At 39.9% G+C, this 252,837-nt stretch overlaps 3 protein-coding genes, 1 long non-coding RNA gene and 2 pseudogenes across 7 annotated transcripts; 2 read left to right on the forward strand and 4 right to left on the reverse strand.

Annotated features, from left to right (window-relative positions):
• Window positions 1-53,944: 53,944 nt before the first annotated feature.
• LOC306654667 lies at window positions 53,945-57,852 on the forward strand. The gene is made up of 3 exons (XR_013762022.1): window positions 53,945-54,507; window positions 56,712-56,747; window positions 57,399-57,852. It is a non-coding gene; the product is annotated as an uncharacterized lncRNA (long non-coding RNA).
• A 9-nt stretch (window positions 57,853-57,861) lies between these two features.
• On the reverse strand, window positions 57,862-94,844 carry FSD2 (fibronectin type III and SPRY domain containing 2). The gene is made up of 13 exons (XM_079128469.1): window positions 94,661-94,844; window positions 84,379-85,091; window positions 84,139-84,234; window positions 80,893-81,123; window positions 79,539-79,561; window positions 77,671-77,792; window positions 71,198-71,353; window positions 69,697-69,831; window positions 69,054-69,204; window positions 66,472-66,605; window positions 63,749-63,881; window positions 62,018-62,194; window positions 57,862-59,359 (listed from the first exon to the last, which is right to left on the reverse strand). The coding sequence occupies exons 2-13, from the start codon at window positions 85,015-85,017 to the stop codon at window positions 59,107-59,109; spliced, it is 2,250 nt and encodes a 749-aa protein (XP_078984595.1). The 5' UTR covers window positions 85,018-85,091; window positions 94,661-94,844; the 3' UTR covers window positions 57,862-59,106.
• Window positions 94,845-99,260: 4,416 nt separating this feature from the next.
• On the forward strand, window positions 99,261-127,736 carry WHAMM (WASP homolog associated with actin, golgi membranes and microtubules). The gene is made up of 10 exons (XM_079128468.1): window positions 99,261-100,401; window positions 103,613-103,786; window positions 112,195-112,345; window positions 113,473-113,642; window positions 115,188-115,353; window positions 117,208-117,395; window positions 119,536-119,622; window positions 119,871-119,966; window positions 122,413-122,893; window positions 125,259-127,736. The coding sequence occupies exons 1-10, from the start codon at window positions 99,817-99,819 to the stop codon at window positions 125,549-125,551; spliced, it is 2,391 nt and encodes a 796-aa protein (XP_078984594.1). The 5' UTR covers window positions 99,261-99,816; the 3' UTR covers window positions 125,552-127,736.
• LOC306654665 (COMM domain-containing protein 6-like) lies at window positions 103,831-107,150 on the reverse strand (annotated as a pseudogene). The gene has a single exon. The product of its transcript is annotated as a COMM domain-containing protein 6-like (transcript).
• Window positions 127,737-133,972: 6,236 nt separating the features above from the next.
• On the reverse strand, window positions 133,973-221,373 carry HOMER2 (homer scaffold protein 2). Of its 2 annotated transcripts, none has more exons than XM_079128472.1 (9): window positions 221,182-221,373; window positions 169,722-169,878; window positions 159,328-159,459; window positions 152,256-152,348; window positions 148,612-148,751; window positions 145,280-145,436; window positions 142,842-142,952; window positions 142,074-142,154; window positions 133,973-140,834 (listed from the first exon to the last, which is right to left on the reverse strand). In XM_079128472.1, exons 1-9 carry the CDS (start codon window positions 221,268-221,270, stop codon window positions 140,646-140,648), a joined length of 1,149 nt encoding a protein of 382 aa, XP_078984598.1. In that variant the 5' UTR covers window positions 221,271-221,373; the 3' UTR covers window positions 133,973-140,645. The 2 variants fall into 2 exon arrangements, with proteins under 2 accessions (XP_078984598.1, XP_078984597.1); XM_079128471.1 differs by having other exon boundaries at window positions 148,612-148,718; window positions 221,182-221,372.
• On the reverse strand, window positions 173,361-180,679 carry LOC306653573 (hydroxysteroid dehydrogenase-like protein 2; annotated as a pseudogene). Its single transcript has one exon. The product of its transcript is annotated as a hydroxysteroid dehydrogenase-like protein 2 (transcript).
• Window positions 221,374-252,837: the final 31,464 nt, after the last annotated feature.

Raw genomic sequence — 252,837 nt, forward strand, 5'->3', positions numbered from 1 at the left:
TCATATTGGCATTCTCTGCCTATTATTCTGTTTAGTCCTTAGTTAATGTCATAATTGATATGGTTATATTTAGGTCTACCATTATTTATTTGTTTTCTATCTTTTCCTTCTGATTTTTGTTTCTTTGTTCTCCCATTCTTATCTTTTTATGACTTATTTGGAGATTTTAAAGAATTCCATTTTAATTATCTATTGAAAAATACCTGTTTTATACCTGTTTTCTCTGAGGATTACAATATAACTGCTTAACTTTTCACAGCCTACCTGAGATGATATTGTACAATTTCATGTCAAATGTAGCCTCATGACAATATAGGTTGATTTACCACTATCTCCTGACCATCTTTTATACTATGTTTGTCATATGGATTTTAATTACATACATTTTACACTTCACAAGAGTTATTTTTGCTTTAAACTGTTTTAAAGAAAGCGAGAAGAAAAAAGCCATTGATATTTATTCAGATATTTACCATTTCTGATCTTCCTCATTCCTTTTTGAAGGTCTGATTTTTCTCTGATCTTATTTCCTTTCAGACCAAAGAATTTTCTTCAGCATTTCTTGTGGTTTGGATCTGCTGCGGCTGAATTCTTTTAGTTTTATTTGAAAACACCTTTATTTTATCTTCATTCATCCTGTTGGACACAATGTTCTGTATTAATATTCTTTTTCTTATGTCTCTTCAAAGCTTTTTCTCTATTAATGTCTGAGCTTCATGGTTCCAGGTAAGAAATCAACAACTCAAATTGTTGTTCTCCACATTATAATGTGTCATCTCTGGCTGCTTTAAAACCTCAGAGTGGTTTTCTTCATATTTATCATATGGTTCCCTGGAATTTTTTAATCTATAAAATTTTGTGTTTCACCAATTTTTTGCCATTATTCCTTTGCATTTTTTCCTGCTCTACTTTCTCTTCTTCTAGAACTCCAGTTAATACTGTCACCTTAATACTGTTTGATAAATTTTTTTCACAGACAGTTATGTCTTAATACTTATTTGATGGGGCTGGGGTTGTGGCTTAGTGGCAGAACACTTGCCTAGCATGTGCAAGGCACTGGGTTCGATTCTCAGCACCACATAAAAATAAAGAAAATAAAGGTCCATTGCCAACAACAACAACAAAAAAATACTTATTTGATTTCATTGAACTTTTATTATGACACCCCAAATTTACTATTAAGCTCACTCTTTTTGGGGGGGTATGGAGGATTGAACTCCGGAGCACTAGACTACAGAGTCACATCCCCAGCCCTATTTTTTATTTTATTTAGAGACAGGGTTTCACTGAGTTGCTTAGCACCTCATTTTTGCTGAAGCTGGCTCTGAAATCTAGATCCTCCTGCCTCAGCCTCCCGAGCTGCTGGGATTATAGGTGTGTGCCACCACATCCGGCTTCAACATTTGGTCCATGCAGTCTCTATGCTGCATGTCTTGCTAATTTCTCACCCTAACAAACTCTTGCTTGTAAAAAATAAAAAAATTAAATATCTGGAATGGTTAAAAAAATGTTTAAAGCTTCTCTAAAAACTATGAACTTTCTCCACTGGTATCTTAAAACAAGAAGTCTGTGGCTTTCTGGATTAAGTGTTTGCCACCCTATTAGCCACTGTGCAGACTGGGGAGTCCCTAGGAAAGCTTTGGAAATACGATTTCATTCAGTGCAGTTCTGTTCTTTCAAGGGCTAACTCTCCAGGTTCTGCTGGCTCTGGATTACTCTCCAATTCCTCCAAATCATTTTTTAAAATTTTATGTTTTAAGTTGATGTTCAGTAAAATTATTTTTGTTATACCTTTCTGTGAATTTTATACATGTATAGATTCATCATAATCAAGATATTGAATAGTTCCACCATATTAAAAAACTAATCTTTTTTAATGTCTTAGAATGGTCTGATCCATTTGTCACAAATAACAAATTAACATTAATATAGTATTAATTAACTAAGGTCCGTACTTCATTCAGTTTCCCTTAGTTTAGGTTAAAATTCATTTTTTGATGTTGTTATTGTTGTTTTCTTTTGGTGCTGGGGATTGAACCCAGGACCTCTTGCACATTAAGCACATATTCCATCATGTCCCCTAAATACCTTTTTTTGTTCCAAGATTCCATCCCTCATACCATATTATATTTAGTCATCATTTCTCCTTAGGTTCCTCTTGTCACCCTGATTTTAATTTGTTGAACATATTTTCATGTGCTTATTTTCTATCTGTATAATCTCTTTGATGAAACACTTATTCAAGTCTTTTGCCTGCTTTTCTATTTGAGATCTAATTCACACACCATCAACTCTATCATCTAAAAATGTATAATTCAGTGATTTTTTTTGTCATGTTTACAAGCTGGTGCAACTGTCACAACCATCTAATTCTAGAATATTCTCACACAACCAACCCCATAAAATATCTCATTTCACTCCCCATTCTCTCCTCCCCAATCTGTTTTTGTCTCTATAACTATAGGTCTTCTGGTTATTTTATTACCTTTTAGGCTCTGTTCTTTTACCTCGCATATTTTCAGATTCATCCATGTTGTAGCATTTATCAGGATTTCATTCCTTTTTTTTTTTTTTTTTTTGTACTGAGGATTGAATCCAGGGGTACTTAACCACTGAGCCATATCCCCAGCCCTTTTTTATATTTTATTTAGAGATAGGGTATCTTCCAGTTGCTTAGGGCCTCACTAAGTAGATGAGGCTGGCTTTGAACACACGGTCCTCCTGCCTCAGTCTCCCGAGCTGCTGGGATTACAGGCATGCACCACCATGCCTGGCTTCCATTCCTTTTTATGACTGAATAATATTTCATTGTATGGAGATACTTCATTTTGTTTACCCAATTATCAATTGATAGACATTTGGGTTGTTTCCAAAATTTGAATATTATAAATAATACTGCTATGACCATTCACGTGTATTTGAACATGTATTTTCAATTCTTTTGAATATATACTTAGGAGTAAAATTTCTGGGTCATATGACAAGTCTATGTTTAATTTTTTGAGGACATACCCAACTGCTTTCCAAAGCATCTACACTGTTTTATGTTTCCATTAGCAGTGTTTCAGTTTTGCCATATTTTCACCATCACTTTAAAAAAATATAGCCATCCTAGCAAGTATGAAGTGATATTACACTGTGGTTTTGATCTGTATTTTCCAGATGACTGCTGATGCTGTGCATCTTTTCATGTGCTCATTGACCTTTTATGTATCTTCTTTGGAGATCTTACTATTTTTAATTGGGTTGCTTTTTATTGTTAACTTGTAAGAGTTCTTTATATGTTCAGGATACTAAACATTTACCATATGTATGGTTTGCAATATTTTCTCCCATTCTGTGGGTTGTCTTTTCACTCTCTTTGTATGGCATCCATTGATAAACAAGTTTTTTAGTTGGAAGTACTCCAGTTTGTGTGTGTGTGTGTGTGGGAGGAGTTTGCTTATGCTTTTCGTGCCATATCTAAAGAACTATTGCCTAATTCAAGGTCACACTTTTTTTATGTGTGTGGTGCTGAAGGTGGAACCCAAGGCCTCTCACATGCTAGGCAAGTGCTCTACCGCTGAACTACATTTCCAGCCCTCAAGGTCACAAAAATTTATACCTGTTTTTTCCTAAGAGTTTTCTAGTTTAGGCCTTTGATCCATTTTGAGTTAATTTTTGTATATGCTGTGAGGTAAGGGTCATTCTTTTTTTTTTTTTTCTTTTTTTGGCAGTGCTGGGGATTGAACCCAGGGCCTCATGCTTGCAAGGCAAGCACTCTACCAAATGAGCTATCTCCCCAGCCCCGCAACTTCATTCTTTTGCATGTGGTTATTAAGGTTTTGCAGCACCATTTGTAGAAATAGTCTTTTCTTCGCTGAGTGATCTTGGGACTCTTGTTAAGAATCAATTTGTTTGGGTTTTTGGTTGTTGTTGTTTTGTTTTGTTGTGGTCCTAGGGATTAAACCTACAGCCCAGCACATGCCAAGCAAGCTCACTAACACTGAGCTACATCCCCATCCCTAAGAATCAATTGACCATAGATACATGGGCTTGTTTTGCATTTTCAATTCTATTCTATTGACCTATATGTGTACACTTATGCTAGTACCACACTATCTTGATTATTATAGATTTGTAATAAGCTTAAATTTTGGCAATATGAATTCTCCAATATTGTTCTTCTTTTTCAAGATTGTTTTGTCCATCTAGAATCACTTGCAATTCTAATGATACTAGAATTTTTTAGGATAAGCTTTTCTGTTTCTGGAAAAGGCAGTTGGAATTTTCATTGGGGTTGTATTGAACCACACATCAATGTAGGGAGTTTTGGCATCTTACTGTTGTCTTCCAGTCCAAGAAATAGGGGACATCTTCACATTATTTAGGTCTTCTTTAATTTCTTTCAAAAATATTTTGTAGTGTTCAGTGTACAAGTCATATAGTTCTCTGTATGGCTCACATGTGCATGTGTGCACGTGATGTGTGTGAGGGACTGAATCAGAGCCTCATCAATGCTAGGCAAGCCCTCTACCACTGAGCCAGACCTTTAGCCTTAAGTATTCTGGGAGATTCTGGGAGATTCCATTGTAAATGGAATTGTTTAATTTTCAAATTGTTCATTAGTAGCATATTTTCGTGTGCTGATCTTATGTTCACCAACACTGCTATACTTGTGTACCAGTTCTATTAGCTTTTGTGTGAATGTGAATCCCTAAGGTTATTTACATATAAGATCATGCATCTTCAAACAGAAACAATTTTACATCCTTTCCAATATGGATGCTGTTTATTTTTCTTGCCTAATGCCCTTATTAGAGACTTTGATTCATGTTGAATCGGGGTAACAAGGGCAGACATCCTTGCAGTATGATGTTATATGCGAAGCTTTTAGTCTTTCATCAAGTATGATGTTAGCTCTGGGTTATGTGTATTAGTATTTTCATAACTTAATGATGTTAGCTCTGTATAGCTGATCAGAGCTCTGTTGGAGCCTGAGGCAAAAGAAAAAAAGTGTGCCCTGGTTTTAATAAAAACAAACCCATCATAAATTTTACATAACATAGAATTTATCATTTTAATAATTTCTAAGTATATAGTTCAATGGCCTTAAGTAAATTTACATTGTTGTGCAACTATCACCATATATCTTCAGAATTTTTCCATCATCCCAAATGGAAACAACTAGTACTGTCACATCACTCCAATCTGTCAAAGTCCTTAACTCATTGTATGAGGCCATTGTAGTGACATAATAGAAAAGCATAGTACATGGAGACAAAACTATCTTCTGAAATATTAGCAAAATGAATCTAGAAATGTATAAAAAATCATGACCAAGTTGAAAGTCAATGTTATAATGTTTTATCTCATATGCAGAAGCTAGAGAGAAATGAGGAATTTAAAAAGGGGGATCTCTAATAGAGGGAAAAGAGGCGTGGGAGAGGTGGTGGGGAAGGAAAAAATAACAGAATGAATCAAACACCATTTCCCTATGTAAATGTATGATTACACAAATGGTACACCTCTACTTCATGTACAACCAGAGAAACATTGTACTCCATTGTTTACAATAAAAAAGAACCAAAAACTAAACTAAAATAAAATAAAATAAAAAGGGAGATCTCATGAAAATAGAAGGCAAAACAGTATAGTAGAGGAAGGGGATTGAGTGAAAGAAGAGGGATGAAAAAGGGGAGGAACTAAGGAATTAAATTGATCAAAGTATGTTTTGTGCATGCAAGAATACATAGCAATGAATTTCAGTTTTATGTATAACCATAATGCACCAATTAAAAAAACAATTAATAAATGGAAGGAATACCAGTAGAGTAGAAGAAGGAGAGCAAAGGAATGAGGAGCAGAGGGAAAGGGAAAGTCCTGGGGATTGAAATGGAGCAAATTTTTAAATGCATCTTTGAATATGTCAAAATTAAGTATATATTATTTATTACTATAGTAGACTAGTAAAGCATAACACTTATTTTTGGAAAAAATAAATGATACTTGATATTCAGAATTATAATTGTAGATACAAATCCCATATAAACTTGATGTTCCATTTTACAGATGGAGTCTGAGAAATGGACTATGTTACTAGTTCCAGTCAAATAACCCAGGACTGCTTGATTTCAAAACCTCTGTTCTTTAATAACTATCTGGTCATAGTAGGTTCAACCCATAGTGACATAGGAGACATATAGGACACATAGACCAAATCAGTAAAGCTTCTGTTCTCTCCTCCAGGGATTTTTGCCTGGAAAAAAAAGGAGGGAGTTAATTGACAGGCCAGGATGGATAAGGCAAATTAAGTATTTGTCTTGGCCACAAATTTAAGGAGTGCCAAAAATTCCAATAGTCAAGATAAATAATACTTTCATGTACATTTAAAATATCAAAATTAATGCAAAACAACCCATGATGAACAAAATAGTATAATTTAAAATAAAGACCAGTGCTGTAGCTGGGTACGGTGGCACACACCTGTAATCCCAGCAGCTCAGGAGGCTGAGGCAGGAGGATCTCAAGTTCAAAACCAGCCTCAGCAACTTAGCAAGACCCTGTCTCTACATAAAATATAAAAAGGGCTGGGGATGTGGCTCAGTGGTTGAGTGACCCTGGGTTCAATCCCCAGTACCAAAAAAGACAAAGCCCAGTGTAATACAGAACCATATTGGAGCCTGAGGCAAAAGAACAAAAAGCATGCCCCTGAACCCATCATATACATTCTTTCTGTACTGGGGATTGAACCCAGGGATACTCTACCACTGAGCTACATCCCCAACCCTTCTTACTTTATTTTGAGATAGGATTTCACTAAATCATTGAGACTGGCCTCCAACTTGTGATCCTCCTGCCTTAGCCTCCCAAGTGGCTGTGATTATAGGTATGTGCCATCATGCCAACTGGAAGTAAACTCATTAGTATTTTCAAGATGTATTTTACTTCTCTCATTTTCAATAGAGAAAATTGTTGGGCTGGTGAGGTAGCTCAGTTGGTAGAGTGCTTGCCTTGCAAGCACAAGGCCCTAAAAAAAAAAAAAAAAAGGAAAATTGTCATGTTTGATGATTTTTCTTGATTATGTGAAGCTCTTAAATAATTTTTATTTAAAACTAATAAATTCTGTTTTACTATAAGTAAAATAGGTAAACCTGAACATTCTGAGTTCTAATACACTTACTTTTTAGTTGTTCAATATTTTTTAAGCTACTTTAATGTTCTGAAGAAAAATTAATCATTATAAAAATACATTAAGACATGCATTGGGTGCACATTTTTTCTTTGCCTCAGGTTATGCTATGTGGAGGCCCAGAACTATTGATTCAGCTGTGCTAAGCTATTATACATTTTTTTTTATAAATTTCTTATATGAGTTTGGACATGATCTGGAAAGATACCTATTAAATACATGTTTTCACATTTTATAGATGAAGAAATTATCAGGAAATGTTATCTAACTGCCCAAGGTCTCTAACTCAGCTGGGTAGTAGAAACCAAGACTTGAATTGAGATAATATAACCCTAGAATTTGATTTTTTTTATTTGTTTATTTATTTATTTAATTTATTGGTACTGGGGATTGAACTCAGAGGGACTCAACCACTGAGCCACATCTCCAACCCTATTTTGTATTTTATTTAGAGAGAGGGTCTCAGTTAGTGACTTAGTGCCTCACTTATGCTGAGGCTGGACTTGAACTCAAGATCCTCCTGCCTCAGCCTTCTAGGCGTGCGCTACTGTACCCAGCTAGATCTTGTATTATTGGCCTCCCTTTTTTTTTTTTTTTTTTTTTTTTTTACTGGTAACACACTTGATTATTTAATGAGGTCTTATTCTTTTACATGGTTTTGTCTATAATGACTGCATCCATTATATGTTAATATTTGATTTTTATAAAGCAATTTATAAAGTTGAAATCTAAGGGAAGGGACTTTACATACCATGGAAAGTTTGATCACACTGTCATCCCCTAATAAGCCAGTGAAGGTTTCTAAGCCTAGAAAATTTGTAGTTAGATACATATTTTAAGGAATAATGAGTGGTCAGTGTAAAAGATAATGGAAACCAGGTAGGCAGGGAGTTTTGTTGTTGTTTTAGGGAGGCCAAATAAGGGCAAATGAATAAGTTAGCAATAAATGTGTTAACTAAGGCAGTGGTAGGAAGAATAAAAGGGAACATAAAAGAGATTGAGGTGATTGATGCTTGAGAATCCTTTTGATTGGGTTATCCCCAGGTATTTCAGTCTCTCTTCCTAACTGAAATAGGTTAAGACTAAGGTTTTTTCCACCCTGGTCCTTGATTCATGTCCACTGGTAAATAATACCACTTTATCCTCTCTCAGAGTGCTATAATACTGATTTATTTGAGATATTCTGTGAGTAGAACTGGATGGGTAACAATAGGAACTACAGTCTGTTTTGTTGTTAGGGTTAGGGTTAGGTTTAGGGTTAGGGATAAGGTGGGTGGTAAGAATGGAGAAAGGAAGGACTGTGTAGAGGGAAAAGAGGGGATGGAGGGGTTGGGGGGAAGGGAAAAATAACAGAATGAATCAAACAATATTGCCCTATGTAAATTTATGATTTTCAATTAAAATAAAAAAAAAATAAAAAGAAAAAAGTTAGGTAAAACACTGAAGAAAAATTAAGGAAAAAACCCGCCTCCTACCACTATTTTTTTTTTTTCCAGGTTCATGAAACAAAAACAAGGACTGAAACTCTTTGTTAGTCCTGAAAATGTCCAATGGGTTACTAAAAGCAGGATAAAAAAATTCAGTATCTCTGCCTCCATTTTATATGTGTCTCTTTTGCTGTGAGTTACCTTGGATTCCAGGAAAAGGACTGATGAATAAACATCTTGTAATGACTTGAAACTACTCCCCAAGCAACAGCAACTTTCTCACCTTAATAAGGCCCTGCCTAACCAATCCTAATGATCAACCAGACCACAGTTTGACCAAGACTGCTTGTCTATGCATATTTCTGGTTCCCTTGTCTATATAATCTGGAAACTCTTATCAATACCCCTGAAGGCAGAACTAAGGATGTAGGTCTCCCTCTTTTCCCTACGTAACTGCACTCCTTTCCTGCTTTTTCATCCTTAATTTTCTGTTTGGTTTTTGGGGTGAGTAGCTGTATCTGATTTGTTAGGTGCTCTAGAGTCAGGCTTCTGGCCTAGGAGGCTAAAGTCACAGAAATAACTTTTCAATAACTTTTGTTCCATCATGGAAGTGATACCATAGGATGCAATGATCTATATTCCAAACAGAAATTGAGAAAAATGTCATCTTAACGTTTTCATAAGTGTCATAAGAATAGACTAACTCTTAGTAAGAAATCATAGGTTTTTCTGTTTGAGAAAAAACATATACCATCCTGGCATTGTAATTGCTGGTGTTTTTCATTTCTTTAGGTAGATTCAGAGACCCTATTGTTATTTTCCTTCCTGAGTGGTATCCTTTAGTAGTTTTTGTAAGGTGTGTAATGTATGAAGCTGCTCCCCCACCCATCAGGTACAGCCATTTTGCCCACCTCCCAACCACTTGTCAATCTTTGAACATCCTAGCTAGCTATTGGTTCATCAGTCAGCTTGCAAGTATCCTTCTCCCATATTGGTCCCCTGTTAGCCCTGTGGAATTCAACTGTTTTACTGTAGCTTCCCCACCATCTTTTTCCATTCTTCTGTCTGTCCTACACACTTTTCTCTATCCTCCTGGCTTTCCACTCCCTCTAGCAGGCGCCCTTTCTCTTTCCTTTCTCTTTTCCTCTCATTTTCTCTCTTACCCTGCAGGGAGACACTGTTTGCTTAATAAATTCCCTTATGTGATTTCCCGTGTCCGGCGTGGTTCCGTGGAAATTTCTTACAGGGTGGGTGGGTGAGTCTGCTGGTGATATTCTTTTAGTTTAGTTTAGTTTTTTTGGTGCTGGGAATTGAACACAGGACCTCATACATGCTAGCTAGGCAAGTACTACCACTGAGCAATATCCCCAGCCCTTCTTTTAGCTTTTTTATGTCTTTAAAAAGTCTTCATTTCACCTTCATTTTGAAAGAAATTATAAATTGGTATAGAATTCTAATTTGCAAGGTTCCCCTCAACCCTTTATCTCCCCACCTTCAAAGGTATTTCTCCACAGTCTTTTCTCTTGGGTTATTTCCATTGAACTATCTATTGTCAACGGTATCTTCATTCCCTGTATGTAATGTTTTCTTTTCCCTCTGGTTGCTTTTATATTTTTTCTCTTTCACTGGTTTAGAGAAATTTGATTATGACATGCCTTTGTCTAGTTTTCTTTATGCTTGTTGTTCGTGGTGCTCACTGAGCTTCTTCCATCTGTGGCTTTACAGCACTTATCCATTGCGGAAAATTTTGGGTCACTATTTCTTTTTCTTTTTCTTTTTTTTTCTTTTTAGATGTTGATAGACCTTTATTTTATTCATTTATTTATATGTGGTACTGAGAATCAAACCCAGTGCCTCACACATGCTAGGCAAGTGTTCTACCACTGAGCCACAACCCCAGCCCCTGGTCACTATTTTAAAAATTTTTTTTTCTGTCCTCCCCTTTCTCATGTCCTTCAGGAATTCCAATCATATTAGGCCATTTGGAGTTGTCTATAGCTCACTGGTCCTCTGTTCATTTTCCAAAATTATTTACTCCCACTCCATGCCTCAAGTTGGATAATTTCAATTACTATGCTTCAAATTCACTAATCTTCAGTAATGTCTAATCTGTCATTAATCCAAGTTTAAACTTACACTTAGTATTTTTCATATCAAAAAGTTCAACTGGATATTTTTGTTTTCCATTTCCCTACTTAATTTTTTTTTTTTTTTTTTTTTTTTTGTGGTGCTGGGGATTGAACCCAGGGCCTTGTGTTTGCAAGGCAAGCACTCTACCAACTGAGCTATCTCCCCAGCCTCCTACTTAATTTTTTGAACATACAAAATACAGTAACAGTAACTTCTAATCTTTTCAACTAATTCTAATATCTTTGTTAGTTCTGGGTTGGTCTTATTTATTATTTACCACATTACGGATTATATTTTCCTACATGAATTCAATTGAATTATCATTCACTTCATTTTGGCTTGTAGTTTCTTTGCATGCCCGGTAATTTCAATTGGATGATAAACATTGTGATTTCATATTTTTAATTGCTGGTTATTTTTCATTGTTACAGAGCTTTTGGAGCTTTGAATATGAAGTTAAATTACTTGGAAACTTTTTAAAAAATACATTTTTTTTAAAAATTTTTAGTTGTCAATGGATCTTTTTTTTTAAATAACATTATTTTATTTGTTTATATGTAGTACTGAGTATCAAACACAGGGCCTCACACATGCCAGTCAAGCGCTCTACTACTGAGCCACAACTCCAGTCCTGGAAACAGTTTAAACATTTTAGATCTTGCTTTTAAAATGTGTTATGTGGAACTAGAATTATGTGTTTTGTCTAGGAATGATTATTCCTCACCACCAAAGCCAGATTTATTTATTTTTTTTAGCAATCTCCCTGATATCCAATGAATTATGAATTCTTCTTGCTGGGAAATAGGCACTATTCTTGGCCCTCTGTGAGCACTGGTACTGTTTGTTCTAATCCTTTCAGGTGGTTCTTTTCATGGTATATGGTAATTTGTCTTGTACACAAGCACTGATCAGTACTCTGCTGAATTCTTACGATGAAACCTTGGCAGATCTCTGTTTCTCTCCTGTCTGGTATATGGTCCTGAAAACTCTTAACTGCCTTGATTATCCTGGACTCTCAACTTCATCTCTTCAATTCAATGAGCTTATTCTGCTCTGCCTGTGTTCTCCCACTTTTAACTGTTGTTTGGAAACTTTCAAGACAGTAAACTGGGGCAATCATAGGGCTCATCCCATATCTTCATCTTTCAGAGATTACTGTCCTTCGTTGTCTGATGTCATTACCTTGAAATCTGTTGTTTATATATCTTGTTCTTTTTATTGTTGTTGTTTCAGGCAGCAGGGTAAATCCAGTTCCTGTTACTCCATATTGGCTGGAAGTGAAAGTTCACATTTATTATAATTCTTCACTCAACAATATGTTCTATGTTCCTGGTATTTGACTATGAAGATCGAGGTAGCTTTTGTTTCAGGATATATAATATAACAAATAGCCCATAAGGAAACTTACAAATATCTGTATAAATGCTACTAGAGATTACATAAAGGTATTAGTTTACCCCAAGTAGGTGTCAAAGGGGAGATATTTATATGGGAATCTGAATAATGAGCAAGAGACCTTGAGGGCAGGATCTTGACTAAGAGTGAACTCTGACCCATGACACCCAGTACACTTTAGCCTCATCAGTGATAGGGAGCTGGGCAAAAGCAGATTTAAAAGTGTGAACACTAGAACATACTTCTGTATAAAAGCATGACTTAAGATTCAAATCAACCTGTCTACTTCCTACAACATCCAGAATTCTTTCTACAAAATCATTCTCCTGCATTTAGAAATATGAGAGGTTCCAACTGTCAACAGTTTTAAAGCCTAAAATGACCTTATCATGCATCATGTTGAAATTTCTCCATCTTTCTGTTGCTGGTTCCTGCTCCTTCCCTCATATGTCATGATTCACTAGCATCATAATGTACTCACTGTTCTTCACTCAACCTATGTTTTTTCTGACTTTTGATTTTTGTTCCTTTTCAGTGTCTAGTCTTCATTCATCTTTCAAAGTTCAGAGTCAAATATGTAGTTTTCAATAGTCTTTTCATCTCTTACCACTTTGAGCATATCTCAGTTGGAACATGTTCACAGGACATTGTAATCATTCCCAGCTGTAACAGAGATGAGCTCATTGATCTTTATATCCTGGATTTTTAATGCAAAGGAAATTTTGATAAGTGTTTGGTAAATGAATGAATGAAATGTAAGTGGGCTAAAATAATAGGATTAATTCCATCTACAATAAGTATGCTTTCAGAGGAAACATTTTCAATGGAAAAAGGCTAATGATTTTAAAAAATGTTTTACAAACAGCTCAGCATTTAGGAAGAGGAATTGTTGAATTTTCTTACAAGCTCTCTTAAAGGAAGTGATGAGAAAACATCAATTTGTTTCTTTTTTGATGGTATATAAAATAATGGTGCTTTTTACAGTTGATAGTATCTTGGATCTAATGAAATATATTACTTGCTTTTTCTTACTACCTTGGAGGAGATTTAATATATCTATTGGTTGTATGTGTTGCAATCTCCTAGTATGTGGCTTACTTTCATTTTCTTTAGGGTGCTATTTGGTGATTTTATAAACCACCAATTAATAATACAAATTTACCAATCTTTTCTGTATAACTTGGCATTTTGTATTTCATTTGAAAATCTCCCTAAGATTTTCTCTTGCATTTTTCTTATTAAAATTTTAGACTAGTTTTAGTTGCATATAGAATAGGATGTGATGAGATAGGAACCTAATTTCATTTCCTCCTGATATTTGATAATCATTTATCACAGGTCCATTTAATAACTTCTCTTTTCCCCACTGATCTTCAATGTCCCCCCTGTCATACTAGGTGTTCTTATGTGTGGGTGTTTCTGGGACCTCCTTTTCTGTTGGTCATTTTGCCTGATATTACACCAGTACCACATTATTTTAATTACTATAGCTTTATAATAAGGCCAGGTAGCTGGCAGGATAATTCCTCCAACTTTATTCTTGAATATTGTCTTGGCTATTCTTGGTGCTTTGCTCTTCTATATACATTTTAACTATTAAGTTCCACAAAACTTGTAAATATCTATTTTTTTCTTATGTAGGAAATTGAACTCTGTGCCTCACACATGCTAGGCAAGTGCTCTACCATTCAATTATACCCCAGTCCTAATTTTTATTGTAATCAAATGGTATGAATCTACATCATGCACAACCATAGAAATGAAAAGTTGTACCCCATTTTTGTACAATGAATCAAAATGCAGTCTGTAAAAATAAAAAAAGAAATATTTAATTCTATGAAAAATGAAGTTAACTCACTGATAGTGCCTATTCTTTCTGCCCTAATATGTTACAGTTACATTGTTTTAATTTCTCTTACAGTTCCTTAGGTATTGATCTGTTTACTCTGGGTAGGTCTACTGTGTTCAATATGAGGAAATTATCCCCCAACTTTCTGCATCTCTTTTATTCATTCAATCTGCCACATTTTAAACTTAATTCTCAGTTTAGTATTTTTTTTCTTTTTCTTTCTTTTTTTATCTGAGACATTCATCTAATGACTTTACTGGCTAAAATGAGCAATTTAGACTACTCATTCCCTGTACAATTTGCCCACTTACATTAATTACATTAACTTTTCAGCATTGTGGAGACTCTCTTGTTGAGGTTTGACCTCTGCCCATACAACTTCTTATAATAACTCTCTAATATGAATTCACTGGTGTTTTCCAAGGTCAAAACTCTGTCTGAAGACTTCCCCATGCTAATTATACTTCAAGGGCTTTTCTGCAGTATAAATTTTCCAATGTTGAAGAAGGCTGGTGATTTCATGAAAAGTATTTCAACATTCATGTTTATAAAATCTCTCCCCTCCTGACTTTGGGTGAAGGTATTCTTACATTCTTTCTCCAGGGTTCTGTAAGGTTTCCTTGCTAAGCAAAGTCCTCCTCATAGTTAACACATTGATGCATGTTGATTCTTTTTAAAAATTTTTTTTTTAATTTTTACAGACTGCATTTTGATTCATTGTACACAAATGGGTTACAACTTTTCATTTCTCGGTTGTACATATCTCATTCTGTGATGTCATATAAGGCCACTATAGCTAAGAGCTTTCCTACATTCTTTATTCTTAGTTTTGCTGGGTATAGGATTCTTGGTTGGCAACCATGTTCTTTCAGAGCTTGAAATATGTTGTTCCAGGCCCTTCTAGCTTTTAGAGTCTGGGTTGAGAAGACTGCTGCTATCCGTATTGGTTTCCCCCTATATGTAATCTGATGCTTTTCTCTCACGGCCTTCAAAATCCTATCTTTATTTTGAATGTTAGGCATTTTCATTATAATGTGACTTGGTGTGGATCTGTTGTGATTTTGTGCATTTGGTGTTCTATAAGCCTCTTGTATTTGATTTTCCATTTCATTCTTAAGGTTTGGGAAATTTTCTGATATTATTTCATTGAATAGGTTGTTCATTCCTTTGGTTTGTATCTCTGTGCCTTCCTCAATCCCAATAATCCTTAAATTTGGTCTTTTTTATGATGTCCCATAGTTCTTGGAGATTCTGTTCATGATTTCTTACCATCTTCTCTGTTTGTTCAACTTTGTTTTCAAGATTAAATATTTTGTCTTCATTGTCTGAGGTTCTGTCTTCCAGGTGGTCTAGTCTTTTGGTGATGCTTTCCATTGAGTTTTTTATTTGGTTTATTGTTTCCTTCATTTCAAGGATTTCTGGTTTTTTTTTTTTTTTTTTTTTTTTTGAGAATCTCTATCTGTTGAAATGATCTTTTGCTTCCTGAAGGTGCTCTTTCAGCTTATTGGTATTATCATTAATTGCCTGCATTTGCTCTCTTATCTCATCCTTTGCTTCATGAATCATCTTAATCATGTATAATCTGAAGTCTTTTTCTGACATTTCTTCTAACATACTGTCATTGGAGTCTATTACTATAGAATCTAGATTTGTTTGGATCATTTTCTTCCCTTGTTTTTTTCATGTTGTTCATGTATCTTCCCCTCTAGCAATGCAGATCTGAGGTATTGTAGATTTCCCCCTATAGGCTTATAGTGGCCCTATAGGTTTCCAAAACCCTTTCTTTCAGGGGAGATCAATATTAGCAGTTCCCAATTCAGACACTATGCAATCCTAGACCAAATAGCCCCTATGAGGACAATAACAAAATTAACAGAATGAGTTCAAATATTATCTTCAGTAAAACAAACAGATTTTCAATAAGGTCTGCAGTTTCAAATGGAGGACAAAGAGGATGAAGAGGGATGTAGAATGTGGCTGTTAATGGGATAAGAAAAGAATATACAGAAGTTCTAGATAATAGAAAGGGTGAGAATGTAATCAAAAGAAATTGGATGTTAGCATGCAAAAAAGGGAGAAAGACACTCTGAGGGAACAGGTAAATAAAAGGAAAAGAGAGCAAGAAAAGTAAAGAAATAAAAACTTAAAAGTTTTCAATAAGGAGAAAAAAGAAAATCTACAGTATAACAGTCATATAGTAATGAAACCTCCTAGTTTTCAGTAGCCTGATGCATGAGAGGTACCTGACAATGAACTTCAAGTCTCCAGCAGGCATCTCAGGATGGGATTTGATCCACCTAAAGATCAGAGCTATGGCTTCCAGGATTATCCAAGATGGCTGCTCTGGCTTCCAAATGTGTTGGCAAATGGAGAGCTGCAGCTCAGGGTGTGGATGTGGTCAGCTGGAGGTCCTGGAGGCGGGATGCGGTTGGTCAGGTAGGGGTCCTGGAGGTCGGGTGTGTTTGGTGTGGTTGCGGGATCCTGGAGGCCAGGTGCAATAGTCGGTCTGGGGTCCCCGTGATAGGGCGTAGTGGGTTGGTCTGGGGGTCCTGGCAGCAGGGAGCAGTCAGTTGATGTGAGGGCCGCAGAGGCAGGGAGTGATCAGTTGGGCTGAGGGGATCCTGGAGATGGGGTTCAGTCAGTCTGCCCAGGGATACTATGGGGCCTGACTCTTGTTTCAAAATGGCGGCAGCCACGTGTAATCAAACCTGCAGGTACTGTAACAGTGAACTTCCAGGCAACAGCAGGCAGCTGGTGCTCCACTGGCAGTTGGTGATCAGTTTGCTGACTGTTGTCCGACAATAGGGAGGTGAACCTCGTGTGTTGGGTGATGGTTAGGTGTAAGGCAGGCAATGGACAGGTGAGAGGCAGGCAAATGGCGGATGATAGGTGCCTGACAGTGAGCAATCTGCCTTCTTTATTCTTATAAACATTTTTCCTTGTTGTAGATCTCTTGTTGGGAAAGGAAGAACTCACTAAAAAAAAGCCTTTCAAAACTTACTGATCTCAAAGATGTTCTCTTCACTGTGGACTCTCTGGTGCTATGTAATGACTCACCAGTAACTAAAGCTTTTTCTACTTATTGCAAAGATGTTATGGTTCTATAGAAACTCTTCCTACATAATTCAGCATCTCTAGAACATTTTGGGGGTGAACCAAGTCCTTATTTTCATTCTCATTACACCATCTGTGACTTGTCCTTCATTCAAAACATCTCTTCAATTTTCCCAGCACAACTGATGCCTCTTCTCTATATTCTGGATATTACCCCACCAAGGACCCTAGGCAGAGGTCAGGACTGGTTTCAGTACCTGCTCATGAGTATGTATTTCTGTTCTCAGCAACTGTGGACAAAGTTCCCTACATTTTCTGATTGCCCTGTGAGGTTGAGGTATTTTTATTCTGTAACAACTTAAATTTTGAAGAAAGATCTGTGACTTTTTGCCAGCCTGATTCTTGGTCCCAGGTATAACCCTTGTACTCTACCATAAGTCACTATTAGAGACCTTTCTCACCAGAGGATTACCATTCTGGAATGAGAAAACTCAGGAGAAAATTCACTCCAGTTGGGGGTTCACACTGATTTTTCAGAAGTATTTCCTACTCTTTTCTGAGACCACCACTGCCACCAATGGTTAGTTACAAAAGTCAGAGAGGCCCACATTTCTAAGTCATACTCCTGCCACCAACTGCAGTATTTGGGTTTCTCTAGGACTCTGGAGGTTTTCTCTTCTATGGTCATTGCAAAGCCTTACCCTTACCTGTAAGTTTAGTCATTTTAATTGTTTCCTGCATACATAGGTTGATTCTAAAAAGTTCAAAACTGGTATCTAGTGTGTATGAGGTTATATTTCTATAAATATAATTTATTATAGAATCAAAGAATTAGTTTGAACTCATAGAATAGGAAATGTAATCTTGTATTACTAAAACTACACCAATTCAATGGTCAAGGTCAAATCAAATCTTCTCTTATACTCAAGCAGCTCTAACAATCATGCTGCATTTTAGTTTTTGTATTTCAACTATTGTGCTCTTACAAAATTTTGCTTTCCTCAGTGTTTCTACTAACCTTTGTCATTTGACAAAATGAAGCACACACCACTATATACTTTGTGATGATCACCCAACTTCTTAATTTTAGCTTGTTAACTAGAATCTACTTTTTGTTTCAAGGCATTCTTCTAACCCTCTGGCATCCTCTTGAATGTGGATTCATTATTTTTTCAGTCTTGCTGCATTGCTTTTCCTAGGATGGGTCCTTTTACCTAGCTCACATTTCATTTTTTTCACAGTACATTCTTAAGTATTTTTTTTTTTTTTTTTAGAAAAAATGCAGTAAAATAAACATGAATTTTTGCATGTATGAAATATCTATTTTACTCTTCTATTTCTGTATTGGGTGCCAAATTCTAGACTCAAAAAATTTATAGGGGAGTTTCAAGATGGCGGCCTAGAGGGTGGCTGCATTTCATGTTGCTCAAGGACTCAGGATTCAAAAGAGGAGACATTGAGACACTTGGGACCAACTCAAAGCAGCCGGGTGACTCTCACCCGTTGGGAAGGCGTCCCGGATGGGACGGTAGTCCCGGAACGCAGGAAACTTTGTGAAGTAGAGCTGCCGGCGAGACACCCCTCCCCCCACTGGAGCAGTGAACTCGGACAACTGGGAGCGCCGTAAAGGAGGCCGCTCGGCACAGCGCTGGGACTCAGAGCAACACTGGGGCTCCGGCGGCTGCCCAGGGGAGGAGTGGCGAGGAGAGCTGTGTGGACTCAGAACACCGGGGCCTGCCCTGAGGAGGAGGAGGAGGAGCGTGGCCGCTTGGATTCGGAGTGACTGCACCAGAGCTACAGGCGGTTGCCAGAGGAGAAGCTCCGTGGCGAGCTGTTTGGACCCAGAACGACTGCTTCTGAACACTGGGGCCTGCCCAGAGGAGTAGGAGGAGGAAGAGGAGCGCGGCCGCTTGGATTCAGAGTGACTACACCAGAGCTACAGGCGGTTGCCAGAGGAGGGGCTGCGTGGTGAGCTGTTTGGACTCAGACCACTTCTGAACACCAGGGCCTGCCCGGAGGAGTAGGAGGAGGAGGAGGAGGAGCGCGGCGGGTCGTTTGGACTCGCAGTGACTGCATTAGCGTTCCAGGCAGCTGCTCAGAGGAGAAGGCGAGTGGTGAGTTGTTTGGACTTAAAGTGACAGCTCCTGAACACAGGGGGGCTGCCTGGAGGACAAGCATGGTGGGTCGCTTGTTCTTGAGTGGCCACACCAGAGCTCCGGGAGGTTGCCCAGAGGACCCGTGCAGCGGGTCACGTGGATTCAGAGCCACTCAGAGCGACCGCTCCTGAACACCCGGGGGGTTATCTGGAGAAGGAGGAGGTACGGGGAGGGTCACTTCGACTCAGAGTGATTGATTGTCCAGGGCTACGGGTGGTTGGTGGGAGGTGGAGGCACGCAGTGAGTTTCTTGGACTCCTAGTGACCACACCGGAATACTGGGCGGCTGTCTGGAGGAAGAGGCGTGTGGCGGGTCTCTGGGACTCAGAGCGATTGTACGGGGCCCCAGGTGGCTGCTCAGAGGAGGGGCCGCATAGCCAGGCGATTAGGTGCAGAGCAGGGTCCCAGGATCTAGGAGGCTTCTGGGTGGAAGAGCCGCACAGAGACAGGCTTAGGGTGGAGCGAAGGTTCCAGGCCTGCGGGCAGATTCTCTGAGGAGGGGCAGCCTAAGGAGATTCACCTGCGAAGGGTGAGGCTCCCAGGCTCAGGAGGTAGGGCCGGGCCCCTGGGAACTTTGCAGAGGAAGGCAGCCCAGCCCAGGCAGTAGCTGTAAATTGAGGGGAACCTCTAGGAGGGAACTGACCAGCGACACCTCCCCACCGGGTGAGTCTTCCCTGCCGGGTGAGGTTTCCCCACAAGGACGGTAAAACCAGAGACTCAGGCCCAAACAGGCCTTGCCTCAGCCCGCAGCCTAGGTCCCCTTTGGATGACCATTGGTCAACAAGTGGAGGCACCTCTGCCCACTAGCAGGGATTATACTCCGCCTGAAGGCCACCACTCCTAGAGAGCTTCCTTGTGGAGCACCACACTATCAACTTCCTCTAAGACTTCAGCCTACTGAAGGCTAAGGGGGGATATATATAGAAATCTTGTAAGTCAATAGAGGAAATCTGCAATATCTCAGCGGTCCACTGATACCTGAACAATATGAGAAAACAAGGAAAGAAAATGCTGCAAACAAATCTAGATGTTACATCAATAAAACCCAATGACAGCATGGCAGAAGAAATGACAGAAAAGGAGTTCAGAATGTACATAATTAAAATGATCAGAGAAGCAAATGATGAGATGAAAGAGCAAATGCATGCACTCAATGATGAGATGAAAGAGCAAATGCAAGCATTGAATGATCGCACCAATCGACAGTTTAAAGAGCAAATACAGGAAGCAAAAGATCATTTCAATAAAGAGTTAGAGATATTGAAAAAAAACCAAACAGAAATCCTTGACATGAAGGAAACAATAAACCAAATTAAGAACTCCATAGAAAGCATATCCAATAGGATAGAACACCTGGAAGACAGAACCTCAGACATTGAAGACAAAATATTTAACCTTGAAAACAAAGTTGAACAAACAGAGAAGATGGTAAGAAATCATGAACAGAATCTACAAGAACTATGGGATATCATGAAAAGGCCAAATTTAAGAATTATTGGGATTGAGGAAGGCCTAGAGAAACAAGCCAAAGGAATGAACAATTTATTCAATGAAATAATATCAGAAAATTTCCCAAATCTGAAGAATGAAATGGAAAATCAAGTTCAAGAGGCTTTTAGGACTCCAAATATACAAAATTACAACAGACCCACACCAAGGCACATTATAATGAAAATACCTAACATACAAAATAAGGACAGAATTTTAAAGGCTGTGAGAGAAAAGAACCAAATTACATTCAGGGGGAAACCAATACGGATATCAGCAGATTTTTCAATCCAGACCCTAAAAGCTAGAAGGGCCTGGAACAACATTTTTCAAGCCCTGAAAGAAAATGGATGCCAACCAAGAATCTTATACCCAGCAAAACTTACCTTCAAATTTGACGATGAAATAAAATGCTTCCATGATAAACAAAAGCTAAAAGAATTTACAAAAACATTCTCAGCAAAATATTGGTACCAAAATAGAAAGGTAGATCAATGGTACAGAATAGAGGACACGGACACAAACCCAAATAAATACAATTTTCTCATACTAGACAAAGGGGCCAAAAATATGCAATGGAGAAAAGATAGCCTCTTCAACAAATGGTGCTGGGAGAATTGGAAATCCATATGCAACAGAATGAAACTAAACCCATATCTCTCACCATGCACGAAACTAAACTCAAAATGGATTAAAGACCTCGGAATCAGACCAGAGACCCTGCAGATTATAGAAGAAAAAGTAGGTCCAAATCTTCACCTTGTTGGTCTAGGATCAGACTTCCTTAACAGGACTCCCATAGCACAAGAAAAAAAAGCTAGAATCAACCACTGGGATAGATTCAAACTAAAAAGCTTTCTCTCAGCAAAGGAATCTATCAGCAATGCGAAGAAAGAGCCTACAGAGTGGGAGAATATCTTTGCCAATCATACTTCAGATAGAGCACTAATCTCCAGAATCTATAATGAACTCAAAAAACTCTACTCCAAGAATTCAAATAATCCAGTCGACAAATGGGCTAAGGAAATGAATAGACACTTCACAGAAGAAGATCTACAAGCAATCAACAAACATATGGAAAAATGTTTAACATCTCTAGTAATAAGAGAAATGCAAATCAAAACCACCCTAAGATTCCATCTCACCCCAATTAGAATGGCAATTATCAAGAATACGAGCAACAACAGGTGTTGGCGAGGATGTGGGGAGAAAGGTACACTCATACATTGCTGGTGGGGCTGCAAATTAGTGCAGCCACTCTGGAAAGCAGTGTGGAGATTCCTTAGAAAACTTGGAATGGACCCTCCATTTGACCCAGCTATCCCACTCCTTGGCCTATACCCATAGGACTTAAAATCAGCATACTACAGAGATACAGCCACATCAATGTTCATAGCTGCTCAATTCACAATAGCCAGACTGTGGAACCAACCTAGATGCCCTTCAATTGATGAGTGGATAAAGAAACTGTGGTATATATATACAATGGAATATTACTCAGCCATAAAGAATGATAAAATTATGGCATTTGCAGGCAAATGGATGAAATTGGAGAATATCATGCTAAGTGAGATAAGCCAATCTCAAAAAGCCAAAGGACGAATGATATCGCTAATAAGTGGAGGATGACACATAATGGGGGGGAGGGAAGGGTTAGTGTTAGGGTTAGAGTTAGGGTTAGGGAGGGGGGAAAGTATGGAGGAAGGAAGTACTGTATAGAGGGTAAAGAGGGGTGGGAGGGGTGGGGGGAAGGGAAAAAAACCAGAATGAATCAAACAACATTACTCTATGTAAATTTATGATTACACAAATGGTATGCCTTTACGCCATGTACAAACAGAGAAACAACATGTAACCCATTTATTTACAAAAAAAAAAAAAGAAAAAAAACTTTATACTCACCTTTGAAGATACTGTTTCAATGTCTTCTCATATACATTTTGGCTAATAATAAAACAGATACCAGCCAGGTGTGGTGTCCCATGCCTGTAATCCCAGCAACTCAGGAGGATCATGAGTTCAAATCCAACTTCAGCAATTTAGTGAATCCCTAAGCAGCTTAGTGAGACCCTGTCTCAAAAATAAAACATTAAAAAAAGGTCTGGGGATGTGGCTCAGTGATTAAGTGTCCCTGGCTTCAATCCCCAGTACACACAGAGAAAAAGATGCCAATCCAATTCTCATACCTTCTTAGGTAACCTCTGTTTTTCTTCCTTGAAAATTTTTTGGGTTCTTCCTTTATCTTTAACCTTCCAAAATCTTGCAAGGATGTGCACAGATATGTGTGTGTGGTTAAATTTAGTATGATTGTGTATGTATGATATGTCAAAATATATTCTAGTGTTATGTATAACTAAAAAGAACAAATAACATTTTTTAAAAATTATGATTGGGAGATTCAAGATGGTGGAATAGAGACGGTTGCTTATTTGGCTGTTCCATAACAAGGTAGGTGAACAACGACAACAAAAAATTAGGTGGGGGACTTACCTCGAATTTAATACTGGACATTCAAAACAGATCCAGGACTCAGGAGGTTGGATATAATAAGGAAGAAATCCCCAGTGCCACGCCACTGCTGTGGCCAGATACACCGGCCAGAGCAGTCCCTCCAAGAGCAAAGTGGAGTGATAAGGGAATTAAAGGAACCTGCATTTTTAGGAGGCCTGAGGTGTTTCTGGGTATGGAGAGTTTAGAGATCAAAGACACTACTGGACTAAACTGAAAGGAGTGCTGCACAATATCCTTGTGTGGGAAAGAAGCCACCATCTCTCCAGGCTTCATGCAGAGGACAGAGAAAGGAAACATTTTGCAACTACAGTGCAGAGTGGGAGGTGGGGCAGCAGTTAGGGGAGCTGATTCCTGGCAAACCTATGTTGGCCTGAAATACAGGCTTGGTAAACCCAGCTGCATGTCACAGAGTGTACCTAAGTGACCAAGAGAAAATCAACTGTGGAGACATGTTTACACAGGGGACAATTGATCATGCAAACCCACCTGGCTCTCCACCTCCCCCTTCAACCAAACTGCTTGCAGGACTGGCTGGGAGAGATGTGCCTGGCCAGGAATTTGAAAGGGTCAGAATGGGAAGAGATTGAATTTGGAGACTGAACTCAAGACCAGGAAACATGGGATCTGCAAGTGACATAGTGGACAAGGAATTGGCTCCTGAACCACACAAGTGGAACCCAGGAGAGATCTCTGTGGTGCAGTCTTCCAGTGTGAATTGGCAATTGCTGGGCCCTGGAGATGTGCTGATTTGAAGTCTCCAGACCAGTTGGCATTCTGTGAAGAACCTGGAGCTCACCTAAGCCTAAATGATGCCTCCAGGAGTTCCACCTATGGGATTACCTCTCTCACCCTAGCAACCCCACTGCTGAGAAGGGAAGCTGAGAATATTTTGAACTCCAATAGACACAATTCTTTAACTTTTAATCAAGATCTTTTTTTTTCCTCCTTTTTTCTTTTCTCTGTTTAATTGTGACCTTAATGGTTCATGGACATTTATATATATTCATATTTTTTTCTCATTTCTAGCTTTTTTTTTTTTTTTTTTTTTTTTTTTTTTTTGCGGTACTGGGGATTGAACTCAGGGCCTTGTGCTTGCAAGGCAAGCACTCCACCAGCTGAGCTATCTTCCCAGCTCCTTTTCTACCATTTTTGAAGTCAGTTATTTTTCATGGATCAGTATTTTGAGGACTATGATATTTGATTAGTATATTTCAGTTTTGTTTTGTATTCTTTTGTTTTTTGAAATTTTTACCTTATATATTTTTTTCTAACTTATCTGTTTCCCTTGATTTTTTTTCACTTTTCTTCTGCTAACAGCCAATTTCTATTGTTCTCTCTTTCACTCTTCAATTTTTTACTTCTATCTTCTCTCCTTCTCCTGCATAATCACATCCTACATCACTTCAGTTCTCTCCCAGTCCACCACTTGAATTATAAACTCTTTTGCAAATTTACTGTTTTTACTGTGGGCAATAACTGATCATATCATTTGTATGTTGTGGCAATTAGCATGGTAGATGTCACAGCAGGAACTATTTGGCTTAATGCTGTATGCCATTTACATTGGTTGTTGTTATTATTTGTCTCCTCCTAAATGTTGAGACCAGCAATCTTCAGAGACACTACAAGTCCACAGGGTAGAAACTCTACTACCTCAGATCCATACTGCTAGATGGGTAGACACACAAACAACATGAAAAAGCAAGGGAACAAATCTCCCCAAACAAACCAAGATACTTCAATAACAGAATCCAATGACACTATAGTGGAAGAAATGTCAGAGAAGAAATTTAGATTGTACATAGTCAAACTGATCTGTGAGGTAAAGGACAATGTAAGGAATGAAATGAGAAAGAAAATACAGGAAGTGAAGGATCAATAAAGAGGGATTCTGAAAATAAAAACAAACATAAATCCTCAAAATGAAGGAATCAAAACACCAAATAAAAATTCAATGGAAAGCATCATCAACAGACTAGACCACTTGGAAGACAGAGTTTCAGGCAACAAAGACAAAATATATAATCTTGAAAATAAAGTTGACCATGTAGAAAAGATATTAAGAGATTATGAACAAAAATTCCAAGAAATAGGGAATAACCTGAAGAGACCCAATTTAAGATTTATTGGTATAGATGAAAGCTTGGAATGTTCAATCTTTTAATGAAATAATATCAGAAAACTTCCCAAACCTAAGGAATGAAATGGAAAATCAAATATAGGAGGCTTACAGGACCCTAAACATACAAAATTACAAGAGGCCTACACCAAGGCACATTATTATGAAAATGCCTAACATACTTAATAAGGATAGAATTTTAAATGCTTCCAGAGAAAAACAACATGTGACATTTAGAGGGAAACCAATCTCAGTATCCCCCATGTATATCTCAGTATTATCCCATGTATATGTATGGTTACATGAATGATGTAAATCTTCATTGTGTACAACCATAGAAATGAAGAGTTATATCCATTTGTGTATAATGAATCAAAATGCAGTCTGTAAAAATTTTTAAAAATTTAAAAATAAATTAATTAAATTTAAAAAAACAAATTTCTGTAAACAAAAGTATAAATAGAGTGGTGACTGCAATACAATATTGGGTCAAGGAAGGTTTAAAAAATATAATAGCAGTTATTACAAACTACCCATAAACTGATGGAAATCATCTAGTAGAGAGGGGAAGCCAGATCTTTGCCTTCAGGGATCACAGTGCCTGAGTTTAGATGTGTTCACTCATGGGTACAATTGGAAAGGAATGAAATAGGGGGAGGCAATTAGTTTACTGTGAGAGTTCATCGAAGGCAATGACCCCTCATGTAGGGGAAGAAAAGGATGTCCAGTCAGTTTACCAGGAGTATCTGTGCTAGTATGATGCTGAAGGATACTCACATGCAGCTGTTTGAGTCACAGGGAATCCCAGTTAGTTAGCAGTTCTTTCTGTGTGACCTGCATGTGTAACTTGAGACTCTTCTTGACTGCCCCTTTTCCTCTTAGAAAATGCATCTGAATTGAGGATGAATATTATGGTGAATGGACTGTGCCAGTTCTTGTGTCCATTGCTACTCAACCTGAGGTCAGACTGGTTTGAAGGCAAGAAGATACCCTTCGTGCCTATCCAGCAGTTCCCTACAGAAGACTGGAGCACCCAGTTGGCCACTTAAGATTGGTCTATAACTCCTACTGCTTAGGCCACTGAGGGAGTTTCAGAGCTTGATTCCTGTTTGACATTTCATGATGTATAGCACCTCTGTTTGCTTGATTCTGTGTTCAACCTTCAGTAGCTACTTCAAAATTCTTGGTGCCAATATAATATTCTGGTCTCTTAGTCCTTTCAATATCTAGTATCCACATATTAAAAATATAAGATGTAAAAATATGTACTCTTTATCTTTTTCCTTGCTGCCTAGGCATTGTACAGTACTTCTCCCTTACCTGCAGTTTTGTGGTCTAGTTTCAGTTATCTATAGTTAGCAGCAATCTGAAAATATTGCATGGAAAATTCCAGAAGTGAACAACTCATAAGTTTTAAATTACATGCTTTCTGCACAACATGAGGAAATAGTACACTATTCTGCTCTTCCTGCCAGGGTGTGAATCATCCTGGGAACAAATGGGAAAGTATGAAAGTCATTATGAAAAACAATCATCATGTTAGGGAAGAGAAAAATGTCTAATAGAGAGTAGAAAGAGATGGCAGGTCCAAAAGTATTGTTATTCCCTCGCTTTCTTTGGGAGAATCACTAATAGGTCTGTGTTATGGCCTCCCACATAGGGACAGCTTCTGGAAAGGCTTAAAGTGTAGGTTGAGCAGAGTTGGTGTTGATACTGCCCTTTACAAGTGACGAGTTCTGCTTCCTCTAATGTTGAAGTTTGAAAACTAGAGAAGTATGCCAAGGCAAGCATATTAAGCAGGTTTTATTTAAAAGTAGTAATATTACAGACTTCTCCCAGGAGGGAGAAGGGGGCCATGGCTGATGTTCTAGAATCCCAAGAAGTGAGCATGCCCTACATATTTTATAGGATAAGGTCTCTTTTGTTCTCCAGTTCTTTCCCCCTTCGTCTCTCTTTCCTGTTTATGTGACTAGGACTGGTTTTGCAGGTGAGATGCGTAAAGTGAGAAGCAGATGGGCGGGGGAGGCCAAAGTGATTCAGTCAGGCAAGGGCCCAGGGGGCATTAATTAGTAGCTCCTTGCCTGCAGTCCTTGATAAGGGCAGGAAAACTTGGTAATCAATGGGCTCCAGAGAGCCTTGACATTCTATTCTCCCAGGGGCAGTCTCCAACTTCCAGAGACAGATGGCTTTCATGGACCCCATTCACTTCCTCAATTTGACCTGATCCCCTATATCTACACTAACTGCCTGTCCCCAGTTCTGGCTTCAGAGGCACAGAAAATTTGAATTATAAATAGAAAATATACATTTTTTATAACCATGGAAAACGTACACATCGATCATGTACTTGACAGAGAAGATAATCTTAAAAGTATAGAACCATTGACTATAATGTAATATAGTCAACATTGACTATAATGTATAAAGCTGCTCCCCCGCCATTCCGTTGCAGTCTTTTTCCCCGCCTCCCAACCACTTGTCAATCTGTGAACATCCTAGCTAGCTATTGGTTCATCAGTCAGCTTGCAAGTATCCTTCTCTGATATTGGTCCCGTTAGCCTGGCGGAATTCAACCGCCATCTTTCCTCTCTCTTGCTTCTCTCTCCTACACACTTGCTTTTCCTCCTCTGCACCCTTTCTCTTTCCTTTCTCTTTTCCTCTCATTTTCTCTCTTACCCTGCAGGGAGACACTCTGTTTGCTTAATAAACTCCCTTATGTGATTTCCGTGTCCGGCGTGGTTTCATGGGATTTTCCTTACGATAATAAAATGAAGTTAGAAAAAATAAAATAAAAAACAAATAGGTAAAAAGAAATAACTCTCTCTTAAATAATTCTTGGATCAAAGAGAAAATTATAAGTAAAATTATAACTTATGGGACTTATGCTTTTCTGTTCCTTACCTAAGGAACTTAAGAATCACTGTTCTAACAACAAGTAAAAGCTAAACTGAAAGATCAACAAATTTCTTAGGGATAGCAAAAATGAGGTCACAGGATAAACTACCTACAAAACTGGAGATTCATACAGGTGGACGCAAGATCACAATATACCCTGAAAGAAATCTCCATGGGAAAAAATTCCAGGGTAGGAAAACCTGAACTATAATTGACAAATTGCTGGAGGTTCAGTGAGGACAAGTCTGAGAGTTAAAAACTCCAGGAGGAAGCAGAAATAGGGAGATTCCCATGCCTATGTTGTTTTACCTCTGGAAGTTTGACCAGGTTCTCACAATAAAGATTGGAGAAGAATCACCCAAGTTTTCAGGTGGAGGATAGAGAAAGGAACCATTTTGAAACATTTCTTAACAAAGTCTGTCCTTAGGAAAAACTATATAATCAGAGCCTAAATTGCAGGGTTTTATTACATCTATGACCTGGGAATAGGGACATGCCCAATTCTAGCCATCCCTTCCCTTCTGGGGGTGAGAAAACTGAGCCACACATAAGTTCATAGCCCAGAGGCATGGGCTCATTAAAAGATAGACCTAATCAAAGGACTGTAAGGAAAACTTCTCCTTCCACATCTTACCACTAAATTGCTAAAGGCATATTTACAATAGTTTTTGTTTTTAACCCAGTACATAATGTCCAGGTAAGAAGAAAAAATGACAAGGCATACTAAAAGGAAAATAGCACAGTTTGAAGAGACAAAACAGGTATTAGAACCAGACAGAAGGGATGTTGAAATTACCAGACAGGGAATTTAAAATAACTTTGATTAATATGCTAAGGGCTTCAACAGATAAAGAAACAGTATGAAAGAACAATGGTTAATGTAAGCAAAGAAGATAAAACCCCTGAGCTAGGTATGGTGATACACACTGTAATTTCAATGATTTAGGAGATTGAGGCAGGATTCCAAGTTCCAGGCCAGCTTCAGCAACTCAGTGATACCCTGCCTCAAAATAAAAAATAAAAAGGACTGGGGATGTAGCTCAAGGGAAAGGGGCCCCTGGATTCAACCCTCCACCCAATGGAAATCCTAAGAAAAAATAAAAATAAATGCTACATATACAAACTGCTGTTAATAGAAAGGAAGAATGCCTTTGATGGGCTAAATTTTGATGGGCTAATTAGTAGAAAGGATACAGAATCTCTGGGTTTCATGATGCATCAACAGAAACCTCCAAAATGAAAATTAAATAATAAAGACCAAAGTGAACAAATAAAAAACAACAAACACAAAAACCAGAATAGAGGATGGGGAGAATAGGAGGGAAAGAAAGACTGGGAAATATTGGTAAAAGGGTACTAAATAGTACTTAGATAGGGGTAAAAAGTTCTATTGTGCTATTGCACAATGGTGTGACTATAGATAGCAATTGTGTACTGAATATCTCAAAAATCTAAAAGGTTATTAAATGGGTTTTTTTTGCCAAAAAGAATTGATAAATGTTTGAGGAGATATGTTTAGCTCGATTATATAATGTAACATGTATTTAACATCACAATACTCCATTCATGTGTACAATTTTTGTCATGTGTATCAAAAGATATAACATATTATCAAAAGATACAACCTATATATATAGAGAGAAAGAAACAGGAGAAATCATTCCTATTGTTTGAAACAATAATGACTCGATGATTTCCTCCAAATTAATGTCAAGCACCAGACTATGGTTCTGGGAAGCTCAGAGACACTAATAGGATAAATATCAAAGCAAACAAACCTGTAATTAGGAATATCATTTCAAACAATAGAAAAACAAATGAAAAGAAAAAAATTACTGGGGCTAGAGTTGTGGCTCAGTGGTGGAACGCTTTTCTGGTATGTGTGAGGCCCTGGATTTGATACTCAGCACCACACATAAATAAATAAAATAAAAAGATCCATTGACACCTACATTTTTTTTTTTAAAGAAAAAATTACTGAAAGAAGCCAGAGGGTGAAAAACACCTTAACTATAGGTTGAGCTGGACAGGGTGGCACACGCCTATATTCGCAGCTACCTGGGAGGCTGAGGCAGAAGGATTCCAAGTTCAAGACGAGCCCAGAAAAGTTAGTGAAACACTGACTCAAAATAAAAATAAAAGAATAAAAAGGGGAGCAAGGGATGTGGCTCAGTGGTAGAGCACTTTGAAGCACCCAGAAACCACTCCGGATGTGGAAACTCACACAAGAGATTTTATTAAGTGAACAGGCAGTGTCTGCCCACAGAGTGCGAGAGAGAGAGAGAGAGAGAGAGAGAGAGAGAGAGAGAGAGAGAGAGAGAGAGAGAGAGAGAGAGAGAGAATGGCTGGCAGTAGAGCTATTCTTACATAGTGGAAATTTGTGGGCTAATAACAATTGGACCAATGACTGACTAGGAAGTTCGCGGGCTAACAATCTGGGTTGTAAAATGGTGTGAGAGGGGGCAGAATACTGGCAGCAGGAAAATGGCAGATCTCATTCATGCCAATAGCACTTGCCTAGTATTTGAGTCAAGAGGGAGACGGGGAGGGGGACGGAGCTATTGATTGACTGACAGATTGAACATGCTGAGAGGGGGGGAAAAAGAAAGAATCCAAATCAAACAAAAATTAATGGAATTTGTTGGGAATAAAATGACAATAAATGTTAAAAGAAGTTTTTTTTTCAGGAATGAAAATAATATAGATCAGAAACTTGGATCTCATAAACTACATCAAAGAAGAACTAAGTAAAGATTTAAAACTTTTTCTTAGTTTTTTCCACTGTTAACATTTTTTAATATCAATGTAAAATGGGAATATGGTTTTACAAGCAGATTTTATTTTTTTCTCCATATGTGAAAGTTATTAGTTATTTCATGTAATATTTTTCTTTGCATGTGTGGTGTCCACAGTACATTATAAAAATTGACTTTTGCTAAAAAACATTCTTCACCCAAGGCAGAGAAGTGAGGAGTAGAGGTGGAAAATGTGGGCAACAGCCCATGCTTTGCAGATACTGGCTTACCTGCTCAGAAGCAGAGATATTTTTACATTTGTAATAAGAAAGAATATTGGGGGACTTTTTTTTTTCTTTTTCTTTTTAACTTTTTATTTTGAAATAATTATAGATTTACACAAAGTTGTACAAATAATATGGGATAATCTCATGTACTGTTCATTCAACTTCCTCCAAAAGATACATCATAGTAACTATAGATAATTAAAACCAGGAAATATATTTTTAAAAAACTTTTTCATACATGTATATAGGTAATAATGTCTGTCTCATTCTACCATCCTTCCCATTCCCACCCCCCCACTCCCCTCTGCACAACCCAAAGTTCCTTCATTCTTCCTTACCTACCCCCCACTATGGATCATCACCCCTTGTGAGAGAAAACATTTGGCCTTTAGTTTTTTGGGATTGGCTTATTTCACTTAGCATGATATTCTCTAATTCCATCCATTTACCTGCAAATGCCATAAAATAATATTCCATTGTGTATATGTACCACATTTTCTTTGTCCATTTATCTGTTGAAGGGCATCTAGGTTGATTCCATGGTTTAGCTATCATGAATTTAGCTGCTATAAACATTGATGTGGTCAAGTCATTGTAGTATGCTGATTTTAAGTCCTTTGAGTATAAACCAAGGAGTGGGATAGCTACGTCAAATGGTGGTTCCACTCCAAGTTTTCTTAGGAATCTCTATACTGCTTTCCAAAGTGGTTGCACCAATTTGCAACCCCACCAACAAAGTATGAGTGTACCTTTTTCCCATATCCTTGCCAACACTTATTATTGCTTGTATTCTTGATCATTGCCATTCTCACTGGAGTGTGATGAAATTTTAGAGTAGTTTTGATTTGCATTTCTCTAATTACAGGAGATGATGAATATTTTTTCATATGTTTGTTGATTGATTGTATTTCTTCTGTGAAGTGTCTGTTCAGTTCCTTAGTCCATTTATTGATTGGGTTACTTGGTTTTTTTTGTGTGTGTTTTTTTTTAGTTCTTTATATATCCTGGAGAGTAGTGCTCTGTCTGAAGTTACGATCAGATTTTAGAACACAAAGACTGATTTTTGAAATGGTTTCTTTCCTTCACCGAAACTTATATATTAACACACAAAAAAAACTTAGGAAATTTTTTTAAAAAAACATATGTTTTTCTTTTCTATTGAATATAGATACAATTGACAAACATGCAAAATAACTAATTTTCCAATCAAAGGCCGCTAGTAGAAATATGTGAATTAAAAATGAATTACTTTGACTTACTTATTGGCCATGAAATCCAGCAAGAAACTTCCCCACCCCTCAGAATAGCTGCCACTAATTCCTTTCTAGAGGACTGGTAGCATTAATCATACCTTAGCTCTTTCTTGTTGGCACCAGACATCCCTGGTTTAGCCTGTGAAAATTGTTATATTTCTAGTTATAAAAATGCCCCACCGCTGCAAATTAGTGCAGCCACTCTGCAAAGCAGTGTGAAGATTCCTTAGAAAACTTGGAATGGAACCACCATTTGACCCAGCTATTCCACTCCTTGGCCTATACCCAAAGGACTTAAAATCAGCATACTACAGAGATACAGCCACATCAATGTTCATAGCTGCTCAATTCACAATAGCCAGACTGTGGAACCAACCTAAATGTCCTTCAATTGATGAATGGATAAAGAAACTGTGGTATATATATACAATGGAATATTACTCAGCTATAAAGAATAATAAAATTATGGCATTTGCAGGCAAATAGATGAAATTGGAGAATATCATGCTAAGTGAGATAAGCCAATCTCAAAAATCCAAAGGGCGAATGATCTCACTGATAAGAGGATGATGATACATAATGGGGGGTAGGAGGGGGGCAAGAATGGAGAAAGGAGGGACTGTATAGAGGGAAAAGAGGAGTGGGAGGGGTGGGGGGAAGGAAAAAATAACAGAATGATTCAAACATCATTACCCTATGTAAATGTATGATTATGCAAATGGTATGCTGTTACTCCATGTACAAACAGAAACAACATGTATTCCATTTGTTTACAATAAAAATAAATTTTTAAAAAATGCCCCACCATCTTCTTTACCATATTAAACTTTGGCAAGGCACCTACCAACCATGCACAGCTTGGGCAGTAACCAATGAGAAACATAGTGGCCTGACTGAAGAAATACCTGTACACCCTGGGTCTACCACTTAAAGAGGATATCAATGGAAATGTAAGATTTCAGGATGCATTCTTTTTCTCTTCTGTCCAAGTTACCAGCATGTATAGTACCAGGAAGTAAAGAGTAGAGGAAGGTGACAACAGCCACATACACGAAACCTTCCTAGAGTTAAAAGCACAGAAAATGAAATCCAAACTATAGTGGGCCAAAGAACTGACTCTCATTGAGGTAGAGAATCATAAATTAAGGAACAATTTCAACGCACTGAAGGTTTAGCAATTTGCACTAGTATACTACTAAAATTTCCATCTTTTCTAAGGGCTGTACATGAGCTTCATTGTTGAATTTGGTACCAGCTGTTAAGAAATACCAAATAAAATGAATAAAACTCAAAAATATTTCCTTTATACCACTTCCAAAGTAAAAAAAACACATTTTTACTGTAAAATTTTTTATTATTAACTGATATAACAGAAAATAGTTTGTTAAAAATAACAGAACAGTATATCCAGTCATGTACGCTTCTATATAAAATTCATATATGTATACTTACTTGTATATACTCATATATAGGTAACATGAATGATAAGAAAGGATACAAAGAATGGGAGGGAGGTATTAGGGTTATTTAATTATCAAATCCCACATGAAATGACATAGTGTTATCTGAAAGCAGGTTTGGATCAGTTGTAAATGTACACTGAAACTCTAGGGCACCCTCTAAAAAAATGTAAAAAAAAAAGTATATGAAATATGCTAAGAAATGGATGAAAATAGAACATATAAAATACTCAGTTAAGACCACAAAAGGCACAAAGAGAGTGAAAGGCAAAAATAAAAATAAAGGCCAGCATGGTGGTGTATGCCTGTAATCCCAGTGGCTCTAAAGGCTGAGGCAGAAGGATTGTGAATTCAAAGCCAGCCTCAGCAAAAGTGTAAAACTAAGCATCTCAGTGAGACCCTGTCTCTAAATAAAATATAAAATATAAAATATCACTGGAGATGTGGCTCAGGAGTTAAGTGTTCCTTTGTTCAATCCCCAGCACCCCCCTAAAAATTAAAAAATTAAAATAAAGAACGAGGTCCAAAAATAGAAAACTAACAAATATGGTATATGTTAATCAAACTACTTCAATAATCACTTTGTCAATGGTCTAAATGCAACATTTAAAAGATAGTGATTGTCAGGGTGCATCAAAAAATAAGATTCAACTATATTGTCTACAAAAAAACACCATTCTAAATGTAAGGATACATACAAATTAAGAGTAAATGGGTAGAGAAATATATACTATACTAACACTAAATGAAAGAAAATGGGAATAGCTATATTTGCTTCAGATGAAACAAACTTCAAAGAGAGGAAATGTATTAGGAGTAAAAAGTAGCATTGCATAATGATGAAGGGGTTATTTCTCTAGGAAAACATAATGATTCTAAAGTATAGGTATTTAAATACAAAGCATCAGGGCTGGAGTTGTGGTTCAGTGGTAGAGCACTTGCCTGGAATGTGTGAGGTCCTGGGTTCAATACTCAGTACCACATATAAATAAATAAAATAAAAGATCCACTGACAACTAAAAAATACATATATAAAAACACAGAGCATCAAAATATGTGAAGCAAAAACCGATAGAACTGCAAAGGGAAATAAATCCACTGTCTTAGAGACTACAACACCCCTCTATCCAAAATGTACAGAAAATCAGTTGAATTCAATGACACTATTCATCCATCAACTGGGTAAAAATGACATCTATAGATTATTTCTTTTAACACCTGCAGAATACATATTCTTCTCAAACTCAAATGGAAGAGTCACCAAGATAGACCACAGAATGAAATTAAATAATTCCCAAATACACAGAGATTAAAAAACATATATCTAGGCTAGGGGTATAGCTCAATGATAGAGTCTAGCATGCATGAGGCTCTGGGTTTAAACCCTAGCACTGAAAATGGTTGGGTTTTTAAATTATTGAAAATGCTTTTTCTTTTGGTTTTTACAGTGTTGAGGATTGAATTGAGGACTTCCTTCAAGGAAAATAAGCACTCTACCACTGAGCTATACTCCCAGCCCAACCACAGAAGGGAGAGAATACCAACACTTACAACAAAACTTCTAATTAATACATGAGCCAAAGAAAAAAATATCAAGAAAAATTTTAAAATATTTTAAGCTAAATGAAAATAAAACTTATCAAAAAGTTGTGGTATGTAGCCAAAGCAGTGATTAGAGGGAAATGTATAGCATTGAATATATATATATATATATATATATATATATATATATATATTTGAAAGAAGGATCTAAAATTAATCATCTTAGCTTCCACCTTAGAAAAACAGAAAAAGAAAAAAAATTAAACACAAAATAAGCACAAAAAATTTAAAAAATTAGAGCATAAATCAATGAAATTGAAAACAGGAAACAGAGAAAATCAGTGACACCAATAAACCTCTATGCAGGCTAATGGAGAAAAAATAAAAAGGACACATATTACTGATAACAAATGAAAGAGGGAATATCAGTATTGATTCCATGCACATCAAAGAGGTACTAAAGAAATATTATGAACACCTCTATGCTCACATATTTGGTAACCTAGATAAAACAGAGCAATTCCTTGAAAGACACAATCTGCTAAAATTCACACAAGAAAAAAAAAATCTTAATAGAATTTTATTAAAGAAATTAAATCAATAATTGATAACTTTCCAAAACAGAAAGCACCAGGCCCAGATGGATTCAGTGGTGAATTCTGCCCAACATTCAAGGAAGAAATCATACCAAACATTTACAATATATTTCAGAAGATAGAAGCAGAGAGAATATTTCTTAACTTATTCTGGGAGGCCAGTATCACCCCCACACTAAAATCAGAAACATCACAAGAAAATAAAATGATAGGCCACATATTGCTCATGAATACAGATTCAAAAATCCTCAATAAAGTATTATCAAAACAAATCCAACAATGTAGAGAAAGAATTATACATCAAAACCAAGTGGGATTTATCCCAAGTATGCAAGGAGAGTTCAATATTCAAATTTCAATTTAAGTAACTGATGGCATCAATACACTAAAGCAGAAAAAAATCACATTATCATATTGGTAGACACAGAAAAAAGCACTTGACAAAATCTAACCCCCACTCATGATTTTTAAAAAATCTTAGTAAGCCGGGCATGGTGGTGTGTGCCTGTAATTCCAGTGGCTCAGGAGGCTGAGGCAGGAAAATCGTGAGTTCAAAGCTAGCCTCATCAACTTAGCAAGGCCCTGTCTCTAAATAAAATATTTTAAAAGGGCTAGAATGTGGTTCAGTGGTTAAACACCCCTGGATTAAATTCCCAGTAAAAAAACAAACAAAAGCACCTCAGCAAACTACCAATAAAGGGAAACCACCTTAATTGATAGAGAATATCTCCCCATGGGTGATGAACCTGAAGATTTCCCACTAAGATAAGGAACAAGGCTAGGATGTCTCCTTTTACCACTCCTTTTCAACATCATACTGGAAGCCTAATTTTTTTTTTTTTTTTTTTTTTTTTGTGATGCTGGGGATTTGAACCCAGGGCCTTATGCTTGTGAGGCAAGCGCTCTACCAACTAAGCTATATCCCCAGCCCTGGAAGCCTAACTTAATGTAACAAGACAAGAAAAGGAAATAAAAACTATAGAGATTGAGAAGGAATAAATAAAACAATTGGTCTTTGTTACCAGATGACATGATTATCTATCTAGAAAATCCAAAAAATTCAACAACAATAAAAACTGTCTTGGAACTGATAAGTGATTATAACAAGGTAGCTGGATACAGGGTTAATATACAAATGTCAATTTTTTTTCCTATTTGCCAGCAATGAAAAAGTAGAATTTGAAATTAAAAACACACGACCAGCACTGGAGATGGAGTTTAGTGGTAGAGCACTTGCCTAGCATACATGAGACTCTAAATTCAATCCCCAGCACCATAAAAAGAAAAAAAAAGAAAAAAAAAAAAAAAAGAAAGGAAGAAAGAAAGAAAAACACACCACCAGCAACCCGGTACCATGCACACACCTGTAACCCCAGCTACTAAGGAGGATTGCAAGTTTGAGGTCAGCCTCAGCAACTTAGCAAGGCCTTGTCTCAAAAAATGAAAATGGTTAGGGATGTAGCTCAGGGATAGAGTATCCCTGGATTCAATACCCAATACTGGGGTAGGGAAAGCCATTTACACTAGCACTCTCCAAAAAAAAATCTAACAAAATATGTGTAAGATCTATATGAGGAAAACTACAAAATGCTGATGAAAGAAATCAAACAGCTAAAAAATGGAGAGATAGCCCAATTTGTGGATAGGAAATACTCAATAGTCAAGATATCAGTTCTTCTCAGCTTGATCTATAGATTCAATGCAATCCCAATCAAAATTCTAGCAGGTTCTGGGCATAGTGGTACACTCCTGTAATCCCAGCAGCTTGAGAGGTTAAGGCAGGAGGATTGCAAGTTCAAAGCCATCCTCAGCAACTTAGCAAGGCCCTAAGCGACTTAGGGAAACCTTGTCTCTAAATAAAATATTTAAAAGGGCTGAGGATGTGGCTCAGTGGTTAAGTGCCCCTGGGTTCAATCCCCAGGACCCCCCTCCCCCCAAAAAAAAATTCCAGCAGGTCATTTTGTAGATATTGACAAACTGATTCTAAAGTGTATGTGAAGAAATAAAAGAACCAGAATAAATAACACAGTATCAAAGGAGAGAATGAAATTGAATGATGGAAACCACCTGACTTCAAGATTTACTCTAAACCTACATTAATAGAGATAGTACAGCACTGGCAAAACAACAGACAAGTAGATCACTGGATCACAAACTATAGCTCAGAAATAAATTCACATTAGAATGATATTTGACAAGGGAACAAAAGCAATACAATGGAGTAAAGACAATCTTTTCCAAAATATGTGCTGGAACAACTGGATCCACATGCAAAAAAAAAAAATGTAGATACAGATCTTACACGCTTCACAAAAATTAATTAAAAATGGATCACAGGCCTAAATACAAAACACAAAAATTCCTAGAATAAAATTCATATAAGATAACATAGGAGAAAATCTTTGATGTGACTCCAAAGACAAGACTGATGGAAGAAAGAATTGATAATCTGCACTTCATTATGATTAAAACTTTTGCTCTGTGAAAGATTTTCAAGAGGATGAAAAGACAAGTCACAGACTGGAAGAAAAATATTTGCAAAAGACACACATGACAAATGACTGTTATTCAAAATAATATAAAGAACTCTAAAACTCAATAACAAAAATGGGTCAAAGTCATTAACAGATAACTCCCCAAGGAAGATGTATTTGTATGACAAATAAGCATATAAAATGATGTACATTACATGTCATCAGGGAAATGCAAATTAAAACAAGGAGAAGTCACTACGTACCTATTAGAACAGCTAAAATCCAGAACAATGACACTACCAAATGCTGATAAGCATTTGAAGCAACAGGAACTCTGATACATTGTTGGGATGACAAGATTATACAATCAGGTTGGAAGACAGTTTGTCATATTCCTACCACATAATCTAGCAACTATTCTTCTTAATAATTTCTCAGAGGAGTTGAAAATAATATTCACACAAAAACCTGAACATGAAGGTATATGAAAGCTTTATTCACAACTGCCAAAGCTTATAAGCAACCAAGATTTCTTTCAGTAGGCAAAGGGATATATAAACCATAACACATTCACACAATGCAATATTATTCAGTGCTAAAAAGAAATGCACTGTGAAGCCATGTGTATTACTGAGTGAAAGAAATCCATCTGAGGCGGTTTTCAAGATGGCGGCCTAGAGGGTGGCTGCATTACGTGTTGCTCCAGAACTCAGGATTCAAGAGAGGAGATATTGAGACGCTTGGGACCAACTCAAAGTAGCCGGGTGACTCTCACCCCCTGGGGGGGCATCCCGGATGGGACGGGGGTCCCGGAACGCAGGAAACTTTGTGAAGTAGAACTGCCGGCGAGACGCCCCTCCCCCCGCTGGAGCGCCATAGAGGAGGCCGGTCGGCACAGCGCTGGGACTTGGAGCAGCCACTGGGGCTCCGGCGGCTGCCCGGGGGAGGAGAGGCGGGGAGAACTGTGTGGACTCAGGACACCAGGGCCTGCCCTGAGGAGGAGGAGAGGAGCGTGGCCACTTGGATTCGGAGAGACTGCGCCAGAGCTGCAGGCGGTTGCCAGAGGAGAAGCCGCGCGGCGAGCTGTTTGGAATCAGAACGACGCTTCTGAACCCCGGGGCCTGCCCTGAGGACAAGGAGGAAGAGGAGCAGCCGCTTGGATTCGGGCGACTATACGGGAACTACAGGCGGTTGCCAGAGAAGGGGCAGCGTGGCGAGCTGTTTGGACCCTGACCACTTCTGAACCCCGGGGCCTGCCCGGAGGAGTAGGAGAAGGAGGAGAAGGAGCGCGGCGGGTCCTTTGGACTCGCAGTGACTGCATTAGCGCTCCAGGCGGCTGCTCAGAGGAGAAGGCGAGTGGTGAGTTATTTGGTCTTAAAGTGACAGCTCCTGAACACAGGGGGGCTGCCTGGAGGAGAAGCGTGGTGGGACGCTTGGTCTTGAGGGACCACACCAGAGCTCCGGGCGGTGGCCCAGAGGACCCGTGCAGCGGGTCACGTGGATTCAGAGCCACTCAGAGGGACTGCTCCTGAACACCCGGGGGGTTATCTGGAGAAGGAGGAGGAACGGGCAGGGTCACTTCGACTCGGAGTGATTGATTGCCCCGAGCTACGGGTGGTTGGTGGGAGGAGGAGGCACGAAGTGAGTTTCTTGGACTCCTAGTGACCGCACCGGCATACTGGGCAGCTGTCTGGAGGAAGAGGCCTGTGGCGGGTCTCTGGGACTCAGAGCGATTGTTCGGGGCCACAGGTGGCTGCTCAGAGGAGGGGCCACGCAGCCAGGCGATTAGGTGCAGAACAGGGTCCCAGGATCTAGGAGGCTTCTGGGTGGAAGAGCCGCACAGAGACAGGCTTAGGGCGGAGCGAAGGTTCCAGGCCTATGGGCAAATTCTCTGAGGAGGGGCAGCCTAAGGAGATTCATCTGCGAAGGGTGAGGCTCCCAGGCCCAGGAGGTAGGGCCGGGCCCCTGGAAACTTTGCAGAGGAAGGCAGCCCAGCCCAGGCAGTAGATGTAAATTGAGGGGAACCTCTAGGAGGAAACTGACCAGCGAGACCTCCCCACCGGGTGAGTCTTCCCTGCTGGGTGAGGTTTCCCACAAGGACGGTAAAACCAGAGGCTCAGGCCCAAACAGGCCTAGCCTCAGCCCACAGCCTAGGTCCCCTTTGGATGACCATTGGTCAACAAGTGGAGGCACCTCTGCCCACTAGCAGGGAATATACCCCACCTGAAGGCCACCACTCCTAGAGAGGCAGCTTCCTTGTGGAGCACCGCATTATCAACCTCCTCCAAAACTTCAGCCTACTGAAGGCTAAGAGGGGATATATATAGAAATCTTCAGGGTCACTGTAAATCAACAGAGGAAATCTGCAATATCTCAGCGGTCCACTGATATCTGAACAACATGAGAAAACAAGGAAAGAAAATGCTGCAAACAAATCTAGATGTTACATCAATAAAACCCAATGACAGCATGGCAGAAGAAATGACAGAAAAGGAGTTCAGAATGTACATAATTAAAATGATCAGAGAAGCAAACGAGGAGATGAAAGAGCAAATGCAAGCATTGAATGATGAGATGAAAGAGCAAATGCAAGCATTGATTGATCGCACCAATCGACAGTTAAAAGAGCAAATACAGGAAGCAAAAGATCATTTCAATAAAGAGTTAGAGATATTGAAAAAAAACCAAACAGAAATCCTTGACATGAAGGAAACAATAAACCAAATTAAGAACTCCATAGAAAGCATATCCAATAGGATAGAACACCTGGAAGACAGAACCTCAGACATTGAAGACAAAATATTTAACCTTGAAAACAAAGCTGAACAAACAGAGAAGATGGTAAGAAATCATGAACAGAATCTACAAGAACTATGGGATATCATGAAAAGGCCAAATTTAAGAATTATTGGGATTGAGGAAGGCCTAGAGAAACAAGCCAAAGGAATGAACAATCTATTCAATGAAATAATATCAGAAAATTTCCCAAATCTGAAGAATGAAATGGAAAATCAAGTTCAAGAGGCTTACAGGACTCCAAATACACAAAATTACAACAGACCCACACCAAGGCACATTATAATGAAAATACCTAACATACAAAATAAAGACAGAATTTTAAAGGCTGTGAGAGAAAAGAACCAAATTACATTCAGGGGGAAACCAATACGCATATCAGCAGATTTTTCAATCCAGACCCTAAAAGCTAGAAGGTCCTGGAACAACATTTTTCAAGCCCTGAAAGAAAATGGATGCCAACCAAGAATCTTATACCCAGCAAAACTTACCTTCAAATTTGACGATGAAATAAAATCCTTCCATGATAAACAAAAGCTAAAAGAATTTACAAAAAGAAAGCCAGCATTACAGAACATTCTCAACAAAATATTCCATGAGGAAGAGATGAAAAACAAAGAAGCAAATCAGCAAAGGGAGGAATTATCCTAAAGGAATTGTCAAATAAAGGAGGAAACAAGTTGTGTCAAACAAATAAATAAACAAAATTTTAAAAATGAACCAAATGACCGGGAAACCAAATCATTTCTCTATAATAACCCTGAACGTTAATGGCCTGAATTCATCAATCAAAAGACATAGACTGGCAGACTGGATTAAAAAGAAAGATCCAACAATATGTTGCCTGCAAGAGACTCACCTCATAGAAAAAGATACCCATAGATTAAAGGTGAAAGGATGGGGAAAAACATACCATGCACATGGACTCAGCAAAAAAGCTGGAGTATCCATCCTCATTTCCGATAATGTGGACTTCAAGCCAAAGTTAGTCAGAAGGGATAAAGAAGGTTATTTCATACTGCTTAAGGGAAGCATAAATCAGCAAGATATAACAATCATAAACATCTATGCCCCAAACAGTGGCTCATCTATGTATGTCAAACAAATCCTTCTCAATTTCAGAAACCAAATAGACCACAACACAATAATACTAGGAGATTTTAACACGCCGCTCTCACCACTGGACAGATCTTCCAGACAAAAATTGAGCAAAGAAACCATAGATCTCAACAACACAATCAATAATTTAGACTTAACGGACATTTATAGAATATTCCATCCAACCAAGAGTGAATACACTTTCTTCTCAGCAGCACATGGATCCTTCTCTAAAATAGACCATATATTATGCCACAAAGCTAATGTTAGCAAATACAAGAAGATAGAGACACTAGCATGTATTCTATCAGATCATAATGGATTGAAGTTAGAAATAAATGAAAGAGTAAAACACAGAAACTATTCCAACATCTGGAGGTTAAACAATATGCTATTATATGATGAATGGATAACAGAAGATATTAAGAAGGAAATTAAAAAATTCTTAGAGGTAAATGAGAACAAAGAAACATCATATCAAAACCTCTGGGACACTATGAAAGCAGTACTTAGAGGGAAATTTATTTCATGGAGCGCATTTAATAAAAGAAGTAAAACTCAACAAATAAACAACCTAACACTACAGCTCAAAGCCTTAGAAAAAGAAGAACAGAACAGCACCAAAAGTAGTAGAAGACAGGAAATAGTTAAACTCAGAGCTGAAATCAATGAAATTGAAACAAAAGAAACAATACAAAAAATTGACAAAATAAATAGTTGGTTCTTCGAAAAAATAAACAAAATTGATAAACCTTTAGCCACACTAACAAAGAGAAGACGAGAGAAAACCCAAATCACTAAAATTCGGAATGAACAAGGAAATATCACAACAGACAGGATGGAAATACAAAACATAATTAGAAGCTATTTTGAAAATCTATACTCCAACAAAATAGAAAATTTCGAAGACATCAACAGGTTTCTAGAGACATATGAATTGCCTAAACTGAATGAGGAGGACATAAACAATTTAAATAGACCAATTTCAAGTACTGAAATAGAAGAAGTCATCAAAAGCCTACCAACAAAGAAAAGTCCGGGACCAGATGGGTTCTCAGCCGAGTTCTACAAAACCTTTAAGGAAGAGCTCATTCCAATACTTCTCAAAGTATTCCATAAAATAGAAGAGGAGGGAACCCTCCCAAACTCATTCTATGAAGCCAATATCACACTGATACCTAAACCAGACAGAGACTCATCAAGGAAAGAAAATTTCAGACCAATATCCTTAATGAACATCGACGCAAAAATTCTCAACAAAATTTTAGCAAATCGCATACAAAAACATATTAAAAAGATAGTGCACCATGATCAAGTGGGTTTCATCCCAGGGATGCAAGGTTGGTTCAACATCAGGAAATCAATAAACGTAATTCACCATATTAATAGACTTAAAGTCAAGAATCACATGATTATTTCAATAGACGCAGAAAAAGCATTTGATAAAATACAGCACCCCTTCATGCTCAAAACACTAGAACAAATAGGGATAGTGGGAACATTCCTTAATATTGTAAAGGCCATTTATGCTAAGCCCATGGCTAATATCATTCTAAATGGTGAAAAGCTGAAAGCATTCCCCCTAAAAACTGGAACAAGGCAGGGATGCCCTCTTTCACCACTTCTATTCAACATCGTTCTTGAGACTCTGGCCAGAGCAATTAGACAAACCAAAGAAATTAAAGGGATACGAATTGGAAAAGAAGAACTCAAACTATCCCTGTTCGCTGATGACATGATTATATATTTAGAGGAACCTGGAAATTCCACCAGAAAACTCTTAGAACTCATAAGTGATTTCAGTAAAGTAGCAGGTTACAAGATCAATGCCCATAAATCCAACGCATTTTTATACATAAGTGATGAATCTTCAGAAAGAGAAATTAGGAAAACTACCCCATTCACAATAGCCTCGAAAAAAATAAAATACTTGGGAATCAATCTCACAAAAGAGGTGAAAGACCTCTACAATGAGAACTATACAACACTAAAGAAAGAAATTAAAGAACACCTTAGAAGATGGAAAGATCTTCCATGTTCTTGGATAGGAAGAATTAATATTGTCAAAATGGCCATACTACCTAAAGTGCTATACAAATTCAATGCAATTCCAATTAAAATCCCAATGACGTACCTTACAGAAATAGAGCAGGCAATTATGAAATTCATCTGGAAGAATAAGAAACCCAGAATAGCTAAAGCAATCCTTAGCAGGAAGAGTGAAACAGGGGGTATTGCAATACCAGATCTTCAACTCTACTACAAAGCAATAGTAACAAAAACGGCATGGTATTGGTACCAAAATAGAAAGGTAGATCAATGGTACAGAATAGAGGACACGGACACAAACCCAAATAAATACAATTTTCTCATACTAGACAAAGGGGCCAAAAATATGCAATGGAGAAAAGATAGCCTCTTCAACAAATGGTGCTGGGAGAATTGGAAATCCATATGCAACAGAATGAAACTAAACCCATATCTCTCACCATGCACGAAACTAAACTCAAAATGGATTAAGGACCTCGGAATCAGACCAGAGACCCTGCAGATTATAGAAGAAAAAGTAGGTCCAAATCTTCATCTTGTTGGTCTAGGACCAGACTTCCTTAACAGGACTCCCATAGCACAAGAAATAAAAGCTAGAATCAACCACTGGGATAGATTCAAACTAAAAAGCTTTCTCTCAGCAAAGGAAACTATCAGCAATGCGAAGAAAGAGCCTACAGAGTGGGAGAATATCTTTGCCAATCATACTTCAGATAGAGCACTAATCTCCAGAATCTATAAAGAACTCAAAAAACTCTACTCCAAGAATTCAAACAGTCCAGTCAACAAATGGGCTAAGGAAATGAATAGACACTTCACAGAAGAAGATCTACAAGCAATCAACAAACATATGGAAAAATGTTCAACATCTCTAGTAATAAGAGAAATGCAAATCAAAACCACCCTAAGGTTCCATCTCACCCCAATTAGAATGGCGATTATCAAGAATACGAGCAACAACAGGTGTTGGCGAGGATGTGGGGAGAAAGGTACACTCATACACTGCTGGTGGGGCTGCAAATTAGTGCAGCCGCTATGGAAAGCAGTGTGGAGATTCCTTAGAAAACTTGGAATGGAACCACCATTTGACCCAGCTATCCCACTCCTTGGCCTATACCCAAAGGACTTAAAATCTGCATACTACAGAAATACAGCCACATCAATGTTCATAGCTGCTCAATTCACAATAGCCAGACTGTGGAACCAACCTAGATGCCCTTCAATTGATGAGTGGATAAAGAAACTGTGGTATATATATACTATGGAATATTACTCAGCCATAAAGAATGATAAAATTATGACATTTGCAGGCAAATGGATGAAATTGGAGAATATCATGCTAAGTGAGATAAGCCAATCTCAAAAAGCCAAAGGACGAATGATATCGCTAATAAGTGGAGGTTGACACATAATGGGGGGGAGGGAAGGGTTAGAGTTAGGGTTAGGGAGGGGGGCAAGTATAGAGGAAGGTACTACTGTATAGAGGGTAAAGAGGGGTGGGAGGGGTGGGGGGAAGGGAAAAAAATAACAGAATGAATCAAACAACATTGCTCTATGTAAATTTATGATTACACAAATGGTATGCCTTTACGCCATGTACAAACAGAGAAACAACATGTATCCCATTTGTTTACAATAAAAAAAAAAAAAAAAAAAAAGAAAGTGGGACCAAAAAAAAAAAAAAAAAAAAAAGAAATCCATCTGAAATAAGGTTGCATATTATATGATTCTGACTATGACATCTGGAAAAGATGAAATTATGGCAACAGTATAAAGGGTTGGGGGTAATGTTGGGGTAAAGAGAGCACAAAGAATTTGAGGGGCAGTGGAAACATTCTGTATCGTACTATAATTGTACATGTTACTATACATTTATACAAACCCATAGAATGTACAACACCAAGAGTGAATACTATCATAAACTATCGGCTTTTTTTTTTTCTTTTTTTGTGGTGCTGGGGATTGAACCCAGGGTCTTATGCTTGCGAGGCAAGCACTCTACCAACTGAGCTATCTCTCCAGCCCAAACTATGGGCTTTTAGTGATAATGCGTCAATGCAGGTTGATCAACTGTAACAAATGTTATGGAAGACGGTGATAATGAGGAAGATATGCACATGCGGGGTACAGGATATATGGGATATCTCTTTACCATTCTCTAAATTCTCAAGTGAAGCCAAAAGTGCTCTAAAAATAAAGTCCCTTTTTTTTTAAGCTAATTATAACCTATGTAAAGAGTAATGAGAAAGAACACTTTGCACTTAAATGTATGGAACACAATACAAACTACATTCAAAGGCAATTTTACAACCTTAAAATGTCTTCACTAAAAATGAGACATTAAAATAAAGGATCTTAGATGCATATTAAGAAGTTAGAAAAAACAACAAAACAATATAGGAAGAGTAAATATTACAGAAACAAAACTGTGAAATAGACTACATTAAATAGTAGAAAGCTTAAAGCTGCTTCTTTGAAGAGATAAAAAATAATAATAAATTCCTGTGAGCCCGATTTAGGACAAAATAAAGCAAAATATGTAAGATTAGAAATGAGACAGAAAACAATCAGATGAAAAGACCAGATTAAAGGATTACAAGGGCATTCTACAATAATGACTAATTTGAAAAACTTTGAAATGGGTGACTTCCAAGTAAATACAAATTACCATAACCGAACCTAGAAAAAGTAGAAAAGTTGAATATTCCAATTATCAAAGAATAGACATGATTATAAATCAATCATATAATACTACATTATATAATAAAACAGTTTCACAGTTGACTTATCTATTCAGCTTTAAAAGAAGAGATAATTCTAAAGTTACTTAAATTATTTCAGACCATAGAAAAATATGAAATGCTCCCTAATTTATTTTGAGGAATCTAGTATAACTTTAAATATCAATACCTGATTAATACAATAGGGGGAAAAAAAACCTCATACCACTCACTCATAAAGAGATCAAAAATTCTAAATAAAATATCAATAAATGGAACCTAATAGGATATCAAAAGAATATACTTTCATCAAATAGTTATTTGTACAAATCATATTAATATTTTAATAGACATTTTATCAAAAACTTTTTATTAATTTACAATAGACTGATATCTTTACAACACTGGGTTCTCCCATCCTGGAACATTAAATCTCAAGTCACTTAAGATTTTAATGTCTTTCGATATTTCATATTTTCCTATAAGTCACATATATCTAAGTACTTCATTTTGGCACCTTTGTACGCATTCCTTTTTTTTCTTAATTACTGACATAGAAGAAAAATGTATTTATATGTTAATCTGCTTAGCACCTTGCTGTGCCATCTAATATTTTTTCATTTTTTTTTTTTTTTTTTTTTTTTTTTTTTTTTTGGTATTGGCATTGCCAGCACCTCATTGCTGGCAGCCATGAGGTGAGCAGTTTTGCTCCATCATTCACTTCCACCAATATGTTCTGCTTCAGTACAAGTCCACAGCAATGGGGCCAGCCAAATGACTATGGACTAAAACCTCTGAAACCATGAGCCAATCTTTCTGTTTTCCTCATTTTGTCACAGTGACAGAAAACTAACACAATGACTTACAGTAATTGATTTTCTTTTTTGTTGTTTGTTTGTTTGACCAGGGATGCTTTTCAGCTGAGCTACATCCCCAATTTTTTTTTAGGTTTTATTTTATGACAAGGTCTCACTAAGTTGCTGAGGCTAGCTTTGAAATTATGATCCTCCTGCCTTAGCCTCCCAAGTTGTTGGGAGTATGAGTGGGTACCACAGTGTCCAGCGGTAATAGGTTTTCTGATGTTAAATCATTTCTGGGACAAACCTTTTCTTGTTCGATTTAGGATTGAAAATACTATAATATTTTATTTGAGAGCTTTTTATCTACCTGAGTTTGGTCTAGTTTTCTCTTCTTTTGCTAAGATACCAACACTGTAAAATCAGTTGAACACCCTCCCCATGCTAAAATATAAAATCCACGATAGCAAAATAGGCAAATGAAAATTGTGCAGCTTGATGACAGCATTCCAGGTAGAGGAGATAGCATATGCAGAGAACCAGGATGAAAAAAGCACAGGTTATGCCTACAGAACAGGATTTAAATATTCTTTAAAAAATATTTTTAGCTGTAGATGCACGATTTATTTTTTTTTTTTAATGTGGTGCTGAGAATTGAACCCAGTGCCTCACACGTGCTAGGCACACACTTTACCACTAAGCCACAACCCCTGCCCAGATTTACATATTCTTAAACTGGAATAATAAACAAATAAGTTAAATTGATAACAAATTAATCTTCAAAGCACAATTCTTCTACCAAAACATTTAAATTTACTCTGAATTTTATAGACACTAGAATCCAAATTCTAGCATTCAAATCCTTCCTGCTTTAATGTTGTGTTTTACAGTGCAACCTGTGCTCCGTTGTCTGTAATGTTTCTTTTGCCTAGAATACTGTCTATGACAGTCTCTGATGGGACATCCAAATCCTACCCACCTTTCAAGGCCCAAATACCTATGCAACCGTCTCAGATCCAAATGAACTACGTTTACATTCATTTGAACTGCAGCTGTTTATTGTTAGCTCTTGGTTTGCCCACTTCTTAAGAATTTAGACAGCTGTACTAGATTGGTTAGTGTCACCCCTAAAATTCATGTCCTTCCTAGGACTCCTTATTTGAAAATAGGGTCACTGCAAATATAAGTAGTTATGATCGGGTTAAACCGGAGTAAAGTGGGCCCGCTATCCAGTAGAACTAAGGTCCTTATAAGAAAAGAGACAGAACCAGAGGCACCTGACCAGAAGGAGAGTGGAGTGATGCACCTGCAAGTCAAGGAACACAAAAGGGGGCTGGGGTCGTAGCTCAGTGGTACAGCGCTTGCCTTGCATGTGGGAAGCATTGGTTTAGATTCTTAGCACTGCATATAAATAAATAAATAAAAATAAAGGTCTATCAACATTTAAAAAAAAATATTTTTTTAAAAAAAGAACACAAAATGGTTGCTGGCTATCACCAGGAGCTGGGAAGGGACAAAGGAATCTACTCAGAATCTCAGAGAAAGCATGACCCTACTTATGCCTTGATTCCAGACTCCTAGACTCCAGAAAGTCAGAGAACAAATACATTAAGTCATTCAGTATGTGGTACTTTCTTATGGCAGTCCCAGAAAATTAGTAAAGAGGCAATTCTTACTTCTACTTATTTTCCTAGCCCCGGGAATACCAGGTCCAGAGAGCGGTCCAGGTTGATGCATGCTCAATCCCTCCTATGGTAAATAAATGGCTGCGTCAGTAGATAAGAATTACCAGACGCTTATGAGTTTCTACTGAGATGATGGAAAGCCAATGCTCAGTTTAAGGTGGTCATCTTATGGGACTAAAGGATAAACAAGAAATTACATAAAGGAGACAGGTGGAGCAAAGCGAGGAAATAAGTACAGCTGGGGTTGGGGAGCCCCAATTACAGTGGACGCCCGCGGGGTCACAAGGGAGTTCATGCCGCTCTCCGAGACACCACGGAAAGTTCCAGGCACTCCCTCCACTCCCTATGGCTATGGACAGAGAAGTACAAGCGCAGGTTCAGGTCTCCGGAGTCGCCCCTACAGCCCCTATGGCCTCTGACAGAACTTGAACACTCCGATTCGTTCCGAGCCTGCGCGCAGAACTCCCGCCGCTCGGTGGCGTCGTGTTGTCGCGTGGGGCGGGATTTCCGGCCCACGCCCCGGAAACCAGAAAAAGATATTTTCCGCCGGATGAAGAGAGGCGTGACTACCGAGACCTGACTGCGGGTGGGTGGCTGCAACTGTAGCGTGGAGTAAGGCGGGTCTCTGGCCATCGGCGAGGCGGGTGACCGTTGCGTCCCAACAGGCAGGCCGGCTTATCGGGTTTTGGGGGATGTGGCAGGGAACGGAAATAGCGGTGAGGAGTCTGGGTGTCTGTCGCCGGGTGGTGTTTTTCTCCCCTCCTTTTGAAAAATGAGGTTGGAACTGTGATGGGAATAGGTGTGGAAGGGAGAATACGTACTCACACAGAATAAATTTTAGGAAAAATAGTTCAAGCCGTTCGCGGTGTCGCACGCTTGTATTCCTAGCTACTTGGTAGACTGAGGCAGGAAGATCGAGGCCAGCCTCAGCGAAACCCTGCCTCAGATTCTTAAAATAGGCTGGGGATGTAATTCAGTGGTGGATTCCTTGCCCAGCGTATGCGAGGCCCTGAGTTCATTCCCTGGTACCCGCAAAATAATAGTTATAATAATAGCAATTAAAAAAAAAAAAAAAAGGAAAAAAAATCAGTTTTCGTATAGGTGTTGCATATGGGCCTGTAGAAACTCAGGCATTCCCTGGCAGTGAGTGACTCCTGCTTGAAGCAGCAGTACCTGTTGGGTTAATTTTAAGCACTCAGCAAGAGTTGAGTTTTTGAGCTTCCTAAATCTGGCAGCAAAGTCGTTTGATGTTAGAGGTGAAACAAAGCCATCTTGATTATCCCCGATATTTCAGCTTAAAATGAAGCATAATGAGAGGACACAGATGGAAAGTCACACTTGTTCATAACAGAGCCAGGTCTGAAAGTACAATTTCTTCATTTCCAATCCAGAATCCTTTTCTTCACTGTACTCTGAATTGCTAATGATTTGTCTTTTGGTGAGGGGTGGAAGGTGAGGGGTGAAGAGAATGGTGATGTATGTTTAGATACAGTATGAATCCATCCAAGGAATTAAATAAGTCGGTTTGTGTCAGGAGAACTGTCAGTCATCCATCTTTTTAATATTCTATAGATGGAGATGAATATGTCATGTCACTTCTGTCATGTCCCATTTAGCAATGTATATGTAGTAATAATGTGAAGATGGAACTTTCCTTACTTGTTTCAGACCTTTGCCTGGAGATCAACAAAATATGTTTTCACCCTAGAAGATTTATAGCTGACCACTTGTCTATGCTTTCCTTATGACTATTTGCTTAAAACTATCTGTAGAAGTTTACCCACAATTCTATGTGAATGAGACCGACTCTAAGGAAGTTGTAAGTTATTCACAAGTCCAACTGAGGTGCTGTAGAGTACACTACACTCAAACCTCTGCTATCTTTTAAAGTAATTTGACGTTTGGTCCTTGTGCAGTTCAAATGTATTTTTGCATTATTGCTGTTATCTTTCTCATGTCATGAAATGTAAATGTGCTGTAGGAAAGTGACAAACTCGTGAAGTAAGGACGCCTAAGAATTCCAGAAAACAAATTGTACTTTAAGCAAATATTTAAAAAACTCTTAGCATATGGGAAATTGCAACTACTAATGAACTAATTCAACTTGATGTTCATCGTGGGAGAGACATGGATACTTTATACAAATAATTTCAACCTTTTTGGTCTTAAGATACCTTTAAAAATTATTGAGTCCAAAGAGCTTTTGTTTTTGTGGGTTATTTCTATCTATATTTATGGCATTAGAAAATAAAAGACAAAAATGTTTAAACACAAGAACACGCAAGCACACACTTCAGTAGTTGTCAGTGATGGATATTCTCACACATCAGATAGTTAAACTGTGCTGTCATTCATGGAATGAGAGGGAAAAGGGCAAATAATGTCTTAGTATTATTATGAAAACAGTTTTGACCTAACACCTGAAGGGCTTTCAGAGGTCCTCATAGGGACATATTTTAAGAAAACTGCTTTATGCAAATGTTTCAAAATTTTTTAGATTTTGTACATAAATGATTGCAGTTGTGATTATGACATGAACAGAAGTATCATCTAAAAATGCAATAACAAGCCAATTTTGTGTCTCCAGAAGCTGTATAATTCCAGGCACAAGAAACACAGATAGGTGTACATTTTGTGTTCTTTTTATCCTGTTGGGTTTTGTTGGGGGTAGTGAGGGAGGTCGAACCCAGGGCCTTGCACAAGCTAGGCAGGCACTCTACCACTGAGCTTTACCCTAAGCCTTTACTGCTTTTCTAATATGGCTTCAGACAGTGGTTGAGACCAACTCCTAGAGAATCAAGGGCTAAGAAGAGAAGATTCTAATACATTGGATTTGGATGTGAACAAGCCATAGGCATTTTTTATTTTTGCTCATTCCCTTGGTCAGTTAACTCTTGCTCACCTTCCCTTGCCAGTAACCAGCAGTTGATTACAGCCTCCATCTTCCATGTTCTTATTGTCCATTCCAGAACTCTGATTTTTCAATAGATAAGTTAACTGCACAGAAACATATTCATCACTGAGTATGATTGTTGTGTAAATAGGTAAATGGTATTTAAAATATCTGGATGTTAGGCTGGAGATGTAGCTCAGTGGGAGAGTGCTTGCCTAACATGGGCAAGGCTCTAGGTTTTTTTCCTCAGCCAAAAAACAAAACTATATATTACACAGAAATCCTGGATAGATAGTTATGGTCCTTTGAAAAGCTGATAATGTATATTTCTGATTTTAAATAATGGAACATAGGATCCCACTAACTGAAAATTTTAGACATCCATCCCCTTTTTAGAAAAGGGGAGATTTTAATAATGCCTCCATTTGATTTCTACTCTACAGAAAATGTGTAAATTTGGCCAAAGGTGTTTAGAGAAGGACTGTTTGTTAGGTACTAAGGTACATCTTTTTTCCCCAGACTGGGGATTAAACACTTAAACCCAGGGGTGCTTTACCACTGAAATTTTATTATTTTTTTTATTTTTTAAAATTAATAGAGTCTCACTAAGTTGCTAAGACTGGCCTAGAACTCGAATCCTGGCTTAGCCGTCCAAGTTGCTGGGAATACAGGTATTTACCACTGCATCTGGCTGGTACTGAGCTACTTTAATTGTTGCTTTGTATCATTTGTGAAGGAGTCTCTCCCATAAAATGAGTTTTAAAGACACTTGATGTTTGAGAAGGAATCAGCTCTGATCTTTATAAATACCTAAGTTTGTTATTACCTTTACAGGGTATAATTTTCTCTATAAAATTCTTAGATTCTGCAAGTAGCCTAGAATCATAATTGTGGACAATTAAACTTAGTGACCAAGGGGACAACTTCTATGCACCAACCTCCAGAGATTATGAGCCAAATGTTTGATTCAGAACATCTAAAATACACATGTTGCAGATCTTTGGACTCTCTTAGAATAGTTAAAACTATAATAAAGATTAAATGTGAGTTCTCAGTTTTTCTTACAGCAGTGGGACGAATGTTCTAAACTACATGCATCTTTCCCACTCGCCAGATTCTTCTGTGCCCCTTCCCTGTCTTCCCAGATTCAAAGTCACCACAATGTGCACTTACTGATGGGACTTTTGTGTCTGATGTCTCAGATGTATTGAGACAGAAGGTTGAAAATGACTGTTTTTAATGTTGTTAACTTCACTCTCTACCCCCAACCACACACAGATTTGAAGGCCGCTTTGCCTTCTGATGAAGTCTTTTCCTTTGATCTGAAACAAACTTTGATGTCTTCTTTCTTTTCAGGTGTATAAGCTCTCTCTGAAAGCTGAAAACGGTTGTTTCTGTATTCTTTTTTTTTTTTCTTTCCCCCTTCTTGGTACCAGGGATTGAACTCTGGAGCACTTGACCACTGAGCCACATCCCCAGCCCTATTTTGTATTTTATTTAGAGAAAGGGTCTCACTGAGTTGCTTAGCACCTCGCTTTTGCTGAGGCTGGCTTTGAACTTACAATGTGTGCCACTGCTGGCTGTTTCCCTATTATAATTCAGAGATCATAAAGGCACAGCCCCTGCCTTTGAACTGCTTATAGTCAAATGGAGCAGAGAAGCCAGTGGCTTCAATGGAGCCACTTAAGTTTTTTGTTTGTTTTTGTGTTGGTGGTACTAGGGATTGAACCAAAGGCTTTGCACATGGTAGGCAAGTGGTATACTGCTGGGCTACATCCCCAACCCTTTTTTATTTTATTTTGACACAGGGTCTTGCTAAATTTTCAAGGCTGGCCTTGAACTTGCAATCCTTTTGCCTCTGTCCTGAGCCACTGGGATTACCGGCATGCACCATTGCATCCAGCTCCCACTTAAGTATTCAAAAGTAGGTGAGTATTTGGTACTCAACTCAGTTTGGAAGAGGGAGGAATTATTCAGTATTTCCCAGAGGTGATTTTTGAGTTATACAGGCATGAAGTAGACAAGGATGGGGAGTTCCATTTTGAGTGCCTAGGAATTGTGACTAGTTTATAAATTGTAAATAGTACAAAGAATAGTAATCAAGTATTTTAACACCTTTTTCAGAGTGTTCTCCTTTTGGATAATGCTGCTTGTTTTTTTCCTTCTCTGTTTCTACCTCCCTACCCCTTAATTAGAAAGATGTTTGGAATATGGAAAGAAGTAGAAGGGTAGGAATCTGGGTGACAGAATAATAGATTTACCAAGAAGTAATGCAAATCCATCTCTAAAAACTATGTTCCTGCTTTATTAAAATGCAATTCTGTTGGTTACTTTCCTATTGAAAGTATTATACTCTTGTCTCAAATCCGATCTACTTGAACTTAAGAGCATCTCTTAAAGTCCTTTCAGGGAAAAAGATTCCCATTTTAGCTTAGGAATGAGAAGGGGAGACAGTGAGACTAGGATTCAAGTTCATGCTGCAAAAACATTTTTATTGACTATCTGAGTTACTGCATGTTGTTTGATCAGCTACAGGCTGTTTAATTTGTACATTTCAAATCAATGAAATTTTAATTCCGCCAGGATTTGAGTAAGTAAAAATGACACAGAAAACCCTGATTCTGACAAAGTCTGGGAAAATGAAGAAAAAGCTGTCCATCTGTGAATTGGGCTTAGTGTTTTCTGGGATTGATAATAGCAGAAAACAAGCAGCAAAGCAGTTGAACTTGATGTAAGAACCAGCACCTGTGCAGTAGCAACTCCAATAAAATCACCTCTACCTCAGGGGCAGTTGCTGTGCCCAGGTCATAGTCATGTTCCTTCTAGTGGACTTCCTACTGACAGAAAAAATGCCAACTAGCTGAGGTCTTCTTTCCAAATAGCAATTATCTTGCATTTAGATTAATTAACTATTAGTTGCAGTGACATGAACATATGTAAAGAGTTCAGTGCTCTTAAAACTTGAAGTTATAGGGCTGGGGCTGTAGCTCAGTGGTAGAATGCTTGCCTAGCATGTGCAAGGCACTGGGTTTGATCCTTAGCACCACATAAAAATAAACAAAGGCATTCTGTACATTTACAACTTCAAAAAAAATTTTTAAAACCCTTGAAGTTATAAATTATCTTTCCTTTAATACCTTGACATGTTAAAGGGCAGTATTTTAAATGTTGGACTTGATCATATTCTGGAGACTAAGAAAATAGAGTCCTTGAAGTCAAGCTGACTCTGCTTTTAGCCTCCTAAATGAAAAGGTAGATAGAACAGGTCTTGTTTGCAAAATAAATTCAAGACCTACTTATCTACCAACAGCAGTTATATATTGTTATGTAGAAAAAAACTGAAATATTAGATGGGAAAGGTGGAGAAAGGCATAAAAGGCATAAGGAACCCAGAAGAGTCTTTTAACTCTACTAATTGATAGGAAGCTTACTAGAAATTGGAGAATGGTGTTGGCAAGTTGAGGAGAGGATGTTTTCTCATAGTGGAGGCTTCAGAGAGTTCAGAAAGTTTTCTGGTACCTGAACCTCCTTGGATGGAGGTGAATTCAGTATTATTTATAGAATGCCACAGCACAGTGAACAGTGCTGGGGCAGTTTTCAGGGTGTGAGTTGTAAATTTTGGAGGATGAGAAGTATTAATAAGGCCCCACTGCCCATTCATTTACTCTGCTTTACACTCCTGACAAAGTACATGCTTCAGAAATATTTTACTGGATATGTACAAGTGATTATGTATCATTTGAACCAGCAGGAAGTTAATTATTAAACATGCACTTTGATCAATAGAAGGCAATTTAATTTTATCAGGAACCAATGTCATTTAATGTCCCAAGCTGCTAATCAACTTTCCAATTCCATCTAGTAAGGGTATTTTAAATTCTGAATATTCTGTTACTAAACCCTTGGTAGATGTCACCAGGATTCTGTGGTTGTTTTACATATTCTCTTTCCCCTTCATTAAACTAGGGAAGCTAAAGCTTATGTAATGACTTGTTTAGGAGTTACAGAATGGTGCAGGTAAAGCTAAGAAAGAAAAGATTTTGATTTTTTTTTTAACTGCCCGATAATTAGGGATTGTGACTACAATGGTCTAATTTTTTAAGACTCTTTTTTTCTGTTTTGTTTCTAACAGATTTATCAGCAGGTTGCAGGTGAACATGGCCATGAGGTAAACTCTACCCCTTGTTTAAAATTAGTTTTAGCAGATTGTTCAGTGTTATTTTAAGGAACTGAGTCTTAGGAAAAGCAGAAGTTTTGTTCGACTTTATTCTAGAATTTTTTTTTTTTTTTTTTTTTTTTCCCTAGTAGAAGATGAGAACAATACTTAAACAAAAGTTATTTTTTTCTTCCTTTTGTGTTTCTGTGTGTGTGTGTGTCGTACTGGGAATGAAACCCAGGGCCTCAGATTCAGGAAAATGCTCTACCACTGAGCCACATGCCTAGCCCTTAAACAAGTTATCCTTATGCTGCATAATTGTAATGCTTGAAATTGGTTATCTCCCTTGTTTAAGTGGTTTTTAAAAGTCAAAGATAATTCTAGACAGTTTTTTCTTGGTCAAATAAAATTTTATTAAAACATGATAGGTGTCAAGTTTTTATCATTTTATCCATTCACCCATGTTCATATTACATGTGAAGTACTCCATCCATAAAGCCTATTAGAACTCTGAATTCAAATTTGCCCAATCTGTAATATCATACCTCCTACTTGGTTGTTTCTATTTCAGTAGCTGAGAACATCTTTGAATATACACCTTTTTAATTGTTTATAACTTGAACCATTTCTGAGCTTACATCTGCTATACCTTTCTTATTTCAGAGTAAGTGATAGAGCTTGACAGGGCAGGTGTGTATCTATGAAGAGCTGTCATCATGGTAAGTGGTTAATTCAGGAATCTGAGCTGCTCTTTTTACCAGTAGGCAGAGTTCAGTAGGAAATGAGAGGTGTTTGGTGTCTCCAATTTTGAGTGTGCTGGCAAATGTGAAGTTTCAAAGTCAAAGGTTTTTTTTTTTTTTTTCCTTTACAAATCTTTAAGTGAAGAGAGTTGGGCATATCTTGGGCATCCGAAGTTGTTACTCTGCAGCTTAACTCAAGCTTTGAAATGCTGTGTGTGCAGAGCTTAAATGGCAACTAGAAACTGGAACTGGAGAACAATGCACTGACAGAGCAGGGCATCAAGGTTACTGAATGACACTGGGGCCACGAGGCAGGATGCCCTAGAGCCACTGACTGCACACCACTCTTCTGCCAGTACCTAGCTTTGCCCTGTGGCAGGTGTTTTTTTTGTTTTTTATTTTTTTTTTTAATTGTATATTTGCTGTGTGCCACTTATAGTTAGACTGGCTTCATTATTAAGTCATCCATTTCTGTGAAACAAGTATTATTTTTCCCTTTGAAGGGATATAGAAAGTCTGGATAAGATGACTTTTTTCCAGGTCATAAGGTGAAGTAGCAGCAAAGTAGCAATCAAACCCAGGTCTTCCTGTTTTCAAATCTGGCTCTTTATATTACAAGACAGGTCCTAGAATCAGTTGCAAGTAATGTTTTCTAATTTATTCCAGTCTATCCCCTCAGTTTTCTACTTAAGCACATATACACACCGAAAGCACATTTGCTGCATGTTTGTAGTTGGTATGTAATAGTAAGTAGTGCTTTATTTTTCCCTGCCTTGCCACCCAGACGTAGATACCCTTTTGTTCTTTTTTAAAGTTTCCCTTTGGGTTTTGCTTATGCCCTGGCTGTAGGTCCTTTGCTATATTTTTTAAAGAGGCCTGCCAGTCCTCACATGGGGAGCAGTGAGAAGCCAAAGAGCAGTGGGTAGTTGAAGGAATATATTCATTTACTCAACAAGTATTTGGTGTGCACCTGTTACACATTAGCCTTTGAGGATCAGATGATGAACAAGACAGACCCTTTTGCATGCCTGTCTTCATAGAATTACTCATTATACAGGTAAATTCAAAGTTAGTTGTGTCAGCACCATGAAGGAGAACACAAGGTGTTACCTAAAGTGTACAGTGGTCGGAACCTCACCACAGTGCTACTGTTAAAAATGGAGATTCTACATTGAGAAAGGCATGTAGTTTCCCTTGCTCTCTTTGGTCTGCTTCTTGTCTTCTCAAGTCTGTTCTTCATACTAATGAAATGTGATGAGTATGGAGAGGCTGCTGAAGACATGGAGACTTTCCTCCCTGCCAAGCTCTGTAGGCCTTAGAGATTCATGACAGTTTGCACATACACAAATTGACAAATGTAGTTTGACTGCTTGAAAGCCCTTAGAGTTCATTTAGTGCAATCCCTCATTTCACAGCTGGGCCTGGCAGTGACAGCCCTAGCATCCTAATACTGTGCTTAGGACTAGAATCCAAGTCGGGTGAGGTGATGGCAGCACACCAGGCTGCCAGATAATAACATGAGCCCAAATTTTGCTGAGTGCATGGTGCTTGGATGCCAAGTTCAGCCAGCAGAGGATGAGTGACTGAGAAGGGTAAATACAGAAGAGAGACAGGAAATGACATCAGAGGGTCTAATAGAAAGTGACATGCATTGGCATTGAAATGCCATTATGTATCTTGAGACACCCTGGCTTTTCCAAAGAAAAACAGGGATGCACAAATTGGTGAAGCTGACAATTGAATGTGTACAGATGTTGAGAAATGTCTACATTGAAAAATGACAACTTAGAATTTTCATAGTCTAATAGAATGCCAATCTTCTTTGGGGAAACTGTTATTCTTATATCTGGAGTTGTCCTGTTGTGCAGAAATTCATACTTATGCCTGAAAATTAAATGTTGATACAACAAAGTTTCAGAAATTCTCCATGTGAGATATTTATGAAATATCTCATTAATTTAATAATACTTCTGTACTTTTGCTATTTCTTTTATTAAATGACTACCAAGGTAATAGGTCATTCCCAAAGCTATACTCTTCAGACATACATCCTAAGACACATTTTCAAACTGTTATTGAGCAACCTCTTAACTAAGAAACATACGAAATCATGAACTCATAGTGCATTACAGCACAGAAATAGAACACATTTGAAACATTTGGATCTCAAGGCTAAATGTGTAGATCATAATAAAGACATTTGAATGGAACTCTGGTCTTCCATGTGCTAAAGGTCTAGACTCTTCAGTAGACAGGTTCTTGAGGCATCTAGTTCTTAAACTAAGCAGGGCATCTACTGTCACTAGGACTGTTAGTATTTGGTGTTAGGTAGCACCATCACCCTTTATTCATGCTCTCTTTCCTGTGTGCTTTGGGAATTGGCTGAAACTCAAATCAACCACAGGTATGTCCTAATCCTACAACCTGCAGTCATCTGAAGAGGTGTGTACCAGCAAGCAAGTCCAGACTCCTGGGAATATATGCATGCAATATGATCTAAATGTGTCAGAGCAAGCCAGCCTGTCTTCATCCTAGTTCACCTTATCTTGCCTTCTTTTCTCAACAGCTACCAGAAGCTAAATGAGTCCTTTCTATACCTTTCCTCTCACCACCAATGGAGTCTAAGACCATGAACCAAAAAATATACCCCATTGGGAGACTTATCCTCATTCTCCACTCCTACTCAAACTGCAGGCCTTGCTTTTGCCCTCCTTCGTCATGCTCTCTCATTGCCACTCCTGTCTTCTCATCTCCACACCCCTCCCATTACACACACCTGTTTCTTTTATGCTCCTTCCATTTATTTCCCCTTGTCCCCACCTCCCATAGTGGAGATTGAACCCAAGCCCTCTACCATTGAACTATACCCCCGACACTTTTGAAATTTTGTTTTGAGATAGTCTTACTAAGTTGCTCAGGTGGGCCTGGAACTCATGATCCTCCTGCCTCAGCCTTCCCAGTAGTTGAGATTAGAGGTGTTCAGCACCACACCCAGAGTACCCCTTGTTCTTACCTTTCTAAAGGTAAGACTTTGAACTTTATTCTTACTTCAGGCAATATCCCCATATCTGGCTCAGTGCATAGTAATTCTTGCCTCCCTGTTACAGTTTAGATACGAGGTATCCCCCAAAAGCTCTTGTGTCAGACAATGCAAGAAAGTGTAGAGGTGAAATGATTGAGTTACAAGAGCTTTGACCTAATCAGTGCATTCATCTGCTGTGGGATTAACTGGGTGGTAACTGTAAGCAGGTAGGAGAGGAGTTGTTGGGGGCCTACCTTTGGGGTATATATTTTGTTCCTGGAGAGCAGAACTCTCTGCTTCCTGATGACCATGTACTGAGTTGCCTTCCTCCACCACACACTTTCCCCTTGATATTTTGCCTCACTTTGGGCCCAGAGCAATGGAGAGTTGGTGGCTGCCCAGGACAGACCTCTGAAACCGTGAGCCCCAAATAAACTTCCTCCTCTAAAATTGTTCTTGTCAGTTCTCTTGATCATGGGCAAAGTAGCTGAAAAAAACATGCCCCAAACTGGTTCTAAGGTTTAGTAGAGTCCAGTATAGTCTAAATTCTTATAGGGGAAAGCTAGTCTTGCCATTTATGCTTGGGCATGACGATAAGGTTTTAAGTAATCACAATGGAGAGTAGCAGAGAACACTGGATGAACATTAAGATTCATCAAGCCAAGGAGGGTTAGAGGCCCCATATTACAAGAGGTGCTGGGAAAGCAATGTGGGTTTTTATTGTTGTTGATGTGGGGTTTTTTTTTTTTTTTTCCTCTTTTGTTTTTTTTTTTTTTTTTTTTTTTTTTTTTTTTTGCGGTGCTGCGGATTGAACCCAGGGCCTTGTGCTTGCAAGGCAAGCACTACCAACTGAGCTATATCCCCAGCCCACTGATGTGGTTTTTTGTGTGTTTTCAAGTTTTGAAGCTAAGGAAGCCTATAACATAGCCCTTTAAGTCTGGAAATTTTGTCTATGGGCCTAAATTCCATGGGATTTTTTTTCTCCAGCAATATTGAACTATTCATGTGAAACGAGCTCAGCTGCCAAAGCTGTAGTCACTAAGCCTCTTGCTCACATTTACTTAAAAAGATGGAATTGGGGCAGCTGATCACACTGTAGCCACTTAATAACACTGATGATGAACATAAATGAAAAAGCAATCACTTAGTGATTAAGAATGCAGATGGTGAAGCCAGACTGCCTGGGTTTGAATTCAGGCTCAGTCTGTGTTGGGTAGACTTATCTAACACCTATGAGGTACAGCCTTATTTTTTTAAATGGAGTAATAAAATTGTGAAAAGTAAAGATAATCATGTAAGAGGATAGATCAGTGTGGGCACCCAGTGAGTTCTCTGTGAATTTTAGCTATGTTATTTTTGGAGAAAAGTTTCTCTTTTCTCATTTGGACTTTAAGGAAAGTGGATGACAACAACTCCTGAATGAGAATATTTTATAAAACATAATGTGAGCCTTAATTATTGTTAGTGAAAACCTCACCCAAATTTAAATTTTAATCTCCAGTATTCAACTTTTACTTTACCTTGATGATGCAAATGTGTGCCTCATGCACCAGGAGGAGCAGTTTGCTCCCAGGTCTTCCTGCTTAGGGACATCTTCAAAGGCCACACCAACCGTGTAGTCCAAACACTCATCCACCTCCACCTCCCAGTAGTGGCGCCCTCGGACTGGAATTAGATTTCCCATGACAGCAACACACCTGGTTTTAGAAAGTGGAAGCATGTCTGATTTGAGGGTGCCTTAAGTCTGACTGTGCAGATGAGTGACACCATCTCCTGGTGTCAGTAAGTAGGTGGTCTGTGAATGTGGATGTAGGTGCTTCTGGACACTCACTTGTGAAGCTGTCAAACTTAGTGACTAATGCTGAAAGTTGTAAGAGGAGTATTATACTGCTTGGAGGAGGCATCCCCCAAAACAGGTTCTGTTTGCTCTTAAACATGGTTGGGACTTTTCTAGTAATAAAGGTTAGATTGATTTATTCATTATAAAAGAGATTGAAAACTCAGTAGAATGCAGCCAAGAGAACAATACGCTTGAAGTTCATGAACTAGCCAGCACTTATTTATGGTACAAAACCAACATGGAGGCGCTCTGAGGTAACCCTATGTTAGGGATGACTCCAGGGAGAAGATAAGGATTCAGAGGCTGATCCAAGAAGAGCAAGATAACACATACCTCACAAAGCATCCAACTCTACCTCCAAAGTTCCACTGACATTTATACTGACAAAGGTCAGAGATACATGTTCCATAACAATAGAGTACTCAATGGAGGAAGGTTGTCATTGAAAGTCAGATCACACCAGCATTTTCAAAGGAAAACCTGAGTGAGATCTGGACCCAGGCAGGCCCCTCCTCCCAAGTCCAAAAACCTCAGCAACGAATATCTGGTAAGCAGTGGCTTATTGGTTCCTTGATACGATCCTATAAGGTGGATAAGGTAATCTCCAACTTTATTGTGGCGGGGAGGGAGGAGTTCTGGGGATCAAATCCAGGGTCTTGTGCATGCTAGGCAAGCCCTCTGTCACTGGGTTACATCAGCAAACTTTTTCATGTTATTTTGAGATAGGGCCCCACTAAATTGCTTGAAACTGGCCTTGAACATGAATCTTCCTGCCTCAGCCTTCCAGGTTGCTGGGATTATAGGCATGTACCATCAAAACCAACTTGAGAGGCCATGTTTAATGGAAACTGAATTAGCCCTTGAAGTTAACCAATCTGTGTTCTTATTCTCCTATTGCTTTGATGTTTATATCTCAGTTTGCCCCTTTTATGCATATTTGGGAAGGAGGATAGTATAAATAAGTCACTTCAATATTCAGTACCAGGCTCTGGAAGTAGCTAGAGAACTAAATAGCCAACCAGCATCTTTGGTGAAACCCCTCACTCAGGTCACACACAAGCTCAATGATGAGCTTCAGGACCAGCCACTTCATTGCCAATATCCCATAGGAGTTTTGTTATAAGGTACCACAGTGTAGAAGGATGCATGCTGGGCTAAGTAGTAGGAGACCTAAGTGGTGTGTGTGCTCTTGCACAGCCTAACAGCCTAACCCACACCTTGTGGTGCCATGAACTCTGCGTCCAGTCCAGGCCTCTCCTGCCCATACCATTCCCTCATCCCCCACCCCACCGGGCTCCTACCTCTTTTCCTCTTTCTAGGCTGCATCTGTTTATCATAATCCAATTCTCCCTGACTAACAGTGTCATTAGGGAATTTCACACAATCTTCTAGTGAGCAGTCAATAAAGTACCTTGTAAACTGGGTCTTGCTGGGTAGCAGCTCCTTTGCAAGGATTTTTCTTTCACTTCGAACTACTGTAAACCCATCTTTAGAAATGGTCAGCCAGGGATGGCAGGTGTCCTTGTTCAGGTGAAAGTAGCTTCCTATTGGGGAAGGAAATACCCAGATGATTCCCCTCCCCATATCCATCCGCAACCCACCCCTGTAGCCAGTTATTTCACTGCTTTCTCCACAGCTTGGTGGGACTAGCTTCCTGTGGAATCTGCTTAAGCCTGCCTCTGCATTTACAGCCATTCTATGAGTTCCGGATGACATTTACCATGTGTGGGGCATTTCTTGTGTGCGTAGCACAGCCCTAAGCAATTTGCAAGTCTCATCTCTTTCAGTCCTCATGATTATACTTAGAAGCAGGTGTTACTAGTTCTATTCTGTAGATGAAGATACTAAGGCACCAAATGATTAAGAAATTGGCTGGCACATGCTAGAACTCAGATTTGAACCCCATATCTGATTCTAGAGGCTGTGCTTTTAATTTGTAAAATGTAAATACCTGCACTTGAATCAGAATTTCCAACTTGTTTACCAAAAGAAACAGGAATTGAAGGAATGTGTCCCTGCCCCCCACTCTTGCCATTCCAGAGAGTGAACCTAGGGGTGCTTTACACTGAGCTACATCCCCCCCAGCCCTTTTTACATTTTATTTTGAGACAGGGTCCCACCAAGTCACAGAAACTGGCCTCAAATTTGCAATCCTCCTGCCCTAGCCTCTGGAATGGCTAGAATTATGGTGTGCTACATGCCAAGCTTTGAGTGAATTCTTAATGTTCCATTTGACAAAGGTTAGCAAAATCAAAAGTTCACTTTGCATGTAGGGCAGGAGATTAGTCATCCCCAAGTCATGATGAAAAGAAAGCTAACCAAAAAGTGGTACAGGTCTGGGTATAGGCTCAGTTGGTAGAGTGCTTGCCTCTTATGGACAAGGACCTGGGTTCAATCCCCAGCACCACAAAAAAAAAAAAAAAAAAAAAAATGTGGTACAGAATAGGGCTGGGGTTGTGACTCAGTGTAGCGTGCTTGTCTAGCGTGTGTGAGGCACTGGGTTCAGTTCTCCACACCACATATAAATAAAGTCCATTGACAACTAAAAAAAATTTAAAGAGTAGTACAGAATAGATCTAATTAAAAATCAGTTAAAAAAAAAAGTCCATTATTTTAGGAACATGGTAACTCATTTTCCATTTTACTGTCCCTTAGTCTAGCTTTTCTTAGTTGCCATTTTGTCACTTCTGATTGTCTTAGTTGAGGTCAAGCATCCCCACCAAACTGTTAATGATTATTTTCTACAATCTGATGCCTTTGGAAACTTCATTTACTAGCTGACTGGTGGGGAAGGCATGTTTCTACCTCACAACTAATAATGTGTGGCCCTAATTGGCTGCTTTCTGGTCCCAAACATACATACATACATAATATATGTGTGTAGATATATATTAATATTTTTGCTGATTCATATTCATTTTTTAAAATATTTTTTGTTGTAGGTGGACACTGTACCTTTATTTTTATGTGGTGCTGAGGATCGAACCCAGTGCCCCACACATTACTAGGCAAGTGCTCTACTACTAAGCTACAACCCCAACCCTGATTCATATTCATTTAAGTTTTTCATTAATAATGTGCATGCTAAAAAATTATTTAAACAAATTAGAGATGACTGAATAATCAAGAGCTGGCTGTACTTTTGCTCTCCATTCTCTTATTGAAACAGTATTCGGTATTTCAAAATACCAAGTTGGCACAAAAAATCAGAAGTGCCAGACAACTGAAGGAAGGCCCAGCACTAGGTAAAAGAAAAACCCAAATCTTAATACTAGCAGTAATCCTTTCCAGCTCTGTGACCTTAGGTGGCCCTTGAATTTGTTTTTCCCGTCTATGTGGAAGGAATATAAATGGGGGTTAATCACAGACCTCTAGCATTTGGTAATGGAGAAAATAAGACAATGTGTTTCAGTGAAAAATCCCAGTTAAGAGAACGGCCTGGAGCCTGGAGCTAGCCTCCCAGCCTCTGCTGCTTACCTGTAAGTTGCCCACTCAGCTGGCTTGACTGTTTCTGCTCTGAGGTGTAGGGAGACCCACCTGGCTTCTGTGTGTACCTTGGCAAATCTCAGAGAGCAGAGCCAGGATAATAGGAGATACGTGGGTATTTCTAGTGAGGTCTCAGCTAACTCAAGGCTTGGATATGAGATGTGACAGTTCTCTGACAGAATGATGGCAAATGAGAAGGAATGTGAGTACACTCTAGGGCCAGAGAGGAGACTGACTTTTAAGCTGGCCTTGAGCCGGTGAGATAGCTTGGACCCACAGCCGGAACAGGGAGGTAAGCAGAGGCCATTGACTTCTTGTAATTTCATAAAGGCCTGATCTCAAGGGAAATATTCAACCTGTGTAAGATATGATATGTCTGTACCACCCAGATCCAGTGGGACAAGCCTCTGGTCCAACTTGGGCCTGAAGAAAAACCTTGAGTTCTAATGCTCACTCAGCCACAAAATTGCTGAGTCTTGGACCTTCATCTGTTGAATGAGAGCAGAGGGCTTTGATTGCCCATCAACTCCTTCCAGTCCTGACTTGCCATGTCATATTCATCTGTTTTCTTTTTTAAGTCATAGAAGCACTGGGTCTGCCACAAAGTGGCCACCTTAGATCACAGAATGTGTGGTCCAGGGCACAGACCTGTGGTGTGGACTGTAGCAGGCTCGCTTCTGGTGCTGGGGCCCCCCACATTGAGGGCTCTCACGAAGATCGTATAGCACTGCCTGGGCTGCAGCTGTATCAGAGATTCACAGGTTGGGATGCCCACAACAGACCTGGGCAAAGAAGCAGAGATGTAGTCAGCATGAGGCCAGGGGATCCAGGCCCAAGTGCCAGATGTCCCTTTCAAGACTGGGATTTAAAAAAAAACCTCACTCTTGCTTCCACCATCTTTTGACCTGCAATAGCATAGCCAGAAGTGCTGGCTCCTCCTCAGTGTGCTCTCAGATAACCTGTGGTCCACTTTCTTACTTGTGCCTGTACCTGTCTCCCTTTCAATCTCCTCACCCAAGTCTCCTAAGTACCCGGCACCATGCTTGGTAAATGCAGCATCATGGAGCTTGCATGCAGTAAAATCCAGTGTACCTTCATCTGGCTGTTAGGATCATGACCTCTCTGAGGGCAGTGGCTGTGTACTACTCACTGCAGTACCATGCTGGACCCATAGAAAGTTCTCAGTATTTGTCTATGAACAAATGACTTTGATCAGAACTGAAAGGGTCCTCTGAAATCCATCCTGTTACCTGCCCCCCTGAAGGACAACTGCCTATTGGGAATAATCCAATTCATTCCAATTGTACTATTCAAAAATATAAGCTCATAATTGCCACTGTCTGTATTCCTGTGGTTACCAATCACATTTCAGGCCAGTGAGCAAGAGAAGTCTTCAAAGCCATGTTCATCTACAGATAAAATGCCCTTACCCAGACAAGGCCAGGAGGTTCACACCATCTTGGAGAATGCACTTCAGGCTGGAGAGGCACTTTTGCTTATTCTTTCAGTAGGTATTAACTAAATACCTTAGGTTCCAGACACTGTTAGGGACACCTTGGGAAAAACCAAATGCAGTCCCTGCCCTTCTCGAGCTTACAGTCTATATGGGAAGAAAGATGTTCTTCAAGTAACCACTGTGGTAACCATGACAAGTGTACAGTGTGCTGTAGAGTGTCTGGGTAGAGGGTTGAGTTCTGAAAAATGAGTAGGAAGTAACTGGGTGAAAAGGGAGTAGAAGCATCTCCTACATAGAAGGCAAAGCATGTGCAAAGGCCATGTGGCATGAAGGAGCAAGGAAAGTAAGAGTATGACCTATGTGACTGGAGCTGAAGAGGGAAGAAGCGCTAGTGTGGGATGAGCTGGAGAGGCAGAAGGGTCCAGAGCCTGTGAAGGAATTCTGCCTTTCCTTCAGCAATGGGAGGCCAAAGCTATATTTGTACTGGGAGAGTAAATACCACCCAGATCACCCAGGCCACTGACAAGCCCTCTGAGGATCCCATCATTATGAGTTTGCTCCAGGTGTCTGGTGGCTCTGAATGTATCAGCACAAATTGCAAAGGAAAACTTAAACCACTAGGGTGACTAGAACCACTGGACCCCTCTGCCTGACTCCTGAGTATCTGTAGAAGTAGAAAACCAAGGTCAGCCTTAATGTGGCTATGGACATATAGACTCCACCTAGAAGAGCTAGATGGGATAAATGGTCAGATTCCAACGCCAAAATTTAGCACAAAAGAATCTGCTTCCCTTACAGCTGACTCTATACTCCTCCATTTCTCCAGGTCCAGCTCCATGCACCCTATGCACCATAGCAGTCTGTCCTGCATGCAGTGCTTCTGCTGGGCTGCCTACTGGGTTTGTTCCCCTTCCACAAGCTTTTGGACTCTTGGTTGCAAGACAAAGGAACATCCGTGTTTCCTCTGCTATACACTGACTTATCAGATCTGCAGGCCCTGATGGTCATGGAGTCCAGCCCTCGTCTACTTGTGAATGCCTCCTGCTCTGAAAAGCAGGGTGAACATGAGGCTCCAGACAACCCTCTACAATAGACAGTATCTTTGTACATTGAGCTACAATACCTTGTCTTTCCTCATTCCGCGCCCCCTTCCCTGAATTCCAGCCAGATGGATCTCTTAGTGCCTCCACTTCCAGCTCACTCCTGCCCTGGGGCCTGTGTTTATCCCCTGTTCCAGGAGGGAGACTCCTGTGCCAGCTACTCTCCAGCTCAGTTCCTCCCATCTGTTTTGCTCTCAGTTTAAATGTCTGCTATACCCAAAGAAGGTCTCCATGTCTACCTCCATCCTCTAGTTTCATTACATTTCTTTTTTCTTCCTAGCATTTGAATGCTTCAGAGCACTGTGTATTTTACACATTGGTGTTTTCAGGTTTTTTTGGTTGATTTCCTCCTTTTGACTAACCTAAGGGCAGGGAGTGGTCTTTCTAATTTCCCAGTGCCCCCCTCTCCCAGTGCCTGGTACCACCTAGGCTCTCCATACTTGTTGAATGAACGAATGGGAAACCATACTTGGGGTGGGGGGAAAAGTAAACATGAGGTTTTAACCATTTATTTACTTACTTGGTCATCATTCACCTTCAATAATAGCATTTCAGCTACTTCTCAAGAAAACCAAGCAATCTAAAATTAAGAGTCCTGTGTGTCACAAGTTCTCACCTTCTCTCCATACTCCACACATTTTCTAAGTAGACCAACAAAGGCCCTCATGACTCACTCAGTTACTCCTGAGGCTTCTGGTGTTTCTGCTTGGGTCAGTTCCACTGTGTATGAATCCACAGGATTCAGGTTCCCAGACTCCCAGCAAATAAGTGCAGCCTCTTCACAGCTCCTTATCTCTTTGCTTTTTATAATGGGAGGAGATGGAGCTAAATGCAGGAGGAAGAAGAAATAAATATGTTCATTTCTGGTCATTTTGTTCAGAGCCATGGACAAATATCACGACCATCCTCTTCCTCCCACAGAAAAGATTCAGTGCAATAAAAAGCACCAAGGAGGGGTTGGGTGTGTAGCTCAGTGGTAGAGCACTTGCCTAGCATGCATGAGGCCCTGGGTTTCATCCTCAGCACCGCACACACACAGTACCAGGAAATCCCTTTCAGTGTTCCTGGAGCAGAGAATGTCTCAATGTTCAAATGTCAGTGTGACCAAGTATAACATTTTTTTAGATCAACCATGAGAAAATGTCCCTGCTGTACCAGGCACATAGATTTGGTGCATTAAACAAAACAAAACAAAAAATCACACAGCTCTTTCTGTCATTTCAAATGAAATCAAGAGCCCTGCTACATGTAGGAACCTGTACCCTGGTGTCCCCTGAAATAAAAACCCTGCTATATAAAACAAGTGGTCCCCATTACCTGTCATGTATACTGCATGCTCACTGGAGGGACTGGGGCCAGCTCTGTTCTGAGCAATGACCCAAAATTCATACTGAGTATTTGGTTCAAGGTTTACCACTGAGCAATATGTTTCTTTGACGGTCACTGTAAACACTGTGGGGGGAAAAGAGAATTCAACTTTTAATAAACGCCAAGTGGCTCCAAGTTCGATGTGCTGAATCCCATTGTAGTAGATTACAAAATCTACTGCAAGTTACCCCCATCCCTGTATGCATGGCTCACTGCAATGTGACTTTGCTGCTCCTTCTTTTAAGAGGTTCCATTTTTCTTGCTGTGATTTAAAGCTGGACTTACCTATTTGACTTGCTTCTGTGACTTGATTTGGATGATGAGGCAATGATAAATACGATATATACAGAGGCTTGGGAAGTGCAGGTGCACAGGGGCTGTTAGGAATGCTTCCACTACATGGGAATAAGTCCAAGCCAGTCTCTCAGAAGTTGTGAGACAACATGGAAACAGCCCCAGCACCATTACAGCCATCCCAACTGAGGCACTAGATTAGTGAGGCCACCCTAGATAACCCAGTCCTACTCAAGGTGGCTCAGACCAGAATTGCCCAGTCAACCCATAGAGTTATAGGAAATCATAAATATTTGTTATTTCAAGCCACCAGGTTGTAGCTAGGGGGATCTATTATTACGCAGCAAAAATGGACTGATACAACTCCATACCTCCTCAGAAACCTGCAAGGCAGCGATAACTCAAATCTACCCTTTGATACCAGTTCTTTTATGACAGCATGGTCCATTTAAAAGACCTTCATAGATTTCCATGACATAGCCCCCACACAATGGCCTCTGCATGTCTGCAGAGGATGCCAGCATGGTTAATCAGTAGCAAAAATAGTGATTATTCAGGTTTGACTTCTTGATCCCCATCCTCCCTTTTCTTTTCCCTTAAAGTCCTCTCTAGTTCTTTTCCCTGGGCAAAGGATGGGCCAAGAGCTGCCAACAGGGGAGGTAGGTGGCCACTCCCAGGAGTGGTCTCAATCTGAGGTGTGGATCTAATCAGCAGCATTCCTTACAGGTTGCACAGGCTCCCTCACCTTACATGGAATCTGCAAATGGATCCTTCAGTTTTTCCTGTAGCACAGATTACTGTGAAAAGAGCCAGTCTTACTTTTACCTGCCAGGACATATTAGAATTCAGTCCAGCTGGTTATTCTTAACAAGGGGTATCCCTGGCCTTTCCTGCACCCAAAGCAGGCACAGTTTGATCTCAAGGACAACTCTGACCCAATGGCTTCATGGTATTCTTTAGTCAGGCCCCAACTTGCCTTTCTAGCCCTTTCTGCCATGCTCATCTGCCTGCATCCCATCCTCTGGGCATCCCCGGATGCTCCACATACAGACTCCTCTCTTCTTCACCTTCCCAACTGCCAGGAAGGCAGTGTCTGGTCCTCTGAGGGGTCTGAACCATTCCCATGGGTGTAAGCTGATGCCTCATAGAGCCTCACCTTCTTGGTTCTTTCCAGGTGAGCTGTCTTGCACTGGCCGGTAGGACAGCTGATAACTCTCCACAGTGTCATCAGAGTATAAGCTCCAGCACACCCGGACCGAGGAACCTGTAGCTGAGTTGGGGGCCTGCGGATTTATCACTGGAGCAGAAGGAGCTAGAAAAAGGAAAAACAGAGAGAAAACAACAAAAAAATGAGGAAGCTTAGGTAGAGGTGTGGGATGGGAGGGGCCCTTTTATAGGATCGCTGATCATCAATCCCCCAACACATCCATGGTCTTTAGGAGTGGAGAAGGCAGCCCAAAGTGGAAAAGGATGGGGACACAAAGCCTTTCAACCATGAGCCTGCAAGAACAACCAGGGTACCCATTTTGGATAAATGCAGATGAGTTCGGGGAGCAGAGGTCAGTAATAGGGTTTCAAGCTGGGGTACAGTTTGCATATCCTCAGTTTGTAGGTCCTCTGGCTCTTCTGTGGCATCTAAAAAGACAGGACATCCAGGCTCACAAGCACTGCTGTCCTTATTCCTGGAGTGAACAGAGGGAAAGAATTCAGCAGAGTTGCTCTGCTTTTCTGGAGGTGGGGCTCCTATGGCCATTTCCCATATGATAATCTGAGAAGATTGGGCTGGTCATATTGTACTTTTCAGAACAAATTTTTTAGAGTCCATCCTCTCTGTATGTTAATCCTCCTTCCACCTCCACCCCAATATAGATGAAAAGAAACACACGCTAATTAGAAGAAAACCAAGTAATGCTTTTTCTTTGTTCTTCTTCCATAGCAGCACCTCCCTTCAGCCCAGGCTTTTAGGGATGCTCTTAGTTTCAGAACTTGAAATTGAACAATGCCGATAAGGGCACAATCAACCTTAAAGGAGCTTACCTAGCTCATCCTTTCCTTTCTGTTCAAAGACTAGGAGACCACAAAGTGACAGGGGGTGAGGAGGGAGAGAGAGAACCTGCATTCCAAAAGGACAAAGTCCAGAGTCCCAGAAGATGTCCTTCTCTACACTGTCAAGAATGCCCAACCAAGAAAGCAGGGTAAAAGGAAGGATGATTTGGGAAGTTAGTTGTCTCCATGGGAGCTAAATACTAGGCGAGGAAAGTATCAGTGCCTCTGAAGTGCTAACTTGTACCTTTGTGTCTTTTCTTCCAAATGACTAGGCCTGATTATTTGGGCTGCACCATCCTTAGACAAGAGAAAGGACCGTCCAATGAACATCATAACTTAGTGAAATTTTCTCTTGACCCAGTGGTTCTAAGAATGAACCCAAGATGTGTTGTTAAAAATGTTCATCACAGTATGATTTATAATGGTAAAACCTAGAAACATTCTAGTCCCCAGCAATTGAGGACTAAGTAAAAAAAAAAGTAAGGTACACAGCCATTAAAATGATGTTCAGGAACAATCTATGTGAAAAAATACCCATCATAATTATTTTACTTAAAAACAGATTACAGAAAAGAATCTTCATTTTTATAAAAAAAAATCTGCAAATTAAACCCTAAAATGATATAGACAGCATTATTCACAATCATGTTGTTGGATGTTGGTGACAAAAGGAGCGTAGGAAGTAAAAAAAAAAAAAAAAGCCAAATTCTAGTATTATCTTTAGAAATAAATATTGCAATAATATATTTGAGAGCTACTTGGCACCTTATAATGTGTTACATGTACATTACTTCACTTAATTCTCACCATATTCTTTTCTTTTTTTCTTTTTTTTCACAGTGCTGGGGATTGAACCCAGGGCCTTGTGCTTGCAAGGCAAGCATTATACCAACTGAGCTATATCCCCAGCCCTCACCATATTCTTATAAGCATGATGATGTGCATTTTACAGATGAAGAAACCAAAATGACTCAGAGAGGTTAGGTAAATTGTCCAGAGTCACACAGCTAGGAAGTACTGGCTGGGATTCTCACCAGCTCTATAGAATTTCAAAGTTCATCTTTAGGCCACTCTGCTAAAAACAGCTGCCCAGGAACAACATAAACACAACATTTAAGGAAATTAAATCCAGACTTCTCACTTGATCTAAATTAAGCAGGAAGGCAGATGTTTAGAAAGTGAGGCAGACTTTAAACAGGAAATACTTCAAGGTTGCCTAGAGCCAGATGTTGGCATCTTGGATAAAGGTTAGCCTCTCTTTTCACACTTACATGCTGTAAAGACAGAAGGAGGAAGTTGGAGGGAAAAAATACTTGTTTCTAAATCTTTGACTTTTGCAGACATCAAAGTTTCTCATTCAAAGTTCAAGGAGTCGTTAGGGTTTTCTACAGTAAGATCTACAAAACAATTTACTTTTTCCTTTCCAACATAGATGCTTTTATTTATTTTTCTTACCCAATTTCTCTGTCTAGGCCTTCTAGTACTATGTTGAATAGGAATGTTGAGGCTGGGCATCCTTGCCTTGTTCCACATCAGAGACAAAAGGCTGTTTTTCATTTTTAAGTATGAAGTTAGCTGTGGGCTTGTCACAAGTGGCCTTTATTATGTTGTGGCACACTCCTAATTTGTTGACCTTTTTATCACAAAAGAGTAAAATGTCAAATGCTTTCTTTGTCTGTACTGACATGATCCTGTGATTTTTATCCTTCGTTCTGTTAATGTGGTCTCTCATGTTCATTGATTTGCATATGTTGAACCATTTTCCATCTCAGAGATAAACCCACTTGATCATGGTGTATGACCCTTTCTTTTCCCCTTCCTCCCTTTCTTCCACCAGGATTTTCACTTAACCTCTGAGCCATATTCCCAGTCCTTTTTAACATTTTTATTTAGATACAGGGTCTTACTAAGTTGCTTAGGGCCTCACTAAGTTGTTGAGGCTGGCTTTGAACTCACTATCTTCCTGCCTCAGCCCCCTAAGCCACTGGGGTTACAGGCATGCACTGCCATACCTGGCGTATGATCCTTTAAATTTGCTACAATTAAAAAAAATTTTTTAGTTGTTGATGGGCCTTTATTTATTTATATGTGATGCTGAAGATCCAACTCAGTGCCTCACACATGATAGGCAAGTTACCACTGAGCTACAACCCCAGCCCCATCAATTTGCTACAGTTTTACTGAGAATTTTTTTATCTGTGTTCATCAGAGAAACAGGTGTGTAATTTTTCCCTCCCTCATAGTGTCTTTGGTATTGGTAATAGTTCGGTAATGCTGTCCTCATAAATGAATTTCAAAGTGTTTCTCCCTCTTCAATTTTTTGGAAGAGTTTGAGAATTGATATTGATTCTTCTTTAAATGCTTGGTAAAATTTACCAGTGAAGCCCTCTGGTCATGAACTTTTCTTCATTGGGAGGTTTTGATTAATGATCTAATCTCCTTACTTGTTATTATTCTGTACAGATTTTCCACTTCCTTTTTTTTTTTTTTTTTGGCAGTGCTGAGGATTGTGAGGATTGAACCCAGGGCCTAATGTATGCATGTATGCTAATCAGGCACTTCTACCTCTGAGCTATATCCCCAGTCTCCAGATTTGCTATTTCTTCATGATTTAGTCTTGCCCGTTTTTATGTTTCTAAGAGTTTATCAATTTCTTATAGGTTATTCAATTTACTGGTGTAGAAATCTCCATAATTTTCTCTTATAACCTGTTGCATTTCTGTTACCTCATTTATAATGTCTTCTCTTTTATTTCTAATTGTGTTTATTTGCATTATCTCTGTTTAATCAATTTTGTATATCAATTCAACCAAGCAACTCTGTCATTAAATTTTTTCTATTGCTTTTCTACTCTCCATTCCATTAATTTTGGCTCTAGTCATTATTTCTTTCCTTCTGTTACATTTGGCTTAGATTATTCTCTTTCTAGTTCTTCGAGGATTAAAATTTAGGTAGTTTATTTGATATTCTTCATTTTTAATGCAGGCATTCACTGCCATAAATTCCCTTTGTACTGTTGCTTTTGCTGCATCCCATAAGTTTTGGTATGCTGTGTTTCATTTTCATTTGTATCAGATTTTTAAATGTCCTTTTTTGGTTTCTTCTTTGACCTGTTGGTTGTTGAGAAGTGAGTTGTTTAATTTCCACATATTTGTGAGTATATACATGCAAAAAGAATGAATTTTTGCCCCTGCATTACACTGTATACAAATTTAACTCAACATATATTAAAGACTTGAATATTAGACTAAAAACTGTAAAGCTTCTCAAAAAAAACATAAGGGGAAAATTTCTTGACATTAGTCTTAGAATGAATTCTTGGTTTTGACATCAAAAGCACATACAATAAGGCAAAAAAAAAAAAGACAAATGCCAGGCTACACAGCAAAGGAAGCAATCAACACAGTGAAAAGACAATCTACGAAATGAGATAAACTATTTGCACAGCATTTATCTGATAATAGCCTAATACCCAAACTATGTAAGAATCTTCTACAACTCAATAGCATACAAACAAACAAACAAAAATAACCCAGATGAGGTGGCGCACACCTGTAATCCCAGTGATTTGGGAGTCTGAGGCAGGAGGATTGCAAGTTCGAGGCCAGCCTGGGCAACTTAGTGAGACCCTGTCTCAAAACAAAAAAAAAAAATTTTTAAAGAGCTGGCAATATAGCTCAGAGGTAGAATGTTCCTGTTCCTGGGTTATCCACAGCACTGCAATAAACAAACAACTAAAACCCCAAATAACTCCAATAAAAGTGAGCAAAGGAAATGTATAGACATTTCTCCAAAGACATACAAATGGCCACCCAGTACACAAACACTTGTTCAACATTACTAATCATCAGGGAAAAGCCGATCAAAATCATAGTGAGATATCAGTCACCTCATTCCTGCTAGGATGGCTATTTCCAAAATGCAAAACACAAAAGATAACAAATGTTGGCAAGGATACAGAGATTTATTTATTTATTTATTTACTTACTTATTTACTTGTTTACTTATTTCTTTTTGTACTAGAGATTGAACCCAGGGGCACTTTACCACCGAGCCATATCCCCAGTCCTTTTTATTTTTTGTTTTAAGACAAAGTCTGGTTTATTTGCCTATGGCCTTGCTAAATTGCCCATGCTGACCTGGAATTTGTGATCCCAAGTTATTGGAATTATAGGTGTGTGTCACTGCACTCAGCAAATTGGAATCCTTATATATTGTTGGTGGGAATTTAAATTAGTGCAGCCACTATTAAAAAAAAAAAAAAAAACAGTAGGTTGGTTCTACAAAAAAATTAAAAGTAGAACTGTCTGTGGTCCTGGCTATTTGGGAAGCTAAGGCTGGAGGATCACTTGAACTCAGGAATTTAAAACCAACCTTGGCAACATAATGAAACCTTGTCTCATAAACAAAAACAAAAACAATTTCCAGATAATTCAGATAATTTGGGTATGGATACAAAAAATTGAAATCAGGATCTTGAAGACATATTTGCACACCCATGTTCACAGTAGCCAAGATATGGAAACAACCTGTGTCCATTAATAGATGAATGGATAAAAAAAAAGTGTAGTAATTATACACAATGGAGTATTATTCAGCCTTAAAAAAGAAAAAAGTCCTACCATTTGTGACAACATGGATGAACCTAGAGAACAGCATGCTAAGTAAAATAAGCCAGAAGGACATATACTACATGATTCCACTTATATAGAGTATCTAAAGTAGTCAAACTCATAGAAGCAGAGAATAGAATGATGCTTGCCAAGGAATGGTGGAGGGAGAAATGGAGAATTGTTACTCAGCAGCTCTTAAGCTTCAACTATATAAGATGAATATGTTCTAAATATGTGCTGTCCAACATAGGATTTGCAGTTCACAATACGGCATTGTGCACTGTGACATATGTTAAGGATAGATCTGATGTCAAATGTACTTTTATCCATATTTTTATTGATACAGTATAATAGTGATATTCATTGATACATATTCACATATGCACACAACATAACAATATAATTTGGTCACTATTTTTCCCTATTACCTTCCCTTTCACTCCCCTTCTCCCTCTTCCTCTATTCTACTGGTCTCCCTTTAATTTTCATGAGATCTCTGCCCACCCCCACCTTTCTTTTCTTTTTTCCTCTCTAGCTCCCACACATGAGAGAAACATATGTGACCTTGGCTTTCTGAGTCTGGTATATTTTGCTCAACATAATGCTCTCAAGTTCCATCCATTTTCATGAAGATGACATAGTTTCATTCTTCTCTATGACTGAATAAAACTTCATTGGGTGTATACACCATATTTTCTTTATCTGCTCATCTGTCGCTGGACACCTACACTGGTTGGCTATTATAAATTGTGTGACTATAAACATGGGTATGCATATATCATTACAGTATGCTAACTTTATCTTTTTAGGATAAATAAGGGTGGTATAGCAAGGTAATTTGGTGGTTCCATTCCCAGTCTTCTGAGGAACCTCCATACTGATTTCAATATGATGCTAACTGTTCTCAACACACACACTGTCCTGGAAATCTGAGCTTGCTGTGAAGTATGTATACAGGAGAGCTATATACCTGGAATGGTGTTAATGGATCCCATCAACTGCTCCACATCAGAGAAGTCCAAGGTCTGGTCTTCAAAATCAGGCTGTGCAGAGATTTCCACATCCGTTTTGGTTTTTAGGAATTTCCCAAGTCTGTTGGTATAAAAAGACATGCACACAAGAATGGAGGGGAATTCTCCTTAGAGTGAATCTATAGTGCTGGTCCCTAGTAATAAACCAAAGGGACTCTGCTGAATTTTCATTTCTTAACATGCTCCTGGCTACCTTTAACTATCTGGGTGATTGCCTTAGGAGGTCACCAGTGAGCATGGGTGTTTTACTCAGCTTTTTCACTGCTGTGACTTAATAGACCCAACCAGAACAACTGCAGAGGAGGAAAAGTTTATTTGGGGACTCACAGTTTCATAGGTCTCAATCCATAGATAGCAGACTCCATTTCTCAGGGATCAAGGTGAGGTTGAATATCATGGCAGAAGAGTGTGGCAGAGGCAAGCTGTGGGAAGCCATCCTTATCTAGCGGAATTAGATGGTTCCCTGTCTAGTTTCCCTTAGAGAATGGCTCCCCTAACTCCACCCTATCTTGTCCATCACAGAAGAAGCTCCTCCTGGTCTTGCCACCTTTACCTGTCTGTCTGTAAATAAAAGAGAGTTGGGCTACTCCAGGTCATTGTTGTTAAGAGGTCAGAGCTGGTATGGCCAGACCTGTCATGCCCCCTCCCTCTTATTTAAAGAGTATTGACTCTTGTGTGTTTATTGAGTAGATAAATTTTTGGATAATTGAGTGATATACTTACTTTTCTCATCCACGCAGGACGTGGCAGAGTGGCAGAGAGCCCCCACCAAGCAAGCAGCTTACATGATGATCAAAGAGAAATCTCCACTTTGCAGATACAAATATATTCCCCAAAGCCATGCCCTCAGTGCCCCACCTGCCTTCAGTTACCACTCAATCCCATCAGATGATTAAAATTGATTGGGTTAAGGTTCTCATAACTCAGTTATTTCTTCTCTGAACCTTCTTTCTTGCATTGTGTCACATGTCAGTTTTTTGGGGACATCTCACATCCAAACCATAACAGGGTAGGATTGGTCTGTGCATCCAAAGGGAATGAGAAAATATAGGATTTTCTGTGATGTGAGAGAACATCTGTGGATGAGATGCTGTCAGAAGCTAACCTGGAAACCTCTACGCCTACATCACCCCAGGCCCCCAAAGGCACAGAGGGTTCAGACCCTAGGTGCTTCCTCTCCACTTGGCCAAATACCCTCAAGTTGCTAATCTTGGGATTTGGAGTCTTCTCAACCTACTTCCTGGCAGTCACAGATCTTTAAGTGGCAAAGCCAGAATTTTAAACCAGGTCTGTTTTTGTCAAAACTCTGTGCATAACCCTGACATTATTAGGTTTTTATATTCATATTGCTTTATAAACATTGTCTTATTAGGCTCTCACAAAACCATCTCTGTTTGTACTTAAGGAAAGTGAGTCTTTAGACTGGTTGGACCTGCCCATGGTCATGGCATAGGAGGGCCTGAATTCTCATGTCTGATTCTAACATGTATGCATTCTGAAGCCTCACAGAATGATGGATGTACTCTTCAGATCTCAGTTCCCCCTGGTAAAATGAGAGGTTTGTGGAGGTGATCTGATCAGAGATGAACTGTCTGGGCCTCCACATACATTCTCCTTCCAGTTCTGAGATTCTGAGATTTAATACTAGAGGGCCCTCATGACCCCACAGCATCATTCTGAGGCCAGTGCTATTTTACCCATAAGATCAGGCACAGAAACTAAAATTGGAAGCATATAACCTAGTGGAACTGAGTCTAGAGGTGAAAGGAACAAAAAACAAAAATAGAAGTTAGAACAAAAGTATTACCTGTCAGCCATAGCCACTGCATCCTAAAAAGGAAGGGAAAAGAAAAAAATATTAACTGGACTTTGGAAATAAATTTCATTTTCAAATTGTATCAATATATCTTTTTTAAAAACTTGGAAAATAGGAAAAGGAAAAAATCAGCCATACCCACATTCTAACAAAATCACACTTAGGCCTGTGTATTTTCCTTTAAGCTACTGCTTCTACCCAGCAATAGTATGTAAGCACCTTTCATGTCACAAATGGTCTTTTGGACCATTGATTTGAGAGACTGTAAACAATTTGTTGCACAGAAACTCCATCATTTATTAACTGTTCTTCTATTTTAAAAATATGTTTAGTTGTAGATAGACATAATAACTAATTTATTTACTTTATGTGGCGCTGAGGATCGAACCCAGTGCCTCATATGTACAAGACAAGCACTCCACCACTGAGCTACAACCCCAGCCCCCTGGTCCTCTCTTGTTGGACATTTTGGTTGCTTCCAATTTTTTACCATCATAGTGACAAGAAAAATAATTTCATGTGTATCACCCTCCACATTCTAGATTGTATCTTTGAGACACAGTGGCACTGTGGGACCATTGATTCAAAAGATATTAAGTGTTGGTGGCTCCCATGGGGCCTGCAAATTGCTCTCTGGCTTTATTGATGGGCCCAAGTCTGGAAGGAAGGAGGTGTGACTCAGCTTTGAGGGGCAACTGTGGGCTTGGATGATGTGGGGGAACACACTCAGTAACTCAGAAGCTGGAGATCCCTTCACTACATCCTGGATACAACATCTACCCCGCAGTCCTGTGGGGCCTTATGAAGAAACGGGACCCTAGCTCTGACTGACATTGAAATTCCCACAGCCCTACATGGGGTTCAGGTCAAGTTTAACTCAATTGGAAGAAAATCAAGAAATGGATTCTTTTGGTGCATGTCTGAGTTTATGAAGTAAAATTTATAGTTGCTACCCTTGTAATGGAAATGTAAGGTTAACTTTTTATCCTGGACATCTTTTTCCCCAGAGCTCCAAGAGGCCATCTGAGGTGACCAGAAAACTCTCAGCACACTATTTTTTCTCAGCTCCAGGATGATGGGACAGATCTCTGGGTAACCAGGACAGAGGAACAAAGACTGGTGCTACTTCAACAATGGTAGAGGGGAAGAGTCAGTTGTATATGAGCCTGCTTGGCCATCCTGGCAAAGCTATGCAGAGAGATGGAGTGATTACTTTCCCATCATGAATACCCAATGGAATCAAATGAATGCTGACCATAAAAGTCAACTCCAACACCTCCAGATGGAGAGAGGACAGCCTGACATGATTTTGTTTCTTTCCTCTATGTTTCATTTCATTACTGACCTTTAAGAAATCAACCTTCTCTTCATGACACATCTCCTCTATTGTTTCCATCAGTTCTTTACAGGTATCAAGGTTCTCTCCACAGCTGACCAGTTGTCCATATAAGGCTTCCAGCTTCTCTTTCTTTTTCTGCCCTAGAGTTTGTATTTTTTCTTCATATTTTTGAGCAAGTGTTTCCAGGATCTCATTGTAATGTAACTCAAAGTTTTGTTCTTGTCTTCCAAAATTCTCCTACAAGACAATTGGCCTCAGCCATCATTGCAGGACATGTGATATGTTGACTAGAGTCATTAGGGGCAGGAAAATACATCCTTTCAGAGCTATTTTAGTCCTCTGTCCCTCTGCTTTATCTTATCTCTTGCCATGACGCTGAGGTGGATACTGGTGTGGGAGGTCTCCATCCTAGATTCTCAAGAATAATCTTACAAAAAGCACTGCTGTCTTTCCTGGAAGCATTTTTTCCCCATTTAAAAAATTCATTCTAATTAATTATACTTGATAGTAGAATGCATTTTGACACATTGTACACAAATGGAGCATAACTTCTCATTCCTCTGGCTATACATAGTGCTAAGTCACACCAGTAGTGTGATTATACATGCATATAGGGTGATAATGTCCATCTCATTCTACTGTCCTTCCCATTCCCACCGCCCTGCCCCTTCCCTCACTCCCCTCTGCATAACCCAAAGTTCCTTCATTCTTTCCTAACCCTCCCCACTATGGATCGTCATCTGCTTATCAGAGAAAACATTTGGACTTTGGTTTTTTGGGATTGGCTTATTTCACTTAGCATGATACTCTCTAGTTCCATCCATTTACCTGCAAATGCCATAATTTCATTCTTCTTTAAAGTTGAGTAATATTCCATTGTGTATATGTACCACAATTTCTTTATCCATTCATCTGTTGAAGGGCATCTAGGTTGGTTCCATAGTTTAGCTATTGTGAATTGAGCCCTGGCAGCATTTTTTAAATCCTTTCCCAGTTTCAGCTATCTCCTGTCACCTTGACAACCAGCCAGGGAGATCAATGATAAATCAGCCTGTTACTGGACACTTTGACCTAAAGGTGGAAATGTTTGCCCTGAAAGATCCCCACATATCATTTCCTCCTGAGCTCTCCATATATCATGATGCTCATCTTCACTTCCTGATAATTGAATCATACAAACACTGGGATTCCAACAACTGGGATCATACAACTAGGGAAAAGAGGAAGGCAAAGAGGATCAAGCATTGTGGCTAGGTGGCACTCCCCGATAGTTGAGAAAATGCAAGAAGCAGAAGAGAAGGTACCTACAGCATTTCATCCAGGAGCACAACAGATTAAAAATACTAAGTAAAGCATATTGACTCCTGGTCCCCATTACTTATCTTAGAAAACCAGAAGAGCTCGTGGGTTTTGACTGATGCCATTCTTGTCAGATGATGAGGGCATTTCTGAAGAAGCTCTTAGCAATAGTTCAGAGTCATTAATAAGCACCTACTGTGTGCATAACACTTACTAAAAGGGTGAGAGAAAAGCAATAGATGACTTCCCAGTGTGGATTATAAAAGATGACCTCAAGTCCTCACTGCCAATGAAGATACTCTGATCTGAGAATAAGCTGGCAGAACAATGTATAATGAGTTTTGTCCTCATACCTCTCCCACTACCATCCTCTGCTTTGAAGGGGAAGCCTTTGCCCCTTTGGGTGCCCCTAGGCACCCAAAGACCTATAAGTAACAATCCCCAAGAACAAGGAAACAATATCAAGGCAATAGCTGTCTTCCATTTTAAGGTTGAGGGTGAAAAGTTCTAACTTCATGGGAAAGGGGCCTGGGGCCCTCTTAATACATGTGAGGTGATCCTGTTGATATTATCTGATGCCGCATTAATGGAAGTAGAGAATCCACATGAAAAGAAGGAGAGGGAAAGTCCTATAGTCTTCAATCCTGGTCTACCTTGGCAGGAAGAATGGGTCAGGCTCTGGTATTACACTGTTATGCCATGTACCTACTAGGGAGTACCCAGGGAAGCAGCAATCTTATGAGAAGTAGATAGCAAATAAGGGGAAAAAAAAACACTTACCAAGACAGGATAGGTGTATTGCAATGGTCTGTTGAGGATGGCCTAGGAAAGAAGGGACAGCCTTGTTCTAGCTCTAGGGGCTAATCTGATCCATGGGCAGAGTTACAGAGCATCAGCTTCTAGCTCAATAGTCTTGGCTCCTGGATCAAGAGCCCACAGTCTTCCCCATTTCAGAATGGGCAAGGAGAGGGCCTTAAAGGATGGGAAGTCCCCTTCCACCTCAGAATTCTAAATTCTTAATTTCTGAAGGAAGCCTACATAATAGCTAACTAGAAAGAGACAACACATAAACTTATTTTATTGCTGTGTTTGAGCAGCAATAACTGGCAGAATGGGTATATTATCTCACAAAACAACTAAAAACTGTGCAACAGTCCTCACCTAACTTTATGTGGTTAACATTATAGGCACCCAAAGACCTATAAGTAACAATCCCCAAGAACAAGGGAACAATATGGAACCCCCCCTGCCACACACAGTGTCTGGTTTCACAGCCAGTGCATCAGGTAGCACAAGGGATTTTCTGCGTGAGGAGGAGAAAGAGAAGAAGAAGGAAGAGGAGGAGGAGATGAAGGAAGAGAAAGAGTAAGGAAAAGGGGAAGGAGTGGGAGGAGGAGGAGAAGGACACTATAACAAGAACAACAAACAAGCGGAAAACACAAGGGCGAAAGAAAGCTGTTCACTTCTTTGCCACCTAACTGCAAATGTTTATGTGTCACCAGCTGGCTGACCACCACCACAAAGTCTTTGTTAAAGTAAGAGAGGTCTAAACCACTTGCAGTTGGCAATTAGGGTTAAGAGACACGGAGGAAAAAGAGCCTGGGAAGGAACAGGACTGTGATAGGAACACTCCTCCCTCTTTTAGTCACATAACAAACATACAAAGTGCCTGCTTTGAAACATACCTTGGAGTGGGACTGGGGATGAGCAGAGGCAGAAGACCCAGCCTCCCCACCCACAGCACACAGCTCAGGAGGGAATGCTAACTGGTAATCAGAGCCACCAGGTATATGCCTTGGTGCTAGGGGAGATCAGAGGAAGGGTGAGGGGAACGGGCAGTAGTGACACCTCACATTTTAAGAAAAGACTCTAACTTCTGGAAACAGTTGCTTGCCCCATTGGTCACTGATGGAAGCCATATGTGTCTGTCAAGGTCATCAGCCACACTCTTACCTCCACAGTGATGAAAACCTCTTCCAAATGACTTGCAAAATTTTCCATCTCAATAATCTGCTTTTCCAATTTGTACATGTTTTTGTGAATTTCTTCCTGTTCAACAAGCATCACAAAGAAGGTGTTAATGCTATATCTGTTCTCCATCTCTCTTGGAGAAGGCATTTTAAATTTATTCCCTGCCTACCTATTTAGACACAAATGTGACATCAAAACAGAGGACTCAGGAGATCTATTTACCTTGGCACTCTCCAGTGCTTTGTTGAGTGGGGTCACTTCATGCTCCTTGTGTTCATCAAAAGCTTTCTCAACAGCTCTGATAGGAGTTTTGCAAGTGGCACAAAAAACGTCCTCGGCTTCTTCCTCATCTTCCTCCTCCGGGATGACATAGCATTCATACTCTTCGCTGGCACGACCGTGGGTATACCTGTAGGCTTCCCGCAAGTCCTGGCACTGGCCAGCCAGGCCCCACCCTCCGTAGCCCAGGTCCTCAGCCTCAGCTACCTCTCCTTCAAGTCTCCAGTCTCTCTGCTCCCTAGCTGGGTCTCTCCTCTTCATTCCATAAGGAAGATATCCAGAAACCCCCATTCTGCTTTCCTCAACAAACTCATCCCCTAACTCATGTTCATCTTCAAGTCCATATAAATGGACAAGATCATCCACATCCTCTTGAAGATCTCTTTGGACCTTCCTTTCCCCTTCCCCTCTTGGATCCTTGGTCATTTCAGCTTGGACTACTTCTCTCCTCATGCTGGTGTTTTCTTCTGGAATGATCTGCAATCTGTCTTCAGAGTCATACAGATCCATGTGATAAAAGTGGAAGTCCTTCGAGGCAGTAGTCCTGTCCAGCACAGGTTCCTCCCCAGCTTCCTCCTCCATTGTTATTCTGGAAGCCCTAGGATGCTTCCTTTGAACAATCCTTCCTGGACAGTTAATAGTGAATATCTTAGTTCCTGCAACACAAAAAGAAGGGAAAAATCAGTGCCTGGGAAGGTCATAAGATTGGGTTCTACTACTCCACCAAAAAAAAAAAAAAAAAATTTTTTTTTTAAAGTCATCTGAGCAGCTCGGTTGTGGCTCTGCTCCGAACCACCTGTAAAGAAAGGTATGATTTCTCTGGGAGGGAACTTTCTAAGCTTTTAAAGAGAATAAATTTCAAGAGAAATGTCAATAGATTTGACTAACAAAAGATTCCTATACTTTTAAAAAAAAAAGCCCAAAACTTAAAAGACAGAATAATGGGAAGAGTTTCAGAATATTATTTTATTTTATGGTACTAGGGATTTGAACCCCAGGTGCTTTACCACTGAGCCACATCCCTAGCCCTTTTTGTTTTTTATTTTGAAATAGGGTCTCACTAAGTTACTGAGGCTGGCCTCACACTTGTGATCCTCCTGCCTCAGCCTCCTGAGTCCCTGGGATTACAGAGGTGCACCACCACAGCCAGCTATTTATTATTTTTTAAAATGTGTATAATTCATTGAAAAATTAAGATCTAAATAGATGAATGTACAAGGATCATTCACAAGATTACTATTTTTATGTATTAGCTATAAAATGTCCATACTTATGAGTAACAGAGTGCAAATAAATAAGAAGTCATTTTGCCTTTTCAGTTTACAAATATTTTAAAATATAAAAATGATACCTGAGCTGGGTGCAGCAGTACATGCCTGTAATCCCAGCGGCTTGGGAAGCTGAGGCAGGAGGATTGCAAGTTCAAAGCCAGCCTCAGCAAGAGCAAAGTGCTAAGCAACTCAGTGAGACTCTGTCTCTAAATAAAATACAAAATAGGACTGGGAATGTGGATCAGTGGTCAAGTGCCCCTGAGTTCAATTCCCACTACCAAAAAAAGAAGATACCTGAAGCTGGGTGAGAGTATGATGAGGTGAGCTCATCATACATTTTTGGAGCTCAAATTTGGCAACAGTCATATTTTTTAACCTAGCAATCCTCTTTTGGAACTGGAGGGGAAACCTCCAGTTTATTTATAGACATAAAAGTCCACAACAAAAAAGTTTTTTGGGGCTGGGGATACAGCTCAGTTGGTAGAGTGCTTGCCTTGCAAGCACAAGGCCCTGAGTTCAATCCCCAGCACCAAAAAAAAAAAAAAAAGTTTTTTTCAAATCTTAATGGTTAGGAGAACAGTTAAGTATACTAGGATGTACACTGTACAGATTACAAATTGCTCATACTATTTCTTTTTAGTCTTTTGTTTGTTTCTGTAAGCTTGGTAATAATGTCCCCTTGATCATTTCTGATTCTAGTAATTTGGGTCTTCTTTTTTTCCTGGGTAAGTTTAACTAAAGATTTGTCAGTTTGTTGGTCACTTCAAAGAATCATTGTGTTTTTATTGTTGTTGTTGTTCTTTGATTTCTCCCATTGCTTTTGTATTTTTAATTTCACTCTAATATTTATTTCCTTCCTTTTCCTTGTTTTGTTTGGTTTGCTCTTCTTTTTCCAGTGTCTTCAGGTATTGATTTGGGATCTTTCTTCTTTTCAATATAGGCATTTACAGCTGTAATTCTTCCTCTAAGCTTACCTTTTGTTGCATCCCACAAGGTTTTGTGTTTTATCTTCGTTTTTTTATTAAGTACCTTCTAATTTCCCTTTAAGTTTCTTCTTGGACACATTGGTTATTTAGGGGTGTGTTGTTTAATTTCCGCATATTTGTGAATTTCCCAACTTCTTTGTTATTGACTTTAATTGCATTCTATTATGGCCAGAGAACATATTTTATATTATTTATATTCTTTTATAATTACTGAGGTTTATTTTATGAGCTAGCATAAAAAATGGGCTAGCATAATAATGTTTTATGGGCTTAAAATATGTTCTGTATGCTCTTTAGAAGAATGTGTATTCTGATGTTATCGTGTAGATTGTGTAGAGTCTTTTGGGTCCATTTGGTTTACAGTAATGTTCAAGTGTTCCATTTCCTTGTTGATCTTCTACTTAGTTGTTTTAACCATTATTGGAAGTAAAGTATTGAAGTTTCCAATGATTTATGACAGTTTTTTTTCATTTATGTATGTCGTTTTTTTTTTTTTTTCATTTATGTCATTGTTTTCTTCTTGCTGTTGTTAGGTGCATATACATAATTATTAAATATTTCAGATATACAGACTCTTATATGTTTAAAATGTCCCTCTTTACCTCTAGGAATTTTTAAAAATTTTAGTCTGCTTTTTCTGATGTCAGTATAGTCACTCCAGCTCTCTAGCAAATGTTGTTTACATAACATATCTTTTCCATCCTTTTAGTTTCAATCTATTTGTATCTTTGATTCTAAAGTGTGTCTCCTATGTACAGCATATAGTTGGATATCTTAATTATTAATATTCCATATCTACTCATTATGACAAGCCTCCTTAGACTTTCTAAATGACAATGATTTGTTTGAGTTGTCAAGTTATTGTGTCTTTTTCCATGCAACAAAATGGTATTTCCTACAAAATAATATATGACATGCCAAAAGAAAAGTCCTGACATGTTAACATTCAGGTTAAAGAATGTTAGTTAACCTGACAGTTAACTTTCCAGTCCTCAACTTTTTAGTAGGATAGTAAATCACAGTTTGGAAAGAAGATTGACATCTACAACTCTGCTAAGAACTGCACATACAACATGAAAAGAAGACAACTTACCATAAAGTATTAAGCTATAGTAGGAGAGTAACTATAAAGTTGGAGAACTCTAAAAGATACCTTGAGGCTGAGGGAAATTCTTAACAAAGGATAAACTTGATAGAGGTTCAGATCTCATTGAAGAAGTTGTGATTGCAACCCATGTCATGGCAAACATATTCACTGAGTTGTCCTGGTCAGAGCCAGTCCGCAAGCACAGAGGTATAGGTAAACCAAGGCTGGGTAGGAATCGAGGGAAAGTGGTCTCAAGGCCTCATGAGAGATCCTGAATCATAACCATCCCCAATAAGCTATTCTCTACTCTCTCTCTCTCTCTCTTTATTTTATTTTTTTCAGTACTGGGGCTGGAACCCAGGAGTACTCTACCACTGAGCTTTATCTCTAATCCTCTTTATTTTATATTTTGAGACAGAGTCTTGCTAAGTTGCTGAGGTAGCTTTGAACTTGTAATCACCCTGCCTCAACCTCCCCTGTGCCTGTTTATTCTTAATTCTTGACCCTCATAAATCATACAAGATAATAAATATTTGTTTTAAGCTATCAAGTTCTAGAATAATCTGTTCTGCAACCGATCATTATAGATGATATACATTATCCCAGCATAAAAATAACCTTCTTTCCACCTGGCTTTCCACTCTTGATACCATTCTTTCTCTCATTTGTTCACATTCAGGCTCTTCCAGAGGGTGGCATTTGTCCCACTGGTCTTCAGACTATGCCATGTGTTCATGAAACTTTCCAAGGGGTACACAAGCATGGATGGTCTTAAGAATTTTCACTTTCCAGATGCTCAACCACACATTTAATCTTTCTCAGAGATGCTTTTCCTGAGAATCAGTGAGTATTGAGGCTTCCTGTGGATTCTCTTGGCACAATAGCCCTTCTTCTCTTTATTATAAAAGTAAGACTATATCCTTCACTCATCCTGAATATTACATTGCACTGTAAGATTTCATTGCTTGGAAATTTAAAAAACCTCCAGGGGACTAAATGAAAGGACAATTTGAAGTATTGGTAGCAATTTTGAGAGAGCAAGTGACATTAATGAATGGGTAAGAAAAAAATTTTCAAGCTAAGTGGTTTCCAGTTCTTTGCTTCCAACAAAATTGAAAGAGGATCTAATCAAGTTGTCAGCTGATATATTATTAAAAATTTTTCATGATAGATCACTATATAATTTCAGCATACATTTCAAAAAGAGTTCAAAGAGTTGAATGGCATTACTATAACTTGCTTACATTTCCACCTACTTATGCAAGTGAGCAAGGTCACTCTGTGCTTACGTCAACAAAGTGAAAACAGGAAGACAAGTCACTATAATTTCTGTCGCATTCTAGAATAGGTGATTTTCACTCATGAACACAAGAACTAAAAAAGAAAAGAAAATTCCTATCCACCTCATTAAGAAGTACATTCTGTTCTCAGCTGTTTAAATTTTTAAATAAATTAAGTATTCCTATATTGCTGTTATGTTGAGTGTCCAACATAACTGGGAGATTGAACCCAGTGCTTAACTACTGAGCCATATCACCATATCACCCTTTTTGTTTTTTATTTTAAGACAGTCTTGCTAAGTTTAAGGTCTTGCTAAGTTGCTGAAGCTGGCCTTGAACTTGCAATCCTCCTTCCTCAGTCTCCCAAGTTGCTAGGGTTATAGGTATGTGCCACTGTGCCCAGCTCAGTTTTATTTTTGTTTAATAATTACATATCAAAATTTGTAATGGGTATATGCTGTTTTCTTATGTATGACTATAAAATTATATTGGTAACAATTCAGAAGGAAAAAGAGCTTACTATATATATATATATATATATATATATATATATATATGATTCCAGGAAAATAAGAAAAAAAAATTAAATCTCAAGTCATACATGTGTATTTTTGTAGAGAATATCATAGATGATCAATAAATGACTAAGTTTAGCAAAATATCAGGACAAAATTCTGTTGAAAATGGAAATCCAAGTTCAAGGAGAAAAAGGAACAATGTAAAATTTCTAATATTACAGAACAGTTTGTTTTTACATTTCTAAGATACTTGATGAATAATATCAAATGTCCATAGTATTTAAGAATATGTTGAATAACTTTAAAAGGGTTATAAAATGGTTTTATTTGAAAACATGAATATTTATGATATGCCAGAAACTCTTTTTCCAACTATTTTATAATTTTTAAAATGATAACTTTATGAAGATTTAATTTATATACCATAATGTTCACCCTTTTAAAGTATAGCCTTTAGTAGTTTTTAGTGTATTCACAGAGCTGAGCAACTATTATCACTATCCAATTATATAACACTTTCATCATTTCAGACTGATGCACAAGGTACCAGCTGCAACATGTCCGGATCCACACCAACCTGCACCACCAACAGAACCTGGTCTACTGCCTGGGTGAGAAGAAGTGATAAATGAAGGTAGGCTTCTAGAGGCAGCATCACAAAGCAAGTGACTGCCAGGCCCAAGGTCTGTACTTTGCCTCCAGAGCATCTGTGATTTATGAAAGTTCTATAACCTGGGTGTTTTTAAGGGGTACTCCTACGAACCCTGCCCACCATTAGACCCTGCCTAGGGCAGTTCTACTCATCCTTACTAGTACAGTCTGTTCACAGGGCTGGACAATTGTGGTCTCAATTGTGCCAGGGCATATCTCCTTCTCACAAAAGGTCTGTAATCCTGAATAACTAGTGCCAATCTGAACCCGGAAGTCTCCCAACCATGCATGCCAGGCCCAAGGGATGGCTAGCTCCTCCAGGCTACCATGCACATCACCTACACCTTAGCCCATGTCTCCCTTCAGTGGTTCCCAAGGTCAACGTTGCCTTTCAACTACCAAATAACTACTTTGTCTCCTCTCACCACGATCCATCCTAGGTCCTTAAGTCCCTTATTTAATGGAGGATTCTCAACAAAACCCTCAGAACCTTCTGTCTTAAGAGGTTCTGGGCCCTGCCTTCACACTGTAGTATGTCTGATTCTCCAGCTAATCACGATTATTCCCATTGAGCAGAAATAACATCTTACTACTAATGTCTGCTATGAGCTCAGACTTGGCATTACTTGGAAGGGGGAGTGAAACAGACTTTGAGATTAAAAGCTCCAAACAGTTTTAGCTCCAGATTTTCCTCATGCTGAGAATGGAAACAAAAAACTACCCACTGGCCTGTACAGGCATCAAGGGAGCTAAAACTGACCTGTTCTCTGACTGGCACAGCCTAGCTAATTCTACATATGTATATCTCCTGGCTCTTGTTTTTCTAAATTCTAACTGCTTCTGTAGGGCTGGCAGAGAAACCATCTAACTGCTTCTCCCCAGTTTGATCAAACTGCATAGAATTCATTTTTCTTTTTTACATCATTTGTTTATTTCTTATGCCAGCACGTGGTCGAATTCAGTCAGCTGGGATCCAGGCAGAATCCCTGCTTTGACTGCCAATAACAGGAAGAGGAGGAGAAGGAAGCAGAGGAGAAAAGGGATGAAATGGAGAGCAAGTAATCTGGAAATAGAACCTGAGAAGATGGGAAGTTCATGCTTCTTCTCTGGAGGTCTCTTATTAGCCAGCAACAGATCTCCTGGGCTTAGGAGCAACTGTCCTATCTTCATTCCACCTGGGCTCCAGCAGCAGCCTCTGCTGCTCCGGGCACTGTAGGCTTCATCTGGTCATTCTACGGTTTCCGAAATTCTGGTGCCCACTGCTATTGGGAACATGGAGTGACCTGGGAGGTCTGAACCCCCATAGGAGTCATCTGGGGAAACCTGGGGTACTTCTCTGACTCTGGATGACCCTATTGCATGCAGAGACTATGGCACTAGTATGACTGTTCATGGGCCTGGTAAGGAATGGATTAAAGAGAACAGGATGGTGCTAGATACTGGTGGTAGAATGAATGAGAAAGGTTCTGCTCTCAAGGAGGCCCCAGAAAAGGGAGTAAGTGGTAATTACCCCACCCAGGGATGGGGCACAACTTCTCAGACACTACCCTCCCTCTTTCCTAGGACCTAGGATTCCTCTCCTTCCTAAAGCATAGGCTCTGGTCACATAGGCCAAAATCAGTTTCTCTATGGCTCCAATACCATACCTGAATGCTACCCTGTAGGCAGAAATCTTCCTGAAAAACACCTGTCTCCACAGTTTGCTGACTGTGTGCCCTCTGGCTCTTCCTCTGAGTGTTCCTGCTAAGAACAAGGTCTAGCACTCTGTTGCTCTGCTCAGGTGGAAGTGAGCAGAGAGCCCCCACTTCCCATCACTGCTGCTCCTTAAACCCCTACCCCGTCAAATGCCTGCCACAGTCGCTACAGGATCACTGCATTCCTGATGCCCATTAGCATGACACCCACCCTCCTCCAGCACCCAATTCAGAGACCAGAAGCTTGTCTTTGATGTTACCCAAACTAAAGAATGAGCAATTAGTACTGATTCTGGCTCTATGTCCTGAATCTCTAGATAACATCCATCCTCACTCCATCTTCACCCCTCCCCAATGCCACTGCCCTCTGGATTCACATAGTCCTGTGCATTCTGTCTTTGCTACATCCTAGCAGCATGACCTCAGCAAAACCACCTCCCCAGGCTTCACTTTAATGGACTATAAAACAGGTTTATTAACAGTGTCTACCTCATAAACTGGCATTTCCATGAAATGGTATAAGTAGGTAAAATGCTTAGCATAGTGTATGGCTCAAAGTAAGTCCTCAGCTATCGTGCTAAGTGAAATGAGCCGATCTCCCAAACACCAAAGGATGAATGTTCTCTGATAGGTGGATACTAGCATATAATAAGAGGGGGGACTGGCAAATAGAAGTTCATTGGATTAGACAAAGGGGAATGAAGGAACGGGAAGGGAGATGGGAATAGGAAAAACAGAATGAATCGGACATAACTTTCCTATGTTCATATATGAATACATGACTAGTGTAACTCCACATCATGAACAACCACAAAAACAGGATCGTAATTAGAATAAGTTATATTCCATATATATATAATATGTCAAAATACACTCTACTGTCATGTATATCTAAAAAGAACGAATAAAAAACAAAGTAAAATTTAAAAAGAAGTAAAGCCTCAGCAAATGTTAGCTACTGTTATTGTTTGTGTTTTTTTTTTTTTTACTATTATTATTATTATTACTTGGACCAGCATCTAACCAGTTTAGAAGCCTCCTACCTTGTTACTCATGGGGGATGAGAACCAGGACGGGAAGTAAAGGTCCACAGTGGTCACGGCAGAGTGGCATCATCTGTGCCTGCTGTGGGAACATTTGTCCCTTTAAAGCAGTTGATGATTGGCAAAACAGCCTTATCATGATCAGGCACCGACACTGCTACGGGGGCACCCTGCACCCCACAGTAACAGCTCCCAGGGGGCCTAGGAAAGATGCGGTACTCTAGGGTCAGAGAGTCCTTAATTCAATATCCAGATTTTAGGATGGCAAATATGGACCTCCTGTGAGGCCAAGGGACTTGCTTATGGCCAATTTCACATAACAAGGATTCATCTGGCTACTCTGTATCCAGCCCTGTGCTGGCACTAGACACACTGCCAGGCAGATGAAGAGCTTGAATTCAAACTCAGGTTTCCACTAAATCACTCTGCCTATGGACTGAGGCACAACCCACTAAAAATAACACACTTCCATGTGCTACCAAGAGAGAGATTGCCAGAATTCTGTATTATGTATAAACCATCACAGGAAATCCTTTCAAATAGAAACTGGGAGATGAAATACCAAGTTGAATTCTTAGGAAGCTCTCTTAGGAGTTCTTTTTGAATGTTGAGATAGACCCAAGCAAGAGACTGAAAAACATTTAACACGCATGCTAGCAAGAACGTGTTTTTCCATGCCTGTGTTTGCCTTTTGAACACATAAACACAAACTGGTCTGTGTGCTCAGCTTCAAAACAGGAGTTTTGCAACACAGCTCACAGTTAATACATATATTAACTATACTCCTGCAGCTTCTTACCAGAATCAGAATTTGGGAAGAAAGGAACATTGATAATAAATTGTCATTTAAAAAGCGTGAAATGAAAACTTAAGAGAGTAAAGTAATACATCAAATTTGGGCAGATTGCCACATCTCTTTGCTGTAGTGTCAGTTAAAAAAATCTTTTTCTTAAGTCTTATGTGGGAGGAATGTCTCTGTGTTTTCATTAGAAAAGTATTCCAACAATATATTTTTTAACTTTTTGTGGGTTATGGGCTTATCTGAGAACCCTCTGAAACCTTTGAGTCCCTAAAAACAGATTTTGCATATAATTATAGAAACTTATCCATGTAGCCCCTAGCAATTTCTGAGCTACAGGTAAAGAAAACTGGCTATAAAGCATTAGCTGTACAGCAAGGCAAACTGGTTAAAATCAGCTTTTCGTGTACAACACAGACCTGAAAATACTCTGTGAGGAGATTCTCTGCATAACAAGTGAAAAGCATCTACAATTCTGATTTCAGTAATCAAAGAATGAAATTATGACTTGCCAGCATTCACATGCTGATTAAAATTAAAAAGTATTTATCAACCCAATAATATAGCCAGATAATATTAATACCAACCTGTCTAGCAAATGGGCCCTGCATTAAAAACATGCTAAAGACATTGCAAGAGTCAGCCTCTCCCGACCCATAACAGCTTTTCCAACTTGGTACCAACTCCATATTCAGTAAGTGTGAATTCCTGCTACAAGAAGGCACAGAAACATTTGCACTGTTATGTGTAATTTAAACATCTGTGATTTACCATATTTTTTCCATCTAAAGGAAAGATATTGTACTACTGGCATTAAGATATTATACAGAGTGACATTAAGTTGAGAGTTTCTAATGATATGGTTTGCATTGGAATATAACTACCCCAAAACTTGCCTGCTAATTTAAGGGTCCATAAATGCTTCTTTTAATTCAGAGTATCTGGATTTCTGCTAGAAAGTTGATTCCATGTTCAGCAGATTTTCTTTCCTGATGACCTCTGCATGCCCTGCAGGCTACCCCTGCCTGTTCTACACCAGGATTCTGCAAGTGGGACACCAAAGCTGGATGGTAACATGAGCTGGCTCCGGCTGCAAATAGCAACAGGCCCTCAGGGAATGAAAGTCCAAATATAGATCTGCCACTTCTTACTGCTCAAGTGTCACCAAGAGGGGTCACATGCTATGGTCTGAGTTACTTCATTTACTGTGGACGTTTAAGACCTGTGACTCAGATGGCTGGCCACATGTAGAGGGGTGGGACTGTCACAGCAAGGCTAGGAAGGAGGTGTTTGACAGTCCCTGGGCTGTGGGGCTTCCTCCTGGGCTTTCCCAAAGTGTTCTGAACAAGCACAACTCTGGAGGTAATCAAATGCAATTTATTTTCTTTTTTTTTTTTTTTTTTTTTTTTTTTCTTTTCCTCCTATTATTCTTTTAAAGTATGCTCAAGGTAGGGATTATTCTAGAAGAATAATGAAATTCTAGAAGAAGCTATGATTTTCTGTTCCTTCTTAGTTAACCCACAGTCTTATGGTCACTCAAAGCCATAATGTCAATTCAGTAATTGAATATCCAGCTCAATATATGAACCAGAAAAGCCAAACTTGATTTGTTAGCCAGTACCAAATCTTCTCCCTTCTCCAACTTGGGTCTCTTTAGCAAGAAACCTGTCTGGGGAGAGGGAGAATAAGGTGGGTCACTCCTTCCACATTCCTCCCTGAGCTGCTGGTTGGATGACAAACTCGGGTTCCATTTGAGTAGATGCCACAATGGATGCTGACTTTAGTTTTCTGGGGTCTGGGAGATGCTTTGCCCTGAATCTTTTTTTGGGATCTTTTATCCATCTTGAAGGATCCCTATTATAGAGACCCCTCTCCTTAAGTTCCCATCACCAGGCTGACAGACCCTCTCTTCCTGGCAATCTTTTTTATTTCTCTTCAGGGCTCTGGTGGACCACCATCAGAATCTCTCAGCTGAAGGCTCCTCTTCCATGTAGGTGGCTCTTTTGGGCAGGATCTAGGTTACTCAGACGAAAGGCCCCATCTATGGTCCTGGCAAACTCTGGGATACAGGTGACCCCAATGCAGTCAGTCCCACTGGCTGTCACCAAAGCAGCCAATCCTCTCATCCCAGGCCATCATGGGTCCAACTTCAGGAAACATATCAAGCTCTCTGAAAGATCCCTTTGAGGACTCCCCTGACAGCAGCTCTCTCCAGAGAAACTGCTCTACCACTCTTAGTCTCAGATAACCTGTTTTCTCTACTCTGACTCCTATTTATTTACTCAATCAGCTAAGAGGTCTCAGAAGTATGAATCAGGTCTGGACCATTTCCTTTGAAAATCTGTATATGGTGATTGGATTTTGGAATTTTATATTTATTGTTTTGAGAGAATTTTAAATACATTACTGCTATATATTTGTAAAATAAAAAATTTGAAGCAAAATAAAATATCAAAAGAAAAAATTAAGGAAAAATTATGCAAAGATGGATGTGCAAGAATAGTCACCACAGCATTTTTTTTTTCTTTTTTAATGGTGCTGGGGATTGAACCCAGGGCCATAAGCATGCTAAGCATGTACTCTACCACTGAGCTACATCCCCAGTCCAATACAGAAACGTTTATATGTGCTGAAAAAGGAAATCACCTGTTTACCAATACAGTATTCATTAAGTAATCATAAAGTAGTCAACCCAATAGTTTTGAGCATTAAAAATAATGATGTAGATGCCTATTCTGATTTTGTTTTTGATGCTGGGGATTGAACCTAGGGTCTTGTGCATGCTAAGCACATACTCTACCACTGAGCTATACCCCAAACTCCATACCTATTTTTTTAATATGACAAATGTCCATGATGTATTTGTAACTGGAAAAAATGTGTAGAATATCATTTAGTATTATACTACAGACACATACATATATACATATTATATTAAGCCAGGTTCTCTAGAGAAACAACCAACAGGAAAAAGATTTATTGTAAGGAATTGGCTCAAAGGTTAAGGTGGCACATACCTATAATCAGAAGGACTCAGAAGGCTGAAGCAGAGGATCCCAAGTTTGAGGATAGCCTGGGAAACTTAGTGAGACTGTCTTAAAATTAAAAAAAAAAAAAAAAGAAAAAGTCCAGAAATGTAACTCAGTGACAGGCCCCTGGGTTCAATCCCCAGTAACACACATGACTTGGATCACATGATTACAGAGACTGAGGAGTCCCACATTCTGCAGTTGGCAAGCCAAAGACCCAGAGAGCAGGTAGTACATGCAGTCTGATATCTCCAGTCTGAAGGCCGAAGCTCAAGATCTAGGAAGAGCCAACATTTCAGTTTGACTTTGAAGGCAGGAAAAAACCTGGGGCCATCAGGCAGGAAGAATTCCCCTTTAGCCTTTTTCAGCTAATCAGACCTTTCACTGGATGAAGCCCACCCACATCAGGTAGGGTCATGTGATTTACTCAGTCCCCAGATTCAATATTAATCTCATGCAGAAACACTTCAGAGACATCTAGAATAATGTTTGACCAAATATCTGGGCATCCCAGGGACCCAATCAAGTTGAACAAAAATGAAAAAAAAATCAACTGTCACACATACATACACATATGCTATTGAATATTTATGTCTCCCTAGAACTAATGTGTTGAGCCAGGTATGGTGGCTCATGCCTCTGTAATCCCAGCGGCTTGGGAGGCTAAGGCAGGATGATCACAAGTTCAAAGTCAGTCTCAGCAGTTTAGTGAGACCCTAAGCAACTTAACAAGACCCTGCCTCAAAATAAAAAATAAAAAGGGCTGGGGATGTGGTTCAGTGGCCTCCCTGGGTTCAATACCCAGTACCAAAACAAACACACAAAACCTAATATGTTGAAATTTAAGCTTCAAATGAGATGACTTCTGGAATTGTGGCCTTTGGGAGATAATTAGGTCATGAAGGTGGAGCCCTCAAGAGCAGGATTAGTGCCCTTGTGAAGGCAATGTCAAAGAGCTCCCTTGCGCCTTATGAAGTAAGAAGAAAGTAACTATGAATCAGGAAGTAGGCCCTCACCATATACCAAATCTGGGGTGACTTGATCTTGGACTTCTCATTTTCCAAAACTGTGAGAAATAAATATCTATTGTTTATCAGTTACTCAGTCTATGGTATTCTGTTATAGCAGTCCAAATGGATAAGTCAAGACACACACACACACACACACAAAATGGGAGCAGTTTCTCTCTTAAGTTACTTTACCTTATTTATTATACCATTGCTAGTGTCTATTTATAATAGTCACATTTTATTTTTAAAATAGAAATTCTTTATTAGTATAATAGTTACATGTTATTTGGCTTAGGAAAAAAAAATTAAATACTACTAAAGAACCCTAAAGGCAAATATAAATCAGTCATGCATCCTGGTAACACTATTGGGTTTGATGTATATTTTTTCACATTTCTTTTCTAAAAATAAACAAAGGTATTCCCTTCTCACAAACTAGCAATTACTTTTATAACTAGAAAGACTTATAGTTTCATTTTGAAGAAACAAATAACTTAGGAAACTACTAGAAAGGATAAGTTAATATAAAAAAATATAGTTCAGAGGTAGAGCACTTGCGGAGCAAGTGTGAGGCCCTGGATTGAATCCCCAGCACTACAAAAAAGAAAACAAGTAAATAGATAATATTAACTTAAACGATAAATTAGAAGTAGTTTTGGGGAAAATAGAGCACTTCAACTAAAAGATTCTCTCTTAAGAGGACTGGGTGAGTGTGAGAGCAAGGTCCATGGTCCTCTAGGTTTCCAAGGGCAGGTTCCTTCAGACAGAGGCAGCTTTCCACCTTCAAGTTGCCCTCCACACAGGAAATAGAATTGTGGAGGTCAATTTCAGGATGCAGAGATGCCCTAAACCATAGCTCCAGCTTGGCTCTTGTTTTTTTTTCATTTGTTGTTTCCCTGCTGAAGTTTAACTTTGGGGATAACAACAAGGGCAAATCTGATTCTAGGCTTTCCCAGCTCAAAACCTTCAAATGCTCTTTCCACTTGTCTAGAGTAGGGAGTTTTCAGACCTTTTTTTGGCCAAAGGCTCCTGGTCCCAGATCCCTGATCATTTCCTCCCTGCCCGGCTTCCTCAACCACTCTCAGTGCACTTATGGATGGGCGCTGCCAAGTACTATACTAGGCAGAGACTAGGGGTGTTCTGCTCTGTGGCATGAACACGTCCAGTTCTGACCCACACACCACCTCCACATGTAAACGAGATTCCTGATACCTCCTTAAACAGGCCATCAGTGGCCAGGTGATCTTGTTTAGACCCAGTGTATTCTGTATCTTAAGATGAGTTTCATTTTCTATGTCTGTTTCCTTACCTCTAAAATGAAGAGCTGGAACATAGATTGTTTAAACGCTGGGCTGGGAGCCTGGATGCTTTGAAGGCAGAAATATCTTATTGCATCCGCCCCAACCCCACCCCTCCCCCAAATACTAGTACACAGCAGACAAAGTCTTACTGAAATGACAAAAATAAATTTTGGGTTCCTACCCAGTGCTTGGCGTCTAGGCTTAATAAATAACTACTGAGTTTAACTGAATGTTTGGGCTTCCCCAACACATTTGTGACCCTGTATTCCAAAAGGCCTTGATGACAGAAGACGGAAGCAAAAGTGTCTCCGTCTTCGGGAAGTTTGCGGTTTGGTGTAGAGGGTAAAGACATAACTTGTCCATTTAATCAATGTTTTCCCAACGTCAGTAAGTGCAAAGGTGGAGAAAGTGAGGCAAGAGGTATTTCCCAGGCTCCAGACTAGGTTGCGAGATTTATTGATTTCTGCCGGCCAGGGGTGGAGGTAGATGTTCTGACCTTCTCATTGGTCGTCGCAAACCCTCCCTTATGTCACCCAACCAATCCCGGACGCCCAGACAATCTGTTGCCGGCTGCTGGGGCGGGGCAGAGCTGGACGCTGACGAGGATTAGAGTGTAGTGGAGAATGTCGCGGCCCCGACGGTCCCCCGGCTGGAGGTGCACCGAGGCCCGACGCAGGCGAGCCGCGCTCTCGGGCCGCTGACCGCCGGGACCATGGAGGACGAGCAGCCCGACAGCCTGGAGGGCTGGGTGCCACTCCGCGAGGACCTCTTTAGCGCGCCCGAACGGCACCAGTTGCGCTTCCTGGTGGCCTGGAACGATGCGGAGGGCCAGTTCGCTGTGACCTGTCACGACCGCACGGCGCAGCGGCGGCGGCGGCGTGAAGGGACCGCACCAGAGCCACCCGGGGCCGCGCCCAGCTGGGCCGGCCTGCTCTCGGCCGCGGGGTTTCGCGGCGCGCATCGGCAGCTGGCGGCGCTGTGGCCGCCCCTGGATAGCAGCTTCCCACAGCTGCCGCCAGAGCTGGACGCGGCTGGCTGCAGGGCTGGGGACCGCGGCCGCGGGCTGTGGGCGCTGGTGTGGCCGGTAAGCGTTGGCCCCGGAGAGGCGGCGCTGCAGGAGCTCTGCGGGCAGCTGGAGCACTATCTGGCCGAGGCGGCCGACGGCTGCGGCGGCGCCACGGTGCGCGACGCGCTCTTCCCTGCCGAGGGCGGCGCTGCCGACTGCGAGAGCCCGCACGAGCTCCGGGAGCGGGCCCTGCGCGCGCGGCGGGCCGAGGCGGGAGCGCGGCTGCACCAGGTATGCGCGTCGCGGCTCGGCGTTGGCTGCGCGGGACCTTTTAGAGAAGAGGATTTGCCCCGCAAGGCGGGGACGCACAGACAGCCCCACGTGTCGGGGCAGCTGGGAGAAAGTTGGAGGGATCTCGCATGAACGCCTAGAGAGGTGGCTCATTGTGTTGGATCAGTTTATTCGCAGTTAGGGCTAGGGGAGGCCCTTAACCTTTCGCCCGAAGATACTGGCGGAGCAGGATGTTGTAACCCGGAAAGGCCGGAAATACTGAAAGCAAAACTGAAATAGGCGGTGGCCGGCTATCCTTGGGAGGCTGAGGAAGGAGGATCCCGAGTTCAAAGGCGGCCTCAGCAAATTAGCGAGGCCCTAAGCAACTCAGTGAGGGCTGTCTCTAAATAAAATCTGTTTTAAAAGGGCTGAGGATGTGGCTCACTGGTTAAGTGTCTCTGGGTTCAAGCCCCGGTACAAAACAAACAAACAACACCTGAAAATAACCCATAACCTGTAGGAAAAAATAACGTGTACTAAATATAAGCAACTGTAGATTCTCTAGGGAACTACAAGAATGGAGACAAGGTGTTTTAGAGGATAAAAAAGACTTAGGAAATAGGTATTTTGTTTTTTAAGTAATAAAGAGAAGTGCATTTTATTCAACAGTTTAAAATGGTAACAACAGGAGTGCTTTTTTTAAGCTCGAAAGAGACAATTAGACAGAACAATTCGTTATTTCAGTGAATAAAATGGTTTAGGAGAAATTATGACTTAAATAGCAACACTTTATTAGGAAAGCCAAGGTTTGGTGTCCTGGACATCCCCTCTTACCTTTTCTCATTATAGGACATTATTAATCTGATGATTTTTCTGTACATTGCTTTGAGGAAGGGGAGGTGTAAGAGAAGGATTCCATCATGTTGCAAAATCTTACTGTGTATTCTTTAAAGCTAAATTTATGATGAACTTTCAAAACTAAAAAGGTTTTATAAAAGGAGTTTAGTGGGAACATTTTATCTGAGGGTTTTAGTGTTGATTTTACTTTTTTTCCACTCCCCAGTACTGGGGATTGAACCCCGGGGTACTCTACGACTGAACTGTATTCCCAGCCCTTTTTAATTTTTGTTTTGTTTGTTTTAAATTTGAGACAGGATCTCATTAAGTTGCTGAGGATCTGTCCACTAAATTGTCCAGGCTGGTCTCCAGCTTTGGATCTTCCTGCCTCAGCCTCCAGAGTAGCTGGGATTACAGGTGTGGGCCACCAAACCCAGCTTGATTCTACATTGTATATGAGGAAACCACAGGGGAGTTTCAGGCCAGTCTGCTCTTGATCTTCAGCTTGATTGTTTTGTTTTTCTGACATTGATTTCTCAGAAGTGTTTTCTCCTTAAATTCTAACATTTATATGCTATGTAGATACTATTTGAAAAGTTATACTTTTCTCAAATTGAAGTTTATTCAGGGATGTGATATAGCACTAGTAGTTCATACTTTTGGGCTATGTGCTCACCCTACACCTGTAATGCACCTGTTTAGGAGAAACTTAAAAACAGCCTGTGGGGGGTGGGGCAGCATTTAAAGACCTACTATATCCATGGAAGTGTGTATAATCTTATTTAGAATAGAAAAGCAATTAATTCTAGAATTAAACCAGATGCTAATATTGTTAGTATCTACAAAATTTAGCTGAATGTTTGACTCTGGAATTTTTCCCTAATAGTCTAAGGAACAAGGCTGAAAAATGTCAGTTGACTTTTTATCTTTGCATCTGTGTGTTTTAATCTTGATGAGGGAAACTTTTTTTTTAATGTTACTGTTATTACCTGGATAAAACTTGAGAATAGTTCAGATTATCCTTAAGTAGAAGGATGGAAGCAGAAGAATTTAGGAATGTATTGGTTGAGCTGGTGTGGTGGTGCATACCTGTAATTCCAGTGGCTTGGGAGGCTGAGGCAGGAGGATTGCAAAGCCAGCTTCAGCAATTTAACAGGTCCCTCAGTAACTTAGCAAGAGCCTGTCTGGGGAAAAAAAAAAAAAAAAAAAAACGACAAAATGAAGAGGAGCTGGGGAGGTGGCTCAGTGGCCAACCTGAACTCCTGGATTAAAAAAAAAAATGTATTGGTTGAAAACAAATCTGTAAAATTACTTGATTTTATTTCTTCTCTTTCTGGGGAAAGATAATTTCCAAATGAGTTCACCTGGATTATAAACTGCTTGGTTTATTTTCTGCCCTGCATCAGAAACAGTGCTTAGCAAAGACTAGAGCCATAGTTGAGGCTCCCTAAATAAATCTACTGTGCTGGTGGTTTGGTGGAATATTTACTTTGGGGAATTTAGAGGCTCAACTTAATGAGGAAGTACTTGATAACATCTCTAGAATGTCTTTATGAACTTATAAAAAAGGAGTACAACCTCACAAAGCCTTTAGTTAGAAGAGTTAAATGAAAAAAAAAATAATATTGGTTTTGAAGATAACTGCTATTAACATCTGATGCCCCTTTGAAATTATTTTCTCTCTGTACTTGGTACATAGTGGAGATAAAATTTTGTGCTTTGAGGGGCTGGGGTTGTTGCTCAGTGGTAGAGCACTTGCCTAGCACCTGTGAGGCACTGGGTTCGATTCTCAGCACCACATAAAAATAAATAAATAAATAAATAAATGGTATTGTGTCCATCTACAACTAAAAAAGTTTTTTAAAAAAATTTGTATTTTTGCTTTTCCCCCATTTAATATTACAAAAGTCCTCAGATTACTAAGCAGTCTTCAAAAAGACTGCTGAAAGACTACAGTAGTAATATTCTGCTGTGGATATTTAATGATTTATTTAACCACTGTTATTTTATTGGGCATTTTGATTGGAAAACAATAACTTTCATATTTAATCAGTATTTAAAATTGGTATATTGCTGGGCATAGTACTCCACGCCTGTGATCCCAACAGCTCAGGAGGCTGAGACAGGAGGATTGCAAGTTTGAGGCCAGCCTCAGCAACTTAGCAAGGCCCTTTGCAACTTAGACACTGGAAATCAAGTCTGAAAATAAAAATAAAAAATGGCTGGCATGTGACTCTGTATTTAAGCACCCCTAGATTCAATTCCCAATATTAAAAAAAAAAAAAAATGAAAGAAAAACATTGATGTATTCTTAACTTTCTTTATTTAGTTTTGTTTGGTATGATTTTATAAATTTATGTGCAGATTTGAGCTTTATTTATGTTTTGGCTTCTAGATTCTTCAAGGACATGAAAAAGCCAACAACATGGTAGCATTGATGAAAATTTATCAAGAGGAAGATGAAGCTTATCAGGAATTGGTTACTGTGGCAACCATGTTCTTCCAGTATTTACTGCAGCCATTCAGGGATATGCGGGAAGTTGCAACTTCATGTAAGCTTGGTATTTTGGTATGTTTCCTTATATTTTTATTTTATCAGATTTCTGTTATATATATATATTTTTAGTTACACTTAAGGTTCAATCTGTATTTTACTTTCTTTGAGTTCATCTTTATGTTTAATGATATTATAGATGTATTGAATTTATATTTAAAATTGATTTTAAAAACTGGGGCTGGGGATTTAGCTCAGAAGTTCTGGATTTGCTCTTTGGCACCAAAAAAAAAAAAAAAAAAAAAAGGAAAAATACTGATTAAAAATGAAGACTTACGGAGTTTTTCAAGATGGTGGTCACTGGCTGCTCCGTGGACTGAAACCAAGAAAACCCACGACAGGAAGCTTCTCAGCAAGGTGGATGAACAAAAAAAAGTGGGGGTACTTTACTGGAATTTAAAACAGGACTTTCAATGGGGACTCAGGAGTTTAAATATAATAAAATAAGGAAGAAATCCCAGTGGCACAGCCACTGCCACAGCCAGGCCAGAAGCTCCAGCCAGAGAGGTCCTGGTGAGCATAGTGGAGGAATGAGGGAATTAAAGGAACCCACATTTTTGGGAGGCCCGAGGCATGTCTGGGAATGGAGTGTTTAGAGATCAAAGTTTGCTCAACAAACCTGAAAGATGCACTGCACAATATCCGTGTGTGCAGAAAGAAGCCGCCATCTCTCCAGGTGGCAAGCTGAGAACAAAGGAACCATTTTGCAGCTGCCCCCTGCGAGTGGGGAGCAGCAGCTGAGGGGGCTGATTCCTGGCAAACCCAAGTTTGGTCCCAAATACAGGCCCAGTAAACACATGCTGCATGACATAAAGTGTCATGCTTAAGTGACCAGAAGAAAATCAAAAGTGGAGAGAGGATTACACAGGTCATGGAAACCCACCCAGCTCTACCCCGCCCTCCAACCCAGCTGCTTGCAAGACCAGCTGGGAGAGATGCATCTGGCCGGGAACTTTGAAAAGCAGGGGCGGGAGAGATTGATTGGAGACTGAACCCAAGACCAGGAAACGTGGCGTCTGCAGGTGAGAGAGGGGACTAAGAATTGTCTCCCCCACTACATGAGTGGAACCCAGGGGAGATGCCTGGGGTCAAGTTTTCTGGCGTGGACCAGCAAGCACTGGGTGCTGGAGGTGTGCTGAGTTAAAAATCTCCAGACCAATTAGCACTCATTGAAAAACTTGGAACCCACCTAAGCCTAAACCCTGCCTCCAGGAACTCCGCCTATGAGATTCCCTCTCTCACTCCCGCAATCCAGAGGATGGGGCATGACACTCCAGAAGACCCCATCTAAAACTGCAGAGAAGCTGAGAATATTTTGAACTCCAGTGGAAAGAATTCTTTAACTTTTCATCAAGATTTTTTCTTTTCTTTTTAAAATTCTTTTCACTGTTTAATTGTGACTTTAATGGACGTTTATACAGTTTCCTATTCTTTTCTTCCCATTGCTAGCATTTCTGAAACCAGTTATTTTACATGGATGAGTTTTTTGTGAACTAGGATTTTTTTTTTTGGCAAATATTATATTTCAAAGGATATATTCATACATACAAATGTTTTACAGGACCATAACAATCCCCAACAGAACAAGAATACTCAGCAACATTCTTGCTTTTCTGAAGCTCCTCTCTAGGTGCATAGAAACTCAGCTGATCAGATGCCTGTGTCAAATGGTTCTCATTTTCCACCAGTGTGAGGCACTTGTGTGAAATTAGGATAGAACGGAAATGTGAACAGCCTTCATCTCATTGCATGTGCTTGACAGAAAGATGACTGTAGGTGGACATGGTATGTACAGGGGCCTCCAGGTTACATCCTGCTTTGTGTTACAAAAACTAGAGATTATTTGCAGTGGACTTTCTACAAATACTCACAGAATCAACTGAATGTAGGATAATGTAAAATACAAATGGTCAATCTTAACCCAATTCCAAATGTTGGAGAAAAGAAGTCTTACTCTTCTGATTGCCTAAGTGAATGCTATGAAATTATATTTGTAAAAGTTACCTTAATGAAATACTACTTCTAATTTATACCTATTTATGACTCCAAATAAGATTTTATTTAGAAAGTGGTTTCCATTGCCAGTAAGTTTCTAATACATAAACTTCTGCTGCCTTGAATTGCTTTGACTTTTTAAAGATTTAATTCACATACCAAGTATGCCTTTTAAAATGTGCAATTTAAGTTGGGCGTGGTGGTGTACTCCTATAATCCCAGTGACTCAGGTGGCTGAGGCAGGAGGATTGCTAAATTCAAAGTCAGCCTCAGCAACTGATCAAGGCCCTAAGCAACTCAGACCCTGTCTCAAAAAATAAAAAGGGCTGGTATGTGGCTTAGTGGTTAAGTGACCCTACGTTCAATCCCTGGTACCATAAAACAAAACAAAACATAAAATGTTCAATTTAGTAGCTTCTAGTACACTGACAAACTTGTACATCAATTACCACTAATTCCTTGGACTGGGGTTGTGGCTCAGTGGTAGAGCGCTTGCCTGGCATGTGTGATGCCCTGGATTCAGTCTTCAGCACGACATATAAATAAATTAATAAAATAAATGTCCAATGACAACTAAAAAAATTTTTAAAAAATTAACACTAATTCCTATTTATCTCACTTTTTATTTAGAAAAATGGAAAAATGAAAGTGTAATTTTCATTCAATAAATATTAGATCCTTATGCAGTTTGTTTACAGAAGATGAAATCCATTATTTTAGACAATGATAGCAATTTATTAACCAAATAATGTTTTCACACAGTTTCAATAATGGCAGCAATGTCCTTGAACTGTCTGTAGAAATTCTTAAACTATGGAATTGTCATTTCAAAGGACTTGTTCTTTACTTGGCCAGAATGATCTGCCATTTTTAGCATTCCTGCAACATAAGGATACTTAAGAGATCTGCAACTATCGGAGCTCACAGCCATATCCATTTTCCATTGAAAATTGACAAGCTGGTTGGTGACCTGCAATTTAGCATCCAGGATCACCTCTTGAGACAGAGATCCCTCCATTGCAAAAGCGAAGGGTTTGACCTGCAGCCTCAGGCAGAAGCTCCCTCTGCTAGGATGTTTTGATTAGTATATTTTAGTTCTGTTTTATATTCTTTTTATTTTTAATTTTTAAAATTTTTGCTTTGTATATGTTTCTCTCCTGTTTCCCTTGATTCTTTCTTTTTTTCTGTAGCAGCCAATCTCTGTTGTTCTCTCTTTCACTCTTCCTTTAATCTTTTACTTCTGTCTTCTTTCCTTCTCCCTCATAATCATCACATCCTATATCACTTCTGTTCTCTCCCTATTCACAATCTGAAAATGTAAACCCTTTTTGCAAACTTGCTATTTTTATTATAGGCAATAACTGATCATATCATTTGTTTATTGTGATAATTAACATTGTAGACATCATAGTAGGAACTATTTGGTTTAATTCTGTATATTGTTTGTATTGGTACTAGAAACCTTCAGGGATACTACAAGTCCACAGGGTTGAAACTACTGCCTCAGATCCATACTGTTACATGGGTAGACATACAAACAACATGAAAAAGCAAGGGAACAAATCAACCCAAGCCAATCAAGATACTCCAATAAAAGAATCCACAGACACTACAGTGGAAGAAATGTCAGAGGAGTTTAGAATGTACATAGTTAAACTGATCTGTGAAGTAAAGGATGATGTAAGAGAGCAAATACAGGTAGCAAAATATCACTTCAATAAAGAGATAGAGATTCTGAAGAAAAAAATAAACAGAAATCCTTGAACTGAAGGAAACAATATACCAAATTAAAAATTCAATAGAAAGCATCACCAACAGACTAAACCCACTAGGAAGACACAACCTTAGGCAATGAAGCCAAAATATATAATCTTGAAAATAGAGTTGATCACAGAGAGAAGGTGTTAAGAAACCATGAACAGAACTTCCAAGAATTATGGGATAGAGTGAAAAGACCAAATTTAAGATTTATTGGGAAAGAAGAAGATGCAGAGATACAACCCAAAAGAATGCACAATCATTTAAATGAAATAAGATCAGAAAATTTCCCAAATCTAAAGAATGAAATGGAAAATCAAATATAAGAGTGTAAGCCAACTGTGCAAAATTACAACAGGACCCCAAATGTGCAAAATTACAACAGCGCCACATCAAGCCACATTATAATGAAAATGGCTAGCATATAGAATAAGGATCAAATTTTAAAGGCTATGAGAGGAAAAACATCAGATTACATATAGGGGGAAATCAAGTACAGTTCTCGGCCGATTTCTCAACCCACACCCTCAACATACACCAAGCTCTAAAAGAAAATGAATGCCAACCAAGAATCCTATATCATGCAAAATTAAGCTTCAGATTAGAAAATGAAATAAAAACTTCCCATGATAAATAAAATATAAAATAACTCGCAACCAGAAAGCCTGTGCTTCAGAATATTCTCATTTTTTTTTTTTTTTTTCGATGCTGGGGATTGAACTCAGGGCCTTGTGCTTGCAAAGCAAGCACTCTACCAACTGAGCTATACCCCCAGGCCCCCAGAATATTCTCAACAAAATATTCCATGAAGATGAAATGAAAAAAAAAAATGTAGAAAACATCGAAGGGAGAAACTACACTAACGGAACAGTCAGTCAAAGGAGAAACTAATTCAAATTAAAAACTAGAAATAAACCACAATGACTGGGAACACAAATCTTATGTCAATAATAACCTTGAACATAAATGGTCTAAGCTCATCAATTAAAAGACAGATTGGCAGATTAGATTTAAAAACAAGACCCAACAATATGCTGTCTCAAAGAGATTCACCTCATAGGCAAAGACATCCACAGACTGAAGGTGAAAGGATGGAAAAAAAAACGTATCACAGGGGTTGTGTAAACAAGCAGGAGTTTCTATCTTCATAGCAGATAAAGTGAACTTCAATCCAAAGCTCATCAGAAGGGACAAAAAGAAGGACTTTTCATAGTACTTAAGGGAATTATACATCAACAGGATATAACAATCATAAATATTTGTACCCAAACAATGGAGCATCTACATACATCAGAGAAACCCTTCTCAACTTCAAGAATCAAATAGACCACAACACAATAACACTGGATGACTTTAACATACCTTTCTCACTACTGGGTAGATCTTTCAAACAAAACTAAACAAACTATGGAACTAAATAATATAATCAATAATTTAGATTTAACAGACATATATAGAATATTTCATCCTATGACTGAATACACTTTCCTCTCAGCAGCATCCAATCCTTCTCTAATATGGGTGGTGTTATTTAAACTATCACATATGTTGGCATATAATTGTAACATTACCTTAATATATTTTTAGCATCTGTAGGGTTATTTTGATAGCTTCCTTTTCATTGATATTAATTTTTGTGTTTTTGCTTTTTTCTTGATATAGACTAGATTGATTTTTATCAAATTTTAGCTGTACTGCTTTCTTCCTTGACCTCAGAGATATTTATAAGTGCATCATTTAATTTTGAAATAGTTGACATAGGGATGGGATTCTATATATCTTAAGGTGATTGATTTCTGAAGTAATAAATCATTACTTCATTATTATTATGCAGGAAACACAGTCTGCATAATTTCAAATTTTAAAAGAAGTAATGGAAATGCTTTTTATATTGATTGTATTGGTTACATACATGTCAAATTGCATACTTCAAATATGTGCATTTTATTGTACTTTTATTTTACCTCAATAAATCTATGGAAGTTTTTTTTTTTTTTTAAATGAAGACATTTAATGGGAAAGACAGTAGTGAGAAACATAACTTTCCTGTGTTCATATATGAATACACGACCAGTGTAACTCCACATCATGTAGAACCACAAGAAAGGGAAGTTATACTCTATGTATTATAATATGTCAAAATTCATTCTATTGTCACATATAACTACAAAGAACAAAATATTAAAAAAAAAAAAACGAAGACATTTACCTTGGTCATCTTCTCAACACCTTAAAAATTCTATAAATTTTAAAGGGTTAAACACTTTTTCTGCTGATATCTTGGCTTTTATTTCATTTTATTTTATTTTATGTTTTGAGGTGAGCTATCCCTGTGCTGCTTAGGCTGGCCTTGAACTTCTGGCTCAATTGATCCTTCTGCCTAAGCCTTCTGATTAGCTAGGACTTTGGTGCTTGCCACCATGTCTAGTTTGATTTATTGTTTTTGAAGTGATGTTTATTTACTTATAGCTTATTTTTCACCTCTGAGGATACCCAGAAATTTCTTAGAAGGTAAAAATTTAAGCAGCAGGGTTCTAGGTTGTAATTCAGTAACTTAAACTTTAGTAGACTGTCATCACTGATTTCACTAAGTATGACCCTATTTTGAAAAGACATTGTTATTATTATCCCAGTGGTGCAAAAAGAATCAAGAGTCCAGAGGAGTTAAGCAGCTTGCCTTGGGTCTGAACAGCTAGAACCAGAAAACAGCAGAGAGCTTTCTTGATTTCTGTCCCCTGTACCGGGCCATCTTTCCACTTGTACTCTCAGGACCTCTGCCAGGTTTTTTTTTTTTTTTTTTTTTTTTTTAATTATAAAAATGGTATCAAATTTAGATGAAACTCATGCCACTATACCCTGAAGATAAAATTGTTCTGTTCATTATTTTGAAAGTCTGTTGTTTGGAAAGTCTTTACTACCATTGTGTGTGTATTTTTTCTTTAGGTAACAGGATTGATTGTTAAGATATAATTCATAGATCATACTTGTAAAGTGTACAGTTCAGTGGTTTTTAGTGCATTCAGAATTGTACAACCATCACTACTAATTCCAGAACATTTTTTGCTCTCCCAAGCCCTATTTCCACTAGCAGTCATTCCCATTTCACCCCAACCCTAGGTAACCACTAATCTACTTTCTGTCGCTGTGGGCTTTTCTATTCTATACATTTCATGGAGACGGATCATGACTGGCTTACTTTACCTAGTACAGTGTTCTCTAGGTTCAGCCACACTGTGGCATGTCTCAGGACTTCATTTCTTTTTATTGTGAATAATATTCATTATAAGGATATACCACATTTTACTTATCCATTTGATGGACATTTGAGTTGTTTATACTTTTTTGGTTGTGAATAATGCTGCAGTGAACATTTGTGTACACATTTCTGTGTGAACATATGCTTTCATTTCTTTTGTGTATCCTGAGGAGTGGAATTGCTGGGTCACATGATAACTCAATGTGTAAACTTTTGAAGGACTGCTAGTCTGTTTTCCAAAGCAAGTGTGTCATTTTATATTCCCACCAGCATAAGTGAGGGTCCCACTGTGTTCACATTATCACCAATTCTTGTTATTGACCATCTCACTGATTATAGCCATCCTAGTAGGTGTAAAATGATTTCATTATAGTGTGTTTGTGTGTGTGTCGTGCTGGGGATCAAACTCAGGACCTCACATACATGGGGCAGGCGCTCCACACTGAGCTACATCCCTAGGTCCTTCCTGTAGCTTTGATTTGGATTTCCCTGATGGCTAACCTGTATATGTGATTTCAGTAAATCATGCTTTGTAGACAAAAAATTGAATGCTGGATGATACCAGTACATGTCTTAGTTCATGCTATTGTAACAATATATTGTAAACTGGGTGGTTTAGAAACAACAGATATTTTTTCCCTCACAGTTCTAGAGGATGGAAAATCCAAAATCAAGGTGCCGGCAGATCTGGTTTACAGTGATAGCTTTCTTCCTGGTTTGTAGATGGCTGTCTTCTTGTACCCTCACATGGTGACAGCATAGAGAGAGGGAGGGGTTTCTTGTGTCCTATTCTTTTTACAAGGGCACTAATCCTGTTCATGAGTGCTCCATCCTCATGGCTAATTACCTCCCATAGGCCCACCTCCTAATACCATCACTTTGGGGATTTAGGCCTCAGTATATAAATCTGGGGGTGGACACAAACATTCAGTTCACAGGAATACATGTCATAATCATGAATATACAGATTTTATCATTTTTTAGGTGATCATATTTTTCTCATAGAAAAGAACCATAGTACTGAAATGCTACTTGTCATGTCCCTAAGTGGAACCACAGAAACAGCCAACATTGGAGTGTGTGGATCAGACCCTATGCTGAGTGCTTAATACAGATTCCAGTTAGGCAACTGTGCATTATTATTAATAGAGAGAAACATAACTTTACAGCATTCCTCTACAAGAAAAGTTATCCTAGTAATGTAAAGTGAAAGTGGGTTTTTTTTCCCCCTTTATGCCTCAAGTACCCCTTTGCCTTCCAGGTGGTGCCCAGCTTAGAGCCATGGTTATCCTCAATAAAGGATTGCTGAATGAATGAAAATTTAATTGATAATAGTAATAAAAGTAGGTAAGACAGTAAGTCTCCTTTTAAATTGCTAATGGCTGGACATTACTATTTTCTCTGCTTGCTGTAGAAATCCCTGAATGAGGATAATCTGGGTCCTAAAAGGGTAGTTGCCCTGCAGAAGGAAGCCAAAGAATGGACCAGACGTGCTGAAGAAGCTGTTGTCTCTATTCAAGATATCACTGTGAATTATTTTAAGGAAACAGTAAAAGCATTAACAGGTGATAGTAAAAAATGCTCTACTACGATAATTTTCAAATTGTTAAAAAACATTTGCGTGCCTCCTAAGCACTAGGTACTGTGTTTCCTAGGTATTGGGAATTATATAAGATAATCATAAAGACACTGTTCATTTCATTTTATGTTCCTTCCGTACATGAAAAATGGCAGTAGCAATAAGAGACATGAAGAAGAGAAACACAGGGCTTTGAGAACCTATGGGAGAGAAACCGGGTTTGATCAGGGTGGTCACCAAAGACCTCTAAGTAGTGATGAATGCCCAGACATCTGAAGGGCACATGGGATGAGAGGGCAAAAGAGTGTTGGATGAAATACCATTTGCACAGGCTCTCTGGCTCAATGGCACCTGGCAGATCTGAGGGACTTACATATAGCCCACAGGCTGGATGGCAGTGTGTGGTGCGAGGGAGAATGCTGTGCAGGCAGGGTCAGACCATGTAGGGGCATGGTGGGGCGAACACCTTTTGTCTAATCTTACACTGTTGTCGATGATAGCCCCAAACAGGAAACAACCTCATGTCTGTCAGTCAGTCTGTTAAGATATATGAGCACTTGCCTAGCATGTATGAGGCGCTGGGTTTGATCCTTAGCACCACGTAAAAATAAAAATAAAAATAAATAAAATAAAGGTCCATTGACAACTAAAAAATTTTTTAAAAAAATATAATACATTTATAAAATAGAACTATATAGCTATTAAGCACGATTTTTAAAACTGCAAAAATCCCCTATTTATTAAGTGAAAGAAAGCAAGATATAAAGCACAATGATGATTATAGGTTTTTTATTCAGATTATCTACATAAGCCTGTTTGTCTAGCTAGACACAAAAAAAGTCTGGACAGATATGTACCAAATTATAAGAAGCAATTGCTTCAACTAGGTAGATTGTGAGTTACTTTTTTTTTTTTTCTTTTTAATGGACTATCTGAACTTTTCTATCAATGACCATGTATTACTTTTGTGATAATAAAAAATTTTTAAAACAAAATTTCTTTTAAAAAGGATGATTTGGATATAATAATGGGAGACAATAAACAAAAAGCTCAGGATAAATTCTGTTCTTTTTAATGGATTATAATTTTATTTTATTAATTATAATTCAACAGGAATGCAGAAACAAATGGAACAGGATGGGAGGAGATTTGGCCAGGCTGCCTGGGCCACAGCCACTCCCAGATTAGAAAAACTCAAGCTTATGCTAGCTCGAGAGACCCTGCAACTGATGAGAGCCAAAGAGCTGTGTTTAAATCACAAAAGAGCTCAAATTCAGAGAAAGGTAAGATAAAGATAAATATAACTGTGTTTTTAAAATACACTTTTGTTTTAGGTAACATCTTTCTTTCTGGGCATTGTAATGCAGTTCTTTTCTTCACTTATTCCAATATCATATTCTAGTAGATAAGACTTTAGAGACTTATGGAAGGTCAACCATAAACTTTCTCTTTGGTCATAATGTTTCTGAAATATTATATTGTAAGATTTGCTTTATAATGACACTGACTTCAATATTAAAGTGGGCAATATACTCTAAATCAACCCAGCAATATTTTCAGTGTGTGTGTGTGTGTGTGTGTGTGTGTGTGTGTGTGTGTATGTGTGTGTAATTTTTTTTGGTAGTGCTAAAAAAGCTGTGACTAGACCCACGGCTTTGCACATGCTAAGCAGGTATTCTACCACCCTAGCTACAACCCCAGCCCTTTTTATTTTTTATTTTGAGATGAGGTCTTGCTAAATTGCTGAAGCTGCAACATTCCTGTCTCAGCTTCCTGAGTTGCTGGGATTATGGGATTACAGGTGTGTGCCTTCATGCTTGATCCCAATATATCTTTAGAATAATTAAAGAATTGCTTCATCTGAGGATGAAGTTTTTTCTGTGATCTTAGGACTTTAAAATAGATCATCATAATACCTTAGTCAGCTCGGGCTATTATAGAAAATACCATAGACTGGTGGCAACAGTACATACATTTATTTCTTATAGTTCTGGAGGCTGGAAGTCCAAGGTCAGTGCCTTCAGATTCAGTGTCTGGTGAGGGCCCTCTTCCTGGCTTGTGGGCAGCCATTGCCTTGCTGTGTGATCACATGGCCTTTCCTCAGTGTGTGTCAGTGGGAAGAGAGAGAAAGCACTAAGGAGAGTACTAACCCTACCACAAGGGCACCACCCTGGTGACCTCATCTAAACCTAAATACCTCCAAAGTCCCTGCCTCCAATACCATCACATTGGGGGTTATAGCTTTAACATACAAATGGGGGACTGGGGTTGTAGCTTAGTGATAGAGCACTTGCCTAGTATATGCGAGACCCTGGGTTTGACCCTCAGCACCATGTAAAAGAACGTAAATAAAATAAAGGTATTGTGTCCATATACAGGTAACCAACAAACATTCAAATGGGGAATGGAAAGACAGTCTATACAGTGCCTCATTGCCATTTATTTTCCTCAGAATCTAAACATTTTCATGTTTCAAAGATGAGATAAAGTGTCTGTAATAAACATTGAATAAGAAAATTTTACCTGACTAAATGAAATCAAAAAATGTTTCTTTTTCCTTTATGCTTTTTACATTTTAGTACTGAACAAGGGATAGAAAATACCTGGAATGCCTCTAAAATTCACTTTTGTTTTTTTTAAATATTTTTAGTTGTAGATGGACACAATACCTTTATTTTATTTATTTATTTTTATGTGGTGCTGAGGATCAAACCCAGTGCTTCACATGTGCTAGACAAGCACTCTATCACTGAGCTACAACCCCAGACCTAAAGTTTGCTTTCAATGCACTAATTATTTTAACTTGTTCTTCTTTTTTTCATAATAAGGTGGAAGATCTTCCAGAACAAGAAAAAAATATAGATGTTGTAGATGAATTAGAAATACAGTATTATGAAATTCAATTGGAACTATATGAGGTTAAATTTGAGATATTAAAAAATGAAGAAATACTTCTTATTACACAGCTGGACTCTATTAAAAGACTTATAAAAGGTAAAATTTGTGTTTTATGTTAGATCAAATGTTTAAATTATACATTTGAAAGAATATAAAATATAGTATCAACTTCTCATAAATTTTCTGTATCACCTGCTGAAATTTCTTTGTTTCCCTTCAGTGTTTTTATTATTAATATATTCATCCCAAAGGCTCTTGTGGTGGAGGCAGGAGGATCCCGAGTTCATAGCCAGCCTCAGCAACTTAGTGAGGCCCTAAGCAACTCAGTGAGACCCTGTCTCTAAATAAAATACAAAAAAAGGCTGGGGATCAGTGGTTAAGTGCCCCTGGGTTCAATCCCTGGTACCAAAAAAAAAAAAAAAAAAAAAAAAAAAAAAAAAATTACACACACACACACATTCATTGTCAAACACAGAGCAAAACAAAGAACCCCAAGCCCATTTGCTTAGTTGTGTATTAGCTGTATAACTTTGTAGCCTTTTTATGTTTGATGTACACAAGTGAATATCAATTTTTAAGGCAAAACTACATATACTATTCCATAACATCTTTTTCATTTAATACATAATAACCATCTTTCTATCTCATGAAGTAATAAAAACATCAGAATTTTAATGGCTACATAGTATTCCATTGTGTAGATATACTGTGATTTCTAGTTTTTCACTGTCTCAAACAGCAGAGTAGCAGAGAATTTTTCCTTTATACATGTCCTTGTATGTAGATAAATTATTTCCAAGAAATAAATTTCTTTTTTTTTTTTTTTTTTAAGAAATAAATTTCTAAAGATGGAATTATTGGGTCAAGGACAATGTATATTTTATATTTTTAAACATTTCTGTTACAACAACACTACAACAATGTTTGCAGACTGGAAGTGGTAGGGCATGTGGATACCATGTGTGAGACACTGGGTTTGATCCTCACCACTACATAAATATAAAGAAATAAAATAAAGGTATTGTGTCCATTTACAACTAAAAAAAATATTTTAAAAAATCTTTTTTCCCCTAAAGGTCCCCCAAGTTTAATAATTTTCTTCACATAGATTCTGAACGTTTAGTTTAATCCTAGGTATTCAAAAAATTTTGCAATTGTTTCAAGTTATAAGCATTTTACATATTTAGGAAAAATATCTATTATAAAATTAATCTGGGGGCTGGAGATGTGGCTCAGTGGTTGAGCACTAGCCTGGCATGTCAGGCCCTGGGTTTGATCCTCAGCACCACATATAAATAAATAAAGTAAAAGATCCATTGACGACTGAAAATATTTACAAAATATTAATCTGGAAGGATGTATACTGAATTATACATAATGTCTTCATCTGGGAATGATACTCAGTAGGTTTGGAGAAAGAGAAAAAAATCACCTTTTATGCACTTCTGTAGGGTTTGGATTTGTTATAATAAGCATTCATTTTTAAAACATCAGTATGTAAATCAAGATTAAATATCAATAAGGCAACTTTATGATGTGCTGCCAATAGAACTTTCCTTTCTGGAGGGCAGTTTGACAATAGGTATCAGGAGCTTTGAATATTTGTCCATTAAGGAAGTAATTCAAATGTACACAAAGATTTATGCACAGAGACATTCATCACAGTGAAGTGGATAATAATGGAACAATAAAATGTTCTTAAAACAGAGAATAACAAACTAGAGAATACTATGTTGCCATTAAACATTTCTTTCTAACACATGGAAGATATTCTCTTAGAACTCTGTTGACATGTCTAACTACATGTAGTATGTGTCTATACGTACATAAATGGTAATAGTGATTTTTCCCCAGTAATAAAATTATAAGTAATCTTTGCTTACATTACAAAGCTGTGCATCATTTTTTATAGCAAAATATGTTTCAAGGAAATCATTAATATATGTTTAGAGAAACAGGATGAAGTTGTCTATTATGATCCGTGTGAAAGTCCAGAGGAACTTAAAGGTATGGATCAGATAGCCGACCTGCAGGATGGTGGGAACTTGGAGGTGAAAGAACTCAGCCTGCAGTGCCAGAAGCTGGAGGCCAAACGGGGCAGGATCTGTGCCAGGAGAGCCTCTCTCAGGAACAGAAAGGTAGGTGCCCTAGGCAGCTTTTTCTCTTCTCTTCCAGGGATTTCTTAGTTTATGTAAGAGAGAGAGGTATTGAAAAATAAGGTTTTCTTTACCCCTACAGTGGTTGATTTTTGTGTTTATGTAGATAACAGAGGCTACCACTAAATATATTTTAAATATTCTTCTTTTTAAAAATCGTTTCTTTTGGGATTTAAGCATTTACTGTAATCTCCAGATTGTCATTCATTCATTGAACAATTATTTGTTGAATGCCCACTATATACACAGATGTTTTTAAAATCACAATAGATAGGATTTTTCTGTAGAAAATTCTAAAATACATTTTATTATAAATTATGAATTACCAAAAAAATCAGTCACTTGCAATATTCAGCTCATAGATCTTATATTTGCTGAGTAGTTTTTTTCTTAATTTTAAAAAAACTGCATGATTATTAAAATGATAACATAGAGGTTTACTTTTTCCAACAGAAAAGAAAGCTCTCATATTTCCTAGAATTATTCATATATTTTTATACTTTTCTTATTGGAATTTAAAAATCATGAAAATTGTGCCATCTTTTCTGTCTTCAAAAAAATGTGCTATTACTCCTTTAGGAAAATACAAATACTCATATAAAAACTTGGCTGGAATGTGTCCTTCGCAGGTCTGTGTTTAAGAACTGTGGCTTCTGTATTTAGGAGCTGTCCTTCAGATGATTTGAAGATTCAGAGGTGTTTGCCCTTTGCTCCACATTTCAGAAAACCCGAGGGCACTGGGCAGTCTCTTTCAGCACGCCATGGCACTATGGGGCAAGAGGTAGAAGTGCCTCCACCTCTTGGCAGGATAGCTGTGGCTCCCTGAGCCAGACTTGGAACATTAACCTTCACCTTCCAGATTATCCCTTCCCCTGCCCCAGTAAAGCTCTTGCCACTGGGTTCTGGAAATGCTGGAGTTTAGAAGGCACTGGGTCAACAGGATGGGAGCTGAGGTTGGCCTCCAGAATCCAACTTGAGTTGAAATCACAGCTTGGCCACTTGCTAGCCATGTGACCTTAGGAAAATTACTTAAATCTCTTGAGTTCAGTCTTCTTATCTGTTAGCAGGAAAATCATAATAATAATACAAATCTCATGGTTATTATAAGAATAAAATGCTATAAGGCATATAAAGTGCTTGGCACGGAGGCTGGGACCTAAAAAATACTCAATAAATGTTAGAATCATCACTATATTATTTTCCACATGTGCATTAAGGGTTATGAAGAGTGGTTAAAAATAGGTGAGATATAGTTTTTAACATAATTTTTAGATACAATCATTATGGAAATCAGTATGGAAGTTCCTCAAAAGACTAGGAATGTAACCAGCTAACATGACCCAGCTAACCTACTCCTCATTATTAATCTGAAAGATTAAAGTCAGAATCTACAGGGATGTTTGCATACCAATGTTGATAGCAGTACAATTCACAATAACAAAGTTAATGGAATGAGTCTAGGTGCCAGTCAACAGATGAATGGATAAAGAAAGTGTGGTGTATACACAGTGGAGTTCTACTCAGCCATAGAGAAGAGTGACATCATGGTATTTGTGGTAAATGGATGGAAATGGAGAATATCATGCTAAGTGAAACAGCCAGTATGAGAAAGGGTTGAATATTTCCTCTCTTATGTAGAAGCTAGAGAGGAACAGGGTGAAAAAAGGGCAGTTGGTGAAGGAGCTCATGGAAATAGAATGGAAACCAGTAGACTATGAAGGCAACCAGGGAAAGGGAAGGTACTAGAAAACAAAACTGATTAAATATGTGAACATGTACATTTATGAATGTGTAACAACAAAATCCACTATTATGTACATTATAACGCACCAAAAAAAAAAAAAAAAAAAGTGGAAACTGCCTGTATGTATATCCTCTTGTTGTTGGAGGATCACTTTTTCATCTTTCAAGGCACGCTCCTGGGAACAAATTACTTGTGTAAGCAGCCAATCCGCTTTTCTCATATGAGTAGGGGTGGCAATACCATTGAGACAGACCAGAAACTAACATTAATGAATGCCTTACAGTGTAGTCCAAGTGCAATGCTTTTTTCTTTAAACTTTTTATGCCACAGCCATGGTAATATTAAAAACCATGTAGGTGATTTATATTATTCCATTAGGATCACTGCAAAGAAAACCATCGACTCAGATTGCAACAGGCTGAAGAAAGTACAAGATATTTTCATCAGCACCATAGTATTCAAATGGTGAGTAGCTGAAAGAAAATGTTTTATACTTGCAAAATATGACAATCTGTCCTACGCATGTGGAAACCAGGGTGTGGTTGCCCTAGATGTGCAACTCTCCCTCCTCCCATCTTACAGCTGGGTGCAGACATGGTGCGTGGGTTATGTTGAGTCACAGGCCCTTTCTTTGTCAAGACCCATCTTGCTTGTGTGTCAAGACATATAATCAGAATTCTGAGCAACTTAAAAATATGTTTGTTTAAATATAGAAAAGAGACAAAATAAAAGAAGAGGAGCAAAAGAAAAAAGAATGGATAAACCGAGAACGCCAGAAAACACTCCAGCGATTAAGAGCCTATAAAGAGGTAAGTTCTAGAAATAATTATCTTGTCTACTCTTTCTGGGAAAATAAATGAGGCTCACTCATCCTAGGAGAAAAGTATAAAGTATTATGAACAGATAACTCAGGAGGTGAAATGCTTCAGGAATTCTATCATTCGTGGCATATCAGAGAACGAGACTTAGAATATCAGTGTTTCAGAAGCCACACTGTAAACAACTGGTGTATTGGCAGCACTGCATGCTGGGGTTCCTACTCCTCTGTCCTCACTAGTGATGCTAGCCATGCCCACTGGGGTTTATTCAGACTAGCAGGAAAATTGAAAATAATTTAACTGCTCTCAGTTTTAACTGGCTTTCCCCCTTCATCTGTAATAACTTAAACCCAGGGGCACTTTGCCACTGAGCTATGTCCATAGCCCTTTTGATTTTTTGAGACAGTCTTGTTAAGTATCTCAGGACCTCACCAGGTCGCCCAGGCTGGCCTCAAACTTGCTATCCTCCTGCCTCAGCTTCCCGAGTTGCTGGGATCACAGGCATGTGCTAGCACACTTGGCTGTAATGAATTCTTTAAAATGTCACCAAGGGGGCTGGGGATGTAGCTCAGTTGGTAGAGTGCTTGCCTTGCAAGCACAAGGCCCTGGGTTCAATCCCCAGCACTGCAAAAAAAAAGAAAAAAAAATGTCACCAAGGAAGCATTATGACAGAAGAGCAATGAAAGTGCTTTGTCAAAAGTGAATGACTTTTTTTTTAAATTAAAAAAGAAAATAGGGACTTATTTAATATATAATTGAATTCATTGACTCTAAAAATAGACCTGCTTTCAACGCCTGATGTCCTTCAGAAAGACCCTCCCTTCACGTTATACCAGATCAGGTCCTGCATCGCAGTGGGAAGGACGAACTGATGGGAACTACGTGAATCCCAGATGGTTGTGAAGTCAATGAGGTGGAGAGAAGCTGGTTGTCCCTTCTACCATGAGGGTTCTGACGAATGGAATGGAATCAGCAGGGAGGAAGGGATACACAGGCAGTGAGTCTGTACAGCTTAGCCCTGACTCCACCAGATCAGGAAGTTGGATGGCAGTATGGAAAACCAGCCTTTTAAATGTGAATGATAAAAAGATGTGAGGGGTAGAGAGATTACAATGGCAGACTCAGACCTTCTAAACTCCCAACAGACTGGAACAGTGAATTAAAATCTAACAGGCTGACCAAAATGGGATAAATGATCATTTTCTTAGTTCTCAACAGCCTATACTGGAGATGTACACTGGCATAAGATGGAGGTAGGAAGGAATCTGAACGGCTTAAATGCAGAGGAAAAGAACCTCAAAGATTTAGTCTTCTTCAGCTTAATAGAGTCACTGTATGATGAAAGCTGAGTGAGGTTGTTGCCATTACTTTGCTGTTTGTCCTAAAGAAAGATGAATGTGGGGAAAGATGGAAGTACTCTGAGTTTATCATAAATTGCACAATGTATGTGTTTTCAGTTTACATTAATAGTGTTGTTGGGCACAGTGGCTACATAACTGTAACCTCATTGATTCTGGAGGCTGAGGCAGGAGGATTACAAGTTGGAAGACAGCCTTAGTAACTCATCGAGACCCTGTCTTAAAAATTATAAAGAACTGGAGATGTGGCTCAATGGTAGAGAACCCCTACATTTAATCCCAGTACCAAAACAAATAAACAAAAGTGTTATATCATATGCATTCTTTGCCAGTTTCTTTAACGCCAATTCTGTTTGAGATATATTCATGTTTAATATATGTAGTTCTAGTTCATTTTAATGGCTTCATGGTATTACATATTTTGTTTTATTGGCAAGTCTGTGCCTTCTTTAGGGAAACCCCTCCCCCCACATAGTTCTTAGTAGTGTTGTTTTTCTTTATCAAAAGAATACCTGAACTTTCCAAACTTAATTTTTTAATTTTGAAATTTACTCCAAAGCCTGAAAGTTAAGAAGTATCCAGTTCTCTTTTATGTCCATGTTTTTCATAGACCTTTTTATCTCCATGTTTATAATCATACCTATTATTTATATCTTGTTTTTATTTAATAGTGTCACATGATTTTTTTCAGGTGTTTCATAGGCTTTGTACTGTTTCCGTTTTTCATGACTGCTTAGTATTTTGAATAAATTTGCCATAATTTTCAACTAACTTCCTATTGTTGGCATGTAGAGCTCCCGATTTTTCATGCTAAGAATATTATGAATATTTTTTTCTTTCATATCTTCATTTTATTACAGAGAAGGTAATACTTAGTCAAAGTATATAAATACTTCTTTTTTAGCATATAAGAATAGATTTAGTAGTGAGGGTGGCTATACAAAGGTCAGGGAGCCACCATGAATTAGAACCATCTATGCATATGCCAGCATTTGTTTATAGGTTTGTTCTTAGTTGGTTTCAGCGTGTTGATGGTCTACATTTATGGCAGATTTCTTGCAATTGCTTTTTATTTTCAGAAATATTTAGCTCCATCTGTACAACAAGCATCCTGCTCAGAACCTGGGGCTCCAAACTGGCCAGATGACCTTCCCCAGCAGAGGTCCCCGCCAGCTTCTCAGCTCGTGTCAGTAGCTCCTGCCTCCTCTGGGAAGACCCAAAGTGTGCCTCTCTTACCGGAAGTTAGTACTGTGAAAACCCCTGAGGATCAAGACTATCATGGAAATATCCCTGTCCAGATTTTTGTTCCAGTTGGTGACCAAACACACTTCGAATCCAGTGAGGAATTGTCACTGTCACCACAACTTCCTCTTCCTCCTCCACCACCCCCACCACCCCCACCTCTCCCACCACCTCTCCCTGCTCTGGCCTCTTCTCAAGCTGCCAATCATCGGAACTTAGGTCTCAGGACTACAGTAAATGATGATCAGCCACATTCTCTAGTGTGTGGATCACCTGCTGAGAGACCACCCAGTTCCTTGGAAAGTTTTCAATGCCCAGGTAACCCTCTGGAATTCTGTCCCTATTCCCCGGGGGTTGTTAAACTGTTGAAGCATTCTAGCTTTAGAAGCTACTATCTTCAAATAAGTATTTTTCAGAATTCTAGTCTTTTAAAATATTTCAGTATCTGTTGTCTTGAATATTAGTCTTTAACTGCACTTAGTACAGCTGGAGTTTGAAATGCTAACTCAGTCTGAAAAAAACATCTCTCTTGATCGTGTGGCTCAGGATTTCCAAGGCTGTTAAAGAATCAATCTATTTCAGGGGTGGCAGATGTAGTTTAGTGGTACAGCAGTTGCCTAGAATGTGTAAGGCCCTGGGTTTCATCCCTAGCACCACAACACACACACACACACACGATCAATATATTTTAGTTTTCTTAACACTTCATTATTTATTTGATTTCTGCCATTGAATTTTTCAGTATTGTTTTACTATAGATTTTCTGTTGCATTCGAGGCCTTTACGGAATTAAATTGTTGCATTTTAAGGAGGATATTGCTTGAACATTATTCTTCTGTATTCTATTGTATTGTGTATTAGCCAATATGTAGAAGGCGGCTATCCTTGCAGAGTGACTGATGGGGGAAAAGTGGGTCACTTTTTGTCAGCAAGTACAGTAAACGGAATACATTTGAATCTTGTTTAAAAGGGCTATAGTTCTCCTCCATGATTCTGATTATGGCTTTAGACATAGACCGTTGAGGAGACTGGCTTCAACCTGCCCAAATATGGAGCCTACTGCTTTGGAAGGGTGTGTGTATGTTTGTGTGTGTTTGATAAATCTTAGCAAAATGCTATGCACACTTAAGTTCTAAAATATGCAGGGCCAGCTGTACCGAGATAATACAGGGTCACTGCCGCAGGGAGTGGATTGATAAAAATGTAACAGTTCCAAACCATGGTTCTGGTTAATAGAGCATTCTGGTTATTCTGAGTTCAGGGTTTCAACATATCCAGCACCAGGCACAAATGAAAATGTCAGGTGAAGACCAAATGGCCCTTTTCCTTGAGGTTTGCAATGACATCACATGAATAAAAAGTGAGAGCTTGGGGCTGGGGAGATAGCTCAGTCGGTAGAGTGCTTGCCTTGCAAGCGCAACGCCCTGGGTTCGATCCCTAGCACCGCAAAAAAAAAAAAAAAAAAAAAAAAAAAAAAGTGAGAGCTCGTATGCCTGTGCCTCCACCAGAGTCTGGGTGTAGGCAGATGGTTGGGGGTGCCTGTTCCCAGCTCAGGCCTACTCCGCACAGTTCTGGGGGCTCTATTCAGCTCACATACACCAAGAAGGATAAAAAGAATAAGAAAGTGTGAATTAGTGCCAAAAAAGTACCCTTGGTTATGAAACTTATTATTCCCAGAGGGGAACTGTCATCAGTTACAGGTTTAAGTCTCAGGACTTCAGTAAATGTTACAGGTTGGCCCATGGTAGCCAACTAGAAATGACTATGAATCTTGAAGGCCTACCTGGAACTAGTCTAATTTAGTGGCCATGTCGTGCCCCTGTGTCCAGTAGGAAATAAATATTTTACCTGCTCAGAGTCTCAGGATGCTAGAGTAAGAAACAGCTTCTCTCCAGTATCTGGAAACTCTGAGCTAATGTGTGTTTTGACAGGATTTCACACCCTTAAAAATAGAGCATGCAACCACCTCAGGGTGATGTGGGTGGAATGAAACATTACGCAGAAAACTGCGCCAGGGCCACCCCCTCCCTGTTCATTGAGCCACCGATTAAAATTTTATCTCAAGCCTTTTTATGTGTGGAAGCCTACTCACTTCATTGTCACAGAATGAGTCATCAATGACTAATCTCCAAGACTGAAGGTAGAGAGAGACAGCAGGGTACATTTTTTTAAAAAGATATTTTTTAAGTGGAAAGGGAAATGGAGGAGATAAATTTAGAGGGATCTAAGTCAGGCACAGTGGGTCTGATTATTTCCACCCCAGGCATCCATAACTCTCTTTAGGGTGTCTTGAAAGCAGTTATTCCAACAAAAGGTATATATGACTGTTCCTGAAAATTGCTAGGGCTTTGAAGACGTTAGTGGAAAGTAAGTAGTCAGGCTAAAAATACTAACTATTAAGCTGTCCCAGGGCTAGGGAGGTAGCTCAGTTGGTAGAGCACTCACCAAATATGCGCAGGACCCTGGTTTCCATCCCAGCATCGCAGAAACAAAACAAAACAACTATCCTGGATTCAAACAGAGAGCTTCTCGATGATCTGTCTAGCAGGTAACCAAAGTGCTGTCTAATGGAGTGACGATTATTTGTGTGAATCATGGCATTAGCTGGTTTTCCTAGATTTAGTACAGTAATGCTCTGGCAGCATGATACTTAACAGCACTTGCTCTGTTTGCTCAATTTCAGGATCTATGGATGAAGTGTTGGCCTCCTTAAGGCATGGCAGAAGCCCTCTCCAGAAGGTGGAAGTGCCCTCTTTTCCTGCTCCCCATGCCTCAGTCAATGAGAATATTCTGGCTGCCATAAGACAAGGGGTGAAACTGAGGAAAGTCCACCCAGACTTGAGCTCAGGCCCTGGCAACAAGCCAACCAGTGACCTGGAGAGGAGCATCAAAGCAGCCCTCCAGAGAATCAAGAGAGTGTCTGCTGACTCAGAGGAAGACAGTGATGAGCAAAGCCCCAGTGAGTGGGACCGTTAAGCATGTCTCTGATGAAGGTAGATGGGCCACATAACACCCCCAAAGATCAGCAAGGTGCCTGGCACAGTGATGCATTCCTGGAATTCCAGTGAATTGGGAGGCTGAGGCAGGAGGATGGCAGTTTTGAGGCCAGCCTCAGCAATTTGGAGAGACCTTGTCTCAAAGTAAAAAGGGTCAGGAATGTATCTCCATAGCGGAGCACCCCTGGGTCAATCCCCGGGATCCAAAAAAAAAAAAAAAAAAAAGATTAGCAGGGTTTTGGGTGAGACATTGCAGCTTGGATTTGATGTTATGGCTTTTAAAGATGAAAAAGGAAACACATGTGACCATTACACACCCACCCATAGGTAGATGTGAAACCCATTGTGAGTGTCACTGGCCTAAAAGAATAGTATTTATTTTTCACCATGGGTATCTAGAATCATTCCTTGATTCTGAAAGAAGTTTACACTACTCTGGTAAAAAAGCACTATTAGACTACTGACTGTGTTCTGTGCATACAGCATATAGTGGTTTCTCACATTTCAAAGGTTTGAATGTGAATATTATTTTAGCAATAATAAGAATAAATTGCTTCTATATTCAGAAATTATTTTAAATACTTAAATGAAATCTATTTTGTGTGTCAAGCACTATGTAAACTCATAATAAAGAATTATTTATAAACCATCAGTGTCTGTCATGAGGAAATGAAAACAGTCTCTTCACTGTAAAAACAAAGCCTTCTCTGCCTGGGTGGGTGTCAGATAAGGGTGCAGGAATAGTGTTGGTCCCCTGAGGAGCTGAACTCTTAGGCTACAATCTTTTTCTCCCTGCTTTGTGTTAAAATTAGGAGATGGCACTGGGCATGGTGGCGTATGCCTGTAATCCCAGAGACTTAGGAGGCTTGAGGCTGGAGGATTATTACAAATTTGAGGCCAGCCTGGACAATTTAGTGAGACCCTATCTGAAAATAAATAAATAAATAAAAAGGGTTGAGGATATGGCTTAGTAGCAGAGCATTCCTGGATTCAATCTCCAGCCCTGAAAAAAAGAAAAAAATAGAAGAAGGGAAGTAACCCACACAAAGCAATCTATACATTTCTCAAACTGCCCAAGTTAGTGTAACTGCTAACCTCACTACACTCGTGTTTGTGACTATAACCCTGGGTTTCCACAGAATAACATGAATCTACCACCTTGCTTCTAGAGAAAAGTCCCGTTACACAACAAAAGTCTTCCTGCTTCTTAACTAACTCTGGCCCATACCAATCTGAGGGGCCTCAGAACAGCTGGGAGGCATCTGAGTCCTTATTCAGCAGCTGCAACCTGGACCTGCCTCCTGGGCCTGATTAGAAAGCCTTCAATGTGGCTGCTTCCTTGTTGTCCATGGGACTGTCATATGTCCTACATTCCTAGAACTCAAATTCACCTCCTATGCATGAGTGTGCCTCTCTGCCAGGCTGGACCTGACAAGGCTCTGGTGTCTGATGAACCAAGCCCTGGGTCTGCATGGGCCTGGTACCTGCTGTTCCCTTATAGGTTCCTAGGAATGTTCCGCTGGGAATTGCTCCATGCTGGCGACTTGCTAGGCTTCATTTGCAAATCTCCAAGGCAGGTCCACTGCCTCTGCCCCAGGCCTCCTTCCCCACCACTGGCAGGCCCACCTCAGCACCAAAATAGAAATAATTCTCCAAAAAGAATTTGATATTTAAAAATGGCAAAAATCAGAACTCTGTGGGATTTTCTTATTATGTTTGTTATTGTTTTTAATAGAATAAAATAGAATAATTTCAGTATTATGAGACACCAAGGAGTTCAATCCAATTTGGATAATTCTCAGAATTTGCTTTTGAAGGGCTGCCAAAGATGAGAAACCATCAAAAAAATTATTCTCAAAAGAGTTCTCTCAATTAAAGTTCCTGGCTCACTTGTGTCTTCAGTGCCTCCTCCTCCTCTGGAACCTTTCCTCCTTCATTTCTCCCTTTCCCTGCTTCTTGCAGCCAAGTACTGAAATAAATCCAGCTACTGGCTTTTGAAAATTCAGAGCTAAGGTGGAGGGAACAAGAATTTTTTCTATTGTCTAGTTTCAAACATCTTCAACCACCCTCCAAAGTATTGCCAATCAATCCATCTTTGCCTCTCAAAGTTCCTCCCTGGCTTACCAATCAAAAAAAATAAGGTCTGGTCCGCAGTGAGGTGTATGGAAGTCCAGGAAAGGGCTATTGTCCCCTTTTTCCACTGTAGGTTTTACTCCAGCAACACCAAGCTGCTTGCTGCCTGCCCCCTAATGGTTCTGCTCTCTGAAGCAGTTAAGTGCCTGGAATGGTGGCCCCCTCTGCCTCCATGCCCTGGCAAACCCAGACCCATTCTTCGGTCTAAGCCCCATAGCTTTCACCTCTTTGAGGACGCCCCTGCTCTCTTCCCCCTACATGACCACTGCACCTTGTCCTGGACACCAATCATGCTGCTTCCCTCATCTGTAATCCTGGCTACAAAGGCAGCCAAGTGGCGCTGTGGTTTATTTCCCAAGCTGACTGGATTGGGGACTGGCATCTGGTCATAGGATACAGCCAATCCATAACTGGCAGCATCCTATGAATTGTCCTGGAATAAAAAACAATGAGTTGGGCTGGGGTTGTAGCTCAGTGGTACAGCACTTGCCTAAAACACCCAGTGAGGCACTGGGTTCGATCCCCAGCACCACATAAAAAAAAAAAAAAACTAAATAAACAAAGGCATTGTGTCCATCCACAACTAAAAATATTTTAAAAACAAAACAAAAACAATGAGTCATGTCAACCAGATTTGTTTATTCATTCATTCATTCCTTCCCTCGTCTGAATTTAAATTGGGAATCAAGCAGGTCATGCCAGGAGCTAGACTCAAAAGGTTTTATTTTGTACTGGGGATTGGACCCAGGGGCACTTTACCACTGAGCTACACTCCCACTACTTTTTATTTGTGAGACGGCGTCTCGCTAAGTTGTTGAAACTGGCCTTGAACTTGTGATCCTCCTGCCTCAGACCCCTGAGTTGGTTGAGGTTAGAGGCATGTGTCACTGGGTCCAGTTGAATCAGGTTTTTGATTAATGACCACACATCATGTGAAATCATGTAGAAGAATGAATTTATACAGCAGAGGTTCTGAAAACGTTAAATATGTGAACTCACGTGAGGTGCATACTGCGGCCATAATGAATCATTACACAGTTGCTTAAAACAAATTTATTCTTAAGAGTTTTGTAGGTCAGAAGTGCAACATGGGTTTCATGGGACTAAAATCAAGGTTTCAGCAAGACTCCAGTCTGCAGGGGTCTAGGGAGAAGCCGTTTCTCTGCCTGTGTTCATCAGTTTGTGGCCCCTTCCTCCGTCTTCAGAGCCAAGCGCAGCCGTGGTCCTCTCCCTTCTTCCACCATTACATCTCTTTCTGACCCCTGCCAGGAAGGGCCTCTGCCTTTAAGAATTCCAATATTAGACCAGATCCACTCACACAGTCCAGGGTAATTTCCCCTCTGCCTTTTGAGATGACAGAGCCAAGAGTTTCAGGGATTAGGATGTGGACCTCTTTGAAGGAAGGTCAGTGTTTTGTATATTGCAGAAGGCAATTTCCTGGAAGGCAGACTTTCAGGCCCATGTAACAAAGGTCCTAACCTAGGTTTTTCTGAGATGGGCTGGAAATCCAAATAGCAGCTGGGCTACAGACCATCCTCAGAAACACAATACCATCCACACAAGTCAGAGAGGTGCTGAGGGGCTGGTGCTGAGAGAAGAGTGAAGCAGGCACACTTGTCACTGCAGGTTCTTCCCAGGATCAGCAGCCCTGAGGCCTGATGTGTTAAGAAGTCTCCAGAGGCCTGGGGTAGCTCCAGCCCTGGAAGAGCTGGGTGTGCTCTGGTCTTGGTTCTTGGCTGCCTATGGGAGCTGTCTTGAGGGGAACCTCCCAGTCCCACTAACACCTGCAATAGGTCACCTCCCCTCTCCAATGGGATACAACAAATATGTGGGAAGTAGCCAAGTCTTTTCACCTTTGTGTTCTTCCAGAGCCTGAGGCATAAAGCTGATCAATAAATATTTGTGAAATGAACATAGGAGTTAATGATTTAAAAGTATCAGAGAGCCATCCAAAGGCATGAGAAGTCCCCTGGTAGTGGTTGAGTTTCATCTGAAGGAACCTGACCTGGGCCTAGGAAGAGGAGTGGGTCTGGAACAGAGAAAGGATTCTGGGCAGTGGGAACAGCATAAGCAAGAATACAGAGATAATTCTAACAACCAGGCCTGAGCACAAGAGGATCTGCCCCATGGTACTGGAAGAAGTCTCTGGCAGCTTTGTTAAGAGCAACCAGAAAACGCTGGAGATACTGGAGCGAGGGGACCAGAATGGGAAGGAATGATGCCAACAGGGTAGCAATGTTGGAATAAGGAGATAGGGATGGCAAAGGGGAAAGTATAAGACCATGTGTCTCATTGTGTAAGAGGCAAGAAAAAGGGCAGATAGCATCAACACCAGGAGGTGTGGTGGGGCCACCATCAGGGCGGGCAGGTAGGCAGGGGCACTGGAGAAAGGGGAGGTAGTATGTACACCAGTGGGTGAGGTGGGGCAGCGAAGCTCTCCATGAGCAGGTGCATGTACATGGGATGCCCTAGGTGCAAGCAGTTGTTGACAGTGGACTGCAGAAGCCTTGACACTCAAGGGGAAAAAGAGCCAAGGAAGATGGCCCAGGACCGAGCTTGGAGATCCCAATGCAAACTGAACAGGAGGAGGAAGGGAAGGAGAAGAAATAGGGGCAAGATAAGAACTGGGAGGAAAGTCAGAGAGTCCACAAGTGAGCAGTGAGGGCCTGTGGCCATCAGCAAAGCCAGCTTGTGTTGGTGATGGCCACAGAGTAATTTCTGTCAATGGTCTGGTCTCCCAGCTAAATTCACACTTGGTTTACCTCATCCCTTTCTGTTAAATGACCCCTGACGTGAAGTATTTGCTGCCCTCAGGCAGGAGATGGCTGCAGAGAGAGTCTAGATGGTCAGGGCCGAGGGTAACTTCATGGAGATTTCTGCAGCAAAGGAACATCTGAACAATTCCCACGTAAAGAGGTAGTGAAGAGGTATAACAGGGTAGGGACAGGAACAAAGGACTTCTCAGTAGATTTGGGTTCCATCCTCTGAACACCTTGGGACTGTGTGAGTCCCTCCAAAATCTTCAGAGAGACTTCTGGAGAAATGTGAGCCCCAGAACTGATTCAAATCAAATTACATGAGCCTAATGGGACAAGGGATCAAAACAGAAATTAACCTAAATGGAGGAAAAATACAGATCATATTTATTTCACTCAAGCAGAACAAGAGTGAAAGATGCATTCACACTTCCTACACACATCTGGGAAAAGGTGGATCTGTGCCTGGCACAGACTCTGCCATGTGAATAACCTGCTGAAACAGGAAAACTCTCTTTTGGTAAGATGAGGCTCTGAGATTCACTTTTTCTCCTGCAGCCAGGCACAAAGCATACACTCTTGCTGCCTTCTGCTCAGAATGCTGGCCTCTGAACAAGGAAACCACCTCCTGGGTTGAGAAAAGCTATAGTGTGGTCTCAATGGGGCAGAATGTGATCAGCCAAAGGGCAGGCATCCCCTAAGCACCCCCATGTGTGAGGCTGCCCAAAGACGAGCCAGAAATGCTGGTATGCTAACAAAACAAAACAAAAAAGCCTCACTGTGTTCCCAAGTAGTATGCTTCACCCCACACAGCCACCCTTGCTTTGGCTCAGGAAGTGGCCTCAGAGGACACCAGCCTACTTGGGGTCATCAAGAACTTCCGAAATACCTTGTTCAGGCACAAAGGGCTCCTTAAAGATTTTTGTCAGCTTAAAAACAGACACAAACGTTTTACTGAACTATGTATTTCTACATAAACAACTCTATTACAATAAAATCAGGTAAAGCTTATAAAGATACACAAATCTTCAAAGGAAAGTAACTTTTCCCTTAAATATAAAAAGACCATATGCCAAGTAACATGAAAGAGAAATACATAAAGCAAAAATTTTTAGATACACAAGAGAAATAGATGAATACAATAGAAGCAAGAATCAATGTATCTTTCTTAGTCTTTAAAGAATAAAGTAGGCAAAAATTAAAGGCCTATAACATTATAGTTAATAAGTCAAATTAATATATACAGATTGAATTTTGTTCCCTTCAGAGAATATATCTTTTCCAGTTTCCTGGGGATATGTATTAAAACTAAGAATTTATGAAGTCCTAGGAAAACATCAATCAATTCCAAAATGCACAAATTGTACAGGTCATACCCTCTTTGACAAGGCAATAAAACTAGAAGTTGTAACAAATGTTAAAAGCATCAACAACAAATACCAGACTATCTGAAATTCTATAATTTCAAATAACTCTTCAGTATAAAATAAAGTTAAATCTGAAATGAGAAATTATTTATAACAGAACACCATACATAAAAATTTAAGAGCTATAAATACATAGAGGAAAAGTCATAGGCTTACATTGCTAGTAACTGTGTCTTTTATTAGGCAAGAAAAAGTTATAGTGGCAATCAGTATGAGGAGGTAGAAAAATAAAAAAAATTAAGGAAGGAATTAATAAGAGCAAAACCAAATAAAAATCATAAAATGATAAATTCAGATATAAATCTCAGAATCTTCTGAAAGACTAATAAAATAGACCAGTTCTGGAAAAACTAATAAAAATAAAGAGGGAAAGCACACACACAACATTATGAATGAGAGAGAAAGGAGAATGAAACAACTCCAATCCAACAGATTTGAAAATCTTAACAGAATCATTACTTAGGAATATTAAATTACCAAGAAACTTACAGAACAGGAAGACAGTTTGAAGAAAACAATAAATGTGGAAAAAATTGAAAAAATTATCAAAGAACTATTTTCTAAAAAGGCACTAGACTTGGACAGTTTTATATATGTTATAAAAACTTCAAAGAGCAAAAAATTCTAAATATTTAAGTTGTTCTAAGGATATAGAAAAAGAGAGTTTCTCAAGTTTTTTTTTAAAGAACATAAAAACAACTGACAAAGACAGCAGAAAAAAATCCCAACAGTTCATCTTATTAAGATACAAAAATTTCCAAAATAAAATGAGCAAACCAAATCCAGAATATATTCTCATTGTAAAGCTCTTGTTTTTATTATACAAATAATACACAGTATCTGTAGAAAAATCAGAAAATGCAGAAAAGAAACACAAAATAAAAATCCACCCTGGACCAACCAATCATAAATAACCACTGTTAACATTGAAAGAAGATGTATATTAAAAGAACAATGTTTTATGACTATATCAGGTTTTTATAGAAATGCAGGGAGGGCTTAACAATTAGCAAATCTATTAAAATTATTCATCTTAAGTCACAATAGAGAAAAGTCTTTTGATCATCTTGACAGATGTGAAAAAGTCACTAAAATCCCAACATCCATTACTGATAAAATTTTTAGCAAATTAGAAACAAATATTAATTCAAATACTAAGAATGTCTTACACCAAAAGTTAAATTTATACTTTTGAAGAAACACTAGAAATATTCTCACAAGGAAAAAACATATGAAGAAGAGTGTACAATACCAGCACAATTATATATGCACTATTTAACTCTCCTCTAAAAGTGCTGGTCAATGTTCTAAGAGAAGAAAATATATGGAAATAAAACTATCATCACTAACCAGAACTTACCTCTGAAAAAGGCAAAAAGAATTAACAATGAGATGAAAAGAATTTAGCAATTGGCCTGGTACAAAATAACCAGTTCCCAAGTTAAATAAATTTGCATACAACCACACACTACTCTTTATGCAGAGGTCAGAATGAGGTAGATTGATGCTTACTGAATAGGAAGATGTCCGTGATCTATTGCAAAGTGAAAAATGCAAGTAGCAGAAGAGTTGTATAATATCAGCAAATGACAGAAAATATTTTAGGGTGAAAATTTGAGGGCTGTGTATCAATTGTTGATTATTTATGTTGGGGAAGAGAGATTTTAATTATGAGAACTTTAATTTGCTACATTATGTTTTTCATCTTTAAATTTACATAACTTTTATATAATGTTTTATATTAGAAAATCAATGGATTTGACTTTTATTAAAGAGTAATGGTGTAATTACATACTAACAATAAGCAGCTGGAAAATACAATGGACAAACTGACAACAATAACCACGACTACAAAAATTGCCTTTATTAGAAAAAAAATAGACTGAAAGATGCAAAATTAAAAAAATATAAATTCAGTGTGTGAGAAAATATAAAAGATGTTAGTCCTATGGTAATATGTAAATTTTATATAATCTAATTTTTAACTCTTCTAAGCATTACAAAATGATCCCACACTTCTTTGGGACATATTATTATGCAAAATGTACTGGGAATTTTTTTTTCAAAGCTTAACTAATGGGGACATTTAGTTTAACATTATGATGATCAAAATAATGTGGTACCAGTGTTAGAGTGTACAGGTGGAAAGGAACCAGAGGGGCAAGCTCAGAAGCAGATTTCAGGGTAGAATGCATATTATAGGCACCCAACAAAAGGACTGGGTATACAGTAAAAATGGGATTTCATAGCAATAGAGAAATTATAGATTTCCAAATAAGCAGTGCTGGGGCAATTTAAAAAATAAATTTCAAATATGTCAGTGATTTAACTGATTAAAAAGAACTGATAAAGGTATAAGAACAAATTATTGATGGCTATTTATATAATCTTGAAATTAGACTAGGAAAGACCTTCATAAGCATGATAACAAAGATAACAACTATAAAGGAAAATATTTGACTAAAAAGCTTTTTGTAAATGTCGGAACATTTTTTAAAAGCCATACATATCACTTAAAATTTTTTACTTATTTAAAAAAAACCTCTCAGTAATCAGTGAAACTACTAGATGCCTTATGACAAGACTGGTCAGAGGATATGAATATAGGTATATATACAAATACACATATATATTTTGCTAAAGAGGGTCATATTTTAATCAAAAATTTTAAATTTTTAGCTCCCCACCCCCATATCCTAATCAACACCCCCAGTGTTGAAGAGGGATTAGGACATTCTCATACAGATGGTGGAAGTATAATTTGGAACCATCTTTAAGGGGCAATTTGAGGCAATTTATATTAAAAGTTTTAAAAATATACATGCCTTTTAAATTATCAGCCAGAACAGGATATGTTATGCTATGGTAACAATTTAACCCTGAAATCCCAGTGATGTAAGATTAAGGTTTATTCTTTATTCATGTTACACGTCCATGCAGGTTGGTGGGTGGGGTTGAGGGAAAGGGAGGAAGGGAGCTCAGGGACCCAGGATGACAGAGGCTCTAGAGACACCACCATTTGCTGAGGCAAAGGAACACAGACACTGGAGCACTGCACATGGGCATGTCTTGTTCTCAGCCTAGACTTTCATATGTATCTTCTGCTCACATTTCATTGGCCAGAGTTAGTCACAGAACCCTGCCAACTACCAGGGGGCTAGAGAGTTAGTCTCCTGTATGCCAGGAAGGAAAAAAGTCACAGATTTGAAGAGGCACATTTTTGAGCCAGCAAGTCCAATTGTGGAAAATTATCCTAACTAAATATTTTTAAAAGTTTAACAAAGATGTCAGAAGAATTTCCTCATGATCTTGACTAAACTGTAAAAATTTGGAAACAGCCGTTAAGTATCCAAGCAAGGTATGACCTATGTAGATGTTAAAAAGCATGTACTTACATATTTACTGAGATAGAAATATATTTACAATGTAGAGAAAAATGCAAGTTACAGAAATTACGTATAACATAGTTATATTTCATGGAAAAAGTAATTAATCAAATACACGTAGAAAAAAGTCTGAACAGATATATACCAAAATGTTAACAGTGGTTATAATCAGTGCAATAAAGATGTGTTTTTTCTTTTCACTTATCTTAAGTTTTTTTTTTTTTTAGAGTATATTTTACCTATGTACCTAAAAATCATTTAAAAAGGAAAAAAAAAAAAAGGTACTCTTGGGAGGGTCCACTTATCTACCCTATTCTTATCATTACACTCTTATATTTGATGTAAGAAATGTCTTTTTTCCTTTCACATCATGGGACACTGCTACAACAACTGGTCTAAAGTCAGGGCTTTCTACTAGGAGTGGTACAAGAGGGTAAACACAGAAACATATCCCCCACAGCTGCATATCATCAGTCCTGCCAATCACCTGCCGAAATGTACAAGAGTTTGGACTCCATCGTGGTTGCTCTGGGCTCCTGCCAGATGTGTCTGGGGTCCCTGTGGCCTAGGATACCACTCTGCATCAAGCTCTGCACCATCAAAGAGAGTAGGGCACCATACAATTGCTCAAAACAAAACAAAAGACCCATGGACTCCTCGTAAATAGATTCCAGAACATACAACACCACCACTAGGAATATTCCAATAAAGACTCCTCTTAAGTATACATATTTTTTATTGAAAACTCTTCCCTTATTATTTTTCCTACGTCCCTTTGCTGCTTCCTCCCCCAATACACACACACACACACACACACACACAGAGTCCTAAGTTCACTACATTTCATCCCGTTCAAAATTCTTACCATTTTCTTGCTAGAACAATTTAAAGAGGAACTGTACTCTTGGGACAGGTGTATGGAAAAGATATGTAAATAACATATTTCTCTACAGAATTCCTCTCTATGCCATCACCCCAACTATTCCCAAAGCATATGCTATTTTTCTTTGGCAAAGCTGTGTACTCAGAAATTAGGGTCTGTTTAAACCACGCATATACTTTAAAATATAGATGGACACCAATTTGCAAGTTTGTAGTTTATATTGCAAAAGCTTCAAAATCCTGTGATGTTTCCAGTGAATAAAAGAATTTTAACTTCTAGAAGGATGAATGGACAAACAACTCACTTTCATTTATTAACAGAGTAAAACTGGTTCCTTTTAAAAGGGCAGCCTCTTCCAAGTGCTCCAAAGTCACATTGTGGCAGCCTTTTTTCCAAGAATACAACTGGTCACATGTAAGGTCCCACGATAAGGTCCCTGCCATGCCCTGTGTTTGGCTCTTGTCCAAAACTGCTCCTGGCTCTACAGAAAAGGGGACTTGTCTACAGAAAAGAACTCTTTTAAAGTGACAGACCATGATTCTTCTGGGCAGCACATTTACTGTATTTATTTGATGTATCATATCGAGCATGGAACATACAAGTCAGGCTCCTGCCAACCACCTTCATGAAGACTGTGCTCATGGAGCCTGCAGGGTGGAGATCAGCTGCCCTCTGAGGACAGTCTTCCTGGGTATTGGTCAGGCTCCATGTGACTGGCTCTAAGCACTGAGCAAGTCTGCTTCCTCCCCAGCACTAGCTCATCTGCTGGACAGGTGACCACATACCAGAATACTATTTAGGTCTCTGCAATCTCAGGGCCTTCCACCTGTTTTCAATGGACTACCATGCTTCAATGAAAACCATCCATAAAGAACTCAAGATAATTCTACATTAATGGCCTCTTAGGGAATGGACATGATTGTAACTGATACTCTCTTGGAAGGGTCCCTAAAAAGCCAGAATCATTCAAAAATGAAACTTATTATCTGTAGTGAACATAAATGTAATTTTGATTCCTTGTAAATTGTCCTTTGCTGTGGACATGCATTAAGATAACATAATAGCAATGTGCTCTTATGAGAATACAAGTTTTTCCCTCTTGGCACCCAAGGGACACCAAAGGGACAGTAGTGACATGGCTCATAGAAAAATAGTAGACCAAGGTCCAGGAGACCTGGATACAGAGACCATGTTGCTGATCATACCTGAGTAAACCTGGCATGTCACTGTCCCTACTTGATATCTGCAAAATGCAGGCAACAATCTCTGCCCCATTCTCTTATGTGTTTGAGATCTAAAGTGATGGCACACAGAGAAGATAAATTGAAGGAGCACAGAGATAGAGTCTTGAGTGAACTCAGGTTCTCTTTCCCTTGAGGCCTGGTGGTGCTCTCTCAACTTGCCACTCTAGTGGGTTTACAATCCCTGGGCACCAGGAAGACATCCTCTCTCTTTCCCACCCCATCCAGCTTCCAGCTGGATCTTGACTGGAGAGCAAAGTTAAATTTAAGGATCAACATGGTTAAAGTTTCACTTGGCACCTTTTTAGGCCCAGGTTTCATGAATGAAGAAAGAAAGCTAATCAAGGTACAAAAAGCCAGTCTTGGAGATGTCAAAACCAGGACAGCTCAGGTGGAAATTGATCATACAGTCGTGGTTATACATTTTCCAGGCAATACAATGTGGCTGCAATAGCTGTGAGGGAAAAGCGTACATGGCTTACAGTCATAACAACAGCCTAGTGACTGGAAAGGACATCATAATGAGGGCATGTTACACCAGCTCACCTGAAAGTAGGGACAAAGTCAGATTATTTTCATTGTACTGAGTCCACTGTTCGCAGTGCCAAAGGCTGCCCAACAAGACCAATCCCTTGACTCACAGTCAAGCTTTTTCCTGGGCCTTCCTTTTTTTAAAGAAAGTAAATGAAGCCTTGTGTGGTGGCACATGCCTGTGATTCCAGTAACTTGGGAGGCTGAGGCAGGAAGATCACAAGTTTGAGGCCAGACATGGCAACTTAGCTGACCCTATCTCAAAATAAGAAAAAGGGCTAGGATGTAGCTCAGTGGTAGAGCACCCCTGGGTTTAATCCCCAGTACCACACACACCAAAAAAAAAAAAAAAAAAAAAAAAAAGGGAAGAAGAAACAAAGTAAATAAATATATGGGCTTTAAAGGAAAGTTGAAGGGATGAAAAGTGCTTAGTCAAGTTTTGTGCTTTCACTGCAGAACCAACTCTCCCTTTAAAGGAGCCTCTACTGTTCTCAGCTGCAGCAGTTCTAGGGCTAGACAAGCCTCAAAAGTACAAGGAATCGAGGCTCCTCACCTATTAGCTACAAGATGGCGGCCAAACTCTTCAATGGTTTGATAAATGGGTATCATGTGCCTCAACCCACTGTGCGAAGGCTTCCAACATTTTCTCAAGTCACTGCTTTGGGAATGAACAAGTGGCTTTGGTAATTATCCTCTGGTGACTATGTCATTTGGGCATGCTCTAGTCAGCAAGAGCATTCCTTCTAGATTAATAAGTTGCCTGTGGACACATGTGGTGGTCATTTGAAGATTTGAGTCAAGGGTGTATGGGATTCCAGTGTCCACTGCTCTTGGGCAGCCACTTGCCCAAGCTGCTGGTGGGTGGACCAGGCTGGTCTAAGAATCTGTTTTATCCCACTGCTGGGCCCCAGGACCATACCATGGCCAGCCCAGTTTTCTGGTCTCCAGGCACAGCCAGTAGGGAGCTGCTAACCAACTGTCTTGAGAACCATGGGGAGCTCTGGGGAGAGGACAGGGCCAGCAGCTCCTTTGCCTGAATCACAGCAGGGCTGACCTAAGAGCCCTGTGTATTCAAGGCCCTCACTTAGCCTGTGGGGTCTCCCCTAATGTACCTTGGTGCTCCAAATCACCAGACTTTCTTCCTTTCCCATCCCAGGCAAAAATTCCCTGCTCTGACAGCTCAACTAGGGGAAGGGGAGTAGCAGACTCAACTCACCTTGGGGTTGGGTCATGTCCATATGGACCCCACCCCCTTCTCAGGCTGTTTTCTCATTAATCCAAATTTAGCAAGAAGAATTTCCCTATGAGAAAGTGTTTCTAGAGGAACAAATTCCCTTAAGTGGTTCTCAGAGAGGTAAGGAAACACCAGAGTCTCTTCTTCCCAAGGCATTTAGAAATGTGTAGGGCTAGGGACTTATCTTGCCACACACAGGCAGTCTTTCCCAATGAGGGATGCCGATGGCACTAAAGTAGCCACTGGCCCCACTGAGAAGCTCTGTATCAGAGGAAAGGTTTATGGCTCCAGGCCCTTCTTAGCAGGAACTGAGGCAAGAGGAAAATCGGGGCATAGCTTCTCTGTTGCTAAGGTCAAGGTTGCCAGCTGGGCAGACTCTGTCACCCTCATGGAACTGGACAATTTCTTTCTCAATTGTCCAAACCTAGCATAGGATCCCACCCTACCTCTGAAGCCCTGGGTAGCCCCTATACCATGGCAGCCAGTATTCTGGAATCCTCAGGCTCCAGGACACCATGCCTGGAGTAGGTGGTGGTGCCAGGGGCAAAGCACTATGGCTGAGCTCTCAGGAGACCTCACATCAGCCCCTAATGCTTCTGCTGCCACCCTTCCTGCCCCAGGGCCACCTGAGCCTCAAGTTTGATCACAGTTAGTAATATTCATTCCTGATTAACTACCCAGCACAAAAAAGATGGTGTATCATTCAACAGGGCTCTGAACTCTACTGTGGGATTTGATTAAAACACTAAATTCTGTTTAAATGTTTAATTGAACAAATATTTATTAAGCACCTACTTTGTGCCAGGCACTGTGTGCTTGGCGCCCTCACCATGTGCTGTTCCCACAGCACAAGCATCTGCTCAGAAATTAAAACAAAAAAAGGAAATATTGTCGCAACCGTACAAACTGAGAGGATGGGGTATAGTGGGTTCAAGCGATTTCCATACCAGAAAATTTACCCAGAAACTTGCTTTCTTTCTCCAGATAAGTCATCACACTAAACGGTTGCTTTAAAACATCTCAGTGTTTACTCTGAGAGAAGTTACTCCCTCCATGCCCCACGGTCTGAAGCCTGGTGGACAATCATGTACTTTGAATGTTATCGAATAAAAGGAGCAAAAGGCCTGTTGTAAAGGGGACATTGATATTTCAATTAGAAAATTACCTTGTTTTTCGGTTCGTATGGTTGCAACAGCCCTTAAGAAAGATATAAACATCCCTGCCCTGACTGCGTAAACGTTTTAGGTAGACCTAGTTCTGGATTCCTGAGTCAGAATCTTCCAGTTGTCCACAACCTCATGAGGCCAGAGGAGTGAGCAATTTCTATTCTGGAGAGGAGTGAGTGGACGGCACAACTGGTTTGGAAACAAGACAAATTGCGCCTGCATTTACAGAAGCAATGCAAACAGGAGAACATCCTAGTCCTATTTCATCACACACACTTGTGGGACTCACGATCGAGGGCGCGGGCCTGTGCTGGGCCCTAGTTGTCTGTACCCAACTTGGAGAGGCCTCGGCGGAAGTCATGGAGGTCATCAATCTTCCCGTCTAGAACCTCCAGGAAACTCTTCAACTCTACCTTCAGGTGACGCTGTCGGTATTTACTTTCCTCGATGTCAGTCTTTAAAGATTGTACTTTGTCTTCCAGGTTTTGATTGTCTCTCTCAGCCGCCTGACAAAACAGAAGGGAGAAGAGTCTGGAAAAAAGTAATGGGAGCCATTCACAAAGCCTGCTATAGCTGAATCAATCATTCTCCATCAGATTGCCAAAGACCACTAGAGGCAAGTTAAGCCCCTCAACACACAAGCCTGTGACCGTGATGTCAGAAAGCAGGCAGTGGGTGTTTCAGTCCCTCCCTTCCTGCCTGTTCTCTGGACCAATATTTGACCTCAAAACCCAAGTTCCAACCCAGATTGCAGAATGCAAAGTGCTGCCTGAGGGGGTCTTCACAAAGGGACCAGGAGGGAAGGCCTGAAATTCTGGTGTGGTGATTTTCAGTCCCAGTCCCAGAGTGGCCAGAAGAGGCCACTTTTCAGTTCCACTCTGAGAGAGAGAGAGAGAGAGACAGAATAAATGGAAAAGTGGCTTGTTTCCCCTGGTTTCACTGAGAGGCCTCCTTCAGTCCCAGACCAGCCTCTGGCCCTTGGCTAGGGAGGACTGGTCATACCAGTTGCTCAGGGATGGGCAGTCTGTGCATCCTTTGATAACATCACCATGGAGATTTCTGCAGAGTTGGACCCACAAGCCAATCTAGGTAAATCAGACACAATTCCCAAAGACAGGAGGGTTGCAAGTTGTTAAATGAGTCTTAAGCCTTGCATTCTTCGTGTCAAATAACAGCTCTATTTTGTGGAAGTAAACTGGGACTTTCTTGAACATGTGCCCAGGAACTACTTACCAATACAGAATGGGAATTGTGTAACTCAATAAAGCATTCTTTGTGCATGTTAAGTGAGGAGACCCCTGGAGGTGAAGGAGGATCTAAAAACCCTCATTTTATACATGAGAAAGCTGAGGACAGGGAGAAAGGCCTGACCAAGGTCAGTGCCCAAAGTCACAGGCCAGGAAGTGGCTGATATGGACTTGCACCCTGACTCTAAGCTCTCAGGCAACTCTTCTGTCCCTCTCTTCATTGTCTCTGTGGTTCTACAGGAACTTCTTTGGGAGAGAAATAGCCACCTATGCTATGGTTATACATAGAACTGCTCTTATAAGTGAAAAAACCACAAGACCAATGCTATTGAGTCAGCTCTCAGGGCCAGGGGTGGCATGCAATTACCACCAGCTTTTTACAAATAGAAACTCACTCCTCTTTACCATCCTAGATGTGACAGCTAGAGGGAGTGGATACACCAGCAACACAATAATTGCCTTTTCTTCTGAACCAGGATATGTATTCCCCCCTCTTACCTCTAATTTCTCAGAGACATATTCACACTCTGACATGAGCTGAGGTATGATTTCACTTTGTTTTCGAAGATCCTTCAATTCCTTGAGGATACAGGAATTTAAAAAAAAAAAATGAAAGCAATCAGATAAATGTATCCTTGAAAATCACCAACCTGTGCATTTACTAATGGAAGCTGTTTCTTTGCAACCTGTCCTGACTGCATAAGCAATAGTGGTGACGATGTTATTCTTAATCATCAGGTGATCCAAGGGGCCAAGTGTTATCTGCATGATCACATGAAATTCATACACCACCATAAAAAGGCAATTATTTTTATAGTCACTGTTTTGTGTATGGCAAAACTGAGGCCAAAAGAGATTTGGTAACTTACCCATGGTCTTCAGTGTGTGTGTTCTTAACTGTTTTGCCTCCCAGAATGTAAATGACTGTAAGATTGGTAGTTCTAGCTGCATTAGCTTAGCAGAACAACTTTTGATGGCAGGTGATGTATAGAAATGCCCAAGTGTTCTGAGAAATGTTCACCTCACTCTTGGGTTTAAGTCATAAATACAATGAGGAGGCTGCAGAGGGTGACAATGAGGCCGTCCTCTGCTCTGGAGTATCTACACCTTTGTGTGACTCTTGGCTCTCTGTCCTAGTGTTCAGGCAGATGCCAAGGCTAATCACATGCCCCAAGTCACCTGCTGTGTCCTTGGGTTGAGATCAAAGTGGTCATTCCACAAGGCCCAGAGGATGCCAAGGGCGCTGCTCGGAGCACCACTACTCACCGTCTCCTTTTCTCGGAGTTCTGACTCCAGCTCCTCAATTCTCCTCTTCAGCTGGGTATTCTTTTCCTTCTCCCTGTTTATCTCACTGCATTGTTCTTCTAACTCATCAATCTTCAACAAACACATTAAATCAGGATGCTAGTTTAGTCATTAAATAAGAGATTGCCACAGTTATTTTTATCTTTCTTTTCTTTCTTTTTTTTTTTTTTTTTTTTTTTTTGTACTAGGGATTGAACCCCTGGGTGCTCTACCACTGAGCCACATCCCTATTCATTTTTAAAAATTTGGGACAGGGTCTCCCTAAATTGCTAATGCTGTTCTTGAGTTTATGATCCTCTTGCCTTCTGAGTAGCTGGGATTATAGGTGTGCACCACCATGCTCAGCTATTTTTATACTTTCTTTTAAAATACCCACTTAAACATTTTCCTTTGTGGTTATCAACAAGCTCCAAGCAATTCCCCATGAAGCTGTCTACCCTACTTGCAAGGGATGCCTCACTTAATACCAATAGGCTAGTAAGTAATGAAACCTAGCTTCAGGATGCTCTGGACTTCTGCTTTTCTTTCACAGCCACATAAGAGTAAGTTTAGGTTTGTTTTAAGGGTCTGTCACAGGTTTTTACGTCATTTGAATCATGTCCTGAATTATTCTGTTTCATCTCAAGGGTTCAAGTCAGAAAAGTAGAGAATCTAGTAACTCTGTGGAACAGTAGCCACCAAATTGGAAGTGATGACATTTTAAACAATGTATATGAGGATGACCTTCTTCTGTGTATGAATGGAGAAGGGCCTGGCCAATGGGCCTCTTCCTTGAGAGTGAATGGAAAATCCCAGGACTGCATCTTTCCTTCCTTCCCAGGCCTGACTCCTCAAAAGGGTAACCCATGTGGAGTGAGAGTGCAGAGGCCTAACACCCTGACATTGCTATCCGATGCTGAGTATTTCTTAGAAACATACAAAAGCAGCCCAGTGATAGAGTCCCTAGAAGTAGGCAGTAGCAGTATTTATATGAAGGGCACTGGGGTGGTTGCCATGAGAACACTTCTTAGAAGGCGGTCTGCATCAACCCTCAAAGTCTGAATTTCCAAGTGCGACTGTGGCTGGAAATCCCACCAACTTCCACCTCCAGCCTAGAAGTCAAGCTCCTAACGCTTCCCACCTAGGGAAGTCCACACTTCTCTGAGAACGAAGCTCTTCCTCCACTCCCCAACACTGTCTTTGGTTTTCATATCCAATCAAAGCAAGGCACTGAACTCTTTGCTTGAAAAAAATGAAAGGGCAATCGATCCCTTTGGCAGACAGCCCTGCTAGGCAGCCTTGGTCAGGAATGTGCAAAGTCAGCAGCTGGCCTAGGATCACCAACTGTCAGCACTTTCAGTACTGAGATAAAAAAATGATGTGAGGTAGCTTTATGTGCCATCAGCACCAAAGGAAGACAGTGAAACAGAGGGCTGGTCTATAGCAGCTCCATTCAGGTCATACAAGTGGTGCAGGGACAGCAGACACCAAGCTAAATGTGACATGTCTCCTGAAACCTGCAGCCTCCAAAGCTCATGCCCCAAAGCTCCAAAATGTTATGTGGGGGTGGGGTTTAGAGGGGTGGGTAATAGTCTCACCATCATAACATGATCAGCACTGAAACCTCAGGACCTCACTCAATGGGGAGTCTCTGGGGTGTCACTCCAAACCCACCTTACCAAATTCAGTAATACCACAGAGAGAGTGATTAATACAGGGAAGTTTACAGGTTAAGTTTGGAAAAAATCTAGGACACTGAAGCTAAAAAGTAGAGAGCATCTGACAGTGGTCAGTACCCACCTTATATGTTTTAAGCAGTATATTTCTTTATTCCCTTCCAGGTTTACATTTTTAGAAATAATTTGAAAGGAAGCACAGCAAATGATCCTCATGATTTCCTGGGTCTATTTACTCACTTATCTTTTGGACCCCTTTCCTCCACTGAGGATCACTGAGCTAAAGAAGTGCCAAGCAAAGGTCACTATGACAACTGGTCAGCCCAAAACCCACGTCAGAGGGAGCTTTTGGAGTAGGACAAGGCTGCAATCACCAGTTCATTTATCTTCCTGTTAACAACAGGAATTATAAAACTTGGTTTGGTAAAACTAGTTTACATGGCTAAATGTCTACTTAGAAAAGCAGGGGGATGGGCTGGGGATATAGCTCAGCTGGTAGAGTAAGCTTGCCTTGAAGGCCCTGGGTTCAATCCCCAGCACCACAAAAAAAAAAAAAGGAAGAAAAGCAGGGGGATGGAGAATGTTCAAAAGCGACAGGCAGTAGGTCTTCCTCCTGCCCCTAGGAATGAGGGCAAACAAGAGGGAGGGTGAGCCAGGAGAAGGGACCATGGTGGTCCCACCTCCTGCTGTCCACTCCAGCCAACAGGCCCTCCCTCCTGCTGGCTGCTATTCTGGCAGGCCCACCTTGTTACGGAGCCTGTCGTTCTCATCTCGGCAGATGGAGAACTGCTTCTTCCACTGCTCCACACTGGCTGCTGACTCCTGCAGTGCTGTGGTCAGCCGGGCATTGCTTTCCCGCAGGGTCTGCAGCTCGATCTCCCATTTCTTCACATTGGCAGCACTGTGGGGCAGGGAACAAGTGATGATTGGGATGGGGTGGGGGACAGTGCCGGCCATCATAGTGCATCTCCTTTCACCTGGGGAAGGCCGACTCTGTCACTTATCTTTTGGTGTCTCTGTTCACTGAGGGGAGCCCACACTTTCACCCACCAGTGAGCTGGTGTTGGGTCTGGCTACACCTACCAACTGCCAAGAGGGACAGTGGTGCCTCTGTCTAGTGTGAACATGTCACCTTGCCAGGCTATTAAAGAACTGCCTTAGAAGAGAATGAACTTCTTAGAGAATGAAGAGACAAAGCTTCGTTTTGAAAAAGAAAGGCTACTGAGCATAATAAAGACCCACCTCCCTGCTCCTTCCTGGCTAACTCCCTGCTGCAGCACTCTGAGAGGTTCTAAATTGCTGGGGTGGACCATGGGGCCCTTTGAGAATATCATGAAAGCCATAAACTCTCTGGAGTCCAAGGATGCCACACAAACACAAACACACGAACAGCCTGGCTCCAGGGTGATCATGGCCTCATTGTAACCTGTGTCTCCTCAGAGTCCTTAAAGGAAGCCAGATTTGTGAACCAAGAGCTTGAGCACAGAGGAAACAAACTGGGAACCAGAACTCTGTGAGCAGAACTGAAGTCCTAACCTCAGTGTGTGAGAGGGAGCTCTGGTTGGCTCAGAGGTGACACCTCTATCCTCATCACAAAGGCCTTCTGTTTTACCTTTGATTTTATGTGCTTAGTGAGGAAGAAGTTAAAACAAACTGGGATCAGGTTCCTCTCACTTACTGCTTCCTTTTGACTCTCTTAATTTCTGTGCCTAGAACCCCCATCTCTGTGGCACTGAATGTGAACAGAGATGATGGGGCAGAGTCGCACATGACAGGCCCGTCAGGTTTCTCCCTGGCTGAGAAGAGTTCTTTCTAAAGACTTTGGAATAAAATTTTTAAGTAAATACAACTGTGACTGAATAATTTGCATTATTTTTCAGCCCACAGCCTCAAGAACCTAGGAATGTGATTGGAAAATACATATTCACAGTTTGAAATACCACAGACTGAAAAAAATAGTAAAATGTTCCAAAATCTGATGAATTTTGGAATTGATGACTGAGAATTTAAGCTGATTTTGGGAAATGGTTTCACAGCATTCATTAAACCAGGATTTGAAAACATTTATTTTTAGGGGTGAAACACTTTCATCCAGGCAGTCCACTGTGACTTAAACAGTCAAAAATAGTCTCACAATCGCCTGATGAGTAAAAAAAGAGACTGGTCACAGTTTTGTCCTTTGAAGTACCTGATAAAGACCCAGAATCCAAAGGCAGGTGATGAGATCTAAGGGTCTCACACACTTTCTGGAATTCCTAGGTCAGATCACAGAAATTAAGCTCCACGCACCAGCCAGGCTCAGCTGAGATGGGGAGGTAAATGCCAGCCCTTTGGTGGCTCCAGCTGTGGAATGTGACTAGCTGACTGTGAGATATTCCTGAGAAGACTGCAACTGCAGCCTTGAGTGAAGGGCAGGCAGTATGGAGCGATGGCAAGGTTTTACTTTTAGACATGTAATCTTGGGCAGGGAATCACTTTAGCAGCTCAGCTTCTTCAGCTGTACAAAGGAAGAATTTTGCCAGGATGGCTCTCGAGATGACACAGCTTAAATGGGCATGTCTGAGGAAGATAGTTTCTCTTCCACAAAGAAGAGGCTGAGGGAAGCTAGTCAAAGCCCCGAGCCAGAGAGCAGAATGATTCTGAAGGTACTCGCAGGCCATCCCCTGATATCAGTACAGGGATCATGTTAATTGTATAGTTCTACTAAAGGGAAACTGATACCTTACAAAATATCTACCTTCTTACCACTTCTCAATAACCACTGAGGTGCTTAACCACTGAACTACAACCCCAGTTCTTTTTATTTTGGGGCAGGGCCTTGCTAAGTTCCTGGGGCTGGTTTTCAACTCATGATCCTCCTGCCTCTGCCTCCTGAATTGCTGGGAGGCTTACAGGTATGCACCACAGGTCTGGCCAATAGAGTATGTATGAATGTATGAAGTGATGGATATGCCATCTACTCTGATCTTATCATTACATATATTATATATGTATTAAATGTCACACTAAACCTCACAAATATGTACAATTATGTGTCAACTAAAAATAAAAAATACACATTTAAAAACATGGAAAAAAAGAATATCTCGGGATTGGGAATGTGGCTCAGTGGCAGAACACTTGGCCAGTACTTGCAAAGCCCTAGGTTCAATCCCAAGCACTGCAAACAAAACAACAAAACAAAACAAAAACCTTGAAGAATGTATCTATCTGTTTAATGATTCATTTATGATCCTCAAAAACATTTTAAAGTTTACTTCACATGATCTTGTACATTTCTTTCCAAGTTTATTCTTATGTATTTTGTGGTTCCAGTTCATAGTGTAAAGGAAATATCTTCTTCAAGTATATGTTCTATGTTTTTGTGTATAGAAAAGTTACTGACTTGTGTGTGATTTCATATTATTTTTCAAAGTTTCTTAGGTTTTATATCCTTTTCTTTGTAAGGTCAAGACTCAATCTTATCATAAATGTATCTCCTCAAAAAAAAAAAGTGCAATCACAGAGCCATACCACATATTCTCTCACACTCTCATACAGTCACACACTGACACACACATCCTTCTCACACATGTACTCACACACCCTATCACACAAACATGCACACACACTCCCAATTACATCCTCACACACTTTTAACACACACACACACACACACACACACACACAGATGTTGATGTGGTTGGCAGACAGAGAAGGACCATGAAGCCAGCTGCTCTTCCTTTGCAGGGAGATTAGTCTGGATGCTCAAAGGAGGACAGTCAGCCATCTCTCTCAATTTCCTGAAATTCTTCTCAATCTCAAAAGCTTCCCAGAAGTTGTGAATGTGGAGAAAACAGGATCTTGACACCCACACCCACCTCCCCGGATGCCACTACCAGAGATTATTGAACCCAGGGGGCCTCTACCATTGAGCTACATTCCTAGTCCTGTTTTTTTATTTTTTAGTTTGAGACAGGGTCTTGCTAAATTACTGAGGCTGGACTCCAACTTGCAATCCTCCTACCTCAGCTTCCTAAGTTGCTGGGATTATAGGTCTGTGCCTGGGCAGGATGTGAATTCTAAACAAGCCTTACCTCTGTGTCAAAGCAATCTTCAGCTTATCATTCTCAGACTTGAGATGAGTGTCAGCTGGACCCACGTGAGAAGCCTTTTCATCATCTGTCCCATTGACGCTGGATGCCTGAGTAGAAGATGGGGTTTCACACCCAGATTCCTGGCCAAAGTGAATTATCTTCACACGTTACTGCTCATCCTCACACTGCCAGCAAATCAGTCATAATGAGAAACTATGTGTTGTGAGTGTGGACAGACCAACTCATCTAACTAGAAAGTACTGAAGACAAAGTAAAAAAGACTAACAGAAAGTATCAGTAAGGGGAAGAAAAGACCTTGAAGAACACAGACAGTGTTCAAAGAGTCTGTGTACTTCATTGACAAGAGAACACCTGGGGGCTGGGGAGATAGCTCAGCTAGCTGGTAGAGTGCTTGCCTTGCAAGCACAAGGCCCTGAGTTCGATCCCCAGTACCAAAAAAAAAAAAAAAAAAGAGAACACCTGGGCCATAGCTCAGAACCTTTTATTCAAACTTCTTAGATAAAACTACCAACCTTGAGTATTTGGTTTCCTTAAATACCACTGGACAGAAGTCACAGGTTAAAAGGGGAGAAAGGATTATTATAAACACCAAAGAACAAGAAATAGTAAATGAAGATAGAGAAAAAAGTATTACAAGTTGAGATAGCTTAAAAATCCTGGGGCCATGGAGAGTTAGATCAACATACTCATTAAGAACACAGGAACCAGATATGAATGTTTGCATTTCCATCACTTCTTAGCCTTCTTATGAATATCCTGAAGTGTTTTCTGTAATAAGCAAACCACAAGGAGGAGAAATCTCATCTGGTCTTGGATAACATCTTAGAAAAATCTTATTTGGCCTGCAATAAGTATAAAGGCAAAAGAAGGAAGCATGGAGGGAATTATGTATATATTTGACTAAATTTCTGCATTACAAAAAAAAAAAAACCCATAAACAAAATTAAAATGCAAAGAAGAGCCAGGGGAAACATTTCCAGGGATATTAAAAATGAAATGTTAATACCTTTTCTATATTAAAAAATTCCTAATAGCGCTCATCTTTTAGAGCTTCATACTGAAATATTTATAGATGAAATATCAGGAATTTGCTTTAAAATGGGGGTAGGGGTAAAGTGTGGGGAATAGATAAAAAAAAAAAAAAAAAAAAAAAAAACTGGTCACAGATTCCTAATTATTAAAGTTGACCTGTGTACGTAGAGATTCATTATACAATTGTGCCTAGCTTTGTACATGTGAAAAATTTCCATGTTAAAAAATATGTAAAGCCCTTAGGTATCAATACAAAATAAGATGAATATTTCAATTTTTTTTTAAAAGGAAAAAGACTATTGATATTTACAAAAGAAGAAATGTATACATCAACAAACATAAAATCTAATGTCAGTAGAAAAGATACACAAGATGAGAAAAAGGCAATGAGATACATTTTTTTTAATCTGTCAAATCAACAAAGCTTTCTTTTGGCAAGGGTGTGGAAAGAAAAAGCCTCATTTGGAGCCAGGAGGAGGTAGAACTGCACATTTCTGTAGGCCAACTGTACAGTGTGCATCAAAAGCTTTAAGAATGTCCAGGACTTCAACCCATGCTCCATCTCAAGGATTTATTCTGCAAAAACTCAAACTTTGTCAAATGCACAAAGATGCGGCAAGAACATTCATCACAGTGTTATTTATATTAATGAAAAATGAGAAACAACGTGGATGTCCTAAATAAAGAGGCTAATGGTACAAGTCATGACACAAACAGATTTTTGAAAGGGAATACTTGAAAATATAGGGAACTGATTATGATATAAAAAATTTAATAAAGGTTATAAAGGGTAATAGAACAAATTCATTTGACAGTAATTTAAAAAAAAGATACACACCAAAACACTACCCAAAGCCATCTTTAAGTGGTGAGAGAACAGGTGATTTTATTCCCTTGTTTCTTTGTAGTATAATATATGTTTTAATTCTACAATAAATATGTATCATTTTTATAATCACAAAACTCATTTTTAGTGTTTTTGTAATTAGGTTGTTTAAGTCTTCAACTATTTGGAAATCTTGGTCAAAGTGCATTCTCTAGGAGATTCAGGAAAAGAAGCAACTGATTTCGAATAAAAATAAGAAAAATGCACAATGATCTCTATTTCTGGGGAAATATAAATAAAAACCAAATATCAGAGACAAAATCCCATTCCTATATAATTAACATGTGTGTAACATGTGTTATGTGTGTGTATATGTACACATATGTGTATATATATATATGTACAAACATCTTATTGGACATTATTTTAAGGTTTAAAATACTTTTGGGGGGACAAATTTTAAAACAAAGACTTACAGAAAAATTCAGATGTTTAAGTTTAAAGATATCACTATAATATCTGTATTCAGAAAAAGATTTTATTAGAATCTCTCTATACCATGGACTATTTCTGTAAAATTTACATACAATTTTATAGATCTTTAGAGATTAATCAATAATTAATAAACTAAACTAACAATGTTAATACTAAATTAACAACATAGATTAAAGATTATTTAGAAAGTTCCCATCTACCTGGAGCCTAATACACTATTCATTTCCATAAATCCACATGGGTCATCTTTTGTGTGTGTGTGTGTGTGTGTGTGTGGTGTTGGGCATGGAACCCAGGGCCTTGTGCTTACAAGGCAAGCACTCTACTGACTGAGCTATCTCCCTAGCCCCTGGGCCATCTTTAATATGGTAAGCCTAGGACAAGGTGTTGTCTTTCCACCTGCACACAACCCTCAAGTCAATTCCAGATCAACAGTCACAGAAACTTCAATGTCCACCAACTACCCAGTAATAAACAAAGAGCTAATAAATAATAAACTAACCACTAATGAAGAATTCTGGGTCTTTCACGAGCACATCTTCACACATCCCACAGTATACCTCAGCCCAGCCAAGCAGATTCCTGACTGCACGCTAATATAGCATGCTGATTCCTGACTCCAAATCCTTGTTCATGAGGTCTCCCTTTGTCTTTCTACAAATAAGCTTGTCAAACCTTCTATCACCACCACATGTATCAATGTAGACACCAGCAATGCTGGTATTTTTATTTCAGGTTAAAGTGTATCCTTCTTAGTCATTCATCATACTTTTTTAGCAGACAGATCTCTCAATTCCTGGCAAAGCCAGATTTTCTCTGGTTAAGACAGAGTTGTGGGAATAACATCTCCCACCTGACTTGTTAAAACCTGATAAAGACAGAGGGCTCTCTGGTATCAAGTTTTCTCTATGATGGGTACAAGGTGCCTGCATCCACCAATGAGAATCCTATATACAGACCCCACCTCCCAACACAGCAAGGAAACACAGTGCCTTGTCACCTTGCCACCAATTTTTAAACACTGAATGACTACAGCAGGTCTCTCAGGGCCCGGGGGCATGCATTAATTCCAATCTCATTAACCATTTTCCATTAAAAATTGTACCACACCTTGAAATTTCAAGAGTCTCATAAAAATGTCACATCCACCTCACTATGAGCAGCCTTCAAAACCCTGCTGCTAAAATTCCGTTTCTTGCCAAGAGCACCAAGGAAAAACGAATCTTGATCACCAATAACACTCAGATTTATTCATGGACAAATTACTTACTTGGGAATGATTACTGGAGGTCTCGAGTTTCTCCTGGGACTTGTCTTTGGCTAATTTGGCAGCTTCTTTTACCTCCTGGAACTTCTCTGCAAACTGAACACAAAGAATAGTTTTTACATTTTTATTAATGTTATCCTTGGTCAATATTCAGAACCCGTCTTTATTATTTTGTATCCATTTTAAGTCAATATATTCTATACAAATCCCAGAGAATTTTATTTGAGATTAAAAAGATATGAACATAAGAAATTTTTTCTAGTAAATGCTATTGATCCATGTCAGATCTGAACCTGTTTCAAAGCTACTGGTTTGATGATTAAGAACAAACAAACAAAAATCTCAGGTAATAGTAACTAAAACAAAACTAAAACTAAAACAAAAGCATCAAAAGAAACAACCACATCACAGATGGGATCCATGAAAAACTTGATGAACCCTTTTGAAAAGATCCAAGAACTCTCAGAAGTTAATGCCACAGGGAAAAAAAAAAAAAAAAGAAAGAAAGAAAGAAATATCCAAAAGCTTGGGTGAACTATTCTAGGGTTTAAAACAAAGATAAAAAATAGTTGAATACTGCTTATGATTACATCCTTAATCATCATGTAATTTGTTTGAAGTACACCAATAACTTTCCTATGTACATGTGTGAATATACCACAGTGAATCTTACCAGCATGTACATCCACGAGAAATTAATTAAAATAACTATGGGTAAATAGCAGAAATATCAGCAGAGAAGAGGGAAGTGGGACTGGTAAGAGAGGGGAGGGGAAGGAGAGGACTGGGGACTGGATTAGAACAAAATATATTCCATGCTTTTATAATTATATCAAAATGGATTCTACTGTCATGTAGAACTAATGAGAATCAATAAATTAAAAAATACATAAAGTACACTAATAAAAGAGAGGAAGAAATGTGGCAAGATGCTAATAACTGCTAAATTTAGGTGATATGTATAGAGTGTTGATTATGCTCTCTGCTTTTTAAAAAGTTTTAACAGTTCCATAGTAAAATAAAATCTTAAAATCCCAGGGCTATCAAAGTAATCATAGCTTATATTCACTGATAAGGTGACTGACTTTCATTAGTAAATATGGTATCTGAATAGAAAGCAGTCTGTGATTGATAGTGCTAGTATTACAAAACAAGGAGAACTGAGTGTGGTGGCTGAGAGAACAGAAGGTAGCAGGTTGCAAGGCTACAGACAATTCTGAGGGTTTTGCTGGGGATTCATCTCTTTGTGACATAGGTTGTCCTCTGAGTATCTTCACAATACCCACAACAGCAGTCTGCTTCAGGAGACCTTGACAGATAACAGATGCTGGTGAGCTCATCGGCCTGGGTCTAAGCAGAAAAGGTCAGCCTTTTGGTTCTGGCCCAGGTTGCTGCTGCAGGCCCCCTTAATAAAAACAGAGTCAAGGGGCTTCATATTTAACCTTTCCAAAGCTGTCAGAGGAAAATCACATTATCATTTGCTTGAAACATGTAAAGCCCAGCAGGGATGGACAAAGCCTCCCTACTCTTCAGGAAGTTCCTTCAGGTAAAACTCATGTCATGAACTCCATGATGGCAGAGTCCCTGCCACTCCCTCCCCAACACCTGGCAGAAGGCAGGCACAAATGAGATTGTTCAGTGAATGAATGAGCCAGGATTCAGGTGTGCACACTCCTGTCCACTGAGAAAGGAAATAATCACATCAAACACTTGGTTTTTACCCTCAAAGGAACTCTTAAGTCTAAAGGATTTCAATTACATTAAACAGGCAGAACTCAAAGTGGAAATTTCAGATAAGAAGCTTAAAATGCAATGAAATAGGAAAATCCCTATCAGACATATTTTAAATAAACATTCACTTTAAAAGATATGTTATGGCTAGGCACGGTGTAATCCCAGTAGCTCGGGAGGCTGAAGCAGGAGGATCAGGCATTCAAAGCCAGCCTTAGCAACATCAAAGCACTAGACAACTCAGTTAGACTCTGTCTCTAAATAAAATACAAAATAGGTCTGGGGATGTGGATCAGTGATCGAGGGCCCCTAAAGTCAATCCCCAGTACAAAAAAAAAAAAAAAAAAAAAAAAAAAAAGATGTGTTATTAGCAGATACATGATGAAAAGAAGAGGTGAGAAATGGGCCTTATCATTTAGACAGAAATTACTTATGACAAAGGAGGAATCATACTAATGAAGAAAATTATTTGACATATAATTAAGATAAGTTTAGAAAATTATAGGGCAAGGAACTTAAATCCTTACCATAAGCCAGTAGCATGTTAAATCACTAATGAGTTGTGAGAGGTAAGTATGAAAAAAAAGTTAAACCCTAAAATATCAGGATACAAACACTGAATGTTTATCAAACTTCTACTTCTACTTCTACTTGAAGAGTAGGAAGGTAATTTTCTAAACTTGGAAGAAATCAAAGAAAATCACAGAAGTGACAGGCTTGATTACATAATTTAAAGTTCTTGAATATAAAATGGAAAAAAAACTAATGTAGAAGGAAAACAGCAGTTGGGGAAATTGTCTTTAGCTAGGCAAGGACAGCAGAAAAAGGGTTATTATTTTTAGTACAGAAAGAATTTGTACAAGATGAAAAGGAAAATATGAAAACTCTGATAGATAAATAGGAAAAATTCATGAATACAAGTACAATAACTGAACAATGTATAGAAAAGATTGTTCAGCCTTGCTGGAAATGCAAATCAAAATAATGGGGAACCATTCTTTGCCTGCTAAATTAGCAAACACTAAACACAATTATCAACCTTAGTGCTGGCAAGATCTTTCTGGTCGTGTTGTATTTTGGTACAGCCCCACTGAGAAGCAATTTGGAAATATATATCATGAGTTTTAAAAAAAAACCTTTCATACCTACTGACTCAGTGATAATGTTTCTGGGAAACTATTCTGCAAATATACTTGAGAATATGGGGAGAAAAAAGGTCTTCAACATAATGATCATAATCCTAGCTTTATCTACAATAATGAAAAACTGGAAGAAATCCAGAAAGCCCTGGGCAATGATGGAAAAATGGACCCCTTTAGCACCTTCACCACTTAAGAGAGGTGCCAAAGGATTATCCTTCATGAAAAATTCTCATGAAGTCTACAGTTTCCTAATATTTCTCCATTATTATATAAAAACACATATGCTTGTAAATTTGGAAAATTACTTTAGAAATAAATTTTTTTAAAAAAACTATGATCCTATCACCTGCTAATAAGCACTAACCATATAAACTTCTGATATTTTATTTTTAATATTTTTTTAGATGTTGATAGACCTTTATTCATTTATTTCTGAATGCTGAGAATCACACATGCTAGGTAAGTGCTCTACCACTGAGGCACAACCCCAGCCCCTGATATTTTCTATATGTATATATATCCATCACATATATACAGATATTTCTTTTAAAAAATGGAATGATGTCATACATCTCATTTTACAGTCTCTTTTGAAATTAACAATATGACAGTAATACTTCCATGCAATTATATAATTTTCTATCACATTATCTTAATTGCTGCAAAATATTATGCTAAAGGATATACTGGATTATTTAACTAATTTCCAATTTTTGGCTGTTTAGATTATTTCTCTCCCATTTATTTTTCTTTTGTTGTTCTTTAAAATGATGCTGCAAGGAAAATCCTTGTAGCTAAATCTTTGTACTCCATTATAATTATTTTTTTAGAATGCATTCCTGTAAATGAAACCCATAGATCAATGGAGAGTCAAACCAGAAAAGTTTCTGCAATACATTACCAAATTCTCAAGCCTTTATTATTAAGATCATTTTATACAGTTTTTAAAGTTGTGGTAATAATTTTGATCAAAATAATCACCATCATTATCATGGAAAATGAGAGACCAATATTGCTGGATTTTTGTCTATGGCTTTTCTTAGTCTTGGCCACTGAAGACCTGTGGCAGACAATACTATTTGCCATTCAAAGTCTACTTTTCTTTTCTCTTAGCTTAACAGAATCTCAAATTTGTCTGGAGCAGAAAATTCCCTAGGTGTTGGAGAATGAGAGCTGGTCCAAGCTGATCATAGCAATCTACTTCCTTTTATTTATTATTTTGGGGGAAGAGTTAGGGATCCAGGGCTGACAATGGAATCTTAAGAAGTCAGTCATGAAGTTTTCAAGGGAAGTGTTGTGTTATCATCTTCTGCCTCCTCCCTCTTGCTGTGAGTGCAGATGTGACATATAGAGCTTAAGTAGCCATCTTATCACCAGGAAAGAAAGGCTAATAAAAGAACAAACATAGAAAAATATGATGCAGAACCCTCAGTTCCAACATTACGGAGTATGTCAGCAACTACCTACCTCAGGACTTCTTTTGTATGAGAATACCTATCTGTTTAAGGACTGCAATTAGGCTTTCTGTAACTTGCAGTCAAAAATATTTTATCTGGAACATATCAAAAGAATTATTAACATCCCCCATTTTAAAAAATTCACTCTTGGTGGGCATGGTTGCACACTTATGTAATCCCAACAACTCATGAGGCGGAGGCAGAAGGATCCCAAGTTCAAGGAAATAAATCTTCATCAATTTAGTGAGGCCCTAAACAATTTAGTGAGACTCTGTCTCAAAAATAAAAAATAAAAAGGGCTGGGGTTGCAGGTCAGTTTATCACTGGTTTAAATCCCTGGAAAAAAAAAAAAAAAAAAAAAAAATCACCCTTAAATCAGGAGGGTAATGTTCTTACAACTACAAAAGGAGACTGGGTAATGTTCTTACAACTATACTGAGTTAATGAAGTAAAGAAAGGGGAAAAATCTGATTTATGGATACAATTACTAAAAATGTGTTGAAAGCAAATGCCTCATGTGTACTGGGGTTGAGATGGATCAATCATGGAGCACTCGTGACTTCATCCTGGATTGCTCTCCATTAATGGCAGAATGTGTTTCCTTCTGTCTGTGATGAATGAGATAAAGCCAAATTTAAAACAGGGACAACTTAAGATCAGATGCCAGAAAGAATCTAAACTTCAATAACTGGTTCATTCTTATATTTGGTTCTCTCTCCTTTTGTCTTTTTATTTCATAAGCTATTCCTTTTATCTGAACATGCAAGCTCCTTTTCAATGTTCTTTAGTGGGTTGAGGTATTATGTCTTTCCAGTGGGTGAACAGAGGAGTTCCAGTTTACTTCTGGGAATATACAGCATCTATTATTTTTGGAAAGGCTGTCTCAAGAGCAGAAAGTTTCCTTGCAATACTTTCTGGACTGTGGCTGTGAAGTGGTCCTTATAATGAGAGCAGTTAAGACCAAGGTATCTATTTTCCTTTTGGGGGCTAGAGAGAGAAGTAGGCATAAAGTGTTCTCACATGAAAACGCGCACACTGGGGTTCCTTTCTCCAGCCTGGAGTGTTTGATCACCGATTCCCCTAGGGGTCTGTGGGTGGTTACTCTGGGAAGTCAAGAATACTCAGCCACAGATGTCCCTCAGCACACTCCTTGGGAACCCTTTAGGCCCAAGTTCCTTCTGTGCTAGCTAATTACCACTTGTCGAGGAGACTGCCAACTTCAATTCATGATAATTTATCAGCATGTGGTTAATGGCTCCTTCAAAGAGAAGGGGGAAAGTTGATTTGAAATATTTTGGACAAAGGAAACATCCACCCAAGAGTTTATTTGAAAAATCTTTGTTAACAATGACAGGTCACAGTCACAGAGCAGAGACTCTAGTGCTGCCAGAAACTGAATGACTCAGGAAGGCAGGACACTCCTCCTTAATGATAGGACATTTTCTTCTGTCTGAGAAAATTTAGAAGTGGCCGCCCTTGGAGGCAAGCACAGCTCAAGGTCTCTTTAGCTCTCTCAGGCACAAAGAATAGAACTTCAACAACTTGTTCTAGGTTTTTGTCTGGAGTTTTGCTTTTGATTCTTTCATAGGAACTTTCTCCCTTTATCCTTCCGACCTATTTCAATTCCTTCAAATACTAAAGAAATTGTTCCAGGAAGCCATCAGTGATTCTCTCAAATCATCCTGGGCTTCAGGGAAGAACTTCTGACCCTGGATAGGATCAGAAGCCTGTGTGAAGATGGGCCCAGGTCAGGACCCAGAAGCTTCCCCAGCAGCCTGAGGTTCCCAAACCCCTTCCTCTGAGTATGAGGAAGGTAGGAGAGCCCTGAGGGGTGGGGGGTTCCCACCATTCCCTTCCCCACCGGGCACCTCTTCTGGAGGGAAAACCATGCAAACTCTTGTCCACTCCAGACGGAGGCTCTGACCACTCACCCCTGCCAGTCACCATCAATCACACCGGCTTCCACTTTACGTAAATTCTCTCTGCCTTCTTCTCCATCTCACAACGCAGTATACACAGGGAACTCAAGTAGCTGAGGTTGTACTAGGCAATTCCCCAAGAATCTGGAATTTTGTGGAACAGGGTCAACATCTCTGCACCCTCAGTGCCTAATACAGTGTCAGCAAAGCAGGAGCCCAATAAATACCTGCACAGATAGTCAGCCAGACATTTATGACTGACTAGTCTAGAGGAAAAAAAACTTGCTTCTGGAAACCAGCCTCGTTCCAGCTGGCCTGGCTGTTCAATCCTCCCTTGGATTCCTTGAGATACTCCAACATTCTTCTAATTAACTTCTATGTCACATAAACTAGTCAATATTACTTTCAACTTAAACATTCTTAATTACCTACACAGGGCTCTTCTACAATCCTAAAAGGAAATTTATTCTCCTAATATTATTCTCCTCACATGGATCCTGAAAATCTAGTAGACATGAATTGGGCAAACAAGTCCACTGACCTTACCGGACACAAAAAGCAGAGCCATACATCTGGAGGAAGGACTAGCCTCACTGCTTCCTCATGCGGCAACCTCAGGCCCTAAAGCAGCATTTGTTAGAGATGGATTTCCTATTTTTCAAGGATCCTGGTATTTTGGAAAGGGCACCTGCACTGGCAGCTCTGTGATGCCAAAAGGGTGAAGTATAAGATCATAAAGAATTCCTGTTCACAGAAGCACCACTCCATTTCTGAATGAGAGCAGCGTCTGGTGTGGTGTTTATTGTACTGCGGAAGGATCACGTACCTTTGTCAGCTGCTGCTCAGAAGAAAACCCCAAACCAAACACCGTGTTGGCTCTGCTGTCTGCCCACTGCCCAAACTTCTGTGACGTTTTGGTGAAAGTCATATTCGGTGTGATTGTGCTGTTTATGATCACCTGCAGGAAAATATCCCAGAGGAGAAATGTAAACACTGAGTTGGACACCACAGTCACTCATCTGCCGGCAAAGCCAGTGCTTACAGTGTGCTTCCCTTGTCCTATTATGTTTGTCCTATTAAGTTGTTCTTCTGGCACATCCCATGTTGAGTCAGATTCACAATCATGATAAAAGCTGATTTCACCAAGTAGGCAGTCAGTTTAAAGTAAGATCTTACACGTTATCAGAGGGAGAATGTATCTCCTACGCCAAGAATAGTTTCCAAAACTGCTATTTATTGCCCCAAAACTGCCACACATTAGAGCACCCTTAGTGGCTAGCCATGGCATACATTCTTGGAAGAACTGGATTTACATACCTGTTTTAATCACCTGCAGCTCCAGTGTTCAGTTGAAATCATTTAAAATCTCCATAAGCAACAAGAACCAATAGGAAGGTGAAGGTATGCTCCAATTAGGATAATTTGTAGAGAGTCTCTAGGACTCCAGTTACACATATGTTTGACCTGTTGAGTGTGTCCAACATTTTTCACACTCACCAATTATTTTTCCCTCCATTCTTGGTTCTCCCTGCTTCAATCTGGGTATTTTTTTTATTGATCTGTTTTCTAGTTCACCAATCTTGGCTGTTGATATAGAAACAATGTGCTGTTAAAAATCTACCCACTAGGGCTGGGATTGTGGCTCAGTGATAGAGCACTTGCCTCACATGTGTGAGGCACTGGGTTTGATCCTCAGCACCACATAAAATGAATAAATAAAATAAAGGTATTGTGTCCATTTACAACGAGAAAAAAATCTAAAAAAAAAATATACCCACTGACCTCTTAATTTCAGATAGTGTATTTTTTAGTTCTAGAATATCCATTTGATACTTTTAAAAAATAAATTCTAAGTCTCTGGGGAGATTTAGTTAATTCTTAGTCTTCTTCCTATCATCTATTTCATACATTTTCCTTCTCCTCTTCCTTGAATACACTAATCAGTTATTTTAAAGTCCTTGATAAAAACTCTAACATCTGGATCATATCTGAATCTGCTTCTATTATCTGGGATTTCCCCATTTTGACTGTAAGCATATGGTTTCACCTTTTTCCATGTCTAATAATTTTTTACTGTATGTTGGAAAATGGGTGTAGAAAAATTGTTAAGGCTTCACACACTGTTATCCTCTACCAGGGAAAGTTTCCCCTTTTTTTCTGCTAGGCAAGTAAGGAAGATATTTCTACTTCTCAGGGTTGTGGTTCAGTGCTGGTAAAACAGTCTAACTCTGGTTCACCCCTGTGTTTAAGGCAAGCCCTTTAGTGATTTCAACTGACAAGTGGGCAGATCTTCACCTCTTCTGCAATGCAAGGCTACTGGAGATTTAATGCTATCCTTGAGAAGTTTTTGGCTTAGTTCTATAGCCTTCAAATCCACATATCTTCACAATTTAGCAAATCTTAAAGGGGATGGCCATGTGTTTGGAGTCACTCAAGTCTCCCGTTTTATCTTTCAAGCTATAGGTAGACACCAAGATTTCTGCTGGTTTCTCTGCCAGCAGCAGAACAAGTAGCACAGGTACCAAGGCTGGATGTCCAGGCCTCTCATTGTCCCTAGAATCAGTGAGTGCCTGGATGAATGGGTATGTAAGTGTCCAGAGTCAATTCCCCACTCTGGGCCTTTTAAGTCTCTTCTATTTTTTTCAGCTCCCTTGTAGGACTTTGCTTTCCACTCAGTCAATCCAAGAATTTTACTCTGCCTCTCAGGAATGTGCAGCCTAACTCTTACACTCTGGAACAGAACCGGAATTTAGCAAATGTCTTGTGGTGAAAATCAGCCGTGAGTCTGAAAGCTCCATCACTGCTAAATGCTTTGCCGATTTCTCTTTCTACCAGCAGCATCTCTCTATGGGAGCCAAGTTCCATCTTCATCCTGCACCCAGAATTGGCAAATGCTCTCAAGAGAGAGAGCTGCCAATTTCATCTCTGAGTGGTCCTTCTTCATCTCCCTGGAATTTTAATCTCTCTTGTCCTCATCATTTCTACAGCTCTCTGATGCCTTTAAATCATATTTGTCCATTTTTTTTTCCTGCTTATTATCGGAGAGAATGGAAGACTGGCCTGCTGGAATCTATATATCTTACTTAGAAGCAAAATGCTGAGTCTGTAGAAGTTTAGAGATGCAATTTACTACTTGTCTCAAGGGACTTTTTCTATAATGTTAATGGAAAGCATGTGGAGAGCTGCTTATGTCAATTAAGCAAAACTGTGTCCAGATGTGCGATCCCAGCTTACCAGTATGACTTCACACTGCAACTACTCTGTAATTCCTGTAATATCCCACCTTCCCATCTCTTTCCTCCCTTCTATAGCATGTTGAGGGGGGGAAGGACAGAGAGAGTAAATTCTGAGTTCTCAGACCACAGCACACATCTTATGCCCATCAAACTCGCCCTAACTCAGTCTCTCCAGTCTCCCAAGAGAAGGGTCCATTCACTCATCCAGAACTAAGCAGTCCCAGGGTGCTATGTCTTCATCCCCAACCCCAGGATGCTCCTCCTACCCACATAACTGTACTGTGTACTCACGATCACAGGCCAGAGTAGACAAAAAGGTCTGTTCACTCTTTGGACACAAAATGCTCATTTTGCAGGAACTCATAAAAATTCTGCAGTGGGAGTTGCATTGTCCTTCTCATTCTCTACAACAGGCCTGCTCTGCTGAGGAACTGCTTTAATTCTAGATCTGCACAGCTACTGCTTCCTGTCTCGAGCATCAAGATGTCCAAACACAATCTAGAGGATCCCATGACCTGGAGGTCAACCAGGAGGCAGAAAATGAAAGCCCGCTCTTTTTTACCATGCTGCTCTTGCTATTCCTTAGGCTAGCTCCTTTGCAAAGCCCTAGCTAGCTCCCAACAGCTTACCCAGGGTTCAGAGAGAAGGAAGAAAAGGGAGGAGAGAGGAGAAAGGGCAAGGTAAGCCACCATTTACCCCTTCAACACACTCCTAGATGGCCACGACCATGCAGTTGATTTGAACAAACTTATGGCCACAACCTAAGACTATCTCCACAATAAGGAAGACAGCTGGCTGGTGTCCCTCCCAGAAAATTCAGTGCAATGACCTTCACAAAAGCAGCAAGAGTGACATCCTGGGCAATTACATTGTCAAAAATGGTTAACCCCAGGATCTTCCTCCTTCACTTCCCATCAACATAGGCACACCACCCTGTGCTAAACTTGGCTTGGCCAAGACTAAGCTCTCCTGACAAGTTGGGAAGACAGAAGCTTCTAAGTTCTGCCCTTTCTGTGTATGCTCCTCTCAGGCCCCTTGGTTGCTGGCTAACTGTGCACCTGGAAGGTCTATTTCTCTTTGAGGCTCTGACTCATTTTTCACTTTCACCTTCCTGAGGCGTGAATGAAAGAGTAGACATATGAAATGATGTTTCTCTGCTTGGGGTCTGCAGTGATGAATGCACAGTGTACAGTTGTGTGGGCAGCAGGGACATTCTGAGGTTGGGGACAAAGAGCTGGGACCAAAGGAACTGAAGGAAGCTTAGTTCTGGGCAAATGATCCTTCTCTTGGGAGACTGAAGAGAATGAGTTGAGTTTGATGAACATGAGTTATAAGCTCAATTTTGCTAACCAGATGGAAACTGCTTTACTATTATTACTATTATGAACTCAACAAATTCAAAATATATCGGATGATTCCAAGTGTTTGGGCAAAAGATTTGGAGTGATAGAAGCCCTCAGAGATTAGTAAAACCACTTGAAAAACAAGGTGGCTTTCTCTAGAAAGTTGAAAATGCACTTTTTTTTTTTTTTTTTTTTTGGTGCTGGGGATCAAGGCAAGCACTCTACCTACTGAGCTATCTCCCCAGCCCTGAAAATGCACATTTTTTACACATAACAATTTGACTCCTGAGTATACACCACAAAGAAACTTTTACATAGGTATAGGGAGAAATGAACAAGAATGTTCACAGTAGCAGTGCTTTCAAACACAATGTCTACCACCAGCAGAATGGATAAATAAACTGTGATACATTCATACAATGAAATACTATCTACCAGAAAAGTTTCTTTTTCTTTTTTTGGTACTGGGAACTGAACCCAGGGGCACTTTATCACTGAGTGACATTTCCAGTCCTTTTAAAATTTTTTTAGTTGTAGGTGGACACAATAACTTTATTTTATTTACTTATATGTGGTGCTGAGGATTGAACCCAGTGCCTCGCATGTGCTAGGCGAGCACTCCACTGCTGAGCCATAACCTCAGCCCTTAAAATTCCATTTTCCTTAAAATTCCATTATTTAATTTTATTTTGAGACAGGGTATCACAAAGTTGCTGAGGGCCTTGCGAAATTCCTAAGGCTGAACTCAAACTTGCAAACTCAAACTCAGTCTTCCAAGTTGCTAGGAATATAGGGGTGTGCCACCCAACAAATGTACAGTGAATTTTTTAAAAGGGGAGGGTAAAGGATTTGAAAAAGAACATATACAAGAAGGTTCCCAGTATGATTCTATTTGCATAAAGGTCAAAAGCAAAACTAAATCATTTATTGTTTAGGGCAGCGGTCAGCAAACTATAGCCCTTCAGGCCAAATTCAGTCTACAGGCTATTTTTGTAAATAAAATTTTCCCCTCTCCCCGGGAAACAGTCCTCATCCAGTTCATCATGCTGCTGAGTTAACACCTGTGTTTTCAATCTCTGCCCTCTGGGCTCCTAAGAATATGTTCTTCCTCGATTCCCTTCTAACCTCGTCATGACATCTGCACTCTTTGACCTGCTCTTCCTCAGTTGCTGCCTAAAGTCACCCTCCTGCCCCAGGCCTCTTCTCCCTTTGTTTTCTCCCACAGTGTGACATCTCCACTTCTGTAACCTCTTCCCTCCTCATCCCACAGTCATCTTGTGCAAGTTCCAGTCTCAGAGGAGAGATGGAGCGGTGTCTTGTAAAGAGAATTGGCAGTGCCCTTCCTGCATAGAGACACTGGAGAATCATGTTGGGGATAGAGGACTGTTTCCCGGGGAGAGGGGGAGAGAAATCTGGGGAGAAACTGAAGCCCAGAAGGGAGAGGGGCTGCTTTGTAAAGCACCCTGGGCACAAGCTTTAATTCGGCAGCCCAACTCCTGCATATACTGCCTTTCTCGCAAATTTTCTCTGATACTTCCTTTTGGAAATGAAGACACCCTAGTAAAAGACCCAGTTCCTATACATGGCGGGAAACAAATTTTCATAAAATGCATAAAATACCTATAACCAAGAGCTACTTGGAAGAAGCAAAACACTCTTTAGTCTCTCTTGCTCCAGGATTCAACAGAAGCTGCTCATGAAATAGGGAGGCACAACAAAGGATTCCTCTTCATGGAAGACTCCCAAATCCAGGGATTTGCAAGTTTGGAAAACTTAGACATTTTCCTCAGGAGGTGGGAATGGATTACAGCAATTAAAAGACACACTGCCTGCCTCTAAGGCAGTTATTAATAGATGCTTTTTAGAAAATGAGGAAGAAAACCAACATTCATTGAAGCCCTACTGTGTGGTAGGAAACTTCCCTACCTTATTCCCTTGACAGAAGGTACTCTATAGGTATTCAAAAGAGGAGAACTACAATGATGGGTGTTCTTGAAAGCAATTTTAAATTCCTAGAAGAAAATACCAAACAAGCCAGGATTTCAGATGCTTATAATAGCTAAACAATCATGAGGAGGCAGGGCTTGTGACACAGCGGGTTCTGCTAACTATCTGTAGAACAAATGACCTCTAAGGTTTCTTCCAGTTCAGGTTTTTTGTGATCCTATAAATAACTGAGAATCAAGGGCAGCAGAGTTATCCAGAGCACCTGGGATAAGCACCTGCTTCAGGCAAGCCTTGCCCACAGGCACAGCCAGTACCACATAAGGATGGCAGTGATTAACTGGGTCTGTAATGAATGCCAACAGCACAATGAAATCAAGTGCTGTGATGGCTCAATTAACCAATGCTCTGGAAATGGAGTTTCTTTATAATGCAGTTGGCTGTCCTGCCCAAAAACTTACCATAAATCATATGGCTGTTGGTGTGTGCCACATGGCTCACAGCAATGCTCTGAGAAGCTGGGAGATGCCCTTTGTCCACTGTCCATGAACAGGGCAGTCCTAGGTTCACTAAGGTTCTGGTCCTTAGTTCTTCCTTGGCAGTGGCCCTACCCCTGCCCATGATCCTTCTGTGCACACTGTATACCTGCTGCAGGCCTGGAGGGGAGGTGGCCAGGCCTGACCTCATCATCTGCTCACTCCCCCACCCACTTCTATGGTGTTGCCCACTGTGGCTTAGTGCTGAAACTCCAAAGATGGGCCGGCATGGTTTCCCCCAGTTCTCAAAGAGCTCACAGTCTCCCATAGCCCCATACACAGACACAAATCCACATAATTCCCTAGTGTTTGGGTGATGATGAGGCAACACACATAAGTATTCCCACCACTCATTTCTTTAGGTGGTAGCAGCTGGAACTGACACATGTAATACTATTCCTGAAAAAAAGAAATGGCTTAGTGTTTCAAGAATGAAGAACAGATCTGAATCCAGAGTCTTCCTATGATGAGCAGAACCAATTGCTCTCAGGAGTAGAACTAGATCTCCATGCATCCTTTCCCAAGTAGAGCATGACAAATGCTTGGACAGAGAGGAGAAGCTTGCTGAGCCTGGCACAGAATGACAGCTGCTGAAGCTGCTGGTTACAACTCCACCACTTGTGCTCTTCTGACTGCTCACAGTTTACACTGTATGGGTCTGGTATGGCCTCTGCTCAAAATGACCTCTAAGTCCCTTCCAGACCAGCACCTTTTCTCTGAAGCATATCTACTCCATTTGGGAGGGGCAGAGCAGGCTTGCTCTCCCATCAATAGCAGTTCTCTGCCTTGAGAAGAACCATTGGCTTGGAAATGCCAAAGCAGAAGATCAAGGTGAGGATTTAATGTGGCCATGTCAACAAAGAGAGGCCTAGTCACAGGCCCCAAACCTGCCCAAGGTCACAGAGGTACAGCCCACAGGTCTCAAAGGCTAAACTATCATCTCAGTTGGGATTGACATTTGGGATCAAAAGCCTAAAATGAAATGGGGTTGTCTCAATGTGATAGAACACAGTGATAGGGAAGCCAGGAAGCATCCCTATTCCCCTAGCCTAGGTGCATCCATATAGAGGTGGTCAGTCCATGTCAGGTGACATCATTCCCTAATCACCTGAGACCTAGGATGTGCAGCTGAGCCAGTAGGAGGATTCTAGGCTTGGAAGGCCAGTGAACATGGAACCAGGAATGTCAAGAGGAAAACCAAGCTAACCGTAGAGAGATGTGGGTGGAAAAGGCAAAGATAAGGATAGGAACCTGAGGGGAAGGCACTGGTGTTAGTAAAAACAAACAACAGTCAGCTCAGCAAACTTGACCCTATTCCAGCCCACAGGAAGGAAAGGATCCATCTAGAGTATTCAGATGGGATGGAAGCTGGGTTAGGGCAATTCAGACCCCAACAATGGGTGAGGAAGGTGCAAACTGCTGGGCACCAGGCAGCAGCCATAGCTGCTACTGCTCTTCAGTCTTTTCTCCATGCCCCACCTGACTGAGGAACAGCTGCAAGCACAGGATCTGGTCAAGACCTGGCTGTTGGTTTCACTTCTAGTTGTTCACTCGGTCAAGAATGGGTCCAGCAGGGCTGAGGTAGTGCTGGGATCACATCCAGTACTCTGTGTTCTAGTTCTCCAGGTACGAAACTTTCCCCTATGTCCTATCCCTGAGTGCTAGTTGTGTCCCTACCTCTACACTTCCCAGGGTCTTCTGCAGAACAAGGCTGTGTCAGAGTTCTCAGTGCTATAGTGGTAAAGCTAGAACTCTGGGTGGGCTCTGGGAATACCACGTGGCTGGGCACCATAGTGTGAAGTTGCAGGGCGGGCAGGTGGTAACCTGAGATCCTCTGGCTCCATCTCTGTATTTCAGCAATGCCCCATGGCCTAGGTTTCCAATTTCCACTTTTTAAGTGCCTAATTTGATGGATCCCCCACACTGGGCTTGAATCAGCTCTGCTCTGCAGCTATGGCCTTAGTCCACCCTCCTATACCCGTCTGATTTCTCACAGCCATCTCAGTTGGCTCAGACTTCACCAAGCTGTCACAGCCTTCAGGAACTGCAGAGCCATAATGATACAGTGGCTGACACTGACAAATTACTAAAAGTCTATCTAACAGGGCTAAAGCACTTATTCTAAGAAGTTGTTTTATCTATAGTTAAGCCTAATATATCCTTGGATAGCTCAACTGACAAAAGCACAAACCATCTAAGGATGGCAGATGAACTGACAGAATACACAGATAAAAGAAAGCAGGTCAGCTCAATTCCCCATCCCTATCAGAACATCCTGGAAAGAATCCAGGCAATTCTAGCTCAGAGAAGTGGTAATTACAACCACACCATCCCATGTCTCCCAGAAGCAAAAAGGAAAAAATGAAATAAATAAAAAAATAAGGCACCTATGTACTATGTGCCAGGCACGTTCACATTTCCTATTTGCTAGCCTTTCCCTCACCCCAGGTACTCTCATCCTGATTGCATAGATAGAAAGGCCAGTTCTTATGTATCTTAAGATGCTCACCAGCATCAGTCTGCCTAGCCTCCCCAGAAGTGTGAGCTTAGCCAGGTCACAGCCTCCCACTAGACCTTGCTTAAAAAATAAGGAGTTCTGAACTCCCTTCCTGGGCAGGCAAAAGGGTGATAGCAACTGGAAGAAAGAGAAAGAAAATCAAAGGCCACCTCACCTTCTGCAGTTGCCATGGTGCTGGGAACACAAAGGAGGCACTTAGAAAACATGTGCTGAAGGGAGAATTTGCCTTAAAACAGGGATCCTCATCCAATCAGGAGGCTCCAGAAGGCTCTTTCAGGGGGATGGATTTCCAATGGAGGCTTCCCCACACTTTCTATTCTGTGGAGTGCAGGGAGAAGCCTACACCCAGGCCCCAACCTACAGCCCAGCTTCCAACTCCCTTCTAGCTCCCTACTTCCTATTGCCTAGGAAGTCTGACCTAGAGGCAGAAGTCAGGAGAGACTGCAGGTGGTAATGACAAGGCCAACCAGAGGCTACTGCATGGGCCCAGGCAACCCTGTGCCTAAGCAAGAGTTAATAGTCTTAAAACAGAAGGGGTTATGGCTCAATGGCAGAGCACTTGCCTAGAATGTGTTGAGGCACTGGGTTTGATTTTCAGCACCACATATAAATAAATAAAATAAAGATGTATCAACAACTAAAAAATAAAAAAAAGAAGGCATACACATGAGACACTTAAAAGGTAGATTCGTTTGATAAACTTTTTTTAAAAAGGAATGATCTGTTATTTTGGGTTCTTTTTTTTTTTTTTTTTTTTTTTTTTAGGCCAAGTAATTGGGAAATAAAATCAGAGGCATGGTTTAGAAGATAAAAAGACACACTGAGTTTTAGGTGACAACAAGTAAAAATGTCTGGCAGGGTGGACACAGATTAAAGACTATAAAGTAGTGGGTTTATTTATTTATATTTTTATAAAAAGACTTTGTGATATTTCTGCTGGCATCTCTTCATTTTACTCCCATAAAAATATGGCAAAAATATGGAGAAAGATAGCAGAATAACAAACGTACCATGTAAAAAAGTATTTCAAGAAATACTCTAAACCATTTAACAAAATTTGACTCCCATGTCTAATAACATCGGAATCAGACTAGATTTAATACCCAGGGTTGGCAAGGGTACAATAAACTGGCATTTTCATACGTGCTGGAAAAAAGAACCCTTTCAGAAAGTAATTTGGCAATATGCATCCACAGCCATAAAGTGTTAATATCATATTACTTCTAGGAACCTAGCCTAAGGAAATATTCAAAAGAAAGCAATAGATCTGTGATGAACAATAGGATATTCAGTACACAAAAATGCTCATTATCTATAGTAGAGAAAAACTGGAAGTCACTTAAATATCCAACCATGAGGAGAAATTAAGAGCATTATAGGCCCCTGATGGAATCATTATATAGGCATTAAAATGTCAGTTCCAAAGACAGTGTGGTAACAGGGAAAATCTGCTTTTCACTCGCTTGCCATGATTTTAAAAGGACAGAAGATCAGGATATGTGACTACACAGATAATATGATGATAACTTCCACTGTTACGATAGCTGGTTCTGGGTACAACTTTTTCCTCCCACTTTTCAAAGGTATGGTACTGCTTTGGACAGAAAATAAGAGAACGTTAAAATCAGCAGGTGGGGCAGTACCTTGGCTCCATCTACACTGATGATCCGATAGCTGTTCCTTGTGACATCGTAGAAGTAGGAAACAGTGACAGCCTGCTTACTTGCAGGCACCCAATTCTTCTTGGTGCTGGGGTCAATCTGGAAGACATGCGCACGGGTGGTGAAGATGGGCTGCTCTCTGTAACAGGAAAGATGGGCGTGTGAGTTGATACAACATGACTTTTATGTAAAATTTTTGATTTCTAGGCCACCTACTGCCCCAAGATTTTAAATAGCTCATTCAGAGAGATACATATGCATGAGGACAATTAAAATAAGAAAAGGGAAGAAAGGAAAAAAAGAGACACCAATGAATAGTTTCCGCAACCCACACTCTGTTTGCAAGGTAACTGGCCTAATGAGCAATTTGCTTAAAATGCAACTCCCTGTTGAGAATTTCTGCATCCCTGTCAAGTGTCCAGTTCCTTCTCTGACATGCTACTGGCATTTTTTAGGACTTTGGAACCACTTCAAATTTATTATGGGGGATTCCATAACAAATTTAAGACTGTGCAATCCATTTATAGCTTAATGTTATAGTTCTATTAAGTATTTCTCAAATTTCCATCATTATTTTATATCATTGTGAGTATCTCTTTAATTTACTTTTGGAACAATTTAAGGACTTTACAACTTGACTTTATAACTTGCCTTAAAGTTTTATGTAGAATTCATCAAATCCCTCTCTTTTGCTATTCTTGTACTGTAGTGTTCTGCCCTTTTCTTCATGTAATCGCTAACCAAATTAGCACATCATCTGTGTTTCTTTCTGCTTAGTGGAGAATTAATTAGATCTTGACAACAGACACTAATAAATAAGGAAGATGAATAAAAACTGCAGTGGATTTCACTACACAGTCATATTTTAAGGTATCTACTTCACAAAATAACACAAAATATATGTATTTCCGAAGACAGAGTCTTTAGGCAAACTGTCTAAAAAATTTTTTTAAATGTTCAAAATACGATGAAAATTGAAAACTAAAAGCCACCAGCATGTAAAAATAACTCAATTGGGCATAAGATGCTACAGATTTAATAAACACTTATTAGAAATACAAAATTAAATCAAAAGGTTTCATTTTGGTTTAGTCAGATTAATTTTCAAAATTCTTAAAATGTCAAGAGATGACATTAAAAAAATTAGGACACCCAAGTGTATACAAAAAGCCAAAAGGGAAAGTGAATTTTAAGTGCACTGGTCTCTGGATGGAGTACTTTACGGCAAAGCAGTCTTTGAACCCATCCTGACTGTGGAAGACTCATTATTGGAAAAGAAAGCTCTTGAGGAGAACTCTTTTCCTAGAAAAGCAATTTACCATTTGAGCCTCATGCAAGGGACATGGAATAACATCACAGATGTAACCATGGTTCCAGGGAAATGCAGAAACCTTCTTTATGACTAATTCTCCAAGGGCATGCTAGTAATGCTTGAGTACAATTGTTTCTAGAGGCCAGAAGAAGAGTCAGAAACTAACACTCCTTGCTCCCTGAAAGTTCTTTTCTAGGTCCCCCTGAGCAGGACAAATGACTCTGGGGATGTGGATTACTGGGACATTTCAGTTCCCTCAATAATGACCAAATTCACCCACCCACTCAATCCTAAACCAACACCCTTTCCAGTGGGTGGAAACAAAAGGAATATTCTCACTGTAATTTCTCACATCTGTTGTCAAGAGGCCAGGCTGTGAGGAACATGTGCACATGAATATGAGCTCTTGCAATCAAGTCCACATGGGGAAGTCTGACATCTGGATGGCCCAGCTGTGCCACTGCCAACCCAGCACTGTATTTTTCTAATCATCTAAATACAAGACCATAAAGAAAAACACTTCCTCACACAGCATTCTCTTGCATCTGTAAGAGGAAAGAGTGATTTAAAGGGCAGTCACTACAGAAAATTTTCAGAGAATAAAATTGTACTCAAATCTCTACCTCCCTCTTCCACAGCACTAGAATGGAGGCCCTGGGTCAGAGAGGAGCCCTGGGTCAGAGAGGAGCCCTCGTCAGGGAAGGAGCCTAGGCTTTCAAATCTTTCATCTTGTTCCTTACACTGAGGAAGGGTGACTAGATCTAAGTGTCAGCAAGTTTAGTGTTTCTTCTACCTTTATGACAGAAGTTAGCTGGGCATTTACTAGGCCCCATCCTATGCCCCCTGGAATCTGGCTCTCCAAGGAAGGGGGCTGTAGGTTCCACTTCCAACAAGAATTCCAGGTGATTTTTATCTTCAAGAAAGATTGGGATATGCTCACATTAGACATTATTAAATGATCTAGGGAAAAATGGGAGAAGTGACCCCTAAAATAAGCATCTCTCCTCCAGAATGAAAAAAATGATATAGCACGACCCCCCACAAAGTTCTCCCACAGCTCCAAGGGCCTAGCAGTGGGACCAAGAACAAGTTCTCTGGATGCAAATGATGGAGGCTAGGGGTAAAAGGGAGGGAAAGATGGAGGGCAGTTTGCAGTGGCCTCCTGCAAGCGCTCTCTGCCCTGGGAGCCTATAGGAGTGAAAAAGTGAGGATGGCAAAGTGGAGAGAGTGGAGGAGGAGGGCAGGGAGACAAGAGAAGACAGCAGGGCTTTCTGATCAGGCATAAGCAAAAGCAGCCTGCCATCTGCTTGGCATGATTGAGGCCAAGGTGGGCATGTGGACCAAAAGGGCTCCATCTCCAAATCTGCCTTCTTGGCAATCCAGATGGACTGAAGTTATCTTGGGTTGTCCTTGGGACCCCATCCAGAAATGCAAGGATATGGGGAGGCATGGTGAACTCAGATGGACACACCCTTGGTCACCATAGCCAGGTCCTCCACAGGGAAGTGGCTTCTCCCACACAGAGACTCAGGAGGGAGCACTGTGGGGAGTCACACTTGTCCAATTCGGAAGGTGATCACCATGGCAGGTACAGCCCTCCTGAGGTCAAAGGCTTTTTTCCTCAGTCCCAAGGCCCAGGACAAACAGGGCAGTGCAGCCATACTGGCAGCAGCTCTGTATACAGAGCTGTATACCCACCCATAGGATACGATATCTACATGAATAACCAAATCTGAGAGCACTGGGGAGTTTCAAGCTAGTCTTCTGAAATTCAAAAAGTCTACTGTTATTTCAAGAAGGAGCAAGGATGAAAAGAACAGCCAGTGGCTGACATTTACTGAGTGCTTACTGTTCCACAAGGCTTTACACGTGATTTCTCATTTAGGTTCACAACAATCCCATGGGGAAGGTGCCACAAAGATGGAGAATAGAGGGCTCAGAGAAGCCAGGTAAACTACCTTGTATCACAGTTAGGAAATGGCACATCTGAGATATGAAGTCATTTTGAAGTGACAAGGAAAGTCTCCCTCTTAACCATTATGATACACTCTTTTAAAATGAGAGTTGTTTGTCGTATGTAGCTTCTGAGGTACCTCCCAATGTAATCCCCTCCCCTTGAGTACAGGCAGGACCTGTGACTTGCTTTTAACCAACAGAATATGGCAAAGGTTATAGGCTGTCACGCATGTGATTAGGTTACATAGATTGTGATTTCTGTCTTTCTGGCTTTTTTTTTTTTTTTTTTTTTTTTGCGGTACTGGGGATCGAACTCAGGGCCTTGTGCTTGCAAGGCAAGCACTCTACCAGCTGAGCTAGCTCCCCAGCCCTATCTTGCTGACTTTGATGAAACAAGCTACAATGATGGGGAGACCAAGATTGAAGGAATTGGGAAAGGACTCCAGCCAACAACCAGAGAACTGAGGCCTTAATCCAATATCCCTGGAGGAACTGAATTCTGCCAACAAACAGATGAGCTCAGGAGCAGACCTTTCTGCAGTAGAGCCATCAGATGAGACTCCTGGCCTGGCTAACACTTTGGTTACAGCCTTGTACAAAACCCTGAAGAGGGCGACCCAGCTAAGCCTTACCCAGATTCCTGACCACAGAAATATGAGTCTTTTATTCACACATATTAATTGTACAAATAAATAGGATTTATTATGGTATTTACATACATGCACACATTGTGCATGGATAATGCCCATCCACCCTTCTACCCTCAACCCTCTTCCCTTTTCCCTCTTGCCAGCTCCCTTCCCAGTCCCTTAAAGTTCCCTCTTAATTTCTTTCTCTTCCTCCTGCCCCTTACCCTTCACCATCTTTAGTGACCACTATTCTGCTTCATAGTACTGTATGACTGACTTACTGGTTTCCCTAAATGAGTAAGAACATGTGGTATTTGGCTTGTTTCACTCAGCATAATGCTCTACTTCCATCCATGCTACTGCAAATGATAGTATTCCATTGTGTAATCATAGCACATTTTCTTTGTCCATTCCTTCACTGAAGGGTACCTGGATTGATACTATATCTGGGCTATTGTGAATAGTGCTGCAATAAACATGAGAGTACCCATTTCTTCCTGGATGTCAAACCCTTATTGAATGTACCACTTGCCAATATTTTCTCCCATTGTGCAAGCTATCTCTTAATCCTGTTGACTGTCTCCTTTGCTGTGCAGAAGCTACCTAACTTGATGTAATCCCATTTGTCTTTTTTTTTACTTTTGGGGTCCTATCTAAAATTAAAAAAAAAAAAAAATCATTGCTTACACCAATGTCTTACAGTGCTTGTCTTATGTTTTCTTGCAACAATTTCAGCATGTCAGGTTTAAGATTTAGGTCTTTAATCTATTTTGAGTTGATTTTTTTACATAACAAGAGAAAGAGATCTGGTTTCATTCTTCTACATTAGCATAACCAATTTTGCCAGTACCATTTGCTGAAGAGACTGTCTTTTCTCCAATGTATTTTCTTGGTTCCTTTGTCAAAAATCAGTTGGCTGTATAAGCATGGATTAATTTCTGGGATCTCCATTCTGTTCTATCGGTGTATTCATCTGTTTTTATGTCAGTACCATGCTGTTTTAGACTTTTTTTTTTGGCGGTGGGGGTGGGGTAAACCCAGGATATTGTGTATACTAGGTAAACACTTACCAACTGAGCTATATCCCCAGTCCCACCATGCTATTTTAGTAACAATAGCTTTATAGTATGTTTTGAAGTCAGGTATTGTGATGCTTCCCAGCCTTCATCCATCCCCACCAGGATTGTTTTGGCTATTCTGGGTTGTAGTTCCATATAAATTTTAGAAATTCTTTTTTCTATTCTACAAAGAAAGTCAGAATTTTGTTGGGAATTATACTGAATTTATAGATCACTTTCAGTAGTATGGTCACTTCTTCCAATCCATGAACACAGAATACCTTTCCATCTTTGGTGTTCTCAATAATTTTTTTCACCAGTGCTTTATAATTTTTGTTGCAGAGATCTTTCTTTCACTTCCTTGGTTAGGTTTACTTCTAAATATTTTTTTCTTGTAGTTACTGTGAATGGGATTGCAGAAATACAATTTTATGTGTATTTTTTTTTTCCAAGTGCTTGGAATCAAACTTAGGGTCTGTGCATGCTAGGCAAGGACTTTACCCGCCCCCTGGCATTCAGTCTACAAAAATATGTTTTAAGTTGCTAAGTTTGTGGCAGTTTATTACACAGTAATACATAACTAATACATTGTCTTTCATAAAAAATTTACTACACACCAAGTAAACTGCACATATTCTCATTTAAATTTCTCCCAAAAGGGTTGCAAGTGAGCAGCATTATCCACACAGGTAAGTGAGCATCTCAAGACAACTTCTGCAACCTGAGCAACTAATCTTGACGTTTTTAAGGGCAAAATCAGAGAACTTCACAAACTCAAACACAAAATTCAGAAGAGCAGACCCCAACTTTGAAAGAGTATTTTGCTTCACCTGATAAAATAAAAGATATGGAACTAGGACAAAGAAGTCAGTTCCTATAAGTGTACAAATCAGTATAAATAGAAAGATTCAAGAGAATCATAACTTTCCAACCCAGGAGGCCACATTTCCTTCCCAGCAGGGAAAAGTGGAAAAGTGTGTGTGCCAGAGAGCAGAAAATGCCTTCATATCAATTTTATTCTCCTTTCTTTGGTGTTCAATGCTCAGGGAGTATATTTCAAATGTACTCCCATTCCTTCTTCACTGCTTTAAATAGAAAGCAGATGTTTCCGGATGGCAAAATGCTTCTTTAGGCAGACAATATAACCTACTGTTCCCTTGTATAGTCTTTTTAGAGCTGAATAAACACCAATTGCTGTTCATTGAACACATTTTGGAACCTGACAGTAATTGTCCCCAAGAATAATTAGACAGTCTGTGCAGCATATGTATGTTTGGGATATGAAAACCACTCGGCAGAGAGACCACTCTTGCTTTTTTTGGCTTCATGTGAAATGATTCTGCAAAGAACTGGCATAACTACTTTTTATAGAAAAAAATGATGTTCTAACTTGTCATAGTCCTTCACTTGCAATGCTTAGCACTAGCCTTTTTTCTGACACAAATCTGTAAAACCTCATGATTCTTATTTTTCCTACTTCTATTTGATTTGACTTATAATAAACTATTCAGACATTATTTTACAGCTGTTTAAACACTATTTCAAAGTCTCATAAGGTGCCCTAATTAGTCTGGAGTCTTGAATTCCTCCAAACATCCATGCAACAGCAAGAAGTTTTCCCCTTCCCCAGATGGGTTAGGCATGGCTCACCCAACTTCAAAGGCTTCCCGGGCTCTGTCCCTCACAGGACAAGCTCCAGGAGCTTGGGAATGAACACCTGGCCCTGGCCCCTCACTAGATGGATTCTGTTGATTTCTTCTAGAACTTCTGCATCATCTGTACTTTCATGTGTCTATGCCATTGCACTTGCCTGTCACTGGGCTTAAAACTTCCTTCCCCCTTGTTTGGCTTGAAGAATTTCAAGTCTTGCCATAGCACCTTATGAGGCCTGATGCGTGCTCTTAGCTTTTTGTTGTTGTTTTTGTGGTTCTTGGGATTTGACCCAGGGCCTTATGCATGCTATGAAAGCACTCTTCCACTGAGTCACACCCTCAGCCCTCTCAGAGCACAAACCTTTCAGCTGAGCACCCCAGACCAGAAGCATAGGCTTACCTGGCTCCTGGTCAACACTCCAGATGGTCATCAGGCTCCTGGCCAGCAGGGCCAAGTCCCCAGAGCCTAGACATAGAACTAGGGAAAAGGAAAGGCACACAGAGCTTCTTCTTACAGATACTCCCACACAAGGAATCAAATTTACAAGCATACTGGCATTCTACTCCCATAGAAAACCCATATAAGGTTACTGTAATTTGCAGATAGGACTGCATATCTAGAAAACCCAGGAAAATCAACTGAAAAAGTGAAAAATTCAAAACTATAAAATAAATCAATAGCCTTCCTATATATACAGATAGAAATTCTTATTTTTAAAATTTTTTTTATTCATTCTTTTTAGTATACATGATAGTAAATGTATTTTGACATATACACATGGAGTATAACTTTCCATTTTTGTGGTTGTACATGATGTAGAGTTATACTGGTCGTGTATTCATATATGAACATAGGAATGTTATGTCCAATTCAATCTTCTGTCTCTTCTATTCCCATCCCCCCTTCCTTCCCTTCATTACCTTTTGTATAATTCAGTGACCCTCTACCCCCACCCCAGGGCTTATTGTGAGTTAGATTCTGCATATCAGAGAAAACATTCAGTCTTTGGATTTTTGGGATTGACAGCCAGATAGAAATTATAATGAATTTTTGTCCTATGATTCCAGTTATATGAAATATCCAGAATAGGCAAATCAACAGCAAGATAAAGTGATTTTTTAACTCCTAAATAGGCTGCATACTGCAATTAGTTGAATTACTTTAATATTTTCCTATAGAAAACTGTATCTGGAAGGCTAATCAAGTTATTTTATTTAGTTTGCACAAGTATTATGTGATTATTATTTGAACAAGTATTATTTATTGTTTATTACATAATTTCTGTGAAAACACTTTCTTTAAAATAAGTATCTAAAATTCAAAACATCATTAAGATTTTCTTCAGTATTCAATCTAAAACTAAAATTTTAACACAAACTATCTTCATTTTACATGAGAAGAAGCTTTACAAAAGGCTAATTTTACTATTTAATCCTGACAAGTCTTGCTTGAAACACATACTTTTCCCAAAAGAAGACCATAAATGAGATATGAGGTTCAAAGAGGGTGAAATTTGCAAAATATAAAAAACTGAATGTCTCAGAATTCCACTTAATGAAGACTGGCTAGTTGTTTTAATTATAATTTCAAGTCTTAAGTTCTATTTCTTCCCCAAACATTCATATCTTTATAATATAATAGGGAAGACAACAAACATTAGATGCTAACTGTTGAGCTTTTTTACTTTTTAAACATAGCAGTTAACATTTCTTTTCCTTCACAGTCTGGAATGCATCTGGTTCATTAGCTTCTCCAATTTGATTGCTAGGGTCATGTTTCTTTAATCTTCAATTTTCCTGACATGAATGCCATTGTTGGTTTTGGGTTCCCTGAAAACACTTTGACAGAATCATCAGTAGACATACTCATCACCACATCTGCCCTATCAGAGGGCTCTCAGTGTACGACATTCCTGCCCTTGTTTTTCAGATCAAGAAACCACATGCCACCATGTCACCCAAGAGTTCAAACTGATAGACAGCTTGGTAGCTTTCCCACAACAGCATCACTGGAGAAGCCTTCATTCTAAATATTTCTCCACAGTTCCAGAACACAGTTTTGACTGTATTGACTTCTCTTCTTCAAATTCTATAGTAGCACCAGATGATTCCATATGATTGATAACTGCATCTGGGTGCCCACTAAGAAATCTGGTAACAAAGGATGGCCCAGTTTCATTGCATAAATGTCAAAATTTGTTATTTCTTCCCCTCTTAAGATATTTTCATCAATAACAAAATTGCCCATAAAACATTTTAGCTTTTTGAAAAGGGAATATGCAGCAGCTGCAATTATCCCAACTTTTCTACATTGGCTTTCAATCCCAGATTCTTTCAGCATTTACATAGCAAAAGTAATGTTCTAGGCCATCAGGCACTGACTGCAACTTCTTTAAATTCTTAAAATTCTTCTGCCATTCCAAGCACACACATAGATATACCATGCTCAGCAATCACAAACATAGTGCCATTTGAACCACACTGGATTTAGTGGTGTGCTAAGATTGAGGATATAAGCAAGTTTACCCTTTTCCAAAAGAGGAATACATGTTGTGGAAGTAAGTTAGGTGCCTGTGATGTTCACTTTCATCCGTAAGTCCACTCTCTTTATAGGTGTTTCCAATGTGTTAGTCAAACTAATGGCACTGGTATTATTCACCAAAATGTCAATTCCTTTAAATTTCTCAACTGCCTTCTTCCCTGTGTCACTGATTAGTGCTGTTCACTTCTTACATCAACAATACATGACAAGGCCCTTACTCCAGCTGCTTTGATCAGTGTTGGGTAAAATGACTTCTGTAGATCAGAGGTGTTAGTGGAAATGTCCATAGTGAATTTTTTTTTTTAAATCCCTACAGGGGTGGGGGTTAGCTCAGTGGTAGAGCACTTGCCTAGCATATGGGTTCAATGCCCAGCAACACACACAAACACACACTCACTCACACACAAATAAATGACACTACTTATTCCCTAGAGTACCTGACAGTTTTTAAGGGGTTACCAACACACTTCTGATATATTTGTGGTCTGCTTGTGTATGAGTTTGGTTGAGTTTCAGGGCTGTTTCATAGTATAAGGGTTATCTCAGAGGCCATCAGATCCATTCTCATGAGCCCTGGGAAACTGTCCCAATTCTGAAAGTGATGGGTGGGTCCTAAGCAGTGGGTGAAGATTTGAACAGGGAGTGGGGGAGAGGCAAAGTTGCAGAGAAGCAAAGCCAGGATGGAACTGCATAGGTAGAAGTGGGGCTTTTCTGAGGAAGCAGGAGATGTAAAAAAGATTGTTTGAGAGAATGAGGGAAAAGTGAGTCTTGACCAGCAACAGAAGAGAGAATTAACAAAACTCACTAGCAAGACTGCCATGCCATTTCATGTTCAAAGGGCACCCCTCAATTCCTGAAACCCCTCTCCCACTTCCATACATTCTCCCTTCATTCTACCCCAGAGCCCAGCAAATCTTTAGGTTTAGCAGATAAGGGGGTGTTTAGTCAAATTTCTTTGCTGCTGTGACTAAATGACCTGAACAATTGTAGAGGAGGAAAGGTTTATTTGAGGGCTCACAGTTTCAGAGATCCTAGTTCATAGAAGGCCAGCTCCATTCCTTGGGGGCTCGAGGTGAGGCTCAAGGTGGAAGAGTGTGGCAGAGGGAAGTAGCTTGCATCATCAGGAAGCAGAGAGAGACTCCACTCTCCAGATATATACCCCAAAATATATACCCCATAGCCATGCCCCCAATGAACCACACCCTCCAGCCACACCTTACCTGCCTCCAGTTACCACTCAGTTAATCCCATCAGGGATTAATTCACTAATTAGGTTAAGACTCTCGCAAACCAGTCATTTCTTCTTTGAACTTTATTGCATTGTCTCACACATGAGCTTTTGCAGGACACCTCACATCCAAGCCATAACAGGATGAAGACAGCTGTCAGACACCAGAGGTGCTCTCAAAGATGAGGAAGGGGTGGCAGTGGGGCAAAGCCAGAGAGCCATGGACTCTAAGTGCCAAGCTAAGGAAATCTATCTTGGGGCCAGCATCTCCTAACTGTGCTCCGTGGAAAGTTTAGATCAAAGCTATTTTCTGTTCCAAGTACATTTCAAGGCCAGGACTTGTGGAACATTACTGTAATCTCAGCCATTCAAGAGGCTGAAGGAGGAGGATGGCAAGTCTGGGGCAACCTTAGCTACTCAGCAAGACCCTGTATCAAAATAGAAAATAAAAAGGGGTGGAGATATGGCTCAGTAGTAGAATGTCCTAGGTTCAACCCCTGGTACCAAAAACAAAACAAAACAAAAAATATATATTACAAAAAAATACATACATAGGAAGGATGTTAAATGCATTTGGATATATATATATATTATATATATATAATATATACATTTTTTTTTAATCAGGCAATATCACCTTTAGGAAGTGGTGTTCTTCCAGGAAATAACACAGGGGCCATATGATATGCACATAAGCATGTAACCTGCACTTACAAACTATAAACTACTTACTATGTACAAACAATGCATGAATGGACACATTCTATTTATGATTTACTGTCTATGAAAAGTATCTTGTCTTAGGATTTCAAAACATATTCATGATTTTATTCATAGAGGGCACATCGAACATTTACACTATAAAAACTCCACTGGAATCCAAGGTGAACAGAGTAAGTTTTAAATTAAAAATAAAAAGCAGTTTTATGATTCACATACTGTGAACTACACAAGCCAAAATTTGGAAAATATCCAAGTAATGATTTCTAAAAAACCAGGTGGTAAGCTGACAGAGTCACAACAATTAATGATTTCTGGGTCAGCCTAATTCAAGAGAGTGCAAAATCTTGCTGCAGAACAGTTTGTGTTCTTCCTTTTGCTATAACACATCTGTGCACAAAGATTTTCACATTATACTGCAATGAAACAAAATACAGAAGATTTTATGCCATACCTGATGGGAGGCTATGACTTGGCAACATCATTCCTAATATTAACCAATGTGATTTTTAGTCTTTTAAGACTAAGAAAATAATGTTCTCAATTTTAAATGTTAACGGCTTTTGTATTCATCTACAATAAAAAGGAAATGAGATGTTTGACTATTCATGTACTTTGCTCTTAATAAACTAAAAATAACCTTCTTTGATGATTTATTCTATTACAGTCAGTTAGCTATTCCCATGTAAATGTGAACAATCTAAACATCTGTGAGATCATATCTTGTTGCCCACTTTACCTAAGAGTATGCTAAATCTTTGATCTGTTGATCTCTCACTAATATGTCAAAATGTGTAAATTGTTTCATGGTAAAACAAGTTTAGGAAATGCTGATTCTTGAGAAAAGGAGTAGCACTGATTGATCAGCACTATGATCTAGAGGAATAATTGTGGCACATGTACTAAGAATGGGTAGACAAGGGAAGAGCCTGGAAAATACTAATGAGGCACTACACAACTCTCCATGCATACAGAGATGAGGCCCTGCCTGGGGATAGTGGGCTAGTGAGATTTCAAAGTGTGGCATCAGAATTTATGGTTTTCCATCTAGCATGTGAAGAGCTTGAAAGTCGCCACCCTATCTTAATTAGTAAAAAGATGAACAAAGTGAACAATCAACAACTTCTCTTGACTCTATTACACAGAAGTGAGGTCACAGGGCAAACCACAGCACCCCAAATTGAAGAGACAGAGAATCACAACTTACTAGAGCAAAACCCCATAAATGGAAACATTTGTGAGAATCAGTACTATGGTAGAAAAACCTGAACTGTAAATGGCAAATGGTCTTCAGTTTGCTGTACACAAATCTGAGTTAAAAACTCCATGGGGAGACAGTCATAAGGGTGCTGCCACACTTTTGTGGCTCTTACTTCCAAAAGCTCTACCAAGTTCTATGACAAAGATCAAAGAAAAATGCCCACATCCATCTAGTTGATATAAAGGAAAGTAGCCACTTTAATGAACACCAGAGCTCTCTGTTCTTAACAAGGCTTGTCCTCAGGAGAAACTAATTCACCAGAGCCCAATCTTTTAGGGTATGAGCAAAGCCTCACTGACTTTGGAGACTGGAAATACCCACCTCCAACACCCTCTAGCCTTCCGTATGGGCAAAGGGAAACACCCTCCTCCAGCACCCTCAGCCAGCTGGACCCACCTAAGAGGGGAAAAAGAAAACCTGAGAAGCACTGGTGAAGTTCACAGTGCAGGGGCACAGGACCACGAGACTGAGGCCTAACCACAGGACTACAGAACCTTCCTCTTCCCACACAGCACCACATTAATAAAGGCCTAGCAGTTCCTTTCACCCAGGACATCATGTTACCTTTCAATGAAAAATTACAAGGTGGGGCTATGGCTGCAGTCAGTGGCAGAGCGCTTGTTGGGCACGTGTGAGACACTGGATTTGATCCGTAGTAGCACCACATAAAAATAAATAAAGGCATGCTGTCCATCTACAACTACAGAAAATAAATATAAAAACAAATTTTTTAAAATTACAAGGTATACTTAAAGTGGAAAAGAAGAATTTGAAGAGACTAAACAAGCATTAGAACCAGAGTGGGACATGGCAGGAATGTTGGAATTATCAGACCAAGAATTTTAAAAAAATTTTTTATTAATATGCTAAGGGCTTTAGTGGAAAAAGTAGACAACATGCAATAACAGATAAAGTATACAGAGAGCTGGAAATTCCAAGAAAGAAACAGAAATGCTACAGATTAAAAACTGAACTGTAAATGACAGTCTGAGGAACTCATTTGTAGACTTGATGGAGTTAAGAAATCCACAATTAACATCATAGTTAATGATGAGAAACCTGAAGCTTTCCCACTAAAACTAGTAACAAAGCAAGGATGCTTTTTAACATCATACTGGAAGTTCTGTCTAATGAAATAAAAAAAAGGAAATAAAAAGTATATAGATTAGGAAGGAAGAAATTAAACTCTTTGTTCACATATAATATTAAAGCCTATATAGAAAATCCAAAATAATAGACTGAAAACAAACAAAAAACACCCTTTTGGAACCAAGAAGCAATTTACAGCCAAGATTATAAGCTACAAATTTAATATACAAATTTGAATTGCTTTCTTATGTACCATCAATGTGCAAGTGGAATTTTAAACTAAAAAACACATTACCATTTACATTAGCAGTCAGAAAAATGAAATACCTAGATATAAATTGAACAAATAAGTAAAAGGTCAACATGAGGAATACTTTACAACTCTGAAAGAAATGTCAAAGAATCAGATAAATGGAGATTTTATTGATTCTGTTGCTAAAACAAAATACCTGATACTAGATATTTTATAAAGGAAAAAGGGTTATTTAGCTCATATTTGGAGATTCAGGAGCATGGAACCAGCATCTGATCAGTTCTAGTGAGGGTTAGGTCACAACATGACAGATGGCATTATGGTGGAAGTAAATGAGAGAAGGAAAGAACACATGATGAGATAGGAAGCTAGAGAGAGATTCAGGAGCAAGACTTGCTCTTTTATAGCAACACACTCTTCCAAGAACTATCTCCCTCCATGAGACCAGTATTAATCCCTTCAAATAGCAGTGCTCCCAGTGACCTAATTACACCAGACCCTACCTCTTAAAAGGTTTCACTGCCCCTCAAGTACAACACTGGGGACCAAGCTTCCAGCACATGAATCTTGGGGAACACTCAAAGCATATCCAAGCCATGCTAGAGATATATACTCCATCTTCATGGGCAGGAAGACTCAATTATTGTCCAGATGTCAGTTCTTCCCAAATTAATCTATAGATTCAGTGCAATCCCAATCAAAATCCTAGCAAGTTATTTTGTTGATATTGATAAACTCATACTGAAGTTTAGATGGAGGGACAAGACTCAGAATAACCAGCTCACTACCAAAAGAGAGGAACAGGGGCTGGGGATATAGCTTAAGTTGGTAGAGTGCTTGCCTTGCAAGCACAAGGCCCTGGGTTCAATCCCCAGCACCACAAAAAAAAAAAAAAAAAAAAAAAAGAGGAACAACGACAGAAGACTAATACTACCCAAAGTATTTAAGACTTATTATAAATAAAGCAAGAACAATCAAGATTGCGTGGAACTGGCAAAAGAATAGAAAAACAGATCAAGGGAACAGGATGCAGAGCAGAAATAGCCCCACATGAACATAATCAAAAAAATCTTTACAAAGGAGCAAAAACAGTACAATGGAGCAAATCATCTTTTCCAAAAAATGGTGCAAGAACAACTGTACATCCACGTGCAAAAAATAATAATAATGTAGACAAAGACCTCACATCCTTCACAAAATTAACACAAACAGGATTGCAGACCTAAATGTAAAGTGCTTAACTTTATACAAAACCCCTGGAAGAAAACATAGGAGAAAATGTAGATGGCTATGAATATGGTGATGCCTTTTTAGATACCACACCAAAGCTACAATTCATGAAAAGATTGAAAAGTCAAACTTCCTCTGCCTAGTCTCACTCAAGAAGGCAGAACCCTCACAATTCAATTATCCCCCAAAGATAACTCCTAATACTGTTGCACTGGGGATTATGTCTTGATGTGAATTTTTGAAGGGAACAAGAACTTACAGACCATAGCAGATATCAAGAAAACATATAAAGAGATATACAACATCATTTGTCACTAGGGAATTTTAAATTAAAACAACAATAGCACTATATACCTTTCAGAACAGCCAAAATCTAAAACATTAATAACATCAAATGCTGATGAGGATATGGACCAACAGAAACTTTCATCCTTTACTGGTCAAAGTGAAAAATGTACAGCCACTCTGACAGACAGTTTGGCATTTTCTTATAAATCTAAATATACTCTTAACATATGATTCAGTAATTGTGCTCCCTGGTACTGACCCAAACAAATGGGAAACTTGGGTTCACACAAAAATCTGAATAAGGATATTTAAAGCAGCTCTATTCATAGTTACCAAACCTTGGAAGCAACAAAGATGTACTTTGTAGGTAAGTAGAAAAATAACTGTAGGTACAGCGAGACAATGGATTATTATTCAGCACTAAAAATAAATGAGCTATCAACCTATGAAATGACATGGAGGAATCTTAAGTGTTTATTAAGTAAAAGGCTGATTGATCTCTCCAAAACCACCTGGCTACATATCACATTAAAAACCACTATGTTGCCCTTCCTTTATTAGGAAAGGAAAAGAAAGTGGTGGGTGTGTGGAGTACACATTGAAAGACCTAACAGTCCTCACTTTGTCTCAGGAATGTTAACAGACTTCGTTTGAAATACTAGTTTCTCTAAGGGTTGTTTTCTACCTGTTAGGGATCAAAAGTAAAGAAGAATAGGGTTGCTCCACAAAATTTTTCTGTTTCCCTTCTTTAAAGAGTAAAGGAAGAACTGGTTCAGAGACCTGGATGAGATGATGCCTTCTAAGATGCTGTGACCATCTGTGTGACCTGTGTGCCACTTCACACTCCATGAGGTGGAACTTGAATATAACCACCTCAAAGGTTTAGGATTAAATGTGATGATGTGTGCAAAATGCCCTTTGGTATTAATAGTATCCTGCTAAAGGAATATTATCATATGTTAATTATAGGTACAAAATGCTACTACAAGGAAGATAATCCCCTTTTTACTTTAGACAGTTGAATCTGCCCAGGGAGAATCTGGTTCTCCCTCCCTGTTAGCATCAGCAAACTAAACAAAGAAATCTCCCCCAAATAACTGCGTTTTTATAATTTTAAAAATTTGTTTTCCTTCAAAGTTTAAAAATTCAGACGTCTGGGACTTGTTTTTTCTCTACGGGCAAATTAGTAGTACCAGTGTTAGCAAACCGCTCTATGGTTCATTTTTTCCCTTTCAGGTTCCTGTGTAACAGCAAGGGGGATTCTAGTTCCAGTTCTAGAAGACAACCCTTTAAGTGTATGACTACCACTCTGAATTTGGGTTTGAGGGGGAAAAAAATCTCTTTTGTTTTCCTAGGAATCATACTTGTTTAGAATTGCAAGGTGTGAAGAGGCTTGCCAAGTCAATTACAAAAGGTGTAAACACAAAACCATGGGGCTGGGAGATAGCTCAGTTGGTAGAGTGCTTGCCTTGCAAGCACAAGCCTCTGGGTTCAATCCCTAGCACCGAAAAAAAAAAAAAAAAAAAAAACCCACACACACACACACAACCAAAGGTGCAGACATGCCTCAAAAGAGTGCTTATGTTTTCATTTATACTATCAGTTGGTCTCTCTGGCTAATGAATATTTTATGTGTGTGTATTCCAATAAAAATTTATTTACAAAAACTGGTGGCATAATATTGTCAAAATGGCCATACTACCAAAAGTGTTATACAGATTCAATGCAATTCCAATTAAAATCCCAATATGTACCTTACAGAAATAGAACAAGCAATCATGAAATTCATCTGGAAGAATAAGAAACCCAGAATAGCTAAAGCAATCCTTAGCAGGAAGAGTGAAGCAGGGGGTATAGCAATACCAGAACTTCAACTATACTACAAAGCAATAGTAGCAAAAACGGCATGGTATTGGCACCAAAATAGACAGGTAGATCAATGGTACAGAATGGAGGGACATGGACACAAACCCAAATAAATACAATTTTCTCATACTAGACAAAGGTGCCAAAAATATGCAATGGAGAAAAGATAGCCTCTTCAACAAATGGTGCTGGGAAAACTGGAAATCCATATGCAACAGAATGAAACTAAACCCCTATCTCTCACCCTGCACAAAAATCAACTCACAATGCATCAAGGACCTTGAAATCAGACCAGAGACCCTGCATCTTATAGAAGAAAAAGTAGATCCAAATCTTCAACTTGTTGGCTTAGGATCAGACTTCCTTAACAGGACTCCCATAGCACAAGAAATAAAAGCAAGAATCAATAACTGGGACAGATTCAAACTAAATAGCTTTCTCTCAGCAAAGGAAACTATCAGCAATGCGAAGACAGAGCTTACAGAGTGGGAGAATATCTTTGCCACTCATACTTCAGATAGAGCACTAATTTCCAGAATATATAAAGAACTCAAAAAACTCTACACCAAGAATACAAATAACCCAATCAGCAAATGGGCTAAGGATATGAACAGATGCTTCACAGAAGAAGATCTACAAGTAATCAACAAACATATGAAAAAATGTTCACCATCTTTAGTAATAAGCGAAATGCAAATAAAAACTACTCTAAGATTCCATCTCACCCCAATGAGAATGGCGATTATCAAGAATACAAGCAACAATAGGTGTTGGAGAGGATATGGGGAAAAAGGTACACTCATACATTGCTGGTGGGGTTGCAAATTAGTGCAGCCACTCTGGAAAGCAGTATGGAGATTCCTCAGAAAGCTTGGAATGGAACCACCATTTGACCCAGCTATCCCACTCCTCGGCCTATACCCAAAGGACTTAAAATCAGCATACTTCAGAGATACAGCCACATCAATGTTCATAGCTGCTCAATTCACAATAGCCAGACTGTGGAACCAACCTAGTTGTCCTTCAATTGATGAATGGATAAAGAAACTGTGGTATATATATATATATACAATGGAATATTACTCAGCTATAAAGAATAATAAAATTATGGCATTTGCAGGCAAATGGATGAAACTGGAGAACATCATGCTAAGTGAGATAAGCCAATCTCAAAAATCCAAAGGATGAATGATCTCACTGATAAGTAGATGATGACACATAATGGGGGGTGGGAAGGGGCAAGAATGGAGGAAGGAGGGACTGTATAGAGGGAAAAGAGGGGTGGGAGGGGTAGGGGAAGGAAAAAATAACAGAATGATTCAAACATCATTACCCTATGTAAATGTATGATTACGCAAATAGTATGCTGTTACTCCATGTACAAACAGAAACAACATGTATCCCATTTGTTTACAATAAAAATAAATTTAAAAAAGAACACTGGTGGCAAGTATAGAGTTGCCAGATTTAGCAGATGAAATTACAGAATTTCCAACCACATTTAAATTTCATATAAACAATGAATAATTTTTAAACTATATTTGAGATATAATTCAGATACCATAAAATTCACCTTTTCTTTTTTTTCCTTTCCTTTCCTTTTTTTTGTACTGGGGATTGAAGCCAGGGGTGCTTTAACCACTGAGCCACATTTTTATTTTTTATTTTGAGACAGGATCTTGCTTAGGGTATTACTAAGTTGCTGATACTGGCCTTGAATTTCTAATTCTCCTATCTCACCCTCCCAAGTATCTGGGTTTACAGACGTGTGTCATTGCTCCCAGCAAAATTCACTTTTTTAAGGTACACAATTCAGTGGCTTTTAATCACAGAATCATGCAACCATCCCACTACTTAATTTCTGACCTTTCCCAAAACCATACTCATTAGAAGTCACTCCTATTCTCGTCCCTTAGACTGTGACAACCACTAATCTATTTTGTTTCTTTGGATTTGCCCATTCTGAACATTTAATATAAATGGAATCATACAATATGTGAACTTTTTGTGTCTGGATTTTTTTGCTAAGCATATTTTTCAAAGTTCATCCATGATATGGCATGTATCATACTTCATTCCTTTTATGGCTGAATAATATTCTATAATGTGAATATACTATACTTGTTCCATTCTTCAGAAAGTGAATACTTGGGTTTTTTCTTCCTGTAGGCTATTATAAATAATGCTGCTATGAATATTCATGTACTAGATTTATGTGGACATACGTTTTCTTCACTCCTACAAGTGAAATTGCTGGGTCATATAATTACTCTGTTTAACTTTTTGAAGAACTTGCCTGGCTAATTTCCAAAGCGACTTCATTACTTTGCATTCCCACCAGCAATGTATTGAGGGTTCCAATCTGTTCACATTCTTGCCAATACTTGTTATTGTCCGTCTTTTCCACAGAGCCATCTGGTGGGTGTGAAGTGAGGGTAAGGGATACTCGGCATACCTCTAAAGGTACAATCATGTACCTAACTGAAGGCAACCTATATCCCAAGTAGGCAGAGAGTGTGTACCTGCTCTGAGCTCCTACTGTCTTTCTTGGGTTGCTGCCTCACTAGGCTGCCTATTGCCAGGTCTCTTATTAACAAAAGAATTTTTTAAATGTCTTTGAAGATATTGAAAACACAGAGAACTGGGATTTAGAGAGGCAAAAAGGAGAGAGGCAATTAGTAAGCAAATGATTTTTATGTAGTGCAACCTTGAGAGATGTAAGCACCAGAAAGATGTCCTTATGGGCTCTGCCATTCCTGTTGTCTGGAGTGGCCTGGACAGAGTTAAAGCTCACCACTTCTGTGCCCTGGGGAGGGGTGCTTATAGAAGCATCCAGAATCCAAGGAGATCATCCACTTTTCTTTGCTTCCAAGTATTCTGATTGTCCCAAGGAGGCCTGAGCTGCATTGAGGACAGAGCTCCAGATTCTTCTAGAACTTCTCTAGTGCAGCTGGAAAATCTCATGCTTCTCCTGCCAAGTGGTGCCTGTCAACAGGGTCTGCAAGTCTGACCCAGCACCTAGAGCCCACAGCACTCATCCTACCTTACCCTTATCTCCACTGCCATCCTTGCTTCTGTTATTTCATCTCAATAGCAGCACTTTCTCAGTGCTCCACATTGTCCTTAAAGCAACAGAAACCACTGCTTAGCAAGGTAAATGATTGACAGGTAAGTAGATGGTCAAATAACCAAGTTTTGCACCCTTAGAAAATGTTCCTGCTGCAGTCCCTCTGCTGGGATCCTTTCTCCATACTACTTATAAGACAGAGTCCCTCTGCCTGGCTCCCTGAGAATTCTCAGATGCTATCTGTTTTCTGATCAGTTCAAAAAAAATGTGCTTGGACTGTGGCACACAATGTGGTAGTTCCTCAAAAAATTAAACACAGAATTACCACATGGTCCTGCAATTGCACTTTTAGGTACATATCCACAAGAACTGAAAGTAGACTGAAACAGCTATTTATATGCCCAAGTTCGAAGCAGCACTACTCACAAAAGCTAAAAGGTAGAAATAATCCTAATATCCATCAACAGATTAATGAATAAATTAAATGTTATACACTTACAATGAAATATTATTTAGTTTTAAAAAGAAATGAAAATCTGATATGTGCTATAACACAAATGAACTTTGAAAATGTTATGCTAAGTAAAATAAGTCACAGAGGGACAAATATTGTGTAAGTCCACTTATATGCATCAAAATTTCAAATGCATAGAGAGAGAAAGAACAGTAATTCCCAGGGGTTGAGGTAAAGGGGATGGGAGTTATTGCTTAATAGGTACAGAGTATTGGGAGGGAGTAGGGAAGACCCTCACTCCCTCACCAAGGTCTTCTGCTTAGCAAGTTGCTTTTGAAGAATTGCTTCCGCCAATGACCAGGTTCAAGAGCTACTGACTCCTCCGGCAAGCTTTCCCACAACCCCTACATGTTCAGTAGGTCTAAACCTGACCCATATATGACCTTCTTGGGGTGGAGGTAGTGAGTATTTGTCATCCTTTGGAAGCCAAGCACAGACAAAACCAATACACAGAAGCAGGTCACTATGTTAAGTGCAAATCCTGGTACCTAGAGCAAAGAACTGAAAATATTGTGCAAAAATTTTGAGGTTGTGTGCAACAGCTGACAGTGTGATGAGTGAACTCACCCTTTTTGCCAGTATAAACTTTACTCCTCACGTCCTGAGATGGCCAGTCCAGGATCCTATCCCGTGCACTATCTTCCTGATACTTCAGCACAAGTCCCAGCAAAGTCTCATTTGGATGATACTCCTTGTCTCTTGGTGGTTTCTATCACAAATTCAGCAAAAGAACCCCATGTTGACTGGTAAGAGTTTCACTTTGGGATGAAAAAAAAAAAAACTGATAATGGAGAGCGGTAGTGGCTATACAACACTGTCAATATATTTAATGCCACTGAAACATACACTTAAGATGATCAAAATGTTAAGTTCTACAACAACCAACAAAGTATGCTGGCAGCAACTTATAGTGAGGTTGGGGATCACTTCAGAGAGATGATGATGTATCCAAGCTCTCAGAGGGTGAAGGAAGAACAACCTAAAACAGCTCAAAGGCACCAGAGAGAAAACTGCAAAGGGTGCCCATTGAAAGAACAGGTAGGACACTGGGCAAGCATGAAGATGGAAGAATGCAAACACATTCTGGGAACTCTGGGAAAGACAGAGTTTCTAGGAGGGAACTGTCTACAGGGAAGATGGCTCAAGGGAGGCCAAGTAGGATGAGGTTCAGAGAGTACCCAAAGAAAACTGGCCACAAGAGTTTGATAAAATGTTACAGTTTCTCAAGGTTTGGGGATGTAGCTCAGTGGTACAGCACTTGCCTGGCATGCACAAGGCCCTGGATTCAATCCCTAGCACCAAAAACCTTACACCTTCTCATTTAAAAAAAAAAAAAAAAAAAAAAAAAAGAATTAAAACAATTAGATCCTTTTTGGCATCAAACTGCAAAGATTTTTTTTTAAGAAGTTATTTTGTTTTTGCTGAAAAAGTTCTGGAGATGGGTAGGGGGCACACAATGATCTGAATGTGCTTAACATCCTGATGTGAACACTTAAAAATGGCTAAAATGGAAATTTTAATGGTAGGTACAATTTTTTAAAAAGATACAAGTAACCCCACTGCCAGAGTGGAGCACATCTGTCTCTTCTACACTATGGATGGAGTGGTACTTAGAATTCTCTGGGAGTCAGCTTATTATTGCATATCAAAAGCCCTAGAAATGTATCCACCTGAACCCAACACCTCCATTTCTAGAACTCTGTTCAAAGGCAATAAATAAGGATACTGCAAAGATCTTGTGCAAAAGAAACATCACTGAAGAGCTGCTTGTCTAAAATAAATAAATAAAATCAAAACAAAGCTGTAAAGAATCTAAATGACCCAGAGTAGGGGTACAGTCGAAGCATATATTCATGCAAGAAATTCCAGTCTTTCAAAATTTAATGAATTAAAATGAATACTTACTCACAGATTTATTTTGACCCATTACCATTTAGTCTCTACATCATTGTTAAAAAAAAATAAGGAGGCCAAGTGTTGCAGAGTCCCAATCTAGCAAAACCCTCTTTGAGCCCTTCTTTATCAAACAGAACTAGACAGACCTTAAAGGACTCGACATCACTTGACATCTCTTGCATCAGAGAAAACAAAACAAAGTGGGGAGAAAAGAACTCAGAGGTTCCAGAATTAAAAAAAAAAAAAAAAAAAAAAAAAAAAAAAAAAAAAACTAGCCAACACTAGGATTGTGAAGTAAAAACAGTAGGCTACAAAATAGCATTCTATTCTGCTCCTATTCTTGTAAATATGCATGCTGATATGTATTAACAAATATGTAGTAAACAACTACAAGGAGAGCTTCCAGACAATTAGGTTTGCTAAAATGTGAAATTGTATCCAAGCAATAGAGACTGCTTCCCAAGCTAAAGATCAAGTGCATGCAAATTAGAAACATAATGAGATACAACATGCACCTGTTGGATGGCTAAAATTAAAAAACTGACCATTCCAAATGTTGACAAGTTTGTAGAAGAACTAGAAGGATCATATGCACTGGTAGAGTAGTTCAATCATTCTGGAAAACAGTTTAACAGTTTCTTAAAAATTTAAGCACACAATGTATGAATCCTGCCATTTTAACCCTAGTTTTATCTAAGAGAAAGGAAAGCACATCCCACATCTGTAAAAAAATGTAAAAGTAAAAAATCCACACAGGTGTCATATCATTTATGTATCTGTAATTATATTTGCAATATTCATGTATTTGAAAAATCAAGAAATGATTCACTATCCATGACAGGTGAATGAATAAACAAACTATTATAATTTGACATGATAGACTATTAACCAGAAATTTAAAAATGAACTGTTTATACATGCAAAAACATAGATGAATCTCAACAGTAATTATGCTGAGTGAGAGAAGCAGTTTATATAAAATTTTTAAAACTGCAAACCAATGTGTTGTGAGAGACAGCAGTCAGATGTTGCCTGAGGGCAGGGGATGGAAAGAGGTAGGAGAGATTAAAAAGGGTCAGAAGGAAACTTTTGCAGGTGATGGAAATGATAACTACCTTGATTGTAGTGGTGGTTTGATGGTTACATACATGTATCAAATCATACATTTTAAATGTATGCTGTTAATTTTGTGTTAATCATAGCTCAATAAAACCTTTTTGAAAAATAAAAAAGAGATTTTTAAAGATCAAGTGCAGAACCACCTGGACCAAACAGAACAGGAGTGGGACAGCCTCAAACACCAGACTTGGCAGGAGAATGGTAAATAGGTGAAAGAACTTTGGGTGGCAGAAGATGGACAGGAACTTGGCACCAAAGGAATTGAGCCCCCCAAGTTGTCCCTTAGTGCCCAGGTACTTGACTCAATACCTCCAAACCATGGACTACTCTTGGAAAGAGCCAAGGCTCTAGTTTTTAGTTTTTAGTTCCCATGTGATTTTGTTTGTTACTCACTAGTTTCCAAACCAGTATTCAAGAAGTATCCATTTATTATTTGTATTTTCCCCATGGGCCCCATTACTGAAGGACTTTGGCCTTCATAAATTCTCAGGCAATATTTATGAAAGATAATTTATGTTCTCATTTCTTTACTGGCCTAAGTCACATGTGACTGTCAAATAGCTTTTTAATCTGCAGGAATTCACCACAGTGGCCTCAATCCTGATAGGACTCCAGTCAAAAATGAAGACATGTTAGTTATCAGCTCAAGCAGCCTGAAAGCAGAACAGCTGCCCTTTGTCTTGGTGAAATAATGAAAGTGTGGGCACTTGTCCTGCTCTCCCAGGCTGCTGGGTGGGAATTGCTGAAACAGCCATTTCTTTCACACCCAAAGACATAGCACATGACACCAAAGATACATGCATGAAGGTGCAAGCAGGGAGAACCTGTTCGAATGAGGACAATAATTAGTCCCAGAATATATTTAAGGCATTTAGAATTTACTATTTCAAGGTTGAAACATTAAGGGAAGTTTTCAGGGAAAGAAGCCTAGTTCAAAAGAATAAACTCACTGTTCTAGAGCCATGATGAGTTTATTCAGACATGGAAATATGCCTTCCACCAACCTTTATTTGCTGCAGCCCTATGAACACAGTAGGTCCAAAATATTTAGATTATTTGGTCTTGGCATAATATGTAAATTCCATCACAAGTGTCCAGCAAGGCAAAACTCCTTTCTATTATTTCCCACAATGTTAAGGATAAAGATGCAACCAGTTCCATCTGGTCCACAAAGAAAGGTAGAAGGGATCCAAAGCAGACATCCATCAATCCCTCAGGTTGGGACAGCTGCTGAGACAAGAGTTCTGCAAAGACTGAGACAGCCTGGGTCCTGGCTGGACCATATGCTCTGCAGAGCAGCTCTGGAGATTATGAACACACGGGCAGCAATGTTCCAAAGGAAATCAAGAACTGACAAGAGGCAGGCTGTTGGAGCCCCACGTCACCTTCTTAAGAGCCCTTCACAAACATAACATTTGGCCCTAGGGATCCATTGATGAGTAGATGCCATCCCTTCCTGACCAGCCCTCACAGACAGTAACATGGAGTAAACACTGGGTATAGAAACCCCAGCACCTGAGGGTGCAGAGAGTCAAGTTTCAGTGCTGTCTGGCTTGGGTATTACAGCCAGATGTCTTAGCCATGGTCCTCTACCATAGACAGATGCTGTTCTAAGGGCAGTGTGATCTGGCTGGGACAGCATCCATTAGCCATGGGACAGGACACCAAAGTGCCCTCCCACTAAGGCCTCATTTCCTCACTGTACTTGAATATTAGCAGGTAAGGCTTGGTAGTTGATATGGTTTGGATTGAGATGTCCTCCCAAAGCTCCTGTGTTAATTCAGGAATATTCAGAAGTGAAATTAATGGATTGTGAGAGCTGGAACCTAGTCAGTTCATTCTAGTTTGAATGAACTGACTAGGTAGTAAATGTAGGCAGATGGGGTGTAGCTGGAAGAGGTGGCTCACTAGGGGGATGCCCTGGAAGAGTGTTTCTTCCCTGTGGCCACTTACCCTTCTCTTTCACACCTGCCATGAGTTAAGCAGTGTTCATCTGCCATGCCCTTCTACAACTTTCTGCCTCACCTTGGGCCCAGAGCAATGGACTTGGCTGATCAAACATCTAAAACTGTGAGCCAAAATAAAATTTCTCCTTCTCTGTTGTTCTTGTGGAATATTTTGGTAACAGCAATGCAAAGCTGTCTATAACAGTCATCTACTGGGGGCTTATTCCCTGAGTTCTTCTTCATGGAGTTTCCCACTTCACTTCCAGTTTCAAGGATCATCTCCACATTCTGGTGCCTGAGTATACAACTTCAGCTCAGATGTCTATCTCTTTCCTCAAACCGAAGTTCAAACCTCACCTCCCTGCTGGGTATATTTCCTATTGCATAGACTCAAACCATTGAAATCTATCACCATGGCAGAATTCTAAGAGTCTAATGCCCAGCATAGGTCAGAAACATCTCCCATCTCTAACTGATTCCTCAGCCTCCTTCCTGGCAGTGGCCTCCCATGGGCCACAGGTATACTAAGATTGGTCCTGCAAATGGATGCACAGTGCACAGCTCCAGGAGTGTCAATCACATGAGCTTATAAAAGATATGAATACTTTTTAGGGCAATTAAGTGGCAGATGGCAGTTATCTAGAAGATGTCTTGAAAAAGAAGTGATTTTTTTTCTAATTTGTATTGAGAGGTCATTTGGGTTAGGAGGAAGTCATCTATTCAGAAGGGAATCTCCTCAGCCCTCAGGAACCAGGGCAGGGTCTAGGCAATTGGAATTACAGAACTGGACACCTGCCTGTCCAGTCTTGTCCACCTGCCTGTGTGCTGTTCAAATATTTTCCATGTGTCCATGACGCTAAAAGGATTGGGAAACACTGACCTAGATTACAACAATAGCCTTTGTTTCAGGATCTTTTCTGTTGGCAGATAAACAAGCTTGGGTTTCTCCCATTTGTACCAGACCTGTAAGTCAGCATGTATGCTCCACCCAGCATCACTTTCTGCCCACAGGCCCTACTAAGAGTCACACTAGGCTTTTTGTCAATACAGGACCAAGGACAGGCGGGGCTGCTGGACAGATGCCCAGCACTAACAGCTCAGCCCACTATGGGGGTAGTCATTAGATAAGCCAATCAACCTCCTCATTCAGAATTCAACTGTCATCAGAACTGCACTTGGGGCCCTCCCCATTATGCATTATTATATATTACTAGGACATTACTCCTTTTCTATCAACAAAGGAGGCTTCATGGATCAAATTAACCTGAGATTCCAATACTATTTACAAAAATGTCAATCAGAAATTAACTGGAATGTCCAACACCAGGAAGAGTCAAGTCAATAAATTAACACAATGAAGTACTATGTAACCATTTTAAAAAGAGAAGATCATCATGGGTATACAAATATTGTTCCTGCAGTGGCAAGAAATGTACAGTTCCAAAGTCAAGAGCTGAGTGCTAATCAAAGGAAAAAGATCCTAGCACCAAGGTCAAGGGGAGTGTCTCCTTTCTAGCACTCTCCCAATTGTTCAAAAGCACATGGCATCTTCGTGTGCTTCATATTTGGAATATAACATGCTTGTAATCATTTTTATGTTTTTATGACATTTTTCTACTGCCTTCTTTTTCTAAGAAGAAAAGGACCACAGCTCATTTTCCCATAATCCTTATGTCTTCAAAGGGTGTTCACTCTGCCCATTGCCTGGAATCTAGTCCAGTCTCTGTCCTGGAAGATATTATTATTTTTGGAGTCTTTGGTTTCCAGTTCTAATTCAGACTAAGTGCTTCTAAGGCCAATTCATGGCTGGCTGGCTGGGAATTCATTAGACTCCCAGACGCCTCTAATTCATTTTGTTCCCTAAACATCTTCTTCATAGTTTTCACCTTTGTTTTGCAAGTATAGATCCTTAAGATGAGTGAGAAGTTCATTTTAAGTCCTGAGATCTGTAATGGCCTTTACTTTCCCCCTTGCATGTAATTGGTTTGGCTGAATCTTAGATTGCTAGGGCTGCTGTACCAAATCACCACAAACTTGATGGTTCAAACAACAGAAATTTATTCTCTCAGTTTTTTGAGCCAGAAGTCCAGAATCAGTTTCACTGGGCTGAAACCAAAGTGTCAGCAGGGTTGTGCTCCCTCCAGAAGCCCTAAAGATTTGAGAATCTATTTCCATGCATATTCTAGCTTCTGGAACTGTGCTGGAAACTAGCTCCAAATTCAATGCCCACAGCAGAGTATCTTAAAATCTCTCTCTGCTAAGGTTCTAACACCCCTGGTGTCTTCTGTCTGTATAGCTCTCTCTCTCTCTTCAAGATGCTAGTAATTCCATTGGGCCCTGGATAATGCAGGATAATCTCCTTAGCATAAAATTCTTAGCTTTACCATATAAGGTGACATTTATAGGCTTCAAAGATGAGAACCTGGTATCTTTGGGGGACATTTTTCTATCACAATGGATATAAAACAATTTCTTAAATGATAAATAAATTACTTTCCTTCACACCTGTTTTATCTTGATGTCAAATTTACAATGCATCTTCTTGTCCTGCTTCCCCAATGTTAGAGTGCCCCATTAGGGAAGTGATCTTCCCTAACACCCTGGCTTCACATACCATGCAAGACCAAAGAAGACTATTCGAGAATGCCAACATGACATTCCCCACCTCGGCTCTGCCAGTGCTGCCAACTTGTCCTTGTTCCCTCTGTTAAGCACAGTGCTCTCAAGACCTCCAACTGAAGGCTCTCTCTCTTTTAACCAAGGGTTGAATTCAATGCTTTGCCACTGAGTTACATCCCCAGTCCCTTTGACGTTTTTTGAGACAGGGTCTCACTAAGTTGCTGAGGCTGGCCTCAAACTTGCAATTCTCCTACTTTACCCTCAAGTCACCAGGATTATAGACATGCACTACCCTTCCACCTCTGTGTTATATTTCTGATGCTGACATTCCTTCAGTTTCTTCCATCCAGAAATTTGTTGAAATTTCTCAACTACTGATAATTCCCTCCTGTTCATTTTGCTGTCTTGGGATTACACTTTTCATAATCTCTTTATTATCATTTTAATGGGTTCTGGGGAACCCATTAAATACACCCAAGCACTGAATCCTCCATCTTGAACTCTAAGTTAATCTCATTAATTTTTCAGTTATAACTTGTATATGCTTAAAAGATAAGAGACATTCTACTCAAAGTCCCTGATCCTTAGGCTCCTGCTGTTGGGTGGTCAGAGGGGGTGGCAAGTTCAGGTTCATCCCAGCTTGTCACTCAGGCCCCACCTCCAACACAGAGAGCCCTTCCTTGTGTGAGCACCACTGCCCTAACACAGATCTGTCAGTACGTATTACGAAACTGGCAAACTGTATATGGGTTTCCTCTTTCCAGGATTTAAAAAAAGCATATTAGTTCTTTCCTATAAAGTCATACACATGCATTGTGACACTGCACAACTTTAAATCAAGAACACCTTTTGCAGGTTCCATTAGCCTAAGAGAACCTTTTCACTCAAAAGCAAAGACCGCATGATACAACCCTGCTTTACAAAGGCTTGAGTTTAAAAATAAACACAGGCATTTGAAAGAGCACAAAAATAGTTTGTGCTCACAGCTCTACAGAGACCCACAGCACTAGGTGTATGCTGGTTTGGAGGAAGCAGAAAGGCCACATTTAATAGAAAGCCCCGTGGACCTCAAACAAGTCATAGAGGCATGAAGAGAGCCTTTTTGTGCACTTGATTCCCTTGTAGTATGTCATGCCAACCAAGTCTCATTCAGATCAACCACAGATGCCCACCCTGTTAAGATATTAAAAAATGGGTTGTGAAGACACCCTTGACATGAAATCCAAGTTCACACCCAGCCTTCATCTCCACCTGCCTTTGCTGAAGCTCCTGCTCACACCATACCTGTGCCTTCCAACAGAAATGGCTCTTGTTCATGTCAGCACCCACAGCTCATCTCCATTGATCAGAATCTTACCACCCTTCAAGGGAAAATGAAAATTGGACACTTATTCCTCAAGGGAGAGGCATCAGATGAATCAAGCTGGATGCTCCCCTGGAGCCTAGCTCTCTCTGTACTTCCCTTGGAGCCCTTATGTCATTCTGTCTCATCTTTGAGTCGCTATAGATGTGTTGTAAACCCCCAAAAATGGGTTGTAAGTCAGCTTAGGCAAGTATCAGGTCTTCATTTCTGGGGCCCTTGCAGTATCATAATACAGGAAGTGCTTGAAGCTGTGGCCAAAGGTTTGAAAGAACCCAAGTCTCAGAGGGCTTAGAGCAACCAGTTCCCAGCTAGTGGGACCCTGTGTAATGCCAAAATCAAACAAGCAGATTCTTGTTGGGGAATATTAGGAACTGAGAATCCCTCTCTACAGCAGAACTGCTAGGTGTTGCTTTCTTCCCAGGCACACGCATATGCACATATACACACACAGGTATGCTGAGGTATGTTGACCCTTTCAGTTCCAGGTAGCCAGAGCCCTGATTTATGGTTTCCCCACCAGCAACCTCCTCCCAGTGTGCTGCAAAGTGATCTTTCTCACGATGCCCTGCCTGGCCTAAAAGAAGTTGGAGAGCACAGCTCTACTAGGGTAAACTCAATGGCCATAACTATGTCTTACATGATGCGTCACCACCAAAACTGAGACAGGCACCCAGAAAAATGTGTCAACAAAGAGGTCAAAGAGGGCTGGGGAGATAGCTCAGCTGGTAGAGTGCTTGCCTTGCAAGCACAAGGCCCTGAGTTCAATCCCCAGTACCGCAAAAAAAAAAAAAAAAAAAAAAAAAAAAGAGGTCAAAGAGAATGGTGCACAGAGAGAGGGAGAAGAAAAGGGGAGGGCACTTAACAACCAGTAAAAAGTTCCTTTTATACTTCGGTGGATTTGGAAAGAAAATTTACAGAGCATTGGAATGTCTTGATAAGCAGAAATAAATGACTAACAGAAGAATGTGCACTCTGTGAAGTGCTCTGGTTGCTGTGTGGGTAACAGGTTATGACTGATCAGATGTGGGGATATAGTACTGGATCTTCAAGAATTTCTTATCTTTTTTGGTAAAGATTCAATGATCAACTTCTAGCAGAACAAGGCCAGCAGCAGGTGTCCAGGCAGCTGGGGCTCATGTGTGCTGGCCCCAGAACAGCTCGTGCTTGTTCCCTTGCGCCAAGGACATGTCACCCATCTCCTCCAAAGGGCCAGATGGCCTGTGTGCCAACCTCTCCCTACTTCATTTTAATCTCAAAGCATGCTTCTTCAAGTTTCTATCCTCAGATTTGCATGTTTCCATGCACATTAACACCATGAGAAAAGTCATGTTCCTTTCCTAAGAGATCTGTTTTCTAAATAGGAAATGCCTTTCCATGGTCATGTAGCAATGCTGAGATGGACTCCACCAAGGTCTCAGCTGTACCTGGAAAAGGCAGTGCCTGGAAATGTTAATGTTTATTAATCATCTGTTATGTGCTGGGCATCATCATGACCTCACCTAATCTTTCCAACAACCTTGAGAAGTCGGCAACTGTGTCTTCATTTTACAAAGGAAAAACAGCAAAGAGAAAAAGATTAGGTAACTTGCCCAAGTCCACATAGGCTATTAAGTGACAGTCACCTAAGTCTCTGAGTCTAACATGATGCTTCAGGTTCTCTTTACATTTGTTCCATTGTGCATATCGCCAGTGGTGTCCCACATCCTTGTTCTACCATTCCTCCTCCTAAGCCCCCTCTGCCTTTTTCTCCCCCAACCCCCACCATCATGCTCAGGTTGAAGCCCCCTGGAGATGCCCATTTGGTCTCTGGGCATCCCTTACCAAGGTTCAGTCTTAAGCATCCCTTACCAAGGCTGTCATCCCAGGCTTTAAGGAATGATCCAAAAATTCTGTCCTGTCATCAGACTCTGTCAATCACTACCCCTCATGGCAGCATTTAATACCAACCCCCGTGTTACTCCCCCTCATCTCTTGATGATTTTAGCTCCTGGATCACAGTCTCTTTCTCCTACACTACACCTGTTGTGATTCTCAATGATTTCAATAACATACATAGATGATCCTTCCAATTGATCTCTCAGTTCTTAAACTTCTCTTTCCTTTCCCCTCAGCCTCTCCAACTCTTCATCATAACCTGTCATTACCAGTAACTCCAACCCATCTATAATTATTACTTTATGGATTTCATTCTCTGAAAATGATACACATTCTCTCAATCTGTTCATACTATGAACAAAAGAAATTTCTTCTTTACAGTTCTGGAAGCTGGGAACTCCAACATCAAGGTACCACCAGGTCTGGTAAGGGTCCACCTCTGGTTCACGGCTGGCACCTTCTAGCTGTGTTCTCATATGGTGGAAGGGGCAAAGGAGCTGAGACTTCTTTTATATAAGTGTATTTTTTTTTTTTTTTAGCCGTAGATGGACAAGATACCTTTATTTTATTTTATTTTTAATTTATTTTATGTGGTGCTGAGGACCAAACCCAGTGCCTCACATATGCTAGGCAAGTGCTCTACCACTGAGCCACAACTGCCGGCCTGCTGAGACTTTTTTTTTAGGGCACTAATCCTACTTCTGAGAGCTCATGACCTACCCACTTCCCAAATGTTTTACCTCCTAATACCATCTCTTTGGTGATTAGGTTTGAACATATGAATTTTGCAGGGACACAATCATTCAGACCATAGAAAATCCAACACACTCCCCAGCCCAGCCCAGTACTCCCAATTCCCTTTACCTGCCTCTGCTGTTCCTTAAGACATTTATCACCTTCTAACATGCATGCCATAAAATTTACTTACTTTTTACATTTTCATGTACTATGAGTCTCATTAGAATGTAAGTTCAAGAAGGCAGGAATTTTTAGCTTTCTGGTTCACTGATGTGCCCAATACCATGACCAGTGCCTAAAACACACTACATATTAAGCAAAACTCAGTGGATGGATGAGTTATAATTGGGTAATTATTTCTGTAATTATTCATTACACATTTTTCCCTGCCATACTGAGGTCTACAAGGACAAGAGCCAAGTCTGTCATAGACACCCCTGGAGGTACACAGCAAATATTAATTAATTCAGCAAAAGGAGGAGGAACAAAGTCAGGATGTAAGAAGTGCTTTACTGAGCTAAATCTACTGTTTGTAAGGGTAACCCCCACCTGGACTGCCTGCATGCAGCTCTGTTCTCACTGGTTACCACTTGAACACAAGTGACCTAAATAAAGCTATTGATTCTGGTAAGCCCAAGCACAAAGCATCAGAGGCCCTTGGAACATCAGGGGTTTGAGCACAGACAATGGTTTCTGCCTCAGTCACACAAACATTTGATCCCAAGGATGTGGGGGAATTATCAGGAAAAGTTCCAGAAGCTACTGAAATTTTTCATTCAAAACCCAGATTACCTAGAAGACCTCAACCATGAATTTCTTCCAGCAACAAACATTTACTGAGAGCCTATCTAGGTTTCAGATCATAATTTCAGTCTGTGACTTTCTCATTAAGATGTATTCATGATTTGCTAGGTTAGTTTAGCCTTCGGTGGGTCAAAGACTTGCTCCAGGAGAAATGGCATACAAAATAAACCGAACAATCAGTTTTTGTAAGATGCACAAAGAGAATCAAATTGCAGAGTCGGTCTGACCTCTCACCTAAGCCGGCATGAAATTCCCAACCTCTATAGAGATAAAGGCTGCTTGACTGGGAAACGAGTTCTGAAAATCACATCACCAAAAGCATCTTCCTGCTCAATGTTTCCACCAAAGCAAATGCAACAACTGGCAAAAACAAAAACAAAAACCTCTCGGGCTGGGGATATAGGCTCAGGTAGAGAGCTTGCCTTGCATGCACAAGGCCCTGGGTTCAATCCCCAGCACCACAAAAATAGAAAACAAAACAAAAAACCTTTAAAGCGCCTCTGAGACAAAGAATTCAGGAATGAGGTAACCATTTTAAGTGTGAACACTGAGGTGTGTGGGAAAGATTCTGATTCATAACAAAAAAGTGAGCAATGTGGGGCCTCTAGAGAGCTTGCTAGGAGTCAAGATTAATCAATATAATTGGGTTGGGGCTATAGCTCAGAGTACTTGGCTAGCATGCGCAAGACCCGGAGCTGTATCCCTATCCCCACCCACACACATCAATACAGTTGATCAGATCCAGCCCAACAGGTTTACTTATTTGAGATTTAGATTCCTATTGCACAGTTTGAATAACATCATAATAAATGTGATTTTAAAATACACAAGACTGAAAAACTATCATTCTGAGAATCTAGTGAAATCTGAGAAAAAGCCACAGGGAAAAACTGGGAGACAGATGAGTGAGAAAGAGAAGATAACACAATGGCTCAATAGGTCCTTGGGCAAAAGAAATCTATAGATGATTTAGTCACAACATTACAGTAACCCCTACCTTAAACCTCTAAATGCATTGAGCTTCCTTGAGGCATATCTGTTTTGTTTTTTTTTCTTTTATGCCTTGAGTTATACCTTTGAAATAAAAGTTGTTTTTCTCATGTAGCTGTAAAAGTCTTTAAAAATATGAACCTGAGAGTTACCTGCCTTAGAGTTGGACAACATATATAATCACCAGCTCCATTCTGTGTCTTAGCTGTGTGATCTTAACCAAGTAACTTAACCTCTCTGAACTCCAGGTTCTTCCTCATCCACAAAATGTGAAGTTTAAATGAGATAATGCATATAAATGATCAATAAATATTAGTTCCCTTACCCTGGCATAACTCAGTCTTACATAGAAACCAAGTAAGATACCACAATGACCATCTGGCATGACCCCATGACTGCACAGCATATTATTCTGCGACCTTGGAGATAAAGATCTTGTGCAATTACAGAACAGGCAAAAATCCAGGAAATGGGCCAATTCTGAAATGCCATTATTGCTCCTGAAGGAAGGATCTTCTGTCAGAAGATAAAGCAACCTTCTCTTCCCTGTACAGATTTCCCAGCAATTTCCACCAAGCACAAACAGAAGCCAGTTGCAATCCCTCAGTGGTAGGAAGTACAGACTTGGCCTGAGGTCACGGTCATCTCATATGAACAGTCCTGTGGCAATGGAGGGGCAAATAAGACCAGCTCAGAATCCACAGGTCTGATACAGACAGAGATGAAGGGAGCCACTCAGAAAAATTCACATCATATCACATCACATTCATCCTCTTTGTGACATTTCCACAGCTGTGAGAATTCTGTCAAATATTTAAAAGGCCACCATTTGAAGTTGCATCAGTTTCTGCTATGAGGACAACCTCCTTGGGTCTCCACCTGGTGCTGTTCCTGAAAGGCCCCCAGGGGCTACAGTGCAATCAGTCTGGGTTCACACCACCATGCTCAGTGTACTCCACTTAATTATTTAGGGCCTGAGGCATTGTTTTCTTCATGGGGCAAAGCTTTCAGAGCATTCAAAATTCATGGGAGAAGCCAAGGAGTGGCTTTCTTTCTTTTTTTTTTTTTTTTTTAGCTCCCTCCCTTGAAGCAAGTGATATTGTTTTCAATCAGACTGTGGGATTCTAATTCCAATTTTTCAGAATATTCCACCCTTGGTAAGGCATGACTGCTTTTAACAAACAAGTCCTTAGAGAGGAAAGAAAGACAGATGAAGGCAAACTGGACTGATAAGCAGTTTGAACCCATAGGAGTCACCTTTAAATTTAGAGTCAGATTCTGTTGGTGCCAAAGTAAAGCAGAAGCCCAAACCACCACTCGGAACACACTAGGTGTGGAGTGTACAAGTCCCTCTCTAAGAGATAAATCTGTGCTCGCTCCAAGCTTGGCAAGTTCAGGGTTTGACTGACCCAACCCTATATCATGGAAGACAACCCAGTGCCAGAGACCATCTAGGTGGGCAACCAATGGACTGTGAAGGTGGGCTCACCACCCTGACAAAGATGTAGAGAGGAGCTACCCACACCCTGAAGCAATGCCAGAAGAAACATAATTTCCCTACCATAGAGAGGTAAATTGAGGCCCCAAAACAAGCTAACTACTCCAAGATGATACTAGACAGGCTGCCTCCAGAAAGAGACCCACAAACAGGCTTCCTGGGGCTGCCACACTTGAGCTATGCACTTGCAGGGGTCACATCACTCCCAGTGAAGCCCAGCCCTCAAGACTCTCCCCAAGGAGGACAGAAACCTGGCAACAAAACAGAACAAGGTTTGGACAAAGGAAATGCTGACATTGCAGGCCACCTCCTATCACCTGCTCTGTGCATACCCCACTTGATAGGTATTCTCCAGTCACCCACACAGAACCAACCTTGGGCTCCTCCCTGATGAGACCCAGTTGAGTTGGGACAGAGCAAGTCCCCCACCAATGGCAGCTGGTCATCTACATGGAGACTGCTCTCTCTTCCGGCTACCCTAACTTCTTGGTCCAAGTTCTCCTTTCTCAAGGCCAAATATGCCCAAGTCCTTTAAACAGGTAACACTCATCTCGTTTGGGTTAAGGACCCTTTTGGATATCTGATTAAAATGCCCTCCGCAGAAAATCATACACATATCTACAACTGTCCATACAGGGACTATTCAGAGCCCATGATAAGAGCCCCTCCTTCTAACATCCCTATGAAGCATGCCCAGACCCCTCTCACGCTGCTTCTCCTCCAAAAGTCCTTCCTCACATCTACATCTGGATGATCTCAGGCACCCAGAACCAAATGCAGCATGTCCCTTTGCCTCCTTCCTTATTGCTCTTTTCAATTTTGACTAACATCTTCAAATCATTCAGCACATCACTGAGTTGAGTCCAGAGAGCTCATCATCGCTCAAAATCTGCATGTCTTTCTCACACTCACAAAAGATCTGCCCCACCCCCACACCTGAGATGTAAACACATGCCATCACTATACCTCAGGGAAAGCCAGGAGGCCACAACTTCCTAGTCACCTAACATCACTCAGGGTCCCCCCGACTTCTCTGAACATTCTCAAATCTAAGCTGGTCCTCCCCTCCTCTCTGTTCTTCCAAATCCTCATGGGCTCATGCCAGCAGGCATCAGCACCTCTGGTCAGAATACTCCTTCACTTTCATGCTTTAACTGAAACCAGCAGTCCCTGAGGACAGTGCCCCAACAAACACACAAAGCTATTTTGTCCCTAATGCCCCTATGCATGTAGGACACAAAGGGAGGGGACTGGTGTCCTTGAGGCTCACTCCACACCTTTGGAAGCAGGGCCATTCCAAGTACCTGCCTCCTATCCACTATCACCTGCCTTCAGCAACCAGTCCAGTTTCCTCTTCTGCCTACCTCCTGTCACTGTCATCATCCTTACAGATGACCCCCAATACCCTGGACTTGGTTCCTTGGTCTCCTCCATGCCAATGCCTTCTGCCCCATGCTCTTTCAGTGACCCTCAGCCACAGTCATATGCTGGGATCCTCATGACTTTGAAATCTGAACTGCACATTTCCCCTCCAGCCCACATGGCTGATTGTTCCAGCTCACTCACTCAGGCATCTCCCATCTCAGAGAGCCCTCCAATCCACTGACTTACCCTTCCACTGGCCACCTACTTTCTTCACATTCTTCCTAACAATCTCATGGGCTACCACTGTTATCAATCCCAGGCCAATACTGTGCCTCCCCAGCCTAGCAAACCACAACCTGATGCATCCTACCATCTGCCTTTCCATGCCCACACCCAAGCCACTGAGCAATATCACAAAACTGGGTGGATGAGTTTCACTTTAAATTCAGATTCTCTGACCTCAAACTGTCACTCTGCAGTGGCCACAGGCTTGTGTTTCTCTGGTAGGTTTGCCACCCACTTTCAGACAATAATTTTCCATCACCTTCTTCTCCAACTTCCCACACCCTGTCCTCCACCCCTTCTCAGTCAATGACCCAGCCTCTGCTTCAGAGAAAAGACAGGAGATACAAATGGGACTCCCATATCTTCCCACCACACCCAAGCCTGTCTGCATCGCACCCAGTGACCTCCTTTCCAGGGGGGCGTGTTTCTCTTCCACCTCCAAAGGACAATCCTTCCCTAGTGCTCTGACCCCCAAGCCTCTCATCTTCTCAAGGGCTTGGCTCCTCTGTCATCCTCTCTGACAGCATTCCCATCAGTATCCCCCCTTGATACCTTCTCCATTTCTCTACAGTCTCCTATTATTGTCCTATTTCTCTGCCCTTTGAATGGTCAACTTCAAAAAAGTGGTCCACACATTTCCACACAACTCCCCTTCCCAGTCTCCCATTTACCTTCCAACCCACCAGGCTCCTGGCCCAACCGCAACACCAACTTGGCTCAGGTAAGGGGTACCAGGAGCTGCCAGGACTTCCAGCCCCAGGTCACCTCCCAGAAGCATTCAATGCCAATGTCTAAGCCCTCTTGAGATCGACTGACCACCACTCACATTTTCTCCTCTTTCACTGACCAACCCCCTCCATCTTCTCTGCTGGCTCCTCCTCCTTTTTGGCCATCTAAAAGATGGGCGCTCCAGGCCTGGACCCTGAACCCTCTTCCTCTGCCTGCCTTCTTCCTCAGTGACCTTGCCCAGTCTTCTCCCATCTGACCTCTCTGCTGAGCCCAGGTTCATAAAATTAATTGCTTCCTCCCCAGTTCCACTCACATTCTCAAACTGATGACACTGAAACTGGCTCCCTCACCTCCCTTCTAAACGGCTCTTCCTACAAGCTTCCCCATATCTACTAGCATAAGCCAAACATCAAAGGGATCCTCTTCATTTCCTTTCTCTTCCTCATCCCATATGCTATGTGCAATCCATCAGGACGTTCTAGAAACATTGTGTGGAACTTGTTCCCTTCTCTCCCTCTCCTCTGACACCTTACTAGCCTCAGCCAGCATCCACACTGACTGGGATGGAGCCTTGCACCAGTCTCTTTGCTTCAACTCTCGCCCCCTCCCAACCCTTCACCACAGAGCACCATTGTGGTCTACTTCTAACTTAATGAGGGTTATGTGGCAGCCCTTCAGTCTTATTCATATTCAATCCCACTACATCTCAGGTAAAATCCACAGTCCCAGTCACAGCTTCCAAGTCCAGCCCAATTTCTTATCTGCCTCTCTCTCCAGCCCTAGGCTTGGCTCTCTCTCCCCTCATGTGCTTTGATCCTGATCCTGACATGCTGGTCTGATTTCAGTTTCTCCAATATTTGGGACAGCCCTTTCCCACTTTAGGTTCTCTGCATTTGCGTCTTCCTTAACCTAGAACACCTTGCTCCCTTTCTTCACATGAAGGAGCAGCATAAATGTCACCTCTTCAGAGAAGTTTCTCATAACCATGAATTGTAAAGTCTCAACCCTTGCATCTTTCCCTCTGGAACTGAGAACAACTTGCAGTGGTTTTACTGGTGGACCCATGTAGAGGTTGGTCTTCTTTTGTGGAGACACGAAGGGCACAAGGACAGGTGAAGTGTGTCTACCTCACTATCATGTAAATTCTATGGAGAGAGGGATCATGTCTTTTACTCACTACTGACTACATGTTTAAATGATAATATTTTTTTATATACTGCTTCAAAAGGCATTAAAATTTTAATTCCACCTGGGGTTTTGGTTTTTGTTTGTTTGTTTTCAGTACTAGAAATTGAACTCACAGGCCCTCTACCACTGAGCTACATTCCCAGTCCATTTTATTTTGAGACAGGGCCTCACTAAGTTGCTGAGGCTGGCCTCAAACTTGTTATCCTCCTTCCTTAACCTCCTGAGTAACTGAGATTACAGCAGAACAGTACCATGCCTGTTGTCCTGTCACTTTTTTAATGTGGTTACTAGAAAATGTAAAATTGCATATGTGGCCATCATATTTTTATTGGAAAGAACTGGTCTGGTTTGCAAGAGTGGGGCAGTCACAGATGATGACAATTTGTTGTGATAAACTACATATAATTAAATGTTTTATGTGATAAATAATATAGATGGACATGGACCCATCAGGGGCACACAGTGGGCAGGCAGGTCAGGCTAGGTTATAGCATATTCAAACCATCAAGCTAATGAGGATGGAGTCATGAATCATTGCTACTTAGCCAGATGCCTTGCAAGTAGCTTGTGTAAAATATCCATTACATGTGCACATTTGAAGGCCAACACTGGAATGGCATGGGACGTGTCTCAACATGGTCATGTAGAAAATATCCTGCCACCCCTCCCAATTCCAGTGGATTCCCAGGCCACTCTGAATGACATGTCTAGTTATCCTCATCTTCATAAGACTCAACACTTCCATCTCCAACTTTCTCCTCCTTATACTTAGAGAAGTAGACTCACTGGGAGAAACAAAGATTTGTATGATTTGGTTTCTCTGACCGTCTCAACTTTGGGCTACTGCCAGACTCAATGAGTGGGCTGAGGGACAGTGATGTGCAGAAGCAATCAGTCCACCTTTCATGGGATACAGGCTAAGTCACATGGTGTGGGGGAGGAGAGCAGACACAGATAAGTCGCCCCTACACTGTCTCTGCCCTCAGGTGTCAAGCTAACCTTCCAGGTTAGCACATTAATGCTCACTCCCTCCAAGAGATTATCCGCTCCCATGGAGCAAAGAAATTCTCTCCTCACAGAGGTTAATAAACTCACAGATCTCATTACTCACAGAGGTCATGCTGGCAAGAATTTTAATGCATTTTTTAGAAAAAGTCTGGAAGAATTATTAACAAGAGAACAATGACTGGCTATGGAAAAATGCAAGGGCAGAGAGATGACTGATAGGGATGGAGCACACTCTCTCTTCTCACGAAGTGGCCCCATGGCTTTGAATGGCAAAGCACTCAGAGTCCGTGGTCATCCCTGTGCACCCACTCTCTGGTCTGGGACTGCTGGCCTCTGCTCCCCATCCCAGGTCATTTGGCATGTTGGCAAGCCATCTTATTGTGGCCACTTGTAGAATCTCACCTTCTTGCTTAAAGTGGCCTCTGAAGCTACTCATAAATCTGTATTTGCTTCCACTAACACTGTGCCCAGACCCTACAAGCAGCTATATCAATACATTTCCTTTCTTCTTGATCTACCCTCTGGTTCTCAGATCAATTCCTTAGGTCACACAGAAGGAAAAGTTAGCCAACCCAGCTCCCTTATTTCCTTTCCTACCACAGTCTCAAAATGTCTCTGTGCCTGCACCTGGTCTCTGAGGATGATCCTTCTGGAGATTTACCCTTTCTCTTAAGCTCTGCACTAGTTCCTTCCTGCCTCCAGCCCCATGGCCTCCCCGCTTTCTCTAACATTGTCAATCTCTCTTTCTCTAACATTTTCAATCTCTCCTTTTCTTTGTCCTCAGTCTCCCAACATGTTCAATTCACAAAAAATCAACCTTTCTTCGGTCCTGACTCACCCTTAAGTCCACCTTCCTGACTAGAATTCTCTACCCACTCCCCACATACTCACTCCTTAAATGAATTTTGCCTGCAAAGGAATCTGTTTTCCACATTTGGCTGAAGTTGTTCTCAAAACTCATCAGGGCCAGGTTGGAGTTGTGGTTCAGTGTAGAGCACTTGCCTGGCATGTGTGAGGACCTACGTTTGATACTCAGCACCACATATAAATAAATAAAATAAAAGATCCATTTAAACTAAAAAAAAAAAAAAATTAAAAAAAAAATTTCATCAGGGCCCTAACATCCCACTCGCAGTATCTTACAGTGTGCACCTTGTCTATCCCCACTGTCCTGTCAGCTTTCCGAGGCCTTTGACCTTACTGAGTACGCCCCTTTTGCAGCCTCCTCTCCCATGGCTTCTACAACACCTCTTCTCCAACAGCCTCCATCTGGGTCTCATCATCTCTCAGTTTCATTCACTGGTTTATTTTTCTTCCCTTCATTTGTAGTCCTTTGCCAGAGTTCCATCTTTATCCTTCTTAACTTCCTCTCTCCTTGGGTGGTCAAATCCATCTCAGAAGTGATGGCTCACAAATCTGTATCTGTGACTCTAACCTAAACGCTGAGTGTGAGAGTCAAGTTTCTACTTACAAAGGGAACCCCAGGTATGGCCCACCACAAGTGAAAATTCACCAACCACGTCCACCCCAAACTAAACTCTCATTTCCTCTAAAGGAACTTATGAAGGTCACCTCCTTCAGGAAGCCTTCTCTAACTCACTTCTGGTTCAGCACTTCCTCCTTTTTCATAGACCAATAACAGGGCTTATCTAACTGCCCTAATTACCTGCTCACCACCCATCTCCCTCACAAGGGTGGGAACCTTATTCTGTCAAACTTGGTCTTCCTGGTGCCTGGCTCAAGAAGGTGCCAATATCCAGGTGATGGTTATAGGTAAAACAGTCAAGAAGGGAATACAAGTTCATGAAGAATGATCAGAAAAAGAGTGCATATCCATATGAATAAACAGGGATTGAAGAGGTGTGAGACCCTGAAATGTACCAAACACTCCACATGGCTCCTGGTATCATATCCTCCCATGCTGAAATATTAGGTAATGTCTGTTTGATGTTCACCTCCTCCACAAGACTGTAGACATCATAGGGTCAAAGATGTTCATCACTGTGTTCCTAGCACTTACACCGATGCCTGACACAAGGCCACTGTTGGTAAATGATCACTATTTCTTGAATGAATAAGTGGATAAATATACAAATGATCAAATTAAGGGTTCCCCAAACAGCAATACAAATTCCTAGTCCAATGTCCACAACTGGAGACAGTTGTCCATACTTGCACCTCTCCATGAAAGTAACCAGTTGGCAGACTAGTTTTCCTGTTGGTATACATGGGTCAGCTCTCTTGACATTTCCTAGTGACATTACTCTACCTGCACCATCTGAGGCTTAGTGATATGAGGTGACACTCCAGAGGGCAAACCTCATGTTCTCTGGGTCACCTGATGATAGGAAGCCAACTCTAGCACTGCTCAAGACCAGAAATGGAATGAGCGGGTGCTCTCAAAGGAAGTTGTGCAGAGTAGCTGAGGACTCAAGGGAGGACCTGGGGGGATTAAAGATGAGAGGATGGAAGTACTCAATCCCAACTACTCCAGAAGTACCCCAAGAGCCACCAGCCAATCTCCTACCCAAAATAAAAATGAGGATGATGATGATGATAAAAAAACTTGGCCACCATTCAGTTAATACTTATGCATCAGGTGCTATGCTAATTTAATTAATGCCTTACACACATTTTCTATTCAATCATCTCAACCACTTAAGAGATAAACTCACTGAAACTTGGGCTGGGGATACAGCTCAGTGGCACAGTACTTGCTTAGCATGAGTGAAACCCTGATGAGTTCCATGCCCAGTATGGGTGGGGTGGGGGAACCGACAAGAAAACTTCTTAACAGAAATAAAATGACTTATCTAAGCTTACACTGACAGCCAAGGAGCTGGGGTCGGACTTGTGTGAATTTAAACATCCCTCCCAGGTCCCCTGCAGGTGACCCTCCATGACAGTAAATTTACCTCTGGGTGAAACAGCCAAATCTATCCTCAGTCCACTTGGAGGAGTTAGAGAGCTCCGCTTCACACCAGCTGAGCTGAAATATGCCTGGGTGCAACTCCACTGGGAGCTGCTTTTCCTGCCCTTTTCAGCATCTTGGAACAGGTTCCAATTCTTTTCCCCGTGAGGACCTTCTCCGTCACCCCTCCTCCCCCAGGACAACAGAAGCTAAAGCAACACTTCTTTACCTCCATTTATCTGAACAACTCCAATTAAAAGCTTTCCCAATTAAAGATCCCAAAAGGGATCCAATGCACAGGCAATGGGGTCTATAATATTCCTCACTAATTAGGCCCCTGTGGATAGCCCCAACCCCATAACCCACAGACAGGATGCCCCCAGAGCTGCAGGTTATCAAGGGCAGTCTGGGCTTGGTCACCTCACAGGTTATGTGGACCAAGATTCCCCAAGAGGGTTGGGGTTGTGGATCAGAGGTAGAGTAGCTTGCCTGGCATGTGTGAGGCACTGGGTTTGATTCTCAGCACCACATATAAATAAATAAATAAAACAAAGGTCCATTGGCAACTAATACATACATATATATATATATATACACACACACACACACAAATGATCAAATTATATACATATACAATATATATTATGTATATTATACACACACACACACATACACACACACACACACACACATGTATGTATAAAAGATACCCAATTGGACAAAGAAAGGGGCTGCTGCATCCTTCATGCATAGCTGGGAGCCCACTCCGGCCCTCCTCTGGGTAGAAGTCACCTGTGCACCAAAGGTCTTTTTAACACCCAGTTCTCAGGCTAACTGCTTGGGCTGTGGGTAATGCCTTATCCTAAGCTTGTCTACACAGAGGTAGAAAGTCCATGGTCCCAACATTCTCAGAGGAATAATAAGAAGACTATCAGCCAGGCTTGTGAATGTTTTAAAAAAAAAAATCTCTCCAGTCTTTGACGAATGTCTAAATGTGTTCCCCACAAGCATATTTTTATTCTAACAAGCTAATTTGAAATATAATTTAAATAATTTCTACCAGAATGATACCATATGACTAACAGCACCTCCGTGGCAGAACTACTCGAGACTTCATCGTGCATTCAGAGATGCTTCCATCCTGCCACTCTTCCCACACAGAACCAACCCTGCGAGGAAACTGGTTCATGATGCCAGCTCTCACCTCCAAACCTATAAATACAACCCGGGGGCAGCCTACATGCGCAATACCTAGAAAATTCAGACGCGTAAAAAGCAGTGCTTAAAAGACCATGGTATCAAAACTAAGGCAAATTGGGATCTTTTTGCCCCAACTCCTCATGATGCATCTTTTTGCTCAATTTATTTTCACACTGGTAAAAAAGCAAATTGTAACTCTCAGAATCTATGAGGTCAGGACTTGGTACACGAGAGACTTCTGACATTCTGAAAAATCCCTTTTCTCTATTGTAAATGTGCTATTTGTCTGCTGTTTGCTTCATGTTTGACAAAGGTGAAGGAAGTTTTTGTCAAATGGAAAAGGAGAACCTGCCCCAATGTGTGCACCCAAGGTAAATGCTTCTCCAAAGGTTTTGGATGTCTATGCTGGCTGAAGTGACACTTCACTGAATTAAGCCAGGGTTTATTATTTTTTTAAAAAGATTTTTAATTTTTAATTTTCCTTACAATTGAAACAAGAAATATCATGTCCTTTCTGTGTATATGTCCCTGTCACCAAGGGAATTCTCTTTGAAGGAAAGGGTGTAATATACACCTGACAAAGAACCCTTGAAGCACAAGGGGGCCTTCCAGTTGGGGGCATGGGTACTCAGCTTGCAAAGAACTTTCTCATCCAATTATTAAAGCAGAATTACTCTGCCCTGATATTTCCAAACAAAGAAACAATTTGAGTAGCTGGGTCTCAGTCCACCTACCACCCTTAGCAACAATGATGTATACTTGATGTTCTTATCAAGATTCACTAAAGAGTGATGACTCACCCAAAATTACAGACACTGCAAATTACCTGATGTTAATTGTGATCTTGGTCTCTTCCATCATTTCTTTCCTTCAGTAATTCATTTAAAGCAAACGACTATGTTAAAGAACTGTCAAAAATATCTTTTTAAAAAAATACCCTGCCTGGTTCTAGAAAGGATTTACACAGGTTTACAAAGATGTCTAAAATTTAGCAAAATGACAAATTAGAAGTAGGTGTGGATTCAAATAATGTTGCATTTTATAGTTACTGGCAGGAAAAGATGTCCATTTGAGATATTTTAAGTTGAAAAAATTATGTTACAAAACAGATGTATGAGATGATTCCATTGTGTTAAAAATACATTTGCTCTGTGTAGACATACACTTAGACACACAGTCACATCGATATGGGAAAAAGCCTTCAAAGATAGACACCCAAATGCTGACTGGGGTTATCCCTAAGACGTGGGAAGACAAGTAATTTTCACTTCCTCCTTTATGCTGTTATTTTTTAGTATGAATGTGTAATGTTTTATAATTAGGAAAAAAAGCAAAGCTATCTTTAGTGGTAGAAGAGAAAAGGTAAAAGAAACACAAGGCAGGGCCATAAAACTGAGCTAGAAATAAATGTAATGAATGAGCTCTGATAGATCTGCTAAGGATGACCACACATTTGACTCTAAGTCAAACCTGATAATTTACACAAACCACTGAGTCCATTAGAAAAAACTAAACCACCTGCTCTGCTCCAGGTGCCCCTTCAGGGGACTATGCAAGCAGAAATATACCTTTGACTCTATCCTAACAACTCTCAAGGTCAGGAGTTTCAGAGCTGTTTCCAACAAGAATGATGGCATTCCCCAAAGTAAAAGTCAACCAAAAGACATGTTCTGGCCATGGTTACCTCCCTAATCTCACTTTCAATCCCCCTCTCATTTAATCAGCTCCAACCTCTTTATTATCCCTTAACATACCAGGCATGCACCACCTCAGAGTCTCTGCACTTGCGGTTCACTCTGCAGGAACACTCTTCTCAAATACCTTTATGGGTCACTCTTTATCCTTGAGGTATTTTATGCCTCCTTCTCAGTGAGGTCTTCCCAATGGATCCCCTATCTACAACCTATTCTCCCTCCACATGTTCTAGCCTGCTTCCTTATCCTCATGATTATCTAACAAACTGTATTTTACAAATAAAACAAATCAAAAAGAAAAAAGCTAAAGAGAATATTCATTCAATACATACTCAGTTAGCATCTACTCCTTTCCAAATTCTGTGGGTTTTTTTTCCAACTTAGATACTAATGGAGATGGTCATCTCAATGAATGAAGGTGATCCTAAATGCTAAGAGAACTCCAGCACCTCCCCATAGTATACACAAGCATCTTTCTTAAATTCTTCAAAGAGATAGGCACCTACCACCACCTCTTATATCTATGGATTATAAAATTTCATTTAAACTCATGGCATTTAAACATGAAGTTGTATATGAGGCTTAACTCCCTTTTCAATATAAAAACCCTACAGCACCAAGAACTAACTAGATCTGTTCACCTCTGGATGCCGAACTGCACTTGCCTTATAGATGAAGGGATTGAATGAACCTTAGTGAAGTTTTAAAAACCCACAACAGGACCAAGAAAAGACAAGTTCACTTCAATATATCTCAGAAACTATATCCATTTTAGTTCACTCATCCCTGACACCCCATAATTTGTAGGAACTATATAGTTTAGTGTAATTCAGGAGGAATGGAAAATTAAAGAAGGAATGAACATCAAAAGAAAGTTAATCAGTATAGATTACTGAAAGGCAGCCGGAGGTGTTAGATTACCAAGATTGTGACATTCATACACTGCAAGACAATCTTGACTGAACAAAATAAATAAGTGTAAAGTGAAGCCACACAGTAATATAATAGATCTGGTTTGTAAATGCTGACAAAATCAGCTAAAAGTCACAACAGCAGACAAGATGACTTTTCTACCAGCCTTTTACAGGAGGACAAAAAAATAATTTGCAACCCCAATACCCAGATGACAGAAGATAAGCCAAAAATTGACCCACATCACAATGAAACCTAAATGGTTTGTTTTAACATTAAAAGAAAACTATCCAAATGTGATCTCTCTTGGTCCATACTACTCCCAATTAATCAAGCTATATAAAAGGTAATCCAAAAATTATCACAACGTCTACGATAGCATTCAAGCAAGACTGCCATCACATTCAAGCACTAAATTCAAAGAATATTTACTGAGGGTCTATTAGGTGCCAGGTACTGTACTAGGTGTTGATATACAATAATGAAAAAGGAAAGACCCTTCTGGGTGCACTGATGTTGAAGGAAAACAGATTATAAATAAGTAAACAAAGTCCAAACAATTACAGGTATGTCATGGCAAGCAACTATAGGATACAAAGGTGGGGCTGTGTTAGAGTTATGGGAAAGTGTGTTCTCAATGTGGTGGTTGGAAAGGAGAGCAGGTGACCCTGACACCAAAATCTGAAGGAAGACAAAGTGCATATCCAGACAGAGGAAACAGCAAGTTCCAGGGCCCTGTGCAGGCCAAGAAAAGGAAAGGAGGACAAGAGTTAGTAGAATGCAATTAGGGACACTGGTGGAGTGGCAGGGGAAGCTAGAGATGGGGCAGGGGCTAGCACCTTGTCTGCTGAAGGGTGTTTAAGGAGAATGAGGTCATCTGATTTGCAATTTGAAAAGCTGGTCACTACAGTTCCTGGTTGCAGAATGGACTGGAGGCAATCTAAAGCAGAAGTTGAGGGTATGTTAGGAAGTTTGACCAGGAAGGAAGTGATGATGGCCAGGACTAGAGTGGGATCTGTGATTATGGGTTGAGGTGAGCACTCTCCAGATTTATTCTAGAAGTAGAATCCATGGAACCAACTGATATGGGAGGTAAGGAGGAAGAAACAAAGATGACTCTTAGCAAATAAGTGGATAGTGGGTTCACAGGTTAGGAAGGAGAAAACAAGAGGGAAGGTGAGAACTGCAAGGAATATCAAGAACTCCATGTATGAACAAGAATCAGAAGCCCTAAGAAAGGTCTGTTTGGGAAACAAAACAAAACAAAACAAAAAACCATGAGAGAGGGTCACCAACATATAAAGTCATGGGGAGATAGGAGAATAAATTGGGATAGCTAGTAAGTTAGGAAGAAAGGGTTGGGGCTAGAGTCATGGCTCAGTGGTAGAGCGCTTGCCTAGTATGTGTGAGGCACTGGGTTCGAATCTCAGCACCAGATAAATAAAATAAAGTCCATTGACAACTAAAAAAAAAAAATTAAAAAAGAAAGTACTTACACAGAAAAGGAACCAAGACCAGCTCCTAAGTAACTCTACCATTTGAGACAAAGGAGCAACCAGTAGGAAGACTGAATAAGAAACATCAGGAAGATAAAAGGAAAGTCAGGGGAGTGTGGTGCTAGAGCTGCTGAGAGGGGAGCTGTCTCAAGGAGGGAGGGGCCATTTGTGAAGAATGCCACTGTGAGGTAGAATAAGATGAGGGCAGAGATTTGGCAGTTTCTATGCAGACATGGAGGCAGAAGCCAGGCTGTAGATGGAGGACGACAAATAAATAGTAGGAAAAGAAAGTGGAGATGGCGGGTTTGGACATATATTTTGAAATGTCTTCAGGAGAAGGGGAACAAAGAAGAGGAACAGAAGCAGGAGAGGGATGCAGGATGAATGAAGAGTCCCTTTTTAAGATGGAGAGGCTAAAGCTGTGTTATCCAATATGGTGGCCACTAACTACATGTGGTGATTTAAAATTAAATTAAGTTTAAAATTCAGGTTCTCAGACACAGTAGGCACATTTCAAATGCCTACTGGCATTTCAAATGACTGGTGGCCACTATATTGGACCATGCAGATATAGAATATTTCAAACACCATAGAAAATTCTAATGGGCAGTGCTGAACTAAAGCATGCTCCTGAACTGATGGAAAAGACTCTGGCGAGAAAGGAAGTTAGAAAGGAAAGATATCCTCTGAAAAGATGAGTAAGAATGAATAAAGGCTACACCAGGAAAAGGGGCCTCTGCTAGGGTAGCAGGTGGGACTGGCTGTCCAGCAAACAGGTAGGAAGAAGAAAAAGACAGCTGCACACTAGACTATAGGCATGGCAGGAAGATGAAGACTTTCCCTTGGTCTGTGGTTGCTATTTTGTCCATGAAAAGGGAGGTGAAGGGTGTGTAAGGAAGAGGGAAGAGAGGTCTGAAAAAGGGAGCAGGTATGGGTTGCCTTGGGGAGTAACAGCAAACTCACCAGTAAGACCACATGCTTAATGCAGAACAATTCACAGAAGAGAAGTGGGAAACAGCAGTGAATGTCTGAAGGAGGAAAGGAATCTCAGGTGGGGAGAGGTAAACTAGGATTATTTGGGGTTTTATTGTTGTTGTTTTGTCTTTTTCTTAAGTCCTAGACCTGTCTACACAGTAGAGCCACAACAAAGCTGTAGAACCACAGCAAGGTTTCCTACTGGCTGCCCTTTCTTGGTTCTTCCTCCTCCATCCTACACAACACTCAGAAAGGATGACATTGGTTCTATTTTTGGTTAAAATGGCTCCCTCCACCTCCTCATTCTAAATTGCTTATCCTGCTCTTAGATCAAATCTCAATTTACAACCATGATTTGTACATTCACATAAATTACAGAAGAAGCAGATTTATTAAAAATGGTAGAGGTAGGTAGGAGTAACAAACCTTACCAACAAGAAGTGAGTAACATACATTTATGGAATGATATTAAAATTACACGAAAGATGTTCTGAGTTTTACTAAATCCCCAAGTCACTCTCCCGGTTTTTCCACAAACAAAAAATTATTTTGTGACATTTTCTTTAAGGTTTTAAAAGTAAACATTTTCATCCACAGATCTATTTGATCTCAACCACAGTTTCAATATTTGTTTTTCATCACCAAGTGTGCTATGTTGGTTTTGTGTTGGCAGGGGTGAGGGGCAGAGAGAGAGTTAAAATTACCAGATTCCTTTTATCTTCCATCTTGAGACCTGCATTTGCCAATTCCTTCTTCCCATTTTTTTTTTAAGTATGAAATCTGAGAACCTCAAAGGTTCCCACTGCTCAAAGATCAGCTCTTTCATAGTCCTCTGAGGAATCACAGAAATATTACAGAAACACTGACTCGCAGCTCTGGTAAAATCACCCACAGCTGCCATATGTGTGAAGTCTCTTGGATGGGAACCAACATCTTAAACAAACTTCCTCTCTCTCTTTCCCCTGTCCATGTCCTATTGGCCAACAGCCCTCATACCTCCCTTTCTCAAAATTCCTCTTGGCCTGCCTGTGCTCCCTCCAAACACTCTGTAGCCCTCATGGATAAGGCTCACTGTGTAAAATGACTCCAGATGCTTATGTGGAGTAAGGCACAATAAAGCCACTGACCCACGGAGGCTGGGTCAGACCACCAGATAATCTTGCCCCTTCCCACACACCCTTGCCTTCCAATGTCCCCACCCATCCCAAAGAGAAAAGCAAGACCTCCATCCCACCATTGTCTCTGGGTCCTGTAAAGGTCTGTTTAAAGAACACTGGACTCAGCAGCAGAAAACAGATTCAGGAACTCTGGTTCACTACCTTACCCCCATTTCCACTACCAGGCAAAGGCCCATGACCATATACTAAATGCCCACTTCTCCAAAAGCTAATCAGCTATACAACGTGGAAGACAGCATCAAACTACTTTGGGCCTCAGTTTCCTTCTCTGAAAAAACAGGCACAATAAACATTCCCTGAATATGGAGAGCACACCACCAACTTGTGCTCACATTGGTGAGCAGATATAAGGAGTTACTGTGTTATTAGCACAGTGGCTCCCTGACTCACAGCACCTACTGCTCAGGGAGACACTGAGGAAAAAATCAATCCTGCTTTTTAAATTACTTCATATACTTAGAAGCATTAGTCACTTCAACTGAGTATTTCAACTTCCCTCCTGAACATCTACTCAGTTGTGTCAAAGACTGAAGCCTCACCTAGGTTCCTGACAGACCCACATCTTCAGCCATCTCCAAGATGTCTCAAAGTCCTCTGCTCCTGCGATGGAGGTTTATTATTATTTGATGTGTTCCCTTTCCAAGAAAACTTCGATTTCCATCTTGCTTGTAATAACCCAAACGTGGAGAACGACAAACTGCTTTTCACACTCACAAACACAGGCCCTGGAGTTGATCGCACCGGGGGCGCAGGGACCGCGGAATGGCCGAGGAACCAAGGCCGGCCAGGCGCTGGTCCCTACCAGGTGTTCCCGCGACCGGCTGGCTGGAAGCGTAAGGGCCCCAGCTTGGGGCGGAGAGTCCGCGCCCCCCAGGCTCATAAGTCGGCTTGAGGAAGCAGGGACGGGGGCGACCGGTCAAGGGTTGCGCGCTAGCACACAGAGCTGCAGCCCCGCAGCCCTCGGGGAGCACCGCGCGGGCTCACTCACCCCATCTCCGGCGCTGCTCCGGCGGCCGCTCCGACGGGGCCCTCGCTCTCGCTCTCCGCCCGCTTGCAGCCGCCCCCCGCGCGGCACATGCGGTGGCCCGTGCGCGCCCGGCTTAGCCCAGGCGCCGCTCCATGCCGCGGGCTGCGCGGCCACTGCTGCCGCTGTCGCTGCTGCCGCCGCCGCCGCCAGGCGCGGGGGGCGGGGGTTGGGCCACCGGGGGCTGGGCAGCCGCGCTCGGGCGGCGCCCGCCCCGCCCTCCCGCCCGGCTCCCTGCCTGGCTCCTTACGTAACCTCGTGGCCCCGAGGCTAAGGGCCACCAACAGGCTGGGGCGCGGTAGCGCGTGCAACGTCCCCGGTACAGCCGCGCAGACTCTGCTTTCCTCTCCGCCGGCCCCCTTCTCTTTGCAGACCCCACGTTGGGGTACCCCCGCCCGGTACCCAACTCGGGGCTTGGCGCAGTGCCGAGTGCATCCCACCTGAAGTCCCTCCAGCAGCTGGTGGGGACTTTGGGGCTACCTTTAGTTTGTAGATGAGAGAACGAAGGCAGGAGGAGGGGAAGAAATTTGCCCAAGGTCACAAATTAAGATTAGTGTTCAGGTCTTCAGAATCTGAAAAAGGGCACATCCATACCTCTCCTCCAGGATAGGTGGCTTTAAAGTGCCTGTCACATGGAATTCTAGAAGGCAACGCAGCAGGGAGGATACTACACCCTGAAGCAGATGGTTTGGGCTCTTCCCTAGATGAAGATAAGATGGGGTCTTCCTCATGGAAGGTCACTGATTTTAATGAGGTTTCATCAAGCTTGGGTTTACTCTTAGAGCAAGGCAACTTGGCATGGCAAAAGAATAAAGTAGAGAAACAGTCTTTTAATCCCCTTTCCATATTTCAGGTCCTGATTGCCCACCAAAGGCTGTCCCTGGGACTAGCCTAACCTTCATCCCCCTCGGGTCCTCCGCAGGATCATCTTCTGCTGAGAACACACTGTTTACATGAGCCTGGCTCCTGAGGACTGTAAAAATGTCAGGGGACAAGCAAATAGAAAAGGGCCAGCAGCCCAAACCTGCTCTCATCTCTCTTGGGACCACAGCCGTCACCTCCTAACCTTCCTTGTCTTCTTACCGGAGCACCAATCCTCTCCTAATCTGTACTCCACACTGTAGCCAGTAATTTCTCAATACAAATATGATCATGTCACTCTTCTATTTAATATCCTTCAGTGCCTTTCCTCCCATTGTCCTTGGGATGAAGACCAAGACTCTGAACATGCCTGCAAAGCTCTGCCCAATGGGCTTCCACTGACCTCCCCAGCCTTTTCCCCTCCTTCCCTCCCTTTGCTTTCTGCACTCCAGCCAACTGGCCACTCTTTCAGCCTTTGCACATGCTATTTTCTCAGTCTGGGAAGATTTTTCTCCTCTCTTATCTCTTTCACCCCAACTCCCTTGCCTGTTAATTCGTACACATCCTTCAGATCTCAGTTAAACTCTTGCTTCCTTTAAAAGTTTTCCTTAATGCCCTGGATGAGATTGTGCGCTTCTTTACTTTTTTTCTTCATTGCACTTATTGTAGCATTATCTATTTGTGGAATTATTGATTTAATGTCTCCTAGACATATCTGCAAACTCTTAAGAAGCCATGTCTTTTTTTTTTCTTTCTTAAATTTTTTAGTTGTAGATGGACACAATACCTTTATTTCATTTATTTATTTTTATGTGGTGCTGAGGATTGAACATAGTACCTCACACATGCTAGGTAAGTGCTCTACCATTGAGCTACAACTGCAGCCCAATATCTATTTTTCTTTTCAATGTATCCCCACTACCTAGAACTGTCCCTGATAGTCCTCCACAAATATTTGCTAAATGAATGAGTAAGTAAATAGGCCAAGCTATATATACACAAAATTGGCCAGGGTCTATAAGCACAGGTGAGTCTGTTAAGAGCCAAGGTTAATGAGTACTTGGTCCTAGAGGAAGCTTATCTATCATGAGCTGAATTCCAAGAACCAGGACTGAGCCAAAGCACTTGAGGAGATAGTGTTCCTGGCACAGTCAAGGAGAGAAGTCAGCAGAAGGGGAATAAAGAGCAGGAGCCAGCTCAGGTGGGATAAGAGGACTAGAAGATGAATCTTGATGTAGAGGGATCAAGCAGTAATACAAGCCCTGCATGGGAGTTTCCTTTTGCTCTAGTGATGGAGAGGGCACACCCGCATTACTCTGGCAAGATGCAAAGAGGCTAAACAGGTGGGGTAGTGAATCACTGGCTGCTTCACACAGTCAGTGGGAAACAGAATGATCATGGACGTGTGAGCCCATGTGAGGTTAAATGCTCTGTGATTAAAGTGGCTGTCACTCTGGGATGAAGCCTCTCACCCTGAAGTGATGAGACAGAGGGTAGATCAGACAAGATTTGGAAATGGATGCTCCTCCTTTTCTCCAGCTTCTGGCAACTGCCTCTATGGAGAGTGGCCTCCATTCCTCTCCTGGTAGTTCCAGGCCAGGTTAAGAAGTGCCACTCCAGAGCTTTCCCAGGGGCTTTAGCACTCAGTTTCATCCTCTAGAACAGTCCTTACTGGTATTATTTCATCATCTTGGAACCTTCCCAAGAGAGGGCTACTTAATTTCTCTATCAGGGTCCCTTCATAAAAACCAATACAACTGCCCTTTGTGGAAAAATCTACCATCTCCATAGTCTCCCTGGCCCCAGTTGTCAATAGGAGATGATCCATGAGAGATATTCTTTCAAGAGGCCTGAATGGAGAGGAGAGAGATTCTGAACTGGCAGAGGCTAAGGCAAGGCATAGGAGAGTCTTTGTAGGCCAATGGACTCCAGTGTTCTTTTAGGCTAAGCAAGAGAAGCAAATGGTCGGGGACAGGTTGATGATGTGATAAAGAGTGGATGGTCCTGGAAAAAGCAGAAAAGGGTGAGGTCCAGGGCTGAGTGAAAGATTTAGCTTTGCAGAAAGAAAGAGATGCTGTCACAGGGAAAGACTGACTGAGGAAATGCCTGCCTGGGTGGGCTACTTTTTCTAAAAGAAGCAAAGACATCTACTTGAACACGCATGAGAGAGAGGAGATAGGGCAGAAGCCAAATCTGAAACCACAGTGTTAGGAAAATACAAACAGGTGTTTGACTAGAGCCATACTTGGGAATGAGTAGGACAGCAATGCCCTAGCAGTCTGGGAGACCAGACCTTGTTCAGCACAAGCTCAGGGACTCAGAATGCTTGCCATTCTGTGAGGGCAGCAGAGGCTTCCTGAATCTGATTACCAGGCATAGACAGTTGGTCTGAATTCTGCATTCTAATAGGGACAGATCAGATAACCTCACCAGAGCCTATATCTAAGCCAGGAAAATAAGAAAATAGAGCAACACCACATGTGCCCTTCTTTTTTTGTTGCCCACTAATTCTCCAAAACATCCAGGGCAGGGAAATACTGTGCACCCTCTATGTCTAACAGGGTAGCATTCCACATCTCTAGCTTCTTTCCTCTCAAAAGCTAGCTCCTAGAGAAATGACTGATCCTAGATCTGAGACCTGGAGCATCTTGTAGTTCCAAAAGTAGGGAAGTACTCAAAAAATTACAGGAAGGGGCATGTCAAAGGGACAGAGGAGCCAACTGAAAAAGCTCCCAGTGGCCAAATCTGGAACAATTTGAGGAAAAATAAATAAATAATAATGCTGTATAAGACTATAACCCAAGTTGGGCTTGGTGGCACACCTCTGTTATCCCAGTGGCTCAGGAGGCTGAGACAGGAGGATGGCAAGTTCAAAGCCAGCTCAGCAATGGCAAGGTGCTAAGCAAACAGTGAGACCCTGTCTCTAAATAAAATACAAAATAGGGCTGACGAAGTGGCTCAGTGGTCAAGTGTCCCTGAGTTTAATCCCCAGTACCAAAAAAAAATTATAATCCAAAATATAACATAGGTATACATGAGGGCTGGGGTTGCAGCTCAGTGATAGAGCAATTGCCTAGTATGTGTGAGGCACTGGGTTCCATCCTCAGCATCACATAAAAATAAATAAATAAAATAAAGTTGTCCATCTGCAACTAAAATATTTTAAAATATATATAAAAATATACATGAGTTCTTAGTGCTACAAATTATTAAATAAGTAAATATGTTGAGAAGGGATCAATCTTTCTTACTGAAGAATTCCAAAAAAAATATGTGAAGAATGGAGTTTAAACCACCACCACCACCATCACTCATCCCTGTCTCCATTTGAGAATAGGCTGCACTTAGTGATTTGACTCCAAAGAATAGATTATGAAAAAGGGAAAATACAGCTTTAAAGTAGAGAAACCTGGCAGATACTACCTTGACCAAGTGATCAGGGTTAGCATCCCCAGTCATGTCATGTTTACATCATATATCTCCCCAATAGAATGTGTACTATTTTTTCCTCCAAATCCATAACTTCAGTCTAATCATGAGAAATACATAGGCACACCCAAATTGAGAGACATTCTACAAAATACCTGACCAATACTCGTCAAAACTGTCAAGGTCATCAAAACAAGAAAAGATTGTGGAACTGCAAAAAGGGACCAAGGAACAGAGGGGACCAAGGAACATGACAAGTAAATGCAATGTGGCATCTTGGATTAGATCATGGAACAGAAAGAAAAACTGATGAATCCAGATAAAGTCTGAAGCTTAGTTAATAGTAATATAACAGTGTTGAGTCCTTAATTAGGACAAATGTTTCATGGTAATGTGAGAGGTTATAGGGGAAACTTGATGAGCAGAATATGGGGACTGTCTATACTACCCTTGTGACTTTTCTCTAAATCTAAAATTAGCCCAGAACAAAACATTAATAAATGTAGAAAGAAGTAATGGACTGGGGTTGTGGCTCAGTAGAGCACTTGCCTAGCACACATGAGGCATTGGGTTTAATCATGAACACCACATAAAAAATAATAATAAATAAAGTTATAAAAAAAGATTTAAGAAAGAAAGAAAGAAAGAAAGAAAGAAAGAAAGAAAGAAAGAAAGAAAGAAAGAAGCCAGCTGAGCCCAGTGACACCCACCTGTAACCCAGCAACTCAGGAGGCTCAAGTTCAAAGGCAGCCTCAGCAATTTAGAGAGGCCCTAAGCAACTTAGTGAGACCCTGTTTCAAATAAAAACTAAAAAGAGCTGGGGATGGAGCTCTATTATGTCAGTAAAACACACACACACACACACACACACACACACACACACACACACACGACAAGAAAGCAAAGAAAAAAGGAAAATAAAATAGCCTTAGGAACCTCCTGTATTCCGAATCTTCCATAAATGTAGTCATCAGCAATATCAGAAAGGAAAACATGTAGAACATGGAAGAAGTAACTTACCAGGTGAAATCTTAAAATATAAGTGAGCCATTGAAATCAACACTTTCAATCTTTCAAAAATGCAACCCAGTAGGAAATGTATTTTATACAACTCAGTATACACATTTAACTCTTATCTATAGTTTTTTCTAAATGAAATGGAAACAAAAGTTATAAAAAATAATTCTTATCCTCTCTTCTATAGTGCATTCAGACATTTTCCATTTTGTTCCATTTTTAAAAGCAGTACTGCTCACAACCTACTAAATTGATTTTAAAACTATAATCTATATATTTTTTCTTTCAATAGAAAAATTAGGCTCACCATACATGCATAGTATTATCTATTAGTAGTGAGTTTAGATTTCTGGTTTAATGATACAAGGACTTGATTTTTTTCTTCTAACCCTAAAAGTTCAGTTCTCTTAATTGCATATGAAAGAAATGTCTTATTATAGCCAATGAATGATTTTTAGTATTATGCAATTATTAGGTTATATTTGTGAAGATAGAAAAATACTTATCATTTCAACAAATACTGAACATTTACTATGTACCTGGTACCTGTCACCATACTGAACACTAGGGATAAAGTGCTCAGCAAAAAAAAAAAAAGAAAGAAAGAAAGAAAAGAAATGACTATACTCCTGTTGTCAAGGAACTACAAGATTGCATGAAATATATTACTCAAATAATCACACAAATACACAATTATAAATTGTGATCTGTGTGAATAAAAGGACTTATTTTAGATTGAGAAGTGAGCTCAGGAATGGTCCCTTTGAAGAAATGTTTAAGAAGAGGTCTGAAAATAAAGGCATTGGCAGGAATGGCATGGGGCAAAGGTCCAGGCAGAGAAAACTACAAAGACTCTGGGTAATTTTGAAGAACTGGAAGAAGGCCAGTGATTAGAATGCAGAGAGCTGAGCAAAGCATGAGATGAGGCAAGAGAGTCATGCAGCGCCCTGAAGCTGGGTTAAAGATCTGGGATTTATCCAAATGCAATGAGAACTCACTGATGGGTTGGGGAATACCATGATCTGGTTTAGATTTTTAAAAGATCACTCCAGCTCCTGGGAGGAGAAGGGATAAGAAGAGTACAAGAGCAGACACATGTTAAGAGACCAGTTAAGAGGCACTAGAATAAGTTCAGATAAAAAAAATAATAAGGGGGGCTGGGAATATAACTCAGTTGGTACACAAGGCCCTGAGTTCAATCCCCAGCACCACAAAAAAAAAATAATAATAATAATAATAAGTGTAGAGATGGATTCCAGAATAGAGATCTATTTTGGAGGTAGACTCAACAGAACTTGGTAATGAATTGGATGCATATTAGGATATAAATTTCATAAAAATAATCTTAGTTATAACTGTTCTATGAGTACAATTATATAAAAACTTAGTGCATATGGACAAGGCCTGAAAGTGTAGAAAACGAGATTGTATTTATCAGGACGACAGGAGGAATATAGGGTAAAAGATGAGACCTAAACTAAATTCTGATTCTGCCCTGGACAAATTTTCAATGTCTCTGAGACCCCATTCTCTCATCTATAAAGTAGGAAAACTTTGTTGGACCTTTAGGAAGAGTGAATGAGATAATACTTGTTAGGTGTTTAGCTCAGTCCCTGATAAAGAACATTCTGAATACTATGCAGTTGTTATTATTACTGGATATATGATAGAATTATGATGAAATTTTCATTATTTTATTGTGATGGATTAATATGATCATAATGGTATTTTTATGATCAACATTTTAAAATTAAGTAGAAGGCTGGGGGTGTAGCTCCATGTGAGAGCACTTGCCTAGCATGTGCAAGGTCCTGGGTTCAAACCCCAGCAAAAAAATAAATAAATAATTGAGCAGAACTTGTTTGAGGATTTTTTTTAAAATATATTTTTAGTTATAGATGGACACGTTACTTTTATTTATTTTTTCTGTGGTGCTGAGGATCAAACCTAATGCCTCACACATGGTAGGCAAGCTCTTTACACTGCAGTTTGAGGATTTTCAAATCTGCCCCCACTATGTAAACAGTTCATGTACTTCCTGCCACATTACACTTTGCTAACCTGTGTCCAGAGCCTTCCATGTCTTCAGGATCCCTCTGAAGGACACTTGAGGGTCAGAGAAGAATATGTGCTGCCTCTTTGAGATGGCACCAGATCAACCAGCCTCAAACCCTTTAGTTTCCAATCTAGCCATACCTGCCCTGAGAAAGATGGGCTTTAAATGGTTTCCATTGATTTCTACAGTCCTCTACCATTCCCATCCAGAGATTTTCTATGTCTGTCTGTCCCAGTTGCCTCCAAGGATTTCGCTAGTATTCATCTATTTATTCAATTTTAACAAAGCACCTATTCCCAGTCTGTATCCTCTGGCAACTTAATAGGCAAAATATAATGTAACCAGGTATGAATAAAATACCATCAGATACTGACTTTGCTTGGGGGATGCTACAGATAGGGGACAAATGAACTAGGTCTTAAAAGAATCATTTCTAGCAAATAGATCAGCACATACTGATGCATGGAGGCATTAATGGACTTGACTCACACAGGAAATGACAGGTATGTTTTGTATGAATAGCTCAATAGTGTATGATAGGAAGTGATCGGGGATGAGAGGGAGATTGGGATCCCATTGCATAAGATCTGAGTCTGGTATGGAGTTTGGACTGGATTCAGAAGGTCAAAGAGGGCTAGTGGAGATTTTGGCATGACTGGTTCTGTGTTTTAGATCCTCTAGCAGCAGTAGGAAGAATGGTCTAAAAGGGCAGAGATTGGAAGCAAGAGAAGCTTGTTAGGAGTGCCTGAGATAGGTTTCAGCCAAGAGCAGGTAAGGAGAGGAAGTATCTTAGTTAACTCGCAATAAAAGTAGGAGCCTGAGAAAGAGGGAAGAGCCAGGGAGCTCCTACAGTGGTAGGGCCTGGAAAGCTGCAACTACCAGAGTAAGACAATCTGACAACCTTTAGGAGAGGTTAGAAGTCACTGGTTGCTCCTAAAGTTAAAGAAGTAAAATCAAGAATCAATAAATGGGGGCTGGGGATATAGCTCAGTTGGTAGAGTGCTCGCCTTGCAAGCACAAGGCCCTGGGTTAAATCCCCAGTAACACACACACACACACGCACACACACACACACACACACACACACACACACACACAAAAGAAAAAAAAAAGAAAAGAAAAAGAGAAAAAAGAAAAAAAAGAATCAATAAATGGAATGAACTCAAACTAAAATGCTTCTTCACAGCAAAGGAAACAATAATGTGAAGAGAGCCTACAGAATGGGAAAAAATCTTTACCACACACACCTCAGATAGAGCATTAATCTCCAGGATATACAAAAAACTTAACACCAAAAATAGAAAAAAACTCAATCAATAAGTGGGCAAAGGAACTGAACAGACACTTCATAGAAGAAGAAATACAATTGATCAATAAATATATAAAAAAAATTCAACATCTCTAGTGATTAGTGAAATGCATATCAAAACTACACTGAGATTCCATCTCATTCTAGTCAGAATGGCAATCATCAAGAATACAAGCAACCTTAAATGTTAGCGAGGATGTGGGGAAAAAGGTACATTCACACATTGCCGGTGAGATTGCAAATTGTTGTTAACCACTATGGAGAGTAGTATGGAGATTCCTAAGAAAACTTAGAATGGAACCACCGTTTGACACAACTATCCCACTCCTCAGTTTATACCCAAAGGGCTTAAAATCAGCATACTACAGTGACACAGCCACATCAGCGTTTATAGCAGCTCAACTCACAAGAGCTAAGCTATGGAACCAACATAGGTGCCCTTCAACAGATGAATGGATAAACAAAATGTGGTATATATACACAAAGGAATATTACTCACCCTTAAAGAAGAATGAAGTTATGGCCTTTGCCAGTAAATGGATATAACTGGAGAATATTATGCTAAGTAAAATAAGCCAATTCTAAAAAGCCAAAGGCTAAATGTTTTCTCTGATATGTGGATGCTAATTCACGATAAGTTGGGGGAAATAGAGGTATTTTGGACTAGACAGAGGGAAGTGAAGAGAGAGGAGGAGGCATGGGGATAGGAATGACAGTAGAATAAATTGGACATTATTACCCTAAGTGCATATATGATCACATGACCTATGTAACTCTACATCCTGTACAACCAGACAAATGAGAAGTTATACTCTATTTATGTATGATGTGTCAAAATGCATTATACTGTCATGTATAACTAATTAGAACAAATTAAAAAATATTTTAAAAAAAGAAAGCAAGAAGTCACTGGTTGCCTCCCAGCAGAATTCAACTCTAAGAAGCAAAATAGAATGACCATCAGTAGCCCACAGGGGCATCCAAGTTGTGCTGTCCAGTTGCCCTGAGCTATCACACTGATACCACTTTTTTGGATGTGTGAACAGGCAAATTTCCTCCACTAGATTGGGTCTTTAAGGGCAGTGTCTCTCCCTGGGTTTTTCTTGCTCTGTTTGGGCTCCATCCTCAGACAAGTTTTCTTCTGGTCTCTAGTTTCACATTCAAGCCTAGCAAGAAATGAACAAATTTCCAAATAATTTTACTATGTTTGATTGGCCTGACTTGGAATACATGTTCATTCCTGAACCCATCATTTACATGCAGTAGGTATGGAAGCAACTTCTCACAGAGGGCCATGGTCTGGTAGTGATCCTAGAGCAAACACCCAGCAGAAAATCAAGGCAACTTTATATGGGATGGTGGCCCAAAAATATCAGATGCCTACTGTAAGCACATGGCTATATTTGTTTCCCAGAGTGATGAATGAATTGTTGAATGAAAAATAGTGGAAGACATAGGCTATTCCTGGAGAAGAATTTGAATGGATCAATCTGGAGGGCTGGAGAGTGAGCACAATTCCGAGGATCCAAGGCATAGAGAGCGAAAATATATAATTTAAGTCAGTTGTTTTCAAAGTTGACTTAACATTAAAATCACCCAGGGGGGATTGACAAACTACCAATGCCAGGGCCCTACCTCCAGAGAGAATAACTGGTGTTGTTGGTACTCTGTCAACAGCAATCCTTTAAACTCCCCAGGTGATTCCAAAGTGCAGCCAAGGAAGAACTGTCTATAGATGTGAACCCCAGGAGTGTGAGAACAAAAAAGGAACACAACCTACCTCATTGACTGAATTTTCTGAGAGTTAGGACTTTGGAGAACTAGGAAATTGAAGGAATTTTCGAGGCCAACAAAGTGCAGAACCTCTTGTGAGCACAGGGAAGAAAGAATTAATTTAAAGCCTGTTAGCTCTCTCTGAGAGAGATTGGAGCTCTATTGACATTTTCCCTCCAACTGGCAGAATAAAAGACATTTATTTGTATATCTAGTATAGCTGGGGTGGGTCAGGTTTAGACAGGTGAGACTAGAATCCAGAGTCACTTCTGAGGTAGACTCTACAAGACCAGGGATGAATTAAGAAAATAGTGGAGTCATATGTAGCACTAAGGTTTCCAACTACAGATTCCAGGCAAAGGGTGACACCTCTCAAGAATATGTATGTGCAATCCAGGAGAGAAAGAAGCAGTAGCAAATCAGAGAGGTGATATAATGAGTGAAAATTTGGTTATGCTGAGATGCAGGAATCCAAGGAACAAACGAGATAAGATGTCCAGTAGACAGTTAGATATTATAAGTACACTTCTTAGAAGGGAGACTTGGGAGCCATCAGTAAGATAGTATCTGAACCCAAAAAGAGCATGTTGCATGAACACAGGCAAGGATGAGAAAGACACAGATGGAATCACCAGGGGAGGAAAGAGAGCCTATGAGGACAAAAGAGTGTCCATTAGTATCCTGGGAGTCATCTTATTCTAGATGTGGCTCTGGATATGGATTTTTGAGTTTGCTTTAGCTATATCGAATATCAATTTTTTAATGAAATGATTCTTTACCAGTACATTAAAAGCATACAGAAACAAACAAACAAAAAACAAATATTACAAAATAGAAACAAGTGGGTTTTCAATTCATTTCAATGTAGCAAATATTTACTGAACGCCTACTACGTGCCATATTAGCCACAGATGGCTTGTCTGGCGTGATTAGCTTATCATGAACATGGCTCCACGCCTACTCTCTTCCCAGCCCCATCTGGGAGACCTTAGTGGTTCCAGTTCTTAGAATCTTTGCCTCTAATAATGTTTAGCTGATCCACCTAAGTGAGGTCCCCTAGCTTATCTGGTGGGTAACATCTTTCCTGGAACCTACCTATTTTACAACAGCTGCCCAATGAGCTTTTGGCACTAGCTGTCTCATAAAGCCTTGGCCTGTGCTGGACTCCCCAGGAAGCCTTGGCTTCTGCTCCAAGGCCCAGCTCTTTCCTAGCTCCTATGCAGGGCAAAGAAACACTATCTGGCAGCTAGCCCAGAAATGAGTACACCAAAGAGATGGCCATTTCTTTTTTTTTTTTAATTTTTTTTTTTTTATTTTTACAGAATGCACTTTGATTCATTGTACACAAATGGGGTATATTTTTTTCATTTCTATGGTTGTACATGCTGTAGATTCACACCATTTGTGTATTCATATATGTACATAAGGTAATATTTGTCTCATTCCACTATATTTCCTTCCCCTGCCCCCTCCCCTCCTCTCATTTCCCTCTACACAATCCAACACTCCTCCATTCTTTCCTTTCTTCCTCCCCTCCCCCATTTCTAATCATCTTTCCAACAGCTAAGGCTCAGGGGCTTCAGGAACTTCCTTTCTGTCACATCAGAGTGGCAAGACCAGATGGTTTGCAAAAATTCACTTTGAATCAGGACAATACCTCTCTATTCACACAAAGTAAAAGGCTGGTTGATCACAATCACCACCCAACCACAGAGACTTTCCTTTTACCACTTTATCTGTGGCTCCTTGTCATTCATACAGCAAACATTTCCCCCACCCTACTTAGTTGGTAGTGTGAGGGCTGCATCTTTAGCAGACCCTTTCTTTTATAAATGTTGTTTCTATTACATATTATCTATCATTCTCAAGCACATGACATTTCTTCAATTTGCATAATTCTCCAATAAGCCAATTTCTTACCTCCTTCAAAACCATCATAAAAGCTGTTTGACCTATTTTACTCAAATATGCCTTTAGTTGGGTATGGTGGCATGTGCCTGTAATCCCAGATATTTGAGAGGCTGTGCGTGTAATCCCAGATATTTGAGAGGCTGAGATAGGAGGATCACAGGTTTGAGGTCAACTGGGAAATTTTGTGAGACTCTGTCTCAAAATAAAATAAATTTTAAAAAGGGCTGAAAATGTAACTTAGTGGTAGAGTGCTTGCCTAGAATGTGCAAGTCTCTCTCTCTCTCTCTAAATATATATATATATATATATATATGTATATATGTATATATACATATGTTTTTTTAAAGATAGAAGATATAAAATAAAGATGTATAATTTAAAGGTACATCTATATATTTTATAAATTTATTATATATACATATATTGTAATGTATAAAGCTGCTCCCCCACCCATTCCATTGCAGTCATTTTCCCTGCCTCCAACCACTTGTCAATCCGTGAACATCCTAGCGAGCTATTGTTTCATCAGTCAGCTTGCAAGTATCCTTCTCCGATATAGCCCGGTGGAATTCAACCGCCATCTTTCCTCTCTTGCTTCTCTCTCCTACACACTTGCTTTTCCTCCTCCTCCCTTTCCACTCTTGTTTAGCACGCGACCTTTCTCTTTCCTTTCTCTTTTCCTCTCATTTTCTCTCTTACCCAGCAGGGAGACACTCTGTTTGCTTAATAAACTCCCTTATGTGATTTCCTGTGTCCGGCGTGGTTTCGTGGGATTTTCCTTACATATATATCTTTAAATTAATGTTCTTCATACATTTACTGGTTTATCAGTTTGTAAATGTCCTTCTTTGGAAAACTGTATTGCAAACAAGTTTGTTTGTTTTTTTCCTTTGGTACCAGGGATTGAACCCAGAGATGCTTAACCACCGAGCAACATCCCCCAGTTGCTCAGTCCTTTTCATTCTTTATTTTGAGACAGGGTCTCACTGAGTTGCTTAGGGCCTCTCTAAGTTGCTGAGGATCGCTCTGAACTTGGAATGCTCCTGATCAGACTCCTGAGTCACTGTGATTACAGGAGTGCACCACTGCACCTTGCAAGTTTTTTTTTTTTTTTTTTTTTTTTGTAAATTGTGGTAAACTATGCATAACATGAAATTTACACTTTAAATCATTTTTACATATAAAGTGTCATTAAGTATATTCACATTATCATGCAATCCTTACGACTATCCATCTCCAGAACTTCTTCATTATCCCAAACCCAAATAGATTGTTAAAAATACCCAGAAAATGGGGACATATTTGCTTTTTATTTCTAGTTCTGCACATAGTATGTGCTTGTTTTAATCCACTTTCTGTTACCGTAGCAAAATATCTTTATTTCATAAAGTAAAGACATTTGTTTAGTTAACAGTACTGTAGGTCCAAGAGCATGATGTTGGTGTCCTGGAGAGGTACCCCATGCTGCGCCACAACATAGTGGAGAAGTGAGAAGGGAATCAGCTACATGCAACAGAGGCTAAGGGTATAGGATGGCCTCTCTTCTCTTTCTTTTTTGCACACACTATATGATGGGCTTGTGGCCTCAATTCCTACAGTCTAACTCAATCTGCAAGATGAGCACTAATCTCTTCAGAGGTGAAGTCCCCATGACCTAATTACCTTCCCCCAGGCTCCACCTCTTAAAGGTTCAGCTGAAAGAATGGACATTTTTTTAAGCTGTCTGTTTTATCTCAACTCCCTAAGGTTTCCCTCCCAGTAATGGGAACAAAGCCCTTAAAGCTGTTCCAGGAAACAGCCCCAAACAGAGAGAAAAAGAGTAAATTGAGCCTGATAGCCAGATAGTGCTCAAACAGTAGGATTACCAGAAACTATTGACCAGAATCTACAGCCTGTTGTAAAACATTGTGAAACATGTTGTCAGCAAACCCAGACCCCCTTTGAAATTTCCTGGCAGCTTTGTCCCCCTTTTCCCTTTCATGTGTGACCCCTCCCGATGTGTGGTTTCTGCCTTTATAAACCTACAAGATTTTCTGCTAGGGACTCGACTCCTCGAGTTGGGTCCCAGCGCGCTGGAATAAACACCTCTTGCGGTTTGCATCAAGTGACGCCTCCTGCGGTTGATTGGGGTTGCCGTCCATCCATGGGACAGAGTTGGGGGGTTTCCTTTTTGGGGGGCCTTACATTTGGGGGCTCGCCCGGGATAAGATGGCCCCCCCTCATCTGCGGAGTCGACCTTGGAGGTAAGAAGGGGTACCCCGAAGTTGTCTGTCTTTGTCTTGTGTTTTGTTAGTTGGTCTGGTTCTGTGAGCGCGCTTTCGGTTTCGGTGGCAGCCGTTCGGTGACTCGTGAGAGTGGCCGAACAGTGGCCGGCAGACGTGCCTGGGGGGCCACAGGTTGCAGCCCTGGGGGACGCCCTAAGGGTGGAAGGAGAGCCAGGGACGCCTGGTAGTCTCCATCGGTAAGGGCGCTGATGGGGTTCAATTGGTGGATCAGAGATTGGCGCCCGTCTGTATCTGGTTCTGTTGTGTGTTTGTGGCGGAGGTGGAGGAAGGGTTGGAACAACTGGGGGGTTCTCGGCCCGGGCTACTCTCGGGTGGACCCCAAAGGTTCCTTCTCTGGACTCCCCCTCCCGACAGCCCTGAAGGGTAACTTAGCAAAGTAGCTTCAGTCTCAAAAGTAATGAAAAATAAGGTCTCATAATTTTAACATCCAACCTGTCCGGATGAGATGGCTAAAATGCCTTAGCCACAGAGTTTCTGTTAAAACCTGTTAGATCCTTCCAGATCTCAGTCCAGGCTTACATTGAAATATAAATAAAAGAAGCCTAAAGGCTCAGTAGGAGACCAGTCTCAAAGCCAAGGAAAGAAAAGGTAAAAAGAGTCTTTAAAACTCCAGCAAAGTAAATGCTATATTTTTAATTATATGTTTTTTTGAGCTCATGATTTTTTTTTTTTTTTTTAGCTCATGATTTTTTGATCAGTTCTACTTTTTATTCAACTAGAGTTTTTGAACATCTGTTACACTGCTATGGAGATTCACCTATAAAGTTACAAGGGCTTGATTTTGTGTTATTTGTATGTTGTGCTGTCTGATGTCATGTTTTGTCTGTATCAAAACTGAGCGCTCCTAAAATTAAGATTTAAAAATGGATCCAGATACTTTTAATTCACGTGATTTAAAAAGATTCAAATTGGGTAAACTAATAAGAGTAAAATGTCTTTGAAAATAACTTGCAAGTCTCTAGGTGGTCAAGCTAATAAAATATTGATGTTAATAAAATGTCTAATATCAATTGTTTCTAGGACTTTTCTTCAACAGGGAAGAGACAGCAAATACTGTTCAGGACACTTGTCTGATATCTTGGTTTTTTTTTACAGAATAAGTGAATTAGAGTTAACACGTATGGGATTACTCTAATGTGTTTGTAGAGACATCTGATTAATTTACAAAGTTAAAATGCTAATTGTTAAATAACATCGAGTACTTTTAACTCCTTAAATTCCATGGGGTATCATACTTAAACATTATTGGTGTTTTCATAGGTTGGTAAATAAAAGGGTTTAAACTTGCTTTGTGTCATCACTAAACTAAAAACAAGGTTACTAAGAGTTATGTCCTAACAAGTGCAATTCTATATACAAAGGGTCCCAAAAGTTTCAACTGTGTTTCAATTAGAGTACTATAAACAACAGAATATTTAATCTTATTAAAATAGAGTAATTTATCTAAATTCAGAAATTTCATAAGAGTTGTTTCAGAATGTGAACAAAAAGGGGTCAACGAGTAGGAAAGAGAAAATAAAAGGTTCTGGGTATGGAAATATATTTAGTAAAAGGAAAAAGGAAATGTTTCTGGGTAAGAAAGTGCTTGTTTGATGAAATACATGAGGGTCTAAGTAAGTGCTAAGAAAGTCTGTGTAAGTAAAGGGCAAGTTTCAACAAGTTTGTGTGTAACTAAGTTGGTTATATGTATGTGAGACAGCTAAAACTATTGAAGGTTTTTCCTAAGGTGAAATACTAATGTTCTGATATAAACCAAAGTTTAATCTATATGGTAGAATGACATGGTAAAATGACAAGGATTTGAAACACTAATTTACTCTTGACTTTGTGTCTATTAAGTTTTATTCTTTAGAACAATCAGTCTTAAAAATTGGGGTTTATACAATTATGGTTAAACAACTGCTAGATTATTGTACTATGTTACAGAGTCTAAATTTTTCTTTAAAAACTAAATTTGGTAAAATAAAAGTGTCAAGGTAATTGTGAAATGGTCACTAGTTGTATATTAAATGTGTTCATATTTTTCAGGACCACAAGTTTTTAAAGCAAGGAATTTATTAAGCTCTGCTATCCTCCAGATTAAACTTGTCTGTAATGGTAATCTTTAACTTATAAAGAGTAAATTTTATTGGGGATTTATTTCTATCATTTAATGTTCTATTATAGGACCTGCTATCAATAGGGTATGTGTAAAATTTGTTACTTTTTACACTGGGATAAAGAATTTCAAATGTAAATGTATTTCTAAACATTAGAGTCTGATTTGTTTAAAGGTTAATATTGTGAAACATGAAAGAAACATGAAAACATTTTGCCACTTAATCACAAAAGGAAAGTTAAAAGCTCTCTCAGCCTTTCTTTGATTCATGTTTTAGATACTATGTTAAATTGTGTTAATTATAAAGTTTATATAGACTCAGGAAACAGTATATGTAAACTACTTAATGGTATTTAAGGAAAAGAAGCAAAGATCAACATCAGAATTAGAACACTTAAGATCTGTAAAGAGCCACGCCTTACCTGAGATAAGGCTCTGCCTCCCACCTCACTGTGTGTAGAATAGCTCCAAAATAAGCCAGACTTCAGCTTATTTAAAGTTATAGTCAAAAGATTGGTTCTTGTTGTAAAAGTACTGTGATCTCAAATAGGGGATAGAATGTAGTTCTCAATCAAAATTCAAGATAGCTATTATACAAGCTGAATATATTTTTACTCTTGCTAATTTCATTTTGTAAAACTGTTACCTGTTAATGTTTTGCAGAAGTAGCTGCTCCAAGAACAAACAACCTAGGTAACTTGTGATAATAAGCCATCACCTATAGAATAGATAGTGGTAACTTCCAGTACTAATGCAGACTCCAGTTAGATAAAAGGGTAAATAACTGTAAAGTTATGGACATTAAAGTTAAAGCCCATTACTCTTAATTTATGACTGGTGAGACAGGCTTGCTGGATAATTAAGATCAAACTTAGAAATTGGAGTTAAATACAGAGGTCAAGAAAAGTCCATATTTGGGTCTTGCCCTCAACGTTAGCCTGAACCCAGGGAGTAAGAGAACTTCTCTAAGGAGCGTTGCAACTCTGGGTCACACAACCTCCTGATCAAGGAGATTGTTGAGCTAGAGGATGAAAAATTATCCAGTGCATCTGCTGCAGAGGAGGGTCATGGAAAAGGGGAAACATCCCTTGATGTTTCTAAAGGAAGTCACCTCATCAAGAGACCCTGCCTAATCAAAGTCACTGGTGGAGCTAAGGAGCCGCTCTTAAGTTCTGTACGAGTGACCCCTGTGGGAACTCAGCTAACTCTTTAACAAGACAGGAACCAGGTCAATTTGACCAACTTGATCTTAGATACCCAGCAAAATAGTTAAAACCAAAATATAGCCATTCTTGGGCATTTAAAGGAAATAATAATTAAATGTAACTTAAGATGTACACTTGTATTAGCCCACTAGAATAAAGGTTGGAAGCTACAAATGAAAGAAAGATTCTTCAGCAAATGTGCCTGATAACTATCAAGAGAAACTGCCAGAGTCAGAAGTTTTTAGTCAGTTTAAGACCTTCCTAAGCTACACAGGTAGACTTAATCTATGTTTGCTAGTATGATTATCTATTCCTAAGTAACAGAAGTATAGAGATCTCTAGTAAACACAGGTTATACCAATAAAGGGATATTTTACAAAATCAGATGACATTAAGTAGCTTAACTATATTTTCTGGGGACATCTATGACAATGTTAAAGTCCCCAAATAAAGGCCTTGTTCTCTCCAGCCTTTGCTAGGCCTAGTTATGGGAACAATTTCTCAGTTCTTCCACATCCTGGTGAGAGATTAACTTCTGCCATTTTCATGATACTCAGTGGCATGTTTCAGATGCTGCAACATTTACTTTGTGCTAATCTCATTTCAGGACTCATGTCTTTTTGTTCTTCTATCATAGAAGCAGCCGCCCCCAGATGACTTTACAACCTGCTCTTCCCCAACCAGGCTTCTTCCTGGGACCCCTTGTTGACCCGATTTTTAGAAAAGGAACTCCAAGCTGCTTGCCCCACGCCACCCACTTCCAGCTCGAAGAAGCTAGAGCGGTCATCGACCTCCTTCCCCAGCAGCATGGAGTTCCTGAGATTAGAGGGGGGAATGAAGCCAGAATTGGGAACAGGTAGTTAGTGTAGAAATAGGGGATCGGGTCAAATCGAGGAAATGGCCATAAAATCATCTGCCTCTGGAAGTTGGAGACTGCCCCTGGAAGAATGGAATGTCAAGGATCTCCGGAGCCATTGATTACCAAATTTACCTGCCTTTATCAAGGACTGTTTATCAAGGACTGCAAACAAGGGGCTGCTAATTGGTGCCCCCCCCCCCCCCCCCCCCCCCCCCCCCCCCCCCCCGCTCTTGCCTGCCTGAAATCACCTAGTCACCTTCATCAGGGAAAGAATAAGTGCTGTACAGGTACTAATGCTCAGGCAACAATACCAGTCCCTCCGCCAAGGAAACAGCTTTGGAGAAGAGTATATAGAGACAGAAGTTCCATGATTAGAACTTCCAGAAAAGAAAATGGGGAAATGAAAGAATGGACATTTTTTTAAGCTGTCTGTTTTATCTCAACTCCCTAAGGTTTCCCTCCCAGTAATGGGAACAAAGCCCTTAAAGCTGTTCCAGGAAACAGCCCCAAACAGAGAGAAAAAGAGTAAATTGAGCCTGATAGCCAGATAGTGCTCAAACAGTAGGATTACCAGAAACTATTGACCAGAATCTACAGCCTGTTGTAAAACATTGTGAAACATGTTGTCAGCAAACCCAGACCCCCTTTGAAATTTCCTGGCAGCTTTGTCCCCCTTTTCCCTTTCATGTGTGACCCCTCCCGATGTGTGGTTTCTGCCTTTATAAACCTACAAGATTTTCTGCTAGGGACTCGACTCCTCGAGTTGGGTCCCAGCGCGCTGGAATAAACACCTCTTGCGGTTTGCATCAAGTGACGCCTCCTGCGGTTGATTGGGGTTGCCGTCCATCCATGGGACAGAGTTGGGGTTTCCTTTTTGGGGGGCCTTACACAGCCTCCTCTCAACATTGCCACACTGGGCACCAAGCTTCCAGAAAATGAACTTTCCAGGGACACGATCAAACCATATCCAAACCATAGCAGTGCCTCATAAATAGTCTTGGCTAATTACAGCAGTAACATGTTTAATATAAAAGATACCAAAATGGCATTGATATCAATTCATCAAACTACCTCTTGTAAAATTACTTATTGAAAGGATAGGGGAAAGGTTGATCTATAGTAAAGGGAGAAAACATTTATAAACTTATTCTAGCTGGGGACAGAGGGGCTAGGATTCCCAAACACTGCAGAAGACAAGGATGAGTTCCTTGTGATCTCTTCTGCAATGTCACAAGTGGCATCCCAAGTCAGTCTACAAAATTAATTGATGGGGGAAAAAAAACACAAGGAGGAATGGACGGAATCCATTACTACTGAGTAAGATCCCTTGAACAACTAAAGCAGTGTTTCCCCTGATTTGCCTCATGGTATGAATCATTCAAGACATCAATTAAACATATTGATTCAGTGCTTCTGGAATAGGGTATAAGAATCTGCATGTTTAATAAGTGCCTGGAGTGATTCTTATGAAAGTCAAATTTGGGAAAGAATGAACTGAAGTGTTCCATTAGCAAGGAGGGGCTGATGAGCTCCCTGGGGCTGTCAAGGTAAAGGCTCCTGGCCAGGCTTAGTACAAGCTACCAGGAGCTTAGATCATTGTGCCACTTTTACAAACCCTGGCAGGCATCCTGGGCCCCAGGACTCTGTGGACCTTGTGCTTCTGTACCTCTGTCCCTTCCTTCTCCAATGTCCTCCATAGAGGACCCTTATACTACAGCCTCTTACTTCTGCTGCCAAAGGTCTTGGATGATCCCACATTCTGGCAGCCCCATCCCCCTGGCTGATTCCCTACAGTGGAGGAATGACAATAAGATGTAGTCCTAATTTAGAACAAAACAGTCACATATTTATTGGCCAGGTATTAATTAGGGAATGGCTACAGATAGCTGATGACATCATATTCTACCTTTACATCCAGCTGGATCATTTTATGGAAATAAGTTGGGAAGCTTACATCAACCAAACCTGAGGTCCGTGTTTTCAGAAGGAGATACTGGACACCAACTATAACTATCAGAGCTGAAATTTCACCTTGAGGCCCTTCTAATATAAGCCAACTAGCTGACTGGCACCTAAGAAGTTCATTCACATCCAGGTTGCTCCAGCCAGCCCTATGCCTGCATACAGCAAAACCAAACACAACCACCTCCTCCCCACAATAAACCCAGAGTACAGAGAGTCAGAATGGGTATAGCAACACAGACTGATGAATTCCATTTGGCTAGAGAGTCATAAGTTTCTTCCTTCGGAACCAGTAACATTTTGTTTTAATAAAAACACAATTTCTGAAACAGCCTGTTTTTCCTCACTCCAGAAAGTTTACATAAAGCAGTGTTTCCATAGGATATAAATAAGTGTTATAGAGAAAGGAAATGTTCCATGCTCCATAGATATGGGAGGTAGTGGGCTAAAAAAAAAAAAGTAGTTTTCTTCATATTATATTTTTAGAAACTTTAATATGTCAATGTAGACTTGGGAAACTAAGAAATGAATACAGTATACTATATTTTCTAAATTAATTTATTAGCAATGAAATCTTAAGTCATTTTCCAGGGTATTTCAGGAAATATTGGAATAAAGGCTACACTTATCCAGAACCAACTGGGCCTTTAAGAAATAAATTGTTGTCATATTTCTTGATTCCAGGTGGACATCTCCCTCACAGAAACTGTCCTCAATAACCACAAAACACACTTTCTGAGCACAGTGGATAAGCAAACAGGCTGTCTGGATTTTAGCTGTGCTTACCTAGTTATTAACCCATACATGTTTTCTAACTTCCCTATGCTTCTAGTTCCCCATTTGTAAAACAGACAATATTTGTCCTTTCACTACAGATAAAATAAGACAAAGGTGCATATTTATATTCATAGCTGCATAGTATTCCATTATTTCAAACTGTGCTTTATACACTGTGTTAAGTTAGGAATACAGAAATGAATAAAATATGGCCCTTTTCCAGGAAGCTCAGAATCTAAAAAGTACTTTGTTCTGAGAATGGGGGAGCAGACAAACTAGGGCTGATCTTAATCTCAGCTACTTCCATAGCCAGTCTAGGTGAAAAGAGAAATAACAGATCTAAAATGAAGGGATTCAGGGGCTGGTAGCATAGCTAAGTGGTACAGCATATGCTTAACATATGCTAGGACCTGAGTTCAATATATGTTTACATAAATTCAACCTATATTTTTTGGTTTGATTTTTGTGTGTACATGTGCAGTATTGGGGATTGAATTTAGAGCATCATACATGTTAAGCACACAAGCCACACACTCCAACCCCTAGACATATATATTTTTTAATTTAAATTTTATTTTTATTACCAAAACACTCAGTTTGAAATTCAAAGACACACAAAAAAGTATGGCATAAAAAGTCTCCCTCCTGCCCCTCTTCCCAGATACACACCATCTAAAAGTTAAAATAATAAAATGAAAGAGTCTAGGAAATCTTAGGATGTTGGATAGGCACTGATAGCAAAGGTGACACCCAGTTGCTGCTTCTCTTCTACATTTCCATCAAAGACATAATTGATCATGTCATTTGTTTCTTCTCTTACTTTTTTCCAGATTATAAAAGAAATTCATGAAGTACATAGAGAAGTAAAAAATTATCCATAGTTGTTCACAAGCATTTTAAATAGCTGCTTAAAACTATTGCATTGATACAACATAACTTACTAAATGTTCTCCCCTTTCACTTCTGCATTTTACAGATCTGGGAACTAAAGCTATGATAGATGTTTATTTTAAGGAGACAAAGAAACTTTAAGAGCACACAGTAAATGAGACAGGTAAGACATGGAGCCAGATATGTATATTTGAAAATTATCTATATTAAACTGAAACCATAGTAATGAATAAGTTTAGGGGGAATGCAGGGATAGAAAAAGAATAGCAGTTAACAGTTAAGACTTCCGGGATTCCAATAATTACTGAATAATGAAAATAAAAAGCCCTGCAAATTAAATAGAGGGAGATTCACTAAATAGAATACAGTCTTTGTATCATTAACACTTACTGAAGATGCCTGACAAACACAAGCAATAAATATTTGTTGAACATGGGAGCAGAATGAAAAAGGACTAGTATGCCTGATGGCGGTGGGATAGGCTCATCTTATAAAATATATGGATGGCTAGCCACTATGACCAAGGGGGAAAGGCTCCAGCATTTAAGTGGTCATTGAAGCTCTAGGGATGACACAATTTCATGGAGAGCATGTAGAAGAAGAAGAGGACAACAGTAGAGCCCTGACCTCAGAAGGAGTAGTGTCAGGCAGCCAAGAGGCCTCCCAATCTCAGGTCAGAAATTCTTCCTGCCTGAAGCAAGGAGAGGACAGTGCTGCCAGGAGGGCCTGGAGGAATTCTGTAATACCTAGATCTGCAGATGATATGAGAGGGCTGGAGAGAAGAGAAGGTGTATGTTTGGGGGCCAGAGAAGAGATTCCTTATTATCAGTGACCTTATCACCAGGGCTCTGACAAATGGACAGGATACTTCCTTCCCAAACAATATAATTTTCACTGAAAATGGACCTAATAATGTGCTTCACACTACCCTCAAGGCTAAATTGGACTCTACTGACTCATACTTCTTTTTTTATCTTCAGTTCCGATCCTTGTTTCTCATACAGCTCTGTAAATGACAGCACTGTTGTTCTTTCTACTGGAGAATCTATTTCAGGGACAGGCAGTGGACAGACTATAGTTGTGTGTGCTATTATTACCTGTGACATAGTGGAATCTTTATAGCATTCATTTCAAATACAAAGGAAAGAGAACACACAAAAATGGACTGGAGTGACATCTTGCTAGGTAAATTCTCTGAGATGAATTTTCAATAGAATACAGTCAGCTGTATAAGAAAAGAAATTCAAACAAATGACCTCTTCACCAATCTGCCAGGCAGCTCAGAAACAGCCTTTAACCAAGCTAATTTGTATCTCTAGCTCAATGGTCCAAGGTGAACAAGTCTTATTATCCCTCACAAAATTCAATTCCATTTAGCAAATACCAACTATGTTCCAGAGCCTGTGTTAGGCACGTAGAGTTGGAAAGTCCATGCCCTCTCCACTCCCCACCAGTAGTAACTAATATCCAAAAGGAGGTATGGTGCCCCCCCCGCACTGACCATGTGTTGTCATTTACAGGCCATTCAAAGGGAAGGTGTATCTCTCATTTAAATTAATAACTGGCATCTGGTTTACTAAGAATATCATGGACTTGATTAACATAAATCAATTCTTGATAATGTGAAACTCTGGCTTTCTGGATATTTTAAGCTGAGATCTGGGGGCTGGATCATGTCACAGTTTCAGGTAATTAAAATCATTTGAGGGAAGTATCAAAACAGCTCATGTGCTCCTTCCTGCAGTCCTAACCTTCCAAAGGACACTGGGACATGGTTCTTATTTAGAACACTAGTGACTCCTATCCTTTCTCAAGAATTCTAAAGTGTTTGTATGTGTGTGTGTGGGGGGGGTCCAGAAATGGACAGAACAGAACTGTTGGGGAAGCAGAGCCACTAAGGGGATGGATGGATGGATAGATAGATAGATAGATAGATAGATAGATTTTTTTTTTTTTACTTTGACATCATTTTCACATCATCATTTAGTAATTGCAGCTCCGAAGGTTCCCCAGACTAGTTGGTTAACTAGCCTCACTCTGACCTTGATATTTAGATGCAACAACTTTTACTATGAAGAAGATATTTAAAAATTCACGTAGATTTTAGAGGATTCCTGAAAGCAAGAAACTTCAGCTCTTGCTATTAATCTCTGACTCTGCTAAAATCTGTTCAGCTTTGGACTGGTGCCTTAAAACTCGTTCTCATGGAAGAAAGAGAAAACTGATATGGGGGTAGTGGGGTAAAACTGGCAATTTCTGCCATTGTTGATATTATGATTGTCATTTTTCCAAGGGATATATCAAGAGGCAGACTACTCAAAGTTAGATTTCTGGACACAAGGCTTTAATTATTAACTCTTGCCCTTGAAATTTTCCAGTTCAAAATCTTCTCTTCTGTGCTCTGTGGTCATTTATCCTGGGGCTTCACCCAGTAGTCCTTCAAGCCCAGATAGATCCAGAACTCCTTTCCTTTCTGCTCATTACCCTCTCTTTGTTCTGTATCCCCCACCACTTCTCTTCCTCTCTCTCTGGCATAATTTATATATTGTAAAACTCACCCACTGTAAATATATAATTCATAATTTTTAGTAAACTTATGGAGTTGTATAACCATCACCACTATCTAGTTTTAGAATATTTCCATCACTCCAAAAGGATCCTTCATGCTCATTTGTAGTCAATCCCTCTCTTACCATAACCCTAGGCAATCATGGATCTGCTTTCTATCAATTTTTTATTTTTTGAGACAGGGCCTCACTAAGTTGTTTAGGGCCTCACTAAATTGCTGAGGCTGGCTTTGAACTTGCAATCCTCCTGCCTCAGCCTCTTAAGTCTCTGGGATTACAGGCGTGTACTAGCATGCCCAGAAGAGCTGTTTTTGGTGTTTTTTTTTTGTTTGTTTGTTCGTTTGTTTGTTTGTTTTTAATATTTTTAGTTGCAGATAGACACAATATGTTTATTTTATTTATTTATTTTATGTGGTGTTGAGAATCGAACCCAGTGCCTTACACATGCTAGGTGAGTGTTCTACTACTGTGCCACAACCCCAGTCCTGTGTTTTTTTTGTAAACAAAATTTTGGCCCTAACCATTAAGAGCTCCTGCACCTTTACCTGAGGATGGGGTAGTCCTCTAGCTAAGTGCAACTTGAATAATACATTATAATTTTATGTCTGTGTGTCTGTATGAGGCCACAGCCAGGCCTGACCATGGAAAGCTCCCATATGGATATAAAGGGAAAATTCTTAGGCCCAGCAGTCATGGTGCAGGGAAACAGAGATTACATCAAGTACTGGCATAGCAGAAATTTTAAGACCTATGATGTAGATTTTAGCCCAAGGTGAGGTGGCCTCCTGAGTGACTGATTTACATGGAAGTACAAGTTATTTCCACGACCAAAGCAGTGAATCCACAGCTATATATATGCTTTGGAACTCATGGGCATCTCACTCTGTGTGAGCTGTGAAGACATATCAAACTTTGGGTACACTTCATGAGGTATAAAAGAGGCAGGCAACAGGGAGCCCCTTGCCTCTGTCTCATTTATGTCCCTTGCACTGCTTTTATCTTGCTTCAGGAATAAACAAAAATAAAAGTAATCATGAACTGAGTCCAAGTCAAGTATTGTCTAATGTGAAATAAATGGATCTTGCTTCAGTCAATCCCATAGAATATCTGCATTCTAATCTCTTACCACAGAGCAGTCTGGATTAACTTGCTATACAGCTCCTATTTCTCATAACTACAGCTCAAATACATCGTCCTGTCGGTATCCTAGAATCCTCCTATGGGTGGTGCACAGGCTTTGGAAAGGGAGTTGTGTTCAAATCCTATTTCTCCTGCTTTGCTTGTATGACCTTGGACAAGCTGCTTATCATCTCTAATCCTATCAGGTAGGTTGTTGGAAGGATAAAAGGAGATAATACAATATTTTTTTCCCAGTGTCAAGCATGTAGGAAATGCTCAACAGCAGTGGTAGTCGTGTTCAGATTTTGACATGGATGTTTTCACAGGACTATGCATCAGAACTTCTCCCCATTAAAATCAGTCAAGTTGTAGAGTTTTTTTTCACTCTGGTAAACAATAAGGAATTAATATTTGTTAATGATTATAATCTCAGCTATAGAATATAGTTATTATCTCATTTCAGAAGTCAGAAAAATGAGCCTCAGAGAAATCAGAAAATTTCTCTGAGACAACTCAGAGATGAGACAACTCAGGTTGTCTGCATCTGAAGCAAAGACCCTTTTCCATGTAAAAATACTGAAGATCTCTACAGAGCAAAAGCTTTGTACCCATCTGTGGAAGGAGCAGACACCTAACTCCAGGGGGACAATAGAGTCAAACTCAACAATTTTTAATTGGAATATACTGAAATCTGAGGAGAGATACGCCATTTCTCCAGGTACATCTGGCTCACACCTCATATTCCAAATACGACAGAGATACTACTATATAGGAGCTCCTTGAGGGAACTTGAGACAGATTAGAAAAAGAGCTCTATGAGTTGGCCTGCAGGAACAAGGAGCTTCTCTGAAGAGTACTCAACAGAAAAATTGCCAGTCTCCACCTTCCACACCAAGAATCCAACACAAGATCTCACTTCTGGCAAGCTATTGTGTGTGTGTGTGTGTGTGTGTGTGTGTGTGTGTGTGTGTGTGTGTGTTCATGTTTCTGTGTATCAGCTTGCTGGAAAAATCATCTCTTTTAGTACATTTCTGCTGGTTAATTTAATTTTGCTCTAATTTCTTTCTCACTGGAAGTCCCTCTATCCTTATGTATCCAGTTGGAATTACCTTTCCTGCACCCCATTAGGTTGTCACACACAATTTTATATAATACATATGTTGCACCATTACTATCTTCTGTTGTCTCTATGATTAGATCTTAAGATTTGTGTCCCTCATTTTTTGAAATTTCTCCATTCCCCCAACACTAAACCTAGAAATAGAATGGATATCAACAAATGTTTATGGACTAAAAAAATAGGTAAGATCATGAATCCTAAGAATTTTTATACTGGAGTTTTATTCCTAGACTACTATCTGAACAGAGATAAAATATTAAATAAATTACCCAGCTTTGTGTTTAGTTCACAAGAATGAGCAAATTAAAGTGAAGAGTTTAAAAAGTCAATTAAAAAAAATAATTTGGGGCTGGGGATACAGCTCAGTTGGTAGAGTGCTTGCCTTGCAAGCACAAGGCCCTGGGTTCGATCCCTAGCACTGCAAAATAAATAAATAAATTAATAATAATAATAATAATAATAATAATTTTATTTTTGTTGCTGTTTATTTTGTATGTGGTAACGAGGACTGAACCCAAGGTTTAATGCATGCTAGGCAAGTGCTTTACCACTGAGCTATCTTCACAGTCCTAAAAAGTCATTTTTGCTGCAGAGAAATAATATGCTTTCAGCTCATTTCTAGCCAGGGGTGGTTAGTCATAGGATGGATGTTAAGCACACCTTCCTGAGAAGCTCAAGGCACATGGGTTATCAGAGGGAACATAAGGTACCTAATATCGGGTGCAAAGGGGTTGCCTGTGACTTGGATACACAGTTTTGCCAATCTTTCTGGAGGTTTCACCTTCCTTCTGACTCACTTTCTTAAACGTTTATATTTGCCAACTGTTTGAATTAGTCCTTCAACTGTTCTGACCATCTGCTCAGAAAAAACTTTTTGATAATGTCACACTTTTTGGCACCTCAAACAATACAGTTTTAGAGTTGGAGAAGACCTTAGAAATCAGTCAGTCTAAGCCCTTGGTTCATTTGCTCACAAACATTTCTTCATAGCTTCACTTGTATTGACCTCAGTGCCAGGGGCTTGAGATACAGAGACATTCATCATACGTGGTTCCTGGTCTTCTGGCACTTATATTCTAGCAGGGAAGTTGGACATCAAAACATTCAATAAAGTAATATAGATGCCTATCTGATAAATAGGTGTCCAGGGAACAAATGTATTATGCACAGGAGGTAAGATGAGTCTTTACATATGGTTGGGTAATCACCATAATGGGTAATCACCAAAAATGAGGGGAGAGGAATAAAGTCAGAAAAGATTATATATAATATTTAATATATATAAAATCCTTATCCAATTTTTATATATCTTGTCAAATATGAAACTGGAGAGGAAGGGCCAGATCAATGAACCTTAACTGAGCACCAATTATGTATCAGGTTGCCAAACCCTATACTAATTGCTAAAGATGTGAGAGAGTATAGCCTTACCCTCAAAGAGTTTATAGTTTAGGTGGATATAAATAAATGACAATTCACTGTGATAAAGCATGACTATATATGTGAATAACAGCACAATCACTTCTACTAGGAGGAGAGGGAAAGTAGGGGTATATTATGGAAGACCACTTGAAGATGACATAATAGGCTAAGGTTTACCCAGGCATACCAGTGTGGAGAGGGCAATGCACAGTAAAGGAATAGCATGTGCACAACGTAGCATTAAAACTTCCAAGAACTTCACAGAGTTTGATATGGGTGTACATTAAGATCATTTAGGGAAAAAAATCAAAGGCCAAATGTTTTCTCTGATATATGGATGCTGATCCATAATGGGGTGGGGGGTGGCAAGGTAAGAATGGAGAAACTTTAGATTGGGTAGAGAGAACAGTGCTAAACCTTTTTTTTCTTCTTCTTTTCTTTTCTTTCTTTCTTTTTTTTTTTTTTTTTTTTTGGTAGTGCTAGAGCACTACACACCCAGGCCTACAGCAAATCCTGATGTGCTGCACATTCTATCCTAAAGAGTTTGAAATGTATCTTCAAATAAATTAAAAATTTCTAAAAAGATGGATCTATATAGATGTAATCAAGTTTGTATTTTAGAAAGAACTCTCTGAACTGGCTGGTAAATACACATGAAATGGTCATATCATTATGAATTCTTTGTATGTTGCATGGTAATAAAGTGAGAATACTAGTGGGATGCAGAAGGGTTTGAAGGGGTGCAAGGCTGAATACAGGGACCAGTTACAGGCTACAACCATGTTCTTTGTGAGAAGCGATGAGGATCAGAACTAAGAGAGTGACACAAAGGAAAGAAAAGTGGACAGATAGAAGAGATGATCAGGAGCTGAGCACACAGGACTTGGGGAGGGAATGAGTATGTTGGGTGAGAGAAAGGATTTCAGGATGCCTGCCAGGATTCTGGCATGGGTAACTAGAAAGAAGTATTCTTTGAAAAGGTAAATAAAGGCAGATAAACAGATTCAAGAAGAAATATGAATGCATATTTAGATATATACTGCAGATGGCTGTTGGGAATCCAGACAGAAATTTCTAGTAAACAGGAGTATTTGAGTCTAGACCTCAAATGTGATGGATGGCTGGAGATAGCCATTGTTGTTGTCAGCACAGAAATGGAAGCTGAAGCCACAAAAAGACAAACTGCACAGGTAATATGAGGAAAATATATCCAGGGTTGTGGGAATACCAATATGAGAAATCAGGTGTTAGCCAAGGACATACAGTTGAGAAGCATATTCTGTATATATGTGTGTATAGTTTATGTTCTTTATATATATTTTGACATCTTAAAAAACTTTTCTGACTTGGGTTAGCCAATTCTTAGAGATAAAAAAAAAAAAAAAAAAAAAAAAAAAAAAAAAAAAAAAAAAAAAAAGGATTAGCCAGAAGTATCTAAAGCCATACCTCCTCTATCCGGCCCTATGCCCCTGGAGACAATATTCTTCTGTCTCAATTACCCCAGGTATTAGGCAACTAGGGACCATGCCTACAGTTTAGAGCACTTTGAAATGATCCAATCTAGCCAGTCCAACTGCTCACCAGTTCCTGCCTTGCCTTTCCCGAGGAAGCCCTAAGAAACACTCTGGCTTAATACTTTCCCCTTGCTCTTGCTCCTGTGCTCTGTCTTCTGACCACCCTGGCATTTTCGCCTGTGGTCCTATGTAGGTTATGTGCCTCTTATCACTAGGACCTGTATCATAAACTTTGATTTCCTCAGTCATTTCTAAATCTCCTCTCTTGGTTACACCTAGCTAACCACCACATGAAAGAATAAGATGACATCAAAATATAGAACAGTAAGAACTAGGGCAGATAAGAATCATAAGAATCATGAGAAACCTAGAAACAATGTGAGAAGAGGGTTTAAAGGTAGAAGGGAAATACAGTGTCAAATGCTGTGCAGATATGAAATAAACTTAAGACTGAGTCTTGAATTTGACCCTAAGTAAATTTTTCCCTAGTGAACTTTGCCAGAGTGGTTTCAGTGGATAGAAACCTGACTGCAGCGATCAGAAAAGGTAGAGAAGTATAAACCACAGCCTGGAGTATTCTTCATAAAAAGACTCCCTTCACTGGGGAAATGAGATAAAGCAGTGTGCAGGATTGAGGACAAGGTATCAGTTTTCTGAGACTAAAAAAACTTGAAGGAGTCTGGGGGTGAGCAGCAAGTAATTGCAGGAGCAACTTGCAAAGAGCAGAGAAGATGTACTGACTAAAAACACAGGCAGTAGCAAGAGACAAAACCTGAAAAGAGAATGAGAGAAAACTGTGGGTAGGCTGGGAAATCAAAATCATTAATGCTGAAGCCTCAACTTTATCTGCATGATAATAAGTGAAATGAGAAAACTAAGGCCCAGGGAAGTAGTGACTTGCCTGATAATCCACAGAGTAAGATTTTGACTCAAATTTCTCAACTTGCCAGGTGCTCCTTCTATTCCCTATATATACTTATACTGAAAATACATGCTTTGGACATCTGTTTTAAGATGGAACTTTCTATATTTTCTTTCTGAAAGATTACTAGGCAAGGCTAGCTTCACACAAGGGAGGAACAAGTGACCTGTCACTAGTAAGCTTACCAAGACCTTTGGATGGAGACCCAGAGACTTGCCTCTTAAAATGGGGAGAAAGCAGAAGTTCACTCTCTGGTGAGGATTCTAGTTTACTTGTGCACTTTTGAGCGCTTAGAAAATGCTTCTACCACACTATGGTTTTATCACTTCACTGAAAAGATTTTGGAAAATTACCAATAGGACAGAATATGGTGGTATGGAGGAAAAATGGCTGAGTAAGCTCTGGACAAGATTCTTGAGTTCTTTGCACTTTTCCTAATCCCTTCTTAGTGTAACACACATAATTTATGAAGAGGTGAATAGGTCAAAGACACTGAGGTAGATGACAGGAACTTGCCAATGGG

The sequence above is a fragment of the Sciurus vulgaris genome, assembly GCF_902686455.1.
Source record: "Sciurus vulgaris genome assembly, chromosome: 2".
Taxonomy (NCBI): Eukaryota; Metazoa; Chordata; class Mammalia; order Rodentia; family Sciuridae; genus Sciurus; species Sciurus vulgaris.

What these genes read in the sequence shown, in the direction of transcription:
- FSD2 (XM_079128469.1), bottom strand. Translation starts at nt 85,017, where the DNA reads ATGGAGGAGGAAGCTGGGGAGGAACCTGTGCTGGACAGGACTACTGCC. An exon ending in AGAAGGTTGATTTCTTAAAG is followed by an intron (nt 79,562 to 80,892) that starts GTCAGTAATGAA and finishes CTTCCTTTTTAG; the next exon opens with GATGCAGTGGCTATGGCTGA. An exon ending in TGCTACAGTCCACACCACAG is followed by an intron (nt 63,882 to 66,471) that starts GTCTGTGCCCTG and finishes CTTCCCCAATAG; the next exon opens with GAAGCTACTTTCACCTGAAC.
- WHAMM (XM_079128468.1), top strand. Translation starts at nt 99,817, where the DNA reads ATGGAGGACGAGCAGCCCGACAGCCTGGAGGGCTGGGTGCCACTCCGC. An exon ending in CATGTAAGCTTGGTATTTTG is followed by an intron (nt 103,787 to 112,194) that starts GTATGTTTCCTT and finishes TGCTTGCTGTAG; the next exon opens with AAATCCCTGAATGAGGATAA. An exon ending in CCTCTCTCAGGAACAGAAAG is followed by an intron (nt 117,396 to 119,535) that starts GTAGGTGCCCTA and finishes TTATTCCATTAG; the next exon opens with GATCACTGCAAAGAAAACCA.
- HOMER2 (XM_079128472.1), bottom strand. Translation starts at nt 221,270, where the DNA reads ATGTGCCGCGCGGGGGGCGGCTGCAAGCGGGCGGAGAGCGAGAGCGAG. An exon ending in CTGAGCAGCAGCTGACAAAG is followed by an intron (nt 152,349 to 159,327) that starts GTACGTGATCCT and finishes CTTTGTGTTCAG; the next exon opens with TTTGCAGAGAAGTTCCAGGA. An exon ending in CCTCCAGTAATCATTCCCAA is followed by an intron (nt 148,752 to 152,255) that starts GTAAGTAATTTG and finishes CACTTTGGCCAG; the next exon opens with GAATCTGGGTGTGAAACCCC.